The 208872-nt window shown below is 38.8% G+C and overlaps 6 protein-coding genes across 18 annotated transcripts; 2 read left to right on the forward strand and 4 right to left on the reverse strand.

The window, feature by feature from the left end:
* The first annotated feature begins 12677 nt into the window (after window positions 1-12677).
* dhx30 (DEAH (Asp-Glu-Ala-His) box helicase 30) lies at window positions 12678-22773 on the forward strand. Its single transcript, XM_086172569.1, has 19 exons — window positions 12678-12849; window positions 12975-13102; window positions 13191-13301; window positions 13811-14080; window positions 14164-14313; window positions 14411-14563; window positions 14959-15426; window positions 16217-16597; window positions 16728-16809; window positions 16913-17017; window positions 17342-17517; window positions 17634-17840; window positions 17938-18019; window positions 18115-18308; window positions 18432-18591; window positions 18738-18895; window positions 19343-19446; window positions 19533-19669; window positions 22437-22773. The coding sequence occupies exons 1-19, from the start codon at window positions 12678-12680 to the stop codon at window positions 22700-22702; spliced, it is 3504 nt and encodes a 1167-aa protein (XP_086028695.1). The 3' UTR covers window positions 22703-22773.
* A 2505-nt stretch (window positions 22774-25278) lies between these two features.
* On the forward strand, window positions 25279-33401 carry LOC147218759 (ranBP-type and C3HC4-type zinc finger-containing protein 1-like). The gene is made up of 9 exons (XM_086172570.1): window positions 25279-25723; window positions 27737-27911; window positions 28196-28291; window positions 28410-28551; window positions 28647-28737; window positions 28854-29139; window positions 30836-30921; window positions 31692-31796; window positions 31882-33401. The coding sequence occupies exons 1-9, from the start codon at window positions 25460-25462 to the stop codon at window positions 31933-31935; spliced, it is 1299 nt and encodes a 432-aa protein (XP_086028696.1). The 5' UTR covers window positions 25279-25459; the 3' UTR covers window positions 31936-33401.
* Window positions 33402-34688: 1287 nt separating this feature from the next.
* Window positions 34689-41759, reverse strand: gpaa1 (glycosylphosphatidylinositol anchor attachment 1). Its single transcript, XM_086172571.1, has 13 exons — window positions 41646-41759; window positions 41294-41412; window positions 40981-41160; window positions 40650-40761; window positions 40414-40561; window positions 39049-39150; window positions 38702-38898; window positions 38420-38616; window positions 38160-38313; window positions 37630-37701; window positions 37334-37545; window positions 36880-37050; window positions 34689-36200 (listed from the first exon to the last, which is right to left on the reverse strand). Exons 2-13 carry the CDS (start codon window positions 41365-41367, stop codon window positions 35957-35959), a joined length of 1863 nt encoding a protein of 620 aa, XP_086028697.1. The 5' UTR covers window positions 41368-41412; window positions 41646-41759; the 3' UTR covers window positions 34689-35956.
* A 1368-nt stretch (window positions 41760-43127) lies between these two features.
* exosc4 (exosome component 4) lies at window positions 43128-45783 on the reverse strand. Its single transcript, XM_086172835.1, has 3 exons — window positions 45571-45783; window positions 43805-44011; window positions 43128-43711 (listed from the first exon to the last, which is right to left on the reverse strand). The coding sequence occupies exons 1-3, from the start codon at window positions 45739-45741 to the stop codon at window positions 43352-43354; spliced, it is 738 nt and encodes a 245-aa protein (XP_086028961.1). The 5' UTR covers window positions 45742-45783; the 3' UTR covers window positions 43128-43351.
* A 784-nt stretch (window positions 45784-46567) lies between these two features.
* On the reverse strand, window positions 46568-58343 carry prkacbb (protein kinase, cAMP-dependent, catalytic, beta b). 2 transcript variants are annotated; one of them, XM_086172813.1, is made up of 10 exons: window positions 57945-58343; window positions 53497-53552; window positions 53283-53411; window positions 52410-52508; window positions 52220-52302; window positions 51416-51542; window positions 51230-51325; window positions 50841-50963; window positions 50559-50723; window positions 46568-48048 (listed from the first exon to the last, which is right to left on the reverse strand). In XM_086172813.1, the coding sequence occupies exons 1-10, from the start codon at window positions 57988-57990 to the stop codon at window positions 47923-47925; spliced, it is 1050 nt and encodes a 349-aa protein (XP_086028939.1). In that variant the 5' UTR covers window positions 57991-58343; the 3' UTR covers window positions 46568-47922. The 2 variants fall into 2 exon arrangements, with proteins under 2 accessions (XP_086028939.1, XP_086028938.1); XM_086172812.1 differs by having other exon boundaries at window positions 53497-53558; window positions 57945-58341.
* A 24906-nt stretch (window positions 58344-83249) lies between these two features.
* On the reverse strand, window positions 83250-168817 carry adgrl2b.1 (adhesion G protein-coupled receptor L2b, tandem duplicate 1). 12 transcript variants are annotated; one of them, XM_086172321.1, is made up of 23 exons: window positions 168302-168817; window positions 151559-151632; window positions 143497-143707; window positions 127190-127403; window positions 123328-123437; window positions 119594-120394; window positions 111083-111379; window positions 109829-109929; window positions 108850-109035; window positions 105865-105903; window positions 101538-101721; window positions 100313-100435; window positions 98838-99043; window positions 97774-97947; window positions 96519-96728; window positions 95996-96216; window positions 95211-95277; window positions 93195-93286; window positions 91719-91887; window positions 90936-91064; window positions 90014-90110; window positions 88928-89053; window positions 83250-85299 (listed from the first exon to the last, which is right to left on the reverse strand). In XM_086172321.1, exons 3-23 carry the CDS (start codon window positions 143570-143572, stop codon window positions 84389-84391), a joined length of 4533 nt encoding a protein of 1510 aa, XP_086028447.1. In that variant the 5' UTR covers window positions 143573-143707; window positions 151559-151632; window positions 168302-168817; the 3' UTR covers window positions 83250-84388. The 12 variants fall into 12 exon arrangements, with proteins under 12 accessions (XP_086028447.1, XP_086028448.1, XP_086028446.1 ...); XM_086172331.1 differs by lacking the exon at window positions 151559-151632 and adding an exon at window positions 85884-85922 and having other exon boundaries at window positions 84732-85299; XM_086172332.1 differs by lacking the exon at window positions 151559-151632 and adding an exon at window positions 85869-85922 and having other exon boundaries at window positions 85159-85299.
* Window positions 168818-208872: the final 40055 nt, after the last annotated feature.

The raw sequence follows: 208872 nt of genomic DNA on the forward strand, positions 1-208872 counted from the left end.
GGTTTGATTGCTAATCTGATGTTACCAATTAAATGTATTACACGGTCAGTCACAATATATGAGAAGAAACAACATGAATGAAGAGTCAAAAAATCTCACTGAATGATTTATTGATGGTGTTGCCTGGTTTCATCAATTACAAAGGAGAAAAACAGTAGCTGCAATCAAAAAGCATTTTAGTGGAACTCAGTTTTGCTTCTTTTGAGACATGTAACATATGATATGTGCACATTTTCTCGGGAATTGTTATGACACACTGGGGCCAAATTGAATGTGAGCAAGCAGTGGCTTGTCTCTCTCCTGAAACTGTTTAACTAGGCACATCTGAACTGTTGCTGCAATGCAATGTCGGGAGTGTGGAGTTGTGTGGTAGCCCATAACAGAAGAAAACCAGAAATATCTTAATAAGGACATTTAGTTCTAGAGATCATTATATTAGGAGAAAAAACTTTTTTCATGTTTAATACTGAAAAAAAATTCCAAAAATTTTTTTTTTCTTAATAGATTAGGGTTTTATTCCCTTTACTAATGCAGCAAAACAGTCAGAGTTGACATTAATACCAAACCAAAAACGAAACAATGCCTTTTATCCATAAATCTGCAAGATACCTTCTGCTCCTTAGTTACCCAGCAACCTCTCAAACAGCCTGCTCGAAAAGTATATACAGAATCTAATTTTTTCTGTTGCCCCCAAAACAAACACATCCCTTCATCAAGGCTGGCTCAGTTTCACCGGAGAAATCATCTACAATGACACAAGAGTAAAAGTAGTGACATGGTGATAGTGTGAGCCAGGAAAGTACAGATTGCTGTTCGTTGACAGACGATATGCTAGATGTATAGTGAATGGGTCATGCGCTTGACCTGCAGGTGGTGTTGATGGAATGGTATGATCTGCTTTACTTAGTGTTAATGAAACAAAGCAGAGTCCAGCTGAGGCAGCTACAGTGCTCACTGCTTCTCTCTCAGCTGATTATGACCTCAGATGACCCCGATGAAACTATCATTAGACAGAAAAGAAAAGACACTTGAGCAAGTAAATCACTTTATTTCATTCCTTTACCATTCTGGTCTCCTGTTCTCCAGGCCTTCAGCTACTGTACAGCGGCATCCTTTAGGATGAGAAGGATACACATCTGCTCAGACAGTTGAAGACTTCAATTACAGTCAAAACAAGACTTCATACAACCTACATGCAGGTGAAATAATTGATCTGTGTCATCTCGAGGAATTTGATTGTTTCCCAGAAAGTACTTGCGGGCACATCATTCAGTAGGCTTATGATAAGCAAAAGAAACAGTCTCGGGGAAATACACAAGAATATTGAAACTACTCTTACTCTTAAAGCCTCTGACATCATGGTTTTTCTGATTAAATAAACTACATTTAGTCTAATGCCTATCATAATGAACTTTTGAGACACAGCTGGGCTGATTTTGTTATCTCTGAACAAAGTTGGGCTATCTGATTTCACCTCTCTGAAGTATTTCTGCTAAGCAAAGCTAGGTTAAGAAAACCATCTCCTGGTTCCTTGTTCAGAACAGACAAAAATCAAAACAGTGCCTTAAGTATCTTAAGTTAATATAATGTTATGGGACCGATTAACTAGGTCTCATCATAGATTTAGCTGGTTTCATAAAGTGGTGTGATGCCTTGCCTGTGATTTCTTAGGAGCATATGGCCAATGTTAGGTGTTCAGTATAAAAGTTAGTTAAAGAGTATGTAATTTATGTTAACCTGACAAACCTCAATTCATCCACTGAATGGAAGTACTTCTGTTTTGAAAAAAAATCACTGGCGATATTCATTACGTAGCATGTTAAAGGTGTGTTATTTACTCAAAAGCCACCAATATGATATCAGAGAGTTCCAAGACAGTTTTCACAAATATTTGACATTGTCTCCCTTAATTTCCCTTATCAGAATCCTTTTTACACCATGTAAAAGCTGAGACAGTTTCAACGCCTTTGGAAATGCCCATCCTGAAGATAAAGTCAAAGCTGAGGCTGGGGCTTTTCTTTGTTTCCCATGTCTGGAGCCAAATTGAGAAGCACAGGGGAAAGTGATGAGTTTTTTCCAGGTGTGAGTTTGCAGGGTGTGTGTTGACATATGGAGGCACACCCTTCCACCGTCCTTCTTTACAGCTTTTCTTTTTAAACTTACACAGAGGTGGAACAAACAGGAAGACCTGATCGAGTAAAATGAATTGTGTATCTGAGATGGTCGAATTAGTCTCTGTTATATGTGACTGATTTTTCTCTATCAACATATGTTCCAGTATAGCACAAATAAAGAAAGACAGCGTTATAAATTCAATTTTTTTTTCAAAGATGAATACATCTTCTGTACATCACATATATTGTCTAATAATAAACGGAATTCCCCTCCACAATTGTGACTCCACAATTTGAATTCCTGTCTAATGAAGACTTGTGTTTCTGTTTGTGGTTGCAACAAGTGGAGAATGAGAGAATGACAATGACGGCTATTTGATGAGAACACTATTAACTTACATGTAGTTTTCATTCATCCACAAGCAGTTATTTAGCTCTGTGACCCCCTCTCCTGCTGGCTTTAGAGAACATCAAGGGCATGATGCCACTTTCAATTCTTTTAAACTCAGTGATGAACAGAAGAAGAAGATAATGCAAAGTAATATATATTATACACATATATAATACACATATATATTTGATCATATATATATATTTGATTTGGAATTTGCTTTGAATATTTTATTTCTCTTACTTCAGATATCTATTTTGGTATATCCAGTAAACTTATTTTAGTGATGTAAAAAAAAAGACTGGGACAGAAAATATGAACCTAAATCACATTGAGAAATGATTGAGCGTGGGAGAGAATAAAATTTTCAATGGATTGGGTTAGCCAGTTTCAGTTTCATTTTACAGACAGTCATTTGAATAACACTGAACTACGTATTTTGCTGAGAATACCCTCCATTAAAATATAATGTTAGGTTAAAAAAATGGTGTGGGTGATATTAGGTCTCGGGAGTTTTGAGTGCCATGAGAGTTGGAGGCCCCAACAGCTCATTTGCCCAGATATCTGGGTGTCTCCGACATGCTCGTGCTGCCACTTGCTGAATTAAGAGTAGGAATTCCATGGCTATATACCTGAATATGTTCAACTGATCAATAAAAGAAAAAACTCGTAAGCAAGTTGTGTGAAACATTTCCAATTGGCACCGGATTTGTATCTGTATTAGATGGATCATCTTTAAGAGTCAATGATTCAGAAATTGTATAACTGCTAAATTTGTTCAGGCAAAAAGTCAAGATGGGTTTTCACAAAGGGTCAGGTAGGAAAATAGCTTTTTTGCTGAAAATGGAGCACAAAAACAACCGACAACATATGATCCACATATCAGTAAAGCAAATTTTAATTTTGTATGAAGAAAATACTTGAAATTGAATGTCATTAAATTTTCTGATGCCCTTCAGTTTTTCATGTTATATTTGATTGTATCATTTCAAATCGAATTGAAGTGCAGCACAGCGGTGTGGCGGTTTTTGCTCTCACAGCACGAAAGTCCCAGGTTCCATTACCACAGGGGGCCTTTCTATGTGGAGTTTGTATATTCTCCCCATGCCTGTGTCAGTTTCCTCTAGCAGTCCAAAAACTGGCAAATTGGAAAAATTGCAGAAAGAGGAAATAGTTGTCTCTCTCTATATGTGTCTTTGCGATCAACTGGCACCGGGTCCAGGGTGCACCCTGCTTCTTGCCCGATGACAACTTGGACAGGCCTGACCCCGAGTGCAGGAAAAAGCAGTAGATAATGGATGCATATTTTCCTTAAATTGACATGTAATAAATCTTTGCTCTTTTACTTCAGATGTTCTCTGGGATCAAAAACTACAGTAGGTGTGCCATGGAATGAAAGTGCACAATCAATGAACAATATAGATATACTTCCAACGGAGATATTCTATTGTCGCTTTGATTTTCAGGTCTGGCCATGAAAAATATTTACTCTACTACAATACTGACATCTAGTGGTGACACTATGTTCGTATAACTAGATTTTAGTTATTTACATAGATTTGAGACATTCTTGGTTTACCAAATCGTATTAACCCTCTCCAGGCAGATGTTGCAGATTTGCGACAGCTAAATGCTACTTAGCTAATTACGCCACAACTTAATTTGAGCCTGAGAGGGTTAAGACGCTTGGGTGCAATGAGCATTCAGTTTAGAAATTATTTGTGAATAACTCAGTAGGGTCATCAATATTTTTGTGAGATGTCATTGCGTCTGTGTTATGTCTACTGATCTAAACAAGACCTAGGATACAAAGCAATGACAAGACTCAGTCGCTCGACATGACTTGGTCTTCACAGCATTTTACTAAATGATATCATCTTCACATTGATGTCATCGTGGGCACACAAGAAGTTGTGTGGAGTCTCTGTTTGCTTGTGAGAAATATCTGACTGGATAGGCAGTAGAGGGCTGGAAAAGTTGCTGAGATAAACACTTCTTTTTCTTTTAGCTGCTCCCTTCAGGCATCACCACAATAAATCATCTACTTCCATCTAAACCTATCCTCCGCAACCTCTTCTCTCACACCAACTGATTTCATGTCATCCTTCACTGCATTCGTAAATCTCTCCGGTCTCCCTGGAAGCCTCAGGCCTGGTAGTTTGAACTCCAGCATCCTTCTACCTAAATATTTACCAAGTCTACTCTGTACAACTCCAAGCCATCTCAGTCTGGCTTCCCTGAGTTTTTCTCCAAAACGTCTAACATGCACTGTCCCTCATCAAGCCTGTATCGCTACCAGATCTTTTGAGGTACGCAGTATCCGACCGTACCAGCTTACTTTCATCCCCATTTATACGTACATCATTCGAAGCAACATAACTTTCATTTAAATTTACAAATGACAAGAAGAACATATTTTTCTGTGAGGCAGTAGCAATCATTCTTAGTTGCTAATTGTATTGAGCTCCTTCCAAAAGCTACTAACAGGTCATATCGGTTTGGTTTTGTTTGGTTTTGTTTTGTTTTGTTTTGTTTTGTTTTGTTCTGTTCTGTTCTGTTCTGTTCTGTTCTGTTCTGTTCTGTTCTGTTCTGTTCTGTTCTGTTCTGTTCTATTTTGGTTTTAGCTTGGATACATCAGATGATACTTGCATGGTCTCACTCAAGTTTACTTTTTAAAAACTTCTAACCATTATTTTTTTAGCTTTTTTTGTATTGTAGCGACCCCAGAATAGAAGCTATTGCCTGTTGACCTGTCACTCTCCAGCCCTTCACTGATCACAGCAGGTTTGTCAAACAGGATGCGGTTTGGTGATTGGTGAAGAGAATGCGGGTGGGGGGGCTTGACAGCGAGGGGAGCAGGAATATTGGAAAACGTAGAAGTAGTGATGTGGAGCGTAGATTATAGTACGGTTATGTCAAGAGATTTGTGGGGATAAAAGCGACAACATTTAGAGTGAAGGCCTCGTTATTGACTCTTTATTGAAACGTTACAGTATCAACATTTGATGACCTGTAAATTGACAATATGAACCAAGAATAACTAAAAGCATCATAAACAATGCTTGTAAACTGGAAAATTGCTGCTGAAACATAAACAGTTTTAAACTAACATAGAGTTATGTATGGATATTGCAGCAGAGCTGGCCTTGTTGGCATTAAATAGCATAGGTTGTTAGCACTGAGCATTACCTCATCAACAGGATCTTGGACAAAGTGGCATGAAAAATCTCCAGTAAATGGATAGACACCTTCACCTGAGAATGGTGAACGAAGCCATTATCTACTCCATGTGCTGGTAGATGTAGTGATGATGATGATGGTTGACAGAAATTAAATGTCAAACTAATTCTACAATAACAACTATCAGCTTTCATATTTGCCAAGTGGGAAATTTAATTTACTGAAAAATAATCCATTCAAACTGTGCATAAACTGAAAATTTGCAAAGTGCTATACTACATAAAATGGTTCGATAGAAATTTCCTTCTAAATTGTTAATTACTGTGGCAATAAAGATTCATTATTTTTATCTTTACAAATGTATTATGGGTTTTTTATGTATCTCGGTTTTTTTGCCACTGTTAAGAGGTTTGATATTTTTAATCATTACAAAACTTAATATTCAGGTTAATGAAAAACATTACATCATGTGAAATACAGTTCCAGTTAAGAAAGTTTCCCTTACAATGCAGACTGCTTCTTAAATCTGGCCAGTCATCTAGCCTGTTCGTCACCTAAGGAGAAATTGCTCTGTGTAAATTTTCCTATTCAATAAAGTGGATTAAATTAAAAAAGGGGGGAAAAAAGCCTGAATGATATAATGCAAACTAGCATATTTGATTAATTGGTGCTGTCCACAGCACTTGGGAGGACTGGATGATTTAATCAAAAAAATGTTTGCCAATTCTTAGCAAATTTTATGACATATGATCACAGTCAATATATCATTTTATAAGATGAAAAAACACAAAAACATATCTCCCGTCAGTTACCTGAAATACCAATGATGAGACCTCACACGGGGAAATCATTCAGATGTACTAGAATAACTTGTCCTTTTGAAGCGACACAGTGGCGCTGTGGTTATGAAATTGTGTGATCTTATCCTGTGTGACCATTTTTTTTGGTATTGAAATAAACTAAGGGTTTAAAAAACTGGCCATTTGAAAGACTTTTTTGCATTTTTCCTCAGTCCTTTACCCCAATCTTATCACACTTTCAGAAATCATCTACAAAGTCAAGAGAAAAAGAACAATTATCAGATGAGTGAACAACTGACTGTATTAAACTACATTGGATAATATTCTATGTCTATAAATATATTTGATGAGAATTTGATTGCATTTTATTTCATTTGGAACTATAATTTAGATGGTTAAATGGAGCCTCAAGGGGGCACAAGCCAGTGTTCTCACTGAGCCAGGACAAAGGTGATAAATAAAAGGGGTTGTGTCAGGACATTTGGTCAAGACTGGTATGGCAGTTCGTCCTGGTGATATACCTGTGGGGGTATGGAGTTGTGTTTGAGAGGTGGCTATAGCGATTTTCACTGGATCGGAGATGACTCCACCCCCTTTGTCGTCGGGGGGGAGATGAGATTCCCCTTCTGTCAGAGCAACCCAACAAAAGCCTTGGTAGGCAGTTTACCGCCAAGCTGTCTGACAAACAAATCGGGAAAACCGTCATGAAGCAAATAATGAATGCCCTGGCAAGCATTGACCAGAGCTGACTCCCTCGGAAGTAGGTTTGGTGCTACCAGTTCACCCTGAAAATGATGGCTGCTGAAAATGTTTGAGATCTCATCATCCATCCCACGGAAGATGGACAGAAAAGCCAGCTCTTTCATCCAGAAGTTGTTGGGTCTGCCAGGGTGCCTCAGCAGGAAGCAGAAACAGGGCTCTGCGGGAAGAACACACTGCAACTGCCATTGCAAATCCATCGGCGAGTGCTTTATGAAAGAGAAGACCAGGCTAGTTCTCAAGCTTAGAAAGACCACTGATCAGTCAGTAAGGAGCGTAAAGACCATGGTTCCTACCATTTCACTGAGGAAGTGAAATAGCCAACCAAAGTCGAACGTGCTTTTCGCAGGCTGCAAGTCTAGAGGTCAAAAGATTGTCGGCAAATTTCAAATTTCAGGAAGGAAGAGCACGACTATGATGGGGAAAGGCGCCTCGCAACTGGTCCAAAGCCAACTGCAAAGAGAAGCAGGAGAAGAAGGAGATGCTGGTGGTGTAGGTGATGAGGATGGAGGAAGAGTGCTACAAGATCAAGTCTGTGTCATAGGGTTGACAAGGAAGCTGGACACCTTGGGAGGGGTTTGTCAATCAGAATAAAGCTGACAAGACAATGATGTTTTTAGAAAGAGTAGTGGAAAGTACACTGAGGGCAGAGGTGAGTATTTTTGAGCAACAGTATGGTTTAATGACAAGAAAGAGTACTACAGATGCTCTAAGGGGGCTGCATTTTGCCTCTGTAGATCTAGAAAAAGCAAATGACAGAGTACCAAGAGAGGAACTGTGATACTATGTAAGAAAGTCTGGAGTGGCAGAGATGTTGGAACTTTGCAAGACATGTACAAGAGCTGTAAGAAACATGATGTAAGACAATAATGAGGTGTGCTGTAGGTGTGACAGGGCAGTTCAAGGTTTGGGTAGGAATGCATCAGAGATCAGTTCTGACCCCCTCCTCGTTCACCATAGTGATGGACAGACTTGACAGATAATGTAATTCTGTTGACTGTAGTGAGGGTAAGGAACAGGTGGAGGAAAATCTCGAGAGGTGCAGCTATGCCCAGGAAAGGAGAGGAATGAAGGTTAGCTGCAGCAAGACAGAACACATGTGTGAATGAGTGGGACATACGTACATGGATGGGGCTACAGGGAGTCTAGATAAGGAAGGTGGAGGATTTTAAGGGCAAAGGGTTAACTGTTCAGAGCAACAGAGAGGTTGCTTTAGATCAGAAGTGGGCAAACTATGGCCCGTGGGCCACGTCCGGCCTGTTGGTCTTTTGAATCCGGCCCGCCAAAGATTGAACAGAATTCATATTTGATGTGAACGATTGAATGATTGGATCAATGAATGTGGGAGCTCGAACAGGAGATTATTTCATTTTTGGAGCTATTTGAGAACACCTGAGAATTTTCGTGAGCTGAGTGACACAGATTGGCTTTGTGAGCCATTACTGTGGACATACTGACACACATGAATGAGCTGGATGTGAAGCTACAAGGGAAAAACCGGTTTGTGCCTGAAATGCAAGCAAACATCAGAGCCTTCAAAACCAAGCTGATTTTATTTTCAAAGCAAATGTCAGAGGAGTCTGATATGTACTGTTAACAAATGCGTTTTTTTTTTTTTTTGTTTTTTTTGTTTTTTATGTATTGTACCTTGTGTTGACCCGGTCCGTCTGTCAAATTTTAAAGTCAATGTGGCCCCTGAGCCAAAAAGTTTGCCCATCCCTGTTTTAGAGGATCAGGAATGAGTCCATCAGAAGGAAATATTAGATGTTTTGGAGATAAAGTGAGAAGACTAGGATGGGATGATTTGGACATGTAGAGAGGAGGGATACTGACTATTAGGTTAGAGGATTGTTGAGGTTGGGGCAACTAGGCTTGGTTGAAAACTGAAGAGGAGATCATAGTTGGAGTGAAAGAGGGCAAGAAGTAAGTTGTGTGAGAAAGAGGATGAAGAGGACAAGGTTAGGTTTGAGGAACATTGCTTTGTTGCCACACCAAGCTCCACCACCAATCATACAGAGACCAAACGGCCCATATGACGGGGGGTTCAGCACCCCCACACTCCTGGGCAGGGCAGGGCTGTCCAGTTTGAGAGGGGGAGGTGAATATCTCTGTTGAGGACGGTTTTGAGGTGAGGCAGTGGCAGCAACCCCCTCGGAACCGCAGTGGGCCCCCCTTGTCCTCTCAGTCAGAATCTCCTAGCCAGTGGTAGATGAAGCCTATTGTATCAGAGGCCAAGTCACATATATACAGGGAGTGGAGAGAAACAGAGAAAGAGGCTGTTTCAACTTTTCTTCCAGCACGACTCAGATTTATTGGTTATACTGAGTTTATACAAGAGATATATGATGTTGCCAACAAAACAGGTGTCAAAACAAATAGAAATGGAATGTGAGAGAGTAACTATCTTCAAGGCCGTTGCAGGACCGTGAGAGCATCAATGGGATTGGGTTTCACGGGAAAGAAATGGAAAAGTACAGAAATGGGAGCATGTCTCAGAGAGAGGAGTGGAAAGGTACAGGGAATGTCAGAAAATAGAATGGTAACAGAAAATTGTTTAATAGCCTCTAGATGGGTGCTATTTGCACACTCAGACAGTGTTTGATTTGCTCCGTCTTGTCATTGTATATCACCTTGGCAGTTTTTATTATCTTTTTCCTCTCAGCCTCACCTGGTAAAGAAGATTCTTTTTTTTCTTATTCAGAATTTCTTTCACCTCTTCACCCATGGTTTATTGTTTGCAAAAAGTGATCTGTTTAACAAGAATGGTGCTGTCCACATTAAAAGATATGAAGGATGAGACTGTCTCCACCTGCTCACTAATGTTATGGAACAAGGATATAAGGTAATCATATTCCATTGATTCATAGCACCCTTGAAGCACCCACTGGTGGATATTTTTCACTTCATCTGCTCCCCTCACCCCTAGTGAGGAGGTAGGAGCAAGCAGTATTGGGTGATCCGCAGAGCCAAAGGGGGGGACGGGTACAACTGTCTAATGATCAGAGACAGATCCATAATATACAGGACTGTCTCAGAAAATTAGAATATTATGATAAAGTTCTATCCCTTCTGTAATGCAATTACAAAAACAGAAATGTCATACATTCTGGATTCATTACAAATCAACTGAAATATTGCAAGCCTTTTATCATATTAATATTACTGATTATGGCTTACATCTTAAGGAAACTCAAAAATCCTATCTCAAAATATTAGAATATCATGAAAAAGTAATTTTTGTTTTTGTTATTGATTACGGAAGATAAAGAGCTTAATCACAACATTCTAGTTTTCTGAGACAGTCTTGTATGTCAAGTGTTTTGTATTTGCTATTTCCAAGTACTTTAGCAGTAATGACAAATATTTCTGTTTCTTTTCTAATGCAGCCTCAGGGGGCAGCACAAGCCAGAGTCTCTCTGAGATGGTCTCAAGCCCTGACAAATGCAGAGGGTTGTGTCAGGAAGGGCATCTGGCATAAAACTTGTGCCAAAACCAAATATCCAATCAAACCCACGCATCTCAATGAGTTTCATAAATGATGAGTCGGAAACTGGAAATTGAAGGTGTGATGCTCAATGCTGTTAATGACTATGACCCACAGGTGGGATGTGAGTTGGAGGTAAAAGAAAATTTCTGCAGTGAGTTAGATGAAGTGATGCAGAATACCTCCTTAGGTGAGAGAGTGGTAATTAGTGCAGACTTTAATGGACATGTTCAAGGATATCATTCCGCTCTGGCAGAATGGAACGAAATTAGTTTCAAGAGGCCCAGGTGGACAGCCAGTAGCAGTAGCAGCAATACAGATATAGTGCAATAAATGTGTGGGAGAAATGCACTGATGTAGATGGATAAATAAAAAGAATGGAAAAAAAAACTCTGAACAATACACAGGAGCTACTACAGTCAAGTATATCAGGTGAAAGTCCAAAGTGCAGATTAGTTTGTCCAACATTTATGAGAGTTAAAAAGTTCTGTTGAGCAGTTTACAGAGCAGCACAACTGTTTCAGTCTCACTGTTGTGGGGAAGAAGCTGCGCTTCAGTCTGGTGGTCCTTCTCCAAATGCTTCAAAGCCTTCTCCCTGAAGGATGGGGGACAAAAAGTGTGTGCCGGTGGGCGGGGGTCCTTCATGATGAAGCTGGCCCTCCTTCTGCATCTGTTGGTTAAGATGTCCGTGGTGGTTGGAAAGCTGCTCCCAATGATCCTCTGTGCAGCTTTAACCACCCTGTGGGGAACCTTCCTCTCCACCACAGAGCAGCTGCCATGCCACACTGTGATGCAGGAACAGAGGACACTTTCCACTCCACATCTATAAAAAGGCGGTCAGGCCTCCAAGTCCAATCCTCTTCAGTCTCTTAAGGAAGTAGTTGCTGGTGAGCCTTCCTGACCAGGTGGGAGGTATGGTTACAACAGATGAGGTCATCTTTGAGGTACCTGTAACTTGAGACCACTTCTACTGCTGCTCAACTGTGCAGGCGAGAGGGGGGGCAGTTACAATGACGAAAAGACAGGAGGCAGAAATAGAGGTCACAGAGATGAAGATGCTAAGGTTCTCTTTGGGAGTGGCCAGGATGAATAGGATCAGAAATGAATCTATCAGAGGAACAGCACATGTTAGATGTTTTGGAGAGAAGGTCAAAGAAGCCAGACTGAGATCATTCAGTCAGGTAGAGAGGAGAGATAGTGAATATATTTTTAGACACAAAGGGCTTTCGGTTTTATGAAAAAGAAATGACATGAGACTAAATGAAAAAAAATTAAGCATTTGAAAAAAAATGACCTCCAGTGAATTATTCTCTTTTTTTAGCAATCCATTTGATGAGAAACCTGTATTAAAATTGATTAAAGCACCAGAATTAGAAGTTTTAAAATCAACTTACAGTTAAAATGAGGGTCAAAATTTAACATCACTCTATACTTTTATTAGTTTACAACGATCATGAATTATTTAAAATACATGGAGTGTGCATTGCACATTTGCGCCAACCGTTGTGTCTTGTCGCGATAAAAGAAACATTCTGTCTGGGCCGAATATGTTCCTAGCATGTGTGTGTGCGTGTGTGGGATTGAGAGAGGAATGCTGCAGAGATGAAACATTACCAGTCGTCAATATGTATACTGCCAACTCATTAAGAAATGCAATCGTAAAGTTTACTATGGTAAATCTGCCACGTTGAGCTGCTGATACGTGCCACAACTATAAGACCATGTTTCAGTGCATTTTGTTGGACGAGGTTGTTGTTCTTGTTGTTGTTGGTTTTGCTGTTGTTTTGCTGAATGGAAATCCAAATACTTCAATACCAAAACCTCATATAGATACCGGAATGGTCGATTGTTGCCAAAAAAACAACTCGGGTTGTCGTATGTACTTTCTACCAGAGGGCGTCACTGTAAACAAAGATCTTTTCTACCATCGAAGAAGTTGTTGTTTAAAGATGGCGGCACCCGGTACTTCACTCGTGAGCTTGCGGACGCTGTGTAACTTTGCCAAATGTCTTCACACAAGAGCCAAAATATTGCCCACGTTGAACGGCGAAATGCGGGGATATAGATCCAAAGCTGGGCGTTTTCGGGAAAATGTCACATCGCCATCCCACTCCAAACAAGGTTGGTGAAAATGTTCACAAACAGTATACACCAAGGACGTACCAAAAATACCTGCTTTTAAACATCATCTTAAAAGGCTGACAGCGTTGTGTGATCAAACCTTCTCCTTTTTTTTTGCCTTGTAGCTACAAACTTGCTCGAACAGTTTCCAGATCCCAAATGTCTCCTTAACAATAGCATCTCTCGTTCACTGGGAGTTAGCGACACATCCCAGCTCATACAGTACAGCTGCACGGAGGATTCGGGTGTTAAGGTTTGAACCATTATGTATGCTGCAGACCGTGCATGTTTCCTATTACAAAGTAATATAATCACTGACTGAAACGTTTTATTTTTTGCAGAAAGCCACCGTAATGGTTCTTTGGCCGTGCAAGATTGAGGAGCAAGGTTATGCAACCAGAAAGGCTGATGCTGAGCGGTTTGCAGCAGCTGCTGCTTGTCAAAAGCTAAAAGTAAGTTGACAGCACTTAAGACTGGACCCAGGTGTAATTCATGTCCAACACATTTCCAGTAATTGTCTATTAGGGCCTTTTCCAAACATTCAGTGGTTTTGGAACTGAAAGTTCCTGGTTGAATTTCCAAGCTCCCCTGGCATGCCAAAGTGTTGTTGAGCAGGACACTTTGCACCTCACTACCCCCTGGGCGCTGCTCACTGGATGCCCAGGACTCAGGGCTCATCCATTGTTGAATGATATCCAACAAGGGATTCATGAGATATTCACAATTAGACTAGAAAAAAAAATGTTGGACTAAACTCTGGATATAGCTCCCTCAGCCAGGTGGGAAGTATAAACCGGTCACTTGACTTAATTTGAGAAGAATTTTCCTCATTCGAGAGGAAAATTGGACTTTCAAGCTTATTATATCTGCCTTAGCAAAGCTTGGCATTGTTAATGTGGTTGCAGTGTGTGTGGGTAACAGATAATTTCTCCTGTTTTAAAAAAAACTAATTTTTCCATAGGAAATGGGTGTAATTGGTCCAAGCAATGAGCTCCCCAGGAGGGGAGCTGGCAGAGAGAGAGGGGGGCCACATTCATCTCTTCAGGATATGGAAACTGGTTACTGGACTGATAACATCCTAATGTCCAGAGTTAAAGGCAATGAAGAAAACGAATGTCTGCCTCCTGTAGAAAAGGACACCGACATATCTGAAGCTCTTTCTATGTTTCCTTATCCAAAAGCGCTCTTGACTCGGGTCATACAGGTAGCCACATCATCTAACAGAGCCAAGGTTCGTACCACTTATACTTTGCACAAGTAACTCCCCCCTTTGCTACCCACTTGTCTTAATCGTGCCATAATATTTAATTACAGGATCTTATAAAGTTCACCACGAAAGGGGGAAAGCTCAAGACATGTGAATTGAACCTGTACTGGCCAGAGGAAATGACATTCACTGCTACGTCAAATAACAAAGTCATAGCAGAGAAGAGAGCTGCAGCTCTGGCCTGCTTGAGACTCAAAGTAAGAATCACTTTGGGGAGCTATTATTCTATTTTCACAATTCTTTTTAAGCTGTTATGAGATACATTTCATGTATGATATTTGTCACTGGATTTAGGAGCTAGATCTTCTGGATAAGTTCAACAACCCCCTAACTCATGCCAAGTACCACCGTGACAAGGTGAGAGAGGCAGGAGAAAGGGAGCGACGTCCGTTCCAGCTGGAGGTCCCGGAGTACTTGGAAGATGTTATGAGAGAATACCTAACAAAGGTCAGTGATCAGTTAGGTAGTAACCTGGTAACCTCAAACTACAATACACAAACTACAAAACAATGAATGGGATCCAAATTGTGTTTTGTTTTGGCTTTTTTTGTGTGTTTTGTTATTATCTACGCCGCTTGTCATGCACACAGGGTCATGGTGGTGATGCAGCCCATCCCTGCTATCATAAACTCCTACAGTCTCAAAACATATAATAGTTTAATTGATTACTCTAAATTATCCATAGATGTGAATAGGGGAGTGCTTTACAATTCAAAGGGGAAAAATGTGTTTTATTTCAGGTTGAGTTGTCGACAGATTTCACTCTGACAGATTCTGTCTCAAATGTGTCTGGATACTACAACTGTGTTGAGCTTATTTTAAGATAAATATCCTCTTTTCAGTACCCAGTAGCAACACAACTGCAGAAATTATGGGAGGAAGAAGAGGAGAGACAGCAGACTTTAAACCAGGAGAATGAGGAAGAAGGGGAGGATGTGCTCATCAATGCCATCACAGGCAGGCCGTATAGGGAATTGTCTCAGAAGGAGGTCCAACATCTAAACATCCGTCTACAACAAGAATGGGAAAAGGCAAACCCTGGCCTGAGCATACAGCTGCCAGTTGATGCCCACCGGCAGCGTGTTGTCTCCACAGTGCAGTCCTCAAGGGTGGTTGTGATTGCTGGTGAAACAGGTTGCGGCAAAACAACACGGATCCCACGTTTCTTGATGGAGGAAAGTGTTAAAGGGGGTAAAGGAGCGGAGTGCAATATCCTGGTGACCCAGCCTCGTCGGATAAGCGCTGTGTCTGTGGCCCATCGTGTTGCTCAAGAGATGGGCCCAGCTCTTAAAAATTCTGTTGGATATCAGGTGGGTGGAGATTTGTAAAATACTAAATGTATTGAAAGACTGTATAGTATATCAGCTGGCATTTGTATTGATTTAGACTGTAATAATTGATAATGGGAGCATCTCTTATTTTTCCTTGTCACTGGGCGGAAGCTGGCAATAACTAAGAATCACTATTGACCCCAACACTGACTAGTGCCGCAAACTTTGAATCCTTACTATTTGTGGATCTCGTTGAAATAACAAACCCAGGCATATGTACAATTATTGAACATATTCGCAGATCTGTCCTTACAGAATCTAATCTAAATTATGCACTGATCAACAAAATATTTGTCGAGCAAAACCCATATGAAAATTACCGGGACAGCAGAAAAAAAAATTAAAACCTACTTCATGACATAATTTGTGGCAAATCTGTTCTTAGTCATCTGGATTAGCTTGTAGATTTTTTGTTTATAATTGATTCAAAGGGATAAATATTTGAAATATTGTTAGGAACAGCAATTAATTATATTTATTATTCTCTATCCTCGTATGGAAAATATGTGTTTATTGATTTGATTGAGTAGTCCATTTGGGATTTAATAATTTAGATTGATTAATGATGATCATCTTTTTTTTTCCTATGACTTTTAAGGTATATTATGTTGTAAAGGGGTTGAAGCTGTTAAATATTTGTGCAAAGACTGGAAATCATGGAGTCCATTGTTCTGTCAATATCCAATGATCAGATGTACAAGATCAACTTTATGTAATAATCTGTGAAGTGAGAAGAAAGATTTGAGTGCGTTTGTCCAATCTCATGTAGGTGAGACTCGAAAGCAGACCGCCAGACAGGAGTGCTGGAGCTTTGCTCTTCCTCACTGTTGGCGTCCTGTTGAAGAAGCTACAGTCAAATCCCTCCCTGAAGGGAATAAGCCATGTTGTGGTGGACGAGGTCCATGAGAGAGACATAAACACAGACTTGCTCCTTGCCTTGCTGCGCTCAATTTTGGACAAAAACCCTGACCTACGAGTGGTGCTAATGAGCGCTACCGGAGACAATCACAGGTTGGCTCAGTACTTTGGGGGCTGTCCAATTGTAAAAGTCCCTGGCTTCATGCACCCAGTACAAGAGCATTACTTGGAGGATGTACTGAGGGAAATGGGATGCCCACCAATTGAAGAGGACACGAAACCAGGCAGACAGGTGAGACTCAGTCTGCCAGATGTATGGTATTTACTTTGCCAAAGGGCTTGTGGCTATCCTACATGTCGATTTTATGCACATACATATCTCTGTTTTGGTTTTATGTCTTGGGGATTTTTGCATCTTTAAGCAAGAGAAAAGAAAAGACGTTTCCCCAGATCTTGATTTGGTAGCTGACACCATTGAGCACATCGAAAAACATGGAGAGCCTGGTAAGTATAACATACTGTCTCCTTGTTTATGTCTTATTGACTCTGTCTTATCAAAATTGAGCTTTAATTATATTTGTTCCACCTCCCTCTCCATATACTTTAGGTGCCATTTTGTGTTTCCTCCCTGGATGGCAGGACATAAAGCAAGTTCAAGAAAAACTTGAGGGAAAGCCTTGGTTCCAGTCAGGCTCACAGATAATTCTTCCATGTGAGTGGTGTTTTGTTTTGGTACTCGTGCCATTAGTGAAGGCGGGACTAAAGGGTGTCACCTTGGAGAGAGAAAAGAAAGCGATAAGAATCATGGATATAGCTGCTGTTTGACCTTCAGTTCTTTAAGACTCTGGAACATGATTACTGCTATCTGTTTCATTGATGTTTTTAATCAGAATATACAAATGAGATATTGATTCAGATTGATTTAAAACTTTTTAGCAATACATGTAAACACCTTGCGATTTCCATCAAAGATATGTTCATTTAAAGTGTCATCTTTTATAAGCTCTGATTTTGAGTCTTTACATCTTTCTTAAAGTGCACTCTAGTTTATCAGTGGCAGATCAGCAGGCAGTGTTCCATCGCCCCAAAATGGGTCAGAGGAAAATTGTGCTTGCCACGAACATAGCTGAGACCTCCATCACTATCGATGATATTGTACATGTGGTGGATGCAGGAACACACAAAGAGCATAATTATGACCCTTTCACTAAGGTCAGTGTTCGTCATTGCATCCAAGTCATGTTTTAGATGAGACATCACTGAGCTATTTGAAGTGCAGTTGCTGTGAATGGAAACAAAAAAAATTGCTATTTTTTGATTGATTCCAGGTGTCCTGTCTGGACACAGTTTGGATTTCTCAATCTAATGTCACTCAAAGAAAAGGAAGAGCCGGGCGATGTCAACCAGGACAATCCTACCACCTTTTTCCCCGGAAACAACTGGAATTTATGACTCCCTTCCCCATTCCAGAGATCCTGCGCACTCCCCTGGAGAGTTTAGTACTTCAAGCCAAAATCCACAGTCCTAATTCTAAGGTGTCACAAAAAGATTATATCTGTGCACTTGTTTCTTGTTTTCTATTTATATCTTTCCTCCATATTAAGTAACTGCTGTGATTGTGTGTCTTTTGAGGCGGAAGATTTCTTATCGCAAGTTTTAGATAGCCCAGAGCCAGGAGCTGTGACAGATGCTGTCCTAAATCTGCAACAAATTGGTGAGTGATTTTCTTTCACCAGTGTTCGGGACTCTTTGTTATCTTGTCATTCTACAAACATTACGTTATTGTGATTGCTTGTTTACTTTTGTCAGGAGTTCTAGACAAGACAGAAACCTTGACACCTTTAGGAGAGCGTGTCTCCTCCATGTCATGTGATCCCCGGCTCAGCAAAGTGCTGGTCCTGAGCGCCATGTTCAGATGTGTCCTGCCAATGCTGTCAATAACTGCCTGTTTAACTCGAGATCCCTTCCATAACTCCTTGCAAAACAGGGCACCTGTCAGCAAGGTTTGCTTTAATTTCCAGTTGGTTTTTTTTCAGTATTTGTTTGTGTGGAATCTCATTTTGATTTAAAAAAAATATGAATGAAAATACCATGCAATGTCTCTTAGTCACGTTTGATGTTTTCAGGCTAAAGAGGCCCTTTGCAGCTCCAGCTACAGTGACTACCTGGTGTTCAGTAGAGCTGTGTTGGGCTGGAGGAAAGTTCAGCAAGAAGGGGATAGAGACGATCGAGATGACTATCTAGACAAATACTCACTGTCACGGCCCAGCCTCAGATTTATCAATGGTTAGACTAAAAAAATAGAATCAGACATCAATACCTCACAAGGGTTCTCATCGACCTGATTTTACGCACATTTTCAACAATGTATACCAGTGAATGTTTGCTTAGTAGGTCTCATAGTTCTTTCTGTGTCTGCATCAATACTACAGGCCTCATCTCCCAGTTCAGCGACAACATGCGAGAAGCCCAGTTGGTTTCTCATCCTAATGATTGCCAGAGTCATAATTCCCTCATCAATGAGCACAGCAACCAAGATGAACTGCTTAAAGCTGTGCTGCTGGCTGGATTGTATCCCAATCTCATTCAGGTACACTGTAACTGTGAACTTGCTCTCCCAAACTTGCTGAGATTAGCCTTTTTAAGATTGTGTGTTCTATAGTTCAATCAATGTTCATTTCCTCCCTTGTGCGTAAACGTCATGTTCAGTGCCATAAATATGGAGACCAAAACAAGGGGCAAAGAGACCAAAAGAATGCTTCAGAGGGCACAATTAAAAGCCATAGAATGAAGCCCCCTTTCACCTGAATTTGAATGCAGACCTTCATTTTTAAGACCATCATGGCAATCTCTAAATTTATTTTCAGTTGTAACTGTCTCGTAAATATCTGTCAATTATTACCAACTTCAAGTCAGTTATTACTTACCTCACCTTAACCATGTGACTCTTGGGAGTTTTAACACTTATGTAGGTATCTATACAGTGACTTACATTGACCCATTCATTAAAAAAATGGTTTGCTTATTACTTTTCCAGGTAAAGAGAGGTGTTGTGACCAAAGGAGGGCGCTTTCGTCCCAATAGTCTGTCTTTTAGCACACTGAGTGGAGCCGTACTTCTTCACCGATCCTCAGTTAACAGGTTTGATGGTTGAGTATTCAGCTCCAGAAATGTTAAAATCACAAGCCATGCTTTTTTACTTATGGCCTATTTTTGTGGGGTTTTAGAGGAAAAGACCTCCCAAGTCGTTGGTTGACCTTCTTCGGTGCCGTCAAGTCCAATAAGAACGTTTTCATCAGAGACTCTTCTGCTGTCCATCCACTTGCCCTGCTGCTGCTTACAGACGGTGACATTAGAGAGACTGGTGAGACTAACATTGGATTTTGCTGATACTTGTGCTTACATGAATTGTTTATCTTTCCTTCTGCTTCTTCACCTTTGCTGCCATGGCCATGATGCCAAATAAGTGACCAAATCAATGCAGCCTCAAGGGGGCACAACCCAGTGTTTCTCTAAATCATTCCCAAGCCTGGATAAATGCAGAGGGTTGCATCAGTAAGGGCATCTGGCATAAAACTTGTGCCAAAACCAAATATGCGAATCTCTTACCTGATTAGTCGAGGCCCAGGTTGACAACGGCCACCATTGGTGTCAATAACTTACAGGATACCAGTGGACATTGGGCCACTACATTGGGCTATAAGAGGTGATGAAGAAGTGATGGGCAGGTTTGGTAAACAGGATAGGAACACAGAGGGAAAGATGGTGGTAGATTTAGCAAAAAGGATGTAAATGGCTGTAGTTCATCATTTTTCTCAGAAAGGGCAGGAAACTAGGGAAAATTATAAGAATAGAGGAGGGAGCATACTGGTAGACTGCATCTTGTATAGATGATGTCATCTGAAGGAGATCAATGAACACAAAGCAGTGATAGATCACAGTGTAGCCAGACAACATAGGATGGTGGTTTGCAGGATGACTCTGGTGACAAGAAAGGTAACAAGAGGACAAAGACAAAGCAGAGGACAAAGTGATAGAAGCTAAAAAGGGAGGAGTGTTATGTGGTTTTCAGGGAGGAGTCTCAGTGAGATCTTCCAGATAACTAGACAACGACAGCTTATGTGATCAAGGAGACAGGTATGAGATACTCTGTGTGTCGCTTGGAAGGAAAGTAGATAAGGAGACTTTGTGGTGGGAGTGCAGGGTTTTATACAGAGAAAGAGGTTAACAAAGAAGAAGTGGGACATGGAGGGACCTGAAGAGAACAGACAGGGAGATGCAGTGCAAGGTGAAGGTAGAGGTTGATAAGACAAAAACAAAGGGTACATGATGAAACAGAGATGGAAATTTAAAGCAGGTTTGAGTGATTAAAGATAGAGTAGTGACAGATGCTGCAGGAGTGATGGGAAGATAGAAAGAATACTTTGAAGAGCTGATGAATGAGGAAAACAGAAAAGGGAAGGGTAGGAGAGGTAACAATAGGATCTCAGAGAGTGAGAAGATGCCTGAGGAATGGAGAAGTGTGACAGTGCGTATTTTTTAAGAATAAGGGAGACATGCAGAATTGCAGAAACTGGAGGGATAAAGTTGATGAGCCATATGATGAAGTCATGGGAAAGAGTAGTGGAAACTAGACCAAGAGCAGAAGTCAGCATTTGTGAACAGCAGTATTGTTTCATGCCTAGAAAGAGTACTACAGATGCAGTATTTGCTTTAAGAAGTGGAGAAGTACAGAGAAGGCCAGAGGGAGCTGCATTGTGCCTTTGTAGACCTAGACAAAGCATATGACAGGGTGCCAAGAGATGAACAAAGGTGGCAAAGAAGCATGTTAGACTGGTGCAGGACATGTGCAAGATGTGAGACAGTGGTGCAGTGCGCTTTAGGTGTGACAGAGATGCTCAAGATAGAGGTGGGACTCCATCAGGGATCAGCTCTGTGCTCCTTTTTGGCAGCGGTGATGGACAGGCTGGCAGATGAAGTTATACAGGAATCTTCATGGAACATGATGTTTGCAGATGACATTGTGATATGTAGTGAGAGCAGAAAACAAGTGGAGGAAATTCCAGAGAGTTGGAGGTTTGCTCTGGAAAGGAGAGGAATAAAGGTTTGTCCCAGCAAGACAGAATATATATGTGTGAATGAGAGGGACACAAATGGAGCAACAAGGCTAGAGGGAGTGGAGATAAAGAAGATGAAGGATTTTAATTACCAAGGGTCAACAGTCCAGAACAATGGAGAGTGTGGAAAAGGGGTGGTTCAAGCAGGTTGGGAGGGTAGGAAGAAAGTGTCAGGAGTAATGTGTGATGAAAGAGTATTAGCCAGAATGAAAGGAAAGGTGTACAAGACAATTGAGATTAGCGATGCTGTATGGCTTTGAGACGGTGGCATTTCTGAGAAGACAGGAAGCAGATCTGGAGGTAGCAGAGATGAAGATGTTGAGGTTCTCTTTGGGAGTGACAAGGACTGATAGGATCAGGGATAGGATCAGAGGGACAGCACATTAGATATTTTGGAGATAAGGTTGGAGAAGTCAGGCTGAGATGATTTGATGGTACAGATTAGGGATAGGGAATATATTGGTAAAAGAACGCTAAGATCGGGGCTGCCAGGCAGGAGGTCTAGAGGAAGACCAAAGAGAAGATTTAAGGATTTAGTGATCAGAAAACATGAAATCAGTTGGTGTGAGAGAAGAGGACACTGAGAATAGGGTTAGATGGAGGAGATTGACTTGCTGTGGTGACCCCTGAAGGGAAAAGCCAAAAGGAAAGGATATGTGACCAAATTAAGTTTTTTTTATCCTTCTGTTTATGTATGTATTATGAATGTGTCACCAGTAAAAAGCTAATTTTTTTTTTTTTTTTTTCAAAGTGTCAGTGATCTGAGTACACAGACATGCCTCTTAATGTTCTGAGGTCCCTTCCTTCTTCTCCCCCTCTAAAGGGAACCAGTGCTTTACATATATTTTTAAATGGAGGGTTCATTTGGCAGGATAACATTTCTTTATCTTTCAGTACTGTAATTTAAAGATTAGCGGGTACACACGATCCAATTTCTGCACAAATCTAAATATAAAATGGCACTCTCACATTTTGTGACCAAAATCTCAAAAAGCTCTCCTTTTTCTGCTTCAGTGGATGGAGACACCGTACAAGTATCATTTCCTGGATGCTCTCTGGTCCGGTGTGAGATGTCAGTTGAGACCTGGAAGCTGCTGTGGGAGTTACGCACCTCCATTCAGACAATGCTCTACCGCAACCTCATTGATCCAAATAACATGATCACCAACTCCATCCAAGATGGCAATCTCATTTCATTACTTGTCGATCTATTCAACAATACGGAAGCCAACCCTTTTTCTCAGAATCACAATACAAACAGTGACAGTGAGGTGGATTGATGCTAGCTCTGCTGCTTGATAAAGAATGGACCAAGAAGATGACAGCCTCTCCACTGTATTTTATTTAGTCTATAATTCTAACGTATTTTGATTATCATTTATCCCTTAGAACTTTTGCACTGAACATGCCATGGCAAGCAGGGGACTGGTGATAGTCAAAGAAAATCTAGTTGTTCAGATTATGTTCATTATTTATGGTTTGAAAATTGTAAAATAAATTTGATTCTGATTATAAAGATTATTAATTTGAAACCATTTTAAATGGTAAATGGTTGTCTGTTATAGTGATTTTATCACCAAAAGCTTCGATTGAAGGGATGCCTGCTCTACCAACTGAGCAACTAACCACCCAAAAATGTATTTATTAAGATATAATAAATAAATGATGAAAATGGTCAAAGTTTGTTGCCTGCAGTGATTGAAAAAAACATGAAGGGAGATCTTGTGAAAACATATCTGTCATAGAGAGACTGCTCTTCTATATCAGTCATTTCTTCATGATCTTCTCATTGATTAAGATCCGAAACCTGTAAAAAGAAAGTACGATTACAGAACTGATGACAGTTTATATCTATTCATTTTTGAGCATTCGATTTATTGTTCTTTGATTAATTTGACTTTGACAAGAGAACATTTTACAACTTCAGAATCATTCAAAGTACAGTGCTGCAGTAATGAACCGTGCCTCATGTGGTGGGTGTCCTTCGTTTATCCCGAATCACAACCAACTCAAAGACCCCACCTCCTCCAATGTTAGAATAGGGTTGTACTCCTTCCTCTTACAATAAATCAAAACATTCCTCTGTGTCTTAACAATTGTATGAGAAATGGTGACCTTGCCTTTCTGAATACTTTAGGTGGGAGATTTAATCTGGGGATGATAAATGCTTGTCTTAGCAGCATGTTGGAATATTGGGATTCAGCAATTTTGTCCCGATGGAATATTTTACCTATATTCTTTTTTTCTTCATTCCATTTAATAGTCTCCGCCTTATACAGCGGTTTTATGGCACTTTACTACACATCCACCCATTCACACACAGGTGGCAGCAGAGCTTCCATGCAAATTGCTAACCAGACTGGGGAGCAACTTTGGGTTAAGCGTCTTGCCCAAGGACACTTCGACATGCAGACAGGAGGAGCCAGGAATAGAACAGCAAACCTGATCGGAGGGAAGCCTGCTCTGCCAACCAAGTCCCAACGGCCCCAAAACATTTAAAAAATTCCACATTCAAGTCAACTGGATTCAAAAAATATATAAACCGATGCAAAATATTGAAATTTAGAAAAAATCTGAATTACAATACATACTTATTTAGCACAGCCCTATACTAAATTTAATTGTTGATATATAGATAAAATTAGTTGGGTTAGAAGTTTCCATCTTTATATGACAAAACCCCTTATAATTCCTCCTCTAAGGACCCTCTGAGCCCTCTAGCATGCAGAGGCAGTTCATTACTAATACAGTAGACATGGTGTAAAGTACATATTGGTAAAGTAATTTTCAATGGCAAGAATCATTAGAATGTAGATATAAAGCTGAGGATTTTATTTCTCTTGCCTGTAGTACGATCTTATTCGGACTTGAAAAAAATGTTGGGACTAAAAAACAATGGCTTAATATTCTTCAGGATACACCTAATTGATTTCAAACTATTTAGCAGACTGTCTAATTTGCTTAAGTGGTTGGTGGGCCCATCATTGCAAGGTAAAAGTGCATGTCATTAATATTTGTTGTTACAGATTTCCTTGGGGATTGGGTGGATATGCCTGGCATATCATCAAAAAGTGAAGTCAAGAGTATATCTGCAGTTGTAAGTGTGCCATTTTTATTGCTTAACTTATCTCGGACAAAGTGAATGTAATCGCTATATACTTGTACCTTACATTTTAGTTTGTTAACGTGGATTTTTAAAAATGCCTTTGTTTAAAATGAACAATTAATGCGTTGCCTTTTGCATTCTTCACTGCAATAATTTTGGTCTTTTATCCAAGCTCCACAGTTGCAGTGATATTTACTGAAATCCCAACATCTATAGATCAGATTTTTAAGATATCATTGTTCACCCGAGAAAACCCGAGAAAAAAATTAAAAAAAAGCTATAATACAGGAATCTTGCTGTGTAACACTTACCTACATTGGTCGTCTCTCTGAGGCGAAAGAAAACTATCATGATTTCTGCTTTTATTAAATGCATGGCCACATAGTACTTTCTCCTTATTTACCAGCAATACAAATGAAACTATTTACTAGTATATTTTAAAAGAATCTCTTGAGATGTACGTTATTTTTCTTCGATATGACCTCAATGTATTGACGTTTTACCAAATGCTGAGACACGTGTTTTATGTGACAGTCCACTCACATCGACAGCAATTCTAACTGGGATAATATATTTTTAAAATAAAAACCTTTTTTGAATATTTTATTCGATTAATAAAATATTTTCCTCGATGTTGTCAGTGCTATTATTTTCAATATTATGCTATGCGTGACATGATATTGCGTTGCCAAGTTTTCTACACGGAGATAAATAAAAGACGTACTTTTCCACTTCCTGTTTTGTTTTTCTTTCGCTCGGTGTCCGTTTGGATCGGCTAGAATGGAGGCGTTTGCCAGACGGGGAGAAAACCTCAAGCTGTCTTTAAAGAAACGCTTTGTCGTTGAACACCGGGGTACCCTATAGACCGAAGAGAAGCGGCTGACAGCAGAACTTACCGCGGGGCTTCGGTCAACCTCACTCCCCCGGCGACATGGCACTCAGCTCGGGCGGCTGGGCTCCTCCTGTCACGGTCCCTGGCTCGTCCCAACAGGCTGCATGCGGCGGGCCTGCTCCGACCGCTTGCTGTACCACCGTCCTCATGTCAGTGCGGGTTTCGGTGTGCCACTCCGGGATCCGGCCCCTGTGTTTGCCCGGAGCCGGCAGCGAGGCTCTGCGCCTACAGCTCAGCATGGACCCCAGCAGGGCCGGAGAGTTCCGACTGGCGCTGCGAGATACGAGCGGAAACCGCAGCGTGGTGAGATTTCTCTCCTACACCTATGTGTTACGATGGCCTAATTCGTTGTTTATTCACATGTGCGTATGATTGATCATTTCTTGAATCATCTCGATTTTGTGGACAGTGTTTGCCTCTACACGCCATTTTAGGGACGCTGTCCAAGCGCACGCAACCCTTCGCCAGTTGTATTGATATCACCATTTTTTGCGTCCAAAATTATTTTGGATTTCAGGTTGTAGAGAGTCCTCGCCAAGTAAGTCTAGATTGCATACAACCCTTCTCTCATTGACAAAATTACATTTTTTTTCAAAAGTATTTTGGATTTCAGCATATAGAGTCCTCGCCAAGTGAATCTAGATTGCATACAACCCTTCGCTCATTGACATAATTACATTTTTTTTAGGTATTTTGGATTTCAGGTTGTAGAGTCCTTGCCAAGTAAATCTAGATTCCACACAACCCTTTGCTTATTGACATTTTTTTTTTCTTAAGTATTTTGGATTTCAGGTTGTAGAGAGTCCTCGCCAAGTGAATCTAGATTGCATACAACCCTTTGGTCATTGACAAAATTACATGTTTTTTCAAAAGTATTTTGGATTTCAGCTTATAGAGTCCTCGCCAAGTGAATCTAGATTGCATACAACCCTTCGCTCATTGACATAATTACATTTTTTTTTTCAAAAGTATTTTGGATTTCAGGTTGTAGAGTCCTCGCCAAGGAAATCTTGATTGCACACAACCCTTTGCTTATTGACTTTTTTTTTCATAAGTATTTTGGATTTCAGGTTGTAGAGTCCTTGCCAAGTAAATCTAGATTGCATACAACCCTTCGCTTATTGACAAAATCACTTTTTTTTTTCCAAAAGTATTTTTCCTTTTGCAGTATTTATTCAGTCAGCAAGAAGAGGGAACATATTATCCGTAGTACATCATCAGTTGCATACGCAAATCTGTTTTATAATGTATATATTGATTTATAAATGAGGACTTTCAATTTCACTTTGATTTCCAATTGTTTTGTTTTCATTAGACCACATCTTTTCTGAAAGCTCAGTAATATAAGGAAACGTTGTGTCTGAGCAGCGCCCAAAAACCTCTACCTTACATGTGTCCTTGCATAATAAGTCTAATCAGTTGTACTTTTGACTCTTTTTAGCAGCTCAGACAGCTCTTGTTTGAGTCAAATTCAAATGGACTGGCTAATACCAAATGGGACATTTTGTTACTGCAGTTATAAATTATTCTTTCCCATGGAATATATTTGATTTAATTCTGAGTGGGGGAAAATAGGCTAGATAATCAAGCTTGAAAACTTGTAGACTTTTTGACTTGCCCTTTGGGGTTGGTGTTTGATAAAACTTCAAAGACCCAGCTTTTCTTAATCTGCTAAACTTTGAATGCTGCCTTGACATAAAAACAGCCATTTCCTTGGTTTAGTTTGAGTACCCTTGATTCTTTCATTGCTGTTCTCTGCATCTATTAAGTATGTTTAGTTTCCAATCTGATTTATGTTTTATCATTATTTTTTATTGGCTTATATCCGTTATTCTTGATGCTACCCAGAGAGTTGGTTTAAGAATAGGTCCAGCAGTTTTGGAAAGCTTAAAGAAACATGAACTGCATTTTAGCAAGTACACTAGTTCCTGTTTTACTAATTTAGTAGTTTATCAGTTTCTTAGATTAGAACGTTGAGATTCCAGTTTTACATCTTTTCCATGAATATGAGTTCCGGAGCTAACATTTTATCCCCTAGAAAGCACATGTGAAATTTTGATCATTAAAATAGCACAGTCTTTGCAGGTTGTTTTCTTTCCATTGTGTTTGAAGTGACTTGTCTTGAAATTAACGAAGTTACTAAAAAAGAAAAGCCCCAGAAACACTGTCATGAGTTGATCTTTATGATCAATGTGTGCTCCATATCATTGATGTGGAAGACAGTTCTCTTTTAGACTAATGGCTCTGAAAAATGTCAAGCCTTTCAAATGTAACACAACATTCTTATTCATGTTTTTCATTCTCTTTTACCTTCAGTTCATCGCCGAGTTCGACCTGCGCTCAGTGCAATATGAGGTCAAATCCCCACGATGCCATGAGATGCGTCTTGCTGCTCCACCCCATGATTGCATCCGCTTCAATTTCCGCTGCGACCGTGAGGCTGAAGAATGGGCCACAGTGGTGATGTCATCACTGAGAGAGGCACATCGAGGTCAGTTTGACTTTTTGGAAACCAAGTTCGTAACAAAACCTGAAAAAGGAAAGTGTCCATCTTGCCGGTACATTTGCTACTAGAATTCATCAGTGTCAATTATTGTAAAAGCAAATAACATGGACTATTTTTGAAGCTATTTTGGAGTGATGGAGTTATTTGGGCTCATTTTTAAATAAAATGTACTGTAAATGAGGGATTAATCGATGTTTCCTCTGGTTTATATTTTGTTCATGTCTTACAACCATGTATAATACATCTTTGTTTTGTCTTTTCTCTGACAGTTGCAAATATTAACCCATGCAAATCTGATGACAGACAAACAAACTTGTCAGCAGCATCTGTGGAACAGTGGAGTTCAGTCTCTGTGCCACTTACTGGTGGGTGTTTTTTTTTCAATTTTTTTATTTTATTTTATTTTTCCCTAAGTCTGGTTTTCCTTTTTTTCGTTTGCATGTCCTTAAATTGTCACTTATGATTGCCACCTCACTGTTCCAGAGGAGCTTTGCTTGGAACTTGCCAGGGCGATTGAAGCAGGTGACACTCAGGCTGCTTCACAGCACGCATCCACTCTAGCCTGTCAAAAAGCAGCTCTGACTATTCAGCTCGCAGAAAAAAACTATGCCGACGGAGAGATAAGGTGAGAAAGTCAGACCTCGTCCAGGCAGCAATGGCTGTTCAGTGTCCCAGGTACAGCAAAGGTGCAACAGTTTCAGTGTCACATCTGTGTTGCAGTTTGTCTGTAGTGGTGGAGGATGTTTCATCATCCTGTTGTGTCACAGTCAAGGTCTTTCCCTACATGACTGTGGCTGCTCTCAAGCAACAGGTCGGAGAGCTTTTAACTAATTTATATATTAAAACTATTAAAATGTGTATATTTCAACAGTGAGTAGAGTCTTACTCCCCTACTTGGAGTTCATAATCTCAACTGTTCTGCCTCAGGTTTTTCTGGAATATGGCTTCCATCCTCGTGTTCAGCGCTGGGTGATCGGCCAGTGTTTGTGCACAGAGCTGAGGTCCCTGGCTTCCTATGGGGTGCAGAAGGACGGGGACACTGCTTACCTCTACCTGATCTCTGCCCGCCAAGGCCGCATTACACACCAGCTGTTCCAACAGGATCTAGAGAACGCCCTTCTTGCCATTCCTCTTCAACCGGGCAACAGCTCCACCTCTCAGGACTGGAGAGGTTACAGCACACTGCCCTCGAGGCTGCCCCACAATAACCAGAGTGAGTGACACACGTGCTCCGTGACGCCTTTTCACTGAAAGTGGTGTTTATGCCAGTCATTTTGAAAAATGATTAAACCCTCAAAACAACCAAGTCGCTTTTCATCAGCTTGTCCTTAGATGAGTGATTTTCCATTCTTCCATGCATCACACTCAACATTAGAAATCCACCCGAACACATGACATGATCAACAGTGGAATGCAGCTGAAAGGCTAATGATAATGTATAGATAGTTAAGTAAATCAAGGGCTCAAATTTAAGGTCCTGTATGTTATTGTTGATTATTGCCTAATTGTCTAACGTTCTTAGCATTTAGATGAGCAGAAGTCTGTCCTAGCATAGTTACAAAATAAAATATAAAATGTTAATTGTTAAGTCTCCTTCGTTCTTTAACAGTTTGTGTTTACCCTCCTAGATACAGTATTATGGTTGATTATAATCATATGTGCTGCACTTCAGTCTCTTTAAAAACTCAACACACACAAATGGCATTTTTGGAGACTGGTAATAAAGGGATTTTGTGGCACGATGTTAAAGTTACTGATGAGGTGATCTGACAAAAATGAGCGTTACACTCAGGTGTTGTGTTCGTGTTAATGCTGAGCCGAGACAGAGACAATAACAATATCATGACCCCACAATCAGCAGGACCACGAGAAAGTACTGACTGAACAAGTATCCTAATCATTGAAAAGCAAACTCTTAGCAAATCTTTTTGACCAGTAGAAATGGTATAAAAAAATCAGCAATTAGACATTCATTTATCCATTTAATTTAATATCGGCCTGGACCAGTGACAAAGTCTATGAATAATCCTCATTTTTAGGATAATGTAGAGAATGAGCTCATGTGACGATTTGACCCAAAATACAGAAAACATTGTTTTTCTCTAATGCGCCTCTACCATCATCATAATGATAATTTCAGAATTCAGGAACTCAAGGCAAAACATGTTTCAATAAATAGAACAGAAGTGACAAATTAAATTATTGGATGAACTTAACATTTTTGAACATGTGTAAAGGGAAATAAGGAAAAGGGGGGGGGGGGGGGGGGGCAAGAAAAGAATACATGCAAGCCCCTGTGAAATGGAAGTCAATTAATTTTCCCCCATGGAGGCACCCGTTGTAAAACTATGGCCTAACACAGATGAGACCTGTTTAGGTGGCCGGTGTTGCACAATGTTGGTAAGTGTAGTCATCAGGCATTTCAAAACAGATTTCTGTTATCTAAAAACTTATATGAAATGAATGACCTTTTGGACACAAGGACATGGGATTAAAGCTTGGAAAAATCATGATTCCTTTGTGTGTGGGGACTGGAAATTTGAAATTTAGCCGTTGCAAAAGACTGAGGGCTTTAGAGGTCAGAAGAGCATCTAGTAATAAGGAAGTAATTCACTTGATCTCAGAAATATTGTGTTGAAGCATCATTGAGCAAAAGACTGAATCGCCAATTGTAATAATCAGCAAGATGGCACTTTTGATGGTCATCCATATGTACGAATATATGTTCAGTTTAACCAGGTAAGTGTGGGAATATTACAAAGCTCTTCCAAGTATCTCTCTCAAGTCACAGGATGCTATTTAAATGAAGCCCCTTAATTTTGAATCACTTCTTAGCACAGTGGCATCATGTTCTCACTTTGTTTTAATGTGTGGACAATGAGTGATTTATGTGGATTTCTTGTGCACAGGCGACAAATCAGCTGACATTCACGATGTGCTCGACCTAGAGAACCTGCAGCTGAATGACAAACCCAGCAGAGCCAGTAAATCTCAGGTACCGTATAAGCTGCACCATGAAGACATGGTTTCCCTCAAGTCCAATCATGTGATATGTATAATATACTGTTTGCTTATACTGACATGACCCTTTAAAAGGTGTAATTTGTAAGTAGGCATAAATCCCAACCTAACTATAATTCCCCGATATTGGGGATACAATTATTTGCAATTATTTCAACAATTAGCAAATATAATTAATTTGATAAAATTCCCTCTGTAGTTGTATTTAGAAATACTGTGATAAATATTCAAGAATATGGCCAGAAATGATCTCAGAATTATTTTAGAATTTGTTCAACTGTTCAGCTCTAACCCTCAATATTATGTATAAAAGTGACCCGAACCACTCCTTTATTCAGCCTGTAGTGTATGATGCATGGTATATCAACAGAATTAAAAGCAGGCACAGGAATATCATTATTCATCTTTTTTATATTGCCTAAATATTACAGTTAATAGAATATTCTTTAGATTTGTGCTTGATAGTTTTTGTATTTGTCCGAACATGAGAATCACTATGTCTCATCTTTTTTTTCATACGTTAAGTATGTCTTGATTTGAGTTTTTTGATTTAGTTATCCTCAGCCCAGTTTTGTCCTGTGTTTGACTGTTTTGATTCCCAGCATTTTATTTTTGTTTCTTTCCGTGGGATGCAAAGTATTTAAAGTACAAAGCTGTAATTTAGCATGACATGAAATGGGATTTAATAGTCGAAATACCACCAATTCACATTTAGATCTGTTTTAATTTCTCTGCTTCCTGCAGTCAGAGTGGGCGTGTCCGTCATGCACTTTCATCAATAAGCCTTCCCGTCCAGGCTGTGAAATCTGTGCTACAGCCCGGCCTGACACTCACGGCAGCCTTCAGCAGGTATCTCACAATTAGGTCCCTCATCATCCTCATCATTTCCCTCCGGTGACAATCAACGCTTTTCTTCTGTAAATGTCTCACAAAGGAAAAAGGAAGGCGAGAGGACAGAGGGGAGCCTGGTCTAAGCAGCAGCAGCTGACTGCCCATCATGGCTTTCTCATTAACGTTATTCATATACATACATGCATACAATACATACACGCACTGAGTGCTACTTCTGTTATACAAGTTACACTCACATGAAGATTATCAAGTGCACTGAGAGTCCTGGCACCTGTTCGGCTGATGATGAGCTGACTGTAGTGTTGAATGCAGCATACTATGACACAGACCCTGAGCAGGTCCAGGCTCTGATGCTTCAGACATTTTATAGACATAACACAACCATGACAAACATTTGAATTAAGCCAGACCTCTTTTTTTAGTGTGTGTGTGTGTGTGTGTGTGTGTGTGTGTGTGTGTTGTGTGTGTTTGTGTGTGTTTGTGTGTGTGTGTGTGTGTGTGTGTGTGTGTGTGTGTGTGTGTGTGTGTGTGTGTGTGTGTGTGTGTGTGTGTGTGTGTGTGTGTGTGTGTGTGTGTGTGTGTGTGTGTGTGTGTGTGTGTGTGTGAGAGAGAGAAATGCAAATAACACAGGCAGTGTTTGATATTTATTTTAGTGGAGAAGGATATACTGTAAGTTCTTTGCATTTCATTTTGGCTGCAGGTGAGGGAATGTCAGACTTTGAAGTCCAAGCAAAGGTTTTGTTGTGTTTGTTAATGTTTTCTGTTGATGCCAAAATGTTTGAAACATTAAAAAAAGCCATGATTGAGATGGAACGGTATGTCATATTTACAGGGTTGTAGGGTGCTTTTATTTTTTTATGACATTTTATCAATTGTATTTTTATTGAGCTGCATTGAGTAATCTGTACTTTAAGGGTGTACATTGATTTAATTTGATTGTCCTTAGAGCTGTGACAGATATGGAATTGTGTTTTCAGTAAAAATGATTCAAAGATAATACATTAGTCAAATAAAGATATCTAAATACATCATGCCAGGTCATTGATGAAATGGTTTGCATTTTTAACAACTAAAGGATGAATCTAACACTTTGCAGTTCTGTGACTAGTTTCCATCATAAAATGAATGAAATGCCAGATGGTTTTGAAACAAGTTGATTATACATTTCAGTATCTTCTCAATCACTGTGTAAATTTTAGTTATTTGCATTTGTATTGTTTTGTCAAATATCAAAACCTCAGTATTCTGTCTTGTATGTGGCTGCACAGGGGGGAGCAAGCTGTCAGCCAAAACCTTGCCTTCTTGCAACCCCATAATATACACACAGGTTCCAAAGTTTCTGCAAAATATGGAAAAGTGTAATTATCCAGCCATGGAGAACATCCAAAAAGCGAGATGTCCAGGAAAAAAATTGTGCTGTCATGGAAAATAATGTAAGCATTCTGCCACTTCTGATCAGATCCTTAAATGCAGCAATACAACCCAACATTTCTTTGTGACATTGCTGAGTCATGGTGTTATGGTTCATATTAACATCAACAATAATGTTTCTGGATAAGACCATTTGGATTTGAATGATTAAAATGTTTTTATAAAAGAAAATCAGTTGTTTATTAATTTCCAGATATTTGTCTTCCCTCTCATGTATTTACATGTGCTTCTTGATAAGTACCTTTTATTATATTTTATCCATGATTAGACCAATCTAAAGTGATGCACTGCAGTCGCAGCCACTATTCAATTGACCACTCCTGTCCATGGATACATAGGAACCCAGTAGTTTATATTTACATATACGTATCTCTGTGTGTATATATACACACACACACACACACACATATATATATATATATAATATATATATTTTTCTTTTGACTTCTCCCCTCAGGGGTCGAATCAACATCCCCCTTTTAACCCTCTGTGTTGTCTTCTCTCATACCCACTCCCAAAGATAAAGTGAACATCTTTATCTCTGCTGCCTCCAGCTCTGTTCCGTGTTTTCCCCTTGAGATTATACTCCCACCTGTTTCATGCTCTCACTACAGATCACATTCTACAAACATCATACTCTGTGAAGATTCCTGATTTATCTAATCTGTCAGCGGGTTCATCACAGCTGCAAAGAAGAAGGGACTAAGTTGATTCCTTATGCAGTCCCACCTCTACCTTGAACTACTCTGAGACAGTGGTGAGGCATGCTGTTATCTGACAAAGCACATGAACATGTCCCGCACCGGTCCAATATACTTCTCTGGCACTCCAGACTTCCTCATACAGTACCATAGTTCCTCTCATGGCAGCCTGTTGTATGCTTATCCTTGATATCCCAAGTCACACTACAGCTTCCTCTGAGCATCTCTGTACTTCTCTACCAACATTTGTTAAAAGTAAATGCTGCCTCTGTTGTAGTCCAAAATAGTCCACTCCTCTACCCTTTGCTCTTTCATTTTGTCATGTCAGTACATTTTTCTATCCTTAATCACACACACCTGATGTGTCCCTTCCATCTCTGCCAACCTGTACAAATCACGCTCCCTCCTTACTGTCCAACCTAACATATAAGTCATCATGTGCCCTTTTTTTGGCCTTATCAACCTCTACCTTCACCCTACACTGCTTCTCCCTGGTCTCCTGTCTGCTGTCTCCAGTCATCTCAATGTCCAACTTCTTCTTTGCTAACCTCTTTCCCTGTGTATACTCCTGTATGTCCTCATTCCCCCGCTAAGTCTTCTTATCTACTTCCCTTCCAGGTGACACACCCAACTTCTCTCCTACCTTCAGTCTTCTGTTCTGTATCCCATTATTTCAATTTTGGCTATACACACTACATAGTTTACTGTCAGATCACACACAGGTTACATGCAAAATGACGAAAGCACACCATTATATGTATTATTCTTTATTTTAGAATTCATAAATAAATCAACATATGTCAAAGAAACATCAAAATAAATTTACAAGTAATCAATGTAGTGAAGGCTTGTTAGAAAAAAACAAAAGGAAAAAACATGTTAAAAACCTGTAGCCAAAATTTTTTCTATAATACAGCACTTATAACCAATTGTGTTGACACCTAGAAGGCTGCTTTACCACAACCCAACATGTAAGTCCTTGACTGCTTTCCCTGCCTCCAACTGTCATGTTTCCATCTCTCCAAGCTGAGGCAGGAGCAAAGAATGAAACCTTGACTTGAGGAGAGGGGTCAACAGCTTTTTAAAGTGAAGAGACATGCCTCTGCTCCATATTATTGAATGGATGCCAATGAAGTTGCAACATATGCCCTTCGAATCACTGTTGTATTCAACATTTGAAGGTTGATTTTGTATGAGTTAACTCATGTTGAGCTATTGACAGGAATGACTTGTCATATAAGTTTTGGATCAATGTAGAGCCATTATGTTTTATTTCAAACTCGATGTCCCATATCACTGACTTTTACCATTCATAAAATATCTGATTTGCATTAACTGCTTACTAATATCCATGTCAATAATACACTGTCTGAATGTTATTCAAAAACAATTTAAAAAAAAAACAAAAAGAAAAAAAAATAGGATGAAAACAGTGACGGCCATTTAATCGTTTTTCGTGACAGCAGGCTAATGGGCAGGCTTCAGTAAGGCCCTTTGGTACCACTGTACCAGTGAGTCCACTGTTGGTGTGTATCACAGTGTTAAAAAAAGGTACAGGTACAGTTGTGTGTGCTTTTTTGTAACTGCCTCCTCTCGTCCTGAAAATGCCATGAAAGGAATTGAGACATTCTTTTGGATAACAAGATGAAAACAACTTTCAGCTCATGAGCAGAAGGACAAAGACAGGGAAAACAAGGCAACTGACATTGAAAAAAAATGAAGCCCATGGTCTTTGGAGTAATGATGGAATGAGCTATTACCATCCCTTTATATACAAATGTATTTATAATCAGTTAATCCTGCATAATGCAAAATCATTCATTCACTCATATAAACATGACTCTGATATTTAAAAAGTACTCAGGACATACTACTGTGACATAAAAACCGTATCAAAAGAATCAGACACATTTCCCCAAATCAAAATCACATCTCCTCTCTTTCCAGTCTCCAGTGCACTTAACTGTCATTGTTCACATTCCCTGGTAGGACACAAACCTGAGAACATCTCAGAGATTGTTGATGCTACTTCCAGAAGAGAATGTTCCAGAAAAGAAGCCAGCATGGATAGATCAACAAGGCAATTAGTGGGTAGACCAATGATCCGTACAAATAATGGTCCAAGATGCCCTGCGAGATGACCGACAAATAGAGCATCCACCCATCCTGGAAGCTGACAGGCATTTCTTGAAGCTCTTGGAAGATGAAGACGGAAAACAAAAGGGTACAAGCTGGGCTAAGGATGACCATGATGACAGCCGACAGAACTCTGCAAAGGGAAAGAGTTTGCTTAGTATACATTTAACCCTTCAAACTATAAAATATATTAAAACAGGTTAATTTAATTCGGGTTGCTTCTTATCAGACCCTTTTATCTTTTAAGCAACATACATCTTAAGGGTCATACAAGACAAGCAAAGAGGTAGTTAGGATATAATGACATGATCAAGTGTCACTTGGAAACAAGCTGAAGAGAAGGTGCTGACAAAAAGTTATAGACGCAAATTTTGTCCATGTTTCTTTTAGTTCAATATTTGTGTAGATCCTTGCTTTAAGAAAGGGGGCGAAGGTGTTCCGTTAATTTGGACAACGGTGGAACAAATGGAAAAATAACTTTTTCCTCCAAATCAGGACACAAAGTTGATCCCCAAAAATTGACATGAATTGATGACTTGAAACATGATATCTCCAAACACATGCAAACTTAACTAAATATTGGTTTCAAGGGACTTGAATGAATTCACATAATCTGTATACATTACTTTGCCAAATTTAGGCCTGATTTTTTTTATCGAGCAACTCAACCCCCAATTCTACCCGGCCCATTGTCTTGAGCCAGACAGGCTTGATATAAGAACCATGTGACCAAAAGCAACTGTTGAGCATTGCTAGAGGAATTTTTTGAAAAATAATTGAAAGGAAAAAAGAAATTTGTGTAGATGCATTACTTGGGGACATGGGGTGTAATGAAGGCAGCCACAGGCACCAAGGTGAGAGCAAGGATAAAGCCAAGGGAAAAATTGATGAGGGCAGTGCAGCCCAGCAGTACTGCCAGGTACAGGACGGCAACCAGCTTCAACACTCTCCAGCCCTGCTCTGTCCCCTCACCTGACAGGAGTCTACAGGACAAGATAAGAAATTCAGTCTACAATCCTGCCAAAGTAGGACTTTAAAGCATTGCACAAAAAGGGCATTGACATTTATTACACAAATAAAACAAAAACAAAAAAAAATCATTATTAAAGATAGCTGCAAGAAGTCATGGTACTTATGTGGTTGCCAGTAAAGCAAGACATTAAAGAGTACATTTGAGTATTTAGCAGATGCTGCAATTGCAAAACATATCATGAAGACAGAAAAAAAAAACAATATACAGATCTCCCATATGAGTTGTGTGGTTACCTGTTAGTGTTATGAGGCAAAGCCAGACCTGTTGTGTAAACAGCAATAGCTGTTAGAATCACAGCCTCAGTCTCAGACACAGGGAAATGTTCTAAGGCCATCTCTTGAAAGCGGATTGGCAGGGTGTAGAGCGCTGCCCCGGTCATGTGGCTGATAACCAGAGGAGTCAACACACACAGAACGCCTGTGCTGGGCTGCCTGGAAGCACTGGACTGCAGAAAATTATATATATGGTTAACATTAATTTCCGATTTATTTCCTTTAACAGTGTGTGTGTGTGTGTGTGTTTATCTAACCTGTTCAGTGCCAGAGGCACTAACTTCTGTTCTTAGTGGGGGGGTGACCAATTCAACCCACAGGTCTAAAGCCTGAATTATTGTTAAGAATGATATATAGCAATTTTTTACAGAGATGGGTGCTGGAAACATCTGGCAATTTGATTAGTAGTATAATACTCATTTTTTTTAATTGATCAATGTAACAAGCCTGGCTCCAATTTTCTATATGACAAATATTAATTTCCAAAACATTTCCTGTACCTGTCAATGATCAGATATTGATTTTGAAGCCAGCGCTGTCATGTTTACCTGTTCTGAATTTTTTAAGCAATAATACTGATTTTTAAAGTTCTCATATCAGCGAATATTTACATTGATAAAGATATATATTTAATCAGACACTTACCAATAATATCAGCTTATTCATTTATAACTTGAGCTTAAAAATATAGCATACCTATTTCATATATTCTGATGTAATCTTACTTGCTTAATGAAATAACTCTACATCCTAATGAACTGGTGATAAAACAAGAGGCAAAGGATACACGAAGTAGCAGAATAAGAGCCAGTAGGCCAAAGGCTGGCATGTAGTAGCCAATGGAGACAAAGTGAGATAGTGATGGCATAAGGTAGAAGAAATATGACTGGTGCAATCTCTCTAGAAGGTTATTCAGCTTACGATACATTCCCTCAAGGAGTCTAGGAGGAATACAAAAAGCACAAATGAGAATTACAAGTGAAAAAGAAAAAAAAAAAAAAGGGGTAAAAGCAATTCACACCAGTCATATAAAAGGTAAATTCTGACCTGCCAACCGTGGTGGCATCAGTCTTGTACTGACGGAAGCTGTTGATGCCCTTGATGGTAGCTGCCTCAATGTGGTAGCGTAAGAACAGACCATGGTCCCCCCAAGGCCTCCCACTGGCCTGTTTCATTACCATTAGCATCATCGTTTGGACTGCATGGCTGTAGCCTGTCACACTATCCCAGTCATCCCTTTGCAGCTACAGATACAAAGAAACTCTTGCTATAGCAACCATCCTGAGGTAATTTGCCAAACTGGGGCAAGACAGAAGCTGCACTTCTTACCTTGCCCTGGATGGTGCAAAGGACACCTATCTTTTGACAGAAAGCATAGAAGAGATTGGCTAAATCCAGGTTTGGTAGCTGACCGTTCAGCCCTTCAAGTACTATATCCAAACTGGTGATGACATCACTGCTGAGCTCCAGAGACAAGGCTGCCTGGATTGAGCCACCCCGACCTTGAAGTGGAGACCAGTCCATGCCTTGACAAACCATACAGGGGAAAAAAAAAAAAACCTTTCAGGAATCCAGTCCTCACATTTTAAAATTACATCTGACAATATTTCTGTTTGTGTTTAAAGACACATATATTTGCAAATGCTAAATATAATAAGGAGAAAATAGGTGATCACCTGTAGTGTTGGTGTGGTGATAGCCCTCCAGCCAGGCCTGCATCCCAATCAGATCATGTTCATTCACAAGGAAAATTATATCCTTTGCCCAGTAAACTTGATCTAGTGAAGAACACAGGAGTTGAATAAAGGTCCACTGAAATAGAATACAATGTGCCCTTAATCATCCCACAATGGAGACACTTCATTTTTTGCCATGTAAATTTCATTCACACAGCAAAAAGTGGACAATGCAGTAGAGGTAGTTGAGTAATAAATATAAGTTAAAACAGTACCATACAAACATGTCAGAAAATATAAAATATATAAATACTGTCTTGCAAAAAATGGAAACTAGTAGCAGACACAGGTTCTTACAGCAGCAACACAAGGGAGTGTATGGATGAGTGGATGTATGTAAGAATGAATGAAAGTTAGTGCTTCTGCCCCACCCCACAAAGGGATTCCAGCAGGGAGCCTGTCTGTGTGGATTTTGCATGTTCTCATCGCATCTGTGCGAGTTTCCTCTGGGTTCCTCCCAAACTGAATGAGAGTGTGAATAGTTCTTTGTCTATATGTGGCCCTGTGATCGACTGGCTACCTATCCAGGGTGTAGCCCACCTCTTACCCAATGGCAGATGGGATAGGCTCTAACATCCCTGCGACCCTGATTGCAGGATAAGCGGCAGATAATGGATGGAAGGAATGGATGAAAGTCTATTGGGAGCAAAACTGGTTGTGAAACACAGCAGCTGGAAGGAAGGACCCACAAAATCTCTCCTTCACACACTATTATAGCAAGATAGCAGGAAATGAGCTCAAAATTAGCCTGCATATTGACTTAAGTAAAATGACTTTTTGAAAAGTAAACGGACAGATGACCACTTGAAAAAGCACCAGGCAATTGATCATTCATTTTCTCAAATATTTAAAATGCTAATTCTAGTATCTATCGAGACAGAGATCACAGATTGAGATAAATATCATTTATTGCTTAAAAAAGATGATCAACAAATTGATCAATTTCCCTCAACAATTAAACAATCCTCAAAAGTAACTTTGAAAAAAAAATTGAATCATTTGCATGTACAAAAAAAAAAAAATATATATTTTTTTTTATTTATATAGATATGAAAAAAATCAAACAAAGAGAGCAAGACATTATTCAAAAAAATTGCATGAGTCTTTCAAAAATTCTGGAATAACTATTATTTTCTATAATTATTATTATATAAGATATTAATGGATCATGAGATAAACACAGCCATCCTCAGCCATTGTCATGTTTCAATTTAAAATCCTACTATGAAAATCTCCTGAGGTAATCAGGGACTTCCACATAATCTGACCTTTTTATGAAACCAGACAACTAAGTTCTGTACTTACTCCTAAAATACTGTGCCAAACCGAGCAGCAGTCCCACCGCCTGGTTGTTTTTATCTCCTGGGCTGCAGGGGGCACTCAGCACCAGAGCTTCAGTTCGTGGTGCTCTGGGAGCACGAAGGATCCCATATACATTTGTACCTTTCACCATCTGATAGGAAAAAGAAGACCACACTCAGAAAAGATATACATGAACAAGAAAGGGCCATTACATTAAAAGATCCATATTTCAAACTCACATATCTCTCTTTGTTTTCATCAGGGAAGGGCAAAGTGCGAGAGAACCTTTGGGTGAACACCTCCAGACCTCGAGCCTGCATATTCTGCACTAGCCACTCCACTGGCAATCCACTGCAGAGAAACAACTAATGAGATGGTACCAACATTTTACTTATAATACTCAATGGTACTGGCTTATGAATAGTAACATCAGTCTGAGATATTCTTTAAAGATGTGAGGGGGGGCGCCTTAAAATTCCCTACATGCAAAGTCTCAGCAGATTATCCACTCTCCAAAAGACATAAAGAGCAATCAGTTTGCAGTTTGTTGTTTGTTTTTTTTAAACATACCCGACTTTCTTCTTGTGTGCTGCAAACTCTCTGCCAGTGGCCAGCGCTCTCTCCCCTGCTGGAAAACGCTCTTCTACCATGGTGGAACCCATGGCATTTTCTGACATATAGGTCCGCAAGGTGAATGGCTCAAATGACAATCCCATGAACCAGGCCACACCAGCCATGTAGCAGACAACACTGACAAGAAAGGATGGTATTTAAGTTGGAACATTAGAATGTTTATACTCAACTGACCGAGTGAACATATATCTAAGGTGATAATGAGAGATGTGTTTTAGACTTCAACTAAACAGAGCTCATAAACACAAACCAAATTGGGGTATTGAGACGGGTGAGAAGGCTGATCAAAGCCCTTCTTCTGTTCGGATCGGACAGTAGACCCATTTTGGTGCTGGTTAACTGATCCGGAAGCTTAGGGCACACTGTAAGCTGGAGAAAAAATAGTGAGCAGTTTTAAGAATTCAACAACAGACATATCATATTTTAGGAGTAAATGTATCGCATGCTTTTTACGAGAACGTTGTATTTATTGACAGCTGTTAGCCCCATTGCTAGCTTAGACAGGCAGCAATACTATTTCAGTAACCACCGTATCAGCATATGATAAAAACAGGCACGTAAACGATTATGTTTTATTTAACTGAATAAGTGAAGACACGTACCTATTTTCCAGTGTAAGGACAACAAATATCTACGAACAGAGGGTTCGCTTTTATTCATTAGAACCACGCCTCAGGATCCCATTTCATTTATTGTTCCGGAACAAGAATGTGGTGTACCCACTTCCGGTTTGGTGTAAAGCGTGTGTATATATATATTTATATTTAATACATTAATGGATTTTCAAAATCATGAAAACATTTTTTTTTCTCCCCTTACTACTACCAAATCCCTATTTTCCCCCCAATGTTTAATAGTAAATCTTGCTTCAACAGTATTGTTTTACTATTTTACAATAAAAAGTAATTAAAAAGTAATTAGTACTTTATATGCTGTTAAGAAACCAAACAAGTGACCATCTTAAACATAATTCAGTCATAGTTGAATCTATGTTTTGTATAATGTCTTGTGATATACATAAAAAAGTGCAAGAGTTAGTGTTAAATGAGTATTTAAATGAAAAAAAAAAACTTCCAAGGTTTGCTTAGCTCAATTGCATATATGAGGTAGTTCACAAAAATAATAGTTCAATTTTTTATCACTTTCAACACATTAATGGTCACCCGTGCCTGGATCTCCTTGACTCATGAAACTCCAGCAACCTCTCCCAATAGATAGCAGGTGTCGCAGGTGACTGGGGCTTGCTTTTTATTCAGGATCTTTATTAAGTTGGTCAGGTTGTGTTTTCTTCTAATGCTTGTGTCGCTACTATGTAACACCACAATGATGCAGATGGAGAACATGGTTGTTAAAAAATAAAACTTCTCTGAGGCAGATGTCTGTTTGGCTGCTCCAACCGTGTAACAGAGGACCATGTAAAACAGGGGTGGGCAAACCTTTTGGCTCAGGGGCCGCATTGACTTTTAAAATTTGATAGACGGGCCGGGTCACCACAAGATATGATACATATTAAAAAAAAAAAAAACGCATTTGTTAACAGTACATATCAGACTCATCTGACATTGGCTTTGAAAATAAAACCAGCTTGGTTTTGAGGGCTCTGATGTTTGCTTTCATTTCACGCACAAACTGGTTTTTCCCTTGTAGCTTCACATCCAGCTCATTCACATGTGCAAGTATGTTCACAGTAACGGCTAAATCACAAAGTCAATCTGTGTCATTCAGCTCACGAAAATTCTCAGGTGTTCTCAAGTAGCTCCAGAAATGAAATAATCTCCAGTTAGAGCTCCCATATTCATTGACCCAATCATTCACATCAAGTATGAATTCTGTAACAATCTTTGGCGGGCCGGATTAAAAAGACCAACAAGCTGGATGCGGTCCGTGGGCCGTAGTTTGCCCACCCTTAATCTAAAATGTGCCTGGACTGATATTCACACACACAAAAGTAAGGCGTGAACTCTCCAAGGATAAAACAATTTGCAGGTTTAGTATTAGCACGGCAATATCGCAAGATTTGAAAAAGTATCAACTTTGAAATATTGCTTGTTGGGTATTAAGCATCTATATCAGAATAATGATACATCCATTTCTACACAACCCCATGGTTTGTAATTTTATTGGGCACCAGGCACAAAGAGTCAACAATTCCAATTTCATTTTAATTTTATTACATAAATGCAACACACAAAGGGTGAATTTACAAATGATAAGACATTTATAGCAATCCACAATGAGATCACTGCAATTCTGGTATGTTCAACAATGTTATCAAATACTAGTCCAAATGTTCCAGTCACATCAGAGATTACTCTCCATTGAGCACAGATACCTCTTGGAGGTGTTGTCGCACTACTTCATCCAGCACTTTGCTCACACCTTTACAAGCCGTCATAGTAGCCTCAATAAGAGTTTCAAGGTGATCTTGATGTAGTCTGGCGTCCATCTGCAGCAAAGCGATCTGCCCACTGCGGGGCAGCAGTGCCAAAGCTAGAGAGCTCATTCCTCCACTTTCCTCTGCATAGCAAAGATCTGCCAATGGAGTCTCGTCCACAAACCCAACTGTGCATGCACACACATAATCCCGCATGGGGATGCCTGCATCAATCACAGCTAGAGTGGCAGCATTCACACACACACTGTAGTTTCCTCCATCTGACTGCAAAATCTGTTTTGGAAACAGAAATCACACATTTTTGATGTATAGAATTCACAATACTTATAAATGCATGATTAACATCTCCTAAACATGCACACTTACCTTGACATAAATATCTATTTGGGAGCGGGGATAGAGCTGGGTCATCACAGCAGCTTCAAATGTCTGCTTCAGGTGAAGACTCATTTCAGAGGACTTGCGATCGCCATGTGGTCTCCTCTTCCTCTCCGATGTGCTAAATGTGGCCATGCTGTACTGACAGTTGATGACTGCCCGATCGTGTAGAATCCGACTACGTGAACCTCGCATCTTGGGAGAAAAAAGTCAGAAAAATTTTGAGCAACAACACTATGATAACAATAGGTCAAAATGAAGAAGGCAGAGGACTTTAAATACCCAGGTTCAACAGAACTAAGCAACAGGGAATGTCGAAGAGGGATGGAAAAAAAGTGTGAAGTGTGATTAAAAGTATCAGACAGTGGGGAGAAAGTGACAGCCAGGAAGAGACAAGAGGCAGAGCTGGAGGTAGAAGAAATGAAAATGTTAAAGTTTTCTTTGGGAGGAAGATGAAGAATGGAAAGGCAGTTTGTCCTTAAGATATACCTGTGAAGGTATGGAAACATGTCAGAGAGGTGTCAGTAGTTTTTCACTAGATCATTCAATTGGATCTTAAGAGAGTAAGAGGGTCCCTGAGATATGCAAAAGTGTGCTGGTGCAGATTTTTAAGAACAAGGGAGATGTGCAAAGTTGTAGTAGCTATAAAATCAACAAGCCATGCAATGAAGTTTGAGAAAGGGTAATAGTACTCTGAGGGCAGAAGTGTCAACATAATAGTATAGATGTAAAATTAAAACACTATTTAAAATGTTAAATAGAGAATATCTCGGTCTGAGGGAACAGCTAGGCGGGAGGCCTAAAGGAAGCCCTAAGGGGAGATTTCTTGATGAAGTGAATGAGGACATGAAGTTAGTTGGTGTGAGAGAGGAAGATGCAGAAGATAGGCTTTGATCAAGGCAGATGGTGACCCCTGAAGGGAACAGGAGAAAGAGAAGAATAATATCATAACATTACAATAATATATGCAAAACATTTATATCATCTATATATTTTGACCCCTGAATAAATGTAGAAAGTCTTTACACAAACCACATTCATTTGGGTAAAATTCCCAAGCAAGACCCTGCAATGAGACAATGAATGTCTTGGCCACTTTAGATTACCTGCATTTACAAAATAGCTAAACATGAATAAAAATGGTCTCTCTGAACTCACTCGCCAAAATCTAGACACCAAAAAACCTTACTAGGTTCATGTCGTTCTACGATAAAACCTTTCAGGATCTTTTTAGTTTTGTTTACCTTCGAAAAAGGCATATACAATCTTCTTTCAACTCTGCCAATCTATTTTGTCAATCAAACATTGTGATTAGTTTGTGACGTTCATAGGAACGATGCTGGGAACCGCCAATGTCCTCATTCACTGAAGTTGGTACAGTTCGTATACTTAATGCTAAGTTTAAAGCGACTTCGATGGCATTAAATGATAACAAAACATGATGTTAAACAAAATGTGTGTCCAAGTGGACTCAAAAGTATTAGGGTGATGGGAGTTTTACTTTTTCGGGATATTGTGCTTATGTAAGAGTCAATCGTAGTTCAATCAGTTTTAATATACACGTGTTAGCTCGCTTTCATCGTTCAAAGCCATGTAAATCGTGTGGATGATACTTGGGAATGTTTCTCTTAATATACAGACCTATAAACCTATTTGTATGTAAATACGCTATTATATAAAAGCTTGTTTATAAGCAGTCATAGTAATGAATGATAGCGAAGCTATCGGCTAACTAATTCCTCAGTGCTACTTACTTCATGTGGCCCGTAAACGACAGCCAGAGCCTTGGTGTTCCCCTGTTCTAAATAAGCAGAGCCGTCAGCCTGAGCAAATACACCCATTCGAGCTTGAAATTTTCGAAGTTCTGAGGGTTTTCTTCCGTCTAGACGGTATCCCTGGTCGGATAGCAGCTCCAAACCTGCCATGTTCCTACTACATACAAATTACTCACAGCGAAACGACCAGCGTGCGGGGGAGCACTACATTACCCATACAGCCTCTCGCGGCTAGGCTACGGGAAGACATGGGTTCAAAAGAGTATAACTGTTACATAAAAAAATCAACTCGTTCATACACGTCATTAAATAAGAATAATGTCGGGCTTACAGTGGAGCAATTGGAAGGAAATCTTAAAAAGTCAAAGTCGCACCGCTATCTCGGACAACGGAATGGAGAAGTTCAAGCGATAATAATAATACATTTTATTTATGGCGCCTATTGGATGTTGGGGTTGCTTCATTTTATTTTTATCTTATTTGTATTTTAACTTTATTTCATATATTTATTTTTACTGATGTAATTCTTGATGCCCATCTGCTTATTGCTGCTATGCAACCCCTTACGCCCTCCAATTGCCCCCCTTATCTACGATAAAACCTACAATAAAATCTTATCAAAGCTTTTAAATGTGAAAAAATCTCAGTATTGTTAGACTATGCTAAGACTTGAGGCTAAAACCTAATTTTAAGATTTGAGCTGGTGTGAGTTTATAGTTTTGCACGAGCGTTTTTAAACACTTAGTCTTTGGATGTAAGCTCAGCATAAGATGAACTGAAAACGTAAATACAACTGATGCTTTGACTGGTGAGGACTGTCATCTTGTTCTAAAATCACTGTCTCCATGGTAGATAGAAACATTCCAAGGACAGTGAATGCAAAAAATGTCTTCATGTGTAACACTGAAGATTTTTCTTTTCAGTAATATAAACTCAATGAAAACCCTTTGCTTGAAGTGTACAGTCACACAACTTCAACACTTTAAAAATAAAATTTATTAGCATCTCTAATGTGTATAAATAAAAACATATGTAACAATGCATATACGGTTTATGTAATGAGCGTAACAATAACAGGATTACGTGTGGTACAAAGGAGCAGCCTTAGCCAGTGTATTGTGAAGAAAACTGTACCTTGAAATCAAGCTTTCCAATATGCATACCTATATGTTGCAATCTATATTCTTTGAAAAGAATGAAAATCTGTGATATATGGGGAAGATATGGTAAATGAAGTATAAGCGTTGTGTTCTGTTTATTGAGATTTCAAAACATCTCTGAATTAATACATTATAAACTGCGTTTTTTTCACTAACAATGTTGAGGCACAAAGCTTCAACACTATTCACATTGACCTTCTTACTTTACATTACACTTGATGAAAATCCTAGAGGATTTAAGTTAACTCCGTTCCATCCACTGAAAATAAAATTGTATTGTAACAGAAGGTCAAACAGATCTAGGGAAAATGTGACTATAATATTAGACAGTGACAAAAAGTTAGAAACGAAATGTTAAATTTCACATGTAACTAACAAATCCAAAATGATCAAACAAACAACTCAATCTGTATTTCACTAATGTCACAAAGGTTTGTGTTTTCCTGTAATGGCTTGCTGTGCTTGGGACTGAATACAATCAGGACAGAAATTAAGGTGATGATTTTTCATTTTTTGAAGGGGAAGTTTGAGGACTTGGCTCTCTAAGGCAAAAGCAAAGACAGTAACAAACCTCTCTTTTTATGTTTCCTGATGTTTTCTATTTGGTCATATTTTTAACACCCACAGTGTCCCAATGTATTACAAAACTGACAGATATGCACAGAGGACAAAGTCGAATTCTGAAAGCAGGCCAAAAATGTTACAGTGGCCAATGAGACGTGGGATTGTATAAGAACATTGAATAGAAACTGCAGTTAACTAGACAGAATCCTCCACATCTCTCACAACTACCAGCCACTTACAAGCCTGTTACAATGTGTGGACTATTATTGGCCATTGTCTCAGTTTTTGCTTGGGATTAAAAATTATATCACATTTCAAAAGGGGATTACAACATTCAAAACTAATTGCTTCAAAGTAAAAAAAATGGTGGGTAGGTTAAAAAAAAAAGTAAAACAAATGAAAAAGTGGTGTGTCTGCTTTAATATGCAGGTATACATGACAGTAAGAGGTTATCGGCACCCGATGATAATGGCAACCTCATTCAGCCTTGTGGAATGAAGGGACTGTGTTGTAGGATCCAAAAAATGATGGTCTCTGCTCCATCCCAAGTCTTTTAGAAGAGTGCAAAGATCCCCTTATTTCCCTGATATGTCTGTGTTCTTGCGTCTTAAAACTCTGCAAATTCCTTCACACATTTTTCCGTTAAAGAAACACGAATTTCCTCCTCTTCGTAGTCGTCAAAGTTGCTGGTGTCACCCGGGCCTCTGCACTTTGGTATGAATGGGGCTTCCACCTGGAAGAACCACAGCAAAACATGGAGAACATTAGCAGGAGTAAGAATTAACATTTTAATTTCAACCCTATTAGAACACCCTCATTGACAAACTTAGTGTTCAAATTTTGAAAGGAAAAAATTAAAATTTTACGAATTGGAAACCCTTTTTTTTTAGGCAAGTATCGCAGTTTCTTCTTAGGAGGAGAGAATCACATCACTCCAAATAAACCATGTGTCAGCAACATATAGAGGACTATAGTTCTACTTTTTATAAGATAAATATTAATAGAAGGCTACTAAATGCAGTCTTCACCTGAAATAAAATAAATTTTAATGATTACTGTTCATACATTTCAACTATAATTTCAAAGATTAAGTCATATTCAAAAATGTGGAGGTTCTCTTTTGGAGTGAAGAGGGTGGATGGGATCAGAAATTAGTCAGATGATTCACTCTGGCAAACCCTGAAGGGAACAGCTGAATAGTAAAGAAGATGATAAAGAAGAAAATATTTAGTTCATAATATTCCCAATTCCCTTTGTGGTCATTTGGTGGCATTGGTTTGAGAATGTATTGGTAATTCTGAAACTATTTCTTAAAGTTTTTAAGGTAATTTGTTGCCTTTGCAGAATGATTGCTTAGTTATATGAAAGTAATATTTGCCTCTTGTTTTGTAACTTATTACTTTCTGAATCAATTTGTAGCCAGCAAAAATTGGAACAGCAAACCTAAAGCCTATGTTGTTAAAAGATGAAATTACAACAGCTCATTGAAAAGCACTGATTAAACAGATAAACATCAGAGAGAATAGATAAGGAAATAGTTAAATTATCTACTTGGGTTCTTTCTCAAATCAAGCCCATCTGTTTGAATGTGTCCATTGTGAGGATCATCTATGTTCTCTCAACTAACGTGAAGGATACGTTTTTGAGTTCCAGATTATCCGGGCCTGATTACACTTAGAACTTAACACATCACTTGTGGCCTATTTGGTTCTCGATTTTTTTTCTTGATATTTTCAAGATTCAGTCATCTGATTTCGAGGTCATGCAAATAGTCATACCTGGATCAGTCAAAATATTAAGGATGAGGGGCAAATCAAGTTTTCCACAAAATTTAAATTTAATAGTTACTCATAGTATTATTTTAACTCTGAATCACTGAGACAAGCAATTGCATGAGAGGCTGCAATTGAGAGACTTTTGCAGAATGGGATTTTACTATTTATATAATGGTTGAACAAGAACATAAAACAGTCAATCGGTGACAAGAGAACAACTAACAATAATAATTTTATATAAATGCTCTAATGCAACTGAAAGGCATCAAGGCATTTTATTTGCCTTGATGCAGCTTGCCATCAGGCTTTTGTTTGTAAGAATTACATTCACTTCTGTCTTCTCTTGAAGCTAATTTTAGTTTGATTGCAAGAATGGATACGAACAAACCGGTACGCTTCCAGTTTGTGGGTAGTGCAGTTTGTGTTTAATGAATTACTTCTACCTAGTTTTCATTGTAAATATATCAATCACAACCGACGTTGCTGGGCATTTTACCAGCTAATTACCCGTTCCCTCTGAGGTGAGAAGATGAAGAAACCACATATTTACTTCATTACTAAAACTGAAGGTACTGAACCTCAACTCCATATTAACAGAGTCTGTTGTCAATTATATTAACCTCTGTTGGAAAGTTTCTGTGAAGAAGTGAGTAAAGGTAAAGAAGCACACACTAAACACTGAGGAATACTGCACAACCACAAGTCCATAAAAATAGATGATCCGTGTGAGAACTGTATACAGACAAGCATGGATATCCAAATGGATATCCAAATGCAAGACATAGCCTGCTTGAAAAAAAACATGTGTTTCCAAAAACCACAAATGTTTCCTGTCACACTATTCCATTGCTAAGAATTTGATGGTAGATTTTGAGCTATTATTGCACACGAATGCTTTGTAAGGTCCCAATTGCTCAACAATCTTTAACATTACAAAAAAGCAAACTAAGTGCATATGAGTGGATACTCACAGCCTAATTTCTAAAATAGAAATACATTCTATGTATTAGCCACAGACACACATACTATGATATATTATCAATGTCCTATTTAAAATTATAACTAGGTGCTTCACATTTTTGCACTTTGATGACGTTCTAGCAACTGTTTATTGAATTAGAATGGTAAAGAACTTTGATAAACCACTAACAACAGATCAGTAAGCACCAATTATCATGTAAGGGATCTATGGCACATTGCCACAGATCACTAACACTGCCTGCAGTGAAGCTGAGCAATTTACAAGTGTTAATACTATTCCTCACGGATCTGAAATATCAAACTCAAAAGAAGAACATGCTTTTCACCCCACTGAATATCAAACCACAAAATTAAAACAATGAGACACTCATCTGATAATGCTCTTGCATTTAGAAACAGAAGAATATTTTAAAACTGTCAACAGATCAATAACACATTCATGTCTAATTAACTTGTTATTTCAGTGGTCAAACAGTTTGTGTCTTGCCTTTCTCTCATAGATTGCAATCCAGTCTGTTGTTGCAAACCATTTGTGTCCCTTTATGTCGTTGACTCCATTTTTCAGGTTGCCGTAACGTTTGGTCAGATCCACCTGGAGTAGGTTTCTCAACAGATCTTTCAAGTCTGAGCTGAAGTGGGAGGGGAACCGTACCTAAAAGTAAAGTTTAGAATATTCGGTTCATCCAGTTTTTTTTTTTTTTTTTAATGTATTTAAGGATAAATGCACTTTCCAGTTAGGTGTACAATTCAAACATTTTTTGTAACCTACCTTCCCAGACACAATCTTCTCATAGATCTGTATAGGTTGATCTGCAAAGAATGGAGGATAACCAGCTGCCATTTCATAGATGAGGACTCCAAGCGCCCACCAGTCCACGGCTTTGTTGTAACCCTTAAGGAATTAAGAGATACTTGTCTTAGAGGTTGGGTCAATAACACATTTTTATTTGTGTTTTTTTCCTTGCTATTGAGAAGGCATAAAAGATCAGGAGTCAAGTCAGGAGATTAACTATTAACTAACTAACTTACAACCACAACCCTCATTCAAACATTTAAAAGAAGAAAATGTGGATTTTTGGTAAAGAAAAAACAAAATCATAAAAAATAACTTTTTTAATATATTTCTAGTGAGTTTTGTTGGGCCTCAATCTTCCATACTTTGCTGAGGATGATTTCTGGAGCAAGGTATTCTGGTGTTCCACACAACGTCCAGGTTCTGCCTTTTACCCGCTTGGCAAATCCGAAATCTGTCACCTGGGCATTGAGAGCATAGATGGGGTGAGCGAGCAAAAGGTGGCCACCTAAGTTTCAACCGAATCGGATTTTTACTGACTGCATACTCACTTGAATGTAGCCATGATGGTCAATGAGAAGGTTCTCAGGTTTCAGATCTCTGTATATGAGATCTAGTGAATGAAGGTACTCAAATGTCAGCACTATCTGGGCGGCGTAAAACCGGGCATGTGGTTCACTGGAGGAAGAAGAAAAGGATGACAGTTTAGCAAAAAAAACCTCAAACTTATCAGTCTACAACAGGATTATTATGAAGAATATAGAACGTAACATAATAACAGTGCTTTCCACAAATTCCTCCTGTAGTAAAAGAACTTTCTGATGAGCCAAATTAAAATATCTCTAGGTAATTTATAAATAAGAGTAAAATTCCACTTTCTTTTCTGTGTTTGATTATAGTATTTATAAATTGTGCTTCTTATTTTGCCTGCCCGTCAAAATCGCTATTCAGCTAAAAGGTTTGTTTCTGATTCTTCTGTTAGTTTAAGTAGATCATGAGCTTGTTTTAGTTTTGCAGCTTCACTGCTCCATGATATCTGCAGGAATGACATAACTGAGCACATTTGGAGTTCATAATTATATAAAGTATTATAAAGTAGTCTCTTAAATATTTAACAATCATAAAAAACAATGTATGTTCACAATGCTTAATAAACTGATAAGAGAAAATGAACTTATCAGTTGAACAGACACACATTCAATTCGATGTGTTTAGCCTCTGTAGTTATACTTTTCATATATCGTTGAAACAGTGCATACAGCACTCATCTTTGGACAGTTCTGAAACCAAACTAAGTCCACACTATGTGTTTAATGTGCTGTGAGATATGATAAGCAGGACTGGATTGAGCTCACCTGAACCTTCCAATTCGTCTTAGGTGTGAGAACATCTCTCCCCCTGGAACATACTCCATCACCATGTACAAATTGGAGTTGTCCTTGAAACAGAAAAAAAACAAAGTTTTTTTTCTTTGCCCCCATGGCATATAATGTATTTTAAAAATTTTAAAGTAGCTTCAATTCTTGAATTATGGAAAAACCTTACCTTGAACGAATATTCAAGTTTAACAAGAAAAGGGAAGCTCACAGCTTGTAATATCCTTTTTTCATTTAATGTGTGTTCTATTTGTTTGAGTTTCACCACCTGACAGAAAAAGAGATAAAATGACCTTGTCAGGCAATACAACCTTGCTCTAGTTAAAGACAGCAAGCACTACCACAAAATGTTAACATTTCAAAAATCCTGTAATACAACCAGAAAACGTTATCATGCAGATCTCCATTGTGAAGTGTAACTCTAAGTTCAAATTTACCCACCATTCTGATAAATAATGTATTTACATGAGAAGGAAGTTATGACAGAGAAGACAGTGCCTTTTGAAGATGAACTGATGTAACTTCACTTTGTGTGCTAACGGTTGTGATCATGTGTTCTGGAATTCATCCAGGCCTTTGACAATGTAGAAACTCTGGTTTTTCTGGATTATAATCTCATTTGATTATCAGATTTTTATAAGAAAAATTCCTAGGTGAGTTGCCTCAGTTTTCTGCATGTGTTGGTTGTCTGAAAAACCTCATGAAAGTCCATGCAGTTTCTGAATTAATCTTGAAACCGTTTGCATTAAGTGAAACACACTTATCATATCATATTCAATGTATCCCATGATAACCTAACATATCATGTATAACAAACTGGCATTGTGATATTTTGTCTGTAACCACCAGATTGTCAAGAAGTGCTTCAGCCAGTAAAAAAACAATACCCTGCTCACAAGGTTAAAACATTTTTGTAGCTATTTGTTGAATGTAAGAGGGGCACCAGAAAGGGCAGCACAATGGCTGTTTTAGCAATCTCATTATTTGAAAATGTCCCATAATGCCTGATTCTACACAAGGATCTGAATTACAATCAACTGACCTTCTGCTTGTCCAGTATTTTCATGGCAAAGTATTGCTCTGTTCCTTTGTGTTTCACCAGCATGACTCTCCCAAATGAGCCGGTACCCAAAGTCTTTAATCTGTCAAAGTCATCTAGGCACGTTGTGCTCTGAGGAAGTAACAGCATGTTAGGCAACTCTGCTGCAAACATTAACTTAATGAATTCTCCATTTTCTATCACACATCATTCTGACCTGTGGTGGGCATTCCCATTTCCGTAAGAAATCTTCTTTGGCTTTGGCGAGAAACTCTTTCACTGAAAAAAAGCAGAGAGATGCATTTATCATTCGTGTTTCATATGTGCTACTTGTATTATTTGGTATTAAGAACATATTTTGGCTTTTAGATTAACTGTCTAAATGTCAAATTCCAAAAGGGGAAAGATGAGGGGAAAATGTTCAACTCTCATCTGGATATAAATTACAACATATAAAAATATAACTTGGTTGTTCTAGGAGTAAGACAAAAATCAAACACAAAACAAGCAAATTATTGACACATGCCAAGAGATTCAATCAATCTTATTTTCTGTAATTTAATAGCCTTATTCAGGGAGAGGGAAACACAACACTCAGAAATCACAGGGAGGGTTTTTTGAGCATCTTTTGCATCACTTAGTACACATTGAGGGAAGGCTAATAAACACAGAATAAAAATGGTAAGCAAAGACAAACCAATGTATGGAAAACACAGCAGACAGCAGATATCCAGATTGAGAGAATGTGGACAACAAAAACACTGACTTATTATCAAAGCACACAATAAAAGCAAGCACATCTAGCATGTTTTTACAGTGAGACCAAAGCCAATCTGCCATTCTGGTCGTCTTTTGGAGGAATAAGCATACCAAACGTCTCTATTGATCACCAAGGTTTTGCAGGAACAATCACCCACATGGATGGGATGATACGGAAGAGAAGACAAAGAGAAATATAGAGTTCATGTACATATAAACAAGTCAAACACATTAACACACATGAAGCATATGTTGCAACTGAATTAACAAGAATGAGAACAGAGTAGACATTCACCGGTGATTGTGAAAGAGAAACGAGCCATCTACAACCATATTAAAAGTACATGTGTTAAGATACATATAGGAGAAAATATATTTATCCCTCTAATGTATAATGACAGATTTAAAAACTGCAGTCCCTATGTCCTCTAAAAGCGTCTGCCAAATGCAATGTAATGTAATGTAATGTAAAAACTCCCATGCAATATTGATAAATGAAAGGATTTAAAATGTAACAAAATTGGTATAAAAAAAAGAAGGAATAAATAAATAAATTCAGTGTTCCCAAACCTTAGATTGAATCTTGTCTCCCTAAAAAGTGTTATATCAGAATAATGTTAAGCTCAAAAATATCACATAGCTTGTGATATTTCAGGTATTTTCATTCATTTCATTCAATTAACTGCTCAGTATATTGTCAAAATGAACAAAATGAAATAAAATTACATTGTAATGCTGCCAATTTGTCACTTTGTATACTGTAACTGTTCAAAATTACGCACTTGTTGACAATGAAAATAATCTGTTTCAGTTTGGGCAATTAAAATAGAAACTTGATACTATATTGCCTAAATAATTTTGCTAAAGATACTAATGTGCCAAAGTATGGTAATTATTAGTAGCTACTTTTCAAGAAAGGTATTGAACAATTCTGGGTTCTTGAGTCACATTTTTAACTATCAACTGTTTTTCCTGCTCTTGTCACTGTGAACAAATGATCTTTACTTATCATCAGATGAAAATCTCACAAACAGCAATAAATTCAGTTAGCCAGAGGGTGTTGGCCTGAAGTAGAAACATTATGAAACGAGAAGTACATTTTAAAATTAAATCTATTGATACAGGCAGCACGATGACATAGTGTTAAGTGCTTTGGCCTCACAGCATGAAAGACCCTGGTTCGATTTCCAACAGGAGGCCTTTCTGTGTGGCCTTTCTATGTTCTGCCCCGTGTCTGCTAGGGTTTCCTCTGGGTTCTCCTCTTTCCTTCCACAGGCCAAAAATATGCAGCAGGTTAAATGGAAACATTGGAAAAATTGCCCAGAGGTGCAGATGAGAGAGTAAATGGTTGTCTATCTGAATATGTGGCCCTGCAACTGACGGGCAAGCAGTCCAGGGTGTACCCTGCCTCTCGCCTGATAGCAGCTGGGATAGGCTCCAGCATCCCCTGCGACCCAGAGTAGGGTAAACAGTAGGATGGATGGATGGATATGAAGATACGTTTTTAAATAAATGTAAATAAATGTTAATGATATCTGAGCCTGAATTAAATGTAGTCGACCTTACCCTATGCTCATCAAGTTTGACAGGCAGACAAACAGCACTGAAAAGCAAACCTTGTCAGGGGTGGGGAAGTGAATAATAACTTCAGAAAAATGTATTACTGGTACATTTGAAAAAAGAAAGTCCTATAGTATGATATGTAATCAAGGCAAACACATCTACCATATCCGATATTGCTGATTATACAGATTTTACAAACTCGTAAATGAAAACATTACGTATGTTGCTATTTGTTATTATAATTTACAATTTTCATTTGAAATAATAATCCAAAATAATATTTCCAAAAATATAGCAAACTTTTCCAGAAAAATCTATACATCCCTGAAATGTTATCAGTTAAAAGTTCAAGTGTTCTTGTTGGTATGAAAAACAATTCAATACTGACTTCAAAAACAACTAACGCAAAATCTAGATGGAATTGTTGAATTAAGTTTGTTTATACTGTTAGATTACAGTGTGAAACACTACATGAACACACTAATATGAATACAAAGGAATCAAGATTGCACCCGTTCAGTCTCCCACTACATGCGCTGTATTGGTGCTGTTCCAGGTGCTTTAGCTAATGACAGCTATATACTGTAAACACAGGTAATCTAAAGTATACACAGCAATGTAGGTAACCAGGTTGTCTTGTCAGAGCACCTACACTCCAGACAAATCTGCAGCTTCAGGTACAATGTCAGCTTAAATAGGTTTAACAGTTAGCCGCGGTAAAGGATCTAGGATCATAGTTACACTCATACGCAATGCTATGCAGTTTGGGAACTCTTGATGATCTGATCATCTGTGCCTGTTAGTCTTTAGTGTGCACTGTTCATATTGCCTGCCTTGTCTCTCTCAGTAGACGCATAAATGTTGGAGGACCACGTATTGACTATCAGAAAACAAACAAATTAAAAACCAAGAACTTCATCTGAAATGAACAATTCAAAGCATTTGTTTGTAAGACAAAAATTAAAAATGCATGAACTGGTTACGGTCAGCTCATCTAATAAAATCAGTTTAACAAACCTATAGGTCTTATTTTTATAACCAGGTATATATCTATTGCTACATCAGTATCGACCAGCTGTACATATCAAAGCATAGAAGCACAGGAGTATTGGTCTAGGCCAAATTACGTCAAACGTTTCAAAGCTTGTAATGCCCCTTATCCTCTGACGAAGGTCTGATGACAAGCTGCTACAGTCAATGACAAGCTGAGTGAGAAGTGAGCCTTGATGGACTTTTAGCAAAGCAAGATTAGAAAAGGCCTCTAAAAACCAATAGAGGTGACTAAATTCAGGTATATCTGTTTGTGTTTGTATGCATACAAGACGGTAGTAAGTGCTTGTTTTATGAATGGAAACAGGGCATTTCCAACAATTCCTCACCATATTTGGTCATGGTGCTATACAGAGGAATGCTTTGTTTATACATCCAAGAATAAAACGTGGCTGCGGGAACAGTCCCACACTGCCTTGGATATCAATTTAATAGCCCTTTATAAAAATTACTCATGGGTTCGTGGTTTAGGGCTGCTGATTTCATATAGTCATTGCAAAGTTTCAGTCCAATACAGCGAGCAGTGAACAAAACATGAGACACATCCCAGCAGTTATTCAAGCAACTTGAGAATGTCATCATTTTACAGATGATGAGATGATGCTTGCCTGGGGATATTTATCAATTGTCGTACTATTTTTATGGGGAGAGGCATCACGCCACGGCTAGCTGTGTGTCTGTATACAGGCCTGCACAGCCGCCACTACCACCAAGAGGCAATGAAATGACAGGGGCCTTCAGATGGCTAATCCCCACCACCACCACCACCCCCCCTCAATGCTAAAGTTAGCAGGCTAGCTGGTCAACGAGCTCGATCAATCTTGTGATCGAGGTGTCATGCAAACGGCATTTCAACACGTGACTTAATCGCCATAGCATTTATCGACAAGCATAGCTGTCGATCCGGTGGAACAGCCTCTAACTGACTCTTATTTCACTGTTTCCACCATCAGTGCCCCCCGAACCACCCCCTTGGAGCCAAGATAACCACAACATCAACCTGGGTACCATTCTTGCTAGCCAGGTTAGCTGTGCAACAAGCTCATTGGATTCACATACCACGCATGGTGCCAGTGCGTATTTGTAAAGTTGTTTTTTTTTTTTATATTTTTCGGCGCGATATTAGATAAGGGTATGACAGACGGTACGGCCCTTTCCTACTTTCTTTTTTCTTCCCCGAGACAGTTTCTGAAATAATAAGCTGACCAACAGGAGATATTTAGGGGACCGTAAGTGTCAAACGACTGAATGCACCAAAGACAGGTTTGAGGTCAAACACCAAAAGGGACTCACCGCTCTCTAGCTCGTTGCCCTTCTTGGCAGTGGCAGCGTTCCCCATGGTGTGGAAGACACGGCGGTCGCTCCGACTGAGAGGAGATGGCGGTGGCGGTGGCTAGCTAACCTTCCTTACAGCTGCTATCCCACGAGCCCCGCAAACAGATAAATCGATTTAGCTAAATATTTAGGCACTTCGACCGGAAAGGTATAAAAGCCCGACGTCCCGTCCAGCAGTCCCCCCTCGCCCTTCCTCGGTCTCTCCCCCTCCTTCGTCTCTCGGAAAACGTTTCCGTTCTTGCTACTACGGTTTAGGTCTCTCTGGTCAACAGAAAACTAGCGGTCACTTTTCGTAATGAGCTGCTCGCCCAGCCAGCCGCCTCCACCTTGTGCTCCGCTCTCAGGACTTTCAGGACTGGCCAGGGATGTTTCGGTCAACACGGTAAACATGATGGGCTTCCGCGTTTTTGGAGCATCACAATTGCAATTATGTGTTACAGGAGAGCTCAAGTATGCTAAACCAGTTAGATTTGTGATCGATCATAATACGTTCTTTTGCCGGTATGATAATAAGCCTACTCTTAACAATCAGTGTGTATATATGATATTTAAGCATAGATAATATTAGATTGAAAGTGAAAGTAGAAGTATTATGTGTCCTTGAGGCATCATTGTTAGTTAGTACAATATAAACTGGACAGACAAATCTCTCAGAACATTAAAAATGGCAACAATCCAGCATTTCTTTATCATTTCTGACAATCGCAGTTTTCTGCACTGACACACAAGTGCACACAAGAAGAACTGTAAGCAAATCCTTTCCAGGCAAGCACATGTGTCTTTGTTTTACTCAAGTTGCCACCTTGATACTGCGTTTAGAACAACATAGCGCAAGTTTAAGATTACCTTGAATGATAAACCACACTACTACTCATAACACAACAGAAATGCATCAGCACAAAGAAGCGACAGAGAATCTTAGGAAAGATACTTCTCAAACTTCTCAGGACTTTCCCCATATTCGGGTGAATTTGTACAGTTACGTCAGTGTGAAAGATTTTGTGATTTGGGATTAAATGTGATGATTTTTTGGGGGGTGAGGGCTACTTTTTTTCTGATTTAAGATGTTCTGAATAAGCATCTAAGGATGCTTATTTAACTCTCAAACCCAGATACATCTTGGTTGTTTTGTTTCTTTGATATAGTGGTAACATATTTAATCAGATTTCACATTCTATGGAATAGGATTTTGAACACTAAGGGGCATCAAGTGTATGGGCCTACGGTTTACATGCTAGATCATGGAATATAGATAACGGACCTATGTAGTGACTATGATTAATACATAACCCTAAACATCAAAGGAAATCGACAAAAGATTGATTTTATTCTGATAATATTGAAAGCTGCTTGAGTGCAGTTTAAACAACTCAAGACTTTAAGTCATAACCTATTATGTGATTCTGACCATTGCTACTTTCTTTAATAGCTTGCTTGTTGTAACATTGTTCATATGACAATTCTTGAAATTTTTTCCAAATCATTTTACTGTTAGAGTCAAAATGACAGTATTTCAAATCAGGTTTCATTGATTGATTTATCTTGTTAGTTTTAGCTGTCACTTCACAGTTGTACTATTTACAAACTGATATACTGATGTTAAAAATATGTTTATGATCATATATGCAACATGATGTTGCACTTTTTACATCTGGCTGCAACAGTATGTTTACTATTCATTTATTATTACCTATCTGGCTTCACTGTGGAAGGCAAAATGAATATTTCATTGTACAGGGAAACACATTTCCAGACTGTGCAAATGGCAATAAATGCTTTGAATCTAGAAGATTCTGTAAATCTTTAAATTTCATGCGGGTTGGCCTGGACACTTTGGTGTCCACAAATTCTGGCCTCACCACTGAATTATTTGATTATTTAACATCAAATAAAATGATATTTCATTCAACAACTGTGATACAAAAAAACATTGAAGGAGTGTATCATTCTGAATTAATCAAAACACCTTTATAAATACATACTGGAAGAAATGGAAGGAAGAAATGGCATATACCAAAAATTGACTTAACAGACTTTATTGAATAAGTAGATTTTACATTTTCTTTCTAAAATTTTACAACTGGAATCAATCAGGAAAATAACCTAGCATCCTATATATCAGTTTCTCCCTTGGCCATATTAATTTCCCCCCCCCAATCACATTGCTGGCTATTAAGAGTGTGCAGTGCACACTGCCCATACTTAGGATAATTGAGGGCTTAGTTGTGTCATGTTTATTTTAAAATGTGTTTTCAAATATTTTCAATTTAATGGTCTCTTTAATTTCATGTCAGGTTCAGTTGTTTGAATGTTTCTTTGTTTGCAATTAGTACACGATCAAGAATGAACTTGAACATTGATAAAATAATTCAACCAATTGTCACACTTGATTTAAAAAGTAAGTAAATTTGGACTGCAGTTCCTTTATCGGCACTATTTCAATCTCCTTCACCATGCAACCGCCCTGCCCTCAAAACAAGACCTCTCAGCCTTCTGCAGATATTATGATCTAATTATCATGGACATGTGCAATGGGAGGCTCAGTTTCTCACTGACACTGGCAGTCAGCTGTCATATTTTGATAAGGTGTGTGATGAGTGCTGTTTTCTGTTTGAATACAGGCATATTCCCATCCATAAACAACAAAATTCCACCCTGTGTATAGAAAGAGAGCTTCAATTCACCTTTACTTTGCCTACTACTAACTCTGTTATTTTTTAAATGTATTTATCGTTTTGAAAAACTTTGGGCAAATCTGAGAAATGCACACATTCTTTTCATTTATATGAAACACTTTGGTGAGACATTGCTTATTAACAGAAAATTAGATTTTAGAGGCATGTTTCCTTTTTACCCAGATCATAAATAATGCAACATCAAATTCAATATTTTATTTTATTTAAATGCTCTGCCTTGAAACTGTGTAAACGTATTGGTCTGCAAGAATATATTACTACAGAAGAGGGCAGCAAAGTGCCGTTGCAGGGTCTCGAAAACCCTTGGTCTTTGAGCTCAGATGTTTTCCCTTACCGCTGTCACGATGACTCCAATGTGTTCTTGATTTAAATGATGAGTATTCATAGAATTTTTCCAGTCCATTTTCAGCTGGTGCGATTTACTGTGTGAATGTAGAGGTATGGCTGGCTGCATTTTGTAAATATTTATTTTTCAATACTAAATGGCTGTCTTTATGTGTTATCACTCCAAGGAAGTGCTTGTAAATGCACAGTAATTATGTGGACAAAAAAATGATGCTTTATTTTGCCGTCTTTTCATGATGTATGAACGTGTAGTTAGCGATAGTTTGTTTATGGGATCTTCATTTGTTGCAACTCTTCATTTTTTCAATTTCTACTTTCTTCTTAATTTCTTCCCAAAAAACAACATTACATATTCATCCCCACCGGTTATTTTGGCTTTTTTAATCCTTCTTGCAGAAATAATAAGAGCTCCAAAAAGAATGATTTAGATTCATCAGTGAATGAAAAGCATGTATTCCTGTTGTAGACTCTTTGCAGCTGTAGTTTGGGTTTTCCTTTTTTTAACCCTATTTTTCACAACAGCATCTTAAATATGCTATTTTGTCAATAACATTGTGGCTTGCTGTGCAAAAGATTTTAAGTTTAACACAATTTTAAGTTTATTTGTCTGGGCAATTTCAATATTGGGTAGAGTGGCTATGTTTCAGACACACCCTGCTACACATTCACACAGGAGCTGCCAAGTACAACCACAGATTTCCTCTCTTGGCTACCAACCAACTCCACTCCAGTGGTTGAAGCTTGAGTGCCTTCCTCCCCAGCACATCAGCTGAATTTATAGTGAGTAGGCTGTGTGATATTTGAAGCTCTCCTGCTCTTGCTTATCACTAGATCCCTAAAATCCCTTCCCCTTTCTAGGATTCAAACCGACAACATTGCAATGGTGACCTTATTAAAGGATTAAAAAGACCCAATAGTTATTATTGGACACATGTTATCACTGCCTTTATTTAGTCATTATGTGTAATTAAGACAGGAGGAGAGTAACTCAATCACTGTGTGTACCTTAATGTGTCAATATACTATTTCAAGCCTGAGAGATAGTTAGATAGAAAAAAACGAGGTTAGGTTAGGTTAAGTTATACACTAATGGAGTTAATCTGGTTACCTCTTTCTTATCAGTCACTAGCTACTATTAGGATGTTGCATGTGGTTTCAGGACATTACCCATTTCCTCCTCTGTATATCAAAGCCCCGGGGCCCCCCCACTCCGTCTAATTCACTCCAGATGAGCACAATGGGACATTTGATTAAGTGTGCAAAGACACATGCATACAGCCAAGTTAGTTTGCCTGGAACAGCTGCCTTCCAGCTGTAGTCCAACTTTTAATCATGCATTTGTTTATTTAATAAAAAAAAAAATCATTACATTCTGTTTACTATTGTCGTTAGACAGTCTCATTGAACATTTTAGTGTGATGCTTTCTCTGCAAGCTCTTGCAAGTGTTTCTTGCTTAATAACATGCAGGTGATGCAAATCATATGCAAACTGCAGAAGGTCTTCCAAGTGTGCGTCAAAACACACAACATCAATCAGTTAATAAATCCCTTTTAAAAATGTTTGGCTTCCAATACACTGAGTAACAGTGACCTATTGCGAAGGCCCGCGGTTTGATTTTGTTTCAAACATAGTAAGGACTCAAGTGTCTTTGAGGGAAACCTGAAAGTATAAAAAGGGAAATATGAGATATAAGCAAGAGGAACACAGAGTATCACCTCTGCTTTGTTGCCACTGACGACTTGGTGTCTTATTTTCTAGATCGTGGCACTGTTCTCCAACATTCTAGCTGGCTGGCTTAGTACATCAAGAGGTATCACGTAAACATCTGTCTGGGAATGTTGATCCAGCATTGAGTCTCTGCTCACTTTGCAGGGTTTCATACAGGGGGTATTCAATGTTTTTAGTCTTTTGGTGGTCTCAGTGGTGCACTACAACACGAATACCTGTAATTTCCCAACCACATGATAACGTTTTCATACGAGCAGAGGACGGTCTCAAAGTGCACAGACAGTTGCACAAGCAGCTAATTTGGGATAGATGCAGAATAGCCCTTTGAAGTAATGCTTTGGTGTTAGTGCACAAAATGTTCCCTCCAGGACATAACAGCTTCTCGTTACACTGTTTTAATGGTTGAATGATAAAATTGTTGCATTTGATTAAGTGGCAGGTTGATTGATGAAGAAAACAGATCTGCATGCGGAAGTCAACATATCTCGACACAAACTATGGCTGAATAACCTTGTCCGTATATTCTATATTTAAAAAACATGTGCATATATTTAAAACCTTTGTTGCATTTTTTGCCATCGATTTCATGTTTTAAACTTGAAATCCATGTAATCGAGACGGTAAAAAAATTGGCCAAAGAATTGCAAAGGCACAAACCCTGTGTCAGTGTCGTTTCCACTGCAGCGTTTCAGAGATTCCAGAGATTATGTGAGGATAACACTGCACAACATGGCCGCCCAAACCAGATCAAAGCAAAGACAATCAAAGCCAGAGTGAAAGCTACAGCAGTAAGCTCTTTTAAATGTCTGCCTCCCCCCCGCCCCAACTGAGCAAGAGTGTTACCCTCCTCAACTATTTCCATCTTCAGTATTTCCCTCTTCTGGAACATGCATAAGCCTCCTTTGTACAAATACTGGTCAGTGAGTAGACTGACATAAATCCTTCAAAGCAATGCAAACAGCATAGTAACTGACCTATGAGAATATTAAACCTGAGCCGTCATGCTGTAAAGCCTGCATAGTGCCGGTACAGATAAGACATGACACTGGTTGTAATTATTTATGCCGTTGGGTGTAGGCTCTGTAAGATCGTCATGACAAACGACTTGTCATGACTCATGTATGGTTTTGCATGAAGGGGTATAACTACAGGGCTTGCGCACTGCATGATCATGACTGAGTCAAAGTTTTGACCTACTTTCTTGTACATATGGCGTAAGATGTTAGCTGATGAAATCAAGTTATGTCTCACCATGCATTTCTTAATGGCAGGCCTTTACTTTGAAACTTTTGACCTTTGACCCAACCTGACATTTGACCATATGTTTTGAAGTTGATGAATGTGTTTTTTCTACCTCCCAGACAGCTACTGGTTTCAGTTAATATGAGAATGAAGACCAACATCAGCTAATTGAAAGTTGCTCATGAATAGTAGTCAAACTCAATTGTAGCAGTGATAAAGATTATTGCCAAATGTTTCCTCTTAGAACCACAAATTCCTGCTAGATATAAGCTGCCGTGAATTTAAAATTTTAGTACGTGAATTAACCCTTGTGTGGTATTCGGGTCTGTTCACACAAAGTGAAAACGGGTCCCACAGACCCGAACACCACACAAGGGTTAAACAGCCAAACCACAATTATATTGCAAGTACTGCTTTCTGAAAAATGTATTAATACTGCCCATCTCATTGCTTTGTTTGCATCATATCCATACTAGCACCAAAGAAAGCATTGGCTTCATCTTTAGCTATTCAAGCAATGTACGGTAAATAAAAGAGTTTGAAGATAATTTATCAAATAATTTAGTGGGTGAACAATGTTACTGAGGTGATATGACTTGGACTTAGATGCCTGAACTTGGGGCATTAACCTAAATATTCGATATATAACCGGAACAATATTTTGAAGCATTTTGGTTGTATTGGCTAAATACTGTAGAGCTCAGTAATTGAAGCATTTGGTGTGACAGAATTACTATCTTAGGCTTGTTTAAATCTTCTAAAGTTCATTTTTCTAATTGGACTCCTGTTAAGGAGTACACCGTGAATCCCCAGAAGGAATGAGAAAAAAGCAAGACTCTGGCCTTTGATGTTGATTTTTGACTCCGGGACAAATGTGACAGGTAGATGGAAACACCTCCCAGGGACAGGCTTACTTTTGGAAGAATGGATCAAATGTTTCCCCTGGACTTGCGGCATTAAGGGACAAACCTGTATCAGCTAGTAGCATCAAAATCACTGTGACCGAGATCAAACAAACACTCCGCCATGGATCGTCAAGTCCATAGACAGCAGCTTTTGGAGTCTGTAGTGTTTGTAAAAGGGGTGAGAAGAATGATGACAGGGAACTATCATCTTTGTGGTGTCTCAGTTTGAAGTTTGTTTCCTTGTCCCCTTGTTCTTTTTTCTTCAATCTTGATCTCCAAAACATTTCAGTCTTGGTGATTCAGAGCAATATTTTGCTGTTCTACGGGTGCCCTTGAACATTTCTTACTGGTGTGGATAAAATCCACCGCTTGCATTGAGGTCTTCATTGTGTGTCCCAAGGATTACAGGCATGCAATTTAATCAAGCTACAGGGGGAATATACTTCACTACTTCAGTACTTTACTACTAGTTGTGGTAATTGTTGACTCTAGGTTCATCCAGGGATAAATGGAAAAGTATGCAAATGCACCGTCTTAGCAAGCAGTTGCTTATTTTCACAGGACTAGTGTATCAACATAATTATCATTTAGACTGATTTCAGATCGTATCAGTCATGGTTTATTACATTTTAATGAAAGTTGGGCCAATAATCAGGAACCTTTAAGTCTGATTCTGTTGTTTTGTTCAATCTTTGTTGAATGTTTTATTCAAATTGAGATTTTTTTTTCTCCAAGAGAAGCCCTTTGTTTGCAAAGAAAACATGAACTGAAAAAGATTTCAGGTCCACAATGAATTAATTACTCAAAATTATTTTTCTAACTATGTAAAGAGAAGAGGACCCCTACAAAATACTATTGCATTTACCTATAGCTTAATAATGTTTCAGCACAGTTCATTAATCTATTCTGTTTTTCTTACACTCTTGGTTGTAGGATGTCAGAGCCTATTCCAGCTGCCATCTACAGAGTCAGGGTTCACCCTGAGCTGTTAGTCAGTTGATCACTGGGTCCATATAGAGACAAACAATCACTTATTCACATTCACACGTCTGTGCAATTAACGTGTCTCCAGTTGATCGACTGTGTTTTTGGCCTATGTTAGGAACCATACATGCCTTTATTTTCTAGTGGCAGCAAATGGGAGGTAGGATTTGAAGTACTATCAATGATCAATTTAAAATTGATGATTTATACATGCATATTCATTTGTGCTTGTCAGCCTATCATTACCAACACATTCAGCCAGTTTATATGTAAACAATTAAAATAAAATCAACAATTGTAGAGCATTTGATATTTATGTTGCAGAGGTAAAGGTACAGACAATGTACTTATATTCTATAGCAAAAAGGAAGGCTACCCTAAAATGTATGGTCAATTTACAAAGTATGTCTTTCATACAGTACATATAGAAAAAAGAACAGAAATTAGATTTATTTTCAATTATTGCAAACATTTGCCCGTAAACCAGTTCTTACATGGATATAAACTTTCCACATTGGGATTTAATCAAAATAGATTCTATTCTTTCAACTATTCAGTCAGTTTTCATAGTGTAATTTTCTCAGTGCTGCATGAATTACCTTTTGTCATCAACTCAGAGGACCTTTTTTTTTTGATATGTCACTGTGCTTGTCACTGCTTGTCACTGTGAAACTATATTCACATTAGTTTTCAAAGCACACAAAATTTTCTTTAGGACAGTAGAGCCAGTCATTGCTGTACCACTATGCTGCAGTGGATGGGTTGATCTTCTCAAACATATTCCCTCAGAATTGCAGAATCCAAGTGCTCTTTCTGATCTTTAAGAATTCAGTTTGACTTCTCCTTTTCCTTTTAAAATCTCCACTGTAGGAGAGCTATTCACAGTTCAGCTCTTTTTAAGGTTTCCAGATTGCTCAGCTTCCAATTTTCACCATCGTCTGGTAGCCATAGTTTGCCTGCTACCTTTGTAATTAAGACCAAGAATTTCAGATCAGAATTAGATGAAAGACTCATAAAGCAATGCTGAACTCAAACACTTGCCAGGGGCCAGAGTAGTTACAGATTTAATTCATATTCTCTTTGTTCCTCTCCCATCTCACAGAAAGCTTGAGGCATCTGAAGGACTGGTGACTATAGTGATAATATAACAGGTATTAAGTAGACAATTTCCAGTGCCACCATGTGGTAACTGAAGGCTTCAAAAGACCAACAATTTACTATGAAATTAAAGCCAGAATCAGTCTGGCCCCATATGTCACTGCATATTTTCAGTTGTAATGCGAAATGGTACGACGTAGAAAATCGTTATGCCCAGAACGCAGACCACAAATAAAATTGATAGATAAATAACCATTTATCTACTTAAAAGATAATTAATAAAATAAAAATATATATTTTACCTACATATGTGTACATATTATAGGAGTGAGAGAGCAAGAGAGAGCTTTTTCTCTTTTAAACCCTCTAATAAGTTCTTTCAAGTCTATCGATATGGCCGAATTTATGCTACCTAACCCTGCAAGTAAAATTATTCTGTTTGTAAAGCCTGTTTGGTATTCCAGTCGTTCCCAACAAAACCATCTGGTGGCGGTCTTTGCACTCCCCCAGTGGAGCATTTCTCTTCGTGATCTTGTAGCCCTATCACTTGCTACCTCATTAAAATGAGTGATGATAATAAATCCCATGGGTCACGTGCAATGAAATCATATTGATCTGCAAACACACTAGTATATCCCAAGCACCATATATGCATATACAAACAGGCTCCGACAGAAGAAGAATGAACCTCTCCACCATTAGAATATTTCATTTCAGATCCCTTTTCACAGTCCAGTGCCTTTATAGGTGCACAGTACATACACACTAAAAAGGCATAGTGAAGGCAGGACTCTCAGCAGGGGAATGTTTAATCAGCCAAGGTCACTGTGTGTTGCCATGCACTGTTGTTGAAGGAGGCTGTGGGAGAGTGAAGGGACTATCTCTCATCTGTATTCTCTTCAGAGGGCTTATGCTAGTAGGATCATGCAGATATGGGATTTTTTTCCCTGAGAATTAAAAACCAGATGTCATGCTAACAGACATACATATCCTCACAACAGTAAAATTGTATTTACGTCTATTCAGTCAGCATAACTAATGCCTACACTCAGCAATCACTCACTGTGAACAATGCAAAAATAGTCTTCAATTTGAACTTGTTGGCAATAATCCAGTTCTATCCATGTCTCTGAGTTTATATCTGGCCCATAAACTCTGCTCTGGCACTGTCACACTTGAATGTTAAATATTGAATTATTTCACAGAATGAAAGAAAAACCCGTGCCCTTTTCTGCATGGTAATCTCACTGAGGTCACATCAAATGCAAGTAAACTTTGTATGTAAATTGTCTTATGAATCTTTAAAAGCGTTTCGAAATATTGTTTTGTAATTAATGCAGCAGTAGATTTATTAAAGTATGGCATTATATCGCACACATTATATATTAGCTTATTAATTAACGAAACATTAACAACAATGTAAATGGTGTTTGATTGTTTAATCAATGGAGGAACAGCTGTTGATTAAAGTGTTGATCTAACACTAAATAGAACTTAACTAATATCTCAATAGCATGCAGTGTTTTAAGAGCGTAAAGATTACTTGGAATACAAAGCCAAATGAAATAATATGTTCTGTGCTGTGAAACATTAGTTTGTGTATTTAAGTTTTTCTTGTCATGTTGGAGATGAAATATTTGATCAATTTTTTTCACTATATTAACAAATTTATTCTAGGATAGGAAAATCAAGCCCTGCTTTCACATTCAAATAATCTTTCCTCACTGAAACAGTGAGATAAGATGCCAAGTTGCACATCACAGCCCCTTTCCCACAAAGAGATTTTAATACATTTTACATCATTTCATGCAGTTCTAATAAATTCATGTTTGCACAGAATCACTTTATCTGCAGATGCATTTGACAATATGACACATTCATACATTTTGTTGTGGAATATCCTATATCCATTCTAAAGTGGTTATTGACTGACGGGCAGATATGAACCTGCCAAAAGCCTTCTGTTGATTTACATAAAGAACAGAAGCGTTGATGTTCTCCAATGAATTATGCTATAATAAACTGAGTCTCAGCAGAACAGATAACATCAACTTTCCACAGGCACAAGCAATGCAACAATATGACTGATTTTCATGCAACATTAGATTAAGTTACTGCATCAAATAAACAGGGCCAATTTGTGGATATAGACCAAAGACATTTGAAATGTGTCTTATGTTTGCTTTGAGATGTGCAGAAGCTACAATAATTATTCCTGTGATTTATTCTTTACAACAGACAATTCAATCTGACTTGTTTCTGCTAACATTCAAACAATTAATACATAATAATGCAATTTGGAGCGCTTTCACACTGAAGTCTTCAAGTTTTAGCATCACACCCCTGTTTGCTTAGTATTGCACTATGATATGGCCTCCACATTTATAATACCACAAATCATAACCCCAGGTGCCTTCTGCTAACAAAAACAAAATGTACTCATGCATGTGTGAGTGAATGAATGTAAAAAGAGTCTTGTATAGAGGGAGGTGTAAAATTTCAACAGGAGGAAAAAGAAGACAATTCATATTTAACTGGAGGACTTCAATACAGCATCAATGGGTATTTTAAGTCCTTAAACCATTTACTAACAACAGTATTACGTCTGTACAATGATCACATTCTAAAAACAAATGTCTGGCAAAAACATACACATATGAACTTCTTTATCTATTTAATGTTACCATCCTATGTCTCTATTTTTTTGGTTTTTAATTGAATGAAACATTTTATCTGCAGCGTGATAGCACAAGTTTTTAAATACTCGCTTGCTCCTCCTTTATATGGATTCTTTCTACTATCACACCAACACAAAATTCAATCTGAGAGCTGCTCAGTTTGTGTTTAATTCAGCTTCAACTTCTGACCTTTAAGTCATTGAAGTATTTCAACAAATGAAAAGGTTATAAAAGTAAAAAATAGGTATGATTATCAATATTACAACTTGTTATTGTAAGTGCTGGTCTGAACAGCAGATCCAAGATTCACATGACATTATGTGGTCAATGCAAAAGAAGAGGATCTTGGCAAAACGCAGCAGTCAATTGGTGAAATTTTTCAGTCACTGCCCATAGACAGGCGAAAAGAATGCAGTAAGCATTCTTTCTCCTGTCATTATAATTCCACCTGACAGAAAAGCACTCTGAGACCATGCTAACCACCTTTACTTAGAATGAAAGACATTAAATGGAGACATAGCTGAAGTGACACAAACTTGGCAGGGCAAAAATAGTTTCCAGATAGTTAATTAACCTTTGCAACTGGTACTGTGGACGTGTGTGGCTGGTCACTGGCAACCTGTGCTGTGATAAATGCAACCAGTCATGCTGACATGTCACAATTCATACATGTCATCTGCATACTGCAGGCCTTTACACTTTGTTTATAGCTGAGTTCACATAGTATTTATATCAAGCAGAGAAAATAGTAGACACCTGTAATGTTGTACAAACACGAGTGTCTCTGTGTAATTAACTAAAGTAGTGTGTGAAATAGTATTTCTGTCGTCTTATGGTACAGTTTCATGTTTTCGTAAATGACTGTAACTGCATTTGTGTTGCACGTATGTCTCCTGCGTAGTTAAGTAATGGGATTTTCCCCAAATTGCACAAAATATAAACCTAAACACTTTTTTCCAAGTAGTACTGTCAACTTGATGATCCTTACTTCTTACCATTCTCAATATTTTGACCCTCTGTGTTTGCTGCACAAATACCCCACAGTTCAACTACACTTGTGTTTCAATACTGTCCATCTCTTCTTAAAAATATAGTCCAATTACTGCAACTACATCGCACTTTTTCAAAGTTATGTTCACAGTGTTGCATTGTCATTGAAAAATAATCCAACACGACATGAACATGTGTTCACCATTCTCTCAAAATGTTGTTTACAAATATTCACCAACTTCTCTCCATCTTAACTGGGAATTAATAATGACATTTTACCAGCTATCTCCGGTGGCCATCCATTAAGAACAATTTTATTGGATTTTTTTACACAGACACACAGACACACACACACAGAGACACACAGACACACACACACACACACACACACACACACACACACACACACACACACACACATGCACACACACGCACACACATTTGTGGAACAGCTTAAAATGTTTCAATTCTTACATTATACACAGGAAGACATATCTATTGTTGCTTGTCCGGACACCAGACGTGGGAAGAGAAAACTTCTTGCTTTCCTGATAATGTCTTAATTAATAATTAATAATTAATAATCTTCTCATTTACCCAGGACACTATTTATGATATATAAAAGAAAATGAAATGATCAAACGACATTTAAAAAGGATGACTGGGCAAATAACATACTGCTGGAAAAATATTGTTGAAAAAAGATTCAGTGCAGATAGGGAGATAAAATCATTTTAAAGTGCTAAAGTGGATTGCTGCATTTATGGACAGATGCCAATCTGGTGGCCATTTATGGAGAGAAAATTTCAAGTTAGACGGTGAAAGCCCAAAGAAACTATTAAGACCACTGTGTGATATAAACATTTATGCCGACAACTCTCCTTGTTTTGATCATTTTATATTTCCCAACAATGTATTCTTCCTTCCAACAAGTTCTTCAAAGGGCACATTGGAGCATCACTGTGACAACTTTGAGTGAAACATCTGTTTGATTACACAACACAGCTCCTAAGACAATGTCATCACACTTGTTGAAAAAAATTCCATGTGTCAGAAATTTAATCATAAAGTTCCCAGAACTTCTTTTTGCTTTTCCTGGAAAATCGTTTTCCTTCTATCTTGGTTGTGCAGAGATATTTAACATGCCTTCTTCAGCCGCAGAGCCTCCCGGAACGTTTACAAATGTTTGGTTGCCCGACTGACACACATAAGGTATCTTTTTATTTCAATTGCTGAAGATTGAGACCTTCCTAAACCCAGAATAGTGTCAGCTATTTCAGCAATCGGCTAAAGGGGACAGCACACGACTGTATTCAGCCTTTGTGGGTCTGGCAACTCGTGTCAAGTGAAATACAATGCAAGACTTAACAATTTGCTGACTATCCAGTCGATTTGCAAAGGTTTATTAACATAGTATTGATGCCAAAATGATCAGCTGTGACATTTTAGATACTCCTAATACAATATACAACTTTTTTTTTTTCCAAAGACTTTTCGATGAACATTATGCCTTTTGTCCACTGCCTGACTTTAACCCACCAGGCACACCCCTAATATTTTGTTTTGAGGTGATTTAAGAAGCCCTAACAGAAGAAGACATGCGGTTTGTATTCTCATGGCTGTCTAAGCTTAAATGTCTCCAGTTTCTTTATAGAAGGATTGTGGGGGGTGTTTTGCTGACGTTATTTATATGGAGAAGGTTTTGTAGCCCTCCCTCTTGGCTAGAAAACCAGTTTTGGGGAATTTTTTGGAACTGACATACATCTGGATTTCTGCACTAGAGGGTGCCCCACCTCCTAACTGCCTCTTAAAAAACCAACACGTCTGATAGTCTGCCTTTCTCCAAGAAACTGCAGACCACACCATTGTGAATGCAAACACTTAATGTTCGCTTATTGTTACACCTATAAGAGCAGAGGACAATACTTCCTGCCTCAGTTAAAGTATCTTTGTTATGAGTGTGAAGCAAAAGAGAAATAAACAGACACAATTACTGATATATGCACTCAGTCTGGTATTCATTTGTGGTGCCCCACCCTGGCTGAACTACAATGGATTGGGAGCAGGCCTGTGACTCTTAACTCAATCTGCAGATTCTACGCTCTGCCGCCAGTCTGGCCAATTGGCAGCCCCAAAAATTCCCTTGATGTTTCAGCCCAAGCAGCTTTGAATCCAATCATAAGGCCATAGGTTCCCTTACTAAAGTACACCCATGTTCTGTCACTTAGACACAGGAGAGTTGGGTTCACAGTCAGAAACAGAAACATTTTTAACAATTCAATTTAGTTGGGAAGTGCACTACAAGGCAAAGGTGGTTAAGGTAATGATTTTAATTTTAAAAAGAAGTCATAGTAGATATTAAAGTAGTACATTTAGATAAAGCTGATGCAGCATGATACATAGGCACAAAAACAATTAAACCTACATGAGGATTATTGTGTCATTTTTTTATAAAGTTTGACTGGGTGTTACTCTACACTTAAATGAAAGACATGTTGGATGGAGGAGTCAAAGACTGTCAGTTTCTGAATGTTGTTTATCCATCATACTTTGAACTGCCATTTTAGAGACTTCTGAGAGTGTGCAGTGAGTTATGAATGATTTTCTATTTGTAGCTACCATGCAAACAAAGGCACCCCTTTATATTTATGCCTCATCCCACTCTCTCATATTCGACATCGAGGGCTTCAAGGCTTTAATTAAATTCCAATCCCCAATTCCACTCTCACTTCACCACTGACTGTCCCCGTCTCTGTGGGAGGCTGAGAAGCTCGGTTTACTGCCTGTTGTGGTTTATTTGAAGGGTCGAGAGTGCTCTGGAAACCCCAGCCATTACGATAGAATTCACACATGTGGTGCAGAGAGACAAAGAAAAAGTCTTGTTCTTAGACAGGGGATTGCAGCGACAGTCTGGTCAAGAATTTGAGACACTGCCGCATGTGTCACCACCTGAGCTACAGGATTTTAGCATTCTCACATCAGTCATTGATTCCATTCCATCATGTGGCTTTTTTTTCATATGGTTTTGTTATTTTGGGTTGTTAAGACACCATCTGATTAACTCAATCATTGCATCTATCAAAGCTTTTCCATACCACAAGGCCACACACTATCAAAGTACAGGTTGCTGGCATCAACGCATAGTAGTGCCAACAAAGTGGAATCAGCTGCAGTATCAGACTGTCATCTGGGACTCCTGACAGAGATTTGAGGGGCTAGACTGAGCAAGTCCAGTCCAGCAGGGAGCAGCACAAGGGGAAGGATGAGTTCTGCACCAATGATCCAGACTGACAGTGATGGACAGGTTCAGAGAGGAGAGCTGATGGCCAAAGTTTTTCTCCTGTCTGGACAGTGTTTGAAAAGATGGATATGACAGCTGCAAGGACTCAAAGTCCAACAGGGCATGTGTGCCTGTTCCAGAGTGTTGATATAGGTGTGCATTCATGTCAAACGGTCAGCCAGAGCCATAAATGTGAAAGTTGACACTGAAATCAGAAACCTGTTTTTATCTTCAATGTTTGTCCATTCTAGAGAGACGGATGTACCACTATAAAGTTTGTAAAATACAATAGGGCTGCTACTAAAACTTGTCTCAGTTGTTTGACACTTGTAGATGTTCATATTGTTATCTGAGTCACTAATGCTGCAGAGAGGGACAGGTACAGGATGGAGCGGGTGACACACAGAGTGCACCTTAGATGAGTGGCCGGTCAATCAATGGCCATATAACCAGACTCAGACAATTTGCGCTCAGATTCATACCAATGGAAATATTATTATTAGTAATCATCATCATTAATAATGATAATAATAATAAAAATTCCAATAAGAATAAGATTAGAACAAAGATAGAGTATTTGAATGTACAAAAACAAAACTTTTAGAATCAGTTACTTAAAGTGAAACTACAACAACAGTGTTTTTGACAGGTCCTGAGTAAATTCCGAATCATTTCTACTTTGTGAAAATCCGACACTACTGATTCTTCAAAAATAATTTCCAGTGATAAAGGATTTTCAATCCTTTACTAATTATCAACTAGTGACTAATAGTTGCATATATTTTTCTTTTATGAGTAATATGGTCCAATAATGTCCTCAGTGATTTTCTGTTTAAAATTTCAGGATTCCCTCTGTCAAGTAATAATGCAAGAACAAATGCTCCCAAAGGTAGCAATTAATGCTGAACTCATAATGCATATTGGTACCTGGGAGCCTTGGATCCAACATGATTCTTAGCACCCTCCCTTGTGCCATTTACCCAGATGTCTGCTTTGATGAGTCTCATAGTTTTTCTTAACCAGTTCTGTGTGTCGGCTTTGTATGCTTGCGCTCTAAATTCACAGAAGTTCCTCTGGGTATAGACCACTGTCTTGGTGATGGCTTATATTTACAATTATTCCCAGGGACATCTACAAGTCTTTTTCCAAGATATTTTAGACATCCATAATCGTACTGAACACGTCTGGCTGCACATTCTTTTTATGATGAAATGAATCTGTTTTGATTATAAATTGTCCTCTATGATTTGCTGTTCCTCTAGGAAATGCCCAGTATATCTAGGACAGATCCTTTTTCCTCCCTCTGGAAATAAGCTAAAGCAGAGACCCTGTCCTCCCCAATTCTTCTTGATGCCTTCAAGGTCTCTATGAAATCTCATACAACCTTTACCCGTATCTGATATATGTTCGTAACAATTCAGCTGAAGTCAGGAGATTCTTTAAAACCTCATACATGATCAGCCCACACAGACAAAAAAAAAGTGAAATGACCACTGCATTGGCCAGATTTGGAAGATTGACATCCTGCATTTGGAACCGTTGGTTTCGGCTGCTTCTTTAGCGTGAGGTAGGCAGCTCTGGGCCTAGGCTTTAGGGGCTTTGTGAGGTTGTTAAAAGTATTCTGGTTCACTTTTCCAGCTGTAGCCTTTCAACAGAACATTAAACAATAAATGCCTGTGAATAGTCACCAGGGAAAACAAAAAATATTGTTGGAAAATTTTGGAAAGGTCAGGAATAAAGTCTTTGGGCTACTTGATTTCTTTTTCATTGTTTGAGAGGGTGATTTTTAAATGCAAAAAAATTAGCCATGCAATCATGTTAAACTGAGATGAGAAAAAAGGATTCCAAACACACAATTAAGACAATCAACCCTTGTGTATCTTTCTCAAACTGGCACTTTGGAATTTGACCCTACTTAAACTATTTCTTTAGAAAAGTTCTGTTCGCAAGGTTGAATTTCCCTTGAATCAAATTTCATATTGATGCTTCAAAATAGGCGGCATGATGGGACAGTAGTTAGTATTATTGTGTGGAGTATTATTGTTCTCCCTGTCTTTGTGTAGGTTTCCTGTGGGTTTTCTGGCTTCCTCCCATAATCCAAAAACAGGCAGTCTGGTCACTGAAAACCCTGAATTGCTCAAATGTGTGAATGAGAGGGTGGATAGTTGTTTGTTTCTATATCTAACCATGTGACTGCATGGCATCTGGTCCAGTGTGTACCCTGCCTCTTGCCTGACGACTGCTGGGACTGCTCCTAAACCCTGCATGACCATCACTGCAGGATAAGCAGGAATAAGTATGGAAAATGAATGAATTAATACTTTAAGTATTGGTACCAGATTGGAGAGACCCATGTTCTCTTAATTTTGATGAAATGTAGGACTTCCTAGCCATTTTATGACACTTAATAGTAGGACAGCCACAGCAGACACCAAGTTTATTATTCTACAATTGTTAAAATAGAAATAGAAGATAAGTGCCGTTTACATGCCCCCTAATGGACCCAGCTCTCTTCCCTTGGTTCTCTACCTCCTCTGCATCCATGTTTAAATAATTTCTGTGAACATGTTATGGTTAAAGTGCTTTTGTCATGCTTAGCTTGAACAATATTAACTGCACCCTGTGTAACTAAGCATTTGCCGATTTGCCAGACATAGGCTTTCAGCTGAATGAAGACATTAATTTCTCAGTGGAAAAACAGCAGAAAATTTCACACTCACTGTTTAATTGTGGGTTAGATTTTGCAGTTTTGCAGGGCTTGAGAGCCCATTTGGTAAAATAAAATAAATTACAGGGGTTCGAATATGCCAGTATGACATCAGAAATGTGAAAGGCTGTACAGTATTTTATTATTTCTGGGTGACATGCAACACGGTCATTTCTATATTACAATTTCAAATCCCTATGTAGGCATAACAAGCTCTTTTCCAGCTAATGAAAACACACATATTTAGTATAATTTTTGCTATTTCAAGCAATGTTGTAAATATTTTATTCAATTTTCAGACTGTTCAATTCTACAAATGTTAGCTTTCATTTATGGATAAAATCAATTGGACATACTGTCTATAAATCCTGATATGCTGCTTGCTCAATATCACAAAATCAATGGCATTGTATAATGTATTGCTTGCCATTTAGAAAAATACAGATATTGAAGTAAACAGCTTAATAGGCTGACTCTGAAGGGCCAGTGCTATATGCACTGTATGCTTATCTTGTATTTCTTTGTATTTTCTTTGTATTTTCCTTTATTTTACACAATAGCGCTCAGTCACCTTCTCAGCAGCCTGAAAACTGAAGTGACGAGAAAGAGAAATGAGAGAGCACAGTATACGGTTAATGACATTTGGCAATTATTGTGCACTTGTTTTCCTCTCCAGAATCTGTACGATTGAGTTCCCAAGATGCAGCTCTTGAATTGAAATTCATCTCCATGACATTACCCATGGTGAGAGAAGTGCAACCTGACCCACTGTTGCGCTGTGCTCCTCATAAACCAAAAACAGAGGAAAATATTTCCAGGTAAGGTTTGAAAAATCAGGCCGTTTCAAAGATTTTACTCTCTCATGAAACTGAGTCTGCAAATCTGCAATGCAGACAAAGTTTCTTTGAAGACACTTCTTCTTTGCATATTTTAGAGATAATTCTTGCAAATAAATGAAAAAGAAGAAGAAAGAAAGTTGGGAAGTTATTTAAAAAGAAAGAAAGGAGAGTAGGAAGAAGGGCAGACATTTTTTTTTTTAAATTTTAGGACATTCAGGGAAATGAATTTGATTAAAACTCATTAGTAACAATCGCAGTCACAACAGGAAAGTACAGACCATCTCGCGGTGGAATGACTGGTTTGAATTCTAGTGCAGTGCAGATGTTCTGACCAGGAAAACATTGTCTCAAAACTGTTTTTTTACTTGTATAAAATGTAATATACTGAAGAAACTGTAATGCGTCATGACTGCCTTCCTCAGTAGGCAGTTTGTGACAAAAATTTTCTCTCTCACAGGCTCCCTCTGAGACACTTTCCATCCAAGTATGATAGCACAGATCTCCATTCTAGTCCTACCTATTATCCAATAAATATTTATAAATTGTTAATGTGGCACAGTATAACATAGTGCTTTATGGGGTAAAAACAATGATCAAATACAATTTCAGATGTTTTACAATAGTCAGCTTCAAAAATATTGAAGCACCAAAAAAAAAATAAATGAAGCTGACCAGATTGTGTTAAACAAAATCAGCATTGAAGATCAACAACAATGATAATGACAATAACAGTAATATAGTTACTATTATTACAAATAATAATAATAACAACAACAAAAATATTTAACCTTCATGCAACGGACCATCAGTAAGACTAAACCTAAGCTAGATTTACAATTTTCTAGTAATTTAATTGTCTTCTGGTTTGAGTGTTTTAAGTGTCTTCTATTGTAACTATATTCCCTGCATTGTGTCTTATTTGTCTAATTTTCTTGTAGAATAATATGCATTTGTTCTATTGAGAAATGATTGTTAAGTTGAGTGATTAATTTTCTGACTGCTTTGTAACCTGACCATTTGTTTGGTGGTGTGATGAAGTTGTATGACAAATTAAAGATCTGTAGTTCTAATCTTGAATCATTTCAATAATTTGATGTCAATCTCCCTTTGAAAGTACATAAATTTTCAGTTTTTCTAATATCTTGAAAACTATTAGTGAAAAGAAATTCATCACATTAATCATTACTGCATTTTACTGTGCAAAAAAGACCTAAATGTTTCACTAACTGAAGTTGCATGAAAGTTTCAGTATTTAAAGCCAGCTTAATGTCATGGTCTTAATCCAACCCCAACCTCTGAAAGTCAAGAGTGATTCCCCAAAGCCATTTAAACCTTTGAGGCCGAGCATTTTGGATGAACCCACTACTATGAACCCAAGAAGTATAGAGAGCTCCTGGTTTAGATGTTTAAATGAGCCCCCCCCTGAAACAGCTGGAGGAACAGTGCCTGTTTATTTGATGGTAGGAAATTCAAACAGCTGAGCAACTTCCAATGAAAATTTTTATTCCCATTGTCTATAAAAATGTTGGCAATTCCTCCAAAACAATTATTGGCATCGCAGTGAAACATGTAAAAAGTTATATGTGAGATGAAGACCCTTTAATACTCAAGAATGGGGAGGAGATTTAAGAAGTTAAGGAAACAAGAATCTTTCCAAGACAAATTTAGTTATAACACTCTAGTTTTCCCGTTAGACAAGAGAGTGTTTACATGTGTTTTTATTTGTTTTATTTGTAACTTGTGAGCCAAACATTTTGATGACATGAAAACTTGCTGGATTGGGCTGTGAACAAGGTCATTATGTAGAAGCAAGGTAGAGCTAATGAAACTTGATGACACAAAATGACACAAAAATAGATGGGGAACTTTATTTTTCCTGAAGTTGTCACCTTGTTTTCTAAACAAAAAAGCCAGTCAACAAAACACTCTCTGAATGTTTTTTACTTCAAGCATGACATTGAATACTTTATCCCTGTAAATTCTCCTTCTTACCATAAAACTGTTTTTCATCCATTTGGCTTGATCCATTTTAGTTGTGTGACTGTAACCTCAGGTCTTTTAGTTCACAATTTCACATTTTTACAGAGTTTCATGACAAGGAAGTTGCTGTAAACAAGTCTTGCCAATTTGAATGTCCTGTTTTACTTTTTTTGTCTTTTATACATTAATAAACACATTGAAAAGAAGAGTCATTTCGTCAGGTTCCAGGGTTACAATGCAAAGGTTGTTCTCTGTTTGAATGGACAATCAAAGGGGAAATTCAGCAGGGATACAATGCATATTGCCATATTTCATTTTTAAACACCCTTCTCACTTTTCCGTCATGTTCAACATGATTTACATTACATGATAAACAGATCATTTTCTTCCCCTATTACAAAGAAAAAAATGTAATTATGATGTTTTCTCTCACAACAAATGCTGGGATAATTGGTTGAGTATTGGAAAACTTCTCCTTAGATGTGTTCACTAATAGCAGTCAAATGTTCAACCTGTGTCAGTGGGAAATACTTTGCTGTTAGTTAAACAGACAGCCCTACAAAAACACTGGGCTCTATGGAGTGTTTACTGTATAATGGGTGTGACAGGCTGCCTTTGCCTAATTCTGAGCTCATGGCTGGTGTTTCCTCTGAGGTGAGGTTGGTTTCACGATGCTATGAATCAGGTACAGATTGGTCCTGACGTGTTAGATTGTCGTCAGAATGTCTCACAGCTGCTTTCTCTCATGTTCTCCTTTTTGACCTCCTTGGCTTTCGAATAAAAAAACATTCATTTTCTGTTCCACTAAAACGCACGCATGTGCAATGATGGCTTTTTGTGGTGAAAACCCATGAAAGGATTTAAGCAACCAATGTAAATTACCGTTACTCTCATACAAATTTTAGAACACTGCATTTTTAGATTAACATTATAGCATATTGCTGCAATATTTCCAGTTTATCAGTATTGAACATTTAACAGATGTCACTGTCAATTTTCAGCTCTATAAACAAGCAAGGTCTCAGAGTCATCCTGCAACCCTGCGCACGAGTGCAAAATAAATTATGGACCCAAGCTGTAAAACAGTAAAGGAACAAGAATTGGTCTTGTTAGGGAGTTTTGTCAGCATGAATGATCAATATTTAGTAGAACTAAATATCAAGTTTGCATACAGAGAAGGTAAGTAAACGTGCTGCGCCATTGGACTGGTAGTAGGAGCGAAGCAAGCGCGCAGGATGTTCTTTATCTTCATGCTGCAGAGTGAAACGTAAAGGAATGTAAGCTGTATGTGTATAGAGGCCCTACAGAAATGTAATACACCTTGTGCATTGTGGCACTGGTAACAAGATCATGCATGGTTCATGTGCTTCTTTAGGAAAAGATTCTAATCAAGAATATAAGCATTGTTTGCAAGAATGCCTTTTAATAATAATGCTATTATTTGCTCCATACAGACATTGGTGGAGTCATTAAACGCACACACACACACACACACACACACACATACACACACACACACACACACGCACACACGCACGCACGCACGCACACGCACACACACGCACACACACGCACACTCATATAAATATATATATATATATGTGTGTGTGTGTGTGTATATGTATATGTATATATATGTATACACACACACACACACATATATATATATAAATTTGTATACATATATATGTATGTATTTATGTATTGGTATATGCGTATGTATATGTGTATTTTTACAATATTGGTCTTGAAATGTCCACATAGTGGGACGATTAAAAGCAGATTCTGTTTGATTCTATTCTGATCTCACTCGCGCAGACACACACTCACACACACACACACACACACACACACACTACACACACACCCATACATATATGTGTAAATACACACATATATGTAGGCTCCATATGCTCCATCATCACACATCAATTTGTATTTGGAATCAGCTTTTTGATGCTATACTGTATGGATAGATACACGCACAGACATATATACAGGTTTATTCACATATTTGCGCAAGTATAAGCCGATACACACCCCACTTTTTTGGACCATACTCTGTGAACTGATTTTGAATGCAGTATTTGCCTTTGAAGTCTTTTTGATGATGGACATGAAATATTGTCCAACTCACCAGAGGCTTGGACATCAAACAGATCCAAATGAAAACACGGTAATGTCTTCTCGGACTGATCCTTATTGCGCCTTGATTTGCCGCAGCCCCACCGAAACTGGGCTTTGACTGTGAACAGATAAAAGATGGCTTGATGAACGACATACTTTCATCTTCAGCAAACTCTGACAACTTCTTCATTTGCAACTCAAACACTGCATGGCTAATATGCTGCATCATATTATAATCAGATAATCGCAGATGGTAATCTGAGTGACTCATTGAAAAGGCAGAATGGAGGGATCGGCTTCAAGAGGACAAATGACTGCAATCATTGAAGCAAAATAAGGCAAAGTCAAAATATATTCATATGCTCTGCATCAAGAACCCCAAGTCTTTGGGGAAATGACATGATCATCTATATACTGTTCAATTTCAGAATTCAGTGTTCTTAAAGATAATACGGTGAAAGAGCTAATACGTATTATGGGTGACTTGAATAATAATGAACCAATATATATTCACCATGAAAAACTGATCCTTATGCTCTGCAAAAAGGAGCTCAGCACATTCATTCATCACAAATTTCAGTGTTCTGAAACTGTAGACAGGATATATCCCATTCTTCGTTTGACATCACGCATACCCTGAGGGGTTAGTCTCAAACGAAGCCTATTTTTAAGCCACCACGTCCATTCTTCATTGTTTATAATACGGAGGGTTTCACAGATCGTGTCTTTCCAAGTTAACTGGGAGTGGGTTATTAACTTTTATATTTAATTTGATTTTTAACTGAGTAAAAGCCAAGTTTCCAATATATTTTGGAGGATCTTTTGAATTTGCAAAGCTCAATTAACCCCAGAGGTCGGTGTTCAACCAAGGCGGATCCGCCATGGTGGACTCTGCATCATGCTTTTGACAGCAAACTGGCTCTCTGCATAAGCTAATAATGTGCACCATATACAGGGACTTAATCTACATCTGCTGATGTGTGTGCATGCACGTGTGGCAGCAGGATATTCCTAGAGAACTATGAGTGAAATGTACACTAATTGGTTAATCTGCTACATGTATGACAGGAAATGAATAAGCTCTGTCTTGAGGATTCAATGCTATGATATCATAGTTTGAAATTACAGTACTTACCAAAATGATTGATTCACATCTTATTAACAAACATAACTATTTCTATGTATTCATAAAATTGTAGCCAAACAGTGTTGTGTTGCCAAATATTGAATTGAGTTGGCTGTCTTCCTCCATGGCAGGATTCTCTTGACACCCCAAATATTGAGACTTTTAAATCTCATTGACTAGACCAGGTTGACATGTAATTTCATACTTTGCAGTCTTGCAGTTGCCATTTTTATCATACAGTTGGCTCAGCGGTCAAGTCTTTTTTGGCTTGATCCTAGTGCTTCATAAAATACCGAAAAAGTCAAAAGTGGATTCAATATCAACTGTTTTGATCCTTTTTTTTTATCTTAATGTTCATTTGATAGTTTTGATTTTAATACAGTATGTATCAGCTACTGACAATATGGGGTATTTTTTTGAAACAAGGATTAATAAAGTTAAAAAAAAAAAAGGTTTTGGGTGATTTGTTGAAGAAAACACAGCGATAAATTAGGCCTGTGCACCTTTTTATGTTATATATGAATAATCAGGCAGACATTTGTGAACAAGAAAAAATTCACATTTATTCAATATCAAACAGGAGTTGAATTAAATATCAGTTGATAATGGGCTCTTCCAAAAGAAGTAAAATGAACCTGATCAGTGCTGTAACAACTTTTCACACTTTTCAACCACGTTCCTTTTTACTGAATAGTTCAGTTAATAAATTAATTAGTGTCAAAGGATGAAAAATGTCCGCAAAAACTGCAATATTGCATTGACACAAACATAAGTCTTGAATCCTGACAATTTCTTTCAAGTTAAATAAATTACACGAGTATCCAATTCACTCCAAATCTGTCCATGGCCCGGTGATAACAAATATACTACTGGCAAAAAAATCAGCATTCATGAAAGCATAAGCACTTCACAAGCAGAGACGTGAGCATGACTTCATATGGACTGATATCTTTTGTAATATATATATATATTTTTTTTTCATATTCAAACATACTACAACAAGTCAAGTGTGAGAGGAAAAAGCACAGTTCCACCATTTTGATTAACCTTGTTGGAAGATTCCTATTAACACTGGAAGGGCATAACTAATGAATGTTCGCCATTTCTTTTTTTTTTCTTTTTCAAAATTTTGTATTTTTTTTCTTTTTCTACTTTTTTTAGCTTTTACACTAGAGGTACAGCAAAATATATTTTCTTCAGCTGTTACTTTGACAATAGTTAATTGTGCAATAGAGAAAATTTAAGGCCTGAGTCAGAATTAGTGGTTTCTTAACTTTACAGTCCTGAATGTGGAGACACACTAGTTCTAGTTCTGCACTTGATTAAAAAATACCCTGGTTCTGCACAGTTTCCCCAGGATATGTCAGGAGTTTCATTCATCTTTTTTTATTTTAATCCCTCAGTTCACTTCTTTCACACAGTGGGCTAAATGTTGTTCTCTGCACCTATTTAGTCCACCAGCAGAGTTTTCAGTCTGGCCTTAAATGGACAAGTTTTGTGTGACAATGAGATTTGAGTGCAAAAAGTAATTTATTCATTCCTTTATCCGACCGACAACACTCGACTTCCTGTTATGACAGGAAGTGGTATGTGAGGTGTGGATCCAGACTCCAACTCTCATGACATCAACCACAAACACCCATTTGTTGAAACCTGTGCAAATAATGCTGACCAGCTCAGAGGCTGGTAATGAGCTGCATTTGTCCATCAGTGGGGGCCTCTCCTTCCTGTGCACAGTCTTCATTGCTGGGTGGGATAATGCAGCCATCGCTGGTGACACGGTTTATGTGGTAATAGGACAGGGGCTGTGGCGCATCGCCGAGCTCAGGCATGCTTTTATGATACTTGTCCTCACTTTCGCTTCGAGGCGAGGGGGAGAACTCGTCCTCGTCGTCTTCCTCGTCGTCCTCGTTGTCCTCGTCGTCGCCGTCGTCCTCCTCCTCCTCCTCCAGGGGATTCGGTGAAGCTGAGGGTGAGTCTCTCAAGTTTGGCATGCTGGTGTAAAGGGAGTCTCTGTTATTGGTAGGGGAGTGGGAGCCATTGTCCTCCACTGCAGTCACAGTCTCAGAACCATGGCCAGCCGACCCCTCTAGGCGCCTGGAGGCCTTCTGGGCGCTGTAGAGCAGAGAGTGAGTCCTCTGGGGCAGGAGAGGGGCCTCTAAGGCCTCTTTGTGGTGAGTATGCAAGAGCAGCTCCAGGGTGGCATGGCCTCCTCTTCCACCTCCTCTCTGGGGGGATGATGCCTCAGCATGATCTGCTACAATGGCATCATCCTCACTGCTGCTCCCACCCCCGCCTCGGTCCACTGCTACCCTGGTCTGTGGAGGCAATGCTCTATCTATCTCCCTCTGAGTGTCACGGCCTTTGGGAGCACCACGGGGTCTTAGGTTGTTGTGGACTATCTCAGATATTATCATCTTCTCAAAGGCAGCATCGTCCAAGTTAAGGCCCTCCAGGTCACCCGGGGCTCGAACCCCAACAGCCTCATAGTCATCTTCTCGCAGGGAGTAGCTGTTGTTGAAATTGCCATTGAGGGGAAGGGTGTCCATGGCACTGATGTCCCTGCTGTTGGTTAGAGAATGCTGTCCTACAAGAAACGGCAAAACAGCCAGTCAGATATTATTTCTGCCTTTCCATTAAACAAGAGTTTCCAATACACCATCCACATGTACTTGATACTGCTCAGGACACTTCCATCTATTGGTCTTTCATCTCTGAGTTTATTTCAACGTCATATGAATAGAAGAAGTTTTAAAATTCAAATCACCCAATTAGCTCAGAACCGTGTCAATATCTGTTATGGATGCATATCATTAGAGCCAATCTAAGAGATTATCCTGAACAATATTGGAGTAATGAGGAAAAAATGATAGCAGAAACTGAACAAATGTTAAAAACGCTATAAAGTAGCTGATGACCAGGTAACAGCATAGCAGCATAGCAACAAACAGGATGACAGTAAAATAAATACATAGGCTCATGAGGAAGTGTCGTGACATTAATGAATTAATGAATAAAACATTCCGCTTGTTATAAAGAAGGCAAGACAAAAGAGTAATGTTGAACACAGATGGCCGGCCACCTCTCTGCACTGGTCCCCACAAGCACAGCAACAACCCCCACACCACGACAGACAGGCACGGTGCAATGACTCACTTTGCCACCACTCACATCAAGTGTGTCTGCTCAGGCTATCTCGCCTAAGAACAGCTGATGTGCAAAAAAAGTAAAACAGATGCTTTTCTTCAATTGCAGCAAGAAACAACAAAATCACTGAAATAAGAAAAAGTGAAAGCTTGTCACATCCAGCAAGGATTCAGTCGATCCAACTTGGATTGTGTCCTTGTGACTTCGTTTTGCTCAGGCTGAATAATGCTTTGCTCAACTCCTATTGATGTTGGGTCGATGAAGAACGACCTTGAAATTGTGTTTGGAAGAGCTAAAGGACAAACCAAGGACAACTGAATCCTGGACTTTGCAGGTGAAAAGGTTCAGTTGCAAGCACAGTCTTTTTAAGAACTATAATGTGAAAGAAGCACCAACTCTGGAGAAAAATATTTTATTGTCCTTTGTTCAATGGCTTATTTCACACATATTCAAAAACACACACGCTCATAGGCATGCACGCGCGCCCACACACATACATTCACACAATCATGAGAAAAAAAACTCTTTCAACAAGTGGGCTACTAATCTAAAAGCTGGAGTGGTTCCATATACTGTGAAGTCTTAAGGAAAAAGCTGACATTTGCTTGGTGAGAGGGTGTCATCATAGGCAAGGGACAGCTTGTGTGTGTGTGTGGTTGGACTTTCCAAATAAAATTGTCTTAAAAAAATGATTGGTACCAGTGAACTAAGAAAACAACATTGAAAAATATGAAAGGAGCTTTAGCGCTCAATGGGCAAAGAGAGTGTGAAAGGGAACACTAAAAGAAAATAATCTTGTATTTACAAGTGTAGATGTATTATCTGGAGAGCAGGGAAATAAAACTCAACTGGACACCATGACAGCTGCACTCTGGAAACTATCTGGGAACCTATTCTGTAGAGATCCATTCCAAGATGTTCTTTGAGATTTTATTGCATTGAATGAACATCTGCAGAGCATTATTTAGTATTAATACATTTATTACAGAAGACACTCTCATCCGTTGCAGGAGGTGAATGTAATGTCTGTAGCAGATATTTGAAAAAGCCCATGTTGAAGTTGACAGGCTCTAAGCATGTCTTTCATACTTGGTGAGGTTCATATAAAGGTTTGACGTTTGTGTGCCTGACTGTTGCCTGCTCTTCACCACATACTTTCCATGCGTTCTTTAATTTCTTTTCCCGTTCGTCATTGCATCTTGATCTGCTGTTAAATAAGGCTTAAGTAAGGGTAATCTTCCCTCTTGGGTTGTCGACCTACTCTGTTGCTCCTGTGTTTGAACACCAAAACAGTTCCTTTCTGTTTCTCGTGGTATAACAGATGTATACACTGACATTCGAAATTACCTTTTAATTAAATATCACCACTTTCACCTGTTTCGAGCGGTGTGTTGTTAAAATGCAATTATCCTATGGTGATTAAGCAGGTAATCATTTTAGGGTGATAAAGCTAAAGCTATATATGTGTACACACACACACAGGCAACGACGCACGCATGCACGCACGCACACACAAATAACACGTCTTTTTACTATTTTGCCTTACAATCTCAAGAGTGTGATGCACTTCTTACTGAACTGAGAGGAGTTTTTTGAGTGCTGTTAAAGATATATATTATATATAGCCTTTCACTATACAGCTGATATTATGTATTCTCTTTTATCATCAAATGACTGAGAACATCTGAGAGATATATGACTCTGCCCGCACTGCGTCATGAGCTTCTGTTTTTTCTTCTTTGATTGGGTTTCTCTTGCTCTGCCAGTGAGGAACTAGGTCACCATAAACACTGACATGATTGAAATCATAAATGGTGTAATTTGAAGTGACCTGAATAAAATGTAACTATTTCAACATGCACAATCAGGCTTGAGCACAGAATAGTGACATAAATTATTAGAACCAAAGTGCAAATGTCTTGTTTAATGGGCAAGGACTCCCTGAAGACTCCTTAGTAGACAAGCTGAGAGTACTATCTCTGTGTTCACATGGGAGCGCCCTGTCTTTATGAGATCTATAGGAAGTATGGGGATGATGGCAAAGAAAAAGAGCAAAAGCAGACATTGCAATAATTCTAATGTCAAAATATGTCATTTATCTTGTTTGCATTACAAGTTGTAAGAAACGGATCGATTCCATTTTTGGAAATTACGCTAACACCTGTTAGTTTAGCTCGGCACAATGCAATGAGCACCAATAATCCATGTGTGTAGTGTGTTTTTAGATACAAACACACGTGTCTACATAATGACGGTATAAAATGATCATAAGTGAGTTTTGGAGCTACTGTTGGTTAGCTGTTCTCTCCGGCTTCTGTTATTGATTATGCGCTTAACTGGATAGATGGCAATACAACATAATATACAATACAATAGTAACTGCCCTTTTAATTTTGGAGGAAAAAATAAAAATCGCACTCGCTTTCTCCATCAGCATTTTGATTATGAGTTAAATGAAAACACTTAAGGTTCAAAATACATTATACAGGCCGGCGGATAGTGAAAATGGTAACTTGCCCTGTGGAAAGCTTTACAATATCCAACAATAGGGTCAGGTATTATGCTTAATATTTAGGCTGAATACTATGCTATCCAGACTCCAAAAGTGCATCGGTAGGATCTCTGGTAGAGTTGACTGAATGCCTCGTAAACTGAAAATCTTTGATTTTAAAACAAATATTCCAAAATATACAAGCATGGTTTGATTATTATTATCATTATTATTATTATTATTATTATTATTATTATTATTATTATCATTATCATCATTATTATTATTGTTTCTCATGATTCTAATCATATGGTCATGATTCCCTGCTAATTTGCTTTTTTTTTTTTTTTTTTTTTGCTTGATTCTAGATTTAAAACTCCATATAGCCATTGGCTGACAAGAACCTGGAGACAATGGTTGGGAAATCACTTCCAGAACCAGTAGGCATTCACTGTTGAATAAAAACAAGATTTTTTCTAACCAGAAAGCAAAAAAGCATGCTTCACAATATGTTGAGCTGCAGCTTTCAAACAAATGTAAATGTAAGTTTCAATACGGGTGAAAGTTAGATGAGCACCTGGAGAGTGAAAAGCTGGTGGAGAGGGGGTGTTGCACACCACTGTTTCTGCCAGTAGGTTGTTATAAGGGTTAGAATCATGGGTACGGAGGAGAGGGTTAGTTAGGAGGTAGTTGCCAGTCATGCCTGAAACAACAGGAAGGGAGAGAGAGGGAGAAGATTAGTTGGGCAGTCCAGGAAAATGAGGTAAAGACACTGTTTATGGTGCGTGTTGGTGCATAGGGCTTTGTCGGCATATACAAACTGACATTCTCCGTTCACAATCTGGAACTGCAAAATATGTAGAAACTGTGTTCTATTATGGACAGAGCAGTTATAGAAATGTTTGTCAAAGCGAGACATTATCCAAACAATCAGAGGATGTGGCTGACAAACAATATTATCACAACAAGTGTTGACCAAGCAACACAATCAGCAGCAGTGTTTATGTGAAACAAATTCATCCAAACAAACGCATCCAGTTGAGATGCTAGACAAAACATTTCCATGTGGCCTAACCTGGATAATACACTAAACCTACCATTCATGGCATGCTTGTGTAAATCCTCAAGAATATAATAACCACTTTCTGTCATTTGGATCCTGACTGAAAGAGTCTGCCCTGGCATTTGCGTTCTTTTTTTAATCACAGCTGCAGTCTCATTTGTGCTAGCAGAGTCTGCCTGAGCCTCATGAAACCAGAATTCTATCCCAAAACCTGCTTTGACCTCAGCCTGACTTTGCTCAGCACCCCTCCTTGATCATAATGATCACTGCAGGCTGAAGATGAGTTAGGCTGCTACTGCACGGTCAGTCTCTTCAGTCGGAGTTGCTGAAATGTGAAGTTATCAGTAACATATCAAACAGAGTCAAATGTCTTTTCTCTCTGTTCCTCTTCTTTAATATGACCCAAGAAGGCACAAATAAGCAAGGGAGATCTGTGAGCTATGAAATAAAAGCAACATTTATTGCTATTTTTGACTGCTTAATGCTAAATAGTGCCATATAGGTTGCATCCATTCAAGGTCTTTTTGTGAATTTCAAGCCTCAATATCCAGAGAATAGCATATTTGTCTCATCTGGTATTGGAAGAAGCCCTGTGCTTACCCTGGTTCAGTGTGGAGGTGCTGTTTATGTCCCCTGAGATGAAGGAGGACTCCGACTGCTTCCTCACAGTGTCATTCCACATCCGCCTGATGCGGCTCTGGGAGGAGAAGAAAGAAGCCATTGATCAGGACTCGACATGGTGCTGTGTTTAGTAAAGTCTCTTGGCGCAGTAGGTTGAGTGGCTGTGTGGGTTTGTGATTCAAAATAACACTTGTATAAATGATTAGACTGAAACAAATACCACACAATATATTGATTGAAAGTATACCAAAAATAGATCACCTAACAGTACTGCAACTTGTAATTTGAGAGACCAGCCATGAGTAGTTTAGCTTTTTCGGTCAATAGCCAGGGCACAATCTGCCACCAAACTCCCCGAAGAGCTCTTCAGAGCGATCTAACTACATCACCAGGGAGAAAATTACGAGATGCCTTCATTCATTTAGAACCAGCACTATTTTTTTTATCTGTTCAGAGGATCTATCCTCTCAAAAAAGATCAACCTAACAAACACCCTGAAGGAGGATCTAGAATGAGGTACCTCGTATAGATTTCAATCAGCTGAGAGTGGCAAATGTCACTCTTAATTACCCGCAGATATCTCAATCAAATTCAAGTTATTATTATCTATCATCACAGCAACTGGGATTCTTCAAGAAATGTTTTGGCAGTCAAGCCTGGCAGCCTTTGCCTGTTTCCTTAATGACCGAACAATATCTCAAATGAAGAGCAGGAGCTATCTTTCATTTCTACAATAACAGTGTCAGAATACATCATAGTTTCACTACATTATACAAGCATTCTCACAAGAACGGTTTAGCAAGCCAATGAAAAGTTCAAAACACAGAAGATTTGTTTTTTCACTGAATAAACAACTACAGACATTTTCTAAATCCTCAAATCCTGATGTCTCTCAACGTACCTGTGTTGCCGATGAATAACGGGCTGTGGATCGAGATGTGGACGTCTTGGCTGAACTGTGAGAGCCTTCAGATGGCAGAGCGCCACAGCACTGGGACTGACGGAAACATTTACTATATTCTTTGCGGACCTGCAGCAGAAGAAGTCATTAGAAGAGACAGAGTGCATGGATCCAGACAACTATACAAGCCTCCTGATACCCAACACGCTGGGGATGCAATTTTCCAATCTTTGTGAAAGGCCATTCAGCTGGATGGCATTTGACAAGGATACTATATCTGGAGGAACAAACAATACTTTAATAAGATGCTGAAATGTTCATTTTCAATTAGCAGGGATAAATATTAGAATAGAAAAAAAAAATAGATATATATTTCATGGTATTTCTTTGTTCCCTTAAATTAGCATAGAACCATTTGGCTGTCATCAGGTTTTCAAAAAATTTCACCACTTATTTTTATGTAATCCTGCTGCAATATGGAAAGACAACAAACTGACAAACTGATAAACTTGGATTAAAACAACCCTTCCTAGTGGGGGGGAATTATAGAGAGAGAGAGAGAGAGACTTGATTTGCTCTACATACCCAATCATCCCCATTTTTTCTCTATTAATATATGTTTTGTTATTAGTTTATGTGACCTAATATCCGTCTAATCGGTTGTTTTGTCAAACTAATACGTGAATATGACACCTTGGACTGTGGAATTATGATATTGTGTCCCTTTTTTCTTGGGCCTTGCAAATAACTTGAATTGTAATTATTCACAGGATACGATCATACCTTTTTCTGGAGGAGACAGTGGAAGATAAAGATAAACATTCCTTGAAGAGTATTGAAGATAGTGAAGAGGTAAGCCATCACAATAGAGGATTCGTTGAGGAAGAACAAGCCAAAGGACCATGTCAATCCCAAAAGACAAAGTAGGGCAAATGCTCCCAAAACCCATGACCTGAGAAAAAGAGGAAGAAAAACAGAAGATAAATGACTCGGTTCCAACAAAGGGGACATTTCAGAAAAAACATATAACATTTGATAACATCTTTTTTCAGATTGAATGCCCTTCTTCCACAGAACAGTGGTGTTAAAAATGCCCATTAAGTGTATTTTGGAGGACTTTTGTTAAATAAGTCATACTCCATGAATTCCCGTACGAAGTTCTGGAAAAAATACGCTTGTGTAATTTTTGTGTTCCTTGGGGTTTGCTACAAGACTGCAACCTCAGCAGGATTTTTTATATGTGGCTTCCAGGAAAGCCTAGAAGAAACAAGATAACTTCAGACCTCACAGTTAGTTTCAGTAACAGTATTGACAGACAATTAGAGAAGTGAGCCACCCCAAGAGAGGTATACTGACCCGGGGAATGTGACGACAGCATGACACTTAAAGATCCAACAACAACCAAAACCAGAAGCAGCATTTAGAATGTTGACTGAATGTGCTTCCTTTCAAGTTTTTGTAGGAAACATATTTTGTCTAAATCATTTATTTGATCACTATATTAAAGCAAATTTCAAAACAAAGACTAAATACAAGGAGAATAAAACCCACAAATGATACTAAATTATACTTGCAGGGGATATTATATATAATACTTGATAAGTTGTCACAGATAAAGATGATAAACAAAATCAAATTGTATATTGGTTTGACTGAGAAACTCAGCATTGCTTGCCAATTTTTTTTAGATGGCCAGTGCTGGCTAGGCTGGCTAGAGACAAAAGATGGACTCTTTTTTGCTTTTTTAGAATCTTGAAATCCACCAGCAATGCAGTAAAAACCCATTTTCCAGGAAAGCTTGTAAACTGTGCCAGCACAGGAGCGAAAGATACCAAAGGTCAAGACGGCAGTTATGAAGAAAAAAAAAAAAAGGCAATATAAACCTGCATAGTGCAAATACAAAAATCAGAAAATGCAGTTAAAAGGCACCTCCTATGGAGAGAAATACAATCTGAAAGGGGGGAAAATATTAGTCTTGGTGGGTTTAAAGAAGAGAAAAACATATAAATGTGTAACTCTGATGCACCTTTGACATTTCACCGGGGAGACAAAAGCAGTAATGATGCATATTCATATTGTTTTCTTTTCCGCCAAAAACTACTCACTATCCCTGCACTTAAACAAAACTCTCTCTCTGCCTTTCTCTCTCTCTCTTTTGCTTGCTTTCTCTCTTTTCTCTTTTTCTCTCCCTTTCTTTCTGTCTGTCTGTCTCTCTCTGTCTAGTGAAGCCGCCTGATCTCCCAGAGTGGCAACCCTCACCTGATACCCCCTAGCCTGGACGAATCAGGTTTCATGGAGGTGGAATGCTTCACCATCTTGCACATGGTCACCACCAGGAAGATGACATTGACCTGTCAAAACAAAGGAATCTCGGTTTACAGGGTGCACTAAGAAAGGAATTCATTTCTCGATTCTTAGATCCATTGTTACGTTATAGTGACAACTCTAAAGCACTGCTTAATCTATAGTGGCTTTGGATCAATTGTGAGCTTTACCAACAGCATACATCATCCAAAAGGACCACAAAAATGTATTGTTTTGTTAAGGAAAATAGATTATACTGACTAAAAAAAGTGGAGATTGACACTTTGGTGCTCTTAACTCCGCTCTGGTTTTCAACATAGGCAGCACTGACTTTCTCTGTCCTGTCTCATATTTGACATTACCCTTTGTCCTGGTTCATGAGCAAACACATGAAAATGTTCTTCCGTAAGAATACAAGAATCTTATTTGATGGATCCCAGACAGATCCGATGTACCGCAAACAAAAGCTCCGGAATAACACAGAAAGGAAAGAAAGGGGAAGAGTGCCATGTTTTAGAAACAATTTTCTGAGGCCAGGAAAAACACTGGCCTGACTTAAGCCATACATCCACAACAGTTTCCATGCTTTTAGGATATCTTTGTAAGCACTGAATGGCCTGTGACCACCACGGGAAAGGGAGATGAGCTTGAATTTGGCAATGTCACACAAAACTCTGCAATGTCTTCAATAAATACTCATAGAAAAGAAACCATATGTGGATGTTTTAAAAACTACATTTTTTATCTGATCCACTCATGCATTGTCAAAGCGTGACCAATCTAATGTGCATAAGGCAAAACAATGTAAAAAAAAAACCAAAAAACAAAAGTTGGAAAGAAGAGAAAAAAATAGGATTTACTGTATAAGTATGGCTGTAAGAGTGCCAAAAACTTTATTTTGAATTTCTCATTCAACTGAATTCACAAATAACCTGAAAGTTTCTGATTGTGTTCCAATATGGGTCCATTCTTAAATGTTACAATGCAACAGAGAGGGGAAACAAAGGCAGCAAAAGCAGAAAGCAGATGGAAACTGTCAACAGAAGAGAGCGTCGAAGAAAAAAGGCCGCCGATGGTCAGCGGTCAGTCTTTTAGATCACAGCTTAGAGAAATGCTGAATTTTGTCTCCTAGCCACTGGGGCCGATTTACATCCGCATGAGCCGAATGGCCGGAGATGTATTTAACACAACCGCAAGTGATGACATAGATCTGATGAGACAGACAGATGGACAGATGAGGCAAGGAAGGAGGGAGGCACTGTGCAGAGAGCTGCAACCAACTGAACATGGACTTTTTTCATTGGCTGTCTCAGAGGAGCTGTCCACGAAAATATTCAAGCCTTAGCCTCCCTTTTCCAAATACATCTTAAAAAAGGAAATCCTTCCATTTTAGTTCTTTCCCCGGGCTCTGCATGTATTTTTGGATTATCTATAGGTTGGCTACATGGCCTACATGGATAAATGATGTGTTTGAATATCCTTTGCATCACACCAAATATGAAAAGATGAAGGTGGAGATGTCAGTATGCTGGCACTGTCTTCCTCGGCAGGGCTACGAACTGTGGTGATGGTTGTCCGGGCCACCCGCTAAATACTACCATATTCACCTCGCCACCATCGCTTTTGTTTTCCGAAGAAGCTAATGACCTTCATGCATGAGACGTTTTCTCCTCCTGATTGCGTGATAGGAGTATTCTCTAGATGTTTAGCAAGCAACCGAACAGCCTTAAGTTCTTGTCACTCAACAATTCTGATTTCAGAGGATTTCATAGCTGAGTGGACACTGATGTCCTAGTGTCAGCTGTAATGGGACCACTTTCCTTTCATGCTGATTGATCTAAGAGGAGAGTTAACACATTCCTAGTGCACACAAATAGAAAATCTGTTAACGTTTTCAAAGCATTTTTAGCTTGAGATGCACGGGGCAAAAAAAAGGGGGTTTTCCTAATCATGCATTGAATTAAAACCTACCACAATTATGAGTGTTACAGGCCCAATGAAGCTCCAGATGAAGTGGTTATCCACTCTAAGCCAGCAACTGTGGAAAGGAAAAGGTGACATTCAGCTCATGAAATCATCTCAATGCGCAACATCAGGCTGTACCTCATCGATCAGGTACCAACAGCGGTGAAAGAATAAGAAACAGAATACAAACTCCTCTTTCCACAGACAAAAGAAGCCCAACTCTGAGGGAGTTATGCCCTCGTGCATGAGAAGCTGCAGTCTATAAGGAGGTAGTTACTAGATTCATGACTTCACAGTCTGCAAATGTGAGATGAATGAGTGTACAGTAAATACTGCACGGCAGAGAGGAACAGAGCACGTGAAAATCTCTAGGGGACAGCAGTAAAACGCAGGGATATATAGAGGTAGTTTTCTTAAATATATAAAAAAAATAAATGTAAATTTAAGGTCCTCATATTGAGGTCGAATCATATTCAGCTTACCGCTTTGACAAATAACATTGGAAAAGGGTATAAAGTTTTAAACAGACAAGCATAGCAATTATCCACATGCACAGAATAAAACCCTTGCTGGCAACTCCCGATAGCCAGTGTATTCATTACTGTTGCTGCTTTGCTAGTAGGCTCTTCTTTTAGCTGTGACAGGATGTAAATTTGGCAGAGGGCAGAGCTGGACTGGTCTTTGTGATATTACTATCATTAGTGCATACATTCTTGCTTTGGTTGTGTCTTTTCAAGGAGGAGGGAGTGTTATTTGGGGTGAATTTTGTCCTATAAAGAGGCCACGCTTACGCTCGCTGGGTGCCATAACTGTGGTAGTCAATGGCTGCTGATATGCCCACCACGACGGCAGGGAAGAGGTATCCAAAAATGTAGTAGTACTTCCTGCGAGAGAATTCACTTTCAAAGACCTCAATCAGCATGAGGTAGAGCTGCACACCCTCAAGACACATCCAGGCAAATGCAGCCAGAAAGCAGAAATGCAGGACTCCAGCAATGATGGAACACACAATCTGATCAGGAGACAAATGCAGTGGTTACAAATACATGAACACATGTTAGTTTTTTAAACGTGATATAATCAATATTATCATTAACCTGGCTAAAACAAACAACAAAACTAACATAAAATGTTGTTGAATTTATTGATGAATATTATAATGAGCTTTTTGCTATTACAGATGGGATCTCATCTACCACTCTTTTCATACATCCTACACATGGTCATCTGATGCCCATGTGTAAAGCACTATAGTGAAGGGGTAAATTAAAAAAGTGTAAGCAGAGTGGGGCCATTCATGAAATTCCCCATTACCTTTGGTTCCGTCATGTTGATGCCCACCAGGAAGACCAGCTCGCCAATGAAGAGGTTTAGGCAGAGGTTTTTGTGAATGGTGTTGCGATCACTTTGCAAACCTCTGAAGAAGCAAAAAGTGTAGAGACTAATGGCCAGACAAACCAGAGACACTGCAATTCCCATCCTAGTGATGACAGTAAGAAGAAGCTCATGGACGCTTCCCTTGGCCTGTAAAGAAAAGAAACAGCCTTTATTTCCACCTGATTGGTACAGCATAGATATAGCGATTTTTACTCAGTTTTTCCCCAAAATACTCACTGTGTATTGATGAAACTTCCAAAAAAATAACAAAGTCATCTATAATATTGTCATGAAGACAGACATTCTGACTTCAATGTTGTATGTATAGGAAGACTTTTAACAGTACACCCCAAATGCTGGTTCTCCTTGTAGGTATGTACACAGAAATGATGCCAAAAAGAGCCCTGAGCAACATGTGATGTAGGATCCTCGGGCTGATTACTGCGAAAATGTAACTGCCCTGTATTTCAGAAGTTTTGTAACAAGCCTGTTTTAAAAGTAAAAGCAGAAGTAGCAGACTTGACCATACAAATTATCACTCAAAGACATGGTGGCCTAAAAGGGGGGTGATTCCTCCTGTGACATTTGAAATTTTATTGAGAGCTGAAGTTGTAGCTGAGGTGATGTTTAGGGAATTAGTTTGAGGCTCAGCCTTGCCTCAGGGTTCTAGTTTCAAGCTGTGGTTAAGGTTGAGGGTAAGAGAAATGCCTGGGACAGAGTTCATGAATCGGGATGTATTATTACACAAACCACAAACTTCTATACTTCACATTTATGACTGCTTGGTCCCTTCTATACGTGCCATTTATCATATAATTAAATTGTAATTGCATTTTGTGACCAAATTAATCCTATACCACTTCAAACAAGGGGAAGTGTAAATTTGAACTGAGGTTGGACGGTTTCCCATGATTCCTATTGGGGATTAATACGTTGTGAAATAATAAGGCATAGCCCGACATACATTGTAATTACATCTGATACTGGTATAATGCTTTCCACCATAATCCTCAATCACAAACTGTCATCCTACTTCATATTACCATCCCCTATCTTTTGTGCTTACCATCTCCACAAGTAATAATCAAATTATCTCCACTGAAATTCCAATCTAGTGCTTGCAGTATGTCAACAAATCTATCAGCAGGATGTAAAACTGAAATGGAAAAAACCTGTGTAGCCGCACACTTACCACATTTCCCCGATGAGCCATAAGGATGGCGAAGTTGGTTAAGTGACTGCAGGAACAAGTGGTGTGGCTCTTGTTGGTGTGCAGCAGTTTACAGCCTTGGGTGGACCAGTATCCCATCATACTCCGTTCCGAGTAATTCCAGAAGGAGCAGTTGGGATTATAGTAGTGCTCCTTCTACAAAATACAAAGAAAAGTCATGAATGAACATGCGCTGTAATATGCACTAACAGGCACAAAGTGTGTATTACCTTTACATTTCAAACTTCTGCCAATATTACACTGCAAGATATTGTATACAGGCAGGGAAGTTAAAGATAAGTTTTATTTAAAATCTTAGTTTATTGAATTGAACTGAGGGGTTAAAGAGCAGTCAAAATTGTTTTTAATTTAAGATCATTAAATAAAAATTAAAATGTTATGACTTAGTAGAGATTTACTATAATGGCTAAACATAATCAAAGTCCTATACACTTAGCAACCCATCCAATGATATGTTGTGAGCCTGAAAATCAGCTAAAGAGCTAAACTTTGTTTTGAATCTATCTATCTATCTATCTATCTATCTATCTATCTATCTATCTATCTATCTATCTATCTATCTATCTATCTATCTATCTATCTATCTATCCATCCATCCATCCATCCATCCATCCATCCATCCATCCATCCATCCATCCATCCATCCATCCATCCATCTACAGTCATGAGTCTATGTGTTTCTGAAGTGTTAATTACAATCAATTGTGTACTACTAATATTAACAATGTCTAATTATGTAATAATAACTTGCACATTAATAATAACTTGCAACAAGGCGCCCGCTGTGGCAGACGTGTTTGCTTGCTCTGCAGTCACGTGCCGACTATTAGCAATACATGTCTTAGTGCACTCTGGACACCAAAATAAGAATTTCCTCGTACTGAGAAACACATTTCCACACTGTACACAGGACAATAAACTTGAATAATACCATAAAAATGACAAAAATAAAACAACAGCTGTTTCCGTATCTTAAGGCTCCAGCTGTATAGTGTAGTCTTGGGAGGTCTCAAGAGGGGGCTTACATCCAGGTGCTCCAGTGTAAAGACTACAGGGTCGGCAACAAACACACGGCTTGATTCTTTGGTAATGGAGGCTGAGAGAATGTGTGAGTTGACCGTCAGGGAGAGGTTACGTTTGTTCATGTCTCCAAGCCCCCTTAGCGTTGCGTTCTCTGTGCTGAGAAACTGACCCAGGTGTTTGTACAGCACAAATACCAGCTTGGCTACACCTGTAACCAAGAAGAACACGGTCATGAGAAAAGCTGGAGAGAAATAGATGAGCACAGAAGCCAATATCAAATACATTTGAAAAATACACATTCTCAAATTCATAAATAATTTCTTAATGTGCAATTCTATCAAACAGATTAGCATACTGCATTGTCTTGAGCAGGGAAGGTAAGTTTATATTTAATACTAATCACACTTCTGCATTTGAAATCTGTTTGAAATTTGTTTCAAATTTGTTATGTAAAATACTAAGTTAGAAGCCGTCTTACAGATTCACTGGACCATCCATCCATTATCTACCGTTTATTCTGTAACCGGGATGCTGGAGCCTATCCCAGCTGTCTCTGGGGCGAGATGCGGGTTGCACCCTGGACTGGCTGCCAATCGATCGCAGGGCCACATATAAAAACAAACGCCGACTCTCCCATTCATACCTCTGGGCAATCTTTCGATCTATCCATTATCTACCGCGTATCCTGCATTTGGAGACCCGGGGATTGCTGGAACCTATCCCTGCTGTCATTAGACAAGAACCAGGGTACACCCTGGATCATTTGCCAGTTGATCACAGGGCCACATATGGGGACAAACAACCAACTCTCTCATTTGTACAGTTTGTGAAGCTTTTCCATCCATCCATCATCTACTGCTTATCCTGCAGTCAGGGTTGCAGGAATTAAGACCTTAAACACTTTATAGCCTTGACTTTGACACTTAATCGTTTTGTTTGTATTTCTCATTATCCCTCCTTTTTTTTTTTTTTTTTTTTTTACTATTTATACAATTTCCTTCTATTATTTATCATTGTTATGTTTTACTCTGGCACAACAATTTCCTTCGGGATAAATAAAGTTGTTCTTATTCTTATGGCGTAGTTTAAGGGGTGATACACTCGGTCACCTATCTATCTCAGGGCCACATATAGAGACAAACCACTACTCGGTCTCTTAGTCACACATCTGGGCAATTTTTCCCATTTTTTTTGAATTAACTGTGGGAGGACACCCAGAAGAAACCCACACAGAGATGGGGAGAACATGCAAATTCCCACTCTGTGCTGAATGGGATTTCTCATGGGAATTGAACCAGGAACTTTCATGCTGTGAGGTAAAGGTGCTAACCACTCGACCACCGTGCAGAAGTCCAGAAATTAGTTCATCCACTTTAAAATACCAAATCTTAAATACCGTTCAGAGTTGCAGAAGTTAATCATATAAAACGTGAGGTAACAATAACTTAATGTGTCTACGGATGTTTTGTTGTCTCACCATTTTTACTGTTGACTTTAACTGTGTTGGAAGAAAGCTGAAGAGACGCTTCACCCTTGTTTGTCTGAGGGAACCTGAAGTCTTGCACCTGACCATCAGTGCTTAATACATAGACATCCAACACTGTCAGGGGTAAGAGGTATGAGAAAAGGAGAAGGAGAGTGAAGGGGGGTGAGAGAGAGGGGGGGCATGCATCAATTATTGAAGCATTTAGAAAGCAAACCACCATATTCAAAACACTGTTGACATGTTGAGAAAAACAAAATCCAATCTTATTGAGAAGAATTCATAGGGTGTCAATGCTAGGCTGTTGGGTGTTATTGCAACCTGGTGTCAGGTTGAGAGCAAAATAAAATATATCAACAATGGCAATAACAGAGGATGAACAAATGCAAGTCCAAAATTGACTGGATGAATATCAAATATTCATATGATCAAAAATATCATTGAGCTTTTACTTTTGCTATTTCCCCCCGTGGATTCGGATAACTCTGGGCTCAATGAGCAAATCTCTGAAAATCCTCAGAATTCTTACAGCCCTTCTCTCTGGTATGCCAGTTGCCTGGTAGTGCTCTCTTTGATGTGAGAAACTACTAAAGGGTCAGGAGGATACATGTATCAGCACACTGTCTCCCTCACATCCTCATGTAGATGACTTTTGACAGACGCAGTTGGGATATTATGCCCCTCTGTCTGGTTTTAACTTCTCTCTGCCTTTTTCCTCAGTATTACCCCTGATGCTCATCTGGAGGCACCATTGAGGCTATGAAAAATATCCAATTAAACAATTATTCACCTCTTAAAGAGCGGTCAGGTATGCTAGTTTCCAAGAGTTTTGCTTTTGGTCGTACCACATTGTTTTGTACCTTTACGTCTGGATAATTCATCTACCGTTCATTTACTCAGTAAGAACAGATTTAAAGTCAATGGGGTAGAATACAAAAGGGAGGAGTGGGCTACCGTAAAGACCACACCTATGAGCTATGAGTAGATATATGAATAGTTCACTTCACAAAGGGTTTAGAATCGGGGACAAAATGTAAAAATCTGAGAAATAAAATAAGGCCTTTTTATAAAAGATACATACAACGTGGAATTTCTTTCCTCACATTGGAAAGAAAAAAAACCCATGAAGGCTGTTTTGTAATACAGCATTACCAGAAACAATAACAGAAATTGTAACTGGTGGATGCTCATGTTGTTTAATTCTCTTAGGGTGACTTACTGATATTCTCTGCAGGCACTTTTACAATCGCTGGCTCAATCAGGTTTTCTGCAAGGACAAATGCCCCTTCCTCCAGGGTATCCAGTAACATTGTGGCTGCATGTGATTGTTCTGTGGCATTCATATCTTTCCAGGATTTCAAAGCTTCTGGCCTTAGGAGGTTGTCAACAGTGTCCACAATTGCCTGTATCCATGGAGACAAGCAGAACATCAGCTTGCTGATTTCTTCTATCATAACTTCAGTTTAATAACAAAAAACAGGGATTGAGAAAATGATAAAAGAACATGCATGGACAACAGTGGCTGCAACAATTAAAATGGTAAAATCAACATCATTCTGTCTTAATGAAGAACTGTAGGTTCAAGGAAGTCAAGGGTAAATTGAAATTACACAGATATAAACAGTGATATATACTAACATTCTACTTTACAAATAGTACACCTTATCTCGGGAAGTATAATTCTTGTATTGCTTTCTTTCATGAATAATGTTAAAATACTTGATTCCAAAAAAAATGTCGACGACATGTTTTCCCTATTCTGTAAAAAAATTATCCATGATAATTAGTCTTGTTTCTAATTTTGAGTAGTTAACTTCCAAATAACAATTATTCCCATGAACACTACTCATTTTCCCATAACATGATCCTCCCATAATCTTGAATACTATTCTCAGCATGGAAAGACAGCATAATTAGGAAATCCATGTCCAGAGTGGCAGTCGAGGAAAAAATAGGGGAAAACACTGCTTGTTTTCTACTGCAATCCTTTCATTTCCTGGATTCTGATAAGCAATAAATAAGTTAAACATTCCACAAAGTCCACACAAGTATCACATGTTGGTATAACAAGAATATAATTCGACCTTGGCGGTAGGAGTTCATTACTTTTTGCCAGGTAGAATCACAGCAATTACAAATAAAGCTAGAAAGGAGAAAGTTGAACAAATATTCAGAATCTTATGCATCTACAGGGCTGATCTATCAGGGTGACAATTTAACCATAGGTGCAATTAACCACAGCGTGGCCCACCACCACAACAATAATTAACCACAACAAGCCTTTGCTCACTATACCAATTAGTCACAGCTGTGATTATCCAGAACACAAAATGACCACAGACAGGATTATCTGTTTGCCTGGAACAACAAGAAAAGGGATCAACCAAAGTCGGCAGCAACATATGATTTTACCACTGACCTCATATTAACCACATCCATGATGACTGTACCCAGACTCTGGGTTCCCAGCTCGTCTCCATATCTCAGCCTTTAGCATTGAAATCAACCTATGTCTATGGCCTCGCAAGCAACTGGTGGCTTGCAAATTCTGACTGTAACGGGAATTAAGTGTGTATACATTCATGCAGGGGACGAGGGGTTCATTAAAGGGTTGGAGCCATTGAAATCAGACAAACAATAAATGGACTGACCGCCCATGTGAGCCATCCTCAAAAGGGACCATGAAATCCAAAAGGGACAAAACAGTATTTAATTTCTGGAACAGAAATAGAAATTATTTCTGATTGAATTCTCCTGGTGTTTCACCTGAAATGGAGCTCCTTTACAAATCACAGGATTGCTACCAGGAAAACCACTTAAAGAGGACTAATTTCTGTAGTTTACTGTGGGTTTGCAAAAGTTTCTCCAGTTCCAGGGCTATGCACAGAAAAAAGGACTATGAGGAATGAGATTATCCTCAGAGAGTCAACGATTGTATTAATAATCTAAAGCCCGGAAAGCAGTTCTGTGAGATTATACTCCGGAATACTTTGAGCAAAATGCTAACAGAAGTAAACAAATGGTGCCGTGTTGACTAGATACAGAATCATGAGCTTTGCCTGAGCTCTCTTGTTGGACTTGTCCAGTTAGACAAACCAAATTTACAATTACTAAATGGGATATTCCTATTCAAATAGAATTTCTAAGAAAGACTGCCTGGGTAGATATTGGCACTGATCTCTGACTTTGCGAAAATGATGGTCTGGTGAAAAAAAATTGAAATACATATATCATTTAAATTTTGCTTTAAAATGATTTTAACAATGGGGGAGGATGTTCTGACTACGTAACAGACTAGAAAGATTTAATTTTATGACGCTGGCAGAGCCAGTGATGCTTCACATTTTGTTTGGTGCCAACATTATTAGCATTTATGAAAATCAACTGCAACTGGGGAATTCTCTTGCTTCGTAAATATTTAGGATAGTGGCAAACACTCACAAGATTTTTATCAAACAAGTAATTCAACGTAAAATATCACTAGACATATGATAAAGTAGGTAGCACAGTGGCACAATAATTTGAGCTTATGCCTAGGAAAAAGGAGGGCTCTCACCCAGTCACAGCTGGGATAGGCTCAAGCCCTACTGTGTCTTGAGTGTGGGATAAGCGGTATAAACAATGAATCTTCTTCTCCTTTCAGCTTTTCCCTTCAGGGGTCGCCACAGTGAATCAACCTTCTCCATCTAACCCTATTCTCTGTATCCTCCTCTCTCACACCAACTACCTTCATATCTTCTCTCATTCCTCGAGACCTCCTGCCTGGCAGCTCCAATTCCAGCATACCAATAAATTCACTATCCCTTCTTTGTACATGACCAAACCATCTCAGTCTGGCTTCTCTGACCTTCTCTCCAAAACATCTAACATGTGTTGTTCCTCTGATAGACTCATTCCTGATCCTATCCATCCTGGTCACTCCCAAGAGAACCTCAACATCTTCATCTCTGTGACCTCTCGCTCTGCCTGCTGTCTTTTCGTCATTGTAACAGTTTCTAGGCCATACAGCATGGATGGTCTCACCACTGTCTTGTACACCTTTCCTGTCATTCTGTCTGGTAGTCTTCTATCAAATAGTACCCCTGACACTTTTCTCCACCCATTCCAACCTGCTTGAACCCAGCTCTTTTCCACACTCTCTGTTGCTCTGGAATGTTGACCCCAAGTACCTGAAATCCTCCAACTTCCTGATCTCCACGGTATAAACAATGAATGAATTAACATAATAGAGTGACTTAACCTTCATAGGTTTTGGCATTATGCAAAACCTGCTATCCAAGTTTTCATGAAATTTCATGGATGGAGTATTTCTGGAGGAATCAAAAATAATGGTGGCCTGACAGAGACATTTTCATTAAGTAGTCCTTAGTGAAGGTCTGTGCTCTATCAGTGTCTAAATAGTACACTTTGACATCAAGCACCAATTCTGCTTGGTTTTGTGGAAACACACAGCCACTTAAACCAATTGGCTTTTATTTAAAACAATGAATGCAAATCTCCCAACTATGTTGGAAAACAGGTATTAAACTTGATTAAGAAGCACTGTCTGCTAACCATGAACGCTGCACCAATACATCTGGTAGCCGTTGAGATGTTTAACTTGATAAATTAAAAGTTTTGACACTTGAGGAAAAGTCAGGCGATCATCAAAGTCAGGAGGTTAAATACTCTGGAGAGGGTGAATGTCTGGCAACCCACCAACCGTTGTTGAGTTATTTAGTTTGGACGAAAAGTGACCGTGAACATTTCCATCCATAGTCATGCCTCCAGCATAGCTAAAAATCAGTGAAGGGAAATATATTGCTCCTTTCCCACAGTAAAATGAAACCTCAAGTAAAAACAGCCTGAACTCATGGGGAGTCCCCAAGAGCCACTGAGAAATGCAAAATCTGATTATTTGTTTCACGCTATGCAAGGCATCATATCCACAGTGTTTATATCATACCCTTGTCTTTCAGCTGAACCTACCAAAAGGAAATAAATTTTGCCATACATGAAAAAAGCAAAATGTCTGGGGAAGACACTGAAAAATCAGACTGGAACACAAACACATTAATGGGCTCAGGAATTAATCCCACAGATAAAGCAAAAGAGAGAGGGAGAGGAGATTTCTTTTTTGCAAAGAGAACAAGGGAGGCTAGATATTCTATAATGTAAGCAAGTGAAAGCTGAGCACACTGCCACTTTGATCACACTTCTGGCTGACAGGGAAGTGCAATTACAACCGTGGGAAGGCAATTATTCACACAACATATAAAGAGACAAGAAGAGAGGGAGTGAGAAAAAGTGAGTGGGGGAGGAGGAAAAGAAGGAGGAAGTCAATGAAAGAAAGAAGAAGAAGAAGGAGAGATATAGGAGAGATAAAAACAGTGGTATTGACAGTGGCATCCTTAGATGGACAGGAAAACTGACAGCCAAGTCAGATGAGGAAACAGCCATATCGTGTGCAGGCACATACTGTAACATGACAATCAAGGACACACAGACAGTGTTGCATGCTGCTGGTCAGGCGCGAGTGACAGCGATGTGAACGCTAGCGGTGATACCTTCATATATGCCCTGCATGTCTTCTCTCTTTTTTGAAGCTTTTCCATTTTATAAAGAAAATCAAGAACAAAAGACAAGTTGTAAAAAGACTGATACTCAAAGAGCTTAAAAAGACAAAGCATTAAATCATGCCACTTACCATAGTTTACAGGAACAAATAAAAAAGAACTGGCACAGATCTATAAACTATAATAGCTCTTAAAACGTGGACTGAAAATGTGACCACCGACTTATTATGAATAAGCATCACACAACAGCGGGGAAGAGAAATTTAAAATGCACAGTAATGTGTGTGAGAAAAATGCCGAAACCTGATTCTGATGCTCCCCTTTAGTGGAGCCTTAAATTACACCAAGAAGCTAAACAATGTGGGATGAGATAATTTGGATTTCAGGCCAAGAAAAATTAACAATGTAAAAAAAAAAATAAAAAAGAAGACCTTTCCAGTCTCTTGGCATTTCCTTATTTTCCTGAACTAGGAATGAAAAATCAGATACTGAGGCCCTGTAACTAAATTAGAAAATAAAAAATGGTTGCTGATTTCCAGATGTGTGTCTTGCAATAAATAGGTCAGGCAAACGGAACACAATTTTTCATTTTTTAAAGAGAAAATGCTGCATTACAGGAAAAATTCTATTGAGGTGCCGGTTGGGGTTGCATTACACATTCATTTATCATCCATTTCAATTAAAAAATTGTAATGCTATTATTTGTTCAACTACCCAGTCATGATTGGAGGGATCACTGCTCTTTGGCACACAAAAACACACACACACACACACACACGCACGCACGCACGCACGCACGCACGCATGCACAGATATATACGCACGCACACACAGATATGTACAAACATCCATATATGTCTACATGTGAAACAATTATGTTCGAAAAAAACAATAAACACATTAAAAATTGTCCTGAAAGATCGCCAGTCAGTGATACATAAATCATATCCAACCCAAGGCAGATTAATTACCTTTCAAAAAAAGAATGACTCATAAAAAAACTTTCACGGTATACCATCACTGTATATTCCGATATAATTTGGTGATCTCATTTCTGTAAAAAATCTTCTAGATTTTCAAACTTTACTGGAACTAATAATAATGAAAATTCTCTTAAAATTAATATTTTTTTTAAAAGCGCTGGCACTTTATGTTACGTATAAGGAAAAATGGATTTTGATGCCTTCCTGAATCATCCAGTGGATGTTATTCTTCAAATTACAAGGTTTAGCAACTACTTCAAATTGCTTTTGAAGGCTCAGAAGTTTAATCCTCGTCTATTCCAAGCTTTCATCAGAAAATACAAGTTATTGTTGTAAATGTCCTTCTACCATCCAGTGGATTTCATTTAGCCGTAAATTTCACAGCGTGAGTACATGACAGATTTGTTTTCAGTTTAGTTCAACATCACCTCTGGCACAGTCAGTGTCCATGGAGCCTTGTAAATGCACTTTAGCAATAAATATGTTAACTTGCAGCTGTGTCTCTTTGAAGGTTTTCTTTTTCCCCAAACATACACATGATGTAGGGCAGAAAGAATGGAAATTATTTTGGAAGTAAAACTTGAAAACTCAAGTGATTTTTAATTAAGAATGGAAGGAAACACCTCTGGTTCCTTGTTTGGTATAATGAATATCTTAGCACACGTGGATCAAACAAGTACTGCAATTGTTTTTCGGAAATTGTTTCTATAAGCACACTATAAGTTATCAGACCAGCACAAGTCAACAAAGTTTGAGAGGTTTTGGTGAGCATCCGGGAACATTTAGCAATAGCAGAAATTTCCCTCAGGAGATGGAGGAAAACAAACCAAAGAAAAATGAGGTAAAGAAAAGTAAATATTAGAATGGAATTTGTGGGGTTACCGAAGTTACATGACTGAAATTATAGATTGTACTGGTCTGTGTGTAATTGTCTTAAGGTTCAATGGCAAGGCCTGCACAATTCATGTTTCAGGTGATCATTTGGAGACATATGCCACATTTCTTTATCATAAGGTGTTTTTTCTGCCACTGTAAATGTCTAATGAATCGCATTGCCTAATCAATCAGCTCTAGCATCCAATATTTGTTCAATTTTTGTTAAATAATTGCACACACAATACTTTTATGACAAATGTGTTGATCTGCATTGCAGTTTTTCATCACATGATCATATCATAATATTCCAAATTAATAGGATACAATCATCATAAAAGAAAGATTGTAACATAAGTTATGATGCAAGGAGGTTGAAATTCTAGTAAATTGTGTAACAACTTTGGGGTATTTGTAATGTTACTCTGATGTACAAATCATTGAAACACTATCAGCGTTGCAGCCTGTTAGCCATTATCAGCCAATAGTAATGTTGCTGTCCGAACACCAAAATCCACCAAAAATAGGCGTCTTTTTATGCAATTCGTCCTGTTTTCAGAGAAAGTGCTCTCTGAAAAACAATGTAATTTTTCAAACTGTCAGTTATCTCTCCATGGGACTGCCAACAGCCGAGGGATGAAGGTAGGTCTTGCGCCTGTACTTTTCTCACTGGGAGCTTGCAGACTTTGATATGAAGTAGCTCCACACTTGTCAGCAAGCAAGAGCTGTCTGATGACATGGTGGGGAAAATTAAGGCCTTCACTTCCGTATGGGTAGAAGAATGTAAGTCCATTTCAACACCAGTAATTAACAGCTGCAGGGGAATGAGCTTCCCCTCACTACTAGACTTGCCTCCCTTGTCCCTTAACAAGAGACTATATGCTACAAGACTGTATGATTGTGTGTGTGTGTGTGTGTGTGTGTGTGTGTGTGTGTGTGTGTGTGTGTGTGTGTGTGTGTGTGTGTGTGTGTGTACATGTGCATGTGTATGCATGTGTGTCTTTTTTTGTATACACTGGCTGGTATCCTGCTGTTGAATGTCCTGTCACATGCTGATACTAGGATGGAGCCTAGAAACGCAAAGTTCAATAAGACAAGCCAGACAAGAATTCCATAGTACCTTGTTGAAGCTGCGTCCAGCTGAGTCCTTCTCGCTGGGCCGGAGCTCCTGCAGCTGAGCATCCAGGATGTCGACAAGTTGTTCCATCAGGCGCACGGAGGAGCTCACGTCACCAGCAAAAACCGGGCCCTGTGTGTGGCGTGCCAGCTCATTGGCTAGATTGGCAGCATTTTCCCCACTTCGAATCTGACAAAACCAACAATTAACACAGATTGTGAGCAAAGCATCAGATCGGGCATTGGCGTTATATGTTAACTATCATGTGGGCAAGTTACTAAAAATAAAAAATTGGCTGTTATCAGAAAGGATCAGTGCAACATTCATTTTGTGCTCTCATCGCATGAAAACTTCATTTTATTCAGTAATACAATAATACAATTTTGATACAAGTTCTAATATGATAAAATACGATTTGGAAAGGGACTACAGATAAAACTGATATATAGGCTTCTGTTTTTATCCATCCATCCATCCATCCATCCATCCATCCATCCATCCGGGGAACATCTTGGACTGGTCACCAGTCAATCTCAGGGCCACATATACTGACAAACAGCCACTCACTCACTCACTCACTCACTCACTCACTCACTCACTCACTCACTCACTCACTCACTCACTCACTCACTCACTCACTCACTCACTCACTCCATCCAGCCATCTTCTGCCACTAACACTGAGAATAGATTAACTGTACTGCGTACTCCTATGTTTCTGAGATTTAAGAAAAGGAAAGAAAGTGTTACGTACTTTTTATTTCTGGAATTAATGAATTTCATTTTTTTCTGTCACTGCTGATTTATAGTATGAAACAGGTGCAGCAGGCATAGAAACACAGTATTTTCCTTTAGCTTCACAAAATGGTAGATATTATTTAACAAGCTGGAAATATTCCTGCCGAAGCATATGTAATAAGTTAGTGCCTGATGCCGGCACGGAAATATGTCTTTTTCCTTCTATATCTACAGTACCACTCTACCTTTTGCGCCACTTGAGTCACCCAGTGGGAGGTACAGTTGCTCAGGTCTGGTCCTTTGGAGCACCAGGTTCCTGCCACAGTGCAGAGTAAGGAAGCAATGCCTGCCGCAGCAAAGAATGACAACAGCAGATGTGGGGGGTGAAAAAAACTGCTCAAATACAGTTCCTCTTACAGTTCTATCCTTCATCCAAAATCTCTGGTGCAGGAAACAATGTGTGCAGCCGGAGCAACCAATGCTGAAAACTTTTAAACCCAACTTGCTTTGGAGAATTAACATGATAACAACCTGCAGAGAAGATTAAGGAGAGATTGGGGCACAAATCTCACTTAAATGGAATGCCGCACCAAATGTATTTGTGAATTGTAAACATATCAAAAGCAGTGCTGGATGATTAAATAAAATGCAATATCATTTCTAATGACCGTTGTTTTACTGACAGCAATTTTAAACCAAGACACTTCCTTTTCAACTCCAGTCAAAATATTGTCTCTGTCTTGCTTTCACATCTGCCAATGGTTCTGCTTTATAGTTTGACAGCTCTGTCAGTCTCCTTGACAGGGTGTTAAGGTAACTTCTGTGAGATTCCTACGTCAGTATCATTGTCAACAGAACCTGTATAACAATCTGCAGCAGAGCATTTCCCTTACTGTCTCTTTGATTCCCAACTTCCCACACTTTGCTTTTAACTATGAGGCATAATTGCCATTGGGAAACACCAATGCAATGTAATTCACACAGAAAATAGAATGAACATATAACTTGTTATTGGATTTTGTTGATTGCATATCCAAGCTTTGTGAAATAGTCAAAAGCATTTTATTTTCACTATACTTTCGGCAAAGACAAAAAACTAGCAAACAAAATCCCAAAACAAAGCAAAATCAAACCAAAAGGTGGTGTGGTGCTCAAAATAGGAAATGTGCATTATTACAATTACATGTGCAAGGCCTTGTTACCTATATTTAAGAGGGTCGAAAGCTATATAGTTCTTAAAATTTGACATGCCCTCAAATAAAAATGTCACAAACTCTAACCATAGGAGCAAAGATGGAATAACAAATAACTACACACAATTAAAGCAACCACATTTATATATAAATATTATCTGTATCTTGGATGGTTTGTTCCAGGTTATTTGTCTTATATAATGATCACTTTGAAATTCAAAATATGCGACGTAATCTCACATTACAGCTGGGCCTGAGAAAGAAGTAAGAATATATTATAACAATAACTGTATAGGGTTAGCTTACCTCTAGTGCCTTTGGGACAGGGCCTCTCCACAGTTGTTCCAGTGTGGGTCTGCGGCCAGTCAATGGCTCTTTTCCTCGTCGCCTCACAGAAGCGCCTTGGTGTTGGAGGAAGCTCTGGCACAGTGGGTTCTACTGTGACTGAGCCACGAGTATCCTCAAAGGGGTCTCTCCCATCCCTGGGGTCTGCTCCTGCTACAGTGGTATCACCATACCCTTTCACCGTTGAAACAGCGGTGGATGTGACCATTTCGGTCTTCGGGGGCGATGATGAGACCGAGAAATCTTCACTGGTCGACACTAAAAAAGAGAACGAGTGGAACTGTTAACGCTCAACTCATGTCCTTTACTTGAACTCCCTTCATTTCTAGATGCAATATAAACAGGCATGGCTTGTTAGTATTACTGGAGTAAAAAAAATCACCCCAGCTTACAGTCTAAGCCCTATCCTCCACAGAGCTAAAGCAAGGCGAACCATCCATGACAGTGCTATCTGTGCAACCAAAATAGCATGATAGGGCTATTTCGGATTTACATCAGCTCATAAACAAGATACTAATTGGTGGTTGGGCATTCTTTGACATAAAAGTGATTGCTTCCTAACACACTCAGAACCTATTAGCTGGTTAAATGGCAACAATGAACCCAAAGCTTGTTTCCATTTTTACCTTTTTTTCCTCTCTCATTTATCTCTCTCGCTTTGATAAAAATGCCTGGTGCTTCAAGCAACAACCATATATCAGCAATAATGTAATTCAAGTGCACACCTAGTTTGTGAAGCAAATCTATGTGTGAATGTGCACATGCCTGTGTTTGGTACATTGCTCATATGTGTTCTTGTTTAAGATTGGAGATGGATAACTTCAGCTGAGAGCCTGCAGACTACTAGGAAATGAACACAGAAAAAGGGTATGTATAAACTGTGTACAGTATAAATAACTAATATAGATAAAGAAACCATCATTAATGTTTTAGGGTATGTTCATAAGTGTCAATGTAAACAGGCTTTGTTAAACTGTCGCCTGTTTGGATGAATCATGCATTCTACTGATTATAACCTGATTGTATATGAAGATAAATGCAGTTTGCCATGATGAGATTTTGGATTGAGAGACACGATGTCTTCAGGATTCCCAGGGTGCTTTTGGGAAAATGCAATATCATGTTATCTGACACTCCATTATCAGAAACACATCTCCATTTCCTGAGAGAGATTGGTGACAAAACCTGCATTTCACGTTTCACACTTATCAGACACCCGGGGGAATATTTGCTTTTTCATTTTAGTGAAACATTTTTTGAGTTTATTACAAAGCTGATATCTGGCAATGTCGTCGGGGAGCCACAGGAGAGCGGGAAGAATGAAAAAAGCTATGGTGACGCTGAACTGTGGCATTTTACGGAATGAACTTTTCCTCTTGGATAAAGTCCTGGCTATTTGCCATACACTCGTTCAGTCCTTGTGCGTTTGTAACCCACACATTCACGGGTTGACCTAATCTTGTATGTTATATCTTGCAATTGTAGATCAAAAAGAAAAGTTTCACTCCCAGGACAATGAAGGCTCAGTAAGAAAATATACAAATATTGGATGATATATAAAGTATGCTTAAACTAAGATATGAGATCTAAAAACCTTTTTTTTTTTTCAAAACTGGACAAACTGAACAAGATAAATCATCATAATTTAACAATATTGTGTTTTAAGAGGAAGCGGTTTTCATATATACTATCTATTGGCATTGCAGACTTTATTGACTGAGAGAAAGAGGATTTAAAGATAATCCAATATACCCTTATGTTGTTATTCAAGGACAAGAGTAATTCAGATTCGTAATATTAAATCTCTCCATATCTGAGCAGATAAGTTGAACTTTTTCTGAGGGCTAATTTAACATTAGATATGCATCTGCTTTCACAGTATGCAGCATTAAGGGGCAACGTGGCGCGTGAAGTCTCTGGAACCGAGCATTCCTGGTTGCATTCTTGGCTCCTCCTAGTGTGTCGAAGTGTTGGTGAGCAAGACACTGAACCCCAAACTGCTCCCCTGGTGCTGGGGGACATCAGCCTACTGCTGTTTATGGTTCATCCATGATGGGTTCATTGCAGAGAACCAATTTCCCCACGGGGGAATTAATAAAGGATAAATTATTTGCTTTCGGTGGCCAAACTAAGTAGGCCAAGACATCTACTTACCAATTTTAATCACAAATTAGTGTTTACAATTCTTTCTAATTATTTCTTTAACAATGTATTATTGTGGTGTCGTGGTTAGCGCATCCACCTCACAGCTGGAAGGACCCTGGTTTGATTCCCACAGGGAGTTTTTCTGTGTGGAGTTTGCATGTTCTACTGGAGTCTGCATGGGTTTCCTCCGGGTTCTCCGGTTTCCTCCCACAGTCCAAAAAATTATGCAGAAGGTTAACTGGAAAGAATTGGGAAAACTGCCTGGCTGTGTGAATGAGAGAGTGAATGGTTATCTTTATCGCTACATGGCCCTGTGACAGGTCCAGGGTGGACCCCTCCTCGATGACAGCTCGGATAGAATCCAGCATCCCCTGCAACCCTAAGTGCAGGATAAGCCATAGATTATGGATGGATGGATGGATGGATGGATGGAAGGGGGGCTGGATGATTTTTAGTCTACAATGTATAATGCTTGTTATTTGGCATTGTTCATAGTTTACTGCATTTACAGTTTCCACATACGGGGTGTTGCTACGTGATTTAGAGTAAAATACTTAAAAGTACTCTAGCAAAAATAAGTAAATTACTTTCTCAGATAACTGATTAATCATTCTTGGATGTAACACACTTGGAAACACAATTTCTAGTGTTTCCTTGTTTGTATCTTCACACAAACAAAATACTTATTGACTAACTGAATTGGCTTGCAGAGAAGAGACAGCCTGTTGATTATTCATTAACTTCCCAAAAAACTTCCAAAATTTCAACTGTTTATAGGCATAATTTGCAGCATCTTGGAGCAGAAGTATTGACATGAGACGGCAGCCACTTGAATATTGAACTGTTTTTGTGTCATAGTATAGCAGCTTCCATAACATGAGCTGCTGCTTTTAAACACTGTGTAAAGGCAGTACTATTTTGCCACTTTTACAAGTGTATGTAAAATATATAGTAAAGGAGCCCTCCAGCAGTAAATGCACCCACAGCACCAAGTTGATGTCTGTGGAAGAGACGCATTAGGAGTTATTGATATATCATTATACCGTGACAGGTTTTTGCACAACTGTAATGTATCATGTCTCATGGCAATCTGACTTGTGGATAAGGACAGCTGGATCAGTGGAACAATTTGGAGCAGTTACATTCTGCAGTTTGGTCTGAGAATAACCAAGAAGGAATTATTAACAAGAACATTCTTCTGTCATTAATTATGTGTTCAAGAAGCCCAAGTTAGTAATGCTTAATCAAAGACAAGGTAAGGCCATGTTGGAACTTCATGGAGTATGTGGATCATATGAGTGTTCAGTGATATAAAGCTCAACTAATACACATATTAGACCTACTCCAAGTGATTTTCTTTTCAGATGATGATACATTAACAGTGCTATTTTCATGTCTCTGCATTAAGCAAACAACAATTTCGTCTAACTGCTGGGAGCAAAATCCCCTCCAGTAGGAGCCCTGTATCCTCTGATAGCACTCAGCCAAGAGTGGGTTACACCAATTAGCTACCGTTTTTCTCAAGAGGCAGTGAAGTCACTCTTTATGGGCAATCTGACACCAAAAACACACTATTGCCATATCAAGTACATAATATACCAAGTGGAGATGGAACACTGGGAAATGAGACTGAAAAAATGTGGATTAAAACATATCTAAAATTAAGTAGAATTATGCAAAATACTCCATCAGATTATGTCACACACAGACACAGACAGACAGACAGGCACACACACGCACACACACGCACACACACACACACACACACACACACACACACACACACGCACACACACACGCACAAACATTTGATAGAGACACACGCACCAACATTGTATATCCGATATCAACATAAATGGATCTTACGCTGCCTGATACCTGCTATTAGGAAGAGCCATAACAACTCTTGTCCCAAATCAAGCTGTTTTAATTGGTTTATGCTTTGAAGATGGATCATTTAATTAATATCCCTTGTATAATTTCAAATAGACGCATACAGTGGAAGGATATAGCTCTTTTTAAATCACTCCGAAATTACCAGCAATCCAGTAAATATTGGAAGGACCCATCTTTCAGTTGTGGTATCATTCAAAAGATGTTTTCACAAGACCAAAAGAAAGCTGTTGACATGTTTTTGTGTTTGTTGTGTGTGTTAGGACAGTCATGTGACTACCCTGTATATGTGAAATTTTTAGACAATGGATGGATTAACATTACATCGTTCTGACAATTAACATCAACAGACTTTTGCTACAAATCCGATAAAAGATAGGCTGCTCTGGCTCACATGGTGATTACACAGCTGGGCCCTGGAAGACTGTATACTGTCCAATTTGCTTATTCAAGTAATGATGCCAATAACAATATTCATCCAAATTAAGAACTCACATTTTGCTCATGTCAATAATTTCAGTTTATTCTTTCCCTGTGCAAATATCCATAAACCTAAAGTTAATTTGATACTATTTATCCTAGTCTAATCAGATTAGATTACTAGAAACTAGTGGCCCTCAGTAATGTGAACAAACGCAGCTCGTAATTAGGCCAAAAAAAACTGCTTTACCTAAAGATTTTTTTCATAAGGACTATTTTGTGTTTTGGGACATATTTTGCATTTTGTGACATTTTAATTAACTGAATGCGTTGAAAACAAAACCGAAAGCTAATCAATTATGTATAAACGAGGCAAGCTTGAAATAATTATGATATTCATTTAAATAAGTATAATCAAGCTTTACTAATTACCCTTTTCCCTCTTTGGCATCTCCGTTCTAGTGATATCTGAGTAGACCACAGGAAAATAAAATTGCAAATGTTGCTTGTAAACTTGGTTGATCTCTTTCTTTGATTAAACTAAGACACTGGGATACATGTGTGATGCCAGATTAAACCTAACGATTAGGGCACGCTCACCCCATTTATCTAACTCATATATCTCAATGTGCCTTTGTCAGTGAGCATTTAAGCATGCTCTCAGCAGTTAAGAACTGTGAGGAGCTACACTTGGCCTTTGTGCCTCTTTACCTTAAGCGAATACCGTAAATTAATGACAGCGGAACAGATCCCGTAAGATTTGAATTTTGAATCAGTCTCTGTGTTGAAGCTGTTCTGTTTTGTTCTAGGTAATGTCAGAGGAACACACAGCCTGGCAAAGAAGTGAGAATGACTCATGTGTCTAGGCACAGGTAATTATCCACTGCTATTTCTGATGAAAAAACTTCATGTGGCTGAGGAGCAGTTCATTGGCAATTGTTTTTTAAAGAGTACTGGACAGAAAACCCTCTGCCGGGCCTATCCTCTATCTGTGTTGGGTAATTTATAAAGCTGAAACGTTGTTGTCTAGTAATGTTGTCTAGCAGCAGGCACAGGAGAGCCACAAGTGGACGGTTTGGAGAAAGGTGCGAAGCCAGGACGTGATACAGACATGTTCAGTCAGCGAGATATATGGGCAGGAGGAAATATACTGAATGCAAAACACTCTGAAATTCTGTATCGGAGTCTTGAATGTATGTTTCAACAGTGTTCTGCTCTAATCCTTCCAGCAAGTAGTAATCTACATAGCAGAAGAAGTAGAGCTCTTTTAAATCTTGACTCCCTCAATTCAGCCTCTATTTTTGTACGGGAGCATCATGCTTCAAAGGTGGAACATGCGCTTAGTGCATCTAAAAATGTCCTCCAACTTAAAGGCGCACCTGCAGGCATAATTCAGGAATTTAAAAGCAAACCAAAGTGCAGCAAGGTCCCCCTACTGGTTTTAGCCATGAGATGACTGAACAAATATATCACCTATACACGACGGACATGTGTGGTGTGCTGGATACGAAACTGTGATTATGCCTGGCTTCTTCATTCATCACTGTCGTTGTGTATGCTCATTGCGACTAGGTTACCCCAGGTGGCCAAGTTTTTTGGACATAGCAATTAATTGTATGTCTCTCATCTTTAAGCATCAAATCAAAGGTACCTCAAAGACAACTGCATTTTCTCCTTTCCCTTCTTGTTAGTTTGAAATCTTCTGTGGATTAGCTGTGCCCTCTGATGTTGCTTAGCATTCATTGGACTGACATTTGTTAATTTCTTTGCAAAACATGGAAAATGTTTAATTTGTGTTTCTACCCGTTTTGCAACTGGTTTGCTTCTTTATTGGCTTCCATCACGTTTAAAGAGACCTCTTAGGATGCAAACTCTAAAAGTATTGATTATTGTGGTTTTGTGTTCACAATGCATTAGGGAAGAACAGACATCTTCTTTACTAACCTGTTAATGGTTTAGCACAATTTGTAAAGGGAATTGATAAGGAAGGAGATCTTAGCTAATCACATCGACTGGTACTAAATTAAGGTACCCGAAGTGTTGCATACAATCAACCCTAGGTAAAGGAAATACTGACTACTTGCTAAGATCAATTATTTTCTGCTATGATCACTTCACCGCAGGACCAGGACCAAGATGAGTGCTAAGCCACGCTTGATGCGTTTGACACAAAAGTACACTCACTTATGTCATGCAATATGAGTTCAACAAAGGCAAGAAACACACTTGGTTTGGTGTCGGGCGTAACTCTGTGGTCGATGAATCTTAATGGCATCGATTAATTTTCTTTATGTCTCTTGTGCCCCTCCGTTTCAGACACAGGGAGACATTATTTCTGCACCATTAAGATTACCTTGCAGAATGGGGTGTTTAATTCAACACCATATCAAGGGCAGCAGTAAATTGTAACGGCCGCACTGTAAAAAAGGTGCAGTTCTGAAAATGAATTTGACAAGATACAATTATTTTCAAGTATCATTCAAAACCTGCAGTGCTCTAATGCTGGCCACTGCATCTGAATGCCTTCACAGCTCCTTTAGTAGTTCCTCAAAACATACTTATTGATCCACATCGTTGATATCAGGTAAAAAGATGCATTTCCGATCGGTTGACAATGACAGGAAACTACAGCTATATTTAGTACAATGAGTGACATCAACAAATGTGTAATGTTCCTTGATTGAATGAACTGTTTTTCCTCATGAAATTGAATGTGTTTGCTTGGGCATTGCACCACACTTAAGACTCAAATGTCGTCTGACAGCTAGTTTTCTGGCCTCTTACTGCCTCTTTTAAGACAGGGACAGCAATGCGGTATATGTTAATTACTTTTATATGCATCTGGAGCTTAACTGCTAACTTCAGGTAGTTTTTATTTGTAAAAAATAATTAAAAACTTGAGCATTTTCAATATCTATTCCAAGATACTATTAAATGAGGCTGTACTTGTTCAGCACAATGGCACACGAGCTTTGAGTCCCTTGAGTGTCGACTTATTATGCTGGAGCGATTCCAGAGGACGGCAAGAAAACAGACAGGTTGACAAGAGGCTAGAGTTCAGGAGCACACAGCCCCCGGTGAGACATCGACCCCCTTCCCCCCATAGCTTGGGTTAAGAGTCGTATTTCCCAGCCGCCCTAAATATCCAGAAGTTAAGAATCATACACAAACCTAGACCAGTGCCCGAGGGCATCTTGAGATTCTAATATCAGGTCAAGATCCCCATTTCCCCAGTTTACACAGAGAGCTTAACTCAGCTCTATGGGATAAGTTGGCTGTGGTCTGGTAATTGAGCCAATTATCAGCTTGATATAGGGTCTCTTTATGATTGCGCACATGTCGCCCTTTCAGATTTTCACAAATTAGTTTAAGCCCCTTGACAGTCACACAAGATTATTGACTATGATTGATCTCTCTCGGTAGCATTAATTCCTCCATCGTGACTTGTTGCATGGTATAGTATGTCTGTGAGCACAAAAAACAGCATGGCAATACTATGAATATTCCACAAAAGAAAGGTATTTTTCTCTTGATCTATAACAAAAAACTGGCTCCTGTGGTGCTGATGATGTAACCATGGCAACACAACCTGAAAACCCGAGGAGGGGATAACCTTTGCAGTACTGTGTGCAATACTTCTCAAACGTATTCTGAGCATTACAGGGAAGTTCAGGAGGGCAGTGTTCATAATGGTTTTGGATAAGGCCTAAGATTAAGGAAACTGATAGGGTCCAAGCCCCAGCTGGAGTGAGTGCCTCAGCCTGCCTCATGGTAATAAAGAGGAAGGTTTTGTAGCCTTGCAATCCCAATGGGAGCTAACCCTCATTCCAAGGCGAGGCTGTAATTTCGCTCTGCAAATGAGGCCTTTCCCCAAAACTAACACAACCCCCTTTTCTTTATCACACCTAAATTGCATCCAAAATTAAAATGCAGCCATCTGTGACATCTCAATCTGCGCTTATACAATAAAAATTACAGAGACAATAGACTACAAGAAAAGGGAACAACTCTAACCTTCAGCAGGATCTGGTGGCCCAAAGTTGAGGTCATACCGCAGGATATAAAAGTTATTCCACACGTATAGCTGGTTGTCCCTGGGGTTGTAATCCACAGCTGTGATGTACTGGTACTGGTTGGGGAAGAGAATGTCCGTGTACTCGCCTTTGCTCAGCCTAGTATTGTAAATGTAATCAATTTGGCTTCTGCTCGCTTCACTTTCGCTTTCTTCATAGGTCGAACGTACGACGTGCAGCACGCCGCAGACCATAAAGGCGTTGGAGGCCGAACGCTTGTCATATGCTGTTTCCCATGTGGCTTCGAAGCGTAGCGTATACGGGTTGAGCTGGCTTAGCACAATGCGGCCATTGTTCTGCTCTGTGCCATAGATGACCCACAAGCCGCGCTCGTCTACAGCCAGGTCGATGTCCGTCTTGCCACCCCAGCGGTAAGGTGATGTATCATGATAGTTTGCATTGTTAACAATAGCCTCGCCGCTTTTGATGCGTGTTCGAAGATCAAACTTGACAATGTTGCGCGTGCGTTCCTTGTTAAAGAAGATAGCACCGTCATAGGCCACAAAGCCTGTCCCATCAACACGATGTGGTAATTTATAAGTTGTTGTCTGGCGACCATTTTTGAAGTCCTCCAGGGAGGCATACTCGATGAGGGTGTCAGTGCGGTACGGTGTCCAGGGCATGAAGAAAACTTTGTCCCCAGCCTGGAGGGGGTCTTTGCACCATGATCCTGCTTGCTGATCGGCCTCAAACAGGAAGGCGGTTTCTCCTACGCCTTTCAGAGTCCCAGGACAAATGAAAACTAGTGACAGAGAAAAGAGTGAAACAAAACACTGTAAGGCAAAACATTTCCAAAACATATGCATTATATTTGGCAATGGTATGCATCATTCTTGCAGCTGTACAACTCAAGGGCAGGATAATGAATTTAGAATTTGGGGAATATTTTTAAATGAATGTCGGAAGAAAATTAAATGAATGTATCAAAGTGAGTATTAAAAAAAAGAAAGATGAGCAAAGAAGAGTTGAATCTTAACGTTCTACTATTATATCTTAACAGAAATAAAACTAAATGGCAAATGCAAACGGAAGATATATATTTAGGACCTGTAATTGAAAATATCATGGGGAATAAAACAATGATGTATGTTTTGTTGGTTTTTTTTCATACCAGTCTGTCTTTGTCATCAAATGCCACAGCGACATTTGGATACATAGACACACTGCACATGCACACTCACATGACATAGTTCATGAACCAAAGTGATATGGAACTAACTTCACATCTTGTGATGAGAATGAAAAACATGTTGTCAGGTGTCAGCAAAGCGAGGGTAAAACAAAAGAAAAAAGGTGAAGGGCAGATTGAACAATGGCTGTGTAGAATTTCCACTACTTCTCTGGCAAAGGACAAGAGTAACCACTGATGGGTGAGGGAGGCCACGGCAAGGTTCCCATTTAGAGGGTTTGAATTAATTGGCAGTGGATTAAATAAAGGGCCGTGATGAATTCTTGCTGTTTCTTTCGAGATTTAAACCCTGTGCCAATCCCGCTCAATCATCAGTGGTATGACACGTGCTATGAGTGCAGCAGAAGATGTGTCAAGCAAACTAAGACTTATAAGGATAAACACACTCATTCTTCAAGACCTAATACAGTGCTCTGTGAGAGTTCCTTGAAAATATCAACACTGAACAGTGCGTGTCGTCCTTTACATTGTGAGAAAACTTTATTTTATGATCATGTCATTTTAAAATTCTGCCTTGAAATTTATTTGGACTCCACGGTTGCAAACAATCCTCCTATGGGTTTTGCATTTAACAGTAGGGGCAATCAGAGGTGGAGGAAACGTGAGGAGAGCTGTACTCAACACCACAGAACAAGGAGCCGGAGGGGGTGAAAAGACCAGACCACTTATTTACCTTTTTGCTCCACTTCTATTTCAGGCATTGGAAAAGAAAGCAAAAAAAAAGAGTGCAAAAGGGAGAGAAAGGTTATCATGTGTCATCTACCAGGTACAAGAGGAGAATTAGTTGGGAGATGATATAACCATGAAATGAAGTGCAAGGCTGCTCTGGGAAAAAGAGCTACAAAAAAAATATTTGTTAGTGAGCAAAATCTTATCCTCTGACATAAAAATAGGCAAGTTATGGCTGGGAAAAGCTATGCACCGTGTTTTCTATTACATTAGACTTTTAGTTCCTGCTATCTTTAATTGCTAACAAAATAATATATTGGCCAGCATAAAAATTGAATTCAACCCTCTTAAAATAATTATTCAATGGTAGGAGAGACAAAAAAAATCTTGGTTCTACTTAGATGGATAACATTCTTAGGGCAAAAGAAGAGGAGAGTTATTTTTGGCATGTTTGACTGATTGTGGAATTTGTTCAAACTCTACAAACACAAATCAAAACTTGTTCCAAACTTGCTCGCCCACACACATAAAACATGACACGGTGTGAGTGTTACAGGCCAAGCTCTCAAATGAGCCAAAGAGAGCAACAGCACACGAGATGACTGATGAACAGTCTGCCTAATATGGAATTTCTTTAGCGAACTGCCGAAGCTGCATACACTTGGAGTGGGAGAGGCTAGAGACAATATAGAAAAAGATCAGAAGTTTAAAAGAAATTGGAGAAAAGAAAGGTTAGTCAGAGGAGGGGAAACCGGAGGTGAAAGCGATTTCTGTTTGAAAGAAGGAAAAGGGGTGAATATTACTGAAACTGTTTATAATTCATCCATAGAAGTACGAAGTACTTGCACGGGGAGCTTGACTCTGATATAAACTATTCCAAAAGGAAATTTTCAGGAACAGTAGCTCAAATTACATATGAAGCCCTTGTATAAAATGGTGCATTTTTTTCACCAACTTCATGAAAAAGAGGTGTAAAGAATTATTCTCGCAACTCTTCTTCAGCTAACACGTTGTTCCAATGAAAACAACATACGATGCGGAACAATGAGGATCCTTTTTTGATGAAATCCTCACCAACAGAAACAAATCTCATTTCAGCTGTTTTTCTGTGGTAATGCCATTGCATGGGATTCACTGAATTTAACCCTGCTTCACTAATAAATATGCTTATCAAATTTGTGTCCAATCCTGTCTTGTAATGAGGCTCATATTTCAACAAGTGTCAAATTTGCAGAACAAACTCATTAATAACAGTAATAACCTTGACCCAAACACTGTTTCCTGTGGCAACGCCACCAGATTTAATATAGTTAGTACAGAAACGATGTCGATAAACTCTTGAAATTCTAAGATAAAAACAGCTGCTTAATCTTTGACTGCTTGGTTGTCTCAATGGCATATTGGAACTGCCCACTGCCAAAAAAAACCCACCGAGTTAAGACATGATGTTTAATTTTCTTAAATATTAGGGTAAAACTAAATACTCCTTTACGGAGAGATTAGAGATTACACACCCAAAAGGCAAAAGACAGAAAAAGACAGACAAACTGTGTAATATTTTGTGCATTGTTCTTAGCCAATAAAGAGGAGAGCAAGTAAGATTTTTGCATGTCTAACAAAGACAAATCAGAACTATATCGTTTTCTATTGTCATATTGACTCCAAGTTGAGAAAGCAAGTATATTCCCATTCATTCGCCGTGTAGTAGCTATAACAGAAAATTTAGTGTTCATTAGTAGATATGAGAAACACTACATCTGTGTTGTCTAAATGCAAGTTTATAATATACAATAAAAGTTTAGTATTGCAATACTTACTATAGGGAACACACTCATACTGGACCTCTAAGTACTTGTAGGTGCCAGGGCATGGATCAGGAAAGACATCAGAGCCAGTGACAACCACACACTGCGTACGGTTGTTGCACCTAGAAAAAAAGATTGACCAGAGATTTCATCATGACTACCCAGAGTTCAGAAAAGACAGCATTAATAAGACAGGGGAGAAAAGTTCATCGTCACAGCTACAGTGAAACTGAAGAAATCCCGGGAAGGACTGTCAAATATGCATTCTAATTTAAACCTGACAGAAGGAGGGATGAAAGAATCAAGAGTCAGTAAATGAATGTGGATGAGTGCTGTCATGAATAACAGAGCCAGAGTGCAGCCGAAGGCATGTTAGGAATTATCGATGGCATGTCCTTTAACAGCATCTTCATACCACTATTGAAAAGGAAGACATTCATTAAAATTACACAGAACAGGTGTCTGTGACATGTCGTGCACTGAAATGCTGGCCTCTGGTGAATAGAACAGCTCCCCTGCGAGTGCACAACAGACATCAATGTGTCATTTCTACAAGAGGTTATTTTTCTCTTTGGAATGAAACAATGTTCCTCAGTGAATTAGTGTGCTTGTATTGCAAAGTTGGACTTTTTGCAGTTGTTTCGTGTTTGCAATTGTTTGTGGGGGCTACAAGAGCAAGGAGGGGGAGTAGAAACACAGCAGCACCAGAATGAGTTTGCATTTTAAATACGTTCACTTCGGGCAGAAGGTTCCAGTAGAATGTCAGCAGTTACTGAGTCAAACAAGGAAAAAAAATTGGCACCAAAATAGGGCATTCAACAAATTGCAAGCTTGAGATAAATATTTTAGAAAGTTAGTGGCAGCCATGCAAGTTAGACATACATTTCAACATTAGACATGACTTTTAAAGAACCATAAGTAATTCAAGAGGCTCAAAGGGGAATTGTGTGCACAACAACCACGCATATCTTGGTCACATTTAACCATGAAGGCGGCTCAAATGTTGAATAAACAGTAGTTGTATATATTATACATTTAGATATTATATTATACAGATATTTTAATCAGGAGAGACAAGTATAGATCATTTTGTGAAAATAATGTGTTTTTTGACATTATGTGAATAATTAGTGTTTAGACCATTATGAAGTGGGCAAATGACAGCGTCATCATTAGCAAGGGTTTAAACATCACTGAAAATACAGTTTCAGCAGCTCCCAAGAGGTTCACTTTTATGACAGTTAAAGCTCAGGAATGCTGCAGAAAGGAAGAAAGGTCACTCCATTAAGACTAGAAAAGACTGACAGTTGGTGAGAGCACAGAACACTTAAGCGGTACCAAGAGATTTGCTATTTAATTCAGTGTTTTGACAATGGACATAAATATGACTGACAAGAGGCCCCTCTACCGAAAGCAATGACATGCTTTTGCTGTACACAGCGTTAACATAAATGCATATCAAATTGGTCCTTAATTATTTGTTATAATTTTATGCAACCTCATATTTGTCCCGATTCCATTAGAAGATTATAAATGCAGAGCATTTCCTCCACATCTGTTTGCAAAAGATGACCTAAAACGGTTGTTGTTCCTAATCAAAAATTAAGAAATTTAAAAGAAATGCTGTTTGTAATATTGTGACTAAAGCCATTTGGGTAAAAGTGATGGGAAATACAGGTATCAGAGTATTTACAGCAATAACAGTGAAACATTACAGAAGCTTTGGGGTATTCCAGTTGTGGAGTTATGAAAAATAATGATTTCCGGTGCTTTACATCTCTCATCCAGTGTTTTCTTTGACTGTAGAGCATCCATCTTAAACTCTACAGTGGCTTCTGTAATTTATATGCTGCAATATTTTACAATAAGGCCTTCTTTTTGATATAAAATTGGTTCTCACTTATGGGGGATGATTAAATGTGACTTAACAACAGAGGTAGTAATACTCTCATTATTCTTTGATGGCAGTGGCTCTACTGGTCACTCCTCCGCCTCTCCTCCATTGATGAATCTTTTCGAGTAGAAAGAATTCACTCAAGCATTCACTGCCTTATAACTTTTATATGTTTGTGTTTTGGGTTACAGGAAGGATGTTATTCTGTCTAAACTAAAGCTGATATAATTGCACATATTTGCGCATTACACTAGGTACACTATAAGATAGACAGCTTTCTGATGAACCACAGCACCTTTGACCATGTAAAGACTTTATTGACTTTTGCTGGGTCACAGAATATGTGACCCAGATTAGCAAAAACATATCTTATTTGGATTATTTTCTTGGGTGTGGATAGAATTTATTGTTACACTACAAAAGGGATGGATAAAAAAGGGAAGTGGAAAGAGAATTCAGACATACCATCCATTCACTGTGCATCTGTGAAGGAACAGTAAACCGAATATTAAACAAACCATGTAACCTGAGATTCCATCCCTTTTTTATTGACATGCAACCAAACATTGTGACAAATCACTTGGATCTGTTGACAGTCTACCATTTGACAAGGTGTTTTTTCTTGTAAAATGGTCTGCTGATGATTTATTTGAAACAAACAAACTGAGCAATAGATTTGCCACTGCTTCCAGCTCCCAAATCTTATTTGATACATTTGCTTATGTGTATTAAGGCACTATTGCTATCTGTTAATCCGTCCACAGTGGCTGTGCATTATCTCTTTATGGGATGCATTTCAAACACCCTCCTTGTTTTGACTTCGCAATAGAATTGAGAAAGACTGAATAAGGCCGACCAAAGCGTTTGTCTATGCCAACATCCATCGCTATCGCATCGACCTTCATTACAGTCAGGAGCCCATTTCCTGTGATCCGATTCAAGAGGATAATTCTGGTTTAGGTCATATGGTGCAGTCTTTTCAATGCTTTTGCTTGCACACCCACTCCCTGGGGATTTTCAATAGACATAATTTTGAAGCGTCACTTTGGCCAGTCAGAATTGAACTTGTCAACAGATGCGATGTGCAGCGTTGCAGGTTGCAGTATAATGAGAGCAATGGACATTGTCAGAAGGAGAGTGCCGGGACTCAGCTGCAAATTCAAGATGGCAGGCGAAGAGAGGAGGACTTGATTGTTTTCTGAAATTTACTCTACGACTGTACAATCTTATGGGAGGAACCAAAGAAGCAAATGTAATGGAGATAAAACCCGGGTGAGGTGTGACAAGGTGGGGGATGAGGATTCAGACATTTGCTTAATGGGTAACAGGTTTGGGATCACGGTGGATTATGAAATAAATGAGCTGTTTTGGTAACTATTTATGAATAGTTCATTGTGTGCCCTTTAAATATACACACACATCTGGGATAAGCGGCAGCCAAGCTGAATTGCTGTTGGGATTTGCTGTCATTTGACAGCAAGGCAGCATCTAGCAGTTGGTAGAGCTTGGAGAAAAGGCATGACGATGGGAATTGCTCACAATCTGAGGTGCAGCCTCAATATCAATGCAGAACAAGTGTCTGAACACACTGAACCCATGTCCCAGATTGGGAATAAGGAGGGTGTTCAGGTGACTCGGAGTGTGTGTGAGTTATGTCGATTAAAACCGCAGTAACAATGTGCTGTTGCTGGTGAGAATACCTCCAGCACCTGGCCGTCAATTCCTGCCTGTCAAAAATGAATCTTCATCCGAGATTGAATTTCAAAATACCATCTACCCCATCACAAGTCAACGAAGGAAAAAATGCGTTTTAGAGGGTGTTTAGGACGCTGATTATTTGCAAGTTACATCAATACCTGCACGAGGAAGACTTCTTTTTTGTTCAGGAAAACACACAAGACCCTCAAGGTTCATGCTCTGCCTCCCTGGCTCATGGGTATGTTTATGAAACTCGATCACTCCTATCATCCAGTGTTTTACCTTTGTGATATAATTTTGTAGGCATCGGGGAGGTAGCAGTTGACGTTCTCCATCTGGAATGGGTCAGCGTCACAGATCTTGTCATCGGTTCGACCGTAGTTGGCTGTCTCGATCATTATGACATCACTCCCCGGGCAACGGAGATCAATTTCATATCCTTCACATGAGAGCTCTCTTCTGACCAGCCCAAAAGGCAATGTTGCACGGCTGAACCCTGAAAGTGGACAAGAAGCACAGAGAAAAGTTAGAGCAAAAAGAAAAATGAACGACTCGAAAAGAAACAGTCCTTCCATGAAATGGGGCTACACATAGTGCGGTAAAAAATCCACCGGCCAAAATAAATAGGCAACAGCAGTGCAATTTTTACAACAATTTTTATAATGATAACGAATGACGCATGATACAAAGATGGGAAAGGACAAACCTGTTCTTCTCTCCCCCTCTGTGTGGTCTTACATGTTGGTTATAGCATTAAGTCCAAGTAATTGGAAACCAATGTAACCTCAGTAACTTTGGGGCAAATAAAGTATACAGTGACACAAGATGGCCTCCACCTACAGAACATTCACTTCAGAATAGTTTGCTGTAGTTGTACAAGTCTACTCATTTGTTTCCTTTCCTCTGTAAAGCAACCAAGAGAAAAATCCAAATCCCAGAGGAATCAGGAGTAAGATAATCCATTTTATAGTGTTGAAAAATCGAACAGGGGACTATCTGCAGTCCACACAGGAGAAAAATCCATTAATGGAACCCTGACTGGAAGTGCAGCCAAATATCTCTACTTTGGGGAAATCTGTTACCCTCGTCAGCAATTTCAAATTAAGTAGGTTATTCCTTTGTATCTTGATATAGTATAAATTAAAATATAAATTTGGAAATGTGATAAATATGGATAGTGTAAGGCAATAATGAAAAAGACAGATATCCAATAACCGAGAATAGAATTAGGCAAAGTCAGAAAAAAAACCCAAACTGCCTGAAACTCTTAAGCAAACCATCATGTAAAATCTAAGTAGAACATTAGAATGTGGTCCTTTGAAGAAGTGCAAGAGGTGCACTGCATGAACTGTCAATAATCCCAGTTGTTTGCAGCAATCGTGGATCCTTGAGAGGCAGGCTACCATTTGTATTTTCCGCATTGGTCTCTCCTAATTAGCCCTTCATTCAGCCTGTTACCTTTTCTACTTTCCCATTGGCTACCAAGCATTGTCATGTACTAATACTTACCACCCCAGGTTCACTTTACCTCCTCACTCTAATTATCCTCACACGACTGACAGCCAGAGCCTGATGCAATTAGCATTGTTTGAACTGCTCAAAGTTGAAGTGATTCCGGCTTGAAATTACTACCCTGCATCCGCGACCCCTGTGTCTGCGAGTCATTTCAGCCTGCTGTGTCTGGCTCACTTATAATGATATTCTATGTCAGGCTGCACATGTCAAACTGGCATACACACAGACATCTGTGAAACAGACACTGTCGAAAAAAATATGATTTTGAAATCAAAGGATGTTAATAGAAACTTGTACGCTATATAGTTGTAGTATAACAAAACACTGAACGCTTGGTATGGACGCTCTGGCATTTGGCCACTAGGCAATTCATTATAATATCATGATCCGGCTAAACAGTAGACTCTCCTTTACAGGACTTTTTATCATCTCATTAGGAAATGTCACGGTAGCTGAACAATAAGTAGAAGGTTGAAGGGTCACTCCATCTATTTCAATAACTACAAAAATTACCCAAACCTTTCCAAAAAACCTGTCTGGAATTGTGGATGACAAAAATCAGAGTGAAGTCTCCACCTTTACTGAGGATTAATGATCATCCTGCGTGCCATTTCTCATAGAAGGAATGGCAAGTTTATCACATCAGCTACGAAGATGGGACAGAGAGAACACATATCACCGGGTTTTAAAATTCTAGAGGGATCTGTCTTTTGGCTAAAACACCATCGGACAGACAAACAAGTCCAAACCATTTGCTTTGTAACCTCTTTTCTCTGGCTGTCCAGCTATGACACTGCCCATCTATCAGTCTCCTGCACTATGATGGCATGCTGTTGTCAACAGAGACTAAGCCACTGATTAGGCATGTGCCTTCACGGCCCGCCCCTCCCTGGCTTGCAAAAATATCTGTGATCATAGGCTAACACAACATCAATTGGGGGGAAAATCTCACAGTATCTACCAGAGGCCTAAGAAAAGAAGGAAAAAAATACCTTTTTCTCAAAACTGTGTATAACCCATGTCTCATTAATGACCATCTTGTCAAGTAATAATTGGTCAAGTAATGAGAAATCTGTCTAAAAATTTAAAATGTATGTAAAGGGGATTTTTTTCAACATTCCTGGTTGGACTCCCGGCTCCTCCTAGTTTGTCGAAGTGTTGTTGAGCAAGACACTGAACCCCTAACTGAACTGCGAACTTGGCGCTGGTAGCCGGCAGCCTACTGCTCATGGTTCATCTATGATGGGTTCATTGCAGAGAGCGAATTTCCCCCGAGAGTGATTAATAAAGAATAAATTATTACTATTATTAAATCAACTGTATGGGACTTTAGCAAAACTAAGAGGGAAAGACCTGTGTTAAAATTCCATGTTGTTGAAACAAGTTTTATAAGAGTTTTGGAAAAAGTAAGATTATTTCTTTATTCAAGGAAGCCCACGTGTGTGTTACTGGAAACACAGATGCTTGACTTGACCTACATGGTCTGCTGACACCATGCCTCAGATAAGGAGAGGGACAAAGTAGATAATGATGACAAATGTCAATGTCGTCTGGAGGTATGACAAGCCATCTATTTTTCTGTTCTTATTTGACTCTCCAACTTTCAAGTAGTTGAAGACTGTCAGAGAAGGTCAACTGTAAGGGACACAATTTCAAGGAAACTAGGGGGAAAGTCCAGAGCAAAAAAAAACATGTTTGTTACCTTTTAGTCCATACCCCAGTTTAACATTAAATGGAACATTTTGTGAAATTGCCATGGTAACCACTTTTCCTCAACTATAATTGGCTGTGATTCTTATTGAAATGAAGCCTTATCATGCACTCTGGTCAATGAGTGACGGTCAGGAAGGAAACTTTTCAGATTCCTCCTCCTGAGCCTTCCATTGAGCTCAATAGAGCAAAGTAGAGGCCAAGAGAGCGCCTCCATATTATGTATTCAGAGTTTTTCTTCTTTCCCATTTGACAGCCTGTAATTCACTGCTGACCCCCCCCCCCCCAAAAAATGCCTTCATCCTCCCCATATTAAAGATATTTTGTTCTCTTTGAGAAGGTGGTTGCAGAGTGGCCAAGATAGGCCAAGAATTTGAGCCACTCTACACTTTGAGGTCTCTTAAACATTTGAGTTAAAGGTAAAGAAATAGAGGTTTGGTGATAAGATGTTGAGTGGTAACAGCAAATGTTAGATCCAAAATCACAAGTCGCAGATCATCTTTGGTGTTAAAAATGTTAGGTTCTCAATGGTGTAGTCATGGACATCATTGTAACCCCGGGGACGAAACTGCCTAGGAGTTTCAAACTGCAGGAGAAAAAGAACACAAGAACTATAGGAATGTTTGATCGTTTTTTAAAAAAAATGTGGTCCATTTTTGGAGGCTAGACAGAGTGGCTACGGGTGACACAGACAGAGAGCAAAGCCGTTGGTTGACGCTTGTCAACCTCCATTAAGGTTCCTTTGATTGGCTTTTGTGGTCCTGGAAACGGCAAACAGCTGCATGCAAATGCCCCTGTTTCCCCAAGGCTGGCCCCATTGTTCTGGGCTTGGGTTTGACAGAGACACTTTCTTTTCAGCATAAAAGAGGGTGTAGCCTATAGTCAAATAAGAGTGCTCCCACCATGGTCACAGCATGAGCAATTCAAGGTTGTTTGTCTTTTTATGTGGTTTTATTCCCAATGTTACTGGTAGCCAACATATTTTGAAGAAAAGAGGGATCTCAGAGTCAGACTTTGCTTTCATTAATTAGAGATGCCTCCATAATTCAGTATCATGGGTGACACGGTGGCCATGTGCATGATTTTACTGTAAGGTTTTCCAAAGCGAAATGAAAGAGTAGGACTAAGAAAACAACTGTAATCTCGTGAAGTAAAGCAAAGTTTATGGCTCTCGTTTTCTCATCACTTTGTTCTCTGATAAACTATTTCTGATCGGTATTATTTGACTGCTATAAAATAATCAAATTAGTGGAAAAACATGACCATTTACTACTTTTGTGAACTTTCTAAAATACCAACCATGTCCATATTAAATCATGCCACAAAAATAATAAATGAACTATTGCAAGTTATGCCAAACATGAAAATATCCACCATTGCTGCCAAAAATACAATACAAGTTCACAAATGCAGTGCATGACAGCATCTCACACCTGAATGACACAGAGGAGCCAAGTGTGAGATGAGAAAAGAGATTGGGAATTCTCAAAATAACACCTCCCTCCAAATACGGACAACACCCTGAGACATTTCCACGGAGAAACAATAGCTCGCATTTCATTTCAACTGTTGAAATGCGGTGAAACACTGAGGATGTAGTTGAACATATGGTAAAGTTTCCCATGACACTTAAGTACCTGCTCTGGTCCATCTTGCTGGGAATTGTTTCTAAAGACAGTGTCTGAGAACTGACCACAAACCCCGAGGCTACACTCGCCTTTCTCAGGCTGCTATCAGAGACTCTTGATTCCGATATGAGCATTCTTAAATAGAAACTAGCAATATAGAATCAATTGAGTCCATTTGGGGTTAGACAGCATGCTCTGGGTCATATCCCTTTCTCTCGCTCTGGTTATAGATGAATTTGGTGTTGCCATTTTAAAGCCTGAAGACATTGTTTTATATTCATGATTGGGGCCTTTTTGAAATTCATCTCTGAAATGTCTTCTTGTCTGGGACACGAGGATAAAAAGCAACAAACATGTTAACATATCTTGGGTTTGGGGGATTTTAAATGGAGGATTTGTAATTTTGGAGATACAAATTGCTACTCAGGGAGGCCCATTTGGCAAAACTGAATATTACATATCCACTACATATGTATCATCACATGTTTTCTAGCAGGTGGTCTTCCACAGGAAAATTTAAAATATATTGTGTGAAACCCTGTTCTATCACTGAGTGCAAACATGAGCCACAAACTTGTGCAAACTTTTAGTTCAGGACCTGAAGCTTCAGCCTTTTTCACTTTAGTCAGCTGTCTGGTCATCTCCAATCGTTGATTCAGCCAACCATGTCCTGTGTTTGAAACCATTGGTGTGTGTTCAGGCAGAAAATAGTTGTTGAAATAATTAAAGCAACTGCCTTGTTTGGGATGTGTTGCTTCAGTTACCTCTCAAGACATAGAATTCAATTTAATTTCTTTAATTTCTTATCTTATATGATTGATTTTCTGGCAAAAATAATAAGGTATCATGATTTCTAATTAAAATGAAAAGGGTTTTAAGATATTTACAGTTCATTGTGTGTGAAATATTGTTATTCTCTGCAATAGGAGGTCAGATTTATTTTCAAATGAATTTATTTTTTAGACTTACACCTTGTTAACTCCCCATTTATTCTTTGAAAGCAGCCTTTTCTGTTTTGATGCTGCAGAATTACTGACAGAAGTATCGCAGGCAAAACAATGTGAAGTGCCATGATTGACCTGCAGTTGGTACGGGGATTTGGTTTTAAAGAACGGCTCAGCTTCAGAAGACTTCAGATGAGGACTGTCTCCCCCGGTTGTGAAAAATAAAGTAATAGTTCAGGCTATAATAGCTGCTGGAATCAAGGTTTTCACTTTTGTCAATTGGCTGGATGATCCCTGACACTGCGGGGACACATAAACGAGAGCCAGCAATGAAAGAGAGTAGTGTCATTACATTACGCATACAGTTAATCCTCTAGATGCAAAGAGGGTCACTGTTTAATGATAGGTATAATCCAGTTGAAGAGACATTATCCGATTTAATGTCTTCTTATATTTTGTCCACAAGCCAATCACTTGGCTAAGTATGTAATTCAACATCTTGTACTGTCTACAGAGAAAACATACCTTGTGTAGAAGACACAAATAACTGTCACATTGGCTAAGTATTTGAAATGGAGGAAAAAGGAGTTTGGATGGTGCTTGGAAGATAAAATACCTACATGGTCCTGGGAGTGTGCCATTTTGACAGAACTAGTTCATTTCTTTTTCAATATATAATATATTGTGGCATCTTTTTTCAGCAGAGGAGTCGATTTAACACAAGGTAAGAAGTGAGTTGCCGAAACTCTCCGAGTGACGCTTAATTCACTTTAAAGCCCGTGTTTTACCCGTGCACTTAAAGCCCACCTGGATTTTCTGCTCAGGAATACGTCTTGGAATAAGTCAGGAGCCTCCCCTGTGGTGGGGATAGAGTGAAGGAGGATGCAGTGGGAGATGGAGGAGAATGGGGGTTGCCTCCATCACATTTTTGTTTGCTGGGGCAGAGTTTCCTCATTTCATCCTCCTAATCATCCCCAACTCTCCAGCTAGAGCTGTCTGCACACAGCCCAGCCCTGGAGGCTTACTCAGTACTTCACATAGACAGGGTGTCAGCGAAAGTCGCGACTGGAACACATATTACATGAATAATGAGCCAGAAAGAGGATGACAAGGAGTGGCCATCAGGGTCTTGAGACAATAACAAAACTTCACTGTAACTTTACTGTCACACAAACACATACCTATCATTGTCCTCATCTCCAGCCGCACTTTCAGTCTGATTTTGATAGCTTTGTGTCGTCAAAGAAACTCACTTTGAGACAAGAGGATGAGCTGGGTGTTTTGCACTCACAGAGACAGATATATCTTTTGGGATGAACACCTTGTCCCCACTACATTAAACATGCAGAAATGAATTTTAATTTCAAAAGTGATTTGGTTTGCTTCTCTTTCATTTTGATATGGATTTAAGCAATCATTCATTCATTATTTATGCAACTTGTCCTATACACAAGGTCACGGGAGGAGCCAGAAACATTTGGTATTGGGTGAGAGGCCGAGTAGACTCCCAGTCAATCCCAATGCCACGTAAAGATAACACAACCGTTCATTTTCATCTTCACACCAACAGACTCCACACAGGAAGGCTCCAGTGAACCACCGTATTGGAAATTTCTGTGATGTGAGACTGGCAACCACTGCACCACCGTGCTGCACTACAATCCAATCAATTCCATGTTAACTTCTTAAAACAACATGGGGAAACAGTTGGCCTATGGAGAGTATTGATTGGTTATGAACTGTGACTTTTTCAGGACATATCCTGCTTCTACTGACCTAGTTCATCCCACTTTAGTCCCATTCCCAGATTGCAAAGGCGGTGCTTGGTTTGGAATTACACTCTGCTCAGACATATAAAATCCCAGAAGGGTCTGCAAAATGTGCTTTAGTAGCAATAACAATTGGGATAGGGTTGGGGAAATGTTTTCGCTTGAGTTAATAATAATAGTAATACATTTTACTAATATTATAATTATTGTTATTATTATTATTATTATTATTACTGTTGTGGTTATTATAAAGTCCAGGTTTTAAGCTATACCTTGAACCAATCTGTGACGTTTCTGTCCCCAAACCCAATTTATTGGAACACGAAAAAAAAAAAAGAAGAACAATCTATAGAAAATAGCAATCTTTAAAGGTCATGTATATTAAAAAGAGGACATGTCAATTAAAGCAGAACACAAAAAACATCATGTGTGTATCATTTAATTCATCTCTGTGCTGTGCCATTCAAACATTTATCCAGAAAGTCAGTGAAAAAAAATGCAGGCACATTCCACAACAATAACCCCATGTTATCTTCGAAACACTGACCACTTTGATTGACTTGAGTGCAATGACCTTGCCCCATTTCCTTACACTAGTGTTGCAGTCAGTGCAACAAGAAAAATGGACTGCTGATAAGAGATTTGCAGATGGTGAGTTGGGGGGAAACAATTTTCCACCCCCTGCCATTGATAATGCCATTGTGATCGGCACACTCACGGGGAATACTCAGTACAAGAGGGTATCAATACTGATAGCGTAAGGCAAACAAAACATTTCTTTGTACTTTGCTGTTCACTATGACTTTCCTCTTGCTGTGTACTTATTCAATTTCCTGCACGTAAAGGGCTTCCTATCTTCAACTGTTTATACCTGCAAATCCGCTGGTGCCCTTTTGTTTGCAGGTGTCCCACACTGAGGTGACATTTAATTCTTGGACAAAAAAAAGTTTGGTCATGCTCTATGGCACAGACTCTTAGCCTGACAAGATTACTAATACAGTGAATACAACAGAGCTGCATTCATTGCTTGTGGTGAGAGCCAGTAGCCAGACTGAGAGAACTAGCACACGGCATTTCACTGAGGGGATCATATATGAACATTATTCTTGCATGTTTACTGAGGTGGCTTTATCTTGTATGTAGATATTTACTGTTCTTATGACTTTTCCTTAGACCATCATTACACCAAATCAATCTATCCTTGAACATCAGGTCTTCCCAAACCACATTTGTCACATATCCATTACAATTTATTTTACTGACTGATATTTCAACGACCAACAATCGAATACCATCATTTAATGTTTTGTGGATTGTTTTGATAATGAGGGAGGGATGCAGGTACAGAAATATAAATCATGATTGGAAGTGTCACACAGAGTAAATAATGTTACTTGCTCTTGTGTTCGCTTTTCAAACCGACGGACAGCTTGGTGCAAAAATTACCATAATATTTTGACTGCATGACTCATGCCAAATTTAAAGCTCTCCCACATTAATGTTTAAAATGTATGTTCTCATTGAGTAAAAACAACTACAAAGGCTTTCTGAAAAGCAATATTTCATTTGCTTTATCACACTGTTTCCCTGTTGGTGTTTAATGTTAAATTCCTGCTATTGGTTTCATGTTTTGTTTTGTTTTTATTAACTAGAGGACTTATTTTTGTTTGTTGTTTTCAATTGAATAAGTCATGACATGCCTTTAAGCGAACACGTCGATAAAATGAAACTGCATTGAGATTCGATAGATTCTGGTTGCCTTTTAATGATGTGCTGTGTTGTAAATCTGATTTACATCAATAGCAAAATGTTTCTCAAAAATCTAAAGAACAAAGTCAGAACCATTTACAGTGATTATATTTGAAATCTTTCCAAAGCCTGACTTATTGCATTATTTTTCTGAACATTGAACCATTTTATGAAGCTCTCACACTGAGGAAGAGCTCTAACACGAGGGAAAACCAACATGTGACATTCCGAAACAAACTATTTTGTGTTTGTAAGACAGATTCATCTATCATCTGAATTAGGCTGCCTGAAGAAAACAAAACACAAGCGCAGGCAGCATTAGGAAGGAGTGAGGTAGGCATCTGTTGCAATGTTTATACAACTTGTTACCATAAGAGTGTGAAGTGAATGTCTATAAGATGCTGCAGGCAAGTGTGATTTAAGGCATGTTTAAAAAAGGAAATCAACATGTCATTAAATGAGGCTGCCAGCTGTTTAAATTAAGTTTTTCCTTATCATCTGGCCATAAAACAGGGAGTTGTACAACAATAATCACAAAGAAAAGAACAAGCCTTCCAAAACAAAGGGGGCTTGCTTTTACATACCCCATACTTGGCTGAAACAAGCTTGCTCCCCTTTCTCTACCAAAAGATTGCATACTTAGAAAATCACTGTTGCAATAAATCTAGGATGGCCCTATTGTATTCCATTTCCTCTGAGCGAAATACTTATCCTGGAGATTCAGCCAACTCTGGCTCATTTTAATTTCATGTTCTGTTATGACTCAAAACTTTCCAGTTTCTCAGTTATTATTAAAACAGCATATTGTTATTCAGTACTGTTCAGAAATATGTGTTGTGCATAGGATACCCCAAAAAGCTTCATATGGGAAAGTTGTGGAAAGTGCTGACTAAACCGTTACTGTCAACAGGGAAGAAATCCATAACTAAGTCTCAATAAAGCTTCCAATCTCGAATGTCCATTCAGTCCAGATGATGAACCCATGACTTATTACTCGAAATGCTTCTAGTTGAAGAATTTTCACACAGGACCCCCCCCCGCCCCCGCGGTCTTGTTTTCACTCCATAGATAGAACAGTCGTCTATGAATCTGTTTGGTTTAGCTGATAAGTCATGCCACAAACCCACAGTATTTGATATGAATTAGAAAACAGCAAGACAAGCATATCAATGGATGACAGACGGGATGTGTACAGCCCCGAGACAGAAAAGAGTTGGAGCACAATAGCTCAGCCATTCAGTAAACCCCAGGACTGGAAATACCAGTATAGCACAAGGGAGGCGCTTCTATCAGCACAATATATGGCACTGCTTGAGACAAATGTTGTGCTAAGACATATTGTTAACCTTTGCAACCTTTTGGTGTGAAAAACAAGCCGGCTCGTATGCTTTTCACAATCAAGAAAATCTCCCTTTGAAACAGATGTATGGTGTGCTATATAAAACATCAAGAGGAAAAAACTGGTGAAAATAAAACACTGAAACACAAAACCCCTAAGGAATCTTTGACCATTTTCCAGCTTCCTCTGTATATCCAACACTTACTTGCTGATCCCTCTAGTGTGTGTGTGTGTGTGTGTGTGTGTGTGTGTGTGTGTGTGTGTGTGTATATGTGTGTGTGTGTATATAAGTACATAAGAATACTTATGTATCCTATTCACACACACTGCCTGTGCTGCAAGACATAAGCAAACATTCCATCTTCACTCTTATCCGCATCTCTGAAGATAAGACACAATTATCAAATGCAGGCCATTTCATCACATCATTACATTTCCTTTATGTATAATATTTAGATATGAAGGCCAAAGTGCCTGCTCTCCTTTTGCCATTTAAATACAACAGCAAACCTACACTGTTGACACTAACTACAAGACATAATCCTCTCTAAATCAGGCTTTCTTTACCTTTAAGAGTCAGATTTCAGCTTTTGTTCAAACACAGATAGTGTCTGGCTATCTGCTAGTGCCTTTGACTCTGCAGACTGGGCAGTCTGAAACATCTAAAACAAACCTGATAATAGCATAAACTACTTTAAGAACACCAGAAGTATCATTTTATAGACCTATCTAATGACCCAAGCATGTAGCAAATACTTAAAGAAAAAATAAAAGGCAAGCAGTCTCCAGACAGAGCAAGCTTCCAATAACTACAAATACGTGAGGGTGGTGTGGTGCAGGAGATCAAGCAATCATCTCTGGACCTCAACATTCCTGGTTCAATTCCCGGCTCCTCCTAGTGTGTCAAAGTGTTGCTGAGCAAATTTCCCCATGGAGATTAATAAAGAACAAATTATTATTTACCTATTACTGACAAAACAAAGATGATGGGAAGCAAAAATGGAAAAAGCTCAAGATCATGTGATTTCTATATATCAATTTAAAAAGGTTTTGAGGTACTGCTCTTTAATTCATGTGTGATTTTACTTTTTTAACACTGATTGTGACAGAATGTTTTCATTTCTTGGGATAGAAGTGAAATAACATACTTTCACTAATTTGAATGTTTGTACTTCAGTCATTAGAATCACAAGAAACTGAGAGTAATCTAACTATTAACTACATGTAATATGATTTCACTTTCACTGTTTTTACAGTTATATTTTACATTCACAGTCACTCCTATCATCGGCCTTGCAACAAAAAAATTGCATCTGAAGCCAGGAAGCCACATCTCATCTTATTTAGCATTGGCAGTTAAATATTGTCAAAAATGCATTATATTGTCGTTTTTTAATCATCTATTTTTTACAACATTTATCACTCACTAGAAGTAAATTAAGGCCAATCTCCATGAAAAAAATGGAATAATGCACAATTATCCAGTTCAATGTACTAGGGGAGACCTTTGGCATTGAAAGTGAGTGAGACAGTTGGTGCTCATCCATCTACTAGAAGTCATATTTTAACTTTACCACAGCACATATCTTACTCCTTAAGAAATGCAATTAGTTAATGAAATTTAGCCTCTAGGTTGCCTTTGGTCACTCAATGACAGGTTCCTGATTTTAGTCATGCAGAGAACCATGAAGCAGTTGGGCCATATTTTTTGGTTACATTATTTGCTAGGCAGTGAAAAACACCAATTTTCTTTGTTTCATTTAAATACTAAGTACTGGACCAGCATTAATAAAGGTACCGACATACTTTGCACATAAAACAAGGCATGGTATTTATTAACAGTCTGCAAATCAGGTTTGCTATCTGCGAGCAACAGGGGGATTGAGCCCCATAATGAGAGCCTGTTAATCTATCTAATTGCTCATATGATATGTGTAGGGAAACAATTTACTGCCTATAGAAATCATTTGCCTCCAGGAATCTGCTATAGATTATTGGTAGTCCATACGTGAAAATCTTCAAAACTAGAAGCTGCAGTCTGAGCGCCGGTTTGTTTATTTGTACTATATGAAAAGTGACCTGTTTCTCATTTCTTTTTGTGAGCGTTGCTGTGCTTGCCAATCTTTTCCAAAATGTATACACACTATACAGCTGTTCTTGTCACTGTTTACTCTGAACTCTCTAACATACATATACTGTATCTCCCCCTTTAGGTTCCCTGAATTGTTTTCTATGAAAATGTTTAATATCGGACCATTCCAAAGGTTAGCGGTGCGATTTTCTGTATTATTTTGATTCATTACATGGGGTTGTAGAGTGAAACCTTAACATGCAACAGGACTAGCTACAGGCTTTTATCCATTACCTATCGTAATAAGTAATGTCTAAGCTGCATCAGCAGCAGATCTGAGTCATTCAAAGGGATTGCAACGGCTCGTACACTCCATGAGCCACTTCATTATCCATGGAATGGCCCTAGAAATATTTCACAACAAAATAAAGTGGAAACCACTGCCTGTCTGTTTGCCCGCTATTAGCCTTTACGAAGACAGTTTCTCCTGTGATACTTTACAGCTATTGACTGTTCCATAACTGCTCCTTATGCTTTTGTTGTCAATGAGGCCTCATTTAAGTCAATATTCTACTTTACTTGACCTCAGGAATGAGTCTATCAGAGGAGCAGCACATGTTTGATGTTTTGGAGAGAAGGTCTGTGAAGCCAGACTGAGATGGTTCGGTCATGTACAGAGGAGGGATAGTAAATATATTGGTTGACGGATGCTGGAATTGGAGCTGCTAGGCAGGAGGTCTCCAGGAAGACCAAAGAGAAGATTTATGGACGTAGTGACAGAAGACATGAAGGTAGTTGGTGTGAGAGAGGAGAATACAAAGAATAGGGCTGGATGGAGAAAGTTGATTCGCTGTGGCGACCCCTCAAGGGAAAAGCCGAAAGGAGAAAAAGCAGAAGATGAAGTTTTGCTTTACTTGACCATTTAAGTAAATAACCCAGCCAAGTGGTTCTGAATCCATTATTTCAAAACGCTGGCAAGTGTTAACTCTTCCTACTGGTCAAGAAAAGTCAAAGCCAAGAGGGAAGAAACACTTCAGATAGGAAGGATTTCATGTTAAAATAGTTGTTTTGAATGAAAAGGAAATTATTTTATTCCCTTTTGAAGGACAGGAGCTAATATCAAAGTGTTCACAGCAAGAACTCTAAGGAAAACACGGATCATAAGTAGAGATGCTGGGTTGTTCTGGTGGACAGGCTGGAGGTGAGCAACGTGTTTTCAGAGACACCAAAATACACATTCCATTATTGACTGATGGTAAATATGCATTCTTAGCTATGAGAGGCCTCACATCTACTGAAACTCAAACCCTGGACTTTCTGCATACCAAAGCAGTATTCCTCTTTAAGTATTTTAACAGGCCTATTCAACTGAGTTTTCTACGTCAGGCCAAATCAGATGTCTATTCTTTAAAAGGCTTAGTAACATTTCTCAGTAAGTCTTTTCCCTTTCTAAAATTTCTAAAAGTCAGTAATGGTGGGGGTATGGGTTGCATCTCATCTTGGAAGACTGCTGGGATGACCTGCTGCATAGAATCAGCCAGTCTCAAAGAACAACGTCAAAATTGAAAAGGAAGCCCCCTAAAGAATTTAGTTCAACATCTATTTGTAATCAGTGCTTGGCACACAAGCTTGTGATTTTGGGTTACTGTGTTTCCAGTAAAATGGGAATGAAAAGGGAAAATGGAATGATTATCATCAAGTGGTTCTGATTGGCATATAACAGGTGAGACAGTTTTGGGACAATACTTGTAATTGTCGCCAAATGTACCAATCAAATGTGAGGGAGGGGGGTCAAATGAAATTGCTTATAACGTCTCTGCAGACAATTAAATATCCAGAGGATAAATCCTCTTCTCATTCTGCCCCATATTTGATGGCGTTTTAGATTGACTTTATTTAGGTGAAAAGGGGGCATTTTCGGATCATCCAACGATTTGGAAAACATAGTGATGACAAGCTCCAGTCAGCAAATGTTACAGACATTACTTAGACACTATTTTTGGAGATGGCACGAGTAAACACTCAAGTTAAGCAATCAAGGGTTTTGTTTCACAGTATCAGTACTGGGAGGGCATGATGGTGTCTAATTTTTGGCAGCTTTTATGGCAACTAATAAAGTCATAGGTGCCAATTCACCTATTTAGTCTTGGCACAATTTTCACACCGGTATTTTCAAAACCAACCTCACTCAAGACCTCAACCCTCATCGAAAAGGACATCAAAAGGACATCTCCAACATCAGTGTGGTGCTGATTTATCAAGAGATTCTAACATCAGCAAACATTCAGTCAAATAATAGTAAAGATTTATGAACGAAAGTGATCATAAGAGAGCAAGAGAAAGAGTGGATATCCTGTATATGTTTGGATTCTTTTATTGTTATGCATATGATGGAATAGTAGGATATTCAAAACGTAGAGATATTGGTTAACAATAATTTCTGTTACTGGAAAACGTCCTTTGTGTAGTAAAGACTGCCACTAAGGATCGTTCTGAGTAATTTAAGTATCTTCTTTGTTTGCCTTCCGCTGGTCCCTTCAGGGGTCGCCAGAGTGAATCATCTGCCTACATCTTCCTTATCCTCTACATCCTCTTCTCTCACACCAACTAACCTCATGTCCTCTTATACTACTTCCATAAATATCCTTTAAGATCTTCCCCTATATTTCGCTTGGCATATCCATCCCTAGAATCCTTATTATAGTAAGTTAAGTAATGTGTGGTTGCAAATACAATGTAAAGAAAACAATTACAGCAGGTTAAAGCTGTGACTTAGGTCACATCATCAACAAAAGTTAAACTACCAATATTATATTTCTAAAATTGAAATAGGCGTGGAAAAAAATGAAGACATCTTTATATTATCTAGCAGACTATGGTGTAAATTTCTGCCAAAACACGTGACACTAACATCTACCAGTGCACACTTCAGAGGAAGAAAGACATAATTTATGTTACGTAACATCAAGTTAAATAGTTTCCTTTATCATAATGAAATTCTGACCAAAAAATGATGGTGTGTTCAGATAATTTAAAAAATGGTTATTTTATCACAAGACTAGCAAATTAACAAATGACTATGATATTAGATATGACACACCAAACAGCACACAAGCTGTTATTTTAATAATGGTCGACATGAAAGTTCAGTCTGTTGAATCATGGTGATAATGATAAAACCAAGATTGCTAGGTTTTACTCTACAATATCTCCATCTGTCACATTGTCGTGAAATTTTAGACTTGTCTGGTCTCATCTCATTCCATTATTAACCTGACATCACCAGACTAAACTGGGAATGAATGAAACATAAAGAGGACAGATTTTTCTGGTTGCCACTTCACCTCTGTCTTACGCTTGATATATTTTAGTAAGATTCAAAAGAAAAGTCATTAGTGTTTGCAATAACTGGTGCTTAGAGGTTAAAGCTGATAAAGATGTGATTTATTTTACACATATGGATATTGTAAATGAAGAGTGGGGTCAAAATCACACACGTATTTCATTTTTCTAAATTAAATGTTTCAATAGGAAGTGTTGAAGCAACTGAAGAAAAAGTAATTTTGGAGACCTTTATTAACTTCATCCTGTTGAAAAGGTGTTTGAGTGTGCCATGAGTGTTTTGGTGTTAGCGTCCATGGGTTGGCAGGAATATTGACTTCAGTATTAAGCATCTGAATTGCTTTAATAAACACCAATGGAACTGAAGGAAACTGCAGCAAGCTTACTATATAACAGCACTTCAGTGTTTTTGCAAGGTTAACAAATTCAACACATTCAAAAACTGAATAACAAATTGCTCCTTAAAAGGTTGACAAGTATCAAACGTACACTGGTTGGCTTTATAACTCCATTGTAACTTACCTTGTGAAGAGTGAAAGAAACAGAGAAGGAGCACAGCGCAGTGAAACAACGAACATCTCAGCAACACAGAGGCCATCGTATGCTGTATGCAAAGATTCTGGTGCCTGAAGGCCAATAATAGAAGTTGGTGGGTTTTTGTGGGAGAGCAGAAAGCTTGAGCAATGTCAGCAATCAGTAGTTGTTAGAGAAGCATCACGGATCATCCTTTCATCTGTAAAAAAAGAGGAGACACACCATTAGATGGGTACGTTTTATCAAAACTTTAATTTGGGTGATGCACTATTACAACTAAATAAGGCGGCAAAACAATAATATTTTCTGATTGCTAACGGGGTTTTAATATGCAAATTAAAAAAAAAGTATTGAAAAGTCATTGGGAAATGTTGGCTTCTTTCTCAGAGAGCATAGAAATTAAAACAAAGTGTGGCAGGTGCTTGCAGCTTATTCGATTCTGTGCAGCATCTTACAAGAGAATGTTGACACAGCCTCATTTTTCGTCCATGATCAACTTCCCCCTTTTACTCCCGGATCCTCATGGGTAAAAAGCTTGTCACTACGGCAACACGTTCACGCAGGACGCCATTAGAGACACAAATGCTTTGTGAGCTACTTTTGTCTCGTTTGTTATCAAAGGTTGGCAAAAACAGTCCTTTGTCTGCAGGAGCAGCAAAAGGTTAGTGTCTGAGACAGACTAACACACAAAAAAGATAAGCTGCTTACCAAAGTTGAACACTAAGGAGCGATATGTTTTGTCATATGTGAAACTTGCACGTCTGCACAAATAAATAACCTAGGATACAGACTCCTGCCAGCAAGAAAGCACACAAATAAGCAGCAACATACACAGACCTTTACATTGTATCTTGTTTATTCCAGTGTGGTCGCTATCAAGAGTGTATGAGCACACAAACAGAAATATCTGCAGAAACACACACATACACGGGATGGTCACTTGGTAGCTGTCACCATGAAGAGGAGATAGAATGCTTCAAACTCCAAAATGGGTCCTCGAAAGCTACCGGTTAACTAGCCTTATTACTTTATAATCAACCTAAATTTGGGCACAGTCAGTCACAGTCAAGATCACTCTCTTGGTCTTGCTCATGTATTTGGATATTTTTGGCACCACTGAAAGCCACAAAACAGAGGAAGATTTCACATTAACATACAGAGTAAAACTTTATGTCACAATTGGATACATTCCATACACCACCAATATAAGGTCATTTGAATACACGCTGACTGAATCTTCAGCCCACTAGATGCAGACTGAGTATTTATTTTGATATGAAGTCACCTATGCTGAGCTACTGCGCAGCATATGATGTTTCAAGGAAAAGCACTTTAGACCTAACTTATAATTCATCAATTCAACTGGGCTACATATTTAGCACTTGTAGTTTTGCCTGCTAGTTGTTTTTTCCTGTCAGTTGCAACAAAATGGATCAGGTCCAACTAGGTGCCAATGCGCCACATGGAAAAGTCTCATCGAAAACTTTTTGTTACTACCTACTGGGTCAAGTCTCCCCGAAGGACTCCAACCATTTCAATTTTGGCTCAGTCTCCAGAAGCACACGTGGCACCCTCCTCCCTTTCAAATCTGCCATTTATCATCCCCACATATAAGGCCTGGGGCCATGGGGTAACTATTATGGTGGTTGACAGGAGGAGATTGGAAACTGCTGGGGGGACATCCCCCTGCCTTCTGGCCTGCTGGGCTACTGAGCCCCTGCAGGCACCAGGGGGCAAGAGCCTGCCAAGACCCGTGGATGCAGGCTTGCCCTCAACACCCTGGGGTTCTTTCTCCTGATCGACCCCACCCGCTTGGTCACCCCACTGAGTAACATCCCTCCTTTTTCCCTTAAGCTGCGTGAGGACGAAGGGATGCTCATCTTCCTAAAAACATTGTTTTGTTTGGTCAGATCCCTATGCTGAAATGGCTGGAACTTTGAAAAAAGGATTATGTGATTAAGATTCACATGCTCTGAACAAACTCTGACAGATGTATCATAATTTCACATCAGGGGACAGGGGGTGAAGTTTGGCTTAGAGGGGGATAAGATATCCTTGAGAAGGAACTGATTTTAAGAGGTACTGTAAGTGAGGCATCTTTAACCCCTCAGAGATCGCGTTGAGGAACTATCCTCACAAAGCCCCCCCTGAAGCTGGGAATTGAGGTTACTTGTTCTCGGTCAGCAATTTGCACATGATGAACATCGTGCTCCACTGCTGCAGATATGTGAAATAGAAACTGTTATGACTAACTGTCGCCACCTACACTCAGTCTAATGAACTCAAACAAATAATATTCACCAGAAGACCACTGGCTTAAGTAAAAATTCATCATTTTCATTGTGACCTTGATCATCTTTTTCTGAAAAATAGCTATATATATTCTCTCAGGATTTGTCTTTCTATTAACAGTATATTTTTCAGGAAATGAGACAAAAAGCCCACGTATGAGATGAATAATGACCCGCAAATATTCACCACATGTTTTCCTTTTGTCTCCTATACATACACAGTGTAGGCCCAAGGAGAGAAATCTATCATCACTTCAGATAATGGACAAAATTACAGTCCAAAGCAAATTTTTCACATCATCTTGATAGAAATAATAAGCAACCATTTAAAAGAGGACAGCAAGCAATTAAAACATAATTAAAATAAATGGATGGAAGGAGACAGCTCACATGTCTTAAAATGAAATACAAGGCTGTGCGCAACAGCCGGCAGAGCGAATGTGGGGCTCCTTTGACAAAGCTTGTGTCTGCCTCACTCATGTTGGAGAGGCATCCAGTGAAAGAGAGAGTGGGAGAAGGGGGAGTTTAGGGAGTCTCTAAGCCGTGAGGGACTAAATGGATGGGAGAGGGAACGCAGAGGACAAGAAGAATGGAAGGGGGAGAAAGAAAGGGGCGGCAGGGTCACAGAGGAGGATTGACAGCCTGTGAGTACTGCTGACCTTCTGGGTTCACCTCCAAGTTTTCTCCACAAGCTTAGAGGAGGCAAAAATAAAGCCCAGGAATGTTAATTTATTTTCAATTGTCAAAGCTCAGAAGAGCGAAATAAAGAGTGCATACATACATACAAACTAAGGCTGGAACAAAACTAATGTGCAAGTCCAAGTGCAAGCTGTAAACATACAAGTAAAATAGAGATGTGGCTTGAGTAGGCTGGTTCATAATGACAAGATGATTTGTCCTCAGCTCTCAGAGTAACTTCTTATTTGGAGAATTTTCCATCCTGCCCCTATGCTATATATTAAGAAGATAAAAAAACATGTGAGAGAGAGTTTTGAATGTCAGAAAATGGTTGATGGGTTACAAGTGGGAGACAAGAACGACAGGAACTGAGTAAACACAGCCTCCAGGCATATTTTCTTGGTCCTCGTTGCACACTCACTGGCATTCCCAAGAAACTCTTTTGTCATGACAGTCCTGTCAGGGCTGCGCTTTCAACCCCTGGAGGGACATGATGTCATTTCTTTGGCTCCTCCAGTAATGTGAGGAGGTTGCCATCAACGGCGAGAAATAGACATCGAGGACATTGTGCGGAGTCATCACCGAACTGGTAAGACGTATGACAGTGACACTTTGCCATATTGAAATAAATATCCTGGCGTGACTGAAGGCAGTTTTGTTATAAAGTAGGAACAGAATGAAATACCATATGTTGAAAATACTCCCAAATTTGAACTGAAGAAGCCTCTCGGATGAGGGGTGGAACGTCTGTAAGTCCAGAAATTCAAGTCCAGTTGCCATGACAAGAAGATTCCAACAAGAATTCACCATGAACTGGATGACTGAGAACCTCCACAGACAAACTCCCAAATCTTAATGTTTGCTATTTGGTTGGGTTTCAATGGTAGCAAAAACAAATCTGAAAACGATGTTCCAAAGGCACTTGTTTTGGAACATCTAATATAAACATGAGGTTTAAGAAATTGTGAACAAAGTTTTAGAAGGAGCAGAATATCATATAAATATCTATTAATACCATTTGATGAAGCTTTAAACATGATTGCCTTCGGGTTGATATAAAATGGCTGTGTTTTGCTTTGAATAACATTTGTATGAGATTGAGTCATTTTTGTGTCTTTTGTGCGATCACAAACTCTGCTCAACAAGCACTGTTAAGTCTATATATTAGATATTTCAACGAGAGTTTTACAATTTTCTTTTTTCGCAATTTTCGTGTTCATTTCTTCAGTCCAAAAAATAGATGTAACATTTAAAAGGGCTAAATTAATATGGATCGACAGCTTTTATGTATTGTTTTAAAGAAGGCCACTGAAAACAAGGATAATTCTGAAAAAAAAAAGAAACCATGTTACAAATGTTGCCCCCCCCCCAAAAAAAAAAAAACTGTAAAGTTCCAACGCCTCACAATTTTACAAAAGCACACAGCAGTTGGTGTGTTCAGCAGCTCATGGCCAAGTGACTGAGGCAGTAGATAAGCTAGAGTGCCAGCAGGCAGATGGACATTGTGAAACAGAGAGGATTGAGCAAAGAAACTTACAAAAGTGAAAAGAAAAGAAATGACCCAGTCTAAACAACCAGGTTAGTATCAAACAACATGAAAAGAGGGTGGTGCTCATTCTTGAAAAGAGCTGGAGGAAGACACACACTTGGACAAAGGATAAAATTGGATGTTACTAAAATCAGCATGCAAATAAGTCATGAAGCCTGCCTTTAAAACTCTAGCTGCCAATAAAAACAACCATTTTGGGAGTGGGGATTTAATTGTGGGGGATTTTATGGTTCGAAAATATGATCAGGATGAATATAATATGGCAATATAATATAGATTCTTAAAATGATGAAGGCAGCATTATTATAACTAAAGTTAAAGGATGTAGAAAACGTCATGATGCCAAATTTTTACATTTTTTCATAAAAGAGAACATTTCAGAACTTAAGCATAAACATCAACACACTTACGTATCAAGACACTGGTAGGCCGTTAAAAGTTGGAGGAAAAGAAGCTACACTTCTCAGACAGTTATGAACTCCACCCAGGAGTAAGGTTTTGTTCGACGTTTTTTTTGGAAACATTTTCAAAGAGGGCGTACTTGGACTGTGAACAGGGTTAAGGGTGATTTTCTCTTATCGATGTATTATCGCTAATTGATCGACAGAGAACCCATATCATATTTGGTTTGATTATTATTCACCTTCATTATTATTGCAATTTACAAATTTAATATCCACATCAATTTCTAAGAATGTATACAGAGTCATTGAACTTGGTCAAGATCATTCGAACACAAATGATCTTGTATAATTTAGTGTAGTTCTGGATGCTTCACTTTCATTTTTATGCACTGGTCTGCATGTGGTAAAAGCTGTAAGCGGTAAGTTGTTTTTTTATTGTGAATTTATGGTTCATGTGCAACAAATTATTTTTAGTATGATTTTTATTTGTTGACTGGTCCTCTGTCTCCATCATACTGCCTACTTCTTCCTTTCAGCTTTTCCCTTCAGGGGTCGCGGCAGGGGACACCACATCCATAAATATTCTCTTTGGTCCTCATCTAGACCTCCTGCTTGGCACCTCCAAATCCAGCATCCATCTAATACAGTATATTCACTATCCTTCCTCTGACTGAACCATCTCAGTCTGGCTTCTCTGACCTTCTCTCCAAAACATTCAGCATGTGTCTCTGATAGACTCATTCATGATCCTATCGATCCTTTTCACTCAACATCTTCATCACTGTGACCTCCAGCTCTGCCACCTGTCTTTACATCATTGTCACTGTTTCAAGACCATACAGCATTGCTGGTCTCAAAACTGTCTTGTACACCTTTCCTTTCATTCTGGATGATAGTCTTCTATCGCATAGTACCCTTGACACTTTTCTCCACCCATTCCAACCTGTTTGAACCCGTTTCTTTACCACTTTTCCACACTCTTTGTTGCCCTGGAATGTTAACCCTAAGTACTTGAAATCTTCCAACTTCTTAATCTCCACTCCCTATAGCCTCAATGTTCCACCAGGGTTCTTCTCATTCACACTCATATATTTTGTCTTGCTGTGACTAATCTTCATTCCTCTCCTGTACAGGGCATACCTCCACCTCTCAAGATTTTATTCAACTTTATTCCTGTTCTCACTAACTGTAGATCACAATGTCATATGCAAACATCATGGTCCACAGAGATTCCTGTCTAGCCCCAGCTGATACCTGATGAAGTACCACCTCCACCTTCAACTTCTCTGTTACACCTATAGCACACCTCCGCACTGTCTCGCAGCGAGCATACATGTCTTGCACCAGTCTAACATTCCCCTGTGCCTTCCCTTTCTTCCTTTCCTTCCAGAGGATATACCAAGTGTTCTCCAACCTGTCTCCCTGATCAGCTTAGCTGTAGTTGGCCTGTCATCTGGAAGATCTCACTGAGTCTTTCTCAACTCCTCCCTGAAAACCATACAACACTCCTCTATTTTCTGCTTGTGACACTTTGCCCTCTGCGCTGCCTCTGTCCTCTTGATCTTCCTTGTCACCAGAGTTATCCTACATACCACCATCCTATGCTGTGTGGCTACACTCACCTACAACTACCATGCAATCACTGATCTCCTTCAGATTACCTTGTTTATACAAGATGTTGTCTCCTTGCATGTTCCTACCTCTGCTCTTGTAAGTTACCCTATGTTTCTGTCATTTCTGGAAAAAGGTATTCACTGCAGCCATTTCCATCCTTTTGCAAAGTCTACCACCATCTGTCCTTCTGTGTTCCAATCTTGGATACCAAATCTGGCCATCACTTCTTCATCCCCTCTATTGCCTGCACCAATATGCCCCCTGAAGTCTGCACCAATTATCGCTCTCTCATCTCTGGGGATATTCTGCATCGCTTCATCTAAGTCATTCCAGAACTTCTCCTCAAAATCCCACATTTGGGGCATAGCGAGTACCAACATTGAGCATCACACCTTCAATTTGGAGTTTCAGACTCATAACTCTATCTGACATTCTAATCACCTTCAGAACATTCCCAACAAACTCCTTCAAGATAACTCCTACTCATATCATAATATATCCACCTTCCTTCTCTGCATCATGTCAACCAACTCTACCTTTTACTGTCATAGTTCAAAGTCCCTACTCTCAGTCCCAGACTCTTGCCTTTCCTTTTCTCCGAACACGTCTTCCTCCTCTCCTTCTTCGACCCCCAGTAGCCCAATATTCACTGGAACCTTCTAGGTTATCGGCACCAATGGAGGTTGCTGTTAACTTAGGCCTCAATCGATCCGATATGAAATTCTTAGGTTTGATTCACCAGTTTTATGCCGGATGCCCTTACTGACGCAATCCTCTGCATTTGTCTGGACTTGGCACCGGTTCAGAGAGACACTGGCCGTGCCCCCCCGAGGCAGCATTTATCTTCATCATGCTGCTATTATTCAGTAATACAGAAAAACAGATTTTAGACGCACTAAATCTTAACAAAGTATTATAAATTGACCCTTCACATACTGTTTATTCTCATTCTACCATATGTGATAGTATATGGATAAAAATTAACATTTCTAATTTTACCAACACTATCATCGTGAAAAAATAAATGAATAAACATATCCGTCAAACAAGATGGTGAACAATACTTGTTATTGTCAGCATTAAAATAATCAGACCAATTCCCCGAAGCATTGACCCTTCATGGTAACACACCCATATTCAGATTCTGTACTTGAACATTTTGTGTTAGAATTTCTGGCACTTAATAAAACCAAATGTATTTGGAAAAACCTAAGTAAAACTAAGAAATGGGGGGTGACAGTTTCTTTCAGTGTTTGGCTACCAGCCATTCTGGACTCAGTAGCCGTTTCTGCTTGGCATTGAAATGAATAGGCTGACCTCAGAGCAGTTGGTTAAGCAGGAAGGTCAGCAATGAGCGTCTCAACACCGACATCGAAGAGATTCTCCTTTCAGTCAGTCCCTTCATAAATTTGCTGAAAGCCTCACTTCTTTCCTCCTCCAAACATAATTCTAGCACTCTCTCGCATGCTCTTGAACCACTGCTTCTGGAACACACACCCCCACACACTGCTCACCTCCAGCTTGCTCCAATGTTAAACCCCCTTTTCTTCTACAGAAATCGAGATTGGCTTGACAGCATCTCCCGCACCTTGAAATTTGTAACACAAACATAAAAAACAACTTTCAGTCCTTGTTTCCACCAGATGACGTGCTGATAATCACATCTTTTTGAGGAAATTACACAATGTACTAATCTTTACACAATATAACAGAGCCATTCAGTGCAGTTTATTTGTTGTCACATAAACTGACTGTTAACAGAGAACATCTGTGATGTTATAGAACAACATTAGGGATACATGTGCGTAATCAGTTGCCATCATTATGAGACTCCATTCATTTTCTGCCATTATACCAAAAATATCGCAATAATCAAATTGAGTTTCCATGAATATCTACAAAATGTTTTAACAACAAAACAGCCAGGGAGTGTTGAATGTGGACCAGAGTGATCTCACTTCAAGGCCAGAAGCCAGGAGAGTAAAAACAAAACGTTCCCCCTAAAGGAAATGGCAGATTATACACCTGTGGGTTTTCGCCTCACTTCGGACCAGCTCAGGTATTATCAGAAGTTATTTGATTCACTGCTAAAATCCTTACACACTTATTCAGCAGACACATTAAACTTCAACGACACGATGAGTTTCTACTTTTATTTCCATTAACATTTCCCGACATTGCTCCCAATAAAACTAATCCAACTGAATGGGGCTATGAAAAAAATACAAAAGGGACACCTTGGTTGGCATTATAAAAAATGCATTTCTTTTGTTCAGAAAGATACTGAGTGTCAAATGCAATCCAGAGAAACAGATCTTTACTCAGCAGAGCACTTTTCTGTCCGACATATGACGGGTGCCGTCTTTTTGATAGAGTGTATCCTGTAAATAACAGCAGGCCACTTAATTAAAGAAATAAAAAACAACTACACGGCCATTGCAGTGCAGCGACTGAGTTCTGCTCTGCCACATAAATAACCTCCACAAATAAGAGTTGGGAGGTTGCTTATGTGCAGGTTGAGAGACAAAATGTGAAACAAATAAATTTCACGAAACCTCTTTTCTTTTCAATAGTTTCACTGACAAAAGGTTGTTAAGTAAATCAAACTGAAACAATGAAAGTGGACAAAGTGGCTTCATGCTGTCACATTCCCACTTCCCTATGAAAAGTCTGCCCTTGGTCATTTAGACATTTAGAAAAATGGTTCCCTCTCAAGTGAGCCATAGAAAGGTCTATAAAACACCCTCCAGTCCTGTCATTACACCCTTTACGCCACCAATGGATAGATTCTGTAGGATTCTTTCTTTAGAAGATCAACTATTTACCAGACATTCGAATCAGTCAAAGTATGCAACCACATCTTGCCTGACATCCTGTTTTTAACTTCATGCTCAACGCATTTTCACATTGATTTCAGAAGCTTTATGAAGTTACTTGTCCTCTCTCAGCTGGAAACAATTTAATGCAGTGTTGTTATGCTATAATGGCAACTTCATGGCTCACCACACACAGTCATACATCTGTTCTCCTGGTTTCATCACTTTCTTTGAAAGAATTCATTGAAAAGTTAAAGTTTTGTTCCACTAGGGGGGCATTTTTGCCCAAATCTGTTTCATATGACCCATTCATGGTTAGCTTGTGTGCTGCTTCTAGTCTCTGGCATCAATTCACTGTAATTGAGTGCAAAAAACGCTTTCTTAAGCACACTTACTGAGTTATCACTCGGCTCTTGTACTTTACCTAAATTAACAGATAATTTGAGAAATTAACTAACAAAGGTCGCAGCTTCGGAAACACAAATCACTTTCTTATCCTCAGGCGCATTCGTCTTGACCACAGCAGTTAAATCAGTGTCCAGAAGAACCCAAATTATGGAGTCCATTTCTGGGTTTCAATAAAAACTCTGTATTTACTGTATTTACTGCCAGACAGCAACTTAGTATGACATGCAATATGATATGATCTTCAGCTGAAACAATAAGCCAATAGATTAATGAGTGTATTGACTGAAAACATATCTATAAATCTAACATTCAAGATAATCAACAGTAAAGAACTACCAAATGGATTAAAAACAGGAGACTGTGGTGAGGAGAGCCACGGTTGCTGAACACAAAAATGTGTTTTAACAATAAAAAGTATTCTGTATCAGGTTAGATCAATTGCATATTCTGAAGTGTGTCATTTTCACATAAGAAGTGTGTGAAAGCTGAAAGAGGTGAAAACATAACACTCTGCAGATTTCTGAATATGTGAAATTATTTCAAGTTCTGGAAACATCCGGATTTGAGTTAATTTATGGAACCACAGGGTTGTGGTGTGCAGCTACAGTACTCGTGTAAAACCACCTCAAACACCTTGACAATTACACATCTTTGTTGCACAATCATTGGTTTTGATAAGCCCCATGAGATGGCTGCCAGTTTATTACGGGTCCACTACTATGAGCAATTGATAGCAAAACATCTACTGGGTCTCTTCACAGTTAAACCTACAAAATGTATTATCTGTTTTAAATCACAGCAGGTGCACTTCATGTTTTTAACCCTGATACAGTAAGTATCTCTGAATGGCATCATAAAACAGTAGACTTTGCAGAGGTGTTCAAAATATGCTGCAATACTTTTACTGCGTTTTGTTATTATCCTTTAAAAGAGTCTGCGAGCTTCAATTCAGCCCCATTTTTCTACATCTCAGGCAACTATCTGACTAGAGCTTTATTTTTCAGCAACCTTTCCTCCTTTTCTTCCAGCCATACATATTATCAAGCACGATCAAGCAGTGAGTGTTGGTGTTAAATATTAGTTAGAATTTAAATTTCTCTTTTGGTATTCAAAGTTAGTGAGAGATTATATGCATATTTCATACTTTAACTGTAACATACAGTACACATTTCAAATTTTCTTCTTTACAGGAAATGTTTACCTTCATCAACACTTTGCCAAAATTACTCAGGCAGTTGCTAACATAGCCACTTTTAAACAGATAATTGGCAGAAACCACCATAAAAATCCACACAAATCACACTTCACGCTTAGACATGAACAAACAATGCTGGCATGACGCCAACCCCAGTTTGTGATGTTAGATTACATTCTGGCATCCCATAATAGGAAGTGTGATATGTAACACAGCATAATCTAGTACAGGGAGCCGATCCACCATTCCAGCTGTCCCTTTTACCCAAACGCTTGCGCTGTGATTGCCTTGCTGCAGGCTCATTCTGTCCCCATGTATTTTTTTAACATACCACGCTCAACACCAGTAAACTCCTTCTACCTTTACGGAGTAAAATGGATTTTGTCTCGGTAACATTAAACATTAATAACATTAACCTTTTTTGTCTGTTTGGTTTTTTTGCAATTACAATATGTGTCTTCTGTGACAGCAAACCAAGCAATATGAACATTGAAATGAAAAATTGAAATAAATTGAATGTTTAGAACAATCTGAAGAGGGTTGGCAATTACTCTGTTTGAAATATCAAGTTATAACATTTTATCCATCTTAGCGGTTCTACAACGTAGCTATAGTTAGTTCAAATGAGCCATGGGCTTAATAAAAGCACACACATTGTGTGTTTTAATTTGTAAACCACCTCTGTCGTTTCTTCCTGAAACCAAGACACGGGCAATCAATCAGTGGTATTTCCGACGGGGAATAGAAATGGTCAGACTTATTATTCCATTTTCTTCACATTTAATTAGTTCTGATTCTCTCCGTGTCTTTTCATAAAAACACTCAAGCTATTATTCTAAAATTACTACCCTGGTTTGGCTCTAAACTACTTCATATTCTTTTTAATAGGTAAACCAGTCCAGATTTAAGAGTGAGTCTTAAATGTCTGTTTAAATTATGTCAGCTTAGTTCGTGCTTTTAAGAAACTGCAAGGAACGCTTTTATTGAGCACAGAGAATGTCAGGGTCTCAGGGTCTCAATCAAACAGGGTCTCAGGGTCTCAATCAAACAGCTTACAAAAGTATATCTCAATATTCACAAGAAGTAGTCAGCTTATTAAAATAATTGAAGTTAAAAGTATACATTCTATAGCTAATTTGAGTTAGCTACTGGACTGCATAACGTTTGATGAGTCCGCAGCCAGATTCTTGGCTAAGACTTCACAGATTTTGTGTGGAATCCCATGTCAGGTCACCATAGACAGAGGACTAAATTAAATATACTCTTACTTTGACAGACAATGGGGATATCATTGTTTCTTTGTAACAGGGCTGGGAAATATTGAAAATAATATTTTCAGGAGTCCTTTTTTGAAATATTCATAAATATACCTTTTCAGATGCAGCCCTAAAAGGGCACAAGACGGTGTTCCTTAGCCAGTGCCAGGCTCGCATGTATGCAGGGGGCTGTGCAAGGAAGGACATCCCATATATAACCGATACCAAATTGCAAATTGATCATGCGAATCAAACTTATGATTTCATACTCGATAGGCTGAGGCCCGGGTAAACAAGGACAGCCAGCGTGGTACCAGTTACCAGTAGAAATTGTGCTACTGTAGGTCGAAGAATGAGAGGAGGGAGGTGATTTGGTAGGAGGAGACAGAAGATGAAGGGTGGGAGTACAGAACTGAGAGTAGGGACTTTAAATTTTGGGACTATGATGGGAAAAGCTAGAGTTGGTTGATGTAATGCAGAGGAAAAAGGTGGCTATATCGGGACACCTGGTGAACGGGTAGCACGGCTAGAAGCTAAAGAGCAGGATTTTAAGTTGTTCTATCATGATATAGATGGGATGAGAAATGATGTGGGAGTAACCTTGTATGAAGGATTTATTTGTGGAATGTTCTGGGGGTAGAAGGATTGTCAGATAGAGTGATAAGTCTGAGGCTAGAAAATTAAAGGTGCTAACGGTTATGGCCCACAGGTAGGATGTAAGCTAGAAGAGAGGGGAAATTCAGGAGTGAATTTGATGAGGTGATGCGATATATTCCCAGAGGTAAGAAAATGGTAATTGGTGCAGACTTCAATGGGCATGTTGGTGCAGGCAATATAGGTGCTGAAGTGATGGGCAGGTTTGGTATCCAGGATAGGAATGCAGAGGGATAGATGACAGTAGTCACTGTGAAAATGATAGAAATAGCTGTGGTGAATGCATTCTTCCAGAAGAGGTAGGAACACAAGGATACTTATTGGAGCAAAGGTAGGTGCGCACAAGAGGATTACATCTTACATTGATGGTGTCAGCTGAAGGAGATCAGGTAGGAGAGTACTTGGTTTGTCGTTTAGAAGGGAAGTAGATAAAGAGACTTTGAGGTGGAATGAGGAAGTGCAGGAGTGTATTACCAACAAGAGGTTAACTAAGTAGGGGCAAGGAGAAGAAAACAGACAGGAGTACAAGGAGATGCAGCGTAATGTGAAGGTAGAGGTAATACGGCAAAACAAGGATATAAGATTGACTTGTATGCTAGGTCTGACAGTGAGAAGGGAGCGACTGATTTATACAGATTGAAGAGAAATAGGGCTAGAAATGGACACAGTGTGTAGCGGGTTATGGTGAATCAGAATGGAGGGGGAAACGTATTGAAAGGTGCCAGAAGTCTGGAATGGGAGATGAAAAGAGTACTTTGAAGAGCTGATTAATGTGAGAACAGCAGAGATCAGTAAAGGCGAGGTGAGGAGGGCATCGAAGGCAGACAGTTTCAATGACATGCCTGTGGAGGTATAGAATTATGTCTAGAGGAGGTGGCGGTGCCTATCATTCTATATGATCTTGGAGGGTGAAATGATGCCCGGAGAATATTCTCTCTAAGAACAAGGCAGATGAGCAGAATTGTGTTAACAATGAGCCATACAATGGCGTTATGGGTATAAGTAGTGCGAAGTAGACAGAGAGTAGAGCTGAGCATTTGTGTGCAGCAGTGTGTTTTTTACTCCTTGTATGCCAAGGAGTACTACAGATGCAATATTAGCTTTGGGAATGTTGATAGAAGTACAGAGGAGGTCAGAGGGAACTTTTTAATTTAACTCCTATTCATATGTGTGTGGCTCCAAAGCAAGCCACAGAGTACAAATTATATGACATTGGAATTTATAATTCAAATAGGTATATTAAAGACTTGTTTTTGTCTCAATTTTCAGATTATTTATGAATGCTTTTTTGTTGCTGCTGATTCTCCCTGACTCTTTCCGTCTCCGTTCTTCTTCACCTCCGACCTCCAGAAGTTCTCCCATGACTCTTCCATCGTTGGATGTAACAACAATGACAACGAGGAGACATACAGAGGTCTGATCGCGAGTTTCGATGAGTGGAGCAACCAGAACCACCTCCTCCCTCAACATCTCCAAGACCAATGAGGTGGTTGTGGACTTCCGGAAGAATCGGAGGAGACAGGCACCGATCACCATCCAGTGTGAGGAGGTGGAGATACTGGACTCCTACAAGTACCTTGGGGTCCACATTAAAAACAAACTGGACTGGTCACACACCACTGATGCACTCTACAGGAAGGGTGAGAGCAGGATGTTCTTCCTAAGGAGATTGAGGTTGTTTGGCATCTGCAGCGGGCTCCTCAAGACCTTCTACCAGTCTATGGTAGCCATCACACCAATCTTCTCTATAGTGAGGTGGTGGGGCAGTGCCAGGACTGGTGGTGAGACTGAACCTGGACCCCCTTCAATCTGTGGCAGTGGGGAGGGTGAAGGACAAACTGGGAGCTATTCTTGACAATCCTTCACACCCCCTGCACGACGAGCTGTGGCTGATGTGCAGCTCCTTCAGCCAACGGCTCATCCCACCCCGGTGCAGAACCAAACACTTCAGATGCTCCTTTGTACCCACGGCCATCAGGCTGTGCAACAGCAGCCTGGACGGCACACAACTGACCGGCCTGAGTGCACCTGTGCTGCTATCACAATGCCACAATCTCACTACCCTTCCCTATTCACTACCTCACCCATTCACATGTCATGTCCTAACTCTGCTGTCTCTCTTATACCTTGTTTATTCTAGCCCGCACACATCCTTCCTATTATTGTTTATGTATTTTATTCAATGCTATTTATTTTTGTCACTCATCTCATATTGATGTTTAGTTTTGGTTGCGTAATTTTCACCCTCAGTGTTCCTTGATGTTGCCCATAATGATCCCTGATGTTGCCATTGTTGTTGTTGTTGTTGTTGTTGTTGTTGTATGCTGTCTACAATTATATTCATATTTATTTTCCCTTTTTTTGACATTATAACTGTTTGGCTGCTGTGACAAAGGAATTTCCGCAATGGGGATCAATAAAATTTACTAATCTTAATCTGTTCCTTTTTTTTTTTTACATATTTTACAAGCAATTTGTTTAACTGTTTTTTTAAACAAATTAATACTATTTTAACAATCCACAATACAGCATAAAGAAGATAATCTAGGTTTTACTTCTTATAAATAAATAAAAATAAAAACACATTTATAGGATGTTTTTCAATGAAAATCTAAACCATCTTTCATGTAATAACACAGAATGCAGTGAATCTCTTTTTAAATATGGGTGGCATAGTATTAGTCAGGCTCCCAGCTTGTTTGGAGGGGCCTCCTCTTGATTCATACACCTGCTGGAGACAATAAGCCTTCACATCCCTTTTTAATGTTTACTTTATAGTTCTTTGTTTGATGTTTTTCTTGCATTATTTGTCATTCAGAAAATGCTTTCTTTTATTATCATATTTCTGTAGTTTTTATCCTGCATCTCACAGGTTTCTTATATCAAATTGTAGACATCTTTCTGAGTTCTGACATGATAAAGACCATCTCACTATTGTTTGCAATTACAAACTTTTGTATCACAGAGTCATGATCATTCATCATTTTTATACACAGTTGAACACACTTGTGTCATGAATAAGCACTCGGAATAAATGCATGCAGAATCGCATATGTATCTTTTAACATTTTCATCTTATTCAAGGATAATTTCTTAGAGAAGGATTCTCTTTTTTTCTTTTTTTTTCTCATAAACTTTTCTGTTGGATTCAAAACAATGTGACACAACACTAAACGACATCTTGAAATTTAGTTCCTTCCATACAGTGCCTGAAGGGCAACAAATATTTGATTGTGAACATTACTTCTGAGGCCTGATGTCACGGTTATCTAAAAATCAAGCCAAATGCCAGGGTTTCTTTCTTTGAAGAAATGTAGCTGCGTGGGTTTATCCAGGTGTCTCATACAGAGTCAAGAGGAACATTTTTTGTTCCTATTTGTATTAAATTAGGTTAGCAATGGTTCTGTGGGAGAATGTAAAGGCTGAATGAAGGGCCCAGTATAAGATTGTGAAGGCAATTCTACACAAATATTTCCTGGAGTGGTAAACAACAAAATACTAAGTCTAAAAATGACAAACTAAGTCCTATTTATGTATCAGTTGGGCAATTTTATACCCAAAAAGCACCCAACAGATTGATATATTAAGTCTCTTGTGTTATTTATAAACTAAAATCGGATTTATATATCTGTTTTATTCAATTCACTGTGCTTGTTACAACAGCACTCAGTGGCCAATGTAACATGTTCATTTTCAATACTAAAAAAACAAGCCAATTTCTGAAGATTTACTGGTAATTGTTTTAACTGACATGAATTGAGTCTCTCTGAATGTGAACTGAATCAAGAGTTGCCTTGAAAATTCCAACCCACATTTGTTGCTACAAATAAAAGCAGAGCAGGAGCACAGTGTGTAATCAACAAACATCAGCACCAAACACGTAACCACCATACCGCTTCTTTAAAAACAGAGGAGGCTTATGTAGAAGCTTTTCTCTGTTGCCAAGTTTTGCTTGTGCCTGGGCATAGCACAAAAGTAGTGTAAAGGATGCATGCTTCTTTTATTTTATTTTCAGGCCCCTGACTCACTTTTTTTTCTTCTCCAGTACATCATTCCTTTGGGTGTTTGTGCCGTGTCCCGTCGTTACCGGGTAAGAGACCAAAAAGCTCAGAGAGTTAAAAGCCTGCCCTGTCCCACTCATGCGAACAAGACCATCAATAATTCACCCTCATCGAGAAGCATTATCTAACAGCCTTATGAAATTTTAAAGATTGTGAGTGACAAGAGAATCATGAAGTGCGGCATAAGAGGACACTCCAGGTGGCAACAATGTTGACAAAAGATCGGTTAAAATAAGGGGAGCGGAAGATAGCTGGTCCACCCTGTGAGGCTGATTCAAATTCAACAATTGCACATAAAACACAGATGCCTTTCTGAATGAAGCCATTCTCAACAAAACACACATTCCCTATTATTCCGTGAGTGAGTGAGTGAGTGAGTGAGTGAGTGAGTGAGTGAGTGAGTGAGTGAGTGAGTGAGTGAGTGAGTGAGTGAGTGAGTGAAAGGGAGAGAACTATTGCGGTTGGTAGTTTTTGCCTGGCTGCATTAACGCCCAGGCTCACTCTCATTGACAGTGAAATCCCTCTAAGCCTAGATCAATTACAACCAGCTCTGGTGTAATTAAAATGTCCTAACAAAGGTCTTAGGAGCACAGGGCAGAAACCTACCCATTGAAAATAAGTCCTGTTCAATCTATAGCACTGTCTCCATAACAATAGCTTGAATTTTGCTACAGACGTTCTTTTATTTCTCATCATGGGAAAAGAGAAAGTGAAAAAGACAAATTCTAAAACCCGTGTTCTCTGAGATAACTATATGAAAATGATCTTATTTTCACAACATAGGTCTCTTTTCACCTTGTTTTAAACAGCTTAATGAAGGATAATTGTTTGGTTATACAATGCTGGCTTCAACTGTTGGAACTTAACGCTCTCGCAAGTTTGTTCCTCAAATCTGTTTTCTCTGATTTGTGTTGATCATCACTTAAAGTTGGATAACAATTAATATGAATGTAAATAAATGTAATATAATTATTAACTAAAAATAATCATTGATGACGAACAACAGTTAGCGCTGTGAACTAAAACTAAGAACTCCCACATAAGATATTTTAAATCCACAGCATAATTGGGAGAAGTTTAATCCTGAATGCTGAATTGAGACGCTATTAAAAGCTATTTTCTTTTAACGGCCAAGTGATTGAAAACAATTTTTTTAATAATTTCTTGTCGATTTGCAAATAATTTGTTTCTCATGTTTGAGTCAATTTTTCTCTGTTTTTCTCTTTTGACCGGTTAACCTTTGACTGATTGCATTTTCCTATCACTTTTATAGAATTTAAATTACTTTGCTGGGCAAAAGAGAGAGATATCAAAAATAAAGTAAGCAAATAATTTACAAGCACGCTGTCTGTATACCATGCTGAAACGAAATAAACACCTTATATGTGTTCTATAAACATCAATAACACAACATGAGAGTGACAATATTCCCAATAGAGCAGTATTGTGATAATTATAACTCCTCATCATAATTTGGTTATGGTAGCAAAAAGAAGTGCTACACAAATTAATTTGCACTTTCACACTGTCATAATCAGTTACCAGGGGTACAACATGATTCTTAAAGGCAAAGGGTGCACATTTTTAAAATGAACTTTGCGTTGATTCATTTTTGTATTGACATGAGGCCTAAAACTAGAATAGAATTTCATGAGAGATTGGCAACCCAAAAAAATGCAGACACAGAAGATGATATTAAAAGTGCATGAGCTCACATGAAGTGTAACTATGTGAATATTCTATTAATCAAAATAGTTATCTCATGTTTCATAACTTTAAATGTTAATTAATCCCAAATATTGAAGAAAAAAAACATTTTCTTCGCCCAACAACTAAGACAACCAATTACTTGTTCTCTTGAGTAAATCTGATGCTTGACTACTATGCTAAGCTGATAAATGACAGAATGCTTTTGAGTCTACTAATTAAAACTCAGCGGAGTGATTAGCAATCACAATTCTTTCAATAACAACTCCTCAAACACTCCTCAAAGATGAGGTTTGCACAGCCGATCAGCAAACGATTCCATTTCACTACAGCTCTTAAGCCATTGAGCCTCCCTCAATTGTGGTGCACAACTTAAGATATGGAGGAAATCGCATGCTCCACACAAAATAATTCTACTGAATTTTGAATTCGATTTTTTTGTATCGAAGTATCCCACTAATGTTGAATGCCAACCATTTTACCCGACGACAACACTTGTTGAAATGTATAATAATATCTAAAAAATATAACTCATGGAACCCACCAAAACTGACCTTGAAAGCCGTTCCCTCGTTGCAACAAGGAGGGACTGTTTTGTCGACACGGTCAGAGCAAGATGGCCGACTGCACTGACACACTGTGAAAGTCCTCCTTGCTATCCAAGGTAATATATTATCTTTGCTGTACAACTCCCGCAGCTTCTCATTTTATGTGCAAACAGCTGTCAATCAAAGGCAAGCAAATTTTCTGGGGCTTTGACAAATATCTTCTAACCTCCAAACCTCACTGGCTTCATCACAAGGCACTGACTGATGCCAGGTACCCATCGACTGACCGTAGAGATCTGACGGACAGACAAATAGGTGATCCCAATCCTCTGAATCCCTGCTGATGCCGCTGCAAGCGGTGTTTCCAACATAAAACAATGTCTTAGAATCCCCATTGGAATTTTATTTCCTATTAAATATCCCAAGCCTGCCCTGCTTTATGGAAGGTGTTATTAAAGGAGCAGACAGGGAATGGGATGCATGACTACAATTAATATAAAGATTTTATCATTATAAGAGGCCAAACAGTTGCAACTTACAGGTTTCTAAACAATAATGTACTATATGATATATATGATGTAATTTAAGTTTGATCTTATTAGAAGCTACAGGTTAAAAAATAGATTGCAAAGAATTAGAAAAAAAAGATTGAAAAGAATTTTTTAAAATACCCCCGAGTACCATGAGATACATTTATATTGAAAGTTCAAGAGCTATTCTATATGAAAAGGTATTTTAGGATTAATCAAACAAAATAATAAAAACAGACTTTTTGTTTTTCAAGTACTGGTAGAAATTCACCGGACTGCTATAAATTCAAATCAGAATGACGATGGGTATCTTTCTCCAAGGATGTATATCTTTGTCTCACAATCAATTACACTCAGTTATTGATCATACATGTGATCAATTCATTGATTCATTATTCATCTTAGGATTTCTAAAATGCTGCACTTGAAAAGTAGGTAAAAGAAAAATGTAATTGATCAATTTAATGTAATGATTTCTGAACATGGCAAATCATTTAATACATGAATACAAAATCGATATTTGCCAAGGCCATGCTGATTGCTCGTTTGGAGATAAAACGCGAATTGGTGTAAGTGTGTGTTTGTGTGTGTGTGTGAGTGTGTGTGTGTGTGTGTGTGTGTGTACCTGTTCCATTTTCTTTCTATTTGCTGCTAGATGAGAAATAACAATGTTACACCACATCAGCCGAGTGATTTACATTTTTATATGATTCATGAATTCTATGAAGGAGGAACAGGAAGACATTTGTCTGCAGTGAGGCATGCCCTGAACTTCAATTTCTAAGATAATTATATGAACCTCTTGAGGAATTTGAGGTAAAGAAGAAATATTTCTTCAGGTAAAGACAGATGGTCTGCCAGACAAACCAAATGCCAACACGATGCCTTTCGCCTTTCATTTGTACACTTCCTGTGACCTATAGAATGACAGGACCAAATCAAGCACACTATCTTACCGCTCCCAAGAGACAAAACAGTGTCCTAATATGCTAATACCGCAGAGAGTTGAAAAAGAAGCTCCAAGGGTGACCCAGACAGCTCACAGGTCAGTGCTAATATTCTGATATATGGTGCCTAAAGACCCAGGACGCATCCATCACATGCTGCCGACGGCTCCCCAACTGGGAGCAATCTACACACACAAAAGGGTTAACGCACACCCCGAAGGGATCTCTGATGATCCATCACTCAAAACACCTCCCTTTAAGAGTGGTACCTTTTTGAAAACATTGCTGGGGTAGTGGTGAACTGCATTGGGGTCCGATGCGATGAGTGAGCCAGCGTGACTGCTCGATCTGAGCTCCAAGCCTCTGTTGATCATTAAACATCCATTTGAAAGCAGTGGGGGAAAGTTAACTGTCATTTTAAACACAGAAGGTGGTGGAATAGCAGAGTTTCCTTTCTGCTATGTATGTTCTCAGCAAAACGCGCAAGACCATATATCCATCCATCATGTTAACTACCCTATCACATAATCGTTTGTTCCATTCATCTGTCTCTTTATTTTTGGGGCAAGCCACAAAATGGCTACAATGGACTATTTGCAGTAAAATGAGAAACTCACCCAGCAGCACTTTGTTAAATCAACAAAATGCCCCTTTCTTTCTTAAAATCTCATCCTACAGTGAGTTTTTCTTCTTCCACGGGCTAACGGGCCAAATGTCAACAACCACAGTGCACAGTCATACATCTCCATTACACCACTGATAGTGGGGTAAAAAAAAATGAAGAAGTGAGGCTATTCACAGCATCACCGGTAAATGTCAGGTTTGCTGTAAGCCCTTCTGACTCCTCGGCTGGAGCGTTTTGCAGGAATACTCACTCAGGATGCGAACCATCTTAGGAGGACCAAGGATGCCTTATCCTCCACGACCGAAAGCATTTACCTCCTCCTTCGTAGCCTTTTAATATTTTGGAAAAGCAGCATACCTTCATGCTATTTTCTGGTCTCGGCCAACTTGCTAGGTTTGTTTATTTTCTATTGCTAGCTCCCAAGGCTTATCCTCTCCCACACAAACAATGCTATGTTCGCCGAGGTTTGTCAAAAGTCACTGTAGAAAACACAGGAAATCACTTACTGGAGGAGAAGTACATGATGCACTCCAGTCAGAACGGCAAGAAAAAAGAATTACCCCATTCATCAAATGCACTTAACATTACAAACTGATTGTGTCTCACAGACACAAAGATCGTTGATTTCTCCTCAAACACAATGAAAATCCAAATGGCCTCATCTATTATGATTTATCACCCCCCACTACACACACACACACACACACACACACACACACATACACACGCACAAGATTTTTTCTGTACATGCGTTGTCCAAATTTTCACACTGAGTGCCTCTGAGGAACCAGACAAGGCAGCCAGCTGTCAAACCCACCCACCGTGAGTGGAGATGGCAGGTGAAGATCTCTCTCTCTTCCGCTCTATGGGGTTGAAAAAGCTTCAGCTCTCGCCCGTTCCAAGTTTTGTGGGGTTATTTATTGTGAACAAAGGCGGGAGCAAGCTCTCTTGCCTGGCAGGTTGAGGAGCAGTTGGCTCTTGTTATTTGCCAGAATGACCAGGAAGAGACCACAGACCCCTGCTGCTCCCCTAGCACCATTTACACTACCCAACTTATTGTAATTGCATCTCAAATGCCAAGCTTTCTGTCACTATTAATATTCAAATCATTTTTTCAACACAGGTGCATGATACGAGTGAATTTTTTTTCTTTGAATTTACGAGTTGCCGAGAGCACCGAGCCATGTATTGCCGCACAGAATGAAAAGAGAAAAAAATCAATCAAAATAAATAAAGTCTTGCTGCATTCTTTTACTGACAAACAACAGCTGCACGCAATGTGAGATAAATATTATCTCTGCGACAGAATAACAATCAGACGCTGCTAGGTACTCGTACTCTAACACAAAGCCCAAATACTGTCTTTATATGTTGTTAGTGAATGCGGACTTTTATTTTCTCTCATTTATTTATTTATTGCGGGAAGCAGTGGAAAACAAATTCCTTTGGGGTATTTAGATGTAGACTGCTGTGGTCAAACTACCCATCAAACGGGTAAACACATTTTTATCAACTTATTCATGCATTTCTCTCCACGGACACAGTGGGTTCTCTATCTCCTTGAAGATAAATCACAGACCTTTGCTGGTGCGCTACGCTCACACTGAGAAACGGGAAAAAAATGTTTAACAGACTAAATCTTTTAAACAGAGCCGCATCTCTGAAAGACGTCCAAAATTTCCACTAAAAACACAGCTTTTGGTGTTAGATTATGGGCAGCAAATTCTCTTGGTCCACACTGAATCTGCTTCCAACACAAACACTTACACACACACACACCCAACTGCAGTGTCCTGAAATCCTGTCAGTGTCCTCACTCTTCACTCTATCACTCTATCAAGACAAAACTGCATTGAGGAAGGGGGCTGGTAGCTCATGTTCTCCCTATTGAAATGCAGACACTTTGATATGGAAATTGGAAGTTACAAAAACTCGCTAGAATTCACACTAGCATTCATTGAACCCATTTGCACAACATCAGATGCGAAGGTACTTCCTCCCAAGACGACACAGACAAATGGCCAAAACCAGCATGTGTGATGGGTAAGAATGTGGGTTCGGTGTGTGTGTGTGTGTGTGTGTGTGTGTGTGTGTGTGTAAGTTGTGTGAGAATCCAACAGAATAGTCGCCTACCCTCCTTCCATGCATTCCTATCATCTATTGTTCCAGCATTTATTTCAGCAAATACCCTAAAGTACGGGATCTTCAAAACCTTCCTCGCTAAAACATCCCTTTGCAATCGAGGTAAAGAAATGACATCCTCTGAATCACTGATGGGAATGTCAGTTGTTTTTAACATCATCCGAGTTCACTGGACATTTTTTTATGATCTCCCAAAATGGCTGAGCACGTCAAAAAAAAAAATACTTGTAACCCAATGTCAAATATAACAGGATTTGGCAGGTGGGAAATACATGGCCACGCTGTGCATGCAGATGTTTTTTTCACCACTGTCAATTTAACCATGCAGCCTTGTTAGTAAGTTTGCCCACTAACTAGAATTCAAAATCGATCACATTTATGTCCCTGAAAAAAAGCTGTTGTTGAGGTGCATAAGCTCTCAGTTTGCCCGGATTCTCAGTATGGCTTATATCGAGAGGCACAACTGTCCTGACTCACCATGGCCAGTATAGATTTTCTGTAGATGTTGTTTAACCTTTATATTTCAGGGCCTTTCTGCTCTCCAGAAGGGTTTCTTGCACCTCAAATCTCTAGAAGCTTCACGTGAGAAGGAGACATTGTTCCCCAGCCTGTAAAAACTGTGCTTCCATGTGTGTGTGCACGACTGTGTATGAGTGTGTCCCATTATCTCACATGGCTGACTTAGGTTTTTGAATTATACATGCTCTGTGAAATGATCTTATTTTATAGCCGCGAAATGGAGAAGTAAATGGCAACAGTAACTGACGTCTGGCTGCTTAGCTCCTGTGTCTTGGACGTAGTGGAGATGGTTGTGAGGTCACCAGATTATCTTACTAAATATGTTATTTAATATTTCCACCAAGCATACCGCAATACCTCTCTTACTATTTTATCATTTTCTTTTTTAATTAATGTAATTTTTTCCACCAAATTCATGCAATCCCCCTCCTCCCGTACACACACACACACATGCAGACTCGTCGTAAAAAAGCCCTTGGTGTTTTTTTTTTAATTTAAATTACACATCCGTCGGCTGGGCTCCACGGAGAGGAAGATCCCCGTCGCCGCGCAACTTTATATTCATTAAAAGTCTTGAGGCTTCGGGTGCATCGGTATAACACCTTAATACCGTGGCTTGTTATCGATCTCTCACGCCGAGAGTTTGAAACTACCGGATGAGACCGCGGGCCTGACATCCCCCCCACACTCACACACACACACACACACCGCCATCCCCTTGCAGGGAGTGTAAATAAAATGTATTGATTGAGCACAAGCAATGTGCACCCCCCACCCAACCCCAATATATATATATATATATTAAATTAAATAAAATACACACAAATGTCTGCTTTAAACACTACTCACATCAGTCCGCCGTGCTAGAAAATATGGATCCCGGCGTGGAGGTTGAATTTCAGAGCAACACCAGGAGCCCACCTTCTCTCCTTCTTTTTTTTTCAGAAGAGGCCCCTAGAAACTAAGGTTGCACAAAGACGATCTGGGCTCGGCTGCATGCTCCACTTTCCTCAAAATGAACAGATGGTGGAGTTTCCCGTGGCAGGTATCTGTTCTTCTTCAAGCCAATACATCCGGACGAATAGCTCCATAGCGAGGGGGTCGCTGCAAAGTAATGACTGCTCCTCACCTCGCCAGGCTCCTTCCGACGGGAAAGCGAGGGACAGACCGCATTAAAGTGGAAAAAAAAAGGGGGGGTACTTGAAGGAGACGGGATGTGTCCCAGCCTCGTCACGAAATAAAAGGTCTCCCGCACGATTGCGGTTGTGTCTGCGTGCCCCACGCGGCTGATGTTTCAAGTCTGAGGGTGGGTGGGTTGGAGACTCTCCGCTTCTCATCCACACGCCGTGCCGTCGGAGCTCCAAGCCGGACTGGGGGAGGCAAACAAGGCGAGGAGGAGAAACGCAGCGGTCCCCTGCTCTGCAGCAGCTGGCCGGGCAGGGAGGCGCGCAAAACCCGGAGCGGAGCGGAGCGCAGGCGGGAACCGGAGCGGATTGACGTCAGAGGCCGCTTCACGGAAAGCTACGTTCATGGTAACGTGGACGCATCTTTCCCAGCATGCGCTTACGTTTCATGGTTTATTTACAAATGCTCGACTACCCCCGACTTCCACAAATAAATGCTGCGATCTTTCAGTCAAATAGTCCGCTATTGACTATTTGGATTTTTAACAAAAGGACTGAGCACAACATGAATGTGTAGTAATTCCACTTTAACGTTTGTTCAAATATCACACATTTTGGATTGTTGTTTTTCCCCATAACAAAGAAAACTGTGTGTGTGTGTGTGTGTGTGTGTGTGTGTGTGTGTGTGTGTGTGTGTGTGTGTGTGTGTGTGTGTGTGTGTGTGTGTGTGTGTGTGTGTGTGTACAAAAGGAAATCAAAAAATCTTAGTAATAACCACAATCCTCATGACTACTCTTTGTTAATCCTTTGACTTAGGGGTGCTTTTGTTCTGCAGCATGATGGAATTTACTGATATTACAGCCTCACCACAACAGTGATAGAAAAACAAGATAAAAATATGTAACATTTATTTTGTAATCACTCCAAAATATATATCAGCATATTGCAATATAAGACACCATGCTATATAAGGCTGAATCCTAAGGCACAATTCAAGTGTTTCTAGGGCCAAAGAAAAGTGGTGGGAAAATGAGATACAATGGATATGGTGTGTGTTTTTTCCTTTTTCATTCTTTAATCCGTTCATAAATTTATTGATACAGTTGGGATGAAAAAAAATCAATTACAAGCCTATTTTGACGCGTTCATTACTTGCAGCACTAATGTTGTCATCAAAGGAAGTTGCTGTGTTTCTTTGTTGTGTTGTGCCGGTGAAGATGTTTTTCTTTAATTCCCTTGTGTTTTCTTAATTCGCTGTGGTTTCAAGGCGTAGTTTTCCAAGATGTCAGGCCTGCCATAAATTTAAGGGGCTCTCCTCAGGTGCGGGAGCTGGGTTCACTACAGACTGGCGTGGCATTATACGTGACTGCATTTCAGAGAAGGTTTAGATTGTAGTATTGGGTGATTTTAAGAATGCATTGCACTTCAAAGAAAGGAGAACAGTCATCCTGCCATCTTTCTGCACAGATTTGCAGAATAAAGGAGAGATGTGGACAGAAGTCTAATAAAGAAGAGATATGGACGGAAGTGTGACAGTTGCTGTGGTCACCTTGCCTCAGCACAGCCTTGCAAAAGATGATTAAGAACCTTGGGCACGTGTGTGTGTGTGTGTGTGTGTGTGTGTGTGCGCGCTGTTTTCAAAAAGAAACCAATGTTTCACTAGATGTCTACCAGCACAACAATCATCATTTCTTAATGAAGAGAAGCCATGGGTCCTGTGCTTCATGTCTATCTTTGCCTCTTATAGAATTCCAGATGTTGGACTTTCAGACAATGGGCCACAGTTTTCATCTGGCTTTCACAGATTTTGCACAGGCTTTTCCTCAGAGCTACAGGGAGGAAGAGAAAGCACTGAGAACAATAAAAAACACTCCAAAAACACTAACAATCGCCGTGGCCCTGCTCAAGCAGTCAATGATGTGGGGTCTGACTGAATGCATAAAAAGAAGGATTACTGCAACCTTTCCTGTTCTTTGGTCCTGACTCGAATAGAGGTACATTGACAATGGAAAGCATTATAAAAACAAAGACAAACAAGACCAAAGTTGTATAATCCACCCAAACACCTGGAGGGATAACACTACCAAATTGGCCAGCACATCTATGATACACCACACAACATATAGCAAGAGCGTTTAATCCCCTCAATATGAAAAAAAAGCAAAACCACTAAAACCTGAAAACCAAGCAGAGAAAGAAAGGCCCCAGGGTCACTTTAAGACTCCGTTTGGGCTCATAGGTAGAGGTACCAAGACCTGAGTGGGAAATAGGGCAGAATAATCCTCGCATTCAATTGAAGTGCTAAACATTCTACCCCACCCTTCTTCAAAAAAAACGTGTCAGCGGAGAAATTATCCTTTCAGCCTTGATGACTTCAGAATAGTTACAACGAGCACACTGTATATGCAGGGCACAGAGTTACACTCCAGGCTGCAGCGCTGTTTATTTGATAGAACTTCAAATAAAAGAGGTACCTTTCCTCAGAAATAGGGGTGCAGTCACACAAAGTGCACCATTTTGAGCCAAGAACCTTAGAAATATTCAATATTTTTCACAGTGGAATACAATCAAAGGAGGGAGATCTGGAGTGATACGTCATAGCCTGTGAGTGTTTCACTCTTAAACTTGAAAACAGTACAAATGAGACCAATATTGTTGTCCTCTGAAGAGGGTAGTAGATATAGTCTGACTCAGAGATTTTCAAGTGATTGTCAGATATATCCACCTGAAAATATAATAGGTCAATATGACTCTATTGCCGATATTTAGGTCGCTGTATATGTTTGTGAGAAGGAAAATTTTAGGCTTTTCAAAATGGTTTTACTGCTTGTATTTTTTTGTCTGGCAGGACTTGCTCCAACATGTTTATTTACATACTTGGCACTGCCTCCAGCACATGTATGATGGGTATAAGCAGATGATATGGGGGGCTGTGCAAGTGGAGCACTGTTTTATGGTTTGGTACTAACTGCTTTGTAAAATAGAAAAATGATCCTGATCATGAAACCCTTTAAGCATTTACCCTTATAGAATGTCAGTACATGTCAGTAGCAGAAATAGATAAACCCAACCTTATTGCATCACAGCATTTTTCTGCCCCTTGACAGATGATGGAAAACCCTTGGATGGAGGCCGTCGAGAGTATTTTGTGGCACCAGTTATGTTGCCAGTGGATTTAATGAACTGTTAGATATATTTGTTTAAGAAAGCAGCCTTTGATCATACTGATCCAAAATCTGTTTTCAACCCCCAAAAGAAGGTTATTTAAGTTCATCATATTGGCAAAATAACTTTAAAAAGCCACAATAACTATTTGCCAGAGAGAAAGATGCATATGTGTTGTTATAAGATGTGACAAAAATGTTTGCAAAGTGATATATTCGTGGGTGGCGTTTCCTGAATACAAATAGACAGTGATGTCCAAATTATATATAAATGCGGGGGCTTTGTGTAATGGCATCCTCTAATCCACTGGCTATATCTGTAAAAGAAACTTTTACATTTGATGTCAAAAGTTACTAATGTAATTTGTGAAATGCCTATTTATTCTCAACTGCAAAGTGCAGAATTGGAAGACATGACTGTCTTTCTTAAAAAATATACAATGATTATTCAAAAGAGCAAAACTTTTGGAAAGTTTGCCCATTTGTGAGGACCCCTATGGTGAGACTAATCATGCCCTTCTTTGTATGAGCAGTCGTGACCAAGACACCGTCACTGTTACTTTTCTTTTAACAATGACTATTATCGGTAGGATGCAACCTTCAAAAGTCATTAAATATGAATCCCAACAACTCTGAACAACTTTCATGTACAAACTGTGTCTCCTTTATTTCCATGAAACAATTATGCAAATTATGCAAAGTAGACATAGCACTCAGGTCTGATCAGTCATTCAGAAAACAGGAATTTTAAAAGCTGTTTCCTTGTTGTTTTGTAAAGGTTATTTTGTAAGAATCAGCATCATGATGTAATCACATTGGTTTCATTTTCTTCCTATTTCTGTCTGTTATATGCCCTATGTTTTATGTGTGTTGTTTTCATAGCCAGTCTCTCTGCTGAGCAGGCCAAAAGTCTCTACTATACAAAGATCACTCACTAGTTTTTATCATTATATAGCACACAGGAGTATGAAATAAAATAATGCAATGCAATATTTGGTTAATTTTCAGTGTCATATAAATAAATACTGACTTTGATTTGCGAGCATTCGATAGTGACCATTCGTATTAGTCTCTCCTTTTACATGTTGTCCTTATCAAAATGCTAGAAACAGACATACTTTTAGTTTTTAGATGTACAAGCATTATGCTTAAGAAGCTTAGATAGTTTTGACGCTAGTAGTACTGTCTTCATAGACGTTTTGAAGTAATTTAATTTTAATTGTATTTACAACTTTCTACAAGAAGTCACATTCCCTGTGGAAGATTCATTCGAAGAGTGTATGTCCCACTTATTAATTCATTGCTTGAACTAGAATATTCAAATAAAATGTTTGTTTAATATCATTACTTTCTGTTTCCTACTTCATATTGTTTTTACTGACTTACATTTTACAAGCAAAACCTCTATACACTACTTGTATTACTCCATATTTTATATTGTAAAAGGACCATAACAAAAATGTTTTATCATTGGTTCCATGTTGGATGGGTCTCTTATCATGTCTTCTGTGAAAAGTCTGAAACTGGCTTGGATTTTGTGTTGATGTAATACAGACTTTTAAAAGCCGCAACCGATTGATTTCGTACCGTCGATAATGGAATTCTAAAGATGATGCTATGATCTTTGGGTGCAGGAGGGATGACTAACCTAAACGTACTCACAAAATTAATAAGTATCTCTAGAATTACCTTTGCTATATCCATGAGCCTCCTCAAATTGAGACCTCATGGATAGAGCTTCCACATAATTGTGCATTCAAAAAAAAAACAACCGTGATGAGCCAAGACACAAGTGTCGTGTATGTATGTTGGAAATAGACATTGTATAACACCAATGAATAACTCCATGTTAAAAGAAACCTGTTTTTTGACTGGAGTAAAAAACTCAAAAATTTCACTTACCAGTCACAAAATGCAATGCAAACACTCCACCCATGACAATACCATAACCCGTGACATTTTATATATGTATTGACAGATTTTAGCATATCCACATGGTAAAATCGATAATAAAACACATACATATACACAAGGATGTAATGTGCATATATAAACTGTATTATACACAATAAGAGAAGGAGCATAATTTACTGTTTTGAGAAGCTGCAGTAGGAGAGTCTGATAAATGTGTTTTAACAGTATTAAAGGGCATGTGTGAATCATGTGTGCTCTTGTGTGTGGGTGCGTATGTATGTATATGTGACAGAGAGATGGTTGCTGACTTAAATTCTGCATTCTCATCCATTAAGTACATTAAGGTTACACCTAACACAATGTATTGTAGCTGAACAGCAATGACTGTCATTAATGTTTGGTTTTATAAATCAAGATTCAAGTAAGATCATGCATCCGTTTGAGTGGTTTCTGTACTTTTTCTTTTTACAGAATTATATATGTATGTCTCAAGTCATTCGCCATTAGCTTTAAAAAATCTAAGCTGTTGAAGATAATTTTCTATTACAAAGATCCCAGAGAAGAATGAACACATTTAATTCTAATGATTATGACTGGGTGTATTATTTTAAACTCACATTTAGAATTTCTGTTAAACATGAAACTTTAACTGAAATTATTCAGGTTAGTTGATAAAATGACACTTTCTGTGAAAATATCTATTTTTTATTCAAACCATTATAACCTAATTGCCCATGGTATTTGGCAGCATTTTTTTTTTGATTTATTTTTACTTTCGATGTGAAAGCTGACTGTGACAAACTATTAGCATTAGATTTCCATTTGTTATCAAATAAGGTAAAGCTTTTAATGCAGCCCCGGGACGCTACGGGCCAGTGTCCCCCTGAGCCGGTCCCAATAAAATGCAGAGGGTTGCATCAAGAAGGGCATCCTGCGTAAAACTTTTGCCAAAACCAAACTTGCAAATCAAACCTAATAATCTCATACTGGATCGGTCGAGGGCCGGGTTAACAATGATCGCTATTAATACCGATGACCTACAGGGTACCAGTGGAAATTGGGCCACTCTGGGTTGAAGAAGGAGAGGACGAAGGCATTTTCAGAAGCAGAGAGAGAAAAGGAAAGGCAAGAGTCTGGAACTTAGAGTAGGGACTTTGAATATCAGGACTAAGGCAGGAAAAGAGTTGGTCGACATGATGCAGAGAAGGGAGGTGGATATACTGTGTGTCCAGGAAACCAGGTGGAAAGGTAGTAAGGCTGGAAGCTTAGGAGCAGGCTTTAAGTTGTACTATCATGGTACTGACAGGAAGAGAAATGGAGTAGGAGCTATCTTCAAGGAGGAGTTTGTTAGGAACAGTCTGGAGGTGAAAAGAATGTCAGATAGACTTATGAGTCTGAAATTGAAGGTGTGATGCTCAATGTTGTCAGGGGCTATGCCCCACGGGTGAGATGTGAGTTAGAGGAAAATGAGAAGTTCTGGAATGAGTTAGAGAAGTGATACAGTATATCCATGGATACGAGAGAGTGGTAATTGGTGCAGACTTCAGGGGGCATGTTGGTGCAGGCAATAGAGGGGATGAAGAAGTAATGTGCAGGTTTGGTATACAGGATAGGAACGCAGAGGCAAAGATGGTGGTAGACTTCCCAAATAGGATGGAAACGGCTGTAGTGAACACTTTTGTCCAGAAAAGACAGGAAACATAGGGTAACTTATAAGAGCGGTGGTAGGAGCATGCAAGTAGACTACATCTTGTGTAGACAAGGTCACCTGAAAGAGATCAGTGACTGCAAAGTAGTTGTAGGTGAAAGCATAGCCAAACAGCATAGGAAGGTGGTTTGTAGGATGACAAAGGCAGAACATTGGACAAAGTGGTGAAAGCTGAAAAGGGAGGAGTGTTGTATGGTTTTCAGGGAGGAGTTTAGAAAGGCTCTGGGTGGTCAGGGAGAGCTTCCAGATGACTACAGCTAATGTTATCAGGGAGACAGGTAGGAGAGTACTTGGTGTGTCATCTGGAAGGAAAGTAGATAAGGAGACTTGGTGGTGGAGTGAGGAAGTGTAGGAGTATATACAGAGAAAGTGGTTAGCAAAGAAGATGTGAGACACTGAGGGAACTGAAGGGAACAGACAGGAGTACAGGAAGATACAACATAAGGTAAAGATAGACGTAGCAAAGGCAAAAAAAGGGCGTACGATGACCTGTATGTTCGGTTGGACAGTAAGGAGGGAGAGGATGATCTATACAGGTTGGCGAAACAGAGAGATAAAGATGGAAAGGATGTACAACAGGTCCGGGTGATTAAGGATAGAGAAGGAAGTGTATTGACAGACGCTAGAAGAATGATGGGAAGATGGAAAGAATACTTTGAAGAGCGGATGAATGAGGATAATAAGAAGAGAGGCAAGGGTAGAAGACGTGACTATTGTAGACCACAAAATAGCAGAGATTAGTAAATATGAAGTTAGGAAGGCACTGAAGAGGATGAAGAGTGAAAAGGTTGATGCCTGAAGAATGGAAACAAAGTGTGATCATGCCCATTTTTTAGAATGAGGGAATGTGCAGTATTGCAGCAACTATAGAGGAATAGAGATGATGAGCTATACAATAAAGAGTAATCGAAAAGAGTAGTGGAAACTTGACTGAGAGCAAAAGTCAGCATTTGTGAACAGCAGTATGGCTTCATGCCTGGAAAGAGCACTACAGATGCAGGATTTGCTTTGAGAATGCTAATAGAGAAGTACAGAGGAGGCCTGAGGGAGCTGCATTGTGTTTTTGTAGACCTAGAAAAAGCATATGACCGGGTGCCAAGAGAGGAGCTCTGGTATTGTATGAGGAGCCTGGAGTAGCAGAGAAGTATGTTAGACTAGTGAAGGACATGTATGCTAGCTGTGAGACAATGGTAAGGTGTGCTGTAGGTGGAACAGAGAAGTTCAAGGTGGAGCTGGGACTCCATCAGGGATCAGCTCTGAGCCCCTTCGTGTTTGCAGTGGTGATGGACAGGCAGACAGATGAGGTTAGACAGGAATCTCCATGGACCATGATGTTTGCAGATGACATTGTGATCTGTAGTGAGAGAAGAGAACAGGTTGAGGAAAATCTAGTGAGGTGGAGGTATGCTCTGGAAAGGAGAAGAATGAAGGTTAGTTGCAGTGTATATGTGAGAGGAACCCAGGTGGAGCGGTGAGGCTACAGGGAGTGGAGATCAAGAATTTGGAGGATTTCAGGTACTTGGGCTCAACAGTCCAGAGCAACGGAGAGTGTGGAAAAGAGGTGAAGAGACGGGTCCAAGCAGGTTGGAATGGGTGGAGAAAAGTGTCAGGGGTACTATGCGATAGAACAGTATCAGCCAGAATGATAGGAAAGGTGTACAAGACAGTGGTGAAACCAGCAATGCTGTATGGCCTCGGACCATGAACAATAATGAAAAGACAGGAAGCAGAGCTGGAGGGCTCAGAGATCAAGGTGCCAAGGTTCTTTGGGAGTGACCAGGATGGATAGGATCAGGAATGAGTCTATCAGAAGAACAGCACATGTTAGATGTTTTTTGAGAGAAGGTCAGAGAAGCCAGACTGAGATGGTTGGGTCATGTACAGAGAAGGGATAGTGAATATATCAGTAGACGGATGCTGGAATTAGAGCTGCCAGGCAGGAGGTCTAGAGGAAGACCAAAGAGAAAGATTTATGGAGAGGATGTGAAGGTAGTTGGTGTGAGAGAGAGAAGGATACAGAGAATAGGGTTAGATGGAGAAGGTTGATTTGCCATAGCGACCCCTGAAGGGAAAAGCCGAAAGGAGAAGGAGAAGGAGAAGAAAAAATGATGTAAAGCTTTTATTTTTAACTGGATAGCAAGCTGTGTGTGTGCTACCCAGTTTCTGTGGTTATGATTCAATTTCATCTTTGGCTATTACAGCTGCAGTCTATGAGATAGAAGCAGAAATAATAGCCGACAAAAAAAGGAAGATATACAGTATATGGCTTTCCTAACTTTCTCATTTATTTTTTCACAATACTAAAAAACGTTATACAAATGATATTCAGACCGTGGATTGCTTCCAAAGGTGTGGTGTATCCACATGTGTACAACAAATGTATTCAGAAGACATGTTTTTGCTACGAAATGCAATTTGTCATACGCTCAAAATGTCATGTGAATTTCCTATTGTTATTTTTCCATAACCAAGGTACTTGAAGCATACTGACGCTCCCAACTGGAAGCAGATTTATTGCAACATTTTCCTCAGGTTTTCAAAAGTTTAACCCCATGTAGCTTCCTTTTGAACATGGTGTCATACTGTTAGTAGGTCTTTCATTCTTCCTCAACCATACTCCTATTTTTAGATTTTAACTTCCAGCATTGTAATAAAAGAGCTCACACAGCGTTGCAAACTCAGGCAGAGGATATATTTGTTTGAGAGGAGAATGCTTGATGACCAAGTTTAACACTATTGCTGTCTGAAATATCACTTCTCTTTCCTTGCTCTTGTGGCCTGGAATACATTGCCAGGTCAGTGGTCTTTGTTACACGTGGCTCCAATAAAAAATAAAATGGTCGCCTGGCCACACAGAGGAAATGTGAATTTGGGTCATATTCACCAGGTGGAACGTGAGAGGATTAGTGCAGAGCTCATGTGTTTTCAAAGGCATAATTTTACATAATAAAGAATTGCTGATTAAAAGAAAACAGATGTAATGATGCCGATCCACCAGCACATCATCTTGTTTAGAGAAACCAATGTACGGGCCTCTATTAAAAGTGTAAACTCTGTATTTCATTTGAACGGACCTAGGAAAGCATGCTGGTGCTTTATTCATTGTGGTTGATGTTGCATGCGTGTAAATACACAGCTGGAACTTGACTCGGCTCTTTTTTCATTGTTTTTCGATGACGTTTTCAGAATATGTTACACTTTTCTGTTTCTTTGCAGCCCATCATTACTGCTTATGTTCTGTTTGAATACCAAAACATAAAACAGCACAAATCGAGTAAAAGTGAAAACTTTGGTGTGTTTTTCTGTTGTGATATGGCGAGGTGGTGCCTCTTTTCTACATACCTTCATTTTTGAACACATCTTGGTTCCCACATTCAATTGTAGCTTTTACTTAGTCTGTTTAAATGAGAGTGGGTGACAATAAACACACACACATATATATACTATATACATATTACAAGACCTCTTAGCACTCATTATTTTCAGGTTACTGCTGAGAGGCTTTAATTAGCAACAAGAAAATAACCTCCCATTATCTGGTCTTGCTCAGCAGCCCATACATATCGTAGTGTGTTCAGTGGGTAAAGTAGGAAGTATTTTAAGTAGCTTTATTTGTTACTGAGTTGTAAACATTTTAATCCATTTATTTAAAAAAAAAAGCCCAACCTGATAAAATGTTAGTTGAAAAAGAGCAGCCATCTTCCTGTGTTTTTAAACTTCTGATGTTACATTTTTGTGGTAGACATTTTGTGGGTTTGTGCAGCTCCAGAGGCTCCACAGTGAGACACAGTTTACAGCTTGAAGTCCCTCACAAGATGTTTCTTTGATTTTGTTCTGTCATGAGTTGTGTGTGTGTCTATTTGTGTGTTCCTCCCTCAAATGTGCCATTCACATTATGGACAAAAGCCCTCAGAATACCGTGGGATGTTTCAGCACACATTCATGCGGTAAATAAGAGAGAAGCAGGGAATGCTGTGGTGAATATTTCTCGAGTCATTATTAGGTGGTTTGGCTCATTAAGATCAAAAGCTGCAAATTCAAAGTCCATCTCAAACTTTACAGGGAAAAAGAAACTGTAGAAGAAAATCAAAGCATTGAGAGTGAGTTTTCATGCATTTTATATGGGTTTTGATAAATACTCTTGTTCCGTGCACAGAAATACTTTGTTTACTGCATAGAGCATGAGCATCTTCCTTATTTCTGTCCAAGTCTGCGGTTTAGGAGAGTCTTTTTCGTCATTTTTAATCTATGACAAAAAAGAAGATGTATATTAGCATATTCATGACATTCTGACAATCGCATAATGGCAATTCCCATGATGGAACAGCCCTCATTATCGAGCTCAAGTGAACCACATTCTTCATAAGACAATGAGTAAATTTTCAGGGAAACCATATTGGTTTGTCTTAAATCCCCCGCTAGGCTTTTGTAGCAAATTTCAATATGTGTTATTTACTAAATTATGTCAAATCAAAAGCCTGTTATATATTTCTATGTTCTCTACTTGGACATCTGATATTTGCTGTGCATAATGGTCCATGCACACAGTTGAATGCATAGATGTTGATTTTAGTTATCTGCTAAACAAAGAAATTATTCCAGAGGATAAGTGTCCAGATGATCTGTATTACAACTAATTTGGAATCAGTTGTGCTTTAATGTGGACAAAATATTAAAATCTTGAAGTCTCTGGTGAAGACACACTAGGGATTTTCAATGAATAGAAGACATTTTGCACTTGCTTGTTCCTACAGCATTAATGAGTTCATTTGACTTCCACTCAGATCCCAAACCAAAAGTCAACCAAAAATGATTATTTGATAATACAATGATTGCAATAACAGCAGCTAAAATGTTATGTTTTTTCTTCAGTCATGTTATGGGCAAACAGCATCTTGTCGGCATCGGTAACTGGCCAAAATTGACTGACGTTGCAGGCATATGTATTCGCAGTTTAAATTAGCTTCTCAAGCCTGCAAACTGATGATAGTGGTCCACGTAGACTGCATTTGGTGTAGTGAATGTGTTCACTTGCTCGTTCAACAAGCGAGGCGGCAGGACAAGCAGTGTGTTTATAATTGTCAGGATGAAGAGTCCAAGCTATGCAGGTCATCTGAGGAAGGTTGAATTGAGGGTGAATGAAATAGATGTAGTTGGCACTGAAGATGATTCAAGTATCTTCAACCAATCTCAACTGCCCTAGATTTAACCCTCTCTGTGCAAAGCGTGTTATTGTTCGCAATCTCTGTCTGCCGTTCAGTGTCTGATTAGCATGCAACTATAAAGATAAGAAAAATGTAAACTTTTATGATATTAACGTGGGTGACCAATAGTCTATCAGACAGTTTGTGATGTTGTTTATATTAAATCTTTTGGTACGTGAAGAAGACATTTTCCCCTTGTTGCTTGCTGGGTTATTTATGTCAGTTAAATCAAAAGGAGTTAACCTCAGCATTAGCACAACACAAGAGTACACTGTAGACCACCAAACATGGAATATTAACGATGTTGTGGACTCTAGTTACATTATGTCAACTTGAATCAGACTGATTTAAGTCACAAATATTCCAAAATGCTAGGAACTTGAGTGTTATTATGATAAAATGCAAAAAAAAAAGTTATACACTAAATACTTTATTGAGCCGAATTCTTCTGGTGGATGTGAAGCATCGGAACTTCTTCAAACATTTCTTGCAAAAAAAGTATCTCAAAAAATACAAATTCTAATTCTAAAGATACATAAATCATGTATCTTTTGATCATGAATAAATGGGCTCATATATTAATTTTAGCTGTGGAGTTGCTTTGTAGGTTGGTTTAAAATTTCAGAACCATGAACTATCTCAAATATCTATAAGACAGGGCTTCTAGAGCTCCATATCTCCCCATGAGATAGAAAACTCCACCAACAGACATGAGATCATGAACAGAGTGAGAATTCAACTTATACTCAGGTGATAAAATCTGACAAGGGACATAGACACAGACTTACGAAAAAACGTTTTCACTCTAAGAACTCTACCTTACTCTGTCCTTGGGAAGTCCGTATAAAATGCTCTTACACTGGGAAAGAAACCGACCTAATAAATGTAATGGACCATAGTCACTGCTTTCCAACGGGTCTCACTGTGAAAACATTCTTATCGGAAAAAAACCTCTTGAGCATTTTAAAGCACATGAGAACATTTATTTTAATTCCGATCCCAATGGTGGATGTTTATCTTACTGTGCTGTTTTAAGTGTTGTTTCTCTATTTTCATGCAGCCAGTCTACTCTTTTTAAAAAAAAAATGGAAATAAACGCTCATTGTTCAAGGGTGAGAGGGAAGAAAAAAAATTGCAAGAGGAGAAGAAAATGTAAATTTGCAGCATCTAATGAGTCTATACACCCGATGTCTTTCCGATTTCTTCCCTAAGACCTGCCTTAAAACAAAACACAGACTTCAAAATATAACAGCATAATGGTAATATGTCATTGAAACTGCTGCCATTATAATAAATACCAAATAATTAGATATATTGAAGTAACACCAACACAATCAAGAAAAAAAGGAAATGGGTATGCTCTGCATGCCAGGGTAAGAAATCCTGTCATTCAAGATGGAGTTCTGGGACTGCCTCTATATTTAGCTCCCAGAGCACAGAGACATACCATACAATTTCACCCGGACAAAAACACAGATGCAACGAATGATAAAACCACCAAAACAGGATGACGTTTTCCACTTACCGGAACTAGTTGTTGAAAGACGTTCGCTTTTGAATCAAGTTATGAGGAAAGTGTTGTGAAATATTCTATTTGTACAAAAATATGAAAACGACGGTATAAAAACTCAAAAGTGATACGGATATCTTGCGTGAAATGAGTTAAGAGCTGAGAGACACCAAGTGAACACGAGCATGTGCGTGTGTGCACGTGCATGTGTGTTGTCAGTCGCTATTTGTCAAGCCCCTTACACATGGCCGCCTTTTTTATTCAAAATATCACCAGTGAACCATACAGAGCAACTAACAGTAATGAAGCATAATGTGTTTTTATCATATTGTCCCACAATTATATTGTCAGAAAGCTTCGTAATCCAATCAACAAGCGATCCTGATTTGAAATCAATAACATCAACTCTGTCATCACTTCAGTCTTTGGGTAACATTAGTTGAAAATGTTCAAAAAATATGGCTCATATTCCACTGCCATACAGTTGTTAAAAGCAATCAGTTTTGTGCAACTGCTCTGTGCAAAACATTGACTCAAATAAACTGCCACAGGTATATCAGCATGGGGAAAGTTGCCCTGTAACAAAGCTGTAACAATGCACGCAGGCAATTTTCACTTCAGGCACAAACCTGCTATTATATGATATGCTCCAAATTGATAGAAAATACAGGTGCTGTATTCTGCTTGGTTAAAGCAGATGCAGAATATGGCCATGATATTGATTTGATGGCTGCATAATTCATAGAGACGCTTTTGCATACCTGGTTGAACAGCCTAGAAAACAGCAAACAGCTTGGTCATTTCTTGCTGAAAATGTTTGTCATTCAGCTTGCAGCACAGGTCTGGGAGGCTCCTTCATTAATAATAATAAAGAAAACAGGTCCATACAGTCTCATTTACGGCTGAGCTGTAAAAAGATGTGGGAGGAAGCACAAGAGAGAATTAGAGTCTATTTACAAGATAAGGAGAAAAGGTGCCAGGTTTTCAAGAAATTCATAGTGACGGTATCTGTCAGAATCCGTGTCAAACATGATTCAAAAGCAAACTTTGTGACATGACATTTGTCTTGCGACCAAATTGAGACAGAACAGTTGGCAGACTAAATATGCTAGTCACTGCTTCTGTCAAACACTCTTGTTGCACAATATTTCATGATTTATGCCTTTCAAGTGAAATTGTTCCTTATATCAGTTTTTCCTCAAGCCACTGGATTCGACCCTTACTTTCAAATGCATGCCATGTGTGGTGGACTGTGGACGGGTTGCATATTGGTATTAGGCTTTATGACAAATAACGTACCATATGCACAATATGCCAAAATATCGGATGATATAACACTTTGTGACAACGATAAAATGTTCACATTAAAAGCATTTAGGCCTTCTCAAGGCGCCAGAATGTCTAACATTGGCTCAAACTGATTCTTAATTGGGTTAGTATGGACCCTGGTTCCACTGTTGGTGGACATCGACTGTTGAAACCTGTAGTCCCAACATGATAAAACAGCTGCTGTAGAAGAGGGGAAAATGACATCTTATAGTTCTTGGTCCATATAAAATATGAAAATTATAGAATGGATAATCTGCACATCTTTGAAACAGATTTAAAGGGATGATCCATCATCCAGACACAGCAGAACAAAGCCACTGATTCAAAGGGATGGCATTACTCCTCACAAGTCACAACCAGTTGGCATTAACCAGCTGTGTAGCTGAATGTCTTTTCAGAGATTTGTTTTTTTTTTTTTTGCCTGTAATAAATCACTCAGACTTGCTGCGGAATGCAAGCCAGTCCTCTGGAACAGCTTGGTCTCGGTAGAGGTGATTTTCTGTTTCTGGGCTGACATTCCTCATTATCTATTTTGGCTTGCCTTGTGTGCACACTGGCTTGTGGAAAGGCTGGTTAAAACTGAGGAGTGAGAGGGGGCGAAGGAAAGGGGCTCAAATGCTCCTGAGTGCCCCCCTACCGCCACCCTGTCCAGTGAAGCTTAGCATGCCTCTATTTGAAGAGAAAAGCAAGAAGGCTTCTCTTACCTTTGCTTTGCTTATGGATCTTTTCTACTTTGGTCACAGTGGAAGCTTGTTACTGGCGCAAGAGGACATGGTAGAGATCCAAGCTGCAAAGCTTTACTCAAGCTGAGCAGAGAATCTGCTGTGCATTAAGCCTCAGCCACAGTCTGGTCTGTTCTTAATTTTGCTAGTTTTTGTGCAGTTGGACTGAAAGCTTCTGATTATGGTCACCTTTTGAAGGCTCACTGCAATTTAATAAATGTCCAAAGGTAATAATAATAATAATAATAATAATAATAATAATAATAATAATAATAATAATAATGATAATAATAGAATCAATTTATATATACATATTATATCACAATATAATAGATAATAATACTAATAATTATTATTATTATCATTATTATTATTATTATACAACAACAACGATACTAATACTACCACTATTCTAGTACCTGTAGTGCTACTACTAATAACTAATAATAATGATGATAGTAATAATGGCAAATTTGCAGCAGGTTAATTGGAAATTATGCGAAAATCGCCCAGATCTGCAACCAAGAGAATGAATGGTTGTCCATCTGTATATGTGGCCCTGCAATTGACTGATGACCCCACCTCAACTGATGGCAGCTTGGATTGGCTCCAGCATCCCCTGATGAGTGCAGGATAGGCAACAGAGGATGGATGGATGGATGGATGGATGGATGGATGGATGGATGGATGGATGGATGGATGGATGGATGGATGGATGGATGGATGGATGAATGGATGGATGGATGGATGGATAATAATGATAATAATAATACTATTACTAATAATAATAATAATAGTAATAGGCACTGTAATGACCTCTCGACCAGCTGGGTTGTTAGCTCGAGCACCTCTGCAACATTGTGTGCAGCATAAGTAGTGGAGAGAATAAATGATTGAATAATAATCGTTATCATCTTCATCTTGCAACTCTTCCCATCTTCAGGGGTCACCATAGTAAATAATCTCTCTCCATCAAACCCAAGCCTCTGTATCCTCTTATCCCACGCCAACTAACTCCATGTCCTCTGCCACTCCATCCATACACTTCCTGCTTGGCCTTGCTCCCTCCTGCCCAGCAATTTCAAGCTCAGCATCCTTCTCCTAAATATAACAGAATATATTTCAATACACATTTGTAACTTGTTGAAAAGAATAGTCCAACATAGTAATCTACTTGTAAATGAAACAAATAATTAGATGTGTTAGAAATAGTTTAAAAAAATCAGGAAGCAAGAATCAACAGAGTAATGGCTCAGCTACGTGCTTTCTCAGGTGTTAATACAAGACATTCTCCCTTTTAGGAGTCATAAATTGGTCAAGGCATCTTGGACTAAGCAGCCTGCTGGGGTGGTCTTACTTAAGCCTCATTCCAGGGTGGGCTAACATCAACCTGCAGGCCTGGATGGTTCGTCAATGTCGCATTTCTGCCTCTATTCTGGTCAACAAGAGGAGAGGAGTAGTAGATAAGTGTTTGGGTGAGGAAGAAGAACCTGTTGCAAATGAGGGCTTGTTGCTCTAATTGCATGGTGGTCTTTTCTTTTCCAAAGCATTAGAGTGCATTTAAAGCTGGGGGGAAGGAATTTACAAGGTGACACTGCAAAGTGCCTCAGATAGAGGAGTGGGATTTACAAACTGATATTGCAAGAATGTCAAGTGTGAGCTGTAAAAAGTTTCGGTGTTTTCAATGTTTATTGGCTGATGCAAATAGCCACAAGAAAGTCAGAGCCTCTATCAAAAACGCTACTCTGATATTGTTCCATCTCTCAGTTCAAATGTCACAATCATTAATCTTTAAAACAGACAGTTAGGTTCATTATTGTTGCCAACAAGCCAGAAATGAGGTATTTTTCAGAGAGAAGGGATTTGGTTATTATCCATCTTTACTGTATTTACATCATTTGTCATGCACACTGAACAAAAGAAGAAAGGAATGCCAAACCAAATGTTCCTGTTTAATGACCACTATGATTTTATCAGTCTTTATTTCAACAGATTCTCAGAAAGAAGGATATGATGTCATGATCAAACCCTGTTACCCAATATGCAAATATGACATGGTACAGCTGCCAACATGTTAATGTTTTCACTAATAGTGTCTGAAAAATCACATGTCTTATTATATCACGAGTATATTTTTCTTTTTTATAGACATTCCTATGCCATGCGATAATAAAAACCCTCTTGCAGGGTGTGACCACTCTTCTCTTTATATCCCATAAATTAAAGATGTGATCTATTTGTTCCGTCATATCGTTCATTTGATGCCACACCATTCTTAGATCTTTTGTGTAAAGCCAAATTGAGCTTTATTATACTTTTTATTGCATTCCAGCCTTGACCAAATTCCTCCAGGGATCTTATGTGGAGATGTTCCCCTGTATTTTTTTTTACAGCGCAAAACTGGCTGATGCCAGATTTCTTGCCCTGTTGTGGTCCAACAGAACAGCACTACAGGGAACTTCAGAAAAACTCGCTCAGATTTCAGTTTTTGAAATGCTATCATACTGATGGTGTCAGAGCGTCCTCCAGATGAATATTTCAGATCATTTTTGTAGTACCCTGGTGTTGGGGAGGGAAGGGTGACCTCCCACAGAATAAAAAAGTAAACGAAAGCTAGACCTGTGTGTGACTGGGTGGCTGTTTTGCTGGATGCATGTAGTTGCAGGCTGACACTTCAGTGACCTCTTGACAGGTGCTAAGGTGAAGGGCAGCCTGACAGTTTTCTGCTTTTTACAACCTCAGCCTTACGTTTTTTCAACTCACACATGGCTGTGTTTTATAGTGCTCAGGCAAATGACTGGAGGCAACTGAACTTTATAATGCTAAAGAAGCAGCTAAGTGTGAATACAGCGATTCCATCTATTTCATCTATTACTGCAAATCTTTTGTGCGATGGATATTTTGTAACATATCCTTTTCCCCCTGCTCATTCATTCATGATTGGGAAGTCATCATAAAGTAATCATTCATTCATTATCTACTGTTTATCCTGCACTTGGAGGTTGTGCTGGAACCTATGTACCATGACCAGATGTCATTGGGCAAGAGGCAGGGTGCCAAATTGATACTGGTCTACTGGCCGACTCCATACTTCAAAATTCAAAGTGTTTATTGTCAAGTGTACAGTCTGGAAATGTGTTTTCCTGTGATGAAATGGAATTCTTATTTTGCCATCTGTAGTGAACCAAGATAGGTAGTAAAGTATGCCATTCAGACACATTCAACCAAGTCTGGACATTTCAGGGTCATCTGCTGCATATTTTTGGACTGCGGAAAGAAACAGGGAACCCAGGGGAAACCCACGCAGACAGGGAGAACATGCAAACTAGAATCGAACCAGGGTCCGCCTGTGAGGTGGAAGCGCCAATCACTGTGCCACCGTGCCGCCTTATTATGAAAACTAAGAAATTAATCCAAATTAATTTAATTTGCATGAAATAGCTTTACCGGCTAAATCAAATGCATCTTTATGGATTTATAAACCCTATGATTTGTTTTGATTTTAGAGCTGGTAACTGTTAGCAAGGAATGTCCATTGTTAAGTGCATGTTTTTCTAACTTTTACATTAACATTAACTTTTGGATTTTTCTTTTGGAAGTAAATGTATTGGATTAAATGTTATAAAACTACAAAATGTTCAAAAGTACAGTGTAAAAGGGAGACTTTCAGAAGGGCAAGTGTCAAATGCCAATGATTCAGATAAAGTTGTTTAAACTTACATTTTTCACAGACCATTCTTTTACTTCAAAAAGCACTTCCTTGATATTTTTAATGTTACAGTGTAGACAAGCATTGCAATATAAATATATTCCACAGAAATTTTGAATCTAATCAGTTTTTTAATTTTAGAAACATCATTATTATCTTCAAAGTTCCGCAATTTTTTTTCAAAATATCTGAGCTTCCAGATTATTCTTTTCCCTGACATCTCAGTCGAACAAGAACTTTTGTCCAGTGACACTGTCTGGAATCATTCTTGTTCATGCTCAACATTGGAGCAGGATGGAGATGTCACACATTACTCACTTTGAATGTCAAAACAGCATTTTAGTACCTAAACATCATGCAGTAAAGGAGAAACATAAACATCTGTCATCAGTAAAAAAAAACAGGGTTGAGGGGCATTCAAGTTATTATCCTTCAGGATCTTCTGTACATTATACATTTTTGTTTGAAAGTGAACCTTGTATATTTGTGTGCACAGGGTATACATTGATTAATTCTTGCACGGGATAGACACTGAACTTCATGAACCATGCTTCTAATGCTCTCATTGGAAATATGCTAATGAAATCTGTCACAATCGCTGATTCCCTTTGAACTTTTTATTTCGTCACAGGCTGAATGTACTTTCAGAGGTAGAGTGCAAGAGGTTCTGTGCCGCAAGCCCTCTTCCACCATCTGCCGGACCTCATTTCATTTGAATAATAAATGATGGGCTTTTCCCCCCTCTCTTGCACAGAGGCGCTTCAGCTACTCATGTTTTTGCAGTTCAAGTGAAAACGGCCACCAGCCATGATGAAGCATTGCCGTCTCCCACTGTAAACCCCTGTCTTGCAGGCCACTCTAGCCTGCAGACTATCATGAACTCAGTGGCAACACAGATAATTTGCAATGTGATTCAAAGCTGAATTGTATTCTTCCAAGCTTCACAGTGAGGGCATTGGCTCCTTTCTTTATTTCCAGTAACTGCACATGAATTGAAAAGCTGGATACTCTCTTTTTTTTGAAAGAACCAAAAAAAAAAAAAAAGAAAAGAAAAAAAGAGTATTCTGAAGGTTTTTACAGGCTAGGATGTTTCCTTTAAATGAGAAAAGATCCATCTGAAACAACAAGACCAAATATAGATTTTATCAGCACAATACACACACATTCTTGCTGCTAATGGCCACAAGATAAGAGGAGGCTATTCAATCACTGTTACATGAAAATTGATGGACTAGTTATTCAGTGCAGAAAATGTGATTCTTATTGCCATGACAGTAGAGGTTTAAATTTCTTTCACAGTGATAAGATGCCTTACTGTTAAATTTCTATAGTTCCCATGTCGAGCTGAACCAAACCCAATTTCCGAATTTCACATACCAAAGCAGCACTTCAAATAGCATTGAAGCCACCAGCCTTTACCATTCAGTATATTTCCAATCTCTGTTCTTTATATTTCTACTTCTTTCTGCTGAGATCGGAACAATGATCTAAAGCGCTCGCCACTATGGAGTCAGCACTCCAAAACATTGTGTGATTAGTAGACCTGTTTGTTCAAATTCTGTTTATTTTTATTTTCAAATACTTTTAAAAAGCCTTTAAATGGTGAACATGTAGTCTTCCCCATGTAGTCTTCCCCACAAAGGAAGTTTCCCTACGGGGATCAATAAAGTGTATCTTATCTTATCTTATCTTATCTTATCTTATCTTATCTTATCTTATCTTATCTTATCTTATCTTATCTTATCTTATCTTATCTTATCAAAAACATGTTACGTGTAAAGGTTTCAGAGCTTATTTTCTCTAAAGGGAAACAGTCACTGCATGGTAAAACCTGTATTTATTAAGAACAAATGGCCAGGTCTTTCTGTCAAAGGCGATATGGAGGCGACCTAAATCTGGTCCCCTGCTGTGCACCTCAACTAGCTTTTAGAATAATTGACCTCCACAGGTTTCCAGAAAGTAGGAAACAGGGAAAGCCCTTGACTCAGTAAGAATGGGAGGGAAAAAAAAGCTGGCTAAAACCCGAGGGATCAGTAGGAGCAGTGAAGCAGGTTGTTCCATTTCCCTCTCTTTCAAAAACTCCTCCGTGCTCCGTACCGACTCGGAACCATGTGTCTGGCCAGGAACAATGGGAGCCAGCCAGAAATTAATGAAACAATTATCAGTAAGCTTCGCAATTAACTGGCTCTCCAAATTCTACTCTGCATGAGTTGCTGACAGAAGATCAGTTTAGATAAAAAAATACATGGTGCTATAATAGGACAACAGATTTAAACCTCAGAGGGTCTCTTGAGTTCCCGGGACAGAACTAAAGTCCTTCTCCCTGTTTTCCTTTCCAATCAAAACAATTAGTAGTGGTAATTGCCGACCATTCATCTCAGCTGCTGCTGCTTTGCACCAGTTGTAAAAATCAGCTGGGTTTTAAAATATTTCATTATCATACTTTAAGTGTAGTCTCTGGTGTTTACCTTTTAAGTGCAGTGAGCATTGTGGTGCTAATACCTTGTATAAGCCCAGGCCCCATGGTGAAAACATTTGGCACTGTCACCTTTGTTCAAGGGGCTGGATGCATGAGAGGTACGATTAAACACCTTATCATGACAGGAGACAGCCATTTGTCTAAACATACATTGAAAGAAGGAAGGGAGCACCTTTAATTCACCTTATTAAGGCTTAGTTGGTGATAACTGTTCGCGCACGATATGTCAAGCGAGTTAACGTGCTTGAAATGACTAATTTCTGTGAATATAGCTTTTTAAATGGATGTGACAGAGTATTATAGAAATGTTTTCCAAACGACTGAAAACAAAGTCAGACACGCAAACAGGTAAAGACACTGGTAAAACTAGACAACTAACCAAAAATTAAGAAGCGCCACTATTATGGGCAATGATGATGTGCATTTCAAGTGATCTAACCAGTATACCACTATAAGTTTTTAGATTTCTCTCTCATCTTGAAAATAATCACCTTGCACTTTTTTATTTAACTATCATCACATAAAGTCCTTAGTGAATAAATAAATAGACAAATACTTAACATACAAACACACATACATAAACATTTGGCTACTATCACTAAAGATAAGGCAACTGGCACGTCTGTGATTCTGGCTTAATCAAGTTTCGGTTCATCGATCGCTGAATGAAACTCTTAATATATTAAAGGTAATGAATTATTTCTAAGTAAGGGCAAATGTGCTAGATAGAGATCTAGCAGTATAATGCAATATATTTTATTCACCCAAGCTTTGAACAGTAACCTTAATTTTGATCCAAAACAAATGCTGAAGGAAGCTGAGAGAAATGAGACACTGTTCCCTGCTCCCCCTACAGAGAGGCAAAGTATAACCCAATCAGCCATAGCAGACATAAAACAAAGACTTTACATTTCTACACTTAATCCAGACATCATTACTGATTCTGTTGGAACTTTTCTCAAACTTTTAAGGACCTACAGACCTTGACTGCTGTTTTATTTAACTTGTATTGCTGCAAAGTGCTTACCAAGTCACTTTTGAGAAATACAAATCAAGGTCAGTTTATGTTAAATTGAGGATTCTATGTGATACAAAGCCAAAAAAACACATCAACACATCATATGAACCCTTGAGTTTCTGCTCTCATGGGGATGCAATTTGTGAGGAGGAGTATATAAAGAAACTTTAAGAGTAAACAATATAATTATCTCCTAGGTGGGCTGGTCGCCAGTACATACAGTGCCAGTACAAAGGCATCATTTGTCATGCCATGTATCAGGCCCGTTCAGTCGATTTAGTTTTAACTTTTCTCTTAAGGCAAATCGGTTTTCTTTTGGACAACTTTTAATTTATCTGTTGCATTGCCAGGTTAATAGTCTTTGTGTCCGAATAAGAAATGGAAGAGTGTCTCGTCCTGCAATATGCATACATTTCTCATTCCAAAATGATTGACTGGATCCAGGCTGTGAACTGGAGGCAAGAGAGAGACAGAGAGAGAGACGGAGAGGGGGGGTAAGCTGCCCTGGCTTTGTTTACAACAAAAAGCCATTGTTTGATGTGGCCGTGCAACTGGTTCCAAAGCTCCCGCTCACACAGGATGTACTCTGGGTAAAATGCCAGATGGAGGCCACTGCTGCTTGACTTCGACCTCGCTAAACAGGGACTCTGAGCCACCTCTTCCTGCGGCCTCTAAAGACTAAAAGATGTACGGTACACAACAATGGTTTGATAAAGACGTTTTTGTAACTTTTTCCCCTTCAATAATCTGCTGTTTTGTTGGTTTTGTCTGGTTGTTTTTTTTTTTTACAGGAAGAAAAAAAATCTTGACAGTTTATGGAAAATAATGACATGAATAAGATGTTTTCTGAAATCTTTATTACAGTTATAAAAGATGTAACAAAGGTAATCATTTTTTTTGCACTCGGTGGAAGATTTCTATTACAGTCAAATCTTCATCGTGATGTTACTTTCTCTGTGGTGGAATAATTCACCAAGTTGAGCTGCTTGACTTCCTTACCCTCGTGATAAACTATACAATTGAAAGAAACGTGAGCCGTGTAAGAGAAAGGCAGCAGCCAAGCTTTAGAAAGTATCCATTTTTATTACGCACAGTATCTTTACAAGGGAGAATGGCAATCATGGTCATCTCATGAACTGGAAAAAAAATAAGTATATATGTTTCCTCAGTTTGACCAGGATAGAAATAACCAGAGATGCCAACATACGCTTTCTTTTATTGAGATGTAATACAAAAATCTGTCTCACAGATCACCAAATATATGTTTAAACATAAACTTTACATACATGAGGTGTTTCTACCTAAATGTCATAAAATGGTTCTAGTATTGCTCACTGTGTGTATATGTAGGTTAGGATTCATTTAAGAGCCAATGCAATATTCTTGATGTTTGTATATGTATGTTCAGCAGTGAAGTGAATAAAAGGAAGTCTCATGACATGTCAATCAGGATGTGGCGAGTCATTCAAAGCTCGACTGTAACAGTAGCCAGTATTTGGCAATAATCTGTGCCTTCAGCAAGACTGGGCAAGTAAAGGAACATGTGGTGGTGAGCCGAGCTCAAATCCCCTCTGACCTTGCCCTTTTCCTGCTGCCAGGAAAGGATGAAAGGACGTGTTGATGTTTCTACTGCCCCCCAGAGGTGCTGCATTCACAGGCAGGAAGGTGAAGCATCATCAAGGTTTATCTGCATCATCAGTACTTTGAGTGTTACATTCATTTTTCATTTTCCTGACAAGTTTAGAATCTGTCTTTTCAGATCCAATGAATCTGTTAAAAATGATGAAGAAGTGTTCTTGGAAAGAAAAAAAAAAGATTTGCTCCTTCACAGATGGAAAGAGTAGCAAAATGCTTGACTACAGTTAAAGTAGTGGCCTTTTGATGACATTTTACTGAGGAACAAAATCCCTAACAATCTATGCAAAAATATTCAACAACTCAATGAAAAGCTACATGTTGTGAACAAACCCTCAGGTAGAGACACCTTTTTGGTTATCTCCAAAAAACAGAAATTATTTAAATTTTCCCGACATTTAATACTTTTTTTATTTCCGAAATGCCTTCCTCGAATTAAAATCTTGACAGATGAATCACAATTTCAGTGCATTGTAATGCATTATTAATGCATAATATTTGATCCATTATTTTCAAACAATAATGGTGTGGTGCAGTATCCTCAAGCTTATAGCCATATTTGAAAACAATGTACATTTCATTTGAGGTGCTGAGCATATCACTGTACTAAACCTGAACAAAAGAGCTACCTGAAAGGTCCTTGATGAGTCCTTAGAAATAGCCCAGGGTGAAATATGCTTTCCGCCTTTCCTCTTTTAATGTGACAGCCTTGGCAGGGTTTATGGCGATGGACATTTGATAAGAACAAAAAAAATGACATGCAAACACACTTAAATTATACATATCATTAGTATTTTTTTGTTCCTTTGGAGCACAACACACGTTTGTCAAGATAGTTTATGACCAGCTGTTGCATGTTTCAACGGCCATGGCTGGAAGTAATAGAACTTTAAACACAGGCAGCTGTGAAATTTCAATACTGTGGAAAAACAGTTCCTTTTCTGGTATGATGAAACATCCCTTTACAGCAAGGGAGGACTGCATTATTTCATCTCACTAAGAACAAGGCAGCAGACAGCACTATCTTCCAACTTAATTGAAATGTTCTAAGGTAGCTTTGACAGAAGCCGGTTATCTTATATTTATGTGTGGTTATTAAAGAAATATATTTTATACATTTATACATCTGTGTTGACAGCAGATTGTCGTTTGTTAAGTTTATTTTTTCAAAGAGGAATAGGAATAATACAATTTAAACAATGTGTGAATTCATTATGCAAACACTGGATCACGACAAAATGTCATATGTAAATTATTGATTCGCTTTGTGTTTGCTGATGCGATAACATTGAGTATAAAAGGATTTTTTTTTCCTAGTGTGTTATACAGCAGCCCTCTTAATTATTCCTTCTGCACCATGATGTGTCAGTGTAAATCTCTGTGCTGAATGTAATTAGGACTGTGCCTGCAGAGTTCTGTAGTCCATATCTGTATCTCCTTTCTCATCAGCAGTGAACTCTTCACTCTTCAGGACCAGTAATCTGGAAGCGTGAACTGTCAGTGACCTAAACAGCACGCTGCCCTTGCTGATTCTGCTGCGGATGTGTGTGTGTGCAGGTCGGATGAGTTAACCTCACCTGGAGCTTGTTTTGTCCATGTTGTCGGAATGACTGGGTCTAAACTTGTCAAAACAACACAAGCTTTCAAGCTTTTCAACCCATGACCGCCACGCTATCGGTTGCTGTGAGGAGAAACGATATTGCGGGATTATTTCTTTCATTTATTTAAATTTTTATTTCAAACATGTCCAAACATTTGCAATTTTACATTTCACATATACATTTCGTTCTCCAAAATGGAGTCGACAGAAGTATACATTCAAAATATGCCTACCCTGTTACGTGACTCAATTTCAGAAATGTACAATTTACATTTTTGCAAGTAACATTTAGTTATTTTATTCTACACAAAATAAAGAAACTGAACCCAATGAAGGAAAACACAACAACAATCAACTGTGTACCTTCCTTGAACTTGTCACTCATTGTATTTTGTTTGAAGTTTTATTCATATTTCTGTTTGGAATTAACAAATACTGCGCAGAAGAGGAAAAATGCACAGAATCAACACATTACTATTCATTCATTGTCTATACCACTTAAAAATGCTCCCAGGGTCACAGGAATCCTGGATCCTATCCCAGCTGTCATCGGGCGCAAAACCACTGCACCACTGCACCACTGCGGTACTATACCGACCGAAAATAAGTTGCAATTAATATAATATAATGATAAGTTTTGCTTTTGGTGAACGATTTTAGATTTGTAAATTGTTTACCCTCATGCCCTTGGAAAATCTCTTCTGTCTCTATCTATCTATCTATCTATCTATCTATCTATCTATCTATCTATCTATCTATCTATCTATCTATCTATCTATCTATCTATCTATCTATCTATCTATCTATCTATCTATCTATCTGTCTATCTATCTATCTGTCTATCTATCTATCTATCTATCTGCTTTCCTCAATTTTTTTTTTCTGACATGTACGCTAGTGAAGCACTGAGAGCATGTATGCTTGTCTTCTTTAAGTGTTATTGTGTTCAATTTTAGCTCAGTAAAGATGTCAAAATCTTTGTAGACAGTCTTGGTAGCTGGAGAAAACAGCAACAGAAAAATACTTTTTTTTGTAAATAAACTGGAAAAAGAGAATGGTTCACTTAACACCAAATGCAAGTAATGCTCATGAAAAATAACACTGGTACAAAAACCACTAGAGGGATAAGTATTTGATAAATAAAGTTGCTTCAGGGCAGCATAGTGGAATAGTATTCAGCGCTTTTCAGTAAGAGGACTCCTGGTTCAATTCCGACAGTGGAGTTTGCATTATTTCTGGGTGTTTAGGGGTTTTCCTGAGTCCAAAAAAACATGCAGTAGAGATATGAGTGAGAGAGTGAATTGTTGTATGTCTCCATATGTGGCACTCTGACTGACTTTTAACCCATCCAGGATGTACCCTGACCCTTGCCCAACAACGTTTGGATATACTCCCTTGCAACCAAGTACAGGAATAGCGGTATCGACAATTAATGAATGAAGTTGTTTCAAAAGACTTGAAACAAGAAAAGGTCGATAATTCCTTTACGTGTACTGGACAAACAGAGGAATCCAGAAGACTTTTCTCACATTCTCACAGTGACATGATATGAAATTAACAAAATAATAATTATAGAGTCCAAATTAGCAATGAAGTGCACTATTACAGTAAACATTGAACTATGAGGTAGGAATTACAAAGTGAACGCAAATACAGAGATACAGATACATGAGAGAGTATTTATCCATCTATAATAATAAATCCTTTATTAGTCCCTGTGGGGAAATTTGTTTTTTGCGATGAACAAATCATGGATGAACCGTGAGCAGTCAGCCGCGATCCACCAGCGCCAGGAGAGCAGTTAGTAGTTCAGTGTCTTGCTCGACAGCACTTCGACACACTAGTAGGAACCGGGAATCCAACCAGGGATGATCGCTCTGGGTCCTGCACCAGGCCACAGTACAACTAAATGCCAGTTGATGTTAAAATTTGAATTTAAGTAACGCAAGCAAGACTTGAAAGCGGTCTTATCTGTCTTTCTATTGGCTTTATGAATTAATCTAATTGGTTATTTGTGGTTATAATCTAGTTTTTGTCCTTTTATACTTAACCTTGAGCAAAATAGCTTGGGTTTTTATCAAAGTATGCTTTGCTGTGTCCTAAACCCTCAGATGAAGCGTCCAACAACAGCATCAGATGTTATCTGAACAACTATTCTGAATTCCTGAAGAGATCTGACAGAGATGTGCATTGAATTATTGAGACTAAAAAAAGGTTTGAAGTCAATGACCTTTTCAGATTTTTCTAAATTAAAACTTTATACACCGCACATAGATAGTTATGGCAGTCGAAAATAGCAATAAAAGATCAAATGCTGCTGTTGAAAAGTTCTCACACCATACAAAGGTTGTTAGTGTTCATTTGTCCAATAGCGCTGCAGAGGCCCGAGGATAAGCCTTGAGCCAGAGCACAGCAGATAGCCAGGGGTGAGGCAGAGGCTCAGACAATGCGGTTAGACTGCAAGGCAAGCATCCTGCTGCACTGGCAAGCTACACCAGATAATGTGTCACACAGCGGTGTGCTGGTGTCACAAACAACAAGACCCTTATTCGCTCTGTCGAGGGAAGCTTGGTGAAGAGAATGAAGAATTTGAGAGGGATAAAAAAAGCCGAGTGAAGAATGAAAATCTCTTGTGTAGAATCTTAAGAATAGGTTAGTGAAGGTGAGCAACTGCGGGAGTGGAGAATAGATTGTGATTTCTTTCTGTCCTTCACTCTGTAGGAATTGAAAGGCCTGGCCAGATAATATAATTGGTTCCAGGAGCAGTGAATGATCAGGGGAGGGACTTTAAACGTACCCCAAGAAACCTGACAGTACATGCCGAGGAGAGAAAAGAAAAAAGGAAAACAAAATAAATGCAAGTTGACAGGCAAAATGGGGGACAGTTAGGCTTAGTGTTATTACCATGACAAAGAGAAAAGCTTTCAAAAAAGTATCTACTCCCTGCATGGAGGGTGAAGAGGTTTAGGGACAGAGCAGCGGGAGATGAGGAAGTGGCACACTGTGCTGTGTGTGTTTCTAGCTTGCTTCCCTTGGCCTGAAGGAGTGTGCACATGAAGAAAAGTTAATACATGTCACTCTCCATCTCCCTTTGTAATGTGTGTGTAAGTGAGCTTAATTCTTCTAAGGTGCAACAAAGTGAATATCAATTAATTGGCATATACTCAGCGCCTATGAGGTAAAAAAAAAAAATGGATTCGGTGCGTTTCCTCTGCAGTCATGTGTGACCTGAAGGTGCGTTTCAAATGGAATGGGTTGCAATACAGACAATTATCAAAGACTGATAACTCCTAAGGGGCCCTTCAGGCATACAAGAGACTGATTACTCCACTGCAGGGCAAGAAGTGACATCATCTTTGGCTGGAAGCTGTTAGAGAGACGGGTAAGCTGAGTAAATGCTTTTTATACCATCCTCGCACGCCTCACACACAACTTGGCATCAGCAAGAGACTTGCTGTGTGTAACTTTACAAAGTTGACTGTGCCTCTTTGCATCACCCAGCCACATCAGAGCAACAGCAGAGGACAGGGTTAATCTCTCCCCATGAGCTTCCCTGCAAAGAAGCAACTTTTCAGTCTGTAAGCAATACTTACTGCCACATCAAATCACACGGGCAACTAAAACCCCATTTTTGCATCATCACTATTCAATATTCTGCAAAGCTGTATTCATTTTTCAGGAAGGGGTGGGAAGCTCTGGTAGACAAAAAAGGAACTGGATGTTATAATTGTATTGTTCACGCCATGCTTTTAGGTTCAAATAAGATTGTATGAGCAATGATACATGCATTCCTGTAATTCAAGATGGAAATAAAAGGGAGTTTATGCACAAAATCTATTAAAAGTATTCCCACTTTAACAGTTTTATCCAGTTCTGGGAGCAATTGAGATATTTTTACATTTTTAAGTTAGAAGATAACACTATGTGCAAAGAAAAATTGATGTTTTATCCATTATTTCTAATTAAAGAAATGTGTTTTTTGATAGAAACAAAAACCATTTGATGGCAAATTTACAAAAAAACTCAAACATTTTCAAAACACAAATAATAAAACAGTTTCAAAATATATGAAGTAATTTGAGGAAGAGAAGGCTCATGAGGACTGGATGACTATAGTATAATACTCTGTGACTTACTGTATAAATATACCAGTTTTCATATATTTATGCACTCAAACTTATTACACCAGCCCAAAAAAGAAGTGTCAACTTATTTGACACGTATCCCAGCTGTCGTCGGGTAAGAGGCAGGGCAACCATTTGCTCTCCCATTTACACACTCGGGACCATTTTCGTTAACATATTATGCGCTCCTTAATTCCTTCGCGTGGCAGTCTTAAAGCACAGTCATCTCATGAAAAAATAATTGGGATTAACAGATGTTTTACAACTATTCTCACGCATCTCTTAATCGAATTAATATGATTTCCATTGTTTACTTTGTTGTATTAGTGCTCTTCTTTGTATTTTATTCAGTTCTTAAGTGTAGAGTTGTTTCCCAATTATGACTCGTGTTTAATCATGTATTGTTTGTCTTGCTGTAATTCTGTGATGCACTTATGGTTGCCCTTTAAACATTGAGGTAATTAAAAAACATTGAAAAAAAAAAGATAATTAAATTTGACCGCTTGTGCGGAGTGCCTTCTCATGGGTAATGTGGGCTAGTCACGTCCACTCTCGATGGCTGACCCCATCTTATTAAGCATTGCAGAACCTCATAAAATACACTATTTTTAAAATCAAAATGACGTGCTTATCAGCAGATGTGACACACAAAGCCATCAAACTCTGGATGCAATTATCTGGTATTAGGCATTATACTGTATTTTCCTATCCAACTCAATCTAGACAGGCTTCCAGACAGAAACCTGCACACACTTTCAATGTGTTTGGATTTTCTCACCCTGGAAGTTGACAGAAGCAGCAGGGCCTTCGACACAGTGTTGCTGCAGACAGACAGGTTATGTTTTCATAACCTCATGTTTTTAAGCACCATACAGTATGACAAATTTCCTTCTTCAGAGTTTGATATATTGATAAGTAAAACTTCCAAACTGTGCAAGAACAGCAGCGCTGCACAGCAGATTAATAGCAAAATTACTCACTTTTACTTTCAGAGCCTCACCCTACCAATATGAGTTTCAGTCTGTACAGAAAACAGCACCGTGGGTTGTCCTGCAGCAAAAGTTCAGAAAAAGCCAATTGTTGCCAGATAACTACTTTAAGGATTATAGCACAATGAAAGATAATACTAATAAAAAAAAACATAGGGGCATGGGTCTTTAGTCATTAAACAGATCATCACAGGTGTTTTACCAAGAGACCTGACTTTCAACGCAGTCAATTGGTCTGTTCTGTTTAATCTTGTTTACAACCCCTGGTGGCCACATTATATTGCTTGCTGAAATATGATAAGTAGCACTAAAGCATCCCAACAGAGCTGCTATGTGAGCAGTATTTTCTATATCCACAAATGTTTTTTCTGTACACAGAACGATGGGAGTAAGTGATGATTGCTGCTGTATCACTGTCAGCATGAGGTATAAGTCAGTATTTGTGCAAAGCAGTTTGAATTACAAAGCGGATAAACATTAAATGATGTAACAAGAAAAGAGAATATGATTGAGAATCACTCCTGTATGGGCGTCAAAAACATTTAAAAAAAAAAAGTGTTTATTTTCCTTTAGGGATTATAAACTGCCCCCGGTCTGAAATTAATCAAACAATGTCCTTTGAAAGAAAAAGGAAACAAAACAACTGTATTGTAAAGTATTGCTCAAAAAGCTAACCAGCATTTGAAAAGTTTATGTACTGGTTATGGATTGATTCATCCTAAATAAGACCATAAACTCTTTCACTTCATATGAGCAGGTTACACAATATAGGCCAGTATCAGCTACCAGCAGGAGAAGGACAACACTAAATACAAGCATTATAGAAAACAGTTTAATCTAATTAAGTTACAATCATATGTATGTTTTTTAAACTAGCACCTCAGAGCCCCTATTTTCATAAAGATATAGCATGAGTATAACCTCACCAGAAAGCTAAGTCCTGAGTTCAAAACGTTAGTAACAAAGCTTATTCTCAAAATAAAAGTATAAAAGTAGTCAAAAAGTAGCCAAAAGTCTATGTAGTCACCATGCAAAACACAGTCTCTCAAAGTATTACCATTATATAGGATTTAAATGAGTGTTACAGCTGTTTTAATGTATTTGCTTACGGTGTCTTTTACTGCTGAGGTTATTTCACCTACTTTATATGCTCTTGGGTAAAATAATCTGTAAGATAATTAATGCTTCGAGCATCGCCGTTCTATGTTTTCCAGTTTTCATGAGACGAGAAAAAGCAGCATATTCTAAGCTTTATGAGGATGCCTATTCCAGCTGATCAAACAGAGGTTTTAAATAGTTTTAGGTCATGGTTTATCACCCTTTAAACATTTAATGCATTACTCTAGCAAAAGCCTTAAAATGTACATGCCTTTTAACTCCAGAGCAGGTGATTTTGGAATTGTATTTTGGGCACAAATACAAAGCACAGATACTTGAACATTGCAATCGAAAATCTCAGCAAGATTTTGTCATGTATTTTTAAATAATTAATATGGTTGAGGTTTAGTTATCATTGTTTGGAAAAAGGGTATGTGGACATCATCTTTGTATGTATCTTTTTTGTTTCTTCTTATAAATTTGGATTTTAATATTAATAGCACTAACTTTAAAGTATCATCTTTTGTTATTCTGAGTATGTTCTGAGTGGGGCATTGCATGGTCATCCTCACCTTAATGGGCGGAACTATGATGAATATCATATTTATATTCATTTGTCGGTTATGGGGAATGTTGAACTCAAAAAAAATTCACGGCCTTTCTACTTGAGGGGGCTTGAAGTATTTACCGGTAACTGAGAGAACAAAAGGTGATATTTCTATTCAAGTAAGGTTTTATTAATAATATAAACATCAACTTGCGCAGAAAGGAAGCATACAAAGATGAAGAAGAAGTACTTTTTTCTGTATTCATCAAGTAAAGGTTAACCTTTATTGGTGGGTACAAGGAAATCTTAGTTACACAACTGGTGCTTTAAACAGGCCCAATTAGATTTTTAACATGAGAGAAAGTTGAGAAAAGTATTCAAGGAAAAAAAAATATTACGGTGTTTTTTTCCTCAGTTTGTGCAGTGAAATGAAGCAATAAAAAGAACAACGAAGATCGAAGAACACCTTCAAACACACAAGTAGAACAGCCATATTAGTGCGAGCTGTGTCCAGAAATAACAACAAAATAATGTACCTCCATGTTATGAGGGGAGTTCATGTCATATAATGGTCTGCCTTCAGTAAACTGAGGAAATTGCTACTGTACTTAAAAACTGTGAGTGACTCTGAGTCATTGCGCCGTCTTTATGAAAATGACGGGATAATATCTAAGATCCAACATGTGAAAGCTTTCCAGGGTAAGATCTAGTGGCTATTCTTCACGCTGTGATTGCTTTGACACAGTCAAGCACATCCAACCTTCTGACAAATACCTTAATGTTAAATGTGGTTTACCTTCTGAAGCAGGCCAAGAAATTTCAGTACTTGGTTCACCAAGTATTTTTTTTATTGGTTTCTCTGATATGATACTACAATTGGACATAAAAACATATATTATGCATTTATACACACACATATACAGAGTATGTATAAGCGTGTACTCCTACAAGGTTTTAGTTATAGATGACTATTTTGTTGGGGGTTTCCTTACCAAAGACACCACTGCTCTATGAGTTACTGTGGACCAAAAATTTGTCATAAAAGAAGCAACATAATCTAATGAGATATCTATAACCATTATGAGTATAAAATTTGTTCACAAGTACAAAGCGTGTGTTTGCCCCACATGAAAAAAAGCAGTATTTTCTTGCCAAATGCATATGGTAATTAATTTCCAACAAAGACAATATAAAAAAAAATCCCAATAATATATTGGGCTGATGTCAACATAAATGTGACAAACAGTTGCAGCAGTTGAATGTTAAGTTAAATCTATGTTGAGTTCTATGTTCTTGCGCAAGAGACTGTATTTTTCCTGGTATTATCAACAGATTAGATATGCTTCAGGCTTAGTCCTTCCCATGCAAATTACAAAGTATAATATAAGAAAGATGCAGTGGATGGCAGAAATATTTCCCCAGCAATCCCTCCTGCAAAGCTATGAGGACAGACTAAGCAAATCATCCTGCGTTCATACACAGCAGCAAGGTTTCCATTCAGTGGCCCGACTGCTGTGTTTGTCATTGTTTAAAGCGTTGTTCAAAGCAGGGTTCCCTCTTATCCACAAAAACAGATATTTCTTTAGTTGAAAAATATTCTGTCTCTGCCATTATTTTGCATTGCGTCTCACTTTCACGGGAGATTTATTGCCTCTTATTTAGCAGCCTTTCACTTACCCAGCATATTTCAAAAAAGCCAAGTTTTGATTTTAGAAAAAAAAAAACTTTAAAAAGAAGGAACCAATATCACGTGGAGCAAATTATTGAGCGGGTGTTTATTTAGCAGGCGATAAACCAGCAGGGTAGTTACTCAGGCTAATAACAGTTTCGAGGCCTAATAAAAGCTAAACATCTGATATGACTTCGAGACGCTGATAAAGATTTGGCAAGGGAGCACACACAAAACATCTTTTGTCAGGATCATCCTACACAGTATCTTACCCCCACACAAATTTATATTTTCTGCATTGAATTTGTTTTGGCCTTTTTAATTACTGAATATAATTCAAATGGCAAATGTGTTGTTTTTGCTACTCTCCCAAGGTGTTCATAAAAAAAAAAAAAAAAAAAAAAAATGTTAGTTTTGTATCTGGATTTGACAATAAGACAATTGTGAGAGAATAAATGTTTCTCTTTACCTTTTACAGTCTCCGGTCTCTATTGACAGCAAGAAAAGACCTGATCCACTCACTCTACTAATTGTTAGTTGCAAAATTTTGTATAAAATAACCTCTGAATGTACATAAATTTTTATACAAGAGAATACATCAAACACAAGATTGCAAGTTAATCCTTTTCACATGTTCAATACCAGCTAATGATTTAAAAAGCCTCAAAGTCGTCAACACTTCTTCACACTAGCACATCATTCATTAAGGTACTTCATTGCGATATTGTACAGGAGGCCATCTGCTGCCAAGATGTTTGGTCGCAATTACTTGTAATTTGCAAAGGAATAATAACACATTAGAAAGTAATGGCAAAAAGGTTTTCCAACGTTACCTTTTTTAAACCGTCTTTGATATGTATGCATATATTTTTATGTGTGTGTGGATACATCTGCCACTAATCACTTCAGAATTTGAATTTTAAATGTGAATACATCCATTGTAAACACCTTTTACATGAACCACATATATTCCCCAATAGAGTACACATGTATTCATGGGCAGTTACACTTGCATTAACAGCACTAATCCTTTTATTTCCTTTCTCCTTTAAAATTCTTTTCTTTCCTCTTGACCTCATCAGAGGAGGTTGTATTTTCAATACTACGGGCCGTCTGGTCACCACTTCAAGGTCGCACCTCATTTCGAACCTCAAGGTACGGAGGGATGCAAATAACACGTTGCCTTAGATATGGAATATATTTTTTCTATGCGCTATTCTTCCACTGAATCACAAAAAAGATTTGGCTGGTTGAAAATGCTTTGAAGATTTTAGTGATACCCAGTGTACTGGTTTTCCTCTCATACGCCTTGTCAAGGTTTCTCCCTTGTGCGTCTGGGTCGTCAATAGTGTGAGAGGATCTGGAACAAAGAGAATTGCAGATCGACTTCAGCTTGACAGTTAGCTGAATACAGCCAAGCACAAAGCGCCTAAACAGTCATGCCTGCAGCTTACCATAACTAAGATATATATTTCATTTAACATGCAATGTGCTGAGAAGATATGCTTCAAAAATATGTATATTATATATACATATAACAAAAAAACAATAATGGCTTTGTTACTACCGCAGTCTGTTAGCGTGGCACATGGAAGCTGCAATGACCATTTTTTTTTAGATATTTCATTGCTGGCATAAGGCTGATTTTTCGCAGCATAAAAAACACACACCTTTGACGAGGTTTTCAGGGTCAGGACTGACAAGCCAAAGAACAGACTGGAACTGGAATAGCGTCTGTTATAAGGATGTCTTTTCTAAGGGTAAAAAACAAAACAAAAAAACACATATTTTTGACACCTTATATACATTTACATAGAAAGCCACACAAATTAGACTACTACGTCTACTGAAAAAATATACTTACTTACTACTTAATTGAATTTAGCTCATCAATTAATTTGATTAAGCTTATCAAAAGGTGTGGGAAAGAAAATTAAGTAATGGAATGGAAGTAAAATGGCTGCCTTGTAACTGAAAGGTGTTTGATGCATTTTTGAGCTAGACACTAAACATTGGTCTCATGTATAAATACACACACACACACACACACACACACACACACACACACACACACACACACACACACACACACACACATAACACATAACACACATAAACTATATATATGCATACATGCATATCAAAGAGGGTAACAAAAAATAGTAATTGGATGTGTTTGTATTATATTAAAAATTTTACATGTATTTGGCCAGCCACATTAAAAAATGTTTTTGTGGTGCCCTTATAATTCAATTAATGATTTTTTATTATTATTAGTATTAATTTGAGGCTATGTATTTTAATGTAACTATAATTTGAATAAATTTCAACAAATTATAGAGATAGAATTAACAAGAAACAAGATTTACAAGAAAATCAGTTGTGCCAAGGCTAATATTTGTATGTATCCCAAATAAATAAACCTCTAATATTCCCAGGTTTGGTTATTATAATCTGAGCAGATGTGCCCATTTGGTCCCACATGTGCTCAGTATTTCTTAACAACACTTTAAGAGGCAATTTGAGAGCCAGAATCCAGATATAAAATCTCATGAGCAATTGTTTGGAATTTTCTTTCTCTTTTACTCTCATTCCCTTACCTCACTGACACACAGTCACAAAAACACACCCTCATAAATGCATGCAAACACACAAGGACACACACACACACACACACACACACACACACACACACACACACACACACACAGTTGTTTGTTAAATGCAATAATAATGTGGAAGGACAGTAAAACATGAAAATTCCGTAGTCTTTGAAGTAAATTTTGAACATTGCGTTTGTTGCATATTTTGCATTCAGTGCACGTTTTCTCTCTCTCTCTCTTTCTCTCACTAGCTCTAGCTCTCACACACATGCACAAACACACATACGTGCGTGCACACACACACACACACACACACACACACACACACACACACACATAACACATATAACACACATTAACCCCCCCCCACACACACACACACACACACACACCAAAATTCCAGTTTATGCTATTGCCAATACAACTTACAAATTACAGTGTGTGGTCTAGATGTCACATTTCACCCTGTCTTTGAGGTAAAAAAAATAACTGCCCCCGTATTTGCCTTGGAGATATTTTCTTAAACCGCTCAGTTTGTAGACAGATGTTGTTAATGATAGATTTTGAGGAAAAAAACTATAGAACGTAGACTAAAAACAACGAGGAGATATGGTTATATATTTGAAAAGAGGAAGAATCCTGCCAATAAAAAAAACAATAAAACAAGACTCGAGGAAGTACAAACTCATAATTTTCATTTCTGATAACAACAGCCACAGCAGATCCGCAACGGGATTTCAACATCACAAAACCATCAGGTCTTGTCACAGATGAGTTCTGTTGCAAGATGGATGTAGTTGCAAGCAGCTACTTTATAAAGCAGCAGAAAAAAATGTTAATCATTGGCCTAGATTCTAGACTATGTCTACTTGGATATAGTTTATAACATAGTATATATTGTATTTAGTATATATAGTACATATAATATACTTTTATATACAGTATATATGGCCTTTATTAACTCCTCATGGGGAAATTCATTCTCTGCAATGAACCCATCATGGATGAACCATGAGCAGTAGGCTGCCGTCCACCAGCGCCAGGGGAGCAGTTCGGGGTTCACTGTCTTGCTCAACAACACTTCCACACACCAGGAGGAGGCGGGAATCCAACCAGGAATGTTTGGTTTCACGGACGATTGCTGCGCGACGCTGCCTCCCGAATATAACTAATAAATAAAATGATATGTATTTCTGTATATAATATACTATTTTACTCTGAGTGTCAGTTTCCTGATATGCTGTCATTGTGACATTGGTTTCCCAGATGTAATGCTTTTATCACTCACATAAATCATTTTTAATTAAACCTGCAAAATGCCAGTGAGTGTTACTCTCATTTGGCCCCATTTCCTGATTCTGTTCCTCTCAATGGTTTCTCTGTGTCTGCTTGCCATTTTTTATTCTCCCTCAGCTGTCTTTTATTCTTCCATCCCCTTCTCTTGACTATACAGCTGATTAGTAAGCTTGTTTTAAAAACATAAATGGCTTGTTTCTTATTTGATTTAAGCTGTTTGGTTGTTCTTGGTAAATAGTAAAAAAAAAAACTCAGAATAAAAGGTACAACAAGCATTAAAAATCCGTTATCTGACCGATATAAACTGGAAGAAGTATTTTAAAAAAATGATTGAAGTTTGATAATACAATGAGAGAGACTAACTTTCAGTTTGTGAAAATATCTAATATTTCTGCGTCATACTCAGGAAAACTGTATGGACGACATATAACTACAAATTAAAACATCATGAAAAAATTATATGAAAATGTTTATGAGCAATTTGAATAAGAAAAAGATCATATAAATCATTGGCAGCGGGTTGCTCCTCCGTCGCTGCACGTTAATTAAAATAACCATGAAGCTAAATCTCGCCACCTGCCCTCCCCCCTTTTAATTTGCTGATATTCTCGTATCCATTTCATAGATCAGACCTTGTTTGTTTTTTAGTGCACTTGTCGCACATCAACAGACTTAAACACTTGTGATGATCCTGTCTGAGATATTCAACACACATGCCTAAACTGAATTCATCATAGCGCTTTCTCTTTATACCATTATATCCACGAAAAATATCCTCACACCATCTACAATGTTTTAACCGTGCTTAATATTCTTGATCACATAACCCCATGTATTGTTTAGCATATATCTACACGGCTGCATGTATTTATGGGGCTGCCTAAGATACGGCCATGTCAGTGCAAAACTGTGCAAAAGATTCAGAAACACATGTGCTTTGTGTTTCAAATCGTGTAAGAATCAGCAATCATAAAGTACTGTAATGGATGTATGAAAATATAGGTATTTTTTCACAGTTGTCATTACATTGGGTGAAGCCGGTGACTTTGAGCTGATATGTCCTTGTCTCAAGTGTTGCCTCCATGCTGCAGGCTCATGTCTGAGACTCTGTGATGTGAGAACATTGCCCCCTGCTGATTTCAGTTTGTACTCTGTCAGGGGCTTTTCAAACCAAATGGCGGATGACGTGTACCGTATTTGAGCAGCAGCAGCAACCACAGCCTCCTAGATGCTGTTCAGAGATGTGCACTGTTTTCCTTTATGGTAAATCTCCCATTTAAGGAGAGCCCACAAGTTGTTGTTGGGGTTTAAGTCAGGTGAGGAAGGCAGCCATATAATCTTCTTTCATCCTTCCTGTCAAGCCAGGCTGAGGAGTACTTTTGAAGCATGTGATAGAGCTTGGTCCTGTCTAAAATCATTGTTTTCTTGAAGGATGCATGCTTTTTCTGTATCACTGCTTGAAGAAAGTGTCCTCTAAAAACTGGAAGTAGTTCTGGGAGTTTAAGTCCATCTTCAATCCAAAACGGGTCCAGCCAGCTCATCTCTAAGGATACCAGCCGGTACCAGCCATTTCATCGGTTCATTTATCCTTTGGAAAACCAGCCTCCAGGTATTTCTTGTCCCAGTCTTGATGAGACTGGGACACAAAAGTTCTGTTTTTAACGTGTGTTTCCCTGTTCTATAGTGGTCTGATTTTAGTCATGTCTCTGCATCCAAAATTCCTTGTACTTTTGGGTACTCAGGCAGGTTACAGTTCTGGAATATGCAAGCACTGGATGACAATGGGTTCCTGATAGCTTCGCACTTGATTTTTTGGAAATATTTGGCAGTTGATCTGTGTATTTTTTTTCTCAACACATTTCTGTCAACAAGATAGTGAGGAAAGCCCGCTCGGTGGTGGGACTGAACCTGGACCACCTTCAATCGGTGGCAGTGGAGAGGCTGAAGGACAAACTGGGAGCTATCCTGGACAATCCCC

The sequence above is a fragment of the Fistularia commersonii genome, chromosome 25 (assembly GCF_037954325.1).
Source record: "Fistularia commersonii isolate RoL2024-O1a breed Wild chromosome 25, RoL_Fcom_v1.0, whole genome shotgun sequence".
Classification (NCBI taxonomy): Eukaryota; Metazoa; Chordata; class Actinopteri; order Syngnathiformes; family Fistulariidae; genus Fistularia; species Fistularia commersonii.

What these genes read in the sequence shown, in the direction of transcription:
- dhx30 (XM_086172569.1), top strand. Translation starts at nt 12,678, where the DNA reads ATGGCGGCACCCGGTACTTCACTCGTGAGCTTGCGGACGCTGTGTAAC. An exon ending in ACAGGGCACCTGTCAGCAAG is followed by an intron (nt 18,309 to 18,431) that starts GTTTGCTTTAAT and finishes TGATGTTTTCAG; the next exon opens with GCTAAAGAGGCCCTTTGCAG. An exon ending in TGTATCCCAATCTCATTCAG is followed by an intron (nt 18,896 to 19,342) that starts GTACACTGTAAC and finishes TTACTTTTCCAG; the next exon opens with GTAAAGAGAGGTGTTGTGAC.
- LOC147218759 (XM_086172570.1), top strand. Translation starts at nt 25,460, where the DNA reads ATGGCACTCAGCTCGGGCGGCTGGGCTCCTCCTGTCACGGTCCCTGGC. An exon ending in AGTCTCTGTGCCACTTACTG is followed by an intron (nt 28,292 to 28,409) that starts GTGGGTGTTTTT and finishes TCACTGTTCCAG; the next exon opens with AGGAGCTTTGCTTGGAACTT. An exon ending in GCAGAGCCAGTAAATCTCAG is followed by an intron (nt 30,922 to 31,691) that starts GTACCGTATAAG and finishes TGCTTCCTGCAG; the next exon opens with TCAGAGTGGGCGTGTCCGTC.
- gpaa1 (XM_086172571.1), bottom strand. Translation starts at nt 41,367, where the DNA reads ATGGGTCTACTGTCCGATCCGAACAGAAGAAGGGCTTTGATCAGCCTT. An exon ending in GCACACAAGAAGAAAGTCGG is followed by an intron (nt 40,762 to 40,980) that starts GTATGTTTAAAA and finishes GTTTCTCTGCAG; the next exon opens with TGGATTGCCAGTGGAGTGGC. An exon ending in CTCTTATTCTGCTACTTCGT is followed by an intron (nt 37,702 to 38,159) that starts GTATCCTTTGCC and finishes ACAATAATTCAG; the next exon opens with GCTTTAGACCTGTGGGTTGA.
- exosc4 (XM_086172835.1), bottom strand. Translation starts at nt 45,741, where the DNA reads ATGGCAGGTTTGGAGCTGCTATCCGACCAGGGATACCGTCTAGACGGA. An exon ending in TCGTTTACGGGCCACATGAA is followed by an intron (nt 44,012 to 45,570) that starts GTAAGTAGCACT and finishes TTTTCTCCCAAG; the next exon opens with ATGCGAGGTTCACGTAGTCG. An exon ending in AAATAGATATTTATGTCAAG is followed by an intron (nt 43,712 to 43,804) that starts GTAAGTGTGCAT and finishes TTTCCAAAACAG; the next exon opens with ATTTTGCAGTCAGATGGAGG.
- prkacbb (XM_086172812.1), bottom strand. Translation starts at nt 57,990, where the DNA reads ATGGGGAACGCTGCCACTGCCAAGAAGGGCAACGAGCTAGAGAGCG. An exon ending in AGACGAATTGGAAGGTTCAG is followed by an intron (nt 51,543 to 52,219) that starts GTGAGCTCAATC and finishes TTCTTCCTCCAG; the next exon opens with TGAACCACATGCCCGGTTTT. An exon ending in CAGAAATCATCCTCAGCAAA is followed by an intron (nt 50,964 to 51,229) that starts GTATGGAAGATT and finishes TAATTCCTTAAG; the next exon opens with GGTTACAACAAAGCCGTGGA.
- adgrl2b.1 (XM_086172322.1), bottom strand. Translation starts at nt 143,572, where the DNA reads ATGGCCTCTGTGTTGCTGAGATGTTCGTTGTTTCACTGCGCTGTGCTC. An exon ending in TGACTCAAGTGGCGCAAAAG is followed by an intron (nt 109,036 to 109,828) that starts GTAGAGTGGTAC and finishes TGGTTTTGTCAG; the next exon opens with ATTCGAAGTGGGGAAAATGC. An exon ending in TGGCTCATCGGGGAAATGTG is followed by an intron (nt 96,729 to 97,773) that starts GTAAGTGTGCGG and finishes TTTTCTTTACAG; the next exon opens with GCCAAGGGAAGCGTCCATGA.